At 42.1% G+C, this 214,176-nt stretch overlaps 1 protein-coding gene and 2 non-coding genes across 5 annotated transcripts; 1 reads left to right on the top strand and 2 right to left on the bottom strand.

Moving 5' to 3' along the window:
- The first annotated feature begins 257 nt into the window (after positions 1 to 257).
- STK33 (serine/threonine kinase 33) lies at positions 258 to 129,567 on the top strand. 3 transcript variants are annotated; one of them, XM_045557458.1, is made up of 14 exons: positions 442 to 641; positions 73,694 to 73,839; positions 79,589 to 79,976; positions 81,083 to 81,196; positions 86,509 to 86,622; positions 88,919 to 89,023; positions 93,981 to 94,119; positions 96,331 to 96,419; positions 98,252 to 98,336; positions 102,636 to 102,711; positions 106,259 to 106,371; positions 107,043 to 107,128; positions 121,596 to 121,790; positions 128,754 to 129,567. In XM_045557458.1, exons 3-14 carry the CDS (start codon positions 79,752 to 79,754, stop codon positions 128,943 to 128,945), a joined length of 1,533 nt encoding a protein of 510 aa, XP_045413414.1. In that variant the 5' UTR covers positions 442 to 641; positions 73,694 to 73,839; positions 79,589 to 79,751; the 3' UTR covers positions 128,946 to 129,567. The 3 variants fall into 3 exon arrangements, with proteins under 3 accessions (XP_045413416.1, XP_045413414.1, XP_045413415.1); XM_045557460.1 differs by lacking the exons at positions 442 to 641; positions 73,694 to 73,839; positions 79,589 to 79,976 and adding an exon at positions 258 to 318; XM_045557459.1 differs by lacking the exons at positions 96,331 to 96,419; positions 98,252 to 98,336.
- On the bottom strand, positions 31,307 to 31,408 carry LOC123643069. Its single transcript, XR_006736643.1, has one exon. It is a non-coding gene; the product is annotated as a U6 spliceosomal RNA (small nuclear RNA).
- Positions 32,842 to 32,968, bottom strand: LOC123643149. The gene has a single exon (XR_006736706.1). It is a non-coding gene; the product is annotated as a small Cajal body-specific RNA 20 (non-coding RNA).
- Positions 129,568 to 214,176: the final 84,609 nt, after the last annotated feature.

Genomic DNA, 214,176 nt, shown 5'->3' with positions numbered 1-214,176 from the left:
TTGATCTAACACGTGGCTGCTTCTCTGTGTCCGAGACAGAATTCTCGGGTCAGTCCCTGAGAGGAGCTGCTGGCGGGGACACCTGGGACGTGCCCGCACGTAGGCGCCCTTGTGCGGCCGACACCTCCTCGCCAGCCCCGCGGCGGGGAGAAGGGGCTACGCCCCCGCCAACGCGCTTTGTCCCCGCGCGGCCCCCGTCCACCTCCCTGAGGCTGCTCTGCGGGCCAAAAAGTTTCTCCAGGTGCAGAATTCCGGGCTCGGCGACAACCGGCGCGAAGCGTGCGCGCCTGTCGGAGGCCAGCCCGTCCGCGGGACGGGGTGAGTGGCGGCCACAGAGGTCGTGGCGCAGGGCAGGTCCCATGGAGGGGGCGGGCGGCCTAGAGCGGTCGCCGGCCGCGGCCGTTGCTATGGCAACGCGCCGGGCAAACCGGCCTCTGGGCCTCCCGCTGCCGGTCGGCTGGCGGCCCCTGGTGCTGGGGGATCCCGGTGTGTCTCCAGGGGCCGAGCCGTTGGGACCCCGCTTCCCCCGGGTCCGCTGTTTGGGGTGATCCCTGGCTGCCCCCGTTCATCTACACCGTTTTACCTCCACCCCATCTTGGGACGTGAACCTCTTTGAAAGTTTAAAGCGAACTTACTGTAGGGTAAGTGTGTGGGAAAAGCAAAACATCCTTAGAAATTCTAAAATTGGGTTTTTTTCTTTCTCTCCTTTTTAATCTCCTAGACCTCATTATATGGTAGCTGTCTTATAGCACCTAATGTAGTCCTCTGCACACAATGGATGCGCATAGGAAGAGATAGGATGACATGGGGGCAGCGCCTTGCTGGCTCTGTGGGCAGGTAATTTAAGCACTCTGCCTCAGTTTCCTAAATGCAGATTATAATTTCTCACAAAATCGTGGGTTTAAATGAACCTATATGTGAAACTTTTGTGAATGGTAAATGTAAAGCACTTGAGAATTAGTTGTAAGGGCTGTTTGGGTGCTAACAGTGATCTGATACTCCTGGTCCCGCATCCAGCTGAGGAGGATCTTCTTTTTCGTCTGACCACCAAACAACTCGAATGTTCACCCAGAAAATAGAATGGTCATGTGTTGGAGGAGGGCTCTGTGAATGTAAAAAAATATCAACAGGTTTTGAACCTGTATTTTCTCTCCTTGCTCTCCAGGTCCACCCCTTCAAATTGTGACACACATGCAGATATACCACACATTTAACTTTTTAGCCCACGTAAATCTCTAGTGTTCCTATCTCAGTGAATCATGCCACCCTCTAGTTTACAAGCTAGAAATCTTGGCCTCATCCTTGACACCTGGCACTCCCTCTCCTTCCATAGCTACATAATCGTCAAATTCTGTTCATTTTATCTTCAAACCAAATCTCAAATCCATCCACTTATTTCTGTCCCTAACACTATCACCCTAGACCAAGCTACCATTATCTCTTGCTTAGTCTCCTGTAATAGCATCCTAACTGGTCTAAAGGTATTCAGTCTAGCCTTTCAATATTCCCATCCATTCTTTGTACTACAGCAAAAGTAATGTTTTAACAATTAAAATTTGATTATGCTACTTACCCCCCCTACCCCTCCGGCTTAAAATCCATCATAGCTTCTCATTATTCTTGGGATAAAGATGCAACTCTAATGTGTCCTAAAAGTTGGGTGACTGTATACTTTGTCATCCAGACCAATATATTTTTAGAGTAAAAGAGAGTGTTGTTATTTATACTGGGACAAAAGGTTTAACCTGGGACTCTCAGACAAACTGAGGTGTATGGTTATTCTGTATTGGTTCTTTTTCACTCCTCGGTCACCATTTTCCCTCCTACTACAGGGCCTTTGCATATGCTCTTCTCCCTACCAGGTACGTTCTCCCCTCTTTTCTTTAGTCTGATTAACTCTTGCTCATCCTTCACATCTCAGATCAAATGTTTTCTCAGGAAAACTGCCTCTGTTTGTCTAGGACAAACCTCCTTAATAAAGGCTCTTCTGACCCAGTTGTTTGTCCTTAGTAGCACTTGTCACAATTGCAATTTAAAATTTGTCTGTGTGTCTGGCACATAGTATGTAGTTAATACATGCTTACATGTTTGAATTATAAGCGTTTTCCCATGTCATTAAACAGTCTCTGAAAATATCATGTAGTCGTTAGGAGCCCAGACTCCAGGAGCCAGAGAGATAGCTTAGATTTGAATTCTAGCTCTGCCACAATTCCTTATTTAAAACTTGTGAGGCTATTTGTGTTTTAAAATTGAGAATTTTTCAGTTTATAAACAGACAACATGGTATAGATACTATATCACTTCTAGTGGGGCCTGGGACAGCACCCTGTAATCAAACACATTAACTTTTCTTTAGTAAAATGAATTCAGTGGGATAAAGACAATGTACAGTTTCACGTCAGTTCAGGTCAGGTTTTGCCAACAAATGAGTACCACAAATTTTCAGAAAACATTTGGTTTTCTGAGCATTTTAGATTTTAGAATTTTAGATAAGGATATACAACTCTGTCTCAGTTTAACCTTGAGCCAATTTCTCTGGCCTCAGATTCCTCCACTGTAAAATGGAGATGATAGTAGCACCTGCCTATCTCACAGGTTCCATGTCATGTTGTTTTGAGGAGTAAATGAGTTAATACATGTTAACTGAATAGAACAAGGACTGGTCCTTAGTCAGTGCTCTATAAGGGTCAGCTCTTATGTAATTTTTATTAGCTCTGTAATAACCCACACTATGGATGAAACATGATCTATTTATAATTTACTTATTGTTGTATATTTATATTTCAGGTACAAAATGTAGTGATGCAAGTCTTTATACTTAAATATTTTCACTACATTTTTGACTTAAGATTAATTCCTAAAAATGAAATTGCATAGTCAAAGGGCAGGGACATTGTGAATGTTCTTGAGACATACTGCCGTACTGTTCTTCCGAAAGATTATACCAATTTACAATCCCACTATCAGTTTTATGACACTTATGTTAGCATTATTATTTTAAAAAAAGTTTTGCTAATTTCACAGATAATGGCACCTCCTTACTTTAACTCACCTTGTCATTAAGAATGTCTTTAAGTGTTAAAAAAATCTTATTGTTAGTTCTTAGATATTTCTTTTCTGTGAATTGTCTGCACAAGTTTTTTGATGGTTTTTCTATTTAGAGTCTCAATTTTTTCTTATCAATTGTTTAATTGTTTGATTTCTGTCTTCCCCAGCCCAGCTAGGAGCCAGTATGCTGGGCTTTGGCTGGAATTAGTCAGATTAGGTATCCCTGGAGCCTGGGATGAGTTGTTACTTGTCTGCAGGCCACAGAGAAGGGTAGAAAACAATGTTTCAGAGTCTGGGTCTTTGGAAAAATCTGGAATCAAGATGAGGGTTGACTGCCTTTTTATCTGATCCTTCAGTCAAACAGAGCTCAGAAGAAAGAGGGCATCCGGTAGGAGGTAAAGGACCAAGGCAGAAGATGAGAGGCAGAGTAATCTTCATAGCTGGGAGAAAGAAGCTATAACCTTTTTTTTGTAGGAACATTGCAGTTTCTTGTATGGAGTAAGAGGGAAATGCTAGGGCACTCTCTTGGCCACACACTGATTTATGTGAACTCTTTTTTTTCAAAACAGGGTCTCACTCTGTTGCCTGGACTAGAGTGAAGTGGCATCATCATAGCCCACTGTAACCTCAAACTTCTGGGCTCAGGTGATTCTCCTGCCTCAGCCTCCTGAGTAGCTTGGACTGTGGGACTATAGGCCTGTACCACCATGCCTAGCTAATTTTTTTTTTTTTTTTGAGCTATGGGGTCTCACTATGTTGCTCAGGCTTGATTTGTATGAACTCTTGATACAGTCAAGGATATTACCCCTTTGCTTGTCATATGGGGCATTTCCCCCACAGTTGCCTTTTCATTTAATTTATGATGACTTTTGATTTATAGAAATTAAAACAATTTTGTTGTCTACCAATTAATCTTTTGCTTTATGATTCATTACTTTTATGCTTAGAAAGCCCTTCCCATGCAGAGATCAGATAACTATCCACATTTTCTGTGAAAATGTTATTTTGTAATGTCAGCAAATCAAGAGGTAAAGAAAGTAAGTAAAAGACATTTGGGTAGTGTGAATTCTAATAAAAAAGCTAAAAGATAGTGACACAAAGGGTGATACACATGTCATCTTCATGTGTCCTTGAAGATAGAAGAAGAAAAGAGCTTATACTATGTATGGTAAGGGAGATTGAAGAAGGCTGTTTCTGATAGTTGTCTGCCACACATTGTGAACTTGTAGAGTCTTATCCTAACAGACTTACAGAAGAAGTGTCCTTTTGAAAGAAAAGATCTGATCTCTAGACATATTTTCTACTTTTAGCCATCCTATGATCCTATATAGTATTTCGAGCGCCCATAGTTATTAGATACTGAGAAATAACTTCCCTGATTTTATAAAGAGGCTTAAAAAATGGAAAATATAATATAAAATTAATTGCTGACTTTCTTGGCATTGATAAATTGGTATGCCTTAAGATGTGTTTTAGAAAGAATTTCCCTTCATGCTGATCTCTAATAAATATTAGTGAGGCTAATTGTGTTTTGCTTTGATTTGTCTTGGGGTTTTAGAATGTGAAGAATGGACGCCATATTGTTAAACTGTATTAATATATCTTTTCTTAGTTTATTAACTAAAATAAATTGTAGAGTGTGTAAGAAACTAATCACCTCACAAATCCTTGCAGTTTTATTGACCTCAAGTTGTCTTAAGAAAGGTTTACTAGGTGAGGGGAATAATTTTAATAATTAATTACAATGTCCTTTCTACATATAATGGACTAATTATCTTTCTTAATAATCATTGACTTGTCAGTTTGAATATCAATGAGGATGTGATATTACATTAGGAATACCATAATAGGAATACATATCAATTTTCTATTGATATAGATAAGTTGATTTAGAAATACTATTACTGATTGCCTTATTTTTGATCAAATTATTTAGTAAACAATAGTAACTCTTATAAACATTCATTCAACAAATATTTATTGGGTGCTTCTGATATGCTAGGCACAGTTCTAGAATATTGCATTATATCTTCACTTTTACATTGTATGTGTAAAAAGTTTGCTTGTGATTCAGTATTCTTAACATGAGCTGACGGTTATTTAGAAAAACTGGTCATTTGGACTCACACATATTAATTCAAGGATTTATAAAAAAGTCTTATATGAAAGGTTCACCCCATCTCCAAGGTTGAGAGGTTGGTAATTGAAAGTTCTACTCTGTTACTTTGTCGTTATCACGGTGGAATGCTCCTCTGCAGTGACAGAGTTCACTGGGAGAGAATCCATTTACCATTTACCAAAGGCAGAGCATCTGAAGCTCAGGTTCTTATACTTGAGTTTTTTCAAGTTTGTTTGCTGTTAGCAAATCTAACACAGAGGCTCTTATATCTGCTCTAGGGAGCTCAGCTTCCAAACAGCTAAGATATTGGGAAGAAAGCAAATATTTATCCTTGGATATTTTTCATGGAAATCCAATTAATTTTCCTCTCAGTCTTTCTTACTTTGGAGTTCAGTTTATGGCAATAAAATTCTGTATTTTTCATATTGGTTATTATGAAAGTAAACACCAATGTCCAGCCGTGATTTTCAAGTTTATTACTTTTTTGTCATATATCTTTGATGGTACATACGTTATAATGTGTACACTTAGCTTCATTTTATAGTTGTACCTCACTGTTTTTATTGGGATATAATTTACACATCATACAGTTCACCCTTTGAAAGTGTACAATAATTGTGCAAACATCACCACTATTTAATTTCAGAATATTTTCATCACACCAAAAAGGAACCCGGCACCCATTAGCAGTCACTCCTTATCTCTCCTTCTACTACCCACCACCCCCAGCCCTTGGCAACATGAATCTACTTTCTCTCTCTGTTGATTTGTCTGTTAAGGAAATTTCATACAATTGGAGTCATACATCATGTGGCCTTTTGCATCTGGCTTCTTTTCATTTAGCATGATAGTTTCAAAGTTTATTTCTGTTGTTGTATCAGTACTTCATTCCTTTTTATGACCAAATAAAATTCCATCGTATGGTACATTTTGTTAATCCATTTATCAGTTGATGGCCATTTGGGTTGTTTCCTTTTTTGGGTCTTATGGATAATGGTGCTGTAAATAATTGTTTTTGTGTGAACATGTATTTTTAGTTCTCTTGGATTCTCTAGGAGTGGAATTGCTGGTCATGTGGTAACTCTGCTTAACTTTTTGAGTAACTGCCAAACTGTTTTCTGGAGTGGCTGTAAAACATTCCCAACAATGTATGAGGCTGCTCATTTCTCCACATCCTCACCAAAACTTGTCTTTTTGATTATAGCCATCTTAGAATGTATGAAGTAATAGCTCATTATGGTTTTGATTTACATTTTCCTGATAACTAATGATGTAGGTGTCATTTCATGTATTAATTGGCCACTGGTATATCTTCTTTGGAGAAATACCTATTCAGATCTTTTGTCTATTTTTATTTGAGTTGTCTTTTATTACTCACTTGTAAGGTTTCTTTATGTATTCTGGATACTAGACCTTTCTCAGATATTTGATTTGCAAATATTTTCTTTCATTCTGTAGGTTGCCTTTTTATTTTCTTGGTAGTATTTTTTAAAGCACAATTTTTTTAAATTTTATGAAGTCTAGTATATTTTTTCTTTGGTTGCCTGGCTTTAGGTGCCATATCTAAAAAAACTATTGCATAATACATGGTCACAGAGATTTACCCCTATGTTTTGTTATAAGAGTTTTGTAATTTTGGCTCTTGAATTTAGGTTTTTGATCCATTTTGAGTTAATTTTTCTATATGATATGAGGTAGATGTCCAGATCCATTCTTTTGCATGTAGATTATCTGGATGTCCTAGCACCATTTGTTGTACTCTTTACTTTACTCATTAAAGTCAACTTGTCAGTCATGTTTCAGGGGAAAAAGTTTGGCTGATTCCTTGTCGCCCCAATTAGATGCCACCATCCTACACAGAGGACGTTCCAGGCAAAGGAAAATTCCATATTGCTAACAGGACTTTGGCTCCAAATTTTTATGTAGGTTTATAATTTGGTGAATTGGTGGTATGGATTGAATGTTTGTGTCCTCTCAAAATTCATGTGTTGAAGTCTCAATCTCCAGTATGGTGGTATCTGGGGCATTTGTGAGATTATTAGGTGGGTCTTTGCGTTACTGCCCTTATAAGGGCGTAAAAAGGCTAGAGCTCTTTCTGCTCTCTGTGTGAGGACAGAACAAGAAGATGGCCATCTGCACACCAGGAAGAATATCCTTACCAGACACCAGATCTGCCGGCACTTTGGTCTTAGGCTTCTCAGCACCTAGAGCTGTGAGAAATAAATGTTTGTTGTGTAAGCCATCCAATCTATGGCATTCTGTGATAGCAGCCTGAGCTGACTAAATAATTGGCCTGTAGGGGATGTAAGCTTCAGGACTGCTCTCCTCTCTAATCTAACTTAAGGCCTCTAAGTAGGCCCACATGGATGCCTCCTTGCCGTCTTTCTCTGGATCATAACCTGATTGTCTTGACCGTTACTTGGCCTTTTGGGGAAAGGGAAGAGCAAAGGAGGGATTGCTTTCTTCCAAGGTGAAGAGTCCATAAGATTTTCCTTGCAGTCTCATGGGTGGAAAAGGAAGAACCATGTAAACCTTTCCACCAAAGAAAAGGTGATATTCCTCACAGGAAGACTGAGCTTTTCACCGTTTTGTACCTTCTTTTGCTTCTATTGAACACTCCTCCCTCTGGATCATGATCCAGTGGAACTTTGGCTGGTTCAGAACTCCTTATCCTGGAGTGGACCGATAGGGAGGCATGCCTTGTGCTCTTCCCAGAGGTTCAAGTGTGCAGTGTGGAAAAAACTTAGGATTGGGGTCAGGCTCACCTGGGTTCAAATTTTGGCCCTGCATCTCTAGCTTTGGTTCCTTTATTTATAAAATGGGGCTTATAATTCCAATTTCCCAGGATTATGGAAAACAAATCAAATATCATATGTAAAGTGTCTAACACATTTGTAGCTGTTCAATAAGTGCTAGTTTCCCTTCTTTCCTTTCCAAAATATTCAGGAAAATCTGTATAAATTTGTATAAATGAACTTTTTAAAAAAGTCCACAAAATCTTAGAGTTGGAAGTGTTCTTTATAATCATGGCCACAAATGACACTTTGCTGGATCTTTCAAAGCTCTTTGTTCACTAGATTTATTCAATCAGTTTTTATTGATCACTTTCTATGTTTCAGACACTGTTCTCTGTACGTCTATCACAAGCCATTGGGGGAGAGATGACAGATATACATGATACAGAGCCTGGTCCACGGTTGTTTTTTCACGCATCCTCACTGCCTTCATTTGATTCATTCGTTTATGAAATTATGAGCCAGATACTATGATAAGTTTTTGGGATACAAAGATAAAACGATATAATCCCTGTCGACCTCATAAGCTATTGTGGAAGCAAGCCAAGAAATTATAATATCCTATGGGAGGTGCTGTAACAGACACATAGATAGGTGCTAGGGGAGCTGGAGGAGAGCACTTCCGTGTCTGCTTGGGGAAGTCAGGGAAGGACGATCAAAAGGGGAAAGGAATCTGTAGCAGAAGGCGCAGCAGGCTCAAAGGCCTGGAGGTGGGAAAGCACGTAGGTCTTTGAAGAAGCTGATATTCAGAATAATGGGAGACAATGACTAGACAGGCTAGTGGGGCCAGTTTACAAAAAGCCTGTTATGCTAAGCTTGGATTTGAGGTCAGTTTGATGATGAAGACAGAAACACAATTTGTAGTTAAGAATTAACTAACATCTGTCTTGGTTTTCTTCTTATTCGAAGTCTGGCTTTAAAAAAATTCTTTTCTTTGTCTTTTGTCTTTAGCATTTCCCTAAGCATCTGCTCTTTTGGGCTGTTGCCTTCCTGATTCTCTTCATATAGCATCCTGCCACTTTAATGTCACTCTGGGTTACTTGCCTGTATATTCTGGGGCTATGACCTTTTAGCTCATGAAGAGCTCCCTCTGTGGCCCTATACTTTGTCTGAAAGGGTCTATCTCCTGTTTGCCCCAGGGCTTAGTCAGTAAAAGGAAAGACCTATCAGGTTGGCTGAGACCTAGTGGAGAGAGATAGCTATTGGAGAAGGGCCAGGTATATGGGGGAAGGCCCCTGAACCAGAGGTTTTTGTCCTGATGCTTCTGATGTTGGTATAGTTATATAGTCTTTCTCCTGATCTCCTATAGTCACTCACTGGTTGGCCTTGCTCTGAGGCTGTGTCTCTCTGGCCTCTTTGGCTTTGCTTTATTTATAGTAACTGAGGGTTAAGGAGTGGCCCAGCAGCTCAGGAGTTTTAGTCTTGTTGAGGGCAGCCATTCTTCATGTATCCAATTACTGTATTCGTCCCCTCAAGACACAGCGTATGCTAACCCTTCAGACATGAAAGAACATGTCTCAAGTTCCAGATGACATTCATGGAGGGCTTTGTTCTGGAATCCTACTTACTTTATGAATCATTGAAGGAACTGGCTTTGAAAAGAAGATTGGTTAGAAGTGGGAAGGGAAGATATGAATATTCGAAGAGTTGTTCAAATATAGTAGACAAAGTCCAGATTTTGGTCTTGAGTTCTGGCCCTGCCACTTACTAGCTTTGTGTTGTTTTTTATTTTTCCACCTAAATTCCTTTCAGTCTAAAATAATTCTGTGATTCAATAAATGTAACAGGCGGTGACTGCACTGATTAGATCTGGATCCTTGAGGCAGATTGAGTGGCAGCATTTTAGCTTTTGAGCTCAGCCACCAGTGAATTGAAATTGTAATAGCTGTATTCATTATACTCAGAATTGAATGAGTTATTAATAAGCCATTCCTTAGTCCCATATTATCTCTGTTTTACAGACTAATTTTTTTCAATAGGATTTCCTTAATTGTATCAAATGTTTCATTCTTAGAATGCTTAAAATGTCTGATTGCTATAATCTCCAGGGAAACTAAACAGTCTTAATTACATCTAGTATTTTTTATTTCATTTGATTCTTTAGATGAGATTAAAAGTAAGTTATTTTGAAGGATATGACTACTCCCTGTATAACTATGCTTATTGTAAATTTAGAAAGTTTTGGTCATATTACATTAGCATTATCATTATCTCAGATAATTAGGTTATGGGCTAGCATAGAGAGGGGTTAACTTCTTCCAGAATGAATAGCTTGATGATACTATTTTTTACTACCCTTCCCTCATTTTTCTTATAATTGTCTTTGGATAACATTGATTTATATTTTCTGTTCATCTAATCATTTTCATAGTGCATGTCAAGACTTTCTTCCTAGGAAGCAGAGGGTTCTTGAGTTTAATCCTTTCACGAATATCTGCTTCCTAGTGAGTAAATGTTGGTAATAATTTGTGGAGTATGTCTTTTAGTTCTAGATGCTATTTTTTTCAGTACAGATATTGGCAAATCGAATTTCACCCAGAAGGTAAAGGGACTGGGATGGTGAAGATCCTTAAATAATATGAAGGACATCTGAGGGTGTTGGGGATGTAGAAAAGATGGCTAGCCTCTAGGAAATATGACCAAGGGGACATATGCTCATTTTCTTCATATCTAGAATGCTGAGACCTATGACCTGTTGTAGAGGACTAGGCATATCTTTAAGGAGGACATAACTAGGCATGACCTGTAAGAAGATTTATAAGGAAATAATTTTGGCTTACTATGAGGAGAAACATTCCACTGTTGGTGTCCAGTTAAATGAGCTTCTTGGGGAAAGTAAGGAATGGGCTTCTCATCATTAGAAAACTTTCTAATAATTCTATGCTCCATTTGGAACTAGAAAAGAGCCTGAATAGCCAAAGAAGTCTTAAACAAAAAGAACAAATTTGCAGGCACCGTATTACTAGACTTCAAACTATACTACAAGGCTGTAGTAGCCAAAACAGAATGGTATTGGCACAAAAACAGAGACATAGATCAATGGAATAGAACAGAGAACCCAGATGTAAGACCATTCACATACAGTCAACTGACCTTTGACAAGGCAGACAACAATATACACTGGGGAAAAGAATCCCTATTCAATAAATGGTGCTGGGAAAATTGTATAGCCACATGCAGATGCAGAAGAATGAAACAGGATCCATATCTCTCACTACTTATAAAAACTAATTCAAGATGGGTAAAAGACTTAAATGTAAGGCAGGAAACCATAAGGATTCTAAAAGAAAATGTAGGCAAACTCTTCTAGATATTAACTTAGGCAAAGAATTTTATGACTAAGACCCCAATAGCAATTATAGCAATAACAAAAATAAATAAATGGGACTTGATTAAATTAAAAAGCTTCTGCACAGCTAAGGAAATAATCAATAGGGCAAATAGACAACTTATAGAATGGGAGAAAATATTCGCAAGCTGTACATCTGATAAAGGGCTAATAACCAGAATCTACAAAGCAAATCAGCAAATCAAGCAAATCAGCAAGAAAAAAAGTAAACAATCCCATTAAAAAGTGGGCAAAAGCATTCTTTGAAGTGAAGTATCACAAGAATGGAAAAACAAGCACCACATCTCCATTAGAATTGGTACTAACTGATCAACACTAAGGTGCTCACATGGAAGTAATATTCATTGGGTGCTGATCAGGTGGGAGAGGGGTGGTGGGGGTGGGTAAACTCACAACTAATGGGTGTGGAGCACACTGTATGGGGGAAGAGCACGCTTTTAGCTCTGGCTTGGGTGAGGCAAAGGCATTATGTATAACCAAAATGTTTGTACCCCTATAATATTCTGAAATTAAGAAGAAAAAGTGGGTGAAAGACATGAACAGAGCTTTTCAAGAGAGGGTAGACAAATGGCCAATAAACATGTGAAAAAATGCTCAACTTCACTAATCATCAGGGAAATGCAAATTAAAACCACAATGAGATACCTTACCCCAGTTAGAATGGCTTTTATTATTTATTTATTTATTTATTTTTTGAGACAGGGTCTCGCTTTGTTGCCCGGGCTAGAGTGAGTGCCATGGCATCAGCCTAGCTCACAGCAACCTCAAACTCCTGGGCTTAAGCGATCCTTCTGCCTCAGCCTCCTGAGTAGCTGGGACTACAGGCATGTGCCACCATGCCTGGCTAATTTTTTCTATATATATATATTTTAGTCGGCCAGATAATTTCTTTCTATTTTTAGTAGAGACGGGTTCTCACTCTTGCTTAGGCTGGTCTCGAACTCCTGAGCTCAAGCGATCCACCCGCCTCGGCCTCCCAGAGTGCTAGGATTATAGGCGTGAGCCACCGCGCCTGGCCTAGAATGGCTTTTATTAAAAAGTTCAAAAACAATAGATGCTGGTGTGGATGTCGAGAAAAAGGAATGCCTATACACTGTTGGTCAGACTGCAAATTAGTACAGCCTCTATGGAAAGTAATATGGGGTGCCTCAAAGAACTAAAAGTAGAACTACTATGGAAAACAGTATGGAGATTCCTGAAAGAACTAAGAGTAGACCTACCATTCAATCCAGCAATCCCACTGCTGAGTATTTACCCAAAGGAAAAGAAGTCATTTTATCAAAAAGAAACCTGCACTAGAATGTTTATTGCAGCACAATTCACAATTGCAAAGATGTGGAATCAACCCAAGTGACCATCAATTTGTGAGCAGATTAACAAAATATGGTATGTGTATACCATGGAATACTACTAAGCCTTAAAAAGGATTCATTAATGCCTTTTGCAACAATTTGGATGGAACTGGAGACCATTATCCTAAGTGAAGTATCTAAAGAATGGAGAAACCAATACCACATGTACTTGCAATTAAATTGGAGCTAACTAGTGAGCACACAGGTGCACAGGTAGAAGTGGAAATCAAGCAGGAGGGAGGAAGAGGAGGGGATGGGTGAAAACCTACCTAAGGGGTACAATGAGCACTATCCGGGTGATGAGCACACTTATAGCCATGACTCAAGCATTATAAAAGTGATCCATATAACCAAAAACATTTGTACCCCTATAATGTTTTGAAATAAAAAGTTTCTAAAATAGAAAAACAAAAACATAAATGAAGGACAAAAATATAGAATATATTAATAAACAGTATCCATATCAGCATCTGTCAGATCTTCTGTGAAAGAAATTCCATGCTTTACCAGATATCTTCAGATACTCTGCAATTCTTGATTCTGCGGTAGCCTTGCTACTACTGATGCTAGGATGTGGCTATTTCTCCATTTTAGGTTTCGCTTTAGTGACTTATATGTTTAGGTTTTTATATTCCTAAACATACAGTAGCCCAGAAGGCTATGATGTGGTGGATGAAAATGTCTGACATTAGTTTTTTTTTAGATAATTCATAAAGCAGATATATACCATGTGCACATATATACTTACACATATATATACTCATTTGTTTTATATAATTGAGAGTTATTATACCTTTTTAGTTTTGTCTTCTGTTCCTATTGTTATAAAATATCAATCTATATGCTGTAGAGATCTCTGAGTATCATAAGAAATTTTTTTTAATTTTTATTTATCAAATTGATTTTTTAAAAATATAGCTCTGTTAAGTCTTCAAAATAGAGCCAACAAAGAGCTTTTGTGGAAGTAAGGAATTAAAAACTGGTGGTTTTATTGTGAGATTATTTGAGAAAGATCTATAAATAAAATAGTATGGACATTCAATTAGTGTCTTAGATATTTAAGAGTAGGAAGTGGGAGCACTATAGTCATTTTGGAAAATTGTGTTTTCAGACTCACTTACTAATTGGATTATTGAGTGGTGTATTAGTGGTTTCAAATGGCATTACAATTCATTGCAATTCTGACCTGGGGTAATAGATGTAGAGTAAAATGAAATCCATCTTCCTGAAGAACTACTAGTTATATGAAATGATTAAATCTGATTTTAAAATAAAACATTAAGTGCAAACCACTAAGAGTTCAAAAAATACTTACAGGTCCCATGAAAGAAGATTTAGTGCATTTAGCTTTCAAACAGTTTGCTCATTGTGGATAAAATGCCTTTAAATTGATGAAAGTTATCATGACAATAAATTAATGAAATAGGGGAAGTTACATATCTTCTCTTTGAAATATACCCATCCTTCAGGGACAGAGAGTTCTCTTTCAGGACAGACTTTCTTCTGAAGTAGTCTCTTAAGTCAATGGAGATGACCTTAGCTCAGTGTGGGTATATTAAAGCTTTGATTTGGTATTGTGAAAAAGAAAGTCATCATGCTGGGAGAATTTCCCTGGTGACAAAGATACAAGTTATCTTATATGTGGAAATATCATGAGATGTGAACAAGAAAATTGTATGACATTGTGTACATCAGTTGCAGAAAGCTTTCTAGGGAAATGAGCTGAGTTAAGGCTTTCTGTGTGAGGAGTGTTGGGTTAAGGTTTGGCTCCATGTGAGGAATGTGACTTGGTGGTGAGGAAGGAAAAGGCATCTAAGGAGGAACTTAGAGGGAGGAATGAATGAAGCAGCAGATACCATTGCTTAGCTGAGGGTGCAAGTCTGAACTTCAAAGTGGAGGGAAATGTTAGGGATAATGGGGTGAGGGGAAATAGGGTAGATGACGGGGATTACAGTGCCTTTTCCACCAGACCAATAGGCTCCCAGATTGCTTACAGCTGAGGAGACAAAACCAACATGAAATGGTAACAGCTGATAGCAGATAACCTGTGATGAAGTGCTAGTAGCTGGAATTCAGAGGCGAAGGACTTGTAGCTACCAGATCCAGGACAGCTTCTGTGAACCAGGTTTTGGGTTACATAAGCAAGAGCTCTCTAAATGAGGGAAGAATAGCATGATTTCCTAGTAAGAATGGACACTTCCTGGTGAGAATGTGAGGAAATGAGCAGTGAAATGAGATTTGAATTCTAGGAAGCTTTTTTTTCTTATAAAGCGTGTGGCCTCTGGCAAGTCACTTCTCTTCTTTGCCTTTTATTTATTTGTTTCATTATTTTAAAATCATTTAAATTCATATTTAATAGGTTGCTCTTAAATTAAAAATGTTCGTCTACAAAAGAGGGATAAAAATATATGCTTTGCTTCCCTCATAGTTGTTGAAAAAATTACAGTGTCCTTTAAGGGACCTTCCATTTCTGAGATTCTTATTCCAGGAATTGAACTAAAGTGTTTGAAAATACCTTATAAATGGTAAAGTAGGACTACAAATATAAATTGATGACATTTGGTATTTAGTGCAGTAGAGACTATGTAGATATGTCTCTATATAGTGGCAAGAAAAGGTGCACTGAAAGGTTTAGATTTGATATAAAACCTATACCAAGTGTGTGATGGCTCCTAATTGCCTCACTCACACAATTCATACTCTAGCTGATTCTTTGGGGTCTGTGCCAATCTCTAGTGGTTATAAAATGGACAGAAATGGCTGAGTGACATACAGTTTTGAAAGAACTAGCAAAATTTGCTCACCGAGAATAAGAAGAAAGAGAAAAAGGGACTGGCGATGGCTGTAATTTTGTGATTTCCAAGTCTACAGTACCATTTTAGAAGACAGCATTAAATAATAATAATAATTGCTAAGCATTGTGCTAATTGTTTTATATACTTGATTTGATTTAATTCTCACAGTAAGTATCGTTACTGCCATTTTACAGATAAGGAAACTGGAGCTTGGAGAACTTGCCTAACGTCACATACTAGTAAATGGCAGAGCAGGGACTTAAACCCGGATCTTCTTCCCCACAAAGCCTCTGAATATAACAATTAACAGATATATTCTTTTAAAGTTTAATTATTTTTTGGATATATAATAGTTGCACTTGGTACATAATTTAAAAATAGAAGGGTATCTAGTGGAAAAGTCTTCCTTTTGTCCCTGTCCTCTTGACACCCATTTCACTTCCCTGGAGCCAAATAACAATGAGTTCCTCTCAGAGATGTTCTGTGTGTGTTTGCTTAAATTAAATATATAAAATATATGTATATAGTACACATATGGTATGTTATATAAAAATAAAATTTTACCCCTGTTTTATACAAATGGTAATATACCATAGGTACTGTCTTGTACCTTGATTATTTTTTTTGCCTAAAAATATCTTGGGGATTGTTCCAGTTAAAAAAAAAGCCTCTTCATTTTTAAAATTGTTACATAATATTCTGCTGTATGGATGTACCACAATTTACTTAACTCGTCCCCTATTGAAGAGTACTTGAATGTTTTCTAATACTTTGCTATTACAAACAACATAGTAATGAATAACTTTGAATTTAAGTTATTTTGTACATGTATATATTCACTGTATATGTTAAATAAAAAACTGGGGGATTGCTATGAGTATGGTAAAATTCACTATAGGAAGAGTTATGTTTTATTACTAATACAGAAGTTTTTTTATTCTAAGTACAGGTGTGTAATAAATCATACATATGTGAGTGCTTTTCTGTCAGCAGGGTTGCATATCAGGCACTGTAATCATATATATGTAAGGGCTTATAGATTTCAAAAATGAGAAAAGAGAAGGTTATGGCATAGTTGACTGACTTGGAGTGAGAGATGTCTGCATATGAGCAGACATTTACCCAACAGAGTGAAACTTTCATTCCTAAAGAAAAATAACTCATTGCTGCATGGAAGGACTTCCCTGAAGAGGTACTGATGCATTTGACCTTTATTAGGATTATGGTATGATTCTTGTTCAAGAAAGTTACCATATAAAAATGGTTGTAATAGCGCTGTTGCCATTGAGTATATCCAGAAAATGGGCAATAGGGAATTTTTGATATTTGTGTGTAAAATGAAGAAAGCCGAAGTAAGCTTGTGTGTAAAGAGTGGCAGAGTTGTAAGATAGAATGGAGTGCAAGTGGTATGTATATTTACATCTTCATAGCTTCTGCATTAGTAGACTCTAAAGTGAATGTAAAGGTAAATGTTAATATTACACAGTACTTTACATTTTTCTGTGTTATTGAATGGGCAATTACTATGTCTAGGAGTAGTTCTAGATATTTTAAGAAGAACATGTATAGTGTAGAAAATATTTGTATGCCCAGATAAATAAGCACAAGGAGGGTGACATGGCAAAATCAAGAAACATATCTAAAATTATTTTGTTCATAGCATGTAGCATAAATAGTAAATAATAAATGCAGTTTGTGAAAAGTCATCTAGACTTCTGAAACTTGAGTTACAACTGACTTTGATTTGCTCTCCTAATATTCTAATTTATTAATGATGAATTCATGAAGTATCTTTGTTGATTTTTCTTTCTGGCTATTTTCTGTTTCTTAGTTATTAGCTCTAGAATCTATAGTTAATGAACTCTAGAATGCAGATTGAAGTCACATTGATTGATGAAGATTTTAAAATCTTTTATCCAGATTGTGTAGTATTTGAGACATAATAATTGAATGTAAAAGAGTAATATCATATTTTGGTAACTGTATCACATGAGCTATTACAATATACTCTCCCCTAACTCTTTGCTAGACAGCTTTCAGGGTTCTTATCCTCCCAAATTTTCTTCTGAATGAATTTTCCTGTCCCACAGCTTCTTTTCTGCCACATCTGAGTTCTTGTCACTGCTAACCGCCCACTCTCAAAGTCTTGATTAGACCAGGGTTGGCTAACTGATACACAGGCTTCCAGCAGTTTATGACTCATGTTGCTTGGTTTATAAAATGAAATGAGTAGATACTCTGATTTGTATAACACTTCACTGTCAATGTCCTAGACCTATTCTTATTTGTCACAATTTCTCAAAGTCTACTGATTTTTGGCTTTGATGTTATGTCTGAAACTTTATTTAGCATTTACTTCAGCTGGGCCTAGAATGTCTGTGTCTTTTCCTTTTGCTTTGTCTATTTGCACTTTTTACTTTTTATGTTCTTCACATTCTCTTTTCTGGAAAAGGAGGAAACAAAATAGGAGTTAACATACATTTATTTTTAGAATGTGATCATACATATAGCTTATTACTATTTCATTCTTTTATTGGCTGTGATGTTCTTATGGAATGTTTACATTTATATTTTGTCTGATACAAATTAATCCAGTTATAAAAACACCATTAAATCAACTCTTGTTATAAAGTTACCATGTCTCTGGGTCAGGTATTTGTTTTTAAATGTTTTAGTAATAATTTAGATTCTGATAATGTTTATCCAGGTATTTGGAAATGGAATGTAGAGCAACAAGAGTTTGGGGTTCACTTTGGTACTTAGGAAAGTTTTGCTTAAGCAAGAACTGCTGGATCTATTGGGTTGTGGTCACATAAATGTGGCATCTCACATTAAGTTTCCTTATCCCCATACGCTACTTGGTAGGTATCATGATTCTCATCTTGCAGCTCAGAAGATTAGGATGCAAAGGTTAAATAGCTTGCTCAGGAACACTGAATGTTCAATAGTACAGTAGGAGTGGGATCTGAGCATTATTCTACCCATAGGACGATACTTCTCGGAGTCTCTTTGATTAAGTAGCTTCAGTGGATGCCACATCAGTCTCTTCTTTGTTCTTGGTCATTTATTTTTAATCAAGGAGTGGGAATGAACCATACTGATTTGTATAAAAATAGTTGATTATTTATTTAAAGTTATACTGCATAGTACATTCTAGTTTGGTTGTTTCTTATACATTTGTCAAATTTGTATGATAGAAGTCTTTTAAAAAAAAAGGAAATTCTGGGCTTAATTTATTTTTTTCTCCCAATAATTTTTCTTTTATACATTAAAAAGAATATAGAGTATTAGCTTTTATATTCTGAAACTTGAGAGACATTTCTGCTTTAAAGTTAAATTATTATCTTTAATTTCTAGTTTCAAAAATGTATTTTCCAGGTTGGGTACCATGGCTCATGCCTGTAATCTCAACACTTTGGGAGGCTGAGGTGGGAGGACTGCTTGAGGCCAGGAGTTCAAGACCACCCGAGGCAATATAGTGAGACTCTGTCCCTACAAAGAATAAAAATATTAGCCAGGATGGTGGTGCATCCTGTAGTCCTAGCCACTTGGAAAGCTGAGGTAGTAGGCTAGCTTGAGTCCAGGCTTTTGAGGCTGCAGTGAGCTATGATTGTGCTACTGCACTCCAGCCTGGGCAACAGAGTGAGTCCCCTGTCTTTAAAAGAAAAAAAAAGTATTCCCCCCCCCCACAAAAAAACATATTGTTAACATTGCTTAATTACAAAACACACCCAGAAAGCCTGAAATTAGTTATTCTTGAATTCACTATAAAGTGTGAGTCATCCAACTTTGTTTTTTTCAAGATTGTTTTGGATTTTCTGGGACCTTTGCCTTTACCAATACATTCTGCAATCAGTTTGTCAATTTCTATAAACTGTGCAGCCAGGTTGAAAATCACAGAATAGACCTTAATAAATTCATACCTTGTGATATTTCTTAGAAGTGATCTTGGGGGCCTTCTCCAGATAGTATTCCTTAGGAGTACTGATCTTTATTCTGTTTGAATGTCTAGATCTTACAATTTCTAAAAAGGAAATTTTTAGAATAAATACTTTCCTTTTGTTCTTTGCCTGGATACATAGTTTCCTTGTCTGCTTTAGTATCTTTGATAAAACTGAATTGTTATTTTTTTCAATCTTAAGAATGTAAGTATTGCTTTAGTACAAGAAAAACAAGAAGATAATATAGTATATAATGGATTAAGGTCTGTCTACAAAGAGAATGAGATTTTTCTTTTCAGAATTAGTCTGTCTTCTGCTGCATTATATTTCCTAGACAGGTATTAGGTAAATATTCAGGGACACAGATTTATGGAACTGTACTTAGTGAGATATCAAGTACTGTAATACTATAATAAATAGCTTTATTTCTTTTATATTTCCAAATAAATTGCGTTTTCTAAAAACTTCAAATAGCCTAATTTTTGCTGTTACCTTGAAATATGTTTTAATAGTATTGCATGTTAGTAACTTTTAATAGCAGAGAGAATTATATTACAATATGTATATTTTCTAGAATTTGTCTGTGTTGTGGTATTCATTTTATAATTATTTTTGAGTTGTGGTTTTGCATATATAATACATTAGCCACAATTTATGATTCCAGTTATATAAATAAGTTCATTTTAGTTTCTTGTAGTAAATATATGTAAATATTATGAATAAGATTTTAGAGGAACTTTTATGTCATTTTAATGGGTTCATGGTTGTATTGAATAACTGAATAGCAACTTTTAATTTCAACTTGGAGTGTTCCCAGGATAAAAAATGTGAATTACTAAAATGAATTAGGGCACCTCAGAATAGTGATGGAAAAAACTAAGAACTATATTTTATTTAGTGATCATATTACTTTATGATAAAATAGGCTGTTTTACTCTGGATAGCAATTATTTTGTAGTAAAGAAATACCTGGGAATTATAGATCATTTTTCAATTATATGTGCATTCCTGTCAGCTGAAATTAATTGCTGATTTGGACTTTCCTTGGGAAAAGAGGTGGAAATTATATTACTAACTTTGTAGAATGGCATTTTTTTAGTCATTAACCAGATATATTGCTCTAGAAGCAGTTGGATATTGTTTTAAAAAAGTTTAGAATCCTTTAATATAAGCCCAATTAAAGAATAAGTTAATTGTAGAAAAGTGCTACCTTGTATGATTTAGGTACTATGAGACTGATGACTGATTTAGTGTGTAGCTAGGTGCTAATTGTATGTGCTGTAGACATTAAGTATAACAGGAGTTCAAAGCCTAGAAAGATCCAGGTGGCTGGAGCTTTAAGTTTGCTTTTGGTTTAAAATATAGTATCTGTTGTTGTTCATCATCCCCATATTGGGACAAAAAAAGACTTCTTAATATTTCCCACAAAATGTTATCCAGGTATAGTTACTTGCTTCTGATTTTCCCCGTTGTTCTGTTATACACAGGAATAGCTCATTTCTGGAAATGGGAGGGCTAACTGAATTGGTGCTATATTGGCTTATAGTGAAATCTCTAAAGAAATGTATTCCTCTAAGGACTCTTTTCTTTATATCTTCTGAAATTATGATTTGCCTCTAGCCATAATTTTTTCCACAAATAATAATAACAAATAATTTTATGTCACTGAGCTATGTACCAGTGTTCTAGATACTTTTCATATTTTGACTTATTTGATCTTCATGTTAACCCCATGAAGTGGGTTTTCCCATTTTACAAGTGAGGAAACAGGTAAATATTACACGGCAAGAAAATGACAGAGGTGAGCCATGAACCAGAGTCTCTGCTCTTAACCTTATTCCATGTTGCCTAGCTTGAAATGACTAAGAAGTAAATTTTATAATCAGTGTTTTAAACATTATTTTAACAATGTTGTAGGTTAGACAGCTGTTAGTTGTATTAAAGATCTTGCCAAGCTTGTTTAGTAATTTTAAGAATTTCCACTAGAGGTCAGTCTATCACCTGGTAATATAAATATTGTCTGCTTTCTGCTCTTAGAAGTGCAAAATTTCAAGTTGACTGCATTAAAGTAAGTAGTATGCTATGAAAGAGACTTGGATAGCAGAATAAATTTTGACTCAGAAACATAATGAGACATTTATAGTAAGAAAAGTGTATTTGACTATTATAAGACACAATAATGGCTCAATAGATTATATTTGCAGAATGTAATCAAGATATCTTGTGAGATGTCTGGCATAACGACCTTGATCTTTATTTGTTGCCTCTAAATTAACCACATGTTAAACATTAAACCAATTTTGGGTTACTAGTGGTCCAAATTTCTTTTCTTCTTTCTTTTTCCTTTCTTTTCTCTTCTCTTCTTTCTTTATTTTTTGAAACAGAGTTTTGCTCTGTTGCCTAGGCTAAGAGAGTGGTGCCTTCATCCTAGTTCAGTGTAACCTCAAACTCCTCGGCTTAAGCAATCCTCCCAAGTAGCTGGGATTATAGGCATGTGCCACCATGCCTGGATAATTTTTCTATTTTTTATAGAGACAGGGTTTCACTATGTTGCTCGGGTTCTTGAATTCCTGGCCTCAAGTGATTCTCTTACCTCCGCATCCCAAAGTGCAAGGATCATAGGTGTGAGACACTGCACCTGGCATCAGATTTCTTTTCTTGACTCACTTAATTCAGTCAAGGACTTAAAATATACCCAGAGAGTAATGAAATAGTGAAATGATTTAGTGTCCACTAAGAAATACTGTGATAATTTTAAGGCAATATGGGTCTAAGAATTTTTTTAAAAAAGTAACCTAGGGACTTTTATTTCTTAGCTCTAAAGCTTTAGAAATAACAAGGTACTGAATTAAGATGCAGAAACTAAGAGTTTTATTTAGAAGCAACATTTTGAGGTAATTTCTGTGCTTGTAAAGGAGGAAAGTCATATTTTGGAGGGATTAAATATATTTGGAGAGTCTAGCAGGGTCCTGAGTACAGAGTAATTAATCAGTTGACCAGTGATGTTAGTTATATGTAAGTGATGGTTCTGGCTATTGTAGGTTAAATAAAGCCTTTTAGGCAGCCTTCAAACTAACTGAAACAATCTGACTTGGCTTCAGATTTGTCACACTGGAAATGAGTGGCAACATGCAGAAGAAGCCAGGACAGGGAGGGGTGGGTCAGCAGAGTTTGTAAGTCTGGACAGGTAATAAATTAAATCCAGGGGATTGTTGGTAGAGTGAGGGACAAGAGAGTCCTGTAGATAGAGATAGGCAGAAGCAGACAGGATGTTGGGGTTCTGGGTAAACAAGTTGCAGCTAAGACCCAAGAAGTCTTCAAAGGCAGCAGAGAACAAATGAACACAAAGGTAAGAGTTAATGATTTCTAATGGTACCTGTCCCTTATTGTGTACTTATTTATGTGCGAGCTACTGTGCTAAGAGCTTTTTGTGCATTATCTCATTTTTTCCTTATAATAATTTTATGGGGCAGGTTCTAATCCCTTTTCACAGACAAGATGACTGAGGCTCAATGAGTTTCGATAGCTCGTCTGGGGCCATACAGCTTGTAAATGGCAGAACTGAGATTTGAACACAGGGTTTTGTGACTCCAGTCATGAAACTCTGCTTTCTGATGCAGAAGGTACTTTTTTGGTCCCAGTTTTATGCTACCTGCAATGTAGGGATAGCCATAGGCTTATATCCAGCGGGAAATTAATACCACCAGTAAACCTCAATGACAACAAAAGCAGAAGGTTATAACTTCCAGGGAGGTTAGGATGGGGATATTTTTGTTAAAAAATATGAAGTATCTTACCCTTTGCCTACAAATCACAGTGAAAACCTATATTCTCCAGGTGGCACTGATTAGATGGTAGTGAATCTATCTCTTGTACTTCTTACTACTTTTTTTTTTTCCTTCCTAAAATCCACTAATTATCTTACTAGGTGTTCACTCTGTTGGCTTGGTTTTTCATAAATGACACTCCTAGAGGTGCCCTTTCAAGGGCTTTCTAGAGTCTTAATAGAAAGAGTAGTGGGCAAACCTAAAAGGAAGTTTAGGGTTCACTAATTTGGTCTGTCAGTATACTTTTGTCACTTTATTTTTATACCTGCAGGCAGCAGTGCTTCTGAGACCTTTTAGTCCTTTAAAGATAGCTTTGATCCTAGATCTCTTTCTGCTTGGGATATGTTTTTGAAGGGATGAGGACAGAATGTCAGCTTTCTTCTCCCAAAGGCACCCGTTGCTGAATTTCCCCTATAATCTGGGACTTTCATCATTTCTTCCATGTTGATGGTGGTGCTAGACCTGGGGAATAACATTTATCTTTTGTTTTTTGACCTAAGTGACTGGTTAATGGTGAAAGGTCCATCAGCTGAGAATGCTTTTAATAAGGCCCTTTCTTTTGTGGTCTTGCCAGGGTTTATCTGTGGTCAACTGCAAAAAGTATTTCCCAAGTTTCTTCACTCTTTTCTTCTGAAGTTGCTTGAAGGTGATACTTAGGAAGAGTACATCCACACGCTGCACAAGGGCAAGCAAATGGAAAGTTCTTCTCTTTATATAGCTTTGAATCTCTTGGGTAAAACTTTGATTTATTTTGACAAAATAGTACAGAATTCTTAACCTAGCAGTATAATGTAACACTGGATCCACAAGTGCCAGACTCCCTTCTGGGCAGAGAAGTCTCAGCAGAATTCTCTAAGACCAGAGTGCCTACTTTTTCCATAAGACTTTTGAGATTAAATTTCTTTATCCTTGTTTTTAATCTATCAATGCCCAAAGTCATCTCTCTCTCCTACTTCGTATTTCATAGGGAAGGAAGCCATTTGCCAGGAATTGCCTAAATTCCCTGCAACCAAATCTACATACCTACTTCTCAGATAGCTTTCCAATTGGCCTTCCTACTAGTTTCCATTCTAGACTCTATTATATCCTGAAACTAAAGTCATATTTTATAAATAAAAATATGATCCTGCTGTTTCTTCACTTAGAACTTATTTGTTACTTTGCATTGCTTGTAGGATAGAGCCTCAGATCTTTAATATATTGATAGCTAATGATGTCCTTTAGGATATGGCCCCTGGCCTACCTCACCATCTTTGACTGACAACAGTATAGCCCTTCTTCTTCACAGTCCAGCCATACTGGTTCTCTTTAATTTCCTCAAATCTGCCAAGTTCCTCAGTGGATCCTCTTTTTGGAATACATTCTTTGCTTTCCCCAGCTAACTGATCTGTTCTTTAGATCTCTGCTTGTGCCATTCTTTCTGGGAAATACTGATATAGTCATAGCTCTTTTAATATTAGTTCAAGTTAGTTGCATTATTTTCTAGGTGCTTTTATTGCCAGGAAGTTTCAGTATCTGCTTCTTGAGGACTCTCCCTTTATGTTGTGTGTTGTCTGAGAACCTGGGAGTACCAAAAGGTAAGTTCCATGTACCATGTGGAGAGTGAACTGGAAATCTGATAAGTATAATGTAGCTGTTGTTGATAAAGACTGTTGCTGTTGAAGAATGGTCCTGCACAGGCCAAAGGGACAGACTGCCTACTGTATTTGTGATGACGTGCCCAAGATGCAGAATGTGCATTTTACATTCATATATGTACAAATTTGTGTTTATATGTTTAGTCATTGTTCCTCAAAGATAATCTTCTGTCATCATGGGTATAGGTTGGGCTGGAGTCATCCTTCCTCATGATCACTTGGGCTGGACTGAGCTTGGTTCACCAACCTAGACTGCTCCTGCCTAGTGAGTACTCCTTTGGTGATGTTTATATCCATTCTTGCCAGAAGACTTTGATCAGGGCAATGTTAGATTTACTCCAGTAACTAACTTTGAATACCAAGGAGTACTCCCAGAAGGCCTATGGGCTTTTTATTCCAAGAAAAAAGGTAGTTATTGCTAGGTCATGCATCCAAGAAAGGTCCTGTTCTAATCAGATACAGGGTACTTACTCATTTTGCAATCTGTCACTATGGGAGGCAACTTATGACTCTTTACAAAATAAAGAAAAGAGCTTCAAGGAGTCTTTGCCTCTCCTTGAACTGAGAAGCAGCTCAGAGATTCTCTAGCTAAAACAATATAATCCATACCTCTTGGATACTCTAATCTCTGCTTAAACAACTGTCTTTTACTTATTGATGTATTATGCTTGTGATTATTTGTTTACAATAATAGTCTGTCTTCCCTAGTATAACATAAGCTCCAAGAGGGTAGAAACTATTTCTTTCTCCTTCATGGCTGTATCTTTAGTGCCTCTCAAAGTGCCTAGCACATAGTTAACATTCTATGCATATTTGCTGAGTGAATGAATTTTAAGTTTCATAAAGTAGAATTTTAATAGTAACTATTATTTCTAAGAATTCAGAAGATATTTAGAAAAGTAAAGCCATGTTAACCATATTCCCTATCAAGAAACTAATTCAAAATCAACAAGTAGAATGAAAAAACAAAAAATAAAATTCTATGAAACTAGGAAATGGCTCAGTTCTAAGCTATGGACTGGTATCTAAGGAGTATAGTAAAATATGGATCAAATCAAAGGAGGATGCTAAAAGCTGATACATACCTCTTTAGATTGTAAACAGAGTGCACATTTCACTGAAAGTAAGTGAGGTGGCCCTAAGTGCCTCATCCTGTGAGGTTTAAGAATTGGGACAGGCTATGGGAGAAACTGGAAAATCCCCAAGGGAGCCAGTGCTATATATCTCTGGGGAGAGAAAGAGAGAGAGAGAGAGAGAGAGGGAGAGAGGGAGGTAGGTGAGGGTGAGGCTAAGGGGACAGTATCTTTTGACTTCTAACCTACAGTGAAGTGGAGAGGAAGAAAGAAGAAGAAATGACAATGAGTTTTGCAGCAGTTGACCAGAAGCAAATGAATAGAAATGAATAAGCAAAAAATTGGCAAAGCAAAGTTGGCTAAATTACTTTAAGCATACAGATAAAGTACATTTCAGATTCACAATTATTTTGGGAAACAGAATTTCCAAAAAAATACATCTATATCGCTTAAAGAAATTGAAAGGGGAATACAGGGTTTTTAAACATTGGAATTAAGGAAAGAAAGGCAATCTCTCTCTGGCTGTGAGAATCATGAGATGTGAGCTGTTGGCAGCCATATTCCATGCCTTGTGGAGGAAGTTGGTCTGTCTGTGATAGAGGGAGCCAAGCCAACACACAGAAGCAGAAATAAGAGACAAGAGAGAAATAGTCCTCGTTGAGATAAACAGTCCTGATGGTTCTGCTTATCCCTGAGGCCTAGTTGCACTTTATGCATTTCCTGGAGTTTTATGAGGTACTCCAGTGTCCTTCCAATAAATTCATTTTATCTAAGCTAGTTTAAGTAGGCTTCTTTCATAAGCTTGAAACTAAGAGTTCTATCTAAAATAATATATACATAATAAAGACAGGCAGAGAATATCCAACACGTGTTATCGGTGTGCCTAATAAAAAAGAGCAGAGCAAATGAACAGAAACATTTCAGATATATAACGGAGAAAAAACCTTCAGAGATTAAAGGAATTAGTAATCTTTAGATTAAAAGGACACAGAGTTCTAGAAAAACTGAAAGAGGATAATCAATACTGAGTACGCATGTAGTGAAGTTATTTTTGTTTCACAATTAAAAAAAGGATCCTATAGGCATCAGGCAAAAAAAGCAAGTCACCCAAAAGGGGGCAAATCAGACTTGCCCCAAATATCATAACAACTAAAGCCAGGAGGCAGTAGAACAGTGTCTCTAGAGCTTTAGTGGGGTGTGTGAGGGTAGGAAGGAGTGTGACCCACAGACTTGATATCTGGTCAAGCTGTTATATGCATAAATGTAACAAACATTCAAGGACCTATAGTCCCCCCAAAATTGCCTCATGAATAAAATAAATCATCTAAGTGATAAAATACAGAAAAAGAACTTGAGAATGGAGAAGCAGAGGTATGAGAGGATTGGCAGGGCACATGGAATCTATTTAAATATAGGCTAAGTCAAGTCTAAATATCTGTGCATACTATGAGACAAAAATGTAAAATTAATAATGAATAAAAGATTTATATAACAGACAAAAAGTGGGGAAGATAGACTAGGTAGAGGTATATAAAAGCATATTAACTCTTCATTTATCTTAGTGGAGAGAGAGTCTGCAGATATTTGCTAACATTGATGAATTTGCTGGTCTGAGTTGAAATCTTGGCAGTGCCATATACCAGCTGTGCAACCTCAGATAAGTTTAAATCTCATATGTAGTTACAGAATCTTCATCTGTATCATGGAGATAATGATACTACCCACCTACTAGGGTTGTTGTGAAGATTAAATGCAATAATGTATTTGAGATGCTTAGAATAGTACCTGGCCCAGAGTAAGCATTCAATAAAAATTACCTATTATTTATTATTATTATTATTTTAAGGAGAAAACATGGGTAGTTTTATAATCTTGGGACAGAGAAAGTCTTTCTAAGCATAACTATAAACCCAGTGACCATAAAGGAAAACATTAATAATTTGACTTTATAAAAACTAAAAGCTTTTGTTTTGCATGGCAAAATCATCATGATAAGAATCAATGAACAAAAACCCAAGTGGGGAAGAATAATTGCAATGTATTTGACAGAAGAAGGATTGATATCATTAATATTCAGAGATCAATGATAAGTCAACAAGAAAAAGATGAGGAAAAATCAATATGAACAGACATTTTATAGAAAAATGAAAGTAGTAAAAATTTGAAAACATACTTAGCTTCACTTATAATTAAGGAAGTAGAAATTAAAATGAGATGCTATTTTTCATTTACCAAATTGACCAAGATGAAAAAGTTTGAAAATATCTAATACAAAGGATATGATAAAATAGGCACTCTCATATCTCCTTTCTTGAGGTCAAGTTGGTATTTATCAAAATTGTAAATGCTTACACCTTTATCTCTGTAATAGTACTGCTAAAAATATATTCTATGAATATATTCATCTTAGTATACAATGATAGATGCAAAAGGTTGTTGCTTATAGCATTATTTATGACAGAAACAAAATGGAAACAATTTACTTGACTATTGATATGAACTTGTTAAATAATTTAGAGTGCTTATATACCTTGGAATATTATATAGCCATTAAAACAAAAGATGTATATATATATGTGTGTGTGTATATATATACTGATAATGGAAAAATGCTCAGGCTATAATATTTAGGAAAAAGTAAGTTACATGGGAATGGGTACAGTATGACCTTATTTACTAAAAGTAATACATAATTTTTATATTTATATATGTGCACTTAGAATGTTACACAAGAACCATTGAAAGTAGTTTTTCTCTGAGGTGGAGAATGGAGATGCTGTAGACTTTTATTTTTATTTTATACCCTCTGGACTCTTCCAATTTTTATTACAGCAATTATTTTCTAATTTTATAGTAATTAAAAACAAAATATCTTTTCACTGGTAGCGACTATGTTGCTTTTGAAAATGGAATTTAATGTTTTGGGAATAAATGTATTTTGGGTAAATAGTAAAACAAATCAAGTAAGTTCAAATAATGTTTTTTCAACAAAAATTTTGTTAGCTTCTACTTTGCATGAAGTACTGAACTGAGAGCTCTTGATGCTTATCAGCCTATGGAACAGATAATGCTTGATAAATGCTGTAAATAGATGTTCAGACATTTCTCCTCAAGGTTGAATTTTCTTAATTAAAAACAAATGAAACAAAATCTGTTAGTGAGTACTATTTTTACCACATGGCCATTGTTGTGATATCAATCTAGAAACTGTCACCAAGGGCAGGAAGAAATGCTTTGCTAAGGTTTGTGAATTTGGTTATGCCAGTTTGTTGGCTTTGCATTTTGCGGTGTTGAGAATATGTGAGAAGGTGTGTTAATGACAATGCTGATGATGACAGGAAAAGAAGATCCCGTATTCCTGAGCAAAAACTAGATTTGATCAAATGCTATATTTACCAGTGATGTTTAGATTTTGTGTCACTATATACTTACTGCCGAAAGGGCAGTGATTTTACGAAGATTGTACTTTCATGGAGGCAAGTGGACCACTCAGTTTGGCATTTGATTTATACAAATCTATTTAGAAATTGTGACTTTTTTATTGGAGAGTCAGTGATTCTTCAAAATCTTATGATTCTATTGTGCTCAAGACATTTGACCAATGGGAGATGATTGCAGTATCCAGTTGGCCTTAGCCATTTGAATTTGAATATCTACATAGTCAGTTCTGCTATTAACAGAACTGTCTTGAAAATGTGAATTTGTTGCAACATCATTCATATATTAGGAAACAATTTGAGCATAAATAATTTTGTGTTTGCTCTTGCACGATTTTGTCAGTGAGAAACACCAAGTGAACACAGAATACCATGCCCATTTGAACCGAGCTGTGTAGGAACACACAAAACGGACACATGCACACACCTAGAATATCTACCAGCTTAGCCTCAGTTCACAGTGTATTATGAGCCACACCCACCCTCAACCGGTGTCACAGCTTTCCCTCTGATTTCAGATAACCTTCCTTCCACCACCTCACAATTAACTCACAAGCTGCAACCTTTCCAACACTCATACCCACACGCAAACTTCAGGTCTTTTTCAAGGTAAGGTGCCATATTTAAATTTCCTAACAACATGTATAAAACTATGCTGCAGCTTTTATTTCATTCCTATGTTGTGTGAGTGTGTGTCATTATCTCCATGATACAGATGAAGATTCTGTAAGTACATATGAAATTTAAACTTATCTGAGGTTGCACAGCTGGTATGTGGCACTGCAAAGATTTCAACTCAGACCAGCAAATTCATCAATGTTAGCAAATATCTGCAGACTAAGGTTTGGAGTGTTGTGTCCCTAACTACATTTCCCCCATAAGCCCTATGTTTTCTACTGTGTTATTTTTGCATACTGTAGTGATTTTTAGGAACATAGGTGTTTCCTTATGGTAAAACTAACTGCCTCCTTGAACAGATCTGTGCTGATCTTTTTTTTCCTTTCATTTTAAGTTTATGTAATGCATCTGATTTGCAAAATTCAATTGCCCAAACACCCCCCAAATGAATGATGGGAATCATATTTGTCCTTTTGTTGCAGGTTTTCCATTGTACCAAGTTAGCTTAACATTTCTCGTTTTAAATCAACTTCTCTAGTTCCTTACTGGTAGTTGTTTAGGCCTTCTTAGTTCATGCACACTAGTGAATTGGGTGATTTTCTAAATTAAAATTTTGCGAAGGGCTGCATCTTGAGATAAGGTCCCAAATGCCTCATGTCCCAACTCCTTTGGACTTCTACGATGTAGGCCCATTATATTGCTAATGTTCTATATGTTTATTATTATATGAAGAAAACCTTGCACCAAGTTTGTGGTGTGAAGGACATAGGTACAAATAGCATGTGATTGAAAATCAATTATTTATTATTTGGAAATGAATTATTTGCCAAAAAACCCTTAGTTATCTTTCTTTGAGGGTTTTTATGTACTCCAGTTATGATTTAAAGTAAAATCTTTCTCATTCAATGTTGAAGTTCCTTTTTGAGTTTCTGATAAGATATGCATGGATCAAGGAGTTACAAGTCTATAATTGCCTTCTTTACATCTTAGAATGCTTTTTTTGTACTCAGATTCTGTCCCTTATTCTAGTTCACTTAGTAGTTGCACCATGAATTATTTCTGTAAATATGAGATATAGGAATGTATATTTTGACTTGAATATTTGCTTTAAAGTTTTCTTTGTAGAAGTATAGACTTTTATTATGATTTTAGCACATAGTAATTTGGCCTTAATTTGAAAGTTAAGGTTTCTTTTAATTTTCTATTTGAAAGAAAGTATCTTAGCCAATAGTAAGTACATTTAACAAAGAGGGGCAATTACAGTGGTGACCTTAAAAATCTGTTCATTTCTTCTTCATTCATTAATTCATTTTCTTAAAATATGGAATGCTTCACGAATTTGCATGTCATTCTTGTGCAGGGGTCTTGCTAATCTTCTCCGTATCATTCCAATTTTATTAATAGTATATGTGATGCTGAAGTGAGCACCATTCATTCTTCATAGAATAAATATTTTTTAGGTGCCTACTATGTGTTATATCATTTTAGGCTCTGGAGACTACAATGATGAGCAGAAACACAGTCCTTCCTCTTACAATCTAGTTGGGGAGATAGACTTTAGTTAATTAGTGACCAAAATATATAATTATAAATTGTAGTAAGTGCTATGAAGAAAAAGTACAAGTTCCTTTGGAAGAGAGAAACAGGGGGACCCAATTTGGAAAAGTAATTTAAAAAAGGCCTTTCTGAGGAAGTGACATTTAAATGAAACCTACAGGATAGGAGTTTACCAGAAGGGAAAGGGGGTGGAAGGATTTCCAGGCAGAGGCAAGAGGTTTTGTGATATCATTTTATAGTACTTATGACCTTTTTAGATGCTTATATAATTAGGTACTAGTCTATGAGCAAGACAGTTTATAGAGCTGTGTTACTGAAAACATACATATAAATTACATTTTTATAAATGAATTCCTGAATTCCTGCAGGCTTACATTATATTCACTGTGCTATATCATCTGCATTTGATTGATGTTCAGTTACTTCAATTACTGCTAGATTGATCTTTCCAAAGCACAACTTTGATAATGCTTTTTCCTGCTCAGAAATCTTTACCAGCCCTCGAATTACCCGATAAAATCCAGACTTCTCAGCCTCATGGTGAAGCCCTCCCAAACTAGGTTGGCCCTCCCTAGTTTCAATATCCTACTTCAACTTTAATTACTCTTCTTTCTACAGTACTCTCGGTTAGTCAACAGAACTTCTGGATGAGCATGGGTGCTTTCTCAAATGCCCACTTTTGTTTGCATTGTTTCTATTCCTTTACAATCTGTTTACCTCTTTGTAAGAATTTCCTGTTCATCTCTCTTTCTCTCTCCAGGCCTAGTTCAAATGTTATCATTCAATCTCAATGTCTTTTCTGATTGCCCAGATGGAATTAACTTCTTTTTCTTCTGTCTTCTCATGGCATTTTATTTTTACTGTTCTTTAGGCACTTCTCCGTTCTTTTTTTAAAAAAAAATCGATATTATTTTAAATTGACAAATCATAATTATATATATTTATGGGGCACAATGTGATGTTTTGATACATGTATACAGCGTGGAATGATTAGATCAATCTAGTTAACATATTCAGCACTTCACTTATTTTTTATGGTGAGATATTTGAAATTTACTCTTAGTTATTTCAAAATGTACAGTTCATTATTATTGACTATAGTTGCCCTGTGGTGCAATATAGCTCAAAACCTATTCTTCATGTTTAACTGAAACTTTGTATCCTTTGACCAACAACTACCTATTCTCCATTGCTGCCTCTGGTAACCATTATTCTACTCTCTACTTCCATGATTTTGACTTTTTAAGATTCCACATATAAGTGAGATCGTGTGGTATTTGTCTTTTTTCCCCCAAATATCTGAGGTAGGAAAACAAGGCTTCCCAGCTCATGACAGTCCTGATGACCCTCAAGAGCTGGGCTTGGTCTCTCACAGGGCTTAGGAGAAAAGGGACCCCAACAATCCCCGGGGAGACAGGCCCAGGTCTTTGTCTTTCTGTGTTTGTCTTATTTTACTTAATGTAAAGGTCCTCCAGGTTTATCCACATCATCAGAAATGACAGGATTTCCTTCTTTTTTAAGGCTGAATAGTATTCCATTGTATGTATATACAACAGTTTTTATCCATTCATCTGCTGATGAGCACTAAAGTTGTTTCCATATCTTGACTATTGTGAATAATGCTTCAGTGAACATGGGAGTGCAGGTATCCCTTTGACATATTGATTTCAATTCCTTTGGATACATACCTAGGAGTGGGATTGGATCATATGGATGTTCTATTTTAGTTTCTTGAGGAACCTCCATAGTGTTTTCCATAGTGGCTATACTAACTGACATTCTCACCAACAGTGTATAAGGGTTCCCTTTTCTTTGCATCCTTGCCAACACTTATCTTTCATCTTTTTGTTAATAGCCATTCTAACAGGTGTGAGGTGATATCTCATTGTGGTTTTAATTTACATTTACCTGATGATTAGTGATGTTGAGCATTTTCCCATGAACATGTTGACCATTTGTATGTCTTCTTTTTAGAAATGTCTATTTGGGTCCTTTGTTCATTGTTAAATTGGGTTATGTATTTTCTTGGTATTGAATTGTTTGAGTTCCTTATAATTTTGTATGTTAAACCCTTATCAGATGTGTGGTTTGCAAATATTTTCTCCCATTCTGTGGGTTGCTTTTTCATTTTGCTAATTGTTTCCTTTGCTATGCAGAAGGTTTTCAATTTGATACAATCCCGGTTGTCTATTTTTGCTTTTGTTACTTGTGCTTTCAGGGTCATATAAAAAAAATCATTGCCCAGTCTAATGTGGAGCTTTCCCCTTATGTTTTCTTCTAATAGTTTTATAGTTTCAGGTCTTATATTTTAATCCATTTTGAGTTAATTTTTATATATAGCATGAGATAAAGATCCAGTTTCATTCTTCTGCATGTGGATTTCCAGTTTTAACAACACCATTTATTTATTTATTTTTTTATTTTATTTTATTTTTATTTATTTATTTTTTTGAGACAGAGTCTCGTTCTGTTGCCCGGGCTAGAGTGAGTGCCGTGGCGTCAGCCTAGCTCACAGCAACCTCAAACTCCTGGGCTTAAGCGATCCTACTGCCTCAGCCTCCCGAGTAGCTGGGACTACAGGCATGCGCTACCATGCCCGGCTAATTTTTTTTTCTATATGTATTTTTAGTTGGCCAGATAATTTCTACTTTTTAGTAGAGATGAGGTCTCACTATTGCTCAGGCTGGTCTTGAACTCCTGACCTCGAGCGATCCACTCGCCTCAGCCTCCCAGAGTGCTATGATTACAGGCGTGAGCCACTGCGCCCGGCCAACACCATTTATTGAAGAGGTTGTGCTTTACCCATTGTATGTTCATGGCACCTTTGTCAAAAGTCAGTTGACTATAAATGTGTGGGTTGATTTCTGGGCTTTCCATCTTGTTACACGGGTCAATGTGTCTCTTTTTATGCCAGTAGCATGCTGTTTTGATTATATTAGTTTGTTAAGTATGAAATATCTGATTTCCTTAAGTACTAAGTTTGACAGTTGATATCTTTGACATTTCACTTTGACATTTATTGTTTTATTTTTATTGTGAAGGCACATCCTCAGTCCTTCAAATGAACATTTTGGCTCGTGATTGTCTTGAAAATTTTTTTTAGAGCAATTTTTGTGAAACCATGGATAAGTCAAAAATTCGTGTTATTTTTGAATATGAGTTCCATCGTGGATCCAATGCAGTGCAGACAGCTGTAAATATCAACGAAGTGTCTGGGAAGGATGTGGCTAATGAACGCACAGTACTTTGATGGTTTGAGAAGTTCTGTTTTGGTGATTTTAATATTGAAAATAAGCCACATGGATGACCTGAGACCAAGATGTATAATGATGAGCTCAAATCTGTAGTGAAAGCGAATCCATCTCAACCTGTGTGAATTAGCATCAAGGTTTGACATTACTATTCCAACAATATTGGACCATTTGGAACAAATTGGCAAGGTAAAGAAGCCAGGTAGATGGGTACCACATAAATTAAACAAGCGTCTTAAGAGAAATCATCTTGAAGTTTGCTTTTCTTTGCTGTCACGACATAAAGGTGAAATATATCTATACCATATTGTTATGTGTGATGAAAAATTCTTTTTAACAATCTCAAGCATTTGGCACAATGGTTGGATAAATATGAAGTGCCAAAACACAGTCCAAAACTGAATATTCATCAAAAAAAAAAAGCTATTTCATGACTGTTTCTTTGGCTGTGCAGAAGCTTTTTAATTTAATCAGGTCCCATTCATTTATTTTTGTTGTTGCCATGATTGCCTTAGGGGTCTTCTTCATAAATTCTTTGCCTAGGCCAATGTCTGTAAGAGTCTTTCCTTTTTCTGCATCTATTAAGATGATCATATGAACTTTGTTTTTGCTTTTGTTTATGTGGTGAATCATATTTATTGATTTACATGTGTTGAACCATCCTTGCATCACTGGGATGAAGTCCACTTGGTCCTGGTGGATTATTTTTTTATGTGCTATTGAATTCAGTTTGTTAGTATTTTACTGAGGATTTTTACATCTGCATTCATAAGGAATATTGGTCTGTAGTTTTCTCTTTTTATTATGTCCTCCCCTGGCTTTTGTATCAAGGTGATACTGGCTTCATAGATTGAGTTGGGGAGGATTCCTTCTTTCTCCATATTATGGAATAATTTCTATATCATGTGAACCAGGTTGTCTTTGTAGGAATGATAGAATTTGGCTATGAATTTTGCTGGTCCAGGACTTTTTTATTGTTGGGATGTTTTTTATTAGTATTTTGGTCTCACTGTTTGTTATTGGTATGTTCAGGAATTCTCTTTCTTCCTGGGTGAGTCTTGGGAGGTTGTGGGTTTCCAGGAGCTTGTCTATTTCCTCTACATTCTCTAGTTTATGTGTGTAGAGATTTATGTAGTATTTATGGATGATGTTTTGTATTTCTGTGGTATCAGTTGTAATGTCACCTTTGTAATTTCTAATTGAGCTTATTTATTTGGGTCCTTGTTTTCTGTTCTTGGTTAATCTAGCAAGAAATCTGTTGATTTTGTTTATCTTTTCAAAGAACCAACTTTTTGTTTTGTTAATCCTTTGTATTTTTTTTTTCCAATTCATTTCGTTATGCCCTGACCTTCATTATTTCTTTTCTTCTACTGGGTTTGGGTTTGGTCCATTCTTCTTTTTCTAGTTCCTTGAAGTGTGATATTAGGTTGTTAATTTGTGATCTTTCTGTCTGTTTGATGTAGGCATTTAAGGCTATGAATTTTTTCCTGAGGAATGCTTTTGCTGTGGATACCTTGTGTCCTATTGTGTATTTTAAAAAGTTACAGTAAGTGAAGGTTAACTTATTATTGAAGGAGATTTTTCTAATAAGTTTATTGTTGCCTAAATGTAGAGTGCTTGTAAAGTCTATAGTAGTATACAGTAATGTCCTAGCCCTTCACATTTGCTCACCACTTCCTCACTGACACCCTCAGAGCAACTTCTAGTCCTGCAAGCTGCATTCATGGATAAGTGCCCTACACAGGTATACCATTTTTTATCACCTGTACTGTATTTTTATTGGACCATTTCTATGTTTAGATATGTTTAAATTCACAAATACTTACCATTGTGTTACAATTGTCTACAATATTAAGTACAGTAACATGCTTTACAGGTTTGTAGCCTATGAGCTATAGGCTCTACCATATAGCCTAGGTATGTAGTAGGCTGGACCATCCAGTTTTGTATAACTCTATGATGTTCACATAATGATGAAATCACCTAATGCATTTCTCAGATGTATCCCCATTTTAAGTGACACATTGACTGTATTTTGAAATTAGGAGGTGTGATTCTTCTAGGTTTGTTCTTTTTGCTCAAGATTGTGTTGGCTATTCATCTCCCTTGTTTTGAAGTTATTTCTGGGCTTGTCTTATCTTCCTAACTAGGCTTATAAGCTTCTTGAGGCCAGAGCCTGTGAAGAATGAGTCTTTGCTTCTTTCACTGTGCCTAAGACAGTCCCTTGCATATGGTAGGCTCTCAATAAAAATTTGTTGAAGGAATTTATAAGTTAATTGTAGGTGGCTAGTGAAAGAGTAATTGATAATCTTTAAACAAATGCATCAGGGGACTGATATGTACATAAATCCTTTGTAATGTTAGTAATCCTAAATTCATGTTTTCTTATAAAAGAGTACTAGTCAATTGAGATATTTATGTCTTTTTGCCCATTTCAGCAAGACTGAGATTATTTTAGATTCATAAATACTGCTGTCATTTCTATTTTTGCCTCTCTTTTGAAGGTTTGCATGCTCATTTAGCTGTAAAAAAGAATAAAAAGAACAAATCAACACCTTCTCTGGTTGTGACTCCTAGTGGGGAGACATAGATTTGAAAGCTTGTCTAAGTAATGTACTTATTTTGATTGTTTTGGGTTTCCAAGTGCATGTGGCTTCTGATGAGCTTGGAATAATCCCACAAAGAATTTCCTTATTCATTGGTTCATTTCGACTTATACTTCTGGCAGACAACTTCCTATTTATAAGTTTTTATTAAAAACCATTTTTCTTTGAGAAGTTGTGCCCTTCACTTCTCTCTGAATAAACATTTGAACACCTTTTTAGATTGCTCTTCAATCTATGACCGTAAGTAGGAGTGTGTCATGGCTTTAGCTGATGCAATTCTTAGAGTATTTCTTATTGGAATAACATTTTCTCAGGGCAATATTTAAATATAAGAGACAATGATATATTTCTTGTAGAAACATTTGTCTCCAAGGACAACTATAACAAAGTACAGTAGCAGAATAATGTGTAAACATTTATGATTGAGTTAGTATTTGTAATTCATTTAATATTATTGTTTTGGCTAGAAGCATTTCTTTATCCATCTCTTTTAGTTATATTCACTTTTCCCCGTTATATAAATGGTAGGTTCTTTAAAGGGAGCTCATTTGGGAGTTCCATATCTTTATGATTAACTATTGTTCTTCAAATTTAACCTTGTAATAATGAATCTATATAAATTAATGAGTATATATGAATTATCAGAGGTTCTTTTTCTTTGAATATAGCATTCCCTTTATTTACAAAATTATTATTTATGTAGTAAAACAACTGAAAAAAATTTTAAAAGCTATAAAGCAAAAATAATAATTATCCATAATTTTTCCTTTGAGAGACGATCATCATTCTAAGTATTAATAAAATCAATAACTAGGTAATAGTTAAGGATACATGTAAATCTGGATAAAATTAGACAATAAAAACCTGACTTCCATTTTGGGGGCAGTTTTCATATTAAATAAGGAACACTACAGTTTTAAAAATTTCTTTAAGATTATTTTGAATTATAAATTGTGAATTACTATTTAGAAAGATCATGTGGGCCTTTTAACCTTTTCTAGCTGCATTGTTCACACAGGGAGTATTTGTAAAGAGTATTTCAGTTTTAGTTATTTGGTCTTGACTTGCAAATTGAAATATCTTGGTTAATCAAGAAATGTGGCTAAATAGAATAATAGTGTTTTAATTTCTATAGTTAAAACATATTTTAAAGCTCTTAATCACTTAAGACATTTGAAATTATTTGACTTGCTAATTTGAATGGCAATTAAATGGCCAATATGTGTCCCTCTTTTAGATTCCTTGGAACAGTATCATATGGCAAGATCTTTAATGGATATGTGATTTTTCATCTGTTTGGTTATGTTTGACACCATAGAAGAATCTGATGAATGAGTAGATAAAGATTGTGAGAACAGAAACAGAGTCTGTATTAGGCAGCATCAAATTGATGGAGATAATAAGTTTATAAAAAGTAAAAACTAAATTTTTTCATTTATTAAAATTCATTCATTCATTCAGCAAGTATTTTTTCATCATTCAAGCATACTTGATCATGTGCTTGGGATTATTTTAGTTCAGAATTTCTCAACATTGGCACTATTGACATTTTGGACTGGATAATTCTTTGTTATGGGGTTGCTATGCATTGTAGATGTTTTGCAGCATCGCTCATTTCTTACCCTCTAGATGCCAGTAGCACTCCCCCAGTTGTGGCAACTAAAAATGTCCCCAGACATTGCCAAATGTCCCCTGGGAGGCAAAATCGCTCCTGTTCGAGAAACACTGGTTTAGATGACAAACATTTTAAAAGCACATTAAAAAAATGTATTTTATGTTGTTTCCCTATTTCACATTTGTATATATTTCATGTGATTTTGTTTGTCAATATTTCCGGGGTGGTGCCTTATCTGAAAATTAACATAGATTTTATAATGGTATATGGAACCGCTGTATTTATCATAGAAATACTGAAATAAAGCACTTACATTTAAAAAATTAGTAGTTGATTTAATCATGATTCTGTAACATTTATGATATCTTGAATCAAAGAACCTGCACTATTTCTTGATCTTTTGAAAGGTACTTTGTATTAAGAACAAATTCTTACAAAGAAACCTAAGATCTGTTATTTTTCCTCCTTTAAGAATGATCTTCTTCATCTTTTGTTTTAAAGGCTCTATAACTTATTGGTACTGCGTAAAAATTCCATTATTAGAGACTGCTCTCTTTGCTTCTCTGCTGCATCCTTTTCTGAAGTTATGAGAGATGTGAAACATAGTCTGAAAATTCATTCAAAGCTTTAAAACTTATTATATCCAGGAGAGACAAATTTAAGATTGCTGAGGTTTCTGGTTGAAGTACTTCAAGCAGAAATCCATACTCCATTAGACTCTCTAACATTGTGACCTTAATTTTCCAGATATTTTACCCTTTAAATTGAAAGTAGTATTTTAATACTATTTGAGTCTTTTGGAGGGGCTTGTAATATCGGTCTTAAGTTGTGAAACATTTGAAACAAATGAAAAGTAAAATAGCAACTAATTTAGGACTGTATAGTTTTATATATTTTTATTTCAAAATATACAGTGGTATAAAGATATGCATGGAATGTACTTAATGCGCTGGAGTTGATGAAAAAAGCTATTTTGTAAGGAGTTGTTCATACTGTACTTAAACAGAATTTCATTCATTAGATTTTTTTTCTTGGCATTGTCTGAGAGTTTCTGATTAGGATTAGTTGTTAAGTTCTCTGAAGTTGGGAAATTTACTTTGTGTAAAACTGTGGTCTGAGTGAAATGAAAATCTACCTGGACAATAGCTACTGAGTTATCTTGCTTCTGCAGATAAAGCAAGGAATGTAAAACTGTATTATAGTACTGAGTCAAGAAACCGATAACTATTTTTTAAAAACCCTCTATGGAGAAGGAAAGATTTGAAAAGCTTCTTGTTCTTTCATTAGTAAATTAGGTCAGTTTTTAAATAATATGCTCATTGAAATGTACACATTTCTCAAGTAATTGATATAATTTAATCCAATTCATATTTTAAAGATACAATAACTGAATTCTTTAGAGACCCTTAATTGCTTCATCTATGTTCCATTGTGAAATGTTGTTTTGAACTGAAATTTTTTAAAAAATAAATTTTATTGTGTATATTTGATGCTTATAACATATAGATAGTATAATGGGATATATATAGATAGTAAAATGGTTACTATAGTGAAGCAGATTCATATATCTACCATCTCACATAATTACTTTTTTGTGATAAGAGCAGCTAAAACCTACTTATTTAACAAAAATCCCTAATACAATTTTATTAACTTTAGTCTTCATGTTGTACATTAGATCTCTAAATTTGTTCACCCTACAAATCTGCTATTTTCTATCCTTTGACCCATATCTCTTAATTTCTTCTCCCACCACTGCCACCACCGCCACCCTCCCCCCCCCTGCCACCACCGCCGCCCTCCCCCGCCTGCCCGCTGGTGGTAATCACTGTTTCATTCTCTGTCTCTGTGTATTTTGGTTCTTTTTTTTTAATTACATGTAAATGAGATCATGCAATATTTTTCTTTCTGCATCTGGCTTATTTCACTTAGTATAATATCCTCCATGTCCATCTATGTTGTGGCAAATGACAGGATTTCCTTACTTTTTAAGGCTGAATAATACTCCACTGTATATATATATATGTATATATATACTACAGTTTCTTTATCTATTCATTTGTTGGTGGATATTTAGGTTGTTTCCATGTCTTGGCTCTTTTGAATAGTGCTGCAACGAACATGAAAGTGCAGATATCTTTACAAGGTGGTGATGTCATCTCCTTTTGGTACATACCCAGAAGATGGATTACTGGGTCATATGGTAGTTCTATTTTTAATTTCTTCAGTACCCTCCATACTGTTTTCCATAATGGCTCTACCAATCTACATTCTCGCCAACAGTATACTAGGGATTTTGGACCTAAATTGATCATATAATCTATCCTTTAGTTTGTGGCTCACTGAAAGATGATACAGCAAAGATTATTAATTTATAGAAGCTTAAAATTTATATTGGCCTCTATTTGTGTATTACAGTTTAGTTGTGAATTAGCTATTAAGGTCATATGGTAACCTTACTGAGTTCCTTTATATATACTCATGATAATTAAATGCCAAATAGATCACATAACTATCTTAATGCTGAGTAATTATTGCATTAGTTGCAAAGGGTCATCCTTTAACATAAAGAAGGAGTTACAGTAGATACTCCAAATCTTTTGCTGTCCTGTTGCATTCCAAAACTATTGGGTAGTTTACTCTTTTTGGCATTGATGTTTTGGGGTATTCCATTGCTTCAGCCTGAAGGTGAAAAGATTGCTACCTGTTTTTAGAATATAAGCTGTTTTTGCTGAGAATTTAGTTACCAGTGAGTTTCCAGGTCAGTATTTAATCTTCATGTTGGCCAACTGGCTTACTCCCTTGTTTAATTCACTGATACACTCTCTTCCCAAATGATCACTCATGGCTTCATCAGACCAGGGCAAGATCCATCACCTCTGCTGAGAGAACAACTTTTGAAATACAGCATAGTGTCCAGAGATTGCCATCAAGTCCCTGGAGGTCTGGGCTCGATAGCAATGTAAGTCTCTATGATAATGAGCTAGTGGAGAATCTTAATTTTTTTTTCTTTTTTTTGAGACAGAGTCTTGCTCTGTCACTTGAGTTAGAGTATCATGGTGTCAGCCTAGCTCACAGCAACCTCAAACTCCTGGGCTCAAGCAATCCTCTTTCCTCAGCCCCCTGGGTAGTTGGGACTACAGGCATGAACCACCACACCTGGCTAATTTTTCTATTTTTAGTAGATACAGGGTCTCACTCTTGCTCAGGCTGGTCTCAAATTCCTGACCTCAAGTTATCCTCCCGTCTTGGCCTCCTGGAGTACTAGGATTACAGGCGTCAGCCACCACGCCCAGGCGAGAATCTTAATTTTTTACCTGTATTTGCATTTTTGTTTTTTAACAAAACTATCTAAAGTTGTATTTTTTCAGAAAGTCATTACTGATATTTTCCCCCAGAATTGCTTTTCTTTAAACTTTCCGAGTCATACAATAGTAAAATCTTACTGGCGAGGTCTGATGTTTCTTGGATAGGTTGCACCTTAAGAGAAGAAGAGATTCTGGACAACTCTTAAACATACACACCCTGGTATATATCATTATATTAGCAAATATTCCTCTTAGTTTTAAGATACCCTCCTGTTGTCAGAATGGTTAGTTGGCCAGACAGCAGTGGTTCATTGGCCTATAATAATTGCCTGAAACAGCGAATTCCTGACCCTTGACTTTGAAGAACTCTATTAGGACATTATAGCTCTGTACGTGTTCCTTTTTAGCATCTTTTAAAAGGAGTAGACATCCTGTTCCTCTTTCAGTCTGTAGAGACATGCATACGTATGTGTTCATTCATTCATTCATTTAATAAGGATTCATTGAGCACCAAACACTAGTGTAGGAGAGAACACATTTTGTCAGGTTGGATCACTCTGCAAAATTTATGGGAAACTGCCTAGCCCTTTGTTTTTCTAGGAAAATTCCTCCTGTTGACTTTTTTCTTTAGTTAATGGCAACAAAGTAATCTATAAAAATGATATTTATGACTACCAAATGACAAGATTCACTCTTAAAAGTTTCCATCTGTGTGTATAGGAAAACAATGACATGTTTACACAAATAGAAATACAGTAATAAATAAAAGTACAGTAGGGGCATTATGGCATCGTGATTTCAAGAGCATGGACTTTGGAGGAAGATTTTGTTTGGATTTGTATTCTAGTTTGGCTACTTGCTAGTTGTGTGACGGTAGGCAAGTCACTAAACCTTGGTTTCCTCATTAGTAAAATGCAGACAATTATAGTGCTTACTTCATAGGGTTGTTGTAAGTATTAAATGAATTAATATGTATAAAATACTCAGTATCGTGCCTGACACATAATAAGTGCTATGTAAGTACTATATTTTGTTATTATTACCCTAATAATTTGTTTTTACTCAAGGAAGCTACCCCTGACTCATCAGTTGCATGCCCATTTTTCCCCTCATGTTAGTCTAAATAATAATGTTCAGTATACAGTAGAAAATCACTCTTCATACCAAGAACCAGGAAAATTTCAACTTGAATGAGAAAAGATAATAACAGACACCAATACTGAGATGACACAGGTGTTAGAATTACCTGGCAAGACTTTTAAAGCAGCCATGGTGAATATGCTTCAGTGAGCCATTATGAACACACTTGAAACAAAAGAAAAAAATAGAACATCTCAGTGTAGAAATAGAAGGTACAAAGAAGAGCCAAATGAAAATTTTACACTGAAAAATAAAAAATGTACTGGTATTTAGATTAAATTCTAGTTAAATTGTTAAACAATGATACCTCTTAGCTGGTGTTGTGTATTTCCTGTTGTATCACATTATGAGCACATAACTGTGTCTGATTATCCTACTTTTTTTTTTTTTTTTTTGAGACAGGGTCTCACTCTGTCGCCTGGGCTAGAGTGCTGTGGTCTCATCATAGCTCACTGCAATCTTAAATTCCTGGGCTCAAGCGATCCTCCTGCCTCAACCTCCCGAGTAGCTGGGACCACAGGTGCACGCCACCATGCCTGGCTAGTTTTTCTATTTTTTGTAGAGACAGGTCTTGGTCTTGCTTAGGCTGGTCTTGAACTCCTAGCTTCAAACAGTACTCCCACCCTGGTCTCCCAAAGGGCCAGGATTACAGGTGTGAGACACTGCACGTGGCCCTTGGTTGTCCTACCTTTTTTGATGAGGCTAATGTTAATTAATGGGTTGAGATGATATCAGACTAATCCCTCCATTGTGAAGTCCCCCCACCAATCTTTCTTCTTTTTATTCTTGGTGTTTTGAACTTTTACTATGATTATTGATGCAGATTTTTTAAAAAATTAATTTTGCTGTGGAATTTGTGGGCCCTTTCAATTTGTAAATTCATATTCTTAACTGCTAGGAAGGTTTATTTGTATTTTTTCTAATTTCTTCCTTTTTATTTTCTTTATTCCCCCCCCCCTTTTTTTTGCATGAACTCCTGTTATACAAATGTTAGACCTTTTGGACCAATTCTTTAATTTTCTCATCTATTCACTCCCATTTTCCATCTTTTTATCATTTTTCTCTATTTTCCAAGACATCCCCCAATTTTTCTTCTAACCCCTTTGCTTAATTTTTTATTTTAAAATTTTAAGTTTAATTTTCTAGTTTCTGAATGTTCTTTTATGTAGCTTCTTAATTCATGGATATGATATCTTCTTTTAACTCTCAGAGGATATTTTATACATGTGTATAATTCTGCTCTTGGCCCTCTTTCTGTGTTCTTTGAGTTCTTTTTCTTCCATCTGTTTTGTTCTCTTTCACTTTTGAGTCTTGTCTTGCTATCTTTGCCTGTCTTTTCCTATTTAAGAATGAGATGTTTAAAAAATTCTATCAGAAGCTCTGTGTCAAATAGTGAAAGTGACCTGGTGAGGATCTAAGCTTTTTTTCTGGGGGTTGTGGGGAAGGAATCTCTGTGTGTCAGTATCTGTATATCTTTTTTCCTGTGTTAGGCAGTTTCTTCAGTGAGCATTCTGAGAGCCAAGGAGGAAAAGAGGAATGGGGAATCTCAGTATGGTACTTCGCTTTGATCTCAGGTATACTTGAACCCCAAGTCGGAACCTATTTGAGAGGATAACTTCTACTCTTTTGTAGGTTGGGTCGTGGTCTGGTGTAGAGCCTAATAACTTTTGAAGTTTTTGCATTGACTGGGACAACTCAAACCTGTAAAGTGCTTTAGTAATATTTTAGACAATAAGCCCAATATCTCGACACCTGGACCATTTGTGTTTCTTATATTGAAGCTTAGAAGAGAACAGAAGATACTATCAGACACTGTTGTAATTGAACTAGAGTGACACTCCTATACCCTAGCAGTCAGGGCAGAATTTCCATGCTCTTTTATTTCTTTTCTGTAAAGAAAATAATTTTTCTAAAACTCATTGTTGCTATACCAGGTTTAGACCAGGTTTAGGGATGACTTTTTTTTTTTTTTTTAAGGGTTAGGGTCTTGTCTGTGCCCTAGGCTAGAATACGGTGGCATGATTATAGCTCACCACAGCCTTGAACTCCTGGGTTCAGGGATGACTTTCCTTTCCTGATAACTTTCCAAGGTACTTAGAGGACTCCATTATCTCAGGGAAATATTTGCACTCTTTTCATTCCTAAACATTTCACTCAATATTTAATATTTTCTCAGAGACACCCGGTGTGCAGAGTTCTTTCTATGGCAACCTCTTCATAGTCCCTGGACTCCTTAAGATCAATAGGGCCTTGTAGAGATACACTTTCATTTCTGAGTATTGGAGATCATAGTTTTGTAATAACAGCAGTTTCATTTTGGTGGATCATATGACACTCAGGACAGTATAATGCCCACTGGAACCACAGATCACGTAATGGTAATGCAGATCACTTAATTGTTTTTACAAAGTTGAATTCTTGACAACTCACTGAATCTAGCCATTTTGAATGCCTTAGAACAGTGACTTTCCAATTTTTTGACCCAGACCTCAGTACGAAAAAATTTACCTTGCTATACATGCACACACGCACAACTGATGGAGCAAGTTTGAAGAAATAATGCCCTTATGACCAGTATTACACTCTTACACTTTCTATTTTATTTAATATTAAAATGTGTGCCCTACAAATGACCTATAGTTTATAAAAACAATGCAGTGTGGTTCTTAATATTTTGGGAGAATGGAATGGGTTTTGAATCCTTTTGGGACTCTGATTAAAGTACTAGAATCTCTTCTCAGAAAAATGCCACATGTACACATTTTTGGCTTATATTTTCAGGAGATTTACAGTTTTGGGTCATAAACATACACTCCTTAATTCTAAAAGATTCTGTGTTAGATTTGGAATTATCTTGCTCTGTTGGTACATTTCGCCCAGCATGCCTGGATAAATATCATCAGCTGAACAGCAGCTATTCTGCCCATCCTCCTTGCCTCTTACTAAGTATTATTGATACAGGGTTACCAGAGAAAACATTTAATCATTGAAACCATAATAAATAAATAAAACCATAAACAAAACCATATAATAACTAAAACTTCATCTTGCATATCAAGGTTAAAAGTCTCAAGGATCTTTATTTTTCCTGGGTGTATGGTTGTCTTTGTAATATTTAGAGCTGGTGCATATGGAACTGGAAGAGACAAACACTTGCTTCTCATGTGTTAAGAGCCTGTGTGTCCCTTGCAGAGCCGCTCCAGTCCTTAGCAAGTCAGTCTTTTGGCAGCTGCAGGCTGATTCCTCAGTCATCTTCATATTTGATGGAAAAACTTATTTACTATCAGTCACCATCCCCAACTGTTACGTACAACCACCATCTGGTAATTAGAATGGAGCCACAGCTTTGTTGGAATGGTTTAGAAAGCTCTGGTTTTTTGGTGTGAACTTCTGCCTTCCCTCACTTTTATCTTGCATGCTTTCTATCCTTCTTTCCATAAATATTAATGGAGTATTTTTCTATTTGCCAGGCTTGGTTCACGTGAGGACTACAATGGTGAGAAAAACTCCACATCTGGGTATACCTGGCCAATCCTTGCCTCATTCTTCTAGGATCTTTCTCTGGGGTTAATTCTCTCATGCCTCCAGCACTGCTCTCTTTGGCAGCCCTGCTGCTTATGTCTGGCTTTACTGGGTTTTGGTATTTATTTTTTGCATCAGAAATTTTCATCTGCAGTTTTTCGTCCCCCTAGGATAACAAACGTATACATATATTTTCTTGTGCCATTTTTCTTTTGCCTAGAATAACAAACATTTTTTCTTTTAAATAATAATGTAAATATGCAAATCTTAAAATATATTAATAATTTCTATTACTGATATGTCCTGGGCTACTGTTTTGGAACTAACATTATGGGGAAATGGTGTTAATGTGCAAACAATAGCCCAAAGATTAGAGTTAGGATCTTTGAAAGATATCTTAATAATAGAGACATTTTCAACTGATAAAATATAGGCTCATAGCATTTGAAACATTATTAGTATTCTTTCAAGAGCAGACATCAATCTCAGAAATTTTGTGTACAAACATGACAAAATTGGCCTGTATTATGCTCTGATAAAATCACAGAATGATTTTATTTTCTCTACTTTTTTATGAATGTGAAGCATTTGCATATTATTACAATAACTTCCACAGCCTTTGGAGCAAAATCTGATGTATTTTTAATGGTGCAGTTAAAAATGTGTGCATTATGTCCATATTTTGTTGCAGTTATTCAACAGTTTTTTGAAGAGCCTTAAACTTTATATATTTTACAGTCAGGCTCAGCAACTGTACAGCATGCATGCTGCAAGTTACCCCTTTCAGTGCCCATGGTGGACATCTCCAATCAATCATAACATTCTTTCCCACTGAGCTTGGGCAGTCTCACTTCCTCTTCAACGTAGTGATCCAGGTTATTGCTAACTGAGTGCAGGTAGCATGTGAGATGAAAGCTATTTGTCTTACTAGTTTTGCACCTTAACCTTAAGAATGATTATGTCAGCTGAAGGTCCAAAAAGTCTGAAGTTTGGAAAAGGGAAAATATATTGAGGTAGAATGAGGTAGAATAAGGTAGTGGATTGGGCAGGGGGTGGGAAATGTTTTTTGTAAAGGGCCAGATGGTAAGTCTTTTAGTCCTTGTGGGGCATATGGTCTCTGTCACACCTACTCAAGTCTGCCATTATAGTGCAAAAGCAGACATAGATGATATGCAAATGAATGAACATGTCTGTATTCTAATAAAACTTTATTATAAAAGCAGGTGACAGCCAGATTTGACCACTAACCATAGTTTGCTAGCTCCTGGTATAAATCACCGCTACTCAAAGTGTATTTGTGGGTAAGTGGTATCAGCATCACCTGTATGCTTGCTAGAAATGTAGATCCTCATTCCACACTTTAAACTTTCTAGAATCAGAATCTGGGGATGGAGCCCCAGAATCTACATGTTTACTAGCTGGTGAGGTTATTCTGATGCTCACTAAAATTTAAGAGCCTATGGTTTAAACAACATTACACTTCTCTTCTTTAAGTGTCATAGAATTCAGCTGTATAACTACCAGATGCATTTATTTAATGGCTGATCTTTAATCACTTTTCCTATCTTTTCTATGGCATTTGATCTATTCAAGTTTTTAAATTCTTCTTGGGTCATGTTTCTGTTTCCTGTAGGCTTCAATTTGCTGCTGTGGTGATTTTAAAACATTTCTGCAAAATTTTTGACACTTTTATCAAGATGTGGGTTTATGTCCACTCTCCCTGGATCTAGGCAGGCTTATCACTATTTCAGCCAACAGACTATACCAGAAGTGAGGCTATGTAACTTTCATGGCTAGTTCAGAAGAGGCTATGCAGCTTTTTCCAGTTCTCAGGCAGGCTTACTCTGGGGAACTCTGCCATGTAAGAAGTTTTATTACTCTGGGTCTTCCATGCTGGAGAGGCCATGTGTAAGCATTTCTCTTGTTAGCCCAAGCTGACTGAGCTCCCAGCCAAGCTCCCAGCCAGCAGTTAGCATCTGTTGCCAGCCAGTTGAGTTAGCTATCTTGGATGGTTTAATTTGAACCTTCACATAACTGCAACCCACCTGTCATCTCAATATATCCACATGTAAAACCCTAGCCTAGCTGAGCCCTTCCTGAATTCCTGACCTATCAAATCTGTGAGCATAATATTATAATATAATTGTTGTTTTAAGCTACTAAATTTTGAGGTAGTTTGTTATACAGCAGTTGTAACTGGGACCCAAAATTTGCAATTACTATTGTTTTATGATTGTCTTAATGTCTTTCTTATTTGTGCTTATGATTTTTTTCATATTTCTAATCTTTTATATATTTTGCTCTCATTTTTCTTTAATCAGAGTGGAGGGAGGTTTATTTCTTTTATTAATCATTTCAAAGAATCAGTTTTTAGATTTGTTCATTTTACTATTTGAGATACGTAGGTTTCATTAATTGAAGCTTTGCCTTTAATCATTTTTTCTCCTACTTTCTGTGTATTTAATTGCTCTTTTCCCAGTTGCTAAAGGGAACACTAGGTTAATTTCACTTTTCATCTTTATTCCTTTATAAGAAATGCTTTTGAAGTTACAAGGTTTCCTCTGAGTTCAGCTTTCACTGTGTCCCATTAAGTTTACTATGAAATATTTTCTTCTTCATTGTTTTCTGGAGAGTTTATAATTTCAGTTTTTATTTTCTTTTTATCAAAGCATTTTGGAAAGTGTTTCTAAAATTTCAAATAGTTAAGTTTTTCTTTTTTCTTGTTGTTTGTGGTGGGGTTTTTCCATGCCTTCCTTACTCCCTACAGGCCAAGGACGTAACCAAGTCAGAGGTAAAATGATAATAATTCGATGGGTTCTTGTCCTGAGAGAAGCCCACATAGATTTTTTTTTCCTATTTCAATCTCACAGAAGCAAATCTTCGTATGCACCTTCCCCCACCCCCCCATATACTATGGCTTAAGTCCCCTCCCTGTGCCCCTGTCCTGAGTGGAAGAACTGTTTTCATCTCCCTCCAGGCGCTGTTCACCTGCAACCCCTTCCTCTACTCCTCCTCCCTCATGTTCTCTGTACCCGGGAAGGCGATTTGCTGTGAAACCATTAGCTTTGCCAGGTCTGGGTCTGATTCTTTTTTTTCATCAGCTGTAATATCTCTTCTTTTGTTTCTGATTTTATTTTATTTTATTTATTTTTTTATATATTTTTTTGAGACAGAGTGTCGCTTTGTTGCCCTGGCTAGAGTGAGTGCCGCGGCGTCAGCCTAGCTCACAGCAACCTCAAACTCCTGGGCTTAAGTGATCCTAGTGCCTCAGCCTCCCGAGTAGCTGGGACTACAGGCATGCGCCACCATGCCCGGCTAATTTTTTCTATATATATTTTAGTTGGCCAGATAATTTCTTTCTATTTTTAGTAGAGACAGGGTCTTGCTCTTGCTCAGGCTGGTCTCGAACTCCTGACCTTGAGCGATCCACCCGCCTCGGCCTCCCAGAGTGCTAAGATTACAGGCGTGAGCCACCGCACCCAGCCCTGTTTCTGATTTTATTAATTTGAGTGTTCATTTTTCTTAGTCTAGCTAAGAATTTGTCAATTTTGTTAATTCCATATGTCTCTTATATTCTTTTTTTTTTTTGAGACAGTCTCACTCTGTTGCCCGGGCTACAGTGAGTGCCGCGGCGTCAGCCTAGCTCACAGCAACCTCAGACTCCTGGGCTTAAGCAATCCTACTACCTCAGCCTCCCAAGTAGCTGGGACTACAGGCATGCGCCACCATGCCCGGCTAATTTTTTCTATATATATTTTTAGCTGTCCATATAATTTCTTTCTATTTTTAGTAGAGACGGGGTCTCGCTCTTGCTCAGGCTGGTCTCGAACTCCTGAGCTCAAACAATCCACCCGCCTCGGCCTCCCAGAGTGCTAGGATTACAGGCGTGAGCCACCGCACCCGGACATGTCTCTTATATTCTTTTTGGTACCTTTTGGTTTCTCCTTGATTTAATCTGGATGCATTTTTTGTTTGTTCATTTTCTGACTTCTCTTACAGTTCAGCTGAGTTTAATCTGCTATTTTGCCCATCTCTTGAGTTTCATCTCTTTGATAATTATTTAAGGTCTGTATCTGATAATTTTAATGTCTGGATCCTCAGTTGGTAAGTTTGTAAGTATGATTTTATTCATATTTACTTGTCTACTCATATGCCTGTTTAAAAAAAATTAAGTTGTGTGCCAGACATTATAGCTGCAGAATTGTTTGTAGAAGTAATCTGAGGTCTAGAATGATGCCACCTACCTCCAGAGAAGGATTATGTTTGTTCCTGCTAGCATCTGGGGGCATAACCAGTACAGCATTATATGAACTCAGATTTAGAGACTGAGAGGATTTGATGCCTGTTGCTATAGGTTGTAAGTCCTTCAAAGTTCTACCCCAATGTGGTGAGGCTTCCTGAGATACTCAATCTTGGTAGGCTTTAGACTGTAATTCTTATACCCAAAACCCCAGTAGGCTATCAGAAATATCCCACTCAGTCTATCAGTTTTTTCCTCAGAAATTGGCAAGCACTCTCCTCCCTGTGTTGCCGTTCTTTTCCCTGTTCTGGCCTGGTGATTCTTTCCTTTTACAATAGCTATTTGATGACTTCAAATGGATTTTTTTTTTTTTTTTTTTTGAGACAGAGTCTTGATGTTTTGCCTGGGCTAGAGTGAGTGCCGTGGTGTCAGCCTAACTCACAGCAACCTCAGACTCCTGGGCTTAAACGATCCTACGGCCTCAGCCTCCCGAGTAGCTGGGACTACAGGCATGCGCCACCATGCCCGGCTAATTTTTTCTATATATATATTTTAGTTGGCCAGATAATTTCTTTCTATTTTTAGTAGAGACGTGGTCTTGCTCTTGCTGAGGCTGGTCTCAAACTCCTGAGCTCAAGCAATCCACCCACCTTGGCCTCCCAGAGTGCTAGGATTACAGGTGTGAGCCACCGCGCCCAGCCGATTTTTTAAAAAGTTTTTTTTTCAGTTGTCCTCAGTAGCCTGGTTGGTCTGGGTTTCCCAGTAGTATACCATCTAAAAGTTATACCACTAGGCTGAATTAATTGCTCTACCCATGGTCTTGTGTACATCATTTATAGCGGTTATCACAATCTGATGTGCATTTTAATTATACTTCCCCTCTACTCTCCCACCACCATGATTATAACCTTCTTAATTGAATTTGATATTCCAAAACCTATTCCATACCTTTTTTTTTTGACCTCTAGGTCATGAGGCCATTATTTCTTTATAGGCAATTCCACATTTCCAAATAGAATCTATAAATTAGTTTTAGTCTAATTTTTTAAAACTCAGAATTTTTCCCTTGTAGTTTTACTCATGATAGCTGAGTTTCCAGGCTAACCTACAAAGGTTTAATCTACCATTGTGCTAAAATGAAATAGATGAATTGTAGAAAATGTGTTAACAATGATTACAGTCATTAATCAAAAAATAAAAGGACCATCATTAAAAAATATTTAAAAATCTTGAATATTTTTTATTTAAAAAAGGAACCTTGATTTCAGGAGGATGAAAAGGTAAATGAAGATGCTGCAAGGATTTTGAAGGGATAGTTTGGGTGTGCAAGCACTGTAGAGGTTGATAGCACTGGTTCTATATGGTGTCTAGTTTCACAATCAGACTTATAGATCTGTTTTTGTTGGTACAGCGGTATTAGTAGCACTATAGATAAAATCAGTATTCATGAATAGTACCTTATTTTAATTGCAATTGAAACATATAGAAAGGCAGAGCTTCTTGAGGTACTGGTCAACATTTGGAAGTAACATGGTAGTAGGAAGGGGTTTATAAGCATAAGGGATTATAGTAGGTGGGACTAAAAGTATTGTGATGATGACAGAGAAGTAAAGTGCTGGATGAACAGGGATGAAAACCATGAGGTTCTTGATTTCCCTGATGAGCAGAAGCTGTAGGATGGTCAGCCCCACTGACTCTCCATGATGGCATAGGACTCCTTGTTCACTTCAGTAAGTAGTTTGGGGTAAGTGGCCAAAGAAAGACATAGTATATACTTAGCAACTTCTATGTATCATTATTCATTATATTGCTGTATATAACTAAAGGATCAATTATCATTTAGAGAATGAAGGAATATATATGAGTTATATCACTTGTTTACTTTTTTCTCAATTTGGGTTACATAACACAGCCTTGAGAAATCTGATGTGAAAAACAACTCAGTTCTAAACTTGAGAACACTAAATATATTAAATATAATGGGAAGTTATGAGACACAGTAAGAAGAAAGAAAAATAGGGAACTAGGTGGTGGTGTATCCATGGCAGTCCAAGATCAAAATTTGATCACAAAGTAGTTGGGCACTTACCTAGCAAAGTCATACTGACTCTGGGAGATAGAGAACAAGCTTGTTATACAAGGAGAAATCTGAATCAGCAGAAATAGGCAAGAACCTAAGAATGGCAGTAAAGTGGAGGATCAGGCTTTTAGTATCTTACGTATTAGATTTAAAATTATAAATTAAAAAATATAAGCTTAAGGAGCTTATAAGAAGTGAGCTTCCAACAAAATTCTGAACATTTGGCCTATTATATCCACAAACACTCTTGCTTAGGAACCTAATAACTTTCAGGAATCCTTTTCCCTCCAACTTCTGCCAATGAAACCATACCACCCTTCAAGATTTAGGTCAAATGCACTATCTCTTTATGGACTATTTACTTTTTACTTCACTGCAAATCATCTCTCTCTTCTTTGGGAGCTGTTAGCACTTTGTATACTTTGTGCATTTATCACATTCTACTTTAGATTGCATTTACTAGAGACCCTGGATGACATTTTCTTTTATCTCTACTGTCTACTTTCACAGGCCAAGGAGAGATCTTATATAAATTAGATGCCCAATAAATATGAACTATGAAGAGACAAATTATATATTGCTCTGCGAATTTCTGTCGCTTATAGAGAAAAGCATAAGTAGCAAGGAAAATTTGGGTAGTCATTAGAAATAAGGGAGACTTAGTCTGTAGATTATTATCCCAACAGAAGACTACTTTATTGTGAAATTCATTAGTCTGTTTTATCTATGAGCACCATCTACTTCAAAGAAAGATCTACACTTTAATCTGGAAATTTATTTTTGTAATAATAATTGGTGCAGAAGGAATTGTGTGCACATTTAATCCTTTATAAGTAGCTTGATCATTTTGTAGAATTTCCATTTTTATATCTTAGAGTTATTATGGATTCATTTATATTGAGGGCCATATCTGAAATACTGCTGTTCTGTGACAATTGAAGGTTATGGAGTTATTAAAACATATTCATTATTAGTCTCAGGACTACTGGAAAAATATTTAATAAATAATATGTTTATTTAAACTCTACCCCTATTTTACTTGGGTGTATTTTCATGGCCTAAATGTTCTGTTTGAAGTGATTTCATTGGGAATTTTGAAAAGAAACATTGCTACACATATAAAGTTATAGAATGAAAATCAACTACAGTTACATGGAAGGTTTTCATTAAAAATGTCTCTTTGTATATATTTCCCAAAAAAGGTAAGATTTACTAACTGAACTCTTATCCTTTAAATGAGAAGTATACTTAATGTAGATCAGACTATGCCATTTAAATATATCTGAACATGCTGTAGTGAATGGCCTTTAAAATTGACTGGGACCTTGATGGTCATTCACTTCAAGCTCCTATTTAGGGGGAAATCCATTCTCCACATTTCCCATCCTCCTATGCAGAAACTTCTGCCCTCTTATGGAGTTTTTTCCTACTGCCTTTAGCTAAAATGCTTTCCCATGTCTTAAGTAATATTTTTGCTTAAGTGTCCTATTGAGACATTTTATTTTCTTATTTCTAAGGTATAACAACTGTTTGTTGTTAGCTAAGCATGATTTAATATTTAATCAGTTAACCAAATTTTGGGATTGATATACTAGAGTTTTTTGGCCTGTTATATCCACCCAAGTTGGAAAAACTTGCTCTTTCCATTTTGTACTTTATACATTTGTTTTATGCCTTGCACTGAAATTATTTGTATATGTTATATATTTCCCTTTTAGATTGAAAGGATCAAGGATTTTATTATTTTCTTTCCTCCATGGGATTCATAATTCCCCACACATAGTAGGAGCTTGACAAATTTTAAATAAATTATTGAATAAATATATATAACTGCCATAATGGTAATAGTAAAGTAATGTTAGTAACAGTTCTACAAATGCCCCATGGTAACTTTTTTATTATATGGAATATTCTGTTAAAGCAAAATTGTTTTCTGGATATATTAAAAATATATTGTGCACATAGTACATAGAAGGCTAAATTCTTAGAAGCCTATTCATTTGTAGATCTCAGAATCTTTATATACCTGATAGTTCTTTCTATCTGGCAAGATTAGTAGGAATGACAAGATCTGGGCATGGCAAGATCAATGAATTAAGCAGTAATTTACCTACTGAGTGCTGATGAAACATATGTATGTGATATAATACTACCTCATCTTTTGCATCTCCAAAGCATTTAAAACAGATTTTGGCCAAGTTTTGATAATGCCTTCCAATGCCGTATAGTGTTGGGAAAGTGAGGAAATCATGTGCCAGACTTGGGGCAAAACTGGACGATGAAGAACACTCAGACAGCTTAGGAATCTGAACAGAGGCAGAGGCAGAGGCAGACACTCTGGACAGTGAGTAGATTTAATGACTGGGCATTGGGTATTGCATGGGATTGGCTGCTGATCCCAGAGGGGCAGAGCAGACAAGGACAAGAGAAACAACAATATCTAAGCAACAAATCAAATAACTCCCAAATTAATACCTGAGCTTTGCTATTATTTGATGTATCAAATATTTTAGCAGCTTGTCTTCCACTCAGACTAGGCAAATAGTAGTAAAAAGGAGACCAAGTATACTACTTAAAGTGATTTACAGATTCAATGAAATCCCCATCAAAATACTGTAATACTTCACAGATCTAGAAAAAAATAGTCTGTGCTTCATTTGGAACCAAAAAAGAGCCCAAATAGCCACAGCAATCTTAAGCAAAAAGAATAAATCTGGAGGCATCACATTACCAGACTTCAAACTATACTACAAGGCTATAGTAACCAAAACAGCATGGTGTTGGTGCATAGACCAATTGAACACAATAGAGAACCCAGATATAAAACCGTCTACCTACAATCAACTGATCTTTGACAAGGCAGACAACAATGTATACTGGGGCAAAGAAGCCCTATTCAATAAATGTTGCAGGGAAAATTGGGCAGTCACATGCAGAAGAATGAAACAGGACTCCTTTCTCACCACTCACAAATTAATTCAAGATGGATAAAAGACTTAAATGTAAGGTATGAAACCATAAAAATTCTAGAAGAAAATTTAGGAAAAACTCTTCTAGATATCGTCCTAAGCAACCAATTTATGACTAAGACCTCAAAAGCAATTACAAGAACAACAAAAATAAACAATTGGGATTTGATTAAATCAAAAAGCTTCTGCACAGCAAAGGAAATAATCAACAGAGCAAATAGACAACCTACAGAATGGGAGAAGATATTCATAAATTATACATCCAAGAAAGGGTTAATATCCAGAATCTATAAAGAAGTCAAATCAGGAAGAAAAAAACTGAACAACCCCATTAAAAAGTGGGTCAAAGATATAAACAGAAGGTTTTCAAAAGAAGATAGACAAATGGCCAACAAACATATGAAAAAATGCTCAACATCACTCATCATCAGAGAAATGCAAATTAAAACGTCAGTGAGGTATCACCTTACCCCTGTCAGAATGGCTGTTATTAAAAAGTCCAAAGCAGTAGGTGCTGATGCAGATACAAAGAGAAAGGAACACTTATACACTGTTGGTGGGACTGCATATTAGTACAACCTCTGTGGAAATCAGTATGGAGATTTCTCAGAGAACTAAAAGTAGACCTACCATTTGATCCAGCAATTCCACTACTGGGTATCTCCCCAAAGCAAAATAAGTCATTTTATTGAAAATAAACCTGCACACAAATGTTTATTGGAGCACAATTCACAATTGCAAACATGTGGGATCAACCTAAATGCTTAGCAATTCATGAGTGGATTAAGAAAATGTGGGGTATATCTATATAGAGATATATATATCTCTATATAGATATGTATATACACACTATGGAGTACTCTTAGGGCATAAAAATAAATGAATTAATGCCTTTTGCAACAATTTGGATGGAATTGGAGACCATTGTCCTAAGTGAAGTATCTCAAGAATGGAAGGGCCGGGTGCGGTGGCTCACACCTGTGATCCTAGCACTCTGGGAGGCCGAGGCAGGTGGATTGCTTAAGGTCAGGAGTTCGAGACCAGCCTCAGCAAGAGCGAGACCCCGTCTCTACTAAAAATAGAAAAGAAATTATCTGGCCAACTAAAAAATATATATAGAAAAAATTAGCCGGGCATGATGGTGCATGCATGTAGTCCCAGCTACCGGGGAGGCTGAGGCAGTAGGATCACTTAAGCCCAGGAGTTTGAGGTTGCTGTGAGCTAGGCTGATGCCACGGCACTCACTCTAGCCCAGGCAACAGAACGAGACTCTGTCTCAAAAAAAAAAAAAAAAAAAAAAAAAGAATGGAAAAATAAACACCACATGTACTCTAATTATTTGGAACTAATTGATAAGCACACATCAGCACAGAGAGAAGTAAAAGTCATTGGAAATTAAGAAGGGGAGCGGGGAGAAGGGGAGGGGTAAAAATCTACCCAGCAGGCACAATGAACATTATTTGGGTGATGGGCATACTTATAGCCCTGACTTAAGCATTATAGAAGCTATCCAATGTAACAAAAATATTGTACACTTTTAATATTTTGAAATTAAAAAAAAGATCACAGACTTAGTAAGTGGCCTGGATTTGAACCTAGGCAGTCTGTGGGTATAAAAGAAAGAACAGAGCACTTTTCCAGGGCAGAGAGCTATGCTAGAGGGCTAGTTGGCTCAGGGAGTTTTGCTTCATCAAGGTTCTTTCATGGGGGAAGGCTGCTAAACAGAAGGCCTCTCATAGTCTTTTTTGTATGCCAGGTCCATGAAATTAGGTTAAACTGGAAGATGGACTAAATTTTCACTTGTCACTTAATATTTCGATGCTGTGTGGACAAAACTTGAGATAAGTGGCTAGATGTCTTGTCATTTAAGACAAATCCATATTTATTGTGAAAAGCAATGATCAGAATTGGAAATCTGAAGTATAATTCCACTGTACAGGATGGCCCATGACTAGCACAGGAATAGAAAAGCTGAAATATTAAATAATTCAGGTAGAGTAAGCAGGGAAGACAGGGATGATTTATTTACAATCGTGTGTGTATGTACATGTGTATATATATCCATATATATGTGTGTGTGTATATATCCACGTCTTCTTAAGTAAAATTAAGGATATGGGTAAATTATGTTGACAAATGTAAGAGGGAAAATGGTACAATGAAGGTCACGAAGGAGCTTGTGGAAGGCAGAATAATGACTTCCCCAAAGATGTTCATGTCCTAATCCCTGGAACCAGTTAAAATGTTAACCCCAAATGGCAAAAGAGAATTTTCAGAACTGATTGAGGTTAAATATCTTGAGATGAGGAGATTTTGCTGGATTATCCAGGTGAGCCCAGTCTAATCACATGAGTCCTTAAAATTGGTGAACCTTTTCTAGCTGTAGAGAATCTGGCAAGGAAACAGATTCTCTCCTAAATCCTCCAGAAAGGAGTGCAGCCCTACCAACACCTTGATTTTTTAGTGCAGGGAGACTATTAGACTTCTGAACTACAGAACTGTAAGATAATAAGTTTGTATTGTTTAAGCCACTGAGTTTGTAGTAATTTCTTATAGCGGCAATAGAAAACTAATACAGAGCTTTTTAGTATCTCAAGTTATCAAGAAGTGTTTCTTAGAAGGTAACGTTTCTTCTACCTCCTTGAAGAAGCTGAAGCTGTTTAGCCTTGAGAAGACAAAGTTACTGAGGGTACTTGAGCTCCAGTCTTTAATATTTAAAAGGATGTCATATGGAAAAGAGATTAGATTATTATGTTGAGTTGGAAGAATTTAGGTCAAGAGTTGAACTTATGGAGAGTGTGACAATTATAGCTGTCAAAATCATGCTGGATGGCGTTGCAAAATATGAGATCTCCTTCTCTGGAGGTGTCCTGAAATAACAATGCAGTACATGGCATTTTAGAAACATTTTGCAGTTTACCAAAAGCTTTACATTCATAAATCATCCCATTTAATCAAGTTTGGTGAGTTAGTCTTAATTTTCTCATTTTGTATTTAAGTAAATGGACGCTAAGAGGGCTTAATGTATAATAACTTAATGAAGGACCCACATCTAGTAAGGAGCAGAGATGTGCATTGAGCCTTGTTCTAGAAGTTGGAGGCCAGTGCTTTCCCATTAATTCATTACTTCCTTCCTTCATTTATTTCTTCACATTTACAGAATGCTTCCTATGACAGTTACCTGGCTAGGGCAACAGGAGTAAAGTAATGAACAAGATAAAGGTATTCTCTATCCTTAGAGCTTATGGTCTATTGAGGAAAGAGAACTGGATGCTGTGTAGAAGGAAGTAGAGTGTGATCCAGGAACACACAGTAGGGTTACCAGGCCATCATCCTTGGAGGTTTGGGAAGGCTTCTTGGGAGAAGTGATGTTTGAGAATGAGGAGGAGTATTCCAGAAAAGGATGAGCCCGGGCAAGGGCAGGATGGTGTGAAAGAACATCTCAAGCAAAGGGAATAGCACACGTGGAAGCACAGAGAGGAGAAAAACTAGACTAATATTTGTCCAAGAATGTTGTTGGGGAGAGTCCTTGCACTTATTAAGAGATTGTGTAGATGTCTTCTAAGGCTCCCTCCAACTTTAAGATTCAATAGATCTATGAAATAATATAAAATTTTCTATAGGTACTGCATGGCTTCATTTGGTGAATTTTTATCATTAGCCTACATTATATATTAGGCATATATAGTTGCAAATTGGGATGCTAAGCACTGAACAATAGTTTTGAGGTAGAACCAGTAGATTATTCCAGGAGAAAAATAGACAACAGTTTATGGCTATCCAGTGGTGTGTTGGTAAATATTTAACAGCCAGGTTTCCAGAAGAAAGCCCTGATTTGTAGCATTTGCTGATTCCATGTATAAATACTCCCACCATGGCTAATTTTAAGCTACCATCACTGATGTGGAGTTCAGAACAGATGTGCATAAACACACTGTTCTACAGTATTTTCACCATACAAACGCAATAGGCACAAACAACCTCAAAAGCATAGAATAAACTGACAAAATAATTAGGAAGTGATGAGTTTTGAATGCTTATTCCCTTCATTTTTTATATAATTATAAATTTTATAGTTTAATTTTTAATAATAGTTGTGTTTAACAACTAGATCTCAAAATACCTGAAAATTTTAACAATTGGCTCTTGCAGTACAGGCCAGCTTCAGTGTAACACAGCAGCTACTCCTAGAAATTCTGCCTAGACCCTTTGGCATTGTGGGAATTGACCCAGTTGTCAAAGGGCTATGTGTGCTTCTTACAAAGCTAACATGGTTTGAGACCTAATGTAAATAATGATGTGTGGGTTCACAAGAGCAGTAGCTGTCCAACTCATAGGAGTGGAGTAGAAAAATTCCTATCTACCCTTTCCTCTGAACCCTTTTTCCAGCTCTGCCAGGCTTATGTCTGGCTAAAATAATGTTGCACTTATTTTGTTTGTTATTGTGTAGAGGAGATAAAACATGGAGTTGGGAAAATTTTCCTATTTTATATGAGTTCTTGGCAGAACAGACAAATGACTATTTTTAGCTAGTGGGAACCCAATGAGTTTAGTTTTAAAGCCTATTGTGAATCAAGGTCTATGTAATTCTGTTTAAAGCTATTGTGTTTCATTTGTTGGTTTTTAATTGCTGAAGAAAAAGAGGGTTCCACCTATTTAAAACACAGAAGTCTAGTTTAGTTCAAGTTCAGGAGAAATGTTGGAAAGGGGAGGGAGCTCCTTTACAGCTGTGATCCCCAACCTCTGGCAGCAGACAGGTACCGGTCCATGGCCAGAATTCCGCCTTGCCTCCCCCCACCTTCTTACCCCCGTGGTCGGTGGAAAACTTGTCTTCCGTGAAACTTAGGAAGGGGGACTGCGCACAGCAAGAGGTGAGTGGAGGGCAAGGAAGTGAAGCTTCATCTGTATTTACAGTTGCTCCCCATTGCCAGCATCACCACCTAAGCTCTGCCTCCCCTGCCGCCTGTCCCGGTCTGTGGAAAAATTGTCTTCCATGAAACCAGTCCCTGGTATCAAAAACATTGGGGACCAGTGCTGTAGAATTCCTTTATTCTGTGGACGAGTAGATTGCTGACAACTCAGATGTAAAAGAATGAGGCCTAGAAGGCTAAATCATCATGGTAAGAGCCTGAAGGTATAGACTGGGAGAAATTAAGGAGGGCTTTTTCACCCAGGGGAGAAAGAGCAGTAAATTGTAACTGGAACTGACTAAATAGCTGTTCAAAAACATACATCCTCTGAGCTGGGAAGGCATTTAGGGTTAATAGATTCAAGATGGGCACTCTGCCTTCTTCATCACTATAGACTGAGCACCTAGAGTTGATAGTCCACAGTAATAACAAGGAAAAATGAATCAAATTGATCCTCTTATTTTTAAAAACACAAGAAATATGTGAGCACTTTCTCATTGTAAAAAGTTGTAATTATGAATAAGTGACAGAATAAAAAAATGAAATCCCTTCTTCACATAGTCCATAACCCAAAGTCCGTTCCCTTCTCTAAGAGTAGCCGTTCTTAACAGTTTGGTTTGTATTATATTACACACTTTCCAGTATATCTACAAACATAAATGTTCATAATAAAGTATAAATATTATCACACTCCATTTTTCTTTTTTCTTTTTTAAAAATTAATGTCTTAGAGATCTATTGATATAATTATCTTTGTAACAGCTATATAATATTCTATGGTATGAATAAATTACTAAAATTTATTTAACCAGTCCTCTATAGGTGGGCACCTAGTTTTCAATGTTTTTTTTTTACTATTAGAAGCAACATGCAGTAAATCTCCTTGTATATGCCTCTTTGTATAAATTTGTGAGCATTTCTCTAGTGTTGATTCCTACAAATGGAACTGCTGGTTTTAGGATATGTATATTTAAAGTCTGTATAGAAACTTCCCATTTGCCCTCCAAAAATGATATATAATTTCCCTTCTACCAGTAGTAGAACTTCTTCATATTTACACAGACAAAAATTGAGACTACATTTATTATTTTTGTTTGCCCAGCATTCATTTCCCTTTTTTTTGGTAATAGTTCCCCAATTTCCTTTGTGGCAACCACCTTCTCCCTGTGAATTAATGACTCCACTCATGGCTTCTGACATAGAACATGTGACTCGTATCTAAATTCTGAGTATTGAGACCATCTAGTCACATGATTGGTTCAGATATATACAAATAACAAAGACGTGGCAAATCATTATAATTCCTTTTTCTAGTCACAGTAAATTGCTTCAGGGAGGGCACAAACTCCAACTTGATCCAGTTAGCGTGAATCTGGGAACTTCTGGGAGCTCCACCAGAAAGTGGCACTTGTTCCTTTCTGCCATACATGAACCTGAAAGGCGATGGGCCCAAGGAATACAGAATCTGTATTTACTAAATTTCAGTTGGTAGCCCTTTGCCTCCTTTTTTCCGCTTTGATCTATGCTTATTTATACTCTCTCCCTGCCTCCCTCCCTTCTGTATTTTCCAAATCTCTATTTCTTCTAACTTGTTGTCAGCCTGTGAACACACACGTTTTTCTTATATTAAATAAAAAGCTGTCAGTAAGCCTAATACAAAACTCTTCTGTTCCTTCCTTTAAAGCTAAGCTTGACAGAGTTATCTTCCATTGTGTCATTATCCCGCTCCAACTGATATCTGGCCCTACCACTTCACTTAAATTAATCTTGGCAAATTTTTAGGGAAAACTTAATTTTTAAAAATTTAGATATAATTTACAAACCATAAAATGTACCATTTTAAAGTGTACAACTCTGTGATTATACAACCATCACTACCATCTAATTCAAGAACATTTTCATCTCCCTGAAAAGAAACTTCGTACCTATTAGTAGTCATGCCCCAGGCTCTCACATCCACTAATTTACTTTCTGTCTCTGTGGATTTACCTATTCTGGACATTTCATATAAATAGGCTCATACAATGTGTGGCCATTGTGTCTGGCTTGTTTTACTTAGCATTATATTTTCAAGGTTAATCCATGTTGTACAAATATCAGTGGCCAAATAAATTCCAGTGTATGTATGTACCACATTTTGTTTATCCATTCATCAGCTGATGGACATTTGGGTGGCTTCCAACTTTTTGGCTCTTATGAATAATGTAGCTATGAACATTTGTGTATAAGTTTTTGTGTGAACATATGTTTTCAATTATCTTAGATCTATACTAGGAGTGGAATTGCTGGGTCATGTGGTAATTCCATGTTTCACCTTTTGAGGAACTGCCCAACCGTTTTCTGGCTACACCATTTTACATTCCCACCATCAGTGTATGGGGGTTCCAGTTTCTCCACATCCTCTTGGCACTTGTTACTTTCCAGTTTTGTTTGTTTGTTTTTTACTATAACTATCCTAGTGAGTGTGAAGTGGTATCTCATTGCAGTTTTGATTCACATTTCTCTAATGACTAATGATGTTGAACATCTTTTCAGGTGCTTGTTAGCCATTTGTATATCTTCTTTGGAAAAATTTGTATTCAAATCCTTTGACCATTTTAAAATCAGATAGTTTGTCTTTTTATTGCTGAGTTTTAAGAGTTCTTTGTGTATTCTGAATACTAGACCTTCATAAGCTATATTATTTGCATATATTTTCTCCAGTCTGTAGGTTTTTTTTCATTTCTAGATGTGTCCTTTGAAACACAAATGTTTTTAATTTTGATGATGTTTGTCTAATTTTTCTTTGGTTGCTTGTGCTTTAGGTGCCACTTTTAAGAAAGCATTGCCTAATCCAAGGTCACAAAGATTTACCTCTGTTTTCTCCTAAGAGGGTTATAGTTTTAGCTCTTACATTTAGATTTTTGATATATTTTGAGTTAAGTTTTATATATGGTATGAGGTAAGAGTCCACATTCATTCTTTTGTGTGTAAATATCCAGTTGTCCCAGCACCATTTGTTGAAAAGACTGTTCTTTCCTCATTGAATTGTCTTGGTACCCTTGTCAAAAATCAGTTGGCCATAGATGTATAGGTTTGTTTCTGGACTCTCAATTCTATTCCGTTAATATATATGTTTATCCTAGCCCAGTACCACACTGTTTTTATTACTATAGTTTATATATATATACATATATATATACTATAGTTTATATATATACATACACACACACACACACACACATATATATATATATATATGTATAAACTTTCAGGGGTACAAATGTTTTGGTTATATAAATTGCTTTTGTACCATTTGAGTCAAAGTTAAAAGTGTGTCTATCACCCAGATAATGTGCATTGTACCTGTTAGGTGTGAATTTACCCTTCCCCTCCTCCCCCCCACCACCTACTGGATTTCCAATGATTGTTATTTCCATATGTGAGCATAAGTGTTGATCAGTTAGTTCCAGTTTAATGGTGGGTATGTGTGGTGTTTGTCTTTCCATTCTTGTGATACTTTGCTTAGAAGAATGGTCTCCAGTTCTATCCTGGTTAATACAGAGGTATTAGTTCACCATCTTCTTTATGGCTGAGTAGTACTCTATGGTATACATATATCACAGATGATTTTCAAAAGAAGATACACTAATGGCCAACAAACAGGAAAAAATACTCAACACCTCTAATCATCAGGGAAATGCAAATCAAAACCGCAATGAGATATCACTCAACTCCAGCAAGAATGGCTTTGATTACTGCAGTTTTTAAGTAAGCTTTGAAATCATGAAGTATAAGTCCTGAAACTTTGTTCTTTTTCAACATTTTTTTGGTTGTTCTGGTTTCCTTGCAATTTCATATGAATTTTAGGATTATATTATCAATTTCTGCAAAAGAAGTAGTTGGAATTTTATAGGGATTGCATTGAATCGGTAGGTCAATTTGGGGAGTATTAAGTCTCCTAATACATGAAGACAAAAATGTCTTTCCATTTGTTTAATTTTTCAACAAAGTTTTATAATTTTCAGTGTAGAAGTCTTATACTTATTTTTTTAATTTATTCTTGGTTTTCTGATATTATTGGATTGAATTATTTTATTAATTTTTAGATTGTTCATTGCTAATGTATATAAATACAACCGATTTTTGTATATTGATCTTCTATCCTGTAACCTTGCTAAACTCGTTCATTATCTTGTGTGTGCATGTGTGTGTGTGTGTATGTGTATCTGTATCAGTATTCCTTAGGATTTTCTGTATATAGGATCATGTCATTTTGCAAATAGAGATAATTTTTTACTTCTGTCATTATAATCTAGATGCAGTTTTTTTTCTTGTTTAATTGCCTTGTAGTCTAGAACTTCCTGTGCAATGTTAAATAGAAGTGGTGAGAGTAGATATCTTGTCTCATTCCTGATCTTAGAGAAAAGCTTTCAGTCTTTCACCATTAAGTATGATGAAAGTATCACCATAAGTAGTGATGTGGACTGGGTTGTGACATTTGGAATGGAGAAAGCTGATGCATTTGAGAAATGTTTTAGAAATAGAATGGACTTGTCAATGTTGAATGTGGAGACTGAGGGAGAGGGAGGTACTAAAGAAAATTGTTTGCATTATTTAGTTGATAAAACTATTTTAATAGCTATCTACATAAAGCTATTATATATGTTCATAAGTATATATGTATACTAGTGACAAGAAAGTAGCTGGTGTTTTGTAGTTTTCTTTTAGAAATTATCTGTGCCTGTTATAAGTCTAAAAACCTAAGCTTCCCTAGATAGACTTGACCGTTCACTTGGTAAAAGCTACTAAATGTAAGCCTATTTTTTACTTCTATGAGCCTAGCCTTGTATTTCCTATGAGATTCAGTGATTAAACTCTGGTCACCTTTTCTAGTCAACATTTTTCTTATCATAAGCATAAAATTATACAGAGTTGATTCTATTAGCTTTCCCAGGCTATACAAGGATGTTTCTATCCTGGAATTTTCACTATAAAGCAACCAATTCAAAACTTTTGCAATTTTCTGTTTGTAGTATTATGGAAGATTTGACTTGAGTAAAGTCTTGCTGATTTTAGGTTCAGTTTGATTTGGTCATTTTTTTAATCAAACAAACATGTCTATATGACTGACTTTTGCCATGTAGTTAAAAAGTGTACTTTGAAACGTAGCATTCTCTGATTTTGAAGGCCTGTTTAAAAGTTTTTCATTTTGTCACTAAGACATGAAAAGAGAATCATTGATCATTTTTGCAGAAGAGATTTGGAAACTCATATTAGATTTTCATATTCTTCTTCATGGACTTTTCCAAAATAATAAACTTATAACCACTACTCCCCAAACTATTCTGGTATTTGTGAAATGGATATGTGGTTGGATACAGTATTGTTAAACAAAAGTAGCTTTAAGCCTAATTTTAATCAGAGTCATCATCTATTTTATTTTAGGAAATAAGGAAAATTTAATATTATCATTGTTTTTTAAATGTTACAGAAGATATTTTTAATCTTCATAATAAAAAAGAAACATCATGATTTTCTTTTTAATTGAAGAAAAAAAATCCCTTGGCTCCAAAAGTGAAATTTTCTGTCTTCTCAGTTGCCTTTAAAAATCTTGAACCTGGCAGTGAAATTGTATAATCTACTAATAAAATGCCTAAGGCTTATTGCCTTTTCTTGGGCAACAGTATCATCAAATGATGTGCTCTATCGATTTTAATCACATTGTTTTTACAGTTCCATTGCAAGGTTTCAGAAACTCACCAAACAAATAAATCCGTGGATACAGATGCCTCCTTTCTCTGAAAACCTAATCATTCAAATATTATTTCTTTTTAATCAATTGTTAAGGTATAATATAGACAAGTAATCGTTTATATTTGGTGGACTGTAATCTTGGCTAAGCTAAAATGTTCCCTTGATGTTCAGCATTTACATATTAAAAATTCTTATAAATGTGATATTTGGATGCCTTGTAGCATTCAGAATTTAGCATGTAACATGTTGTTAGGTGCTAGTCTCTTAAGCCATTCCCTCTACAACTCAGCTGCATACATCTAGAGCAAGCTTCCACAGGGTTGTATTTTAAGCTAGCTATGAACTAATTATATGGCAATTTGTGTTTTGGAATCCATATAGAACAATATTTGGTGCACTAGGTGGAGAGATTGTGACTGATAAAATGCTTTTCTGATGCTACCATTCATTGGGTATGGCAGAGTTGCACAACAATAAAATCCTCCATTTATTAGGAGCTTAAAATGTACCAGAACTTTGTATACATTATATCCTAACCCTAAAACAATTCTTCTATGCAGGTATGTAGACCATTACATATGTGGAAGCTAAGACCAGATAGGTTAAGTGACTATTAAGGCATTGGAGTCTTGGTCTGACTAACACTAAAGCTTGGGTTCTTTCTGCTTTAGCAAGAGCATACACATTTCATTTTCAAATTTCTGTGCATGTTAAATGATGTAAAATTGTCTCAGAAGACTTCTGAGATTTTAATTTTCACAAATTGTTTAGAAATTTGGGGTCTTTAGACTCTCAAGTGGTAGAACATCAGTGTTCTATTTCTTAGAACTGATGTAGATTTATTGGCAATAGTGGGTAGGGTTGTGTGTGTGTATGTGTGTAAAATAAAGAACTTAATATTTCATTGTGGAAGTTATAGCTTCCTTTGGTATTTTTTTTTGTTATTTTGGTACTAATTAGGAGTAAACTGTATTCTACCACATTGAAACATTGACTATAGTGAATTCTTCATATGAAATTCTAGTATGTTCATATGGTAGTAGATTTGTACTGATTGCACTGGCTGGAGCCTATTCTTCATACTTTTGAGCTTTACAGTTTACATTTTCCATAGACATTGATGCCCTGTGCCCCTCCACTGCAGAGCTTCAAATGTTTGCGGAAGAGTTAGTGTTTTTTGTCTGTTTGTTTGTTTGTTTGTTTGTTTTGAGACAGAGTCTCTGTTGTCTGGGCTAGAGTGCTGTGGTGTCAGCCTATCTCACAGCAACCTCAAACTCCTGGGCTTAAGTGATCCTATTGCCTCAGCCTCTTGAGTAGCTGGGACTACAGGTGCGTGCCACCATGCTCAGCTAATTTTTTCTATTTTTAGTAGAGACAGGGTCTCACTCTTGCTCAAAAGAGTTAGTGTTGAGCATTTGGTGGTCATTCTCTGTTTACTTAAATCTGTGACTGATTAGTGTCAGTGTTGGAAGTGCCCACCTAAGACTATTCCATTGCAGCAGCCCTTTCTTTTTGGCAGCTCTCTCAGAACAAGGGTCTGATGTCCCACTCCACCCTATTCATCCTTTGTGCCTGGTGGAAGCACTATTCTTCAGCTAAGACACTTTTGTTTGACCTTAATCTTTTCTGGAAGTGCTTCTTCCCTCATTTCATCCCAGGCGAGAGACCTGGCTTTCTCTCTTCTGTTCTTGCCTTCATATAGAAACCACCTTTTTCCATTCCTCTGGAGCCACAGTCTCAGGGTCCTCACATGTGCTGGTGTCCTTGCCTGGGGAGCCTTTCCTTGACTTGTTCACTAGGTGAACTCCAACTCATTCTTTAAGCCTTAGTTTGAGTATTACCTGCCCAGTGAAACTTTGTGTGACCTTTCCCTGACCAAGTGAGTAATAATGATTTTTAAAGCAATAATATATGCCAGGCAAAGTACTGGGCACTTTATAAGTGTTTTCGAGTTAGTCCTCACAACAATTGCGTAAGATAGTTACTACTGTTATCTCCACTTTACATGTGGGAGAACTGAGCTAGGAAGTGGTAGGGGTGGAATTCAAATCCTGATCTCTCTTGTTCTAAGCATTATATGTTTTCCACTAGATCATGTTACTTCCCTGGTCACTCCCTCTTTTGTATCATTTTTGTACTTCGTACATACTTATTATCCTTATCATAATCATTGTTAGTAAGGCTATGTCTTGAAAATCTCTTTATCCCTATAACCCAGTTCAATCTTTTACTAGCTGTGTATTGCAGGTATTAAAATATTTGGTGAATACATACATAAACTATCAGATGACTAGATTCTCAGTTGGCCTGTTCTCATACTTGGACCTCTGATGCTCTTTGTTTGACTCCCAACTACTCTCTGGATACTGTTAGTGACCAGACTCACAGAAAACTTGCCATCAACTGCCTTTTAGTGCTGGTGCCAGACCCAGACTCTTCCCCTGCCTTTCCTGTTTTGCTGACATTAACAGCCATGCTGCACTGATTCCTCAGATATAACATTCCACGATAAATGCTTTTGTTCTGGCTACAAGTCTGGGGTCGGTGTGCTGTGGATAAATGGCTCATCACTAGGATTAAGGGAAACAGGCTCTTCTAGAAAAGAAGCATCCTTACTTGAGATGTGGCTAGGGAGCCTGGGAAGGTTACCACGTGTCTTGTATGAATTTTTTTTTTATCTTGGCTATGACTTAATATGTTTTATCATGAGAAAAAAATAAACCAATGATTTCTAGTTATGCTGTCTGCCAAAAACAGTGATCTTTTATTGAATATGAAGATCTTAGTAAAAAGGCTTATTATGACCAATGCCTATAGTTTTTGGAGACTAGGTAAGGCCAGCAGAAACCATTTGGGTTTCACCATATGGTCTATTACTAAAATAAGTACATGTTATATCCTTCTAGGCTCCTGAAAACCAAAAAAGATAAAGAACATAAAGATGGGAGTACAGTTATAACATCTTGTCTGATAGTGAATCTTTCAGAGTCAAGTGGCAATTTAGCTTGATTGGAGTCAGGCTTGGTGTAGGGATTTTGGTTTGCTGTGGAATGAAAGCTACAGGATGGAATGAGGACTGTATTGTGGTACAGTTTTTTTGGCCTGGGGACTTCACAGATATATTCTGACTTTGTTTACATGTCAGGCCATTGACTCTCTTACACTAGGCACTTGCATTGGATGTTATATTTTAAGCTCCAGAGCACTATTTCCATCACTCAGTGAATTACTTTCAATCAATAATCCTAATTTAATGGAAGCCTTTTGCTGGACATAAGATGACAAGGTGAATAGGACATGGTTCCTGCCCTGGAGAGGCTCACAGTTCAGAGAAGTAGCTAATTTGTTGTTTTCTATTTTATTAAATTTATATTATTCTACTAAAATTTGAAGGCAGGCATCACAGAATCTGTTGTTGGTGTTTTGTTGTAGACCAGGGGTGGGGAAACTTTTCATGTTGGAAGGCTGCATTAATTTAGCTGTAATCAAATAAGGCTGGATTTAAGAAACTTCAATCAGATATACTTAAAAGTGTACATTATTTTGTAAAAAATCTAACAACTATGGACTTCTTTCAAAAAATGAAAACTATTTATTAATTTTAAAGTCAACTAACCTTTTAATGACTTTGTTGTATCTGCTTTTTGTTGGAAAGCATTTGAATATTTTGTTGCAGCATGGAGGTCTGCAGTTTCAGTTGATCCTCTAGATGAGTATCAGTCATTTGTGACCTTTAAGGGCGTCTTGATTTGGGATAGGTAGGAGAATGTAGATTCGCAGCTATAAGCAGTTGAAAAGCAAGAAAGCATTTTCAAGCATGTTGCTGAAGACATGGGTATTCTACTACATTTTTCCATATTTCAGTTGGGTCTTTCTTAGCATCAAACAGTGACTTAAAAATGTCATCTACTCAGAGTTCAATCAATTCCATCTGTGGTTCTTTAGGTGCCTTGATGATATCAACTAGGTGAGGTTGAAATGCTAATTTGAGTGTGATGTCATGATTCTCAAAGTCAGTGAAACTTTCATTGTATTCTCCAATTAATAGGTCTATAACAGCTGCGTATTCTTCAAATGATTTGCATATATCATCCTGCTCATCAATGACCTTTGCTAACTGGGGAAAATTTTCATACAACATCTCTTTGGTTCTCCTGGAGAGAGTTGGAACCCATTATATTAAGTGAAGTATCCAAAGAATGGAAAAACAAGCATCACATGTACTCACCAGAAAACTGGTTTCCCTGATCATCACCTAAATGCACATTGGGGAAGGATACCAATTGGATATCAGACTGAGACGGGGGAGGGGATGGATGTATGCCTACATGATGAGTGCGTTGCGCACCGTCTGGGGAATGGTCATGCTTGAAGGTGCTGACTCAGGGAGGTGGGGGGGGAGGGGATGGAGGTATGACTACATGGTGAATGCCAGGTGCACTGTCTGGAGAATGGACACGCCTGGGGCTCTGACTCTGGGGGATGGGCGGGACACGGGCAATGTATATAACCTGAGCTTTTGTACCCCCATGAAGAGCTGAAATAAAAAATAAAAAATAAAAAAAATAAAAAAAACAAAAACAAAAATTTCCTTTTGAAGAAGTATTTTGGAAAAACATAGCTTTTTTCAAAATGCTTGGGATTTTTTTTGCCACATATCATATATATACTTAGTTTTACCTTGCAAAGAAATATTCACTTTGTCTTGCTTTGATATGATATCACACAGAAATGCTGCATTCGTATAGAAATCTTCTTTTAATAATTCACATTGCTGATTTTGTTCTTCATAAAATCCATCTGTTCTCACAGAGATAAAACTGTGGCTAACACCTGTTCCTGTGATAGCCAACACACTTACTTTAGAATGATATAGCAAATGCACACTGAATACCTCATTGTTCAACTATAACATGTTGTGAAACTGATGATACTGTGTTGCATTTGCAGGAATATAGTTAACAGTACTTATACTTAACAGACACTTATGCTTATACATAGTTAACAGACACTTATGCAAAGTGTCACTTAAAATAGTAGCTTTAGCACAGAGATTTTGCTGATGCAAGATACAATGAAAATAAATGAAAGCATCTGGATCTGTTAATACTTTTTTATCTGTGCAGTAAACCCTTCATGTTTTCCTGTCATGGAAGGTACACTGTCTATACATATATTCACTAAATTTATTAAATTTAGTCCAACTTCATGATATTTATCTTGAAAGTTGTTGAAGATAATCTGTACCCCATGTTCTGTTCACAAGAGTGCCCAAAGAGAGTAACTCTTCATAGCAAAGAAAATCTTATGTTATGACCTGAATGAAGTATAAAACCTGTGCTAGGTCAGTAGTACCAGTTGATTTGTCCAAAGCAATTGAATAATATATATTTTCCTTTTGAAGTATTGCATGAAGTTGTTCTGTTAAGTTGAAGGCTAATTCATGCTGCCAATCAGTTATGGTTTTCCTTGAAAGAGGCAGTTGTTTGTACTTTGAAATGTTATTGGGGTGTAAGTATCCTACAACTTTGGCAATGCATTCATTCACAATTTCTACATCACTGAATGGCTTCCCTTTTTTCCCCTGAGTATATAAGCTACTTTAAAAGTTGCTTCAGTGGCATTATTTTCAGGTCTCATTGCTGCTTGAAAGAATTGTCTTTGCTTTTGCTTTTTATCTTTTAATTTCTGCAGTACAACCTTTCGTGCCTCTCCCTCTAATTTAAAATATTTGTGGTCCTTATGAGTATTATAATGTTGATGAGCATTGAATTTCTTTAATGTTGATATGGCAGTATCACAAAGCAAGCAAATCACCTTATCTTTAGCAGAAACAAGATAATATTGCAATTCCCAATTAAAAAATCTGTTTTCTTCAGCGTTCTCTTGGTCTTCTTTGACATGATGGGCTATTAAGCAGACAGAATTAAAAAATACTGTCAAGCTGTGCAACTATTCACAAATTCCATGTCAAACAGAAACACAGTGCACCGTTGTCAAAGCTGATAACAGACTGGCATACTTGACTCATACCCCATAAACTCTCACCAACCAGCCTCGTATGGTAGTGGCACCAGTCAGGCGGGGGAGGTTAGAACTAAATCATGAGCATAGCAGCTGTCAATTTAGCCCTTATGGCTTACTAATGTTCTAATTGTGCTGGTCAATTTGGGAGGATTATTTTGTTGAAACTTATTTTATTCTTTAGTATTTTAAACACATTCATTTTAAAAATAAAATAAAAATATAAAAGATTAACAAAAATGTCTTAATAAAAATAAAAGGGTTTGTTCTGTAAAATTTGGATTCAGTCAAAAGGCCACACTTAAGGACCTAGGAGGCCACATATGGCCCAAGGCTGTGGGTTCCCCACCCTTGTTGTAGACTGTTTGGCGTTGTCCAGTTTGTAGAAGTCTGGCTACAGGGAGAGTGTTGCCTGGACACTCTAAATTGTGCTTTCAATCTTTGAACATGATTTTGAGGGTCAGAATGCCTTTTCTCATATGGTACGAAACATCTGAGTTGGGGCATTATATCACACATTTCCTTAGCTAACTAAGTAGTTTCATGGAGAATTGCTGGCTTTGGAAAGTTCCTCTCTTTCAGTATTCCTGGGAGTATTTGACATAGAGGACAGGCATAGAATTTTATATAAGTATATTTTATTAATGCAAAAATTTTAATTGGTGCTTGATAAACAAAGCTGGAAAGCCTCTCAAATTTGCCGTCAAATTCCTGATCTTATTGTCTATTGCTTATTGGATTAAGATTCCTGAGTATAAGAAGACTATTTTCTTTCTGAAGACTTCCTGGATGGAGACAGCTGCATGTTCATGTCATGATGATCGCCAGAGAGTTTCTGCTTCTCCTCTTCTGGAATCTATTGGCATCATCGAATTTTTTGTCTGCCTTAGGTACATGTGGGCCCACTTGTTTACTCTTAAACCTGTTATTCTCTCATTTCATAAGGGGGAAGGAGATCTTACTTCTTTTGTCTTATAATATATTTTCTTCCTCTCTTTAGCTTCTTATTTTCTAGCCAGGGCCACTATACCTCAGTACATCTAGCCTTCTAGCTCACCCCTTTCTCCATCTTTCTACTATTCCACCCTACACTCCGTGGTAAATTCTAACAATGCTGCTCTGTTACAGGCGAAATTCAGGTTGGCTGAGGCAAATTTTAGGGCTGTAGCTGGTTTGGCCTGGTCTGGACCCCCATTATAATATTGAAACCTTTATAGTGGAGGTGGGGTCCACTGCCACTTTAGTTCCTTTGAATGTCTGCTACATCTCAGATGATCGTTAGAAGGAGTGATTCATCTTCATACACTTTTAGGGCTAGAAGGAGCCTCAATACATCCTAGTCTATGCTTAAATCCTCTCTACTGCTTCCCTGCCAACTGACCTTCCAACCTCTACTTGAACACTTGTAGTGACTGAGATAGTCTTCCCTTTTACCTTTGATAGCTGTAAATGTTTGGAAGCCCTTTATATTAAATTGAAATTGGTGTACACTCTCTCTTTGAATCACACAGAAATCTAATCCCTTATGCCTAATCCTCTTCAGATCTATGAAGAGAGCTCTCACATTCCCTTTGAGATATCCCTCCTCCATATGTTCTCCTCCTTTCTTTAATGACTTTTCCTATATACCTGCCTATTTTTCTACCTAAGTGATTTGTGATTCTGGCTCTTTTTCACAAACTCAGAATTTTTCGTTGAGTGCCTGTTATGTACAAAGAAGGGCCTGTGTTGGCAGAAAGGTCCTTGGCTTCTGGTTGCTTATAATGTATAGAGGGAGAAAAGACTGGTAACAACAGGAAAGAATCAGGGAGAGGGTTTCCTGGTTTTACCCAGCCTCTTTGAGCTGAAATTTCTGATCTTGCGTTAAACTTAAATGGGGACCACATTTAAGACTGTCCCTCCTTATTACAGCTTATTCAGTGAAGAACATTTGTGCAAATTAAAATAGAAAAACCTAAACCATTAAACATTTTTAAAATTTCTGAAATAATGTAAATTTCAAATATACTATAAGTTCTTTTAAAGGACAATACAGACTCATTTCCTTCCCTAATCATGCCCTTAATGGAAATAGTAAGTATTGGTTTAAAACAGAAGACTATGATCTTGAAAACTCATTTGGCCCCTCTTTAGGCTTTGTAAACATGTTATGAAAAACATTCAGTCCTTTGGCCTGGTCTGCATAATGTCAGACAATCTGTGGCTTTTTTTTCTTCACTTGAATAGAACACACTTCTGACTAAATTGACTGACTGTTTAGGTTCCTTGTAGACACAGTCTTAGCAAAGAAGACTAAAAAATTGCTTTTGGGGAAGAAAATTGTAGCTAGTTATATCTCATAAAACCATTCTTGTGTTCATTTTCTTGAGGAAATTGCTATAAGTGTATCTTCTAGGGCCTATATGTAAGAGACCTTTTTATGATTAAATAAAAGCTCAGAGATTTTCAGTATAAGAGTTGTTTTATTGACTTGCCTTAGTTCTGAAAATAAAATGAAAACCTTTAGCCAAAGGAAACTTATGCATTAGTTAAATACTGACATGATTTGAACTTATTTTATTTGCTTACATTATGTCTAATACCTATATATGTCCAGTCTTTGGGGACACAAAGAAACATTATTATATATTAGAAGCTTCTTTGGTTTTTGAATATATCTTTTTATATCTAAAGTCCTGTTTAAACATAATTCCATGATTGTATAGAAGAAGAGCTATTAATCTTTGTATTTACCTAAAGGTAGGTTTATAAAACTAGATTAATTTTATGCCTCTAAAATATGAATGACATCACTTGGCCTGTTAGATAGTAGATTTATTTTAGTGACAAATCTTTCAGATCAATTCATAAATGAGAAAGAAATAAATGTGAGTAAATGTTTGTTCTATTTTGGTTTTTGTTTAAGCTAAAATAATTAGAATTCAGCCAGCCAAAAAGAAGTTAAATTTGAAATCTAATTCTTGTCAAGAAATTTTGCATGCAGCCATTCAACCTATTGTTTCAGAATTGCCGTGGTAAGAAAGTAGAACATTACTTTGGCAAATATAGTGGTTGATAGGCTGGAGAGCAAAAATGAAACTCCTGAATAGGTAATAGCAACTCCTATGCTTTCTTAATATAGCTACTGAATACTTTAAAGGCAATTGATGAATCAGAAAACTGGAGTAAGAAAGTACTCAGAAATCTATGACAATGTCAGTGATATGATAATGATTTATTGAGAAATTGATGAAAAATTTTAGGAAATGCTTTCTGAACAAAGCTAAGAAAAGAATAACTGTTTTTAGATCCCCCAAAATCCATCTTAATTGAAAATTTTAATATTTAAAGATTCTGTTGAAAATTTTTTGAGTATATATATTTTGTTGAATATATATATTTTATAAAACTTGAAGTGTATGGTAAGCATGCTTTTAGGAGTACTATTTATAATGAAAGAACTCAGCTAGAGTTTAAATAAACCTTTACATTATGAACACTTCTTATAGTTTCTTATAACAAGTACCATAAAATCAGGTATTCTTAATGCATGCATAAAATGATGACTTACATATCTGACATGGGACTTTGCTATACCTGCAGAGAGAAAGCACTGTTTTTCCTAAATAGAAAGGCTGTTATTTGCAGATCTACCCCACTGCTCTAAGTCATTGATGGTTATAAGCTTTATATTTAACCTGAAATGCAGAACATTTTCTTCTAGGCCCGAAGTTAAACCATTTTGCAAAATGTATACAGGTATATCCTGAGTTGTCTTTGTCTTGCTACATATACTTGAAAAACAAAGCCAAGCATTTGTAAGAGAGGTGTGTGTGTGTGTGTGTGTGTGTGTGTGTGTGTGTGTGTGTGTGTGTGTGAGAGAGAGAGAGAGAGAGAGGGAGAGAGTGTGTGTGTGTTTAGTGGCAACATATACATTTTTTTCTCCCTCTGCCTGTCTGGAAGGTACTTATGTGCCTGTCCATATGCTCTCTATTTTGAATTTTAATCACAGCAAGAGAATTTTTTCCCACTACTATTTACAAATGAGATTGGTCTGTAGATTCCCCTTTTGGGGAACACAGCCATGATCAGATTTTGATTATTCTTACTGAATAAAATTAGCTGGATGGGTTTGCATTGCCCTGGAATAGTTTTTTGGGAATCATTTGTTCACTAAAAGTGGGAAAGAACTCTGCTATAAAACTTTCTGAGTGAAGTGATAAATGTTATAAAGAAAAATAAAGCAAAGTGAGGGGACAGATGAAAGGGCCTGCTCTTATAGATGAGGTGGTTAGGAATGGTCTCTAAAATGAGTACAATGAAATGAGGGAGCAGGCCATGTAAATGTTCCTAGGCAGAGGAAACAGAAGGGCAAAAGCCTTGAGAAGGCATTATGCTTGGTATAACTGAGGAGCAGCAAGGAGGGTAAGTGGGTGTGTGTGGGGGGTAAGATATGAAATCTGAGAGGTAGTGAAGATTTATACGGGGACTCGTAGGCAAAATTCAGCAAAACCTGCATTTCTTTGTCATTTCTGTTCACCTTAAATTTTGCTCCTTAATTACATTTTTCCATTTTGTTTGATTCAACTGCTCACTTAATAGATTTTTATCCTTTCTTTTGCTTATTTTAATAAAGGTTTAAGAATATAAATTTTCTTTTAAATACAGCTTTGCCTGCATTCTATAAGCTTAATGGCCATAAGTCATATGACTATCCCTAATCTGAAAGGGAGGCTGAGAAATGTAGGATGTTAGAAAATGAGGAATAAAATGAATGTTGTATATGTTTGACAGAAGGCCAATGATATTATCTTTATTAATATTTGTATTGTAGGAGAAAATATTTGAAAAGCATACATTGATACCCTAAACAAAATCAGAATTCTATGCGTAAGGAAGACTGGGACAATAAACTAATAGAAATATTAGATAAACTACTAGAAATATCTTTCAAAAAATTCTATGAGTCTGGCAGATTTTCCTGAAGATTCCCATGCTATACAGATCGTTACCAGGTTTGCAAAATGGAAGGGTACCACATTTATTAAAGAAACTGGGCCAGAGTCTTGTATCAAAACCTGACAAAGATTCCTGAAAAGGAAAATTGTAGACCAGTATAACTTATGAATATAACTATGAAAACTCAAAATAAAAATATGTCAGTTTTTCAGTACATTAAAAGAATTACTCGTCATGATCACATAGGGTTAATACTATAAATGCAAGTATGCTTTAATATTAGGAAAGCTTTTAGTACTGTACAATGTCTCAAAAGATCCAATAAGAAAAAAATATGATAATCACAATAGGTAAGGGTTTGATAAAAATTAGCACTCCTTTCTGATTAAAAAACCAATCTTAGGCAACTAAGACTAGAAAGACATTTCTTTAATGAAATACATCTAACTTCCTATTCTGGTCAAGTTTACTACAGTTCTAAAGATAAAAATATATTTTATATATCCCCAGACTTACCAATCTGTGACTACAAAATATACTTTTAAAGACTATCTGAACTAGTATAACATAAAACCATAATAATGGTTTCCAGTTACTCCTGGAAGTTTCTCAAGCTCCTTCCTTATACATACTACAGAGCACATCCCTCTCTTCCTCCTCAGCTCGAATCTTTCCAAGTTGCCACCATACAGCTGCCAATGACCCTACTTGGATAGAATGCTGGCATACCTATTTTAGACTAAGGGGAAAATAGCGCCCTCTTATTTTTGCTGAGTATAAAAATGAGGATACTTCTAATACTGTCTTTGAACTTTTAGAATTATTGAATTTAGAATTATTTAGTAGGTAGTGCTATAAAATCAAATTATCCACTCCTTTGTGAAGTGTGTAATAGGAATTTTCTCTAATAATAAATAGACTAAGGGCTGGGCGTAGTGGCTCATGCCTGTAATCCTAGCACTTTGGGAGGCCCAGGTGGAAGGATTGTTTGAGGTCAGGAGTTCAAGACCAGCCTAAATAAGAGCAAGACTGCGTCTCTGTAAAGAATAGGAAAATTAGCTGGGTGTGATGGCAGTGGTGAGTACCTGTACTGTCAGCTACTTGGGAGGCTGAGGCAGGAGGATTGTTTGAGCTTAGGAGTTTGAGATTTCAGTGAGCTATGATGAGGCCGCTGCATTCTACCTGGGGTCACAGAGTGAGACCCTATCTCAAATGAAAAGTAAATAAATAAGTAGACTAAGATTTAAAATTTAAAACCACAGTAATGTATGTTTTAAATTAATATTTTTAAGCTCCTCCTTTTTTTTTTAACCACAGTCTATATTAAGACATACATTTTAATCTGTGACCAAGTGTATACACACACACATACACATACACAATACATATATATCTGTATAGCTAAAAGTTTCACAGAACTTACCAAATATATATGAAAAATACTGATACTATCTATTCTCGTCTATTTTAAAAAATTGCTATCAACCTACCAAACTGATTTTATAACTCACTACTGTAGTTTGATAAGACACTGTCTCAGACCATGTTTTTTAGCAGTTTTATGGTCCAATTTTGTTGTAAAGATTAACTATTTATGTTTATGCTGGATGCTTTTAGTGCTAGTTGCTAGTTTTTCTCTGATTTTTAGGAGGGTAGTAGGGTAAGAATTTTCTAAATGGTGAATTTCTTTTCTTTCTGCAGCTCTCATGTGTGAATATAAACCTGGTGCATTATTAACCTAAGGATTTCACCAGTTGGAAGTTACAGTTTCACCATCAACTGCCTTATCCTTTTTGGTCTGGTTTTCTTCCTCAAAGAGTGGAAATATCTTTCTTTCAAGTTGCTTTTGTTGCAGAGTTAAGCAATGGCTGGTAGAGGCTTCGATAAAAAATCCACAAAATGCCCCAGCTGTTCCACTACTTCTAAGAAAAATGAACTTTGTGTATGTTCCTATAAAACAAGGGTTTCTCCAGTTTTGGTAGTGGAAATGTCACAGACATCAAGCAATGCTAGTGCAGAAGTTTTAGCTTCACCAGAGAGAGAAAAGGAAAAAAACAGCAGCAGAGACATTACCTCTGGGAAACATTCGGTAAATATCGAAGATTCTGCATCTCAGCACAAGTTGACATCCTATTCCCTAATCCCTTCCCTAGCTTCTTCCATATCCCATGAGTCTTTGTCAGCTAATTCATTGCCTTCTTAACTATTAAAGGAACATGTCTTTCTCACAGAAGAGGTGAGCATAGTTGTTAGTAACTTGTTTTATGATATTTCCAACCACTGCCCAAATTAATTATTTCTCAGAATCCTGAAAAATTAGGGATGTTATTCCAGGTTCCTTTTCTTAAAATAGTTTATACAGAAATAGATTGGTTTTCAAGTTGAATTAAATCTGAAGTTTTACGTATTTTTTTCAACTGAAGGAGAATGAGATTTACGGTTGTGGTTAAATAAAAGGTGGTTAATGGCTTTATTATTTAAGACAATTCCTGGTTATCTAGATGGAATATTAACTATACTTTACAAAATCAATTTGTATTAGTTACAATTTATGGCTATCCAATTGGGCTGGTCTGGATGTATTCATCTTTATAGAGAAGAGGCAGTGTGTAAGATTGTAGTTGATATAGCACAACGTTGGAGACAAAGAGCAGTAAGTTTAAGAAGAGTCAAGTTCCCACCCCCAAAGTTGTATCTTTTTCATATTTTCACCTTCAACTATTATTTCTGATTTGTATTATGGTATAGGTACTGTCATATAGGTGTCTCTGAGTGAAGTGTTACTGTATTATTTTCACTCAAAGCATATTTTGTGAATGTCTGGCCAATAATTTATGTATAAACTATTTGAGATAATTGTTATATTTTGAAACAAGGGTGATTGAGAAAATTGTGAAGTTGCCTTCTTTGGTGATTTTAAAGAATCATCAGGTAAGTTTTGATGTATCTGCTACAATATAGACTTGCCTAGATTTAGGAGATTGGATTGAATGATTTCCTAAGGTCTCCTTTAGCCTAATGAGCCGATGAAATTGTATAGGGCTTAGAATTTGGAAAAGACAGTAAAGTATTTTGTACATAGTAGATATCATGGCACACATTAAAGATTTACCAGATTATCTAAGTTAGGGTTCTTTGTCAACCAAGAATATCATGTCTTAAAGTTGTTTTTTTTTTATTCATTTTTGGTCCAAGCCCTCAAGAACCTCATATGTAGAGAGAAAAACATCTCAACAACAATGGGGTCGGGCAAACTTTGCAGAAGGAAAAGTTCGTCATATAAGGATGGACAATGGAGCTGCTATTGAGGTATATAGTAAGTAAACTGAAGCTATTAGGAACCTCCAGTCTTCTTTTAAGTCAACGGTTAATGGCAAAAATGATTTAAAAATAAGTCTCTAAGGAAAGGAAGTAAAAAAAAGAGGAATTTTACTATCTTCAAGTATGTTAAAGTTTTACTAAAGAAAATACAAACTAATTATTTTCTGTTCATGGAGGACCAAATGGACTTTAATTAAAGTGGAGAGCATTTTTATTAGACAAAATGAGAACATTTGGTTTTTAGATCTTCACTGTTGCTGAAAGCCATAGTGGAGTCTTTGTTTAGACTGCTTTAAGATGCTGAGAGACCAGATGATTTTAGATAGTTTGGCTGTTCACTTCCTTGGTGACTGGTAGTGAGGCCAGAATCTCCCTCATGAACCCCTCCATCTTTTCTAGCTTATCATTGGATGAATACCAAGATTCAAATTATTATATAAAAATATGGATTAAATATTAGAATAATTTAAAAAATTAAAATGTATTTCTTTAACATCAGATTAAAGGAACTGCAACAAGAACTACATCAAGAAGAAAATTGCATTAATATTAAGTAACTGTTAAAAATTGTTTTAAAAGATATTTGGGGATTTACTTGAAGTGATCAGAAAAACTTCCTGAGAAATTCTGACTTGAAAAGTTTAAATCTCTCACCTTTAAAAAAAGGGCCTGTGCTTAAAAAAAAAAGAACCCACAAATTTACCAAGTTTTAAATTTAGCCACAGAGCTTTTATAAAAGCAAAATGTATTTGTTATAAAAGTTAGGAAAATAAAGATAGAAAAGTGAAGAAAATAAAAATCATCAGTCAGATATAACCAATTTAACAATTATTACCTTTACTTCATTGTTTTTCTATGCATGTACTAGTTTTATTCTATTTTTCTTTAGCATTTTTCCTGTTTTGAATTATGGAATATTTCAAATATATACATATTTTAAAGAACTAACCTTAACTGGTATAATTAAAATTGAAGATTGAAGCTTCTCTTTCCAGAGATGAATACATAGAAAAACAACAACAACAGCAAAAAGAAATTGAAGCTTCTCTTCCCCCATAAAATGGACAGGCTCACTGAAGATATTTTGAACATTTCAGATGAGTATAAAGAAGGAAGTTACAATGATCCTCAATTCTATAGATAACTACTCTTAATATTTAGATGAACATTTTTCCAGACATAGATGTAAGCACCTCCACATACACATTTTCTGGTAGGATAATATCATGTATGCTTTTCAACCTCCACATTATGTCATGTACTTCTTCTGTGTCAATAAAAATAGATCTGTATTGTCATTTTAATAGTTTCCTCCTAAACTTATTAGAAATAAGAAGTCAATTTCTCCTTATTTTCATCACTATGTGGTAATATCAAAGCAGTTTGCTGGGGAAAAAGATTAGTTTATAAAAAACTAGTTGGCCATTCCTCATTTTTAAAATCTTGTTAAGATACTGTGTCCAAATTGTGGTTCTATGTATTTAGAGAGATAATAGAAGTTTAACTTTTAAAGGATACAAAAATTGGGGAAATGGTTATGAAGACATTATTTTGTTCTGTGGGAAAAAAGGGTAAATGAACATTTTAATTGACATTTAACTAGCTTTATATAATACAGGCATACCTCATTTTATTGCCCTTCACTTTATTGCACTTCACAGATACTGCATTTTTTTTACAAATTGGAGGTTTTGTCAACTCTGCATTGAGCAAGTCTATTAGTGCCGTTTTTCCAAGAGCATGTGCTTATTTTGTGTCTCTGTGTTACATTTTGGTAATTCTTGAAATATCTGTTGTATTGTTCTGTAATCAGTATATCTTTTATGTTACTATTGTAATTGTTTTGGGATGTCACAAATAAGCTGACAAACAATTAGTAAATGGTGTCTGTGTGCTGACCCATTGACTGGGTCACTCTTTCATCTCTGTCTCTCTCCTTGGGCCTCCCTAGTCCCTGAGACACAGCAGTATTGAAATTAGCCCAATTAATAACCCTACAGTGGGCTTTAAATGTTCAAGTGAATAGAAGAGTCACACATCTCTCACTTTAAATCAAAAGCTAGAAATGATTAAGCTTAATGAGGGAGACATGTCAAAAACCAAGATAGGCCGAAGCCTAGGCATCTTGCACCAAACAGCCAAATTGCTAATGCAAGGGAAAACTTCTTAAAGGAAATTAAAAGTGCTCCAGAGAACACATGAATGATGAAAAAGCAAAATAGCCTTATTGCTGATATGGAGAAAGTTTTAATGGTCTGGATAGAAGATTAAGCCAGCCACAACATTCCCTTAAGCCAAAACCTAATCCAGAGCAAGGCCCTAATTATATGAAGGCTGAGAGAGGTGAGGAAACTGAAAGAAAAGTTTAAGCTAGCAGAGGTTGGTTCATGAGGTTTAAGGAAAGAAGCTGTCTCCAAAACATAAAAGTGCCAGGTGAAGCCCCAAGTGCTGATGTAGAAGCTGCACCAAGCTCTCCAGAAGCTCTAGATGAGATAATTGATGAAGGTGGCTACAGATTTTCAATGCAGACATTATAGCCTCATGTGGGAGGAAGATGCCAACTAGGACTTTCATAGCTAGAGAGAATAAGTCAATGCCTGGCTTCAAAGCTTCAAGGGACAGGCTGACTTAGGGGCTAAGGCCCTAAGTTGGAGCCAATGCTTATTTACCATTTCAAAATTCCTAGGGCCCTTAAGAATTATACTAAATCTACTGTGTCTGGGCTCTATAAATGGAACAGCAAAGCCTAGATAACAGTATATCTGTTTATGGCATGGTTTACTGAATATTTTAAGTCTACTCTTGAGACTTCTCAGAAAAAAAGATTCCTTTCAGTGTATTACTGCTCATTGACAAATGCATCTGGTCACCCAAGAGCTCTTACGGAGATGTACAAGGAGCGTAATACTGTTTCCATGCCTACTAACACAACATCCATTCTACAGCCCCATGGATCATGAAGCAATTTTGAATTTCAAGTCTTATTATTTAAGAAATACATTTCTCAAGGCTGTATCTGCCATAGATAGTGATTCCTCTGATTCCTGATTCCTCTGAAACCTTTTGGAAAGCATTCACCATTCTAGATGCCATTACAGACCCTTGTGATTCATGGGAGGAGGTCAAAATATCAACATTAACAGGAATTTCAAAAAAGTTGATTCCACCCCTTATGGATGGCTTCAAGAGGTTCCAGACTTCAGTGGAGGAAGTAACTGCATATATGGAGAAATATCAGGAGAGCTAGAATTAGAAGTGGAGTCTGAAGATGGGACTGAATTGCTGCCATCTCATGATAAAACTTGAATGGGTGAGGAGTTGCTTCTCATGGAATAGCAAAGAAAGTGAATTCTTGAGATGGAATCTACTCCTGGTGAAGATGCTGTGAACATTGTTGAAATGATAACAAAGGATTTAGACTATTACATAAACATAGTTGATAAAGCAGTGGCAGAGTTTGAGAGAATTGACTCTAATTTTCAAGGAAGTTCTGCAGTGGGTAAAATGCTATCAGACAGCATCACATGCTATAGAGAAATCTTTCATGAAAGGAAGAGTCAGTTGATGTGGCAAACTTCATGGTTGTGTTAGTTTTAAAAATTGCCAACTTTCAACAACCACCACCCTAATCAGCCAGCAGCCTTCAACATGTGGGCAAAACCTCCACCAACAAAAAGATTATAACTTGCTGAAGACTCAGATGATTGTTAGCATTTTTTTTTTGCAATTGAATATTTTTAAATGAAGGTAGGTACATTTCTTTTTAAGACACAATGCTATTGCACACTTAATAGACAATTGTATAGTGTAAATACAACTTTTATATGCACCAGGAAACCAAAAAATTGGTGTGACTTGCTTTATTGCTTTGCTTTGTTGTGGTGGTCTAGAACTGGACCTGGAATATCACCAAGGTATGCTTGTATATAGTTGGAAGTTGCACTTAAATATAATAAGAATAAAATTATATTTTGTCTTACTTTCTAATTAATCATATAAGGTATTTTCTGATTTTGATTCTTACTATTAAGGGGTAATGAGGAAGAGGGAGGAGCTAGATCTTTTAAGGAATACCAAAAAAGCAGCTCTTAAAGGAGTTTCTAGACCATCTTGGAAGAAACAAAGTGAGCCAAAATGTTCGTAAGCAAGAGAGTAATAATAGTGTTTTAGGACCAATGCATACAAGCTGAAGGGGATAAAAATAATGGAACAGTGAAAGGGAAGCAGGGAAGCCCTTCATGAAGGATGTGAATGATTACTTGGGCCTTGAATCTTCTCTTAGAAAAGTAAGAAAGGAATATGAGCATTAGAAGACATGAAGACAAGCACCTAATTTACCTGTTGCATGATGAATGTGAAAGTGGTCACAGAGAGAAAGAGAGAGAGAGAGATCTCTAGGGAAGGCTTTAGCTGGTTGACCCAAAGTGAGGTGTCACCTAGTGGCATTAGCTCAGCTATTCTCCCATGTGCTGGTCCCTATGCATGATAGATCCAGAAACTCTTGTTAATGCTCTGGAGCTGATTTGGATCTGGGAGTTTGACTTCCCGCAACCAAATTTACAAGAAATGAAAGTGTAAATGAGTTACCTGTTTGTTATTTTAGAGTGTGAACCAGAATGCTGGTGTTGGCAAAACTATTGCATTCTCTCTTTGTAAGCAGAAGTTAAATGATAAACGGGAGGATTGTTGGTCCAGATAGTGATATTATTGGCTGTGTTTATTTGCTTCTCAGTGTTGATTTATATTAAATTTTCTAAATATATTTCACATATTGCTTTTCTAAAGCTGAAGGAATAAAATAACAAAAGAGATTTTTAATAGAAACAATAAAGATAAAGAAAAAGTAGTGTTAAATAAGGAAACAATTGCTTAATGGTTACTATGTGTTGATTTTGTAGTATAGCTCTCACAGCTCTAGAATTTTTGAGGTGAATATATTTTATATAGACATACATACACACATATATGTGTTCCTATTCCATTTCACTCTTTTCTCATGAAGATATTTCATTAATATTATAGTTTGGAAGAGATTCATTTTTATACTTTTGAGCTTTTCCACATTTTACCATTGGGATTTTTATGGTTTTCCTCTAAAGGACATTTAATAAAATTTTTCAAAACTTATTTTTAGTTCATTAAGATGTGTTTATGAAGCAAATATGTAGTGTCTTCTATTTGACTTTACCGTGGAGCAGAATCTCTCTTCCCTTGGGTGAATATCTGTCACTATTTTATGTTCATTTTTAATACCTGATAAATGGCAGAGAGAGTCGAAGAACTCTAATTTTTTTCTCCAGGAAATCTATACCTTTGGAAGAATATTGGGACGAGGGAGCTTTGGAATGGTCTTTGAAGCTACAGACAAGGAAACAGAAACTAAGTGGGCAATTAAAAAAGTGAACAAAGAAAAGGTAAGGCTTCTTAGCATCATACTGAGCGCACAGTGCCAGTGCAGGCGGGTGTGGGCAGTACAGCCTTCACAATAACACAAGCTGCCCCTGATCCTGAGCACCAGGGCCTGGGCTGATCCCCTGGAGAAGTGTGGGCATTTCTCTAGCCTCCTGGGAAGAGACTAGTTCTTGAACTCAAGTAAGCAAGTGCTGTCTGGGAAAAGCACATGAAAGTGTTAACATAACCATTATAACCAAATGTAGGTAAATTTTACCAGAGTGAGCTGAAGGTAAAGGCCAGTTCTCAGTATGTGCAGGCTTAGGGCTATGGGCTCGAAGTCTTAGCTACAAGTACGTCCGTCTCGTTACTCTCTCCTGATGTTGTTCTGATATACTTTTCTCCGATCCTCTCTTTTCATTTACTTGCTGTTAGCTCTCTGTTTATTCATCCTACCTGCTCTTTCAGCTTGAACCACTTTTTCCACTGTCTGCTACTATACTGTTTACTTATATCCATTGTATTCCTCTTCCTCTTGGAGTAGAGAATGACTAGGCTTCTCTTTAAGGTAGAGTCTAAAACCTCAGACTTTACACCTGATAATTTCATCAACTTTTTTCATTTCTGTGCCTGGGAAAAAACAAAACAATAACATTGTGGTATCTTCCCCTTGGATTTGTGATGATAAATGTTACATCTATAAAATGAAATAGTAGGTTTTTATGTATTCTTTAAATCAAACTGTATCAAATTACATACCATTTCTCCCTAAAGTTTAGTGAGGTATCATATTAATATTAGTCTTAATAAAGGGATTAAGAACCTTTCTAGAATTCTTTAGAACTCTGAGTAGCATCCCAAGTGCTACCCAGGATGTTATTTCCTTTGCTCCTTTGGTGTTAGGTAGGGTTTGGGGTTTGGTTTTAGGGTTATATAAACAGGATGCCTGCTTGCAACTTTAGGAATGAACACTCTTTCAAGCACATATTGTTGAGAGTTTATAGGACACTAAGATAGTAAAATAAAATTATATGGTCAATATATGAATTGAACTATGTATTATTACACTCTATACAGATTAAGCCATTTGGGGAAGGAGGAGAAACAGAATTGAGATGGATGTTAGGAGAAATTGTGGAGAACTATTAGGAGAAATTTCCACATCTAGTCTAGATAAGAATTCACTCCTTACAGTCACCATTTCTCTTGACTCTCTAGGTTAACCTTTAAATGTGACTTTCATCCTACATGGAAGGGGCATAGAGGGTGGGCAGCTCACTCCTGAGATGCTAAAGGTTAAAGAGCAAAGGCAATTGGAAGCTGGAATGACCCTAGGTAAAATCTGAACTAGGTACAGTTTGCCTATTAAGAATGGTTCTTTTAAGAACCATCATATACTTGCTCAAACTGGGTGGGGGTATGTGTGGAGAAATAGGACCTTTGTTATCCCTTTCAGGGATTTTTTTTATGCAGAAATAAGACCCATAAATTAGGACAACGCTTATCCTCAAATAATGGTAATTTCAATATCAAAAGGGGTAATGATTAGGGGGTGGTGCTAATGGTAAGGGTGGAGAAAGCCCTTCACAGTTTCATAGATGACATCATAGACAATCAATTACCTACACCTGGAATGAAGTCCTTGTGCTCCCTAGAGTGTTACTGACTTTACCGTTTGCTGTCTGTATGGTAAATGTTAGATGTTAGGAGATAAAGTTGGGGTTAGGTTGGCTGAAGGCCAACCTCTCTCTCTTCCTGTCTCTCTCTCTTCCTGTCTTTCTCTCTCTCTCTCTGTCTTGCAGTTAACCAGGGGGACCAGGAAGTGACATGATGCAGAGCTGAGTGTAGAATATCATTGTCTATTTCAAATATATATATAATTTATATATAAATCAAAATAAGACAACAAAACAAAAGGAAAACATTTTGTTTTTATTTTCTCCAATTGATGTCTCTAGAAGCAGATTTTGTTTTTGTTATGCTAATATCAAAGGATCAACATAATTTTAAAGGAAATATCAAAAAGCACATTAAAAATCAGAATAATTTTATGAGAGGACAGATACCATGTTGTAGCTAAGTTATAGAAACAGTCCAAGAAACAGATGTGGCTCGAGGCCACATTGTATATAACTTAAGTTAGACAAAGGAGAGAGGGGCATAATTAATTTATTCTGATCATTGGGAATAAATAGCATGATATCATTTGAAACAGAAACTTCTAAAAAAAGTAAGAAAAAATAAAAGTTAACTAACTTATATTTGAGGAATGTCAGAGTGACTTTCATGTGTGAAATCTGTGTTTCTTCATTGATTAAGGCAGGAAGCTCTGCTGTGAAGTTACTTGAACGGGAGGTGAACATCCTAAAAAGTGTAAAACATGAACACATCATACACCTGGAACAAATATTTGAGACACCAAAGGTAAAGCTCTATTACGTGCTGCATTTTGAAAGTTGTTATTACAAAATGAATATTATTTTATTCTGAAGTAATCCCTTTGGGGCAGTTGCTCATGTCCTTGGCATGAGTCTGTCATTGGAGATTGATGGGAACATTCTGGAGAAATTTTATTATTGTTTGTGTAATTAGGTGTCTGATGATTAGATTGATGTCTTCAGGAGTATGTTCTTGGTGGCATGTTGACAACAAATAATTAAAATTAAAACAACTTCACACATAGCCAAATAGTGATTAGAGCTCTCTTAGAGGTGGCTTTGCTTTTGCTCTAGTCCTTAGTTTCTCCAGTAGAGTCTACTGGAATATTGTCATAATTTGGCAAGGTTAGCTTCATAATCAAATTGGCATGGATATATTTGGCATGACAGTGTGTAGAAGATATTTGATCATCTATGTCTTACCCATGTGTTTTGTCTTATTCTTCTCTTAGATGTTATCATTCTTCTTTTTAAATGTCTTATAATTTTCATTTAGAGTTGTTCAGAAGCCTGGATTATTTGACATTATGTCTCCAGATTGCTTAGTACTATGGGCTTGAGTGTTTCTCTTTTTGGAAACAGAATAGCGTAGTAGTTGGGCATGTGGACTCTGGGATCAGATTGCCTATGCATTTGAATCCTGACTCCACCACTGATTAGTTATGAAACCATACAAAAGTTACTCAACTTCTTTATACCTCAGTTTCCTCCTCTATAAAATGGGTTTAATAATAGTGTCAACCTCATTTGGTTGTTGAAGGATTAAATGAGACAATGAATATAAAGCATCTGCCTCATTAAATGTTAGCTACTATTCTTCGTTTCCTTTGCCAGTTTCTAAGGTAGTAATAGTCAATTTGGTGTACACATTACGTTTGATTCATTAGGAGTGCTTGGTAACAAAGACAAGTTATCCTTCCTTTATCCATTAGCAATATATGGTAATGATGCCAAAAGTCTTCTCTACCCTTTTCAGTCTTAGAGATTGTGATTTCCTTTAACCCCAAATCTTCTTGAATAGTTTTGTTCTTTATCACCAATTTTAAGCAATTTGATTATGATGTGCCTTGGTATAGTTTTCTCCATGTTTCTTGTGCTTGGGATTCATGGTTCTGTGAGTTTCTGGTTTTCATCAAATTTAGGAAACTTATGGGTACTCTTTGCTCAATTTTTTTTTTTTTGCCTTCCCCTGTCCCCCTTTGGGAACTCCAAGTTAGATTGCTTAATATTGTCTGCAGTTTACTGATGCTCTATTCGTTTTTTCAGTCTTTGTTTTTCTCTCCTTGTTTCATTTTGTATAGTTTCTATTGCTATGTCTTGGGATTCCATAATCTCTTTTTCTGTAGCTTTGTATATGTCGCTAATCTCTTCTGGTAGAAATTTGATTTGGCTTAAAAACATATATATATATATACACACACATATATATATTCCATGTGTCTACTTAACATGCTGAATCTTTCCTCATTCTTCTTGAATATAGTTATAATAACTATTTTAATGTCCTTTTCTACTAATTTTATCATGTGTGTCATCTCCAGGTCAGGTGTGATTGATTTTTTTCTTCATTATGAGTTATAGTTTTCTTCTTTGTATGCCTGTTTATTTTTGATTGGATATCAGGCATTGTGATTTTACCTTGTTGCATGCTAGATGTTTTTTTTTTTTTTTTGAGACAGAGTCTCGCTGCCCGGGCTAGAGTGAGTGCCGTGGCGTCAGCCTACCTCACAGCAACCTCAAACTCCTGGGCTTAAGCGATCCTACTGCCTCAGCCTCCCAAGTAGCTGGGACTACAGGCATGCGCCACCATGCCCGGATAATTTTTTCTATATATATATTTTAGTTGGCCAGATAATTTCTTTCTATTTTTAGTAAAGATGGGGTCTCGCTCTTGCTGAGGCTGGTCTTGAACTCCTGACCTCGAGCAATCCACCCACCTCGGCCTCCCAGAGTGCTAGGATTACAGGCGTGAGCTACCGTGCCCAGCCTATGCTAGATGTTTTTATATTCTTATAACTGTTCTTGAGTTTTATTCTAGGCTATAGTTGAGTCACTTTGAAAGTTTGATACTTTTGAAGCTTGCCCTTTGTCAGGTGGCACCAGAGCAAGCTAGTCTAGGACTAATTTTTCCCTACTTCTGAGGTACGACCCTTCTGAGTATTCTCCCCAGTGTCTGGTGAATCACAAGGTTTTCCACCTGGCTAATGGGAACACAGACTGTTCCTGGCTGTGTATAAGAGCCAGTGATTATTCCATCTTCTCTTTTTGTGTGGTTCTTTACCCAGCTTTGGGTATTTTCCCATACACATGTGCTGGTTAGTACTCTGCTGAAGACTTGAGGAGCTTTCTTTCTGTACAGCCTTCTCCTCTTTGATACTCTGTCCTGTGAACTTTAGTTCTCTTGGCCTTCCTGGACTCCCAGGTCTACCTCCTCAATTTATGGAATTGCTGAGCTCTGTTTGGATTCTCCCTCCCTGTTCTGTTGTCTGGAAATCTTTCTAGATAGTGAGCTAGGATAATCATGTGTTTCTTCTCTCTCAGGTATCACTACCCTATGCTGCCTGATGTTTAGTGTCTAAAAATTGTTTTTTTAAAAAATATATTTCGTCCAGTTCTTAAGTCGTTTCAGGTGGGACAGTAAGTCTGGACTCTGCTGCTGCATTATGGGCATTAGTGGGACTCTAAATCTAAAATAGTTCAAAAGCAAAAGAAACTGTCACCCATTTTTTCGTTTGTTTTTAATGTATGGCTTAGCCCTTGATTCATGTAGATCAGATCTGTCCCCTCTGCCCCATAAGCACTCATGAAAATATAGACCTTCTATTGAAGCCATCTTAAGGATTAAGGCAAATTGCTGGCTGATTGGTTTTGCCATGGTACTGATCATCCAGGCTGATTATGCTATGGTTTCTTGTGAGTCTAAATGTTCTCCAGGTCTACACAATTATTTCTAAGAATCATAAAAAGACTTGTTTTGTAACTTTTATAGATATAATTTTGACCAACTTTCATATTTAAAGTGGACATCAACTTATATTGTAAGTACTGCTAATGTAACTTTTCCTTTCAAATAGTTCTCTTATCATTTCATGCACCAGTGGTCTGTACAGTGCTGTCAATGGGAAAAATATGGTCCAGTTCAAAAGCTTATTTATGTATTAGACTTTGCAGTTCCTTTTGAAATTCTAAAGCAGCCTGAAGTTCAGTGAATCAGAATTGTGGCTTTAGAAAGAATGGGTGTTAACTTTCCCTTCCTGTTTTCATGCTTACTGATTGAACACACAAGTTACATTAGCAGTGCTTATAGGGACAGAATCAGATCCCAAAATCTTAAAAACAACAAAAGCGCCTAGCAGAGTAGGTTAGAATGGAGATGTGGAGGGTACTCTGTGTTTGAATAGCAAGATGTGTGAAAAAGACTTGTGTTTTAGTTGACTGTGAATCTTTTTGACTCAATAGATGATTTGACTGTTGGAATACTTAAAGTGATCTTATTAATAATATGCCTCAACAGAAACAGCATATATGCAGGAGGCATTTCGTCCGTGACTTCTTACCACTCACACCCAATTAGTCACTGAGTCTCACTGTTTCTTCCTTGTAGGTATTTTTTACATCTTTTTCCTTACCCCCTTCTTGTCTCTATTCTATGCCTCACATCCATCCTCTATAAACAGAGATCAACATATTACAGCCTGCGAGCCAAATCTGGCCTGCTACCTGTTTTTGTGTGGCCCATAAGCTAAGGTTTTTACATTTTTAAGTGGTTGCAAAAACTGTAAATGAGTAATATTTCATGATATGTGAAAATTATATGAAACTCAAATTTCAGAGTCTATAAATAAAGTTTTGTTGTGTTGTTTATGGCTGCTTTCATGCTATAGCAGTAGAGTAGTTGTGAAGGAAACTGTATGGCCTGCAAAGCCAGTAATATTTTCCACTGGGTCTAGCCTTTATAGAAGAAGTTTGCTGAGCCCTGTTTTGCATTATTGCTAGAGTGTTCATTTAGAAATGCACAATGGGTAATAACATACACCTCCCGCTCCAGACACCAGCTTAAAAATCTTCAGTGGCTTCTTATTGCAAACGGGAAAAATCCATACCCCTTAGCATGATATCCAAGACTCTTTAAAACATGGCATCAACCTGTTCTTTTTAGCCTAACCTCTCACCACTCTACTCTTCTCTACCTTACCAAGTTCCCAATGCTGTTAACGCTGAGATACCTGTTATTCTTTTAACAGCCAGTGCTATTTCAAGGTTTGGAGTCTTTGCAAATACCATGCGCTCTCCCACATTTCTACCCATAAATTCCTATTCAGATCCAGACCTGGCTTTAATGTTGCTCCTCAGCAAGCATTCTTTAGGTAGAAGCTGCCCCTCCTCTGTAACCCCATGGCATTTTGGGCCATTAGTGCTTATCACATGATACTGTATAACTATCTGTGAGCTTCTTGAGGGTAAATATGTCTTGGCTGGGCATAGTGGCTCATGCCTGTAATCCTAGTACTTTGGAAATCCAAGGTAGGAGGTTCACTTGAGGCCAGGAGTTTGAGACCAGCCTGAGCAATATGCAGAGACCCTATCTCTACAAAAATCTAGAAAAATTAGCTGAGCATGGTGGCACACATTACTCCAGAGGCTGTGGCAGGAGTATCACTTGAGCATAGGAGTTGTAGGTTGCAGTGAGCTATGATGATGCCACTGCACTCTAGCCTGGGCAACAGAAGTGAGACCCTGTCTCAAAGAAAAAGAAAAAAAGCCTATGTCTTATTCTTCTTTGTTTCTCCAGTATCCACTACAGTATCTTCTACATAATAGATAACAAATATTTTTAAATGAATAAGTTGAGATTATGATTATATATGCAATATATAACATTTTAAAGATTCCCAGGTATATAATTTGCACTTTCTCTCTCTCTTTTAAATATGTAATGTCAGAAAATGTACCTTGTGTTGGAGCTTTGTGAGGATGGAGAACTCAAAGAAATTCTGAATAGGAAAGGACATTTCTCAGAGAATGAGACAAGGTGGATCATTCAAAGTCTTGCATCAGCTATAGCATATCTTCACAGTAATGGTAAGAAAAGATCATTCAACTCATTGACTCCATGAATGCAGATATCACTTTTGTTTAAGGATAATTGTATTCTGGATTCATAGTCACGTAAATAACACCTGCTAACAGAAGATTTAATTTTTAATTTTAAAAATTTTCCTTGTAAACTTTTTTGTAAACATATTTTAATTAGAAACAATGCAGGTATACAATACATTGTACATGGACAAGGCTGAAATTATGAACATTTTTATTCAATAATTTAAAAAGCAGCTAATATCATCAAAAGTAGACAAATCAATGATAAAGATGAAATTTCTGAAACACTATATATTAATAATAACATAAAAATCTATATGTTCTAGGGTTTTTTGGTCTTTTTAGATTTTATTTTTAGAGCTGTTTCAGGCTCACAGCACAATTGAGCCAGACATACAGAGGTTTTCCATATACCCCCTGCTACTGCACATCAAATCTCTCCCACTATCAAAACCCACCACTAGAGTGGTGTTATTTGTTACGATTGATGAAGCTGCATTGATACATCACTATAGTTTACATTAGGATTCACTCTTGGTGTTGTACACTCTATGGGTTTTGACAAATATATAATGACATTTATCCACCATTATACTATTATACAGAGTATTTTCACAGTACTTTAAAAATCACATTTAAAATATTCTGCTTATTCTAATTGGTTTATTGGTATTACTGCTGCTGCTTTTCCTCAGGCTCCTCTCTTTTTTTCCTTCAAGGTTGGTTTGGCTAACATGTGACTTTAGAACCTTCTCATTTTACAGATGAGAAAAAACTTTGTTCCAGAGAGGTGCAGTGGCATGGTTTGGTGTGGCAGAGCTGGTACTGGAACCCAGTGGTTTATTCAGCAGATATTTCCTGAGCATCTACTGCATTGTGATTGGTCCTAGAGTAATAAAAATTAAAAGACAAGGCTCCTGCCCCTCAAGGAATTCAGGATGGTGGGAGATTGAGTATGGAAAAAAAATGTAATTGAACATGATAATATCTCTAATGGAAAGCCATATAAAGTACAAGGGGCATAGGAGTATAAGTGCCTCATTTGGTTGGGAAAGTCAGGAAAGAATTCACAGGGGAAGCAATATTTGATCGGAAGAATACAAAGTCAGAAAAAAATGGGCAGGCTTTCTAGGCAGAGGGAAAAAATTTGCAAGGGCTTAATATTAGGCTAATGTCAATAATTCCAAACAAAATCTTAACAACATTTTTCATGAAACTTGATAAGATTATTCTAAAGTGGGTGAGAATAGCTAAGACAACAATGAAAAAAAAAAAAGAACAATGGAGACAGCAGAGAGACTTGCCTTGCCAAAAATCAAAACATAAAGATATATTATTTAAAACTGTGTGGTATTTATGTAAGAAGAGATAAGACGAGCAATAAAAATTCTGAAAAGAAAGCCTGGGAATTGTGTAAGGGAACTATAAATGATTAGGTGTAATTTCCAATCCAGGGCTCATTCAACTATATTTTTCTAGCAATTGTATCTATAACTTTTTAAGTCTAGTGAAATGATTGCTATGGATATGAACTGAATTAGTTATTTGTAAAGGAAATGTTTGGTACATGATTATATTTGCATGTGTATAAAAATCTTACCTGAGCTCTGACATGTTCAACTGGAGATTTTGTGTCTCAGGGGCTTTTGTTTGGTTGGTTTTTATCTTAGCATATAAAGAGTAGGAAAATTTGTGTTGATGTAGAAAAATACACTGAAATAAGTATAGTTTGTATGTACATAGCCAAGTATCAGTTTGTTAAAATGTTTATGTTGACGGTAACATATGCATAGAAGTAAAGAAGTAATCCTCTATTTGAAGACCTAAGTATGTGGGAAACCTTGCCGGTTTGTGACTAAGATTATCTTTCTCTTCCTGGGAAAATACCAAAGCTTGGATAGGATCTTCCTTCACACTCACCAGGCCACTCATCTTGAAGAGCAGCCAGTTGGAGTAGCAGGGGAATGGGTAGAGATGAAGGAGTCAGAGGAAATGGCTCCTTATGGTTAGAAATGTGGAGAAAGAGGTTTATAAATGTGATAGAACAGGGCAGAATTATCCTTTTATCCCTCCTCGAATTTTCCAACAGTGGATATTAATTTGTTAAATATATTCATTTTTTTCTATTTGTGCGCCCTCTAATTATTTTTTCATCATTCATTTCATTTGATTTGTTGTTTATTTTCTTGGTAGATATTGTACATAGAGATCTAAAACTGGAAAACATAATGGTTAAAAGCAGCTTTATTGATGATAACAATGAATTAAACTTAAACATAAAGGTAAGATATTAGAAATGATGGTTCTTATTTTCCTATAAACAGTTTGATAGCAAAGTGGCAAAGTATATCTTGTTAGATACATTTTGGTAGCTTTTGAGCAGCCAGAAAATAAGTGGCTTGTGATAAAAAGTAAAAATTTCACAAAGAGGTTGTAACTGAGAAGAATAATTTTACAAGTTAAGTGGTTCTATTGAATGTGTTTTTTAAAGTACATATTCATTTGGATAGTTCTAAATCATTAGTTAATAGCAAGCAAACAGATGCTCTGAATTCTAATTAATTTCAAAATTATGCCTGGTAATTTGATGTAAATGTGTTACAGATTTAGGAAAAAAACACACTTTGGCTGTGCTTTTGATACAAAGTTAATTCTAAAGTCTGTGTTTCTCATTGAAAATTTTCCTAGGTATTAATATTTATGTCCTAGGCACAATTAATGTACCAAGTGTTTATTCTTGAAGATTTTATTCAAATTAAGTGTTTTTTAATGTCAAATGATAGGATACATTATTTATTATTTAGCACTTTAATAGTGGCTGCTTTCAAAATACATGAATGAATTAATTTAGGAATAAAATGTTGTCTGTGAATAACTTGCTCTGTTGCAGAAGTTAAATCCCTATATAAGTATAAATAGGTTTAAAAGCATTGTTCGTTTACCCAAGTAAATGTTCTTGAATAGTCCCATTGTAAACTCCATGAGGGCAGGAATTATGTATATCTTAGTCGCCTGGTACCTGTGCTCAATTAATATTTGGTGAATGAAGACATAGATGCTCTCCAAAGAATTAAATTGGATTGTGAAACCTTTTGTGTATTTTGTATGTCTGTATAGATTTTCTGTAGAGAAAGATATGTATCATATACTCCAAGTGGGATATTTATGTAAACTCCTGGAGAAATTGATTCTTGATTCATCTGTTTAGAAAAATAGTGATATCACATGTTAATAGAAACATTTTCTTACTCCATAAGGCACTGAAAACTTTGTAGTCGATATTCATGGACCAAGAGCCTATATTTGGTTGTATGATCAATAAATGTGCCTGTTTTTCTGCTTTTAGTCCAAGGGTGTTCCAACTTGGGAGATAATTCCAAGGGTACAAACTGAATATTTAATAACCAAACGTTTAATGACCAAGATTTAGAACTGAGCAGAAAGACTATAGTTGCAGCAGCAGGTCTCCAGTGTATTTGTAGTTAATACTGTGTTGTTGTGGATTTTCCCTGTTAATTTGCTTCTCATAGTTTTTAATAGTGTAGTAATTGTTTTAATTAGTATGCTCTAGAAACACAAAGGAAATAATAGTAAAGAAAAGATAGCATTTACCAATTACAAATAATTTTTTAAAAGGGGAATTTCAGTGAGTACTGACAAGGATAATGATTTGCATTTATAAAAGTGCTTTAAACTGGAACATAACTTGATTATTGGGAAAACAGATAATAAATATACTAAGGCCAGAATGTATTTTACAATGAGATAACTATTTTTTTAAAAACTTCTTTATCTGAAAAAAAGTTAAATGCCTTCTTTCAAGATACAACTTCCTATGTTGAACTGGTGAATTTAATTAGAAGGCATGAACAATCAAATCATGGGTGTTCTCTCAAGCTTTCAGAAAGCAAGCTTCTCTTTACCAAGTTTCTTCTGCTATAGGCATATGGGTGGAAAGGGAAAAGCAAGGTTCTTATTAATAATGCACATAAAGTCCTCCCACCCCCAAGAACCCCTGAATTCAATGTAAGTGCAGTGTAGTAAAAGTCCTGTCTTCAGAATGGTGAGCTCTGGGGCAGGAAAACAGGTGACTACGCTGAATTTCTTCTCCTAGGTGACCGATTTTGGCTTAGCAGTGAAGAAGCAAGGTAGGAGTGAAGGCATGCTGCAGACCACTTGTGGGACTCCTATCTACATGGGTAAATTCATAGACTTAAAATGATTTTTTATGTGTAAAAAAGTAGAGCAACTAATATGAATTACAACTTGAACAATTTGATTTTGCCATCATAACTTAATGGCCGTTGGTTGAGCTAATTTTTTTCTTAGGTCAAATAATTTTAATTGTTTTAGCATTTTACTCATAGTCCCTACCTTTAAAGATTTTTGTAATTTTTGTTACTTCTCTAGGCTCTTCTTAAAGTTGCTTATACCTCAGGTAATCATACCCCAAACTCAATTATTGTTTTTGTTTACTAATGCTAAAATCATGTGTGTTTTGCTTTTTTGTATTTTTTATCCAATTTCAATGTCATCAGATTTTCCTAAAGAGTACTGATTAATATATTTTGTAAAGCAACATTTGCTATTTTTCTAAATGTGATTTTTAACAGCTTTATCAAAGTTTAATTTAAATACCATAAAAGATGTACAATACAATGATTTTTCCTACATTCACAGGGTTGTGTAACCATCATCACAATCCAGTTTTAACACTAGATTGTGGAAAGTTCCCTCATGTCCATTTGTACTCAATTTCATTCCCGTCCCAGCCCCAGGTAGCTAATAATCTCTCTAGAGTTGCCTTTTTTTCTCTCTAAATTTGCCCTTTGTTGGGCCAGTTCTCTCTAGATTTGCTTTTTCTGGACATTTCATATAAATGGAATCATCCAACATGTAATCTTTTTTGTCTGGCTTACTTTCACTTAGTGTAATGTTTTTGAGATACATTCCTGTTGTAGCATGTATCTGTCATCTATTCTATGTATTGCTCATGCCCAGCCAATTCTGCATTTATTATTTGTTTTTTCACAGTTTCTACATTTGTATAATAGGAATAATGTCACCCATTTGTAAAATATTTTTTGGAAAAATAAGCCAGACATGGTGGCTCATACCTGTAATCCTAGCACGTTGGGAGGCTGAGGCAAGAGGATCACTTGAGGCCAGGAGTTCAAGACCAGCCTGGGCAACATAGCAAGACCCCATCTCTAAAAAAAAAAAAATTATTTATTGAGGATCTGCTTTGTGTCAGACATTCTTCTAGGTGTATTGCAAATAGAACAGTGAACAAAACATAAGAATGTTTTATCTCCATGGAGCTTAAAATTCTTATGTTCACTGTTCTATTTGGTGCAAACACTAAACAAGATTAAAAAATCTAGTATTTTAGAGAGAAGTGCTAAGGACAAAAAATAAAACAGGGAGGGGGATAGGAAGTATTGAGGATTAAAATGATATCTTTCTTATCAGGTTGACATGAGAATTAAATGAGAGAATATATGTAAAGTGCTTAGCACAGTACCTGACACTCAGTGCTCAATTTTGACTCTTGTAATAATGCTGATTTTTTTTCTTGACCAAATTTGTTAGTGGTTAGGACAGTTTCTTGGGCTTTATAGGAACTAGCTTATATCTACTATTATTTGGATTGCTTTTTCATTAATTTCTGCTTTTATCTTTCCGAATTCCTTCTTTCTGCTTTATTTTGGTTTATTGTTTAACTTCCTAATTTGAATGCTTATTTATTTTCAGTCTTCTTATTTTCTAATAAGTGCATTTAAGGCTGTGTATTTTCCTCTGAATACTTCTTTGACTATTTCTTTTGCCATATAGTATTCTAATGATTTATCTTGTAATATACTATAATTTTAGTTTCCTTCTCTAATCCAAGAATTATTTAGAAGTGCTTTTAGAATTTTTCCAGATATTTGGGATGTATTTGTTGCTCATGTGAATGCACCTAGCTTTTTAGTTTTTCTGTCTGGTTTTCTTCATTGTAGTAGACAATTGTATCTTAAAGGTTTTCAACTTTTAGGAATATTCTTTGTGATTGAACACAAGATCAGTTTTGTAAATGTTGTACTGGATATTTCAAAAGTGTATATACATGATTTGTTGAGCCTAAAAATTTGTGTGTGTGCTTATTGAATCAAATGTGATACCTTTGTGATTCAGATTTTCCATATTGTTAGTTTATTTTTGCTTGCTACTTCTGTTGCTCTCTAAGAGAGAGAGAGTGTTATTAAAGTCATTCACCAAGATGGGGCTTTGACACATTTTTTTGAACTTTAGTAGATTCAAAATGCCCTAGTTTAAAGAAATATAATTTACATACAATAAAATGCACAAATTTTAAGTATAAAGTTCGAGTTTTGACAAATGCATACATTTGTGTAACCTCCACTACAATCAAGATACAGAGTATTTCTATTAGCCTGGAAAGTTCCTTTGTGTCCCTTGTAGTCAACCCCCACTGAGATCCCAGTAACCGCTGGTGATTTCTATTACCACAGTTCAGTTTTGCTTATCTAGAAGTTTACATAAATTGAATCATACAGTACCCACTCTTTCGTGTCAGTCTTCTTCTGTTTCACATAATGATTTTGAGACTAATCCATGTTTATTCATCTTTATTGCTAAGGAGTATATCTAGTTCATTGCCTTTTTACCTACTTGATGCATAAAGTTTTGAAACTGTTTTATCTTATTTGGATTCTGTTCATATCCCTCTGGTGGCAAAAGACATCTGGTCTGTAGTTACATGGGGAAAATATATTCAAGCACCCTGAGTTTTATACCTGCTTATTAGTTGTCTACACTGATAGCAAGTGAGAGAACAAGAGAAAAGACAGATGGTTTGCGGAGCTTTGCTGACTTCCTAAATAGCTCCTTGGCAGTTACTCTGGCCTCTGCCTTCCTGTGAGAGCTGTGATGACAGTGCAAGTAGAAATGCCCCTGGTAATTAAGATGACTCTGAAAGAGTGAAGACCAGAAATTCCTGGCCTCTGCTGTGTGATGCACCCATATGGAGATCCTTCACTGAATCTAATCACGGAATTTGCCCTTGTCATGGACACATAGCCGTAGAACAGCTGGAACTTTAATGATTAAATTTTCAAAGATTTTAAGTAGAGTTAAAGAATATAAGTATTTAATAGTTGCTTAAAGGAAAATATTAGTTAATTTTCAATCATTTGGAGACTAATTACTCAGTTTGTTAGTTATCTGTAATTTAGTCTTTTCTCATTCTTTCTTCTGTTTATCTTTTGACCTCTTTTGGTTGCTTTTTCATTCCTTTTATCAATAGACAGTGGAAAAAAGAAGAAATGAAATTCCATTTACTTTTAGTCATTATTATAAAAGGGCAGGGTGTGTGTGTGTGTGTGTGTGTGTGTGTGTGTGTGTGTGTAGGTGGAGGACACTAAAACTGTTTTCTGAAATAAAAGCGTATCTTTTATATGGGAGGAGCTGTGTAGCTGTGAAACTTTAGGCAAGTCACTTAATATGTATCTGAACCTTAGTTTCTTCATTGGCTAAGGGGGTCAAGTGCCTACATATTCATCTCACAGAATTCTTAGCATAATTTATACAAATAATCTACAAAAAACACTTGTAAATTTTAAAGTCCTATTGAAATATATACATATATTTTATGTTTATAATTATAACTGTTTTCTTTGAAGAAAGATATTTGATCCCTAGCTGTAGAGCTACAATAGACATATTCCTGCAATATCATTTGTGACTTTTTGAAAAACCAGCCATTACAAAAAATATATGATTGTTAAAAAATGTGCTACATTATAGTAAAAAAAAAAATGTGCTTCTTTGAGAAAGTTTTTTAAAGGAGCCCTATCGTGAACACCTTTGTAAAGCAAGGAGCACAGAACTGGGGAGTCATGACTGCCTGGATCTTAGTCCATATCCTGCAACTGATTGGCTTTTTGATCCAGTCTTATTAGGAGCTCTCTTTTTGTCTTGGTTTTCTCATTTAATAATGTGGAAAATAATTCATATTCTGTCATAGGGGTGCTGTGATATTATTATTATTCTTTTACTAAAGTGATTTATAACCATTTATCTTAGTTTTTCTGTGAATCAGGATTTCCACATATTGGACTTGCTTTATATTACATGCACTTAAGGCATATATTCAATTTTATTGTAGGAAAGGACTGAGATATTGTTGTCTTCTACTATAACTACACAATCTGTGCAAAATCATTTCTTAATAATTTCAAAAGAATAAAGAGTAGTACATTCAGTTTTCTAGTTTATGCTATTGTTCCATTAAAGGCTAAATGATAGGAGTGAAGGTACAGTGACATCAGTTGTTAAGGCCTATACATTATTCATTTAACATCTGCTATTGGTTCTTTTTTCCCTGTGGGGGAATAAATTACAACATATCAGCACACTTTTCATGCTTTGTGTTTAAGCATTTAAAAGTCATTTATTGTATTATTAATATTATTTTATTTCTGCTTGTTTGGCAGCCCCTGAAGTTATCAATGCCCATGACTATAGCCAGCAGTGTGACATTTGGAGCATAGGTGTCATAATGTACATTTTGTAAGTAGCCTGCTAAATGTACAGTTTAAAATGAATGGATAGTTTCTAACAGTAGAACGATAAATATTTTAAATTAAAACTAAATAATATATTTTTTTAAAAAGTGATTTAAAAACCAATTGGGAAGTCATTCTAAAATCTCTCTTATTAGTTGTCAGGTACGTCCCTTAGGTTTTTCTTTAATACTATAAATTTATAACTTTCAGTTTTACTGTTCATTGATCTATAAATGCAACAATGCACTATGCGATCTGAGCAAAATGAAAAACTGTCTTTAATACCTTCCTGATCCCTTGCCACAAACCAGACTTACAACCCACCGTGTACAGAGAGGTACTGCAACCTAGTACTAGATCTACCCATACAAACAGGGTGTAAGTGGGGAGTGGGCAGTGGAAGTTCATTCAGGATCTAGGGACTATTCTGCAGTTCCCTGTTCTCTTAATGCCACCAAAAACCTCAGTTATTCTTATTCTTCCTTCTCTCTCACTCTCAAGATTCAGTGAAATCCCATGTCTTGTTCATTTTTACTTTGAAGTATCCTCACCTATTCTTTGATTTCTCTTCACCTGTATCATTTTTCCTTATGATCCATTTTCAAGAATATTACAGGGTCTTACTGACTGTTCTCCCTGCCTCTGGTCACCCTCCCCAGTTTGCCCTTTATGCTGCTGTCAGGGTTTTCCTTCTAAGTCACAAATCTGATCATACTATTTTCCTGATTAAAAACCTCTGATAATTATTTTTTGCTACAGAAGAATATCTGAGCATCCTGGCATGGCATGGCATAGCAAGTCTTTCATGACGTGACTCCAGCATGCCTTTCCAGTCTCAGTCTGGATGTGTGTTCCTGTGCACCTACCCCACGCTGTGGCCATTCTAGGCCACTCTCCATTATTCAGACACACCCTGTGTTTCATGTCTCTGGGGTGTGTGTGTCTTCTGTTTCTTTCCTATAATCCTCTCTGCTCCTACCCTATCCTCCCAGCAGAGTTACTACATGTATCATGTGTATACTTTCCCACACTCCATAGAGGATTTTAAGGCCACATATAAAAATGTATGCAAAACAGTAATGTTGAAAGAAAAAATAATAAAATAGGAAGGTTTGTGCATATGTAAATTTGATGGAATTAATTGTTCACTTTTATGTGTTCTCACAATGCTTTTTAAAACTAGATTATAATATTGTAATATTATCATACATATATTGTATCTGTTTTTCTTATTCAAAATTCCATGAAAGACAGAAATTTTAAATTATTCCTCTTTATATTCCTGGTATCTGGTACAGTAGTAGGCACATATTCAGTGCTCAATATATTTGTTAAATTGAATTAAAGTGAATTGTCTGAGGGGTGTTCTGAAAAGTTAGCAACCATTGTTCTGCCTCTTGGTGAATATGAACATTTTTATGTTGATGCAACATAAGTTTTATGGCCATATTGAAGATTTCACTATGTACTACCTCTTCCAGATCATTTCTAAATATTGACATCACAGTAGTTACATTTTCACAGTTCTGTGAAATGGAATACATAGACAGTAGAAATTGGATGATGTGATTGTAGCTGTAGCTTAGCTGGTCAACATACATCATTGCTTAGATTAAACAAAGTACAAATGTATTCATAAAGTTTTTGATCGTTGTTTTCTGCTGATTAGAATCATAGTGCAAAAACTCTGAGCCTTAGTCTTTAATTAAAATATAACTATTTTAAATTAGTCTTTTGTACTCTCAAGACTTTCTAGACAACACAAGTCAAACATAATATGTATAACCTAATATTACACATTTGTGTGGTGTTTGCTGCCTTCTTAGTTTGATTTTGGTGTTAAGGGAGGTGAATGTATTACATATCTTAAAAAATATTTCTTAAATATATAATTTTGATTTTTCTTTCACAGAACATGGCTGCATATCATCATAATGGTGTCTTCTTTTCGTTATAGTAGACTCTTACTTAGCTAATCAATGTCTATTCATTAATCTGTCTGAACCCAGTGGTGTTACAGATAATTTCCTCCACCAAGAGCACAAACATACCTTCTCCAGGGGTGTTATTTTCTTGTTTATCCGTTACCTCTGATTCATTTCTACTTAATTGGACAATGATAGCATACTTTCTAAAGGTGAAATCAACATAAATAAATATTCTTTATGGTTACTGTCCTCTGCTATTTTGATTCCTATGAATGCAACAGAAAATAAAAGGAAGAACTTAAGAGACATTTTTCATGTCTTGGATTCCCTTTTCTGGATGTGCAGAAAATTGCTGTCATAAAATTTCATATGCTGCTGATTGACCAACCATTAGATACGTTTTTGCGTAAGTAAAATTGCAAAGGACAGAAAAAAGTGGAATTTTTAAAATGTAGCCCTTAAGCTATAGTTGCATGCTAGTCAGGCAACGTAGGAACAGCTAAGAAATTGGTGGATGTGCACATCACTGGTTGATAACAGGCTCAATGAACTGGGCTTTTTCTGGCCTTTACTTGTTATAATAGATAGTAATTGCCCATAAGGCCATGTTTCTGGCCTTTTCATTTTCTATTGCTTTTTTTAAAGTTTCATTTTAAAACTAAACAATAGCAAGGCAAGTAAGATGAGGGAGAGAAGGAATGAGCTAGAGAAATAAAAAGTATTAAAATAAGAATTTGCAGAACAATTTGATAAATGCTAATCTCTTAACAAGAACCTGTTGGTAAATGAAAAACTCTGTTGTACAGCCTAGTTTGATAAACTATTAGGATGAAAGCACTTTTCCCTGGGAAAGGGATCATCATCATTATTATCATGAACAATGTTTATCAAATTTTGACTTACTCAGCAAATGTTCCTGAGCCAGATTTTTAGAGAACTTAAAGAAAAATGTAACTAAAGAAAAGCAGTAAAAATATAACTATTAAAAAACTTAGAGATTTATTATATTATGTACAGAATAGACTTGCAATTTAAGAAGTCTAATGGAATTATGCCATTTTATTCTTTCAATAGTAAAGTAGAAAATATAATATTAAGGATTGAAGAATAGACATATAGAGTTGCCTCTGTAATGATTACATGGTCATTAGACTCTGGTAACTGTCATTAGACTGATAACTCATTGCATTTTTCCTTAAGTCCACTTTGCATTATATACCTTAAAGCATTACCTTACCCTTGCTCACACCAAAGTATATCTCCTCTATTAGCTACCACTATTATTGTACACTTAAACTCACTTTCCTGTATTTTAACCCCAGTTAAGCTTAGCGTTTCCCCACCTGGAAGAGCTTTGGGTAATCTGCAAATCCAGAGGTTTCAATGTATACATGTATACTTCCTCTACCAGGTACTTTCTCTCAATGTTGAGACAAGAGCCTAGCACTGATCTTAGAAAACCCTATTGTTTCCATTTCCACATTCAAGGAGGTATTCATCTCTTCCTATCCTTCCTTAAATGTGAAGCACCACTACTTCCAAGTCCTGTGGAAACTTAATTTTTAATAGCCTTATTTTGTTATTTTTTTAAAAAATTAAACAAAGTGGTTGCCTTTGTTGTAGATTATGTGGAGAACCACCCTTTTTGGCAAGCTCAGAAGATAAGCTTTTTGAGTTAATAAGAAAAGGAGAACTACGTTTTGAAAATCCAGTCTGGGATTCTATAAGTGATAGTGGTAAGCATAGACTTGTTATTATTTACCAAAGCTAATATAAGAATGTTGGCTGACATGTACTCACCAGCAAATTGGTTTCCCTGATCATCACCTAAGTGCACATTTGGGAATAACACCAACTGGGTTTCGGACTGAGGTGGGGGGTGGGGGGAGGGGATGGGGGGTATAGCTACATGATGAGTGCAATGCGCACTGTCTGGGGAATGGACATGCTTGAAGCTCTGACTCGGGGGGATGGGCGGGACATGGGCAATGTATATAACTTGAACTTTTGTGCCCCCATGATAAGCTGAAATAAAAAAAAAAAGAATGTTGGCTGATAATTCAAATGTTTGTTTAGTCATTAAATTTACATGTGGAAGTAAATACTGTTTACTTGGGGAAACAGTGATATCTTCACTATGATTGTTCATAGTCAAAGCTTCCAAAAAACAGAAAATATATAGTAAAAATTAAGGAGCAAATTTACTGATCATCTAGCTAATTTTTACCATGACCATTAACTAGGTAAACCAGGCAATAAAACTTCATGTTAGGCTTTAAACTTTATTTATTAGGCATTTATACTGGCGGTATTTACTGTATACTTGGCATCTTTCCTTCATGTTATACAGACCTAATCCTAAGTAAATTGGAAAATGTATGATATTAATTGTAGTGATTATTTGCAGCTAAAAGTGTTTTGAAACAACTTTTGAAAGTAGATCCTGCTCACAGAATCACAGCTAAGGAACTACTAGACAACCAGTGGTTAACAGTAAGTTACAGTATTTTTTCCCCTTTCTTTCTGACGCACTACCATTGTTCGTGTCTTTTCATTTTGCCTTGTAGTTCTGTACACAGTCTTCTTAAAACAGTCAATTAGTTTCATATTCTGACAAGTTAAAAAAATTGAGTCTTGACACATTTCTGAAATGGGCATTTTCAAACTGTTACCACAGTTGTTTATATATATTTATAGAGGTTTAAACGATCTTTTGCTTCATGAAGGTATGTCCAATAGAACAGAGCCAAGAAATGTCCATTATTAAAGCTGTGGACCATTGAAGCAGTCTGTATGGTTTAGTGATATAAAGCACTGGAACCTCTCAACTCTCTTTCAACTCTTCGGATGCAGGAAATCTTTGGAGACTCAGAAAAGCCAAGGTCTCCAAACAGTGGCTCTTACTTGGTTTGAAATTTTAAGTAGTTATTTACATATTGCTTTCTACCATTTGACTAAATGCCTCAAGAATAGACCCTGTGTCCTACTGCTCTTTGTATCCCTGCCCCCAGAACATTACCTGGTCACAATAGGAACTTTGAAAGAGGCTGCTACCTACCTCTCAATATTTATTCTCTCTTTCTTCTGTGGTAATAAGGATCCTGATTTTTAGTTGGAAACATTGCTATACAGTTAAAAACTTTACTCGTTAGTCATCTTTGCTAGTGATCACGATGGTCAATGAGATGTAAGTGGAAGTGGATGCCATTTCTGGGAAGCATCCTCAGATGGAGAGGGTATGGCATTCCCCATGCCCTTTCTCTTTCCTGATGGCTGTATGCAGATGTGATGGCTGCAGTTTGAATAGCCACCTTAGACCATAAAGTGGAATCCATAAACTGGGGATGGCGGAGCAACAAGGTGCAAGGAGTCAGGGTCAGAGCTGCCCTGCCAACCTTTTACTGCCTACCTCCAGAATTTTTTATGTGAGCAGGAAACAACTTCTGTCATCTTTAAAACACTCTAAAATATGTAGCTGAACCTAATCCCAATTCATACAAAACTCAATAAACAATTGGTGAATGAGTGAATGATGCAGTAAATGAATATGTCTGTAGTTATCTCAGAAAATGTCTGAGAACTGAGATTGGTGATTACTAGAGCACATGGGAATATTACTGAGGTGTATTCATCTTTGAAAAAAATTGTAGATCTGTTATTTGCTAGACACTGTGTTAGGTACTGGGGATACATGATATAATTACATGAAATTGATTAATTGAAATGTAAATTAATATATGATTATATTCTTTAAAGATCACTCTGGCTGTTGGGTAGGAAATGGCCAGAAATAGGGAGTTAGATAGATACTGAAGTAGTATTGTTGTGAGATGATAGTGGTTGAATAGGGTGGTACCAATAGAGATTAAGAAAAGTAGCTGTGAGATAATACATGGTGTCCCAAAATAAGGGAGGAATCAAGGATGACATCTAGATTTTTCTCTAACAACTGGTTGGATGGTGGTGCCATTTATCAGTGAGATATGGAAGACTATAGGAGAAATAGATTTCTTTTCTGGGGCAGGGATGGTTAATCAAGAGTTCTGTATTAGATATGATAAGTTTTAACTGTCTATGTGATATCCACATGTAGATATCAAATAGGTAATTGAATATGTGAATCTGGAACTGGAGAAGCCTGAGCTGGAAATATAAATTTGAGAATCTTGAGTATATAGATTCCACGTAAAGCCATTGGACTGAAGGGATGAATTAGGAGGAAAATACACATAGAGAAAAGAGGCCCCAGCAACATGCCTTTAGGCAGTACAATAGTTAGAAAAGTCAAGATAAGTTTAGATACAGTAAATACATAGTGGTATCACTCTCCTTTTAAATTCTCTAATTTTCTGTTGGTAATTTCTAATCATTTCTTTGAATAACACTTTTTTTCTTTAAGGGCTAAAAAATATTCTTTACTCAAGAATGGATTATGACTGCCCTCTTCTATGAATGTGTTGATCTCTCAAAGGATTCTGTACAATAATTATTTCTGGCCTAAAGTAATTGTGCAAATGAGTTAGCAGCTAGATCATTGCAAAGCTGTACTGAGTAGATGTGTAATACAGCAAAATAAAAAACTGTAAAACAGATGGTGTGCCTTAGAAATTTATCTCTTTTCAGCATCACACCACATTCGGGTTTGGCCATTTAATTATTTGTTTTCTAATTAGTACAACTTTATTTCTGGCTTTGGTCATTTTTCTAGAAGTCTCCATTTTTGAGCCTCTATAACATTTGTCTCTGAAGTCTTTGCCAAATGGATAGAGAAGTGACAGATATTGTGTACTATAGCAGACCATCCTGAGGAGTTCACTGTATGAAATTTAGAATACTGGCATTTTACAAACTTCTGAAATGCAAAAACTCTTTTCTTCTTAACCACTTGAAGTTTTACTTCCTATAATTCATATCCTTTATTTGAAATAATCTAAAGAAAACATGATAGTTCTCTCAGTGCCTTGCTGCTGACCTAACACATAGTAACATTTTTTTTCCAAAGAGCTTTTTTGGATAAAATGTTTCTGTAGTTTAGTCTATGTATTGTACATTTTGAAATATGATAAATATCTGAAAAATATTCTGAGAAAAAGAATGATTATTTCTCTATATACACTGAAGTGAGTGGAATTTCAGATAAACACATATGTATTGCCATCCTGATTTCAAAAGCCAAAGGTTGGATGTAAGAAAAAACAGCCAAAAATTGACTTTCCTGCAAAGGAAGAATTTGGTGATGTCTCCCATGGCCAGGAGTGTGCCTATTATTCTCTTATATTCATGTTTTCGTTTTTTCCTCTTTACTGTCAACTGTGGTTCAGGAGATATTATATTTGCTTCTTATTAGATAACTGCAGCGGCCTCTTGATATTCGTTCAAGTCCCCTGGTAAGAACTAACACCAAGAATTTACATTTTTAACATGTTTCCCAGGTATTTCTTATGCCCATTTATATTTAAAAACCACTGCAATAAATTAAGGAAAGCATTTTTCTTTTGTGACTTGTCAAAAGGTAGTTCATAGTTTCAAGCTTTATTTGTATTATTCATACATTAAGTAATTCCTTCAACATGCTTTGTGTGTAGTGTGCCTACCATGGGCCAGGCCCTGTGATAGGTAATAAAATATAGTTAAAGACATATAAGACATCATCTCTGGAGTGAGAAACTTACAATCTAATAAGGAAAACAAGTAGTGTTTTTCTATGTAAGATACAATGCAAGGAAGAAAATGATAAATGACATAAAAAAATTGCCAAATGACCAGAGGTATGGAGGCAAGCAAATGTGAAATCAGAAAGTTTAATTTGACTGGCAGATAAGAGGCTTGAAAGAAAGAAGTGGGAAATGAGACTAGAAAAGAAAAGAAAATTGTGATACTAAAAAAGAAAAGGAAATTGTAAGTGGACTTAAATCCCAGATTAAAGAGTTTTAACTTCATTCCAGTGGTAGTGAAGAACAATTGTATGCTCTTCGAAATGAAAGAAATCATTGTTAAAGTGCATCAATCTTGTAATTTTAAATGAGATAACAGTCATTTAAATGTCTATATTGATTTTAGCAAGTATCTTTTGATTTTAATCCATCAGGCACTATAGAGCTACAAAGATGAATAAACACATTCCCTCCCCTTGAATAATTTACCACAAGTTACAGCCTATACTCTGCTTTATAGTCACACTTTGCAAAGGCACTTGTAATCAACGTGTAGGATCTAATTTCAGAACAGTCTTTCCTAATGTGTGAACAGGCCCTTGTTCATTAACTTATGTATTGTTATTCAGGTTATGGTCATTAGCTTTTGACCTTTAGCCTTAACGTACACACTCTACATAAGAGGGTGGAAATTTTCTGATGCCTGACTGTTGGCTGTTATTTTTTTCCTTCTGTATTTTTTTGTCTTAAACATGTTAAGACTCTTACCTTTATTTTACTGTATATAGTTACTCTTAAATTCTGAATTATGTATATGAATATGCTCTTGAGTCCCTGTTTAGTGAAGCTTTTTACTAAAAATTATGCTAGGAAAATCTCATTAGTCAGGACACTTGGGGATTTATTCAATATTCAATTATTGATATATACTCAACAATTCAACAAATGTTTATTGAATAATTACCATGTTCTATGGAGGACACAAGGATCAGCCTGGCACATTTGGTTTTTTGAAAAGACCAACAAAATAGATAAATCTTTGGCAAAATTAATCAAAAAAGAAATAGAGAACACAAAAATAATATTACATATGGAAGAGGGAATACCAGTGACAAATAAGGCAGAGATTAAAGGGTAAAGATTAAGAAGAGAATGCTACCAACAACTATGTACTGATAAATCTGAAAACGTATTCAAAATGAACAAAATTTCTTTTCCTAGAAAATATTTTCCCTAGAAAAATGTAGTTACACAAACTGTCTTAAGAATAAATAGAAAACTTGAATTGTCTTGTAATCATTAAAGAAATTGAAGCAGTAGTTTAAAGTCTTCCAAAAGGAAAACACCAGGCCCAGATAATTTTACAGATGAATTATACCAAACATTCATCTTAAACTTTTAACTATTCTCCTACTCCTCAAAAGAAGAAATGTTTCCTAATTTATTCTAAGAGTATACTCTGTATACTATAGTATAACAAAACCAGTCCAAAACATTACAAGAAAAGAAAGCTATCCATTTCACTTTCTAATATAGATATATTAATAAAGCCATAAACAAACTTTTAGCAAGTTGGATTCAACTATGTGTATAAACAGATGATACACAATGACCAAGATGAGTTTTCATGATTTAATTTCAGAAATATTCTATAAATACAAATCCCCAGATTAACACATTATAGGGGAAAAAAGCATATGATCACTTCAGAGAAGACATTTGTAATAAGACACAACATGTATTGGTAATTTAATTATGAATAAAAGGAAACTTCTTTAACCTGATAAATGGTACAGCAAATATCATTCTGAATAGGAAATGTGAGAAGCATGTCCTTTAAAATAAAGAGTAGTCAAGGAAGTCAGCTTTCAATACTTTTTTCCCCAACATTGTCGATCTTAGTCAACTTAAGACAAGGAAAAGAAATTAAAGATGTGAGAATTGGAAAGCAGAAATAAAACTTATTTACAGTAATCTACAAATGAATTGTTAGAATTTATTTATTTACTGAGAAAGGTAGCTGGATTTAAGATTAATATACAAAAGTCAATTCCATCTCTATTCACTAGCAACCAACAACAGAAAATGCAATAAAAATGAAGACAATGTAAAATAGTAACAAAGATTATAGACTATCTAGGAATAAATGCAAGATTTGTAAGACTTCTTTGGGGAAAAGTTTTAAAATTTGATTGAGAAACATTGAAGAAGCCTTAAATGTAAAGAAACATATACCATAATCATGGGCCAGGACCCAGGAGATATAATATAAAAATTAATTTTTCCCATATTAATGTATGTTCAGTGCAGATCCAATCAAAATTCCACAAGCTTTCCTGGCCATAAAATTTATGTGGAAAGGTGAAAGGTCAAAAATATCCAAGACATTTCTGAATGTCTTGATTTACCAGATATTAAGATTTATGCAGCTATGTTAATTCACACAGTATGATAATTGTCAAATAGAATAAAATAGAGGGTACAGAAACATATCCATGTATATCTGGAACTTTTATGACAGTGGTCATATGGAATATCAGTGAGAAAAGGAGGTATTGCTCAATAAAAGGAGCTGAAATAAATTGTTATCCATATGGAAAAAGTGAAATTAAATTTCTATTTTACACCATAGACAAAAATCAACTCCAAAGGAATCAAGAGCTTATATTAAAAACCAAATTTTGAAACATTTAGTAAAAGATATAGGTGAATATCTTTTGCACCTTAGGGTGTGTAGGAAAGGATTTCATAAATAAGATACCAAAGGCACTAAATAAAGGAAATGATGGACTAACTTGACTATATTAATCTTAAGAACTTCCGTTTATAACATACCACCTTAGGGAAAGTTGACAGGTTATAAACTGGGAAAAGTCTTTTGTAAGGTGAATTACCAACAAAGGATTAATATCAAGAAATTTAGGTAACTCTTACAAATCAGTACAAAGAAGACAAATACAAACAACCTAGTACAAAATAGGCAAAGACAGAACCAGATATTTCACACATCTGGCTAATGAATATGTGACAAGATGTTCAATTTCTATAGTAATCAGGGAAACACAAATGAAGACTTCAATGAAGGAAACCAAAAAAAAAAAAGTTTGACAATACCAGGTATTAGAAAATATGTGAATAAAAAGTATTTCTTAATCATTGCTTGTGAGAATATTAATTGGTACAACTATTTTGGGAAAAGGACCTGGCATTATCTTGTAATGTTAACCATTCTCATACTCTACAGCCAAGAAATTTCACTCCTAAGAATATAAATAAAAGGAATTCTTACACATATATACCAGAAGGCAGATACAATAATGTTTGTAGGAGTATATAAGAAGAGCAAAAAGCCATAATCAACCCAAATGCCCTTTGATTAGAGAATGAATAAATTGTGATATAATCTAACAACAGAATATTATACAGCAGTAAAAATGATTGTATATAATATCTACAAAGTCATGAAATGTTATTTTAAATTATAGTTTTATGAAAATAAAATTTACTTACTGTTAAATATACAGCTTTTAAATGTATAGACTGGTGGCTTTTTATATTTGTATGCATTTGTATAACCACCACCAAGAACAACATACAGAACATTTTCTATCCCCCTAGAAAGCTCCTTTCTTCCCTTTTCTTGTCAGTAACTCTCCTTACCCTCCTCCCAAAGGTAACTACTATTCTGATCTCTTTCACCATAGATCAGTTTTATCTGTTGATGTACTTTATATAAATGGAATCTACAGTATATACTTTTTGTGGCTTCTTTCACTCAATATTATGTCTCTGAGATTCAGTTGTTGTTTGAAGGGTAGTTTTTAAATGTTACATATTACTTTGTTGTGTGAATATAGCATAATTCATTTATCAGTTCTCCCTGTTGAACATATGGGTGTTTCTACCTTTTATTAATACTAGTATAAATAAAGTTGTTATGAACATTCTTGTACAAATCTGTTTGTGGACATATGCACTCATTTTCCTTGGGTATGTATATCTAGGAGTGAAATTGCTGGATGATACAGTAGGCCTATGTTAAACTTTATTAGAAATTGCCAAAGAGTTTTCCAATTGCCAAAGAGTTGTACCACTCACTGGCAATGTGTAACAGTTCTGGTTTTTCTCTCCATCCTCTCCAATGCTTGTTATTGTCAGTAAATTTTAAATTTAGATACTCTGGTAGATATTTGATGGTGTCTCATTGTGATTTTAATTTGCATTTCCTAAACGACAAATGAAGTTGGTTAACCAATAAGTTGGTTGCTTATTGGCATTTTGAGTGTCTTCTTTTGTAAAATGCCTATTTCAAGTCTTTTCCCAATTTTTCCATTTGGTTTTATATCTTTTTCCTATTGATTTTTAGAAGTTATTTGTATATTCTATATCTGAGCCTTTTGCTGTTTGTGTGTGTATATATATGTATGTGTCATATTTAATGTCATATAAAAAATGTCATTTACAGATAAACATATAATATATAAATATACATGCAAATACATATATTTACATATATATGCACATACATTTTTTCTAGTCTATTACTTGTCTTTCCAGTTTCTTAATGGTGTCTTTTGATGAACACTTTTTACCTTTGATAAAATTCAATTTATTATTTTTTCTTTCATACTTAATGCTTTTTGTGTCCTACCCAGTAATTTTTTTTGCTTACCCTAAGGTAAGGAGGAAACCACCTATGTTTCCCACTAAAAGCTTTTATATTTTTATCCCTCATATTTATATCTTTATTGTATCATGAATTAATTTTTACATATGGTGTAATGTAGGAGTCGAGATTCATTTTTTCTCCTCAGTAATATCCAGTGGTCTCAGCAATGTAACTTTGAATGAAAAAAAGAGTAAGTCCCAAGGCATGATGCCCTTTTTATCAAGTTAAAATGATTTAAACAAAAAATAATTTTTTGAATATACATAGATATGATAAAAAATATAAAAGGGAAAGCAAAGGAATAATAATCACAAGATTCTGGATAATGGTTTCCTCAGGTGGTAGAAAGCAGGAAGACAGGATGGAGGAAAACCAGGTGGATGCAAGATATTGTCTGTTTTCTAGTTTTCTTGTTGCATAGTTATTTTACAGATGTTTATTATATGATAAATAGATGAATGAATAAATAAAAAACAAAACTTTGCATGGGTTGATAAGAATATGTCATGAGGGGGCAAGGATAATAATTCAATCCTGTGCACCTAAGGTCCAGTGAGATATACCTAAAATTGTATGATGAAATAAATAATCAAAAATAATTTTCAATGCTGTACCAACTAAAAATTTAATTAAGTCTTCCTTCAGTTTTGTTGGAAGCAAAGAAATAAAGCATCTCACTTCCAAAAGGATTTTCTGCCAAATCACTAGGTTCATTTGCTTTCTGAATACCAACACAAGAATTTTAAATTATCTTTTTGGTGCTCCAGAGATTTTTTTTAAAACATTTTAAGTAAGATTCAAGATGGGTGAAAGCTTTGCCTGGTTTTTGTAAAGTGGAAGAAGCTGACTTAAGAAAAAGAATATGGAAAGGACTACTGCAAATCCTTGCTCAAGCAGGTGAGGGAAATTGAGGGCCTTAAAATTAATTCCCTGCAAACTATCTCTGCCCATACATCCCTTGGAAATTCTTCATGTATGGCCAGGTATACACATACCCCAGTGTGAAGAATGTTGGATTGGAATATATTGAGTTACTGAGTTGGAAAGCTTCGCTCTAACTGGAACTAGAAATTCTTGGCAGGCAGTTGGAAATGTACTTCTCGGACAAGGGTAAATTGTTTAATTTCTCAAGCTGTTTCCTCCTGAAGAATAGGAATATCAATATTAGCCTTATATACTTGCATAGCTGCTATATTTGTGGAAAAAAGTCATTGAGATGACTTTGTTAGGAAAAACTTGAAAGTGGTACACAGTCGCTTACTTTACTGGTTGCTATTGTCTTGGTGTCTTGCTGCCTTGGACTCATGAGAACCGTCAGGACATGCTTGGTGATTTTCTTGGGTGCTTTCTGTCCTTTGTGGGTATTTCAGATTTATGTTATATATTTTCCTGCTATAATTTACATTAATTATTAGTCATATAAAGGGAATAGTTGAGATTACCCATGGTAAATGAGTAAAGAAAACAGGAAAAATAACTTTCTTTCTCCCCTCATTCCTTTATTCTCTGTCACTAAAGATAACCATTGTTAAGTCTCTTATGTATCCTTTCAAAAACATTCTATACATTTTTAGCACCTGCTTTACACAAATGGGTTCATATTATGCAACTCTTATTTTTTACCTAATACGAGGGCTTTCTGGAAAGTATCCATTGATGGATACAATGAATACATGGATACAATGGCTGGATACTTTCCAGACAGCCCTCATATATGTTAGAAAGATTTTCTCATATTTTTTAAAAAACCAACAACATTGTATCCCAAACCACAGATACACTATTATTTTGGAAATAGTCCTCTGTGAATATGGAACATTTAACTTCTTTCAGATCTTTCCTATTATAATCAGTGATACAACAAATGTTCTTATAAATATATGTTTGCATACTATGTCAGCTTATCTGTAGCATAAATTCTGAAGAGTGAAGTTACTGGTCAAAGAGAATATGCATTATGCATTTTCATAGGTTATTGCTAATTTACCCTCCCATAGAAAGCAAGTAAATGAGAGTGCTTGTTTCTCCACATCCTTACCATCACAGGGTATTAGCAAACCTAAATTTACACCCAACTATTAGGTGAAAATTGGCACCTTATTGTTTTGCTTTGGAGTTTGTTAATTTTTGAAGTTGACTATCCTTTTATGTTTTTAAATTCTTACATTTATTCTATTGAAAAAAATTTATTCCTAGGAACATTACAAAATGAAGTGTACTAGCTATTTGCAAAAATAGAATATGATGGCTATGAGCTAAAGATCCAGAATGTTTCCTTTAGCTTTGCCGATTTTGTGTCATACTGTCTTACCCCAGCTTGTATATGTCATGTCATGTCACTCATTCATTCATTAAAAAAATACTTATTTTTGTAGAACACTGATAGGCACTACCCTTAAAAAGATAAATGTTTTTAGATGAGGAAGTATGATTGGGTCATCATTTGTAGGGTCTGTCTACTAAGGCATTAAACTCAAATCTTGGTATTTGACCAATGTTTCTCTTCCATGAGTGTTTTTTTCCCCAAGTTTTTCAAAATAAAATTAATAGTCCTGACTATCTGTTGGTTAAACAAGTGGAAATTTATTAACTGAAAGGCTGGGTCTCTGCCTGTGATAGCCTCAGATTATCAAACTATTACTGCTGCCTTCTTGCCATTTGCTGCTTCATAGTTTGATGAGTGTCTGACCCCCTGGATGCAGCCAGTGAAGGGTGTTAAGAGGTTAGTGTTCTGATGGTGAGGTGACATAAATATAGTGTCTACCCCATTCTACCCCATTTTTGGTTGGTTGGTTGGTTGGTTCATTTATAATTTCTGTTGAACTAGAAGGCTCATGACATGTAGTCATAGGCCACTTATTTATTGGTTAGTCCAAGTATTTGATGTAATTTCTCTTTCAACTGCTGGCAAGCAAGGAGTAGGTGGTATAGTAAGTTATTGGATGGACTTGTTTTAGACAATAGGGAAAGCCTAGACTCTATACCACTGAGCCCAGGCTTGATATCACAAGTGAATATGGGAGGCAAAGAATTAAAGATTTCTAAGTAATAGATGTTTTTGTAGGGATAATACTCCTATTCTAGATCCTTTGCTCTTCTCCACAGTCTGTATGGAATGAGAAATAAGGTCATGTCTTTGAGTCCAAAGGCATTCTGCTTTACACACCTAAAGTGTCAGTTGCCAAGCTCTAGGTTGTATGTATGTATATGTGAACCAGGCATTTGAAAGATTGCTACAGATGCAGATTCAAGACGATGCAGGCAACCTTTGCTTTTCATGGTAGCACAGGATGGTAAAAATGACAGTGCAGGCTGAAATTGTGAACAATTATCTTAATAAACAATGAGAAAAATTATGATTGTTCTATGTCTGTTAAAATTTTTTGTAAAAACATTGAAAACTTTCTGGTATAGATACATAGGGAAAGGAAACAAAAGTAAAACTAATGTTCATTTAGCACTCTGTAATTTAGAATATTAGAAATACTAAAGATTAAACTATCTTTTGTGGGAAAATACTTATCAAGATTAGTTTAAATAGTGCTTGCCTTCTTTGTGTCATAGAATTTATAATTACAGAGGAAGTGTCTTTTTTATGCCTTGGCAAATACTCTTGAATGGTGGCAGTGTCCACATTCCCACAGTCAGCTGTTTCTTCTGTTATTCCATGTAAATTTAATTTGAATTTCACTGCCAGCATTATCACTTTTCTTTTCTTTGCTTCAATTTCATCTTTGTTGGCTAATTCGCTGGGAAACAAGGAGGTAATGCAACTGTACACTTAGCTGTCTGTATATAAACTGAATAGCAGATGCCAAGTGTTCAGTCACCACCAGCCTTTTAAAGAAGTGATGTAATCAGTCACTGATCATAATGTGCATCTGTTTGATTTGTGGACTAAAGAGCTTACAGTGAAGTTTGACCTTTATGCAATTATAATTAATATGCCACAGTGACTGAAATTTGAATTCTGCTATTGGGGAACTGATGCTGTTTACCTAAATCATGATAACTGGAATTCTTGCGTATCAGGACTGTACAAAGCAAGGACTGCCTAAATAAATGGGCTATCACATCATACTGATTGCATATGAGTTCTGTAGTAATTATAATTCTGTTGGGCATGATGGTTGTACATTGAGCTCACTCTTTTTAAGGTTTCTTGGAGGTAACTTACAGAATGTAAATGTTTATTTTGCTGTCTGTATCAGTATAAGCCAAATTATGCATTGGTAACAAGTGATTCCCAAATCTTAGTGCTCTTAATACTTCTGTTGCATATTGGCTGGGAGGAGGGGATCGAGGCTTTGTTTCACTTTGCCCTCACTCGGGGACCTTGGCTGAGGGAGGCTCCATCTCTGTGCTTCTGTAGTTACCAGAGCAGGAATTGGGAACATGATGAATTGTATACTATGTCTTGAAGTTTCCACCCAGAAATAATATATACCATTTCCAATCACATTTCACTGGCCAAAGTAATTCACATGGTGATGTCCCAAAGTGGCAGAGAGTGAAATTCTGACATGTGCCTAGAAGGAAGAAATGTTGAGTGAGCAACATTAGTGACTACTACAGTATCCAAAGAGTTAACCTGGGGAGAGTTTATTAGGGCAGGGCAACCAAGAACTGGAATTACAGACATAGATATGACAGATTGTCACTCTCTGAGAGTGAAAGAAGCAAATTGAAGCAAAATTGTGTGTACTTGCATTCTAGGAGCCTGGACACTGATTTTATGAAAATTAGGGTAAAAGGTCAAGATGAGGCCAAGTACTTGTAAGAGAGCATAGATGGATCGTAGAAATCAGGCAGAGCCCTGGAGATCAGAACTCATTCTAATGAGAACTCTGAGACTAACTACCATTCTTAGATGACTTCAACTCTTTTATGGTTACTGTCTCTGAGCCTCCATCTGCGGTTCACCTGGGTTTAAGTTGACTACATCTTTGGGAGTTCTGGGATACCTGACAGGGATGAATCTTAAATTGAGCCCTGAAGGAAATGTAGGCTGTAGGTTGGCAGAGAGGAATGGCAAGGGCATTCTAGGAATAAGTGGGTAAAGTATGAATGAGTGCAATCAGTATAAGGGGTAATAGGATGCTATGAAAGTGGTAAGAATATTGACCTTCTTAAAACAGGGTGACATAGGAGAACCGCAGGGAATAAATTGGATGATGATCCTCATTTTTAGTTATTATAATTCCATCCTTAATGTTTGCCTGTGCATTTAACCATGAATATATTAAACTCACCAAAACCTCAACAGTGTATTCGAATAGTACCCTTAAAGTGCCCTGTCTCATAGTTTTCTGTGTGATGCTTAACACTTCAGTACATCCACATACCAGATTAATTAGAAATTGCTCCATAGCTGTGCTCACACCTGAATTTCTCATGTTCATCTAAATGTGATCCAAGCTTCTTGTCCAAATTTTCTGTAACAATCTTGAATTGGGGGCAAAAATATTTAAGACATACCTAGTCAAGGCAGGAGCCATTTGAGCCTGCATTCATGTATTTTTCAGCACATAAAATGGGGTATTATATTTGGGAAACTATAGATAATATATGGTCAATTTTGGTATAGTCATATGTAGGGTAAGAAAAGTACACTGAGTCAGTTATAATCAACCACATTGTATCTAAATTTTCCAGACAGATAAGGGCTTTCCAATCAAATATCTGTATCAAATATCTGTATTCTCAGACAAAGCACTTGACTAATCAACTGAATATAGATTTTTTACCTAGGCATTTTGATGTTGTATAGACTTACCTAAAGGTTGGACCCACTAGCAACTTCTTTCATTCTTTCAGCCTCCCTATCAGTTTTCTAGGAACAGCACTACAAGGGGTCTTTGGGTTCCAGGAAATTGATCTATGGAGTGTTCTTTGCACAAGCACACTGCATTGTACTTAAAAGCCTGACGATTTCCCTCTCTAAACTTTGACATATTGTAAGTCAGTGGTCCCCAACCTTTTTGGAACCGGGGACTGGTTTCATGGAAGACAATTTTTCTGCAGGATGTGGGGAGGGGATGGTTTTGAGATGATTCAAGCGCATTACATTTATTGTGCAGTCAAACCTCTCTGCTAATGATAATCTGTATTTGCAGCCACTCCCCAGAGCTAGCACCACTGTCTCAGCTCCACCTCCAATCATCAGGCATTAGATTCTCATAACGAGCGCACAACCGAGATCCCTTGTATGCACAGTTTACAGTAAGGTTCGCACTCTTATGAGAATCTAATGTGCTGCTGCTGATCTGACAGGAGGCGGAGCTTATGTGGTGATGTGAATGATGGGGAGCAGCTGTAAATACAGATGAAGCTTTGCTTGCTCACCTGCCGCTCACCTCCTGCTGTACAGCCTGGTCCCTAACAGGCCATGGGCTCATAGCAGTCTGAGGCCCAGGGGCTCAGGACCACAGTTGTAAGTGATATTATGTAAGAGATGTGAGCCATATCAGTACAGGGAGTGTGCTCCAATGGGCTTCAGAAGCTTTCTTATTTATTCAGCATTGTAATTTTTCCATGTGACTGTTACTGAATTTGGGAGAATATATTACTAAAAGATATAGGAATCTTTTCAATTGTCTAAGCTGTTTATAACATCAAAAATTCATTGTTAATATAGGGCAATACACTTTCTTCAGTGAGACCAATCAATGTATTAGAAATGATGAAAGAATGGAAAAATAACCCAGAAAGTGATGAGGAAAATACAACAGATGAGAATAATCAGTCCATTCAAGGCAAGTTGGAAAGTTACCAGCCTTGGGGAAATGTTCTTGATGTCAGTAGCACTTCCCATGAAGAGGAGGAAAAACAGGTAAGAAGAACCAGCCAAATAAGTAGGAAGACAAATTGTTTCATTTCTCCAAAATGTAAAATACCCTCACAACACTTGGGATATTTTTTGCAACTCTGTTTTGTTGTTAGTTTGTAACAAAGGGCCTGCATTATACAGCAAGTGAAGTTCTTTCTGCCTTATAGGCTATCATGATTTAACAATGTGGCCTACATATTTATTTTAAGATCAGTGATTACGTAGAGCAGGGGTCTACACACTTTTTCTGTAAGAGAACAAATAGTAAATATTTTAGGCTTTGTAGGCCATAATAGTCCCTGTCACAACTACTCAACTCTGATATTATAGCATGAAAACAGCCATAGACAATAAATGAATGAGTATGGCCATGTTCCAACTAAACTTTTTTTTTTTTAACAAAAACCGATGGTATAACAGATGTGGCCCATGCATCAAATTAATAATTTTTTACTTTACCAGGTTACAGAATTTGGAATGGGCCTATGTACTACTTAGAAAATAATTGTTACATTATCCAGTTATTTGTGTCTAATTTTATGATAACTAAAAATTTTTATATGGGTTTATCAGTTTACCTTATTAGTTCTGAATACAGGTTTTTTTTTAATGAATAGAATTCAGTAACATTTTGATTAATTCTAGATTGTGGTATATTAACTGGATATCCTGACAATGTTTACCCTCCCCCAACCCCCACTTTCTTAGAACACAGAAAACACTTTTAAAAACTGATACAATGGACTTCATAAAAATGAAACACATTTGTTCATTAAAAGCATATTAAGAACAGAAATAAGCAAACCACAGACAGGGAGAAAATATTTGCAGTAAATATTAATATATATGAAAAAGGACTTATATCCAGAGTATAGAGACAATTCCTACAACTCAATAAGGCAACTCAATTTTTAAAATGGTCATTAGACTTGAACAGATACTTCACATAGGAAAATATATATAAGTAGTCAATAAGCATATGAAAAGATGCTCAACATTATTAGTCAAATAATGTAAATTAAAGCCATGATGAGGTATCACTACACACTTTCTATAATGGCCAAAATTAAATACTGGCAAGTTCAAATAGTGGCAAGGATATGGAACAACTGGACTTCTCCTACATTGCAGAATGCAGAATGGTACGGTTCTTTCAGAATAGTTTGGCAGTTTCTTATAAAGTTAAGCATTCATTTACCATTTACTCAGCAATCCGAAATTCACAAAAAGATTTGTAGGATATGTTTATAGCAGCTCTCTATATAAGCAGCCCCAAACTGGAAACAACCCAAATGTTCATTACCAGAAGAATGGGTAAACAAATTGCGGTATATCCATACAATGGAGTACTACTTGGCAAGAGAAAAGGAATGAGTTGTTGATACATGAATGAATCTCAAAAACTTGTTTCAGTAGTATGAGAATCTACAAATATCTCAATAAAAATTTCAATTAAAACTGTTAAGCAAAAACAAGTCAGATACAAAAGAGTACATACTATATTCTTTTTCATTTACGTGAAGTTTTAGAAAAGGCAAAACTCATTTATACTGAAAAAATCAGAACAGTTGTTTCCCCCAGGATAAGAGAGTTCACTGGGTTGTGGCATGAAGGAACTTTCCGGGGAATTGTTCTATTTCTTTATTGTGGTGTTGGTAATACAGGTGTATGCATTTGTCAGAACTCATCAAACTGTACACTTGATATTTGTACATTCTAGTATATATAAATTATACCTTAGTTACAAAGAAAATAAAGATATTTACATCTTTCTAATTTGCAAGTTAGATTTAACTTTCTTTGACTCCATTCAAGACCCAGATCTTTATGTGAGTAACCTTATAAAAGAAGTCTATATGTTTGGAAGCTGATTTCTCTTCTTCTGCATGCTTTTTGTTCCCTTCCTTTTTTCTTCTGAAAACCACAGGAATGTGAGAGGAGGGCGACCAGTACACGCAAAACTATAGCAGAAAACTTGTCTCAGAATTTTGTCATTTGGACCTTGTGCAGGCCTATAATTTGAATGTGTGACTCTAGAAATGGTTGCTATGGTGATAAACCACTTTACTTAAATAGCATGTATTTTACTTAAAATTCAGAGAAATGGTAACAGTTTCTAGTAATCATGCACTGGTATTAACTTGCGGGGATATGCCTGGAGCTTACAGGTTTTGCATCCATTATCACCAGATAAGTTCATCAGGTTAAAGCTATGCTAGTGAATAATGAAATATGTATATTTAGCCCAATTTTCTTGTTACATAGCTCCCCTTGCACATATGGAGCCTCCTTTTCAAGATTAATAATATGAGCTGGAGAAAGCAGGCCAAGGGTACTGAATTACAAAAAGGTGAAACTGGAGGGAACCTTGTAAGGTCATCTTTTCCATCATTCTGCCTCCAGAACAACTGGCTATTCTTCAGCTATCCCAAATGGTACAAATTTGTCAAAGATGAAGAACAATTGAAATGCTGCGTGGGGCAGCCCCTGGTGTAACTAACCATCCTGACTGACTGCAGCACTCAGCGATGCCATCTGGCTCCACAGTGCTGAAATCTGCCCCCTTCTTCATTTTATAGATTTTGAATATATATCCTCTTATTCTTTATCTTTTGAGATTGAAGAGCTCTCTTATAAAGAAACCTCCACCCTTAATCATATTAGTAGCTTGTCTGTAAACAATCTCTGTCCCTTTATATCTGTTTAAGCTGGTTGCAATGTTTCAGGTGTGAACTTGTCACGATTTTATATAAGGATAGAAACTTTTTTCTTTGATTTCTAAGATGCTTTCTGATGATATCCAGGTTTTCTTGACCATTGTGCAGCAGTACATTAGCCGAGTACCTTTATCTTCAGAGAACAGTCTACAATGATTTTTAGGCCCTCTGTTGCATTGATAAATGGATGGCCAACAGTCTTGTAATGACAATTTAGAATCTTGCCCCCAGAACTGAATATAGAAATTCTTCTGTCATCTGTCTCCCCCTTCGTACAATCTTATGGGAGCTCATCATCTTCTATTTGCTTTTCATGACCTGGAAGATCTTATAGCCTTGGCAATTTCATTTTTCATTTCTCTGTTCTATTACTTACAAAACTATAAAATTGCATCAGTGACAGCATAGATCCCTGAGGAATCCCACTAGCTATGAGAGAAGAAAAGGAGAAGCCCCAAACTTAGATAATCTATAACCTAACAAAAGAAATCTCCAAAAAATTAAGATTTGTTCATGTTCCTAGATAAAGCCTGGAAGCTGGAATTTGCCTTGGCCATTTGTTTTCCAAGGAGATGAGAGGCTTGGCTTTTTGTGAAGAAAACTACAGTTCAGCCTGAAGGGTACAGTGGTGGCCATTGTGCATCCATGTTCGAATTTTTCGATAGTTCTATCTTTTTGATAGGGAATAGTTTTGATGAGGGGGTATTTAAGAGGGGAGTCTCAGACTCTTTAGAAAAACTATTAGTATTCGGCTTCCTAAACAATGCCATCCTAAACTTAATGCAACTACAAGTTAGCTAAGAGAAATGTAAGGTACACACACAGTATTTTACAAGGGAAACACATAAGCATTCTAAACATTTGCATAAAGGGAAGTAGATCTGCATTGATGTTACCAGGAAGTGAAGGAACAAATATCATGATTTGTTTCAGTGCAACCAGTGTTAGGCTGATTTGGGAACTAAATTAAAATATGGTCAATTATATTAGTTATAACATGTGTTAAAACCAAATTGAGGCCAGCTTCAATGGCTCACACCTGTAATTCCAGCACTTTGGGAGGCCAAGGCAGAATTGCTTGAGGCCAGGAGTTCAAGACCAGCCTGGGCAACATAGTGAGACCCTGTCTCTACATAAAATTGAAAAAAAAAAAAGTTAGCCAAGTGTGGTGGCACACACCTGTAGTCCCAGCTACTTGGGAGGCTGAGGCAGGATTGCTTGAGCCCAGGAGTCTGAGATTGCAGTGAGCTGTGATCATGCCACTGCACTCCATCCTGGGCTACACAAAGAGACCCTGTCTCTAAAAACAAAAATAAAAACAAAACATACCAAATTGACAAAGAAATAAGAAAACAGGCACTTTTATATGCTGCTGGTAAGAGTATAAGTTGGTACAACTCCAGTGGAAGGCAATATGGTGATATCTTTCAAAATTATAAATCCATAAACAATTTGACCCAGGAATTCCACTTTTAAAATATATATCCTGTATATATACTTACACATATGCAAAATGACACAGGTACAAGACTATTGACAGCAATGCTATTTGTACCAGCAGAAGATTGGAAAAAAACCTGAATATTCATTGTGAAGGGACTGACTAAATAAATTATATCTAAACAAGAGAATACTGCACAGCCAGGAAAAAGAATAAGGACATTTTTATGAATTGACATGGAATGATCAAGGTAATTGTTAGTTGAAAAAACATCAAGGTGTAAAAGAGTTTTTACAGTTGGCTACCATTTGTGTAAAAACCAGGGAAGAAAGCATGTTGATAGATGGGTTAGATTGAACCATATGAAATTGCCATTATTAGACTGATTTTGACCTGCAGCCAAAGGAAATGATAACAGAATGATAACCAATTTCATTTGATTCCACCTAATATTTGCTTGAGGATGCATATGATCTCTCTGGAAGTGGATACTGTAAATTGACAATATTGGTTGTCTTTGATGGGGCAGAGTTGAGTTAACTAGGGGGCAAGGAGGAGATTTTGAACATTGTGAATATTAAATCATGGGGATGTACTACCTATTTAAGAAATCACTAAAATTATAAGTAAATGTGGCTGAGGAATATAATTTTCTCATTTTGCTATAGAATGAAATAGAAAAAATCATGTTTCTATACCAAAGCAACTAAACATTTTGGTTTAGTTTTCTTTTTCCTTCCACTTTGCCAGAAAATTCTGATAATGATCTTCAAATATTGTATCCAAGAAGAAAATACCAGAGCCTATAGAGATTTTGGAAAAAAGAAAAAGAAAAAAAAAACCTACATCACTAATCCTGTCCACAGACACTGTTTCTGAGTATTTCTTCCTGGTGACTGCAACTTCTAAGTCTATTTTAATGACTTAAGTACATTAACAAATGGAACAGTGAGAAAGAATAGAAACATTAAGCCAGATATGAATATGAGCACATTAAAAAGAAAATGACTGAATCTCCATTCCTAGTCTATAGAATATTGGTTGTAGTGGACATGTTAAAAAACATTTCCTTAACTGCTTGCATGATAACTCACAATCCAAGTAGAAATGTCAAAAGAGAGAAGGTTACACTTAGATTCACCTTTTAATAGGATTTATGTATAAAATTAATTAAATTTTATGAATTGAAACTTTCAAGATAGATTCTGTATCTTAGGGACCAGAACTATACTAAGCAAAGCAACTTGTCCTCAGCCAGATACTAGAACATCAGAGATGTCGCATCCTCACCTTCCTGCTGAACATAAGGAGTCTTCAATAAGAGAATGCAAACTATATTAATGAATCCTGAAGAATTTTTAATATTTTCTACTTCTTAAAAGATTACACAGAGAAGCAACCCAGAATTTTCCTTAGGGTGTGGGGAAACTAGAGATAATAACCTTTTTACATTTCAAATTTTATACAAGTTAACTTTTCAAGGTTCAAAGTGATTTTTAAGTATTACCTGCTCAAGAATTAGCGTACTCTGCTATAAAGTCAGACACAAGGGATGATCTGAGGAGGCACACATTTAAGGGCTGTCTGCAATAAGCAAACATCAGGCAGATGTTTTCTTTCTTGAAATACAGGTACCAAAAAGTGTCAATGACCCAAAGTTTTGCTGCAGCCCTGGGAAATCATGTATTTATTGGGTAATATATATTAAGTGCTTACCACTGGGTATAAAACATGGTCATTGCATCACAAGAGCCTGAATGACCAAAGAAACACCAGATTCATTTGTGTTACGTGTAATCTTGTCACATTCTTTGAAAAGTGTTAACCTGATTATTAACTCATATGTACTGCAACTTTCAGTTTACCCAGGTATTAAGCTTGTGAGCCCTTTCCCAGATCGTTCTGTGTAAATGAGAGCTTGCTGTATCTCTACCCTTGTCTTGGCCCCTGTCCTCCTTAGTAGGTATCTTAAGACTTTCTCTGCTCTTTTGGAACTCTATGCTCAGCTTCATTTAATTAAGAGTGATCACTTTTAAAATGGGCCTAAGGTAAAAATGGACTTTACTTTCCTCATGACAGTGCGATTTGAGATCACTTCCTCCTCTACTGAGGAGTGAGGTGACCTAAGAAAATGCAAGTGACTGTTAAAATCCCATCTGCTTGTTTCATACTTTGAAGCCCATGAAGTGCTTTCATGGCCACCCCTGAAGTATAGTCTTGTGATAACCCCTCATAGTAAATGTGCAAATATTATTTTTCCCCATTTTTAACAGGACTTGAGACTCGAAGAGGTCTATAGACCTGCCCAAGTGGTGTGACTGGAATTAGTAGCCAGTCTCTGGAATTAATGCAGAAGAATGATGAGAATGTGGGTGTGGGCCATATGCAGCCGCTTTGTGCCCAGCTTGGAAAGAATAGTCACAGTGTACTTCTCAGGGTATCCATACATTTGTCAAGCTGGTGTAGAAATCTCTAAGGATGAAATGAGATGAGTACAAGTATGTCCAAGTGGACTTCCCTGTATAAATGTTACCAGACATTTACTTTCATTTTGCATGGCGGAGATTTTTAAATTGGGCCTGTGCAGTCTGCTCCACACCAAACACTAAGCAATTCAGTTAGCTTGAAGGTACAAAAGGAGCTTTCTTTGGCATTTGATAATTTTACAATGCGAGTCGTTTATATCCCATATCTAGAGAGTGCCCCACCTTGCAAATGCTGGAAAACTTTGTGGTTTCCTGCTTCTTTGAACTGATGTGTGTTACTTGGTGTCTGAAAATTAATCCAGGACTTTCCTTTTATTTGTAGTCCACTTCTGAAAAATTTCCTGCGACCAGTGAGAAGGCAGATATGGACAGCGTTGACATGTGCTATTCCAGAGTCTTTCCAGTTAAACTCAAGGAAGAAATAGAGAAAACCCCTATGACTTCAAGCCAAGGAACAGTACTCAAAGACGTTGCTAAATCCATGGCCCTGGCTAGAACCAAAAAGAAACCCTAAGGTTCTCTCCAGTGCTGGACAGTACAGAAACAGGACTGCTCTTATTAGCACTAAAGTGAGGGGAGAGAGGGAAGAGGACAGCACTATGCCAAGCTTGTAGCCTTTTAGCTCTGCTGAGCCCTGCCATGTGTTTGCAGGTTAAAATTGAAGCTAGTTATCGCCAAAGCAGTGTAAACTGCACATGGTATTAAAGGACAGCCACCAGGAGGCTTGGCAGTGGGCTGTGGCTGAAATCAACTCAAGATGTTGTTTAGGGGGACAGATGCCCTCAATGCAAGGCTGTGGGCATACTTGCTCAGTTTTGCTTCAAATTCTTATATTTAGGCACAGTTATTTATAGGGGAAAACAAGAGGCCAAATTTGGTAATGGAGGTTCCAAATAATTATGTGCACTTTGCACTAGAAGACTTTGTTAGAAAATTAATTACTAATAAACTTGCCATAGGCATTATAGCAGAAGTGCTTCAGTCATTCACATGTGTTCTTATGATTTTAGGTTGCTATAGATTATTTAAGAAAACTTTAAGCGTAGAAAAATAGGAGATTTTGTAATTGCTTGCCATTAACTTGCTGCTAAATTCCCAATGTATTGATTAAATCAATAAAAACCTGATGTTACCCATGCACATTAATTTTTATATTAACAAGAGGTAAATATAGTAAGGCCCTCTACACCTTTATGCAAATTATGCACTTGGACTGCTGCGGAGGTGGTAGGCATACGTCTTTGGGGAAGGTCATGAGGCTGGTTACAGAGGAAAATGCATCATTACTCTTAGCATTATAGGGGTCTCCTTTCCACCTGCCATTCAGAGTTAAACTGGGTGAATAGATGTTTCCCTTGCCTTCACAAGCAAATTCTAAAGAAACAATTTACAATTGCCTTTACTTTTATAAAGTGGTAACCTAGTGGCATTCCAAACCCCCGTGGAATACCAGTTAGGGCTCCAAAATGACCCACTCCTGGCCAGCTGAGCACGTACTAGTTGCATTTAAATCTACTCAGTGGCTAAATGTAGTACATGTGCTTCTTGCAGTTAATTTAGAAGAAACTTGTGGTTCTAAGTGGGTCAAAGTAACACTGGCTTGTATTGCCCTGGCTAAATTGTTCTGCCAGTATTAGTACCTTCAATATGCTTCTCTTGGGGGAACCTGCTGGCCAAAGCATATTTAGTATAAGTTGTCTATTTTATTTTACACTGGAGTTGGCATAGCTTCTTCAAGGTCTTTCTCCCTTCTTGATTATTATTTCCAGTCCTATCAAGAGCCCATAAACCATATACTGAGCTTTCTCCCAGGGTTTGGTGAGCCAGCCTTTAAAGAGTGTGTTCTCTTCATCAGACGAGAATCCTAGCTTCATTAGCCAAGAGGTTTCCCTTCCCTAGTAGTATTCTCGGAGTCAGAGGTGAGAGCTGCATTTCTGTCATCCCTGGCAGGGAAGAGCAGGGACAAGTGCTTGGTGGAGGCCTAGTGACTGCTGGTGTCTGTGCAGAAAAGTCAACCAAGACAGGAGCTTTGATTCTGCCTATTCCCTGGGCCTGAAAGTGGAATATTCCCTATGTTCAAAATGTTCATTTTTTCACAGTGATGTCATCATTTGGGATTAGGAGATTCTGTTCTTAAGTGGAGTACTATCCACATTTCTCTTGGCCCTAAAAAAGTGGTGATTCTGCTCTGTAAGCTTGAGCAAAGATCCATAACTAGCCACTAACAGAAACGTAAAGTCATTTTATAACATGTCAGTGTGTCTGCACCTTTTCTCAGCCCGCACCACGCAAGGCCACTGTTCTTCCTACCATAAGGTGCATTTTATTAGTGTTCCTCTGTCTAGACCTTCATTTTATTTATATAGAATCATTGTGATAGGAATTGAGCTCACTCCCTCTAGAGAGAATTTCCATATTATTTTTATTTGTTATTTGTGTGGAACACACTTGGACAAGGCCATGTCTGAGCTTTGTTTTCCAACTGCTGTACCTCTAATGTCTGGGGATACCTGGCCTTGCTGTCCCATTTGCTTTCAGGGCTGTGAAGAAAGTAGCTCTCACACGTCAGATTGACTTTCAGTGACCAATAGGCCAACTCCAAGCATCAATAACAGTCACTCTGACACGTCCTGTGCTCCATGGCATGGAGAGCTGGGCTTTGCTATGACCCAGAGGGACATACTCTGTCTAGGACAGGACAGAGGACGTATTATTTCCAAGGCATGCAGATAGTGATGAGCACTCCCACTTGAGTAACAGATGAGGCAGGGCAGGCAGGATATGATAAAAGACGTAAATGCGGGCTTGGAGCTGGAGACAAGTTCAGCTGAGAAGAATAGATGATGATGTCAGAGGAGAGCTTAAATCAGAGAAGAACAGAAAATGGGTTGGGGGTGCATGGAATAAAATGAAAACAAAGTATAACTAATAAAGAAAATTGGGTGGCAACATGTGATTCTGCCAAACCCAGAAGCAGGAGTCAGAGGAGGGAAACGCTGCTCCAGGCCTGTCCGAGGGAAAATTCGGCCCCTCCCGTGGCCTGTACACAGGCAAGGCTGGATAGAGGCGCAGGCTATAGAAACAAAGACCCAGGGACACGGAAGCAGAGAGAGGCTGTGATTTGAAGAGTTGGCCACAGAATAGTCCTTATATTTTGAGTAGAAATATTTGTGTGGTGTTCGGAAGGGGAGAAGGACAAAAAAAATAAAATAAAATAAGAACATTTTATGCTTACCACTGAAAAGCTTTGTTTAAATAATTCTATTTGACTCCAAAATGTAAGTTCCAGGTTGGACAGATCAAAAGCAGCCAGTCTTGAAAATGAAGCTTTTTAAATTCCAGCTCTGCTCTTGGAATAGAGAATAAAGGCTTTGTTCAAACATGCATTCCCAGCAGTAAGCAGAGCTTTGAAATTGGACAGGGAAGTTGTGTCTTGTAATGGCTTCACTTGGCCAGAGACCAGGGAGCCATGGCCTCTGGGAAGTGACCCTGGCTGGGTATTTTCCATATGCCCCTCCAGAACCACTTTGCCTGTTCGGCCCCCTTGGCCCAGAGAGAATGATTTTCAGGTACTGCATTAACAGGGTCCCTTGGCTTCTGGATTTGCTGGGATCCTGTCAACAGATGCACCGATGGGAGATCAGATGGTGGGAGAGCGAGGTCCACACGTGGATTCCCCAGTGCCTGCCGTGCCAGGCTGCAGAGCGTCACTGCCATCCCCCTCTGTGGGCCGCGGCTCCCGCCAGGCCGTGTCTTAGAGCTGTGTTCCCCGCCCCTGCAGGCCCAGACCAGCCTATGGCCCTGGTGCGTTATGTCTTCCTTTGTGGGTCCCCCGGACCCTGTCAGCACCTTTACAGATAGTCTCTTCATTAACCTCTCAACGTCCCTGTTTGAGTGTGCCGTCTGTCTTCCAGTGCGACACAAAGTGATTCAGACCCTTTCCTGATCAGTTCTGCATTGTCTTTGACCAGGGCAGTTTTGTCTCTGGTTGCCAATCTCCTACCAAAGTCCAGTAAAGTGACGGGCAGGAGGCCTAAATGAGTTAGTTCTTCCTGAAAAGAACTGATGCTCCCAGGTGGTCACTCGGCGTTAGGGGAGGGGGTGACAGGGGAGATGTTCCTGGGCTTGGGACCTGGGCCGAGCGAGATAAAGCTAGCATTGCCCAGCTGAATCTGAAATCTGGAATTGTCTAGACTCAGAAGGTTTGGGAGCCTAAAGAAAGCACCTGACTTGGAACAGCCGAGAGGACCTGGAGGGGAGCTGCCCCTCGCCGCTGGCCAGGTCACCGACAGGGCGGCCGGGGCGCCGGGGAAGCATCAGCAACCTGCAGGCAAGACGGCTGCCCGCGCTCTGTGCTCACTTCATCTCTACACGCACAAAAATCACTTTATAAAGGCATTTTAAAGTAAAATTTTCACTATTCAAAGGTCTCACATAGTTCAGTTTTACTCTTCAGGATCCTGTATTTTTCTGGGTGAGCTGGCTGAGAACTGATTTTGATTTCTGTTCGGTGCATTGTTATCACTTAATGCTCATTGGTGAGCCAATTTTCTTTGCCTTTGTTCTTCAAAGGGAGGCCGTATTCAGTGGCTGTCTTGCATTTTTTGTGGCTGCCTTCCTCAATCCGGACTATAATCAACTCAACTCCGTTCTCACCGTGTCCCGTTCTCCACATTCCCCTGAATTATCTGGAGCAGCCCTCAGAAGAGCAGTGGGGGTTCCTGCCACTGCCCACTGGGGGATTAATAGGGCCACTGCAGTGTCACCACTGCAATCTTAGAGACCTGTGAACACAGGGTGAAGACCTCAAGAGGACCTCCTTCCAAAACATGCAGCGGTTCCTGGCCTGGGCCACAGGGCAGGCCCACAGGACATGGCCACAGGGCAGGCCCACAGGGCAGGCCCACAGGACATGGCCACAGGGCAGGCCCACAGGGCAGGCCCACAGGACAGGGCCACAGGACAGGGCCACAGGGCAGGCCCACAGGACATGGCCACAGGACAGGCCCACAGGACATGGCCACAGGGCAGGCCACAGGGCAGGGCCACAGGACAAGGCCACAGGGCAGGCCCACAGGACATGGCCACAAGGCAGGCCCACAGGGCAGGCCCACAGGACATGGCCACAGGGCAGGCCCACAGGACATGGCCACAGGACAGGGCCACAGGGCAGGCCCACAGGACATGGCCACAGGACAGGGCCACAGGGCAGGCCCACAGGGCAGGGCCACAGGGCAGGGCCACAGAGGCAGCGCAGCCCCTCCCCTGAGTCCAGACCCCTGGTGGCCCTCTCCTATTTTCTGCAGCATCTTCAGATCATATCCGTGGCATTGACTCAGAGGCCACAGAAGTCTCCTGCCCTTGGGGGACTGAAACCTCTTTGCAGGCAAGATCCCGACTCCAGGCTACTGTTTAGGAAAGCCTCTCCTCATCAGCACAGAAGGCTGACTCCATATCCCCAGGAGCAGTTGCCGGGCTAAGGAGTCAGAGTTCCCTGTCTGATCAACAAATCATGGGGGATGGAAGACTGAGAGCGACTGAGATACTCCCTTGACCCTGAGGAAGAAGCCGTGCTTGGAGGTGGCAGCCACTATGTCCTGGCTCAAGCACTGGTGTACAGTGAGTTTACTGAAATCAAAGACCTCTGAGAAGCTGGACTTTGAACTGTATTAGTGGAGGGGATCTCTGCCCTTTAACTAAAGCCCCTTTTCAGAGTCATGATGGGATAATAGCAATACTTACAGAGCACGCGCCCCATACCGGGCACCATTCTAAGCACTTCACATGTATTAGTTCTTTTAATCCTAATAACGAACTATGAAGCTTCATAGTATTATTATTTCTACAGAGGAATACATTGAGTGAGGCACAGAGTGATTAAGAAATTTGTCCAAGGTCACACTGCCACGAAGTAGCAGAACCCAGATTTGAACCCAGCCCCTGGGCTTAGGTGTGGCGCTGTGGTACTGCATGCCTCTCAAGGATTTGTGGTTTTGCTTCCCTAGTGTTTAGGTCTGCATTGCTATAAAGTATGATCCCAGAATTTCAAAAGGCTAAGTGGCTCATGAACCCTGTCTCCCAGCAAGAACCTACAGTGGTAACTGAGGCAAGTTTGGGGCTTGAGGTTTCAGAAGGGAGTGGGATTATTTTGCATGTTGACAAATGTGGGTAAGACCAACCACACCACATCAGAGAAAACTGCATCCTGAAGGACTTTGCATGATAAAAATAAATTCTCAGTGCTTTGACTAGTCATCGTCTGGAGCAGTCTTTAGAAGAAGCCTTTAAATATGTTTTTGACCAAAAAGAATTCATGTGGACAGTCCTTTCTGTGCAGACGACAGATTGATGCTTACCAGGAGGAAAGTGTTGTAATTCCCCTCGCAGGGCAGCTGGGGGTTAGGAATCACTGTAATGTTTTGATTTCCCATCTTTCTTTGTCGGTGGCGTGGGTAGCCGTGCAGCTGAGCAGGTGGAGTTCGGAAGTCAGCTGCTGGCTCAGTTCTCCACCTCCCTCTCTTGCGTACCTCTAGCTTTTGCTATTGCTTACTGCTTTATGTTAGGCTCAGGGATGTTTTCTCCCTGGTGTACCTACAGCATCCTGGTTCAGGGAGCACGTGTTTCTGCAGGCTTAGGCCCATCCTGTGCTGCAGGACCGGGGAGACTTCTGCTCTGGGATGAAGCCAGCAGCCAAGCATGGTGCCGCCTCCCCCGGGCTGCCCACCTCTCAGTCGTCTGCCTGCTGCTTGGTCCCAGGAGAAGACAGGCAGTTCCTATGCAGGATTCTTATTGCTATTTTTGTAACTTTGGAAGAAAAGGCTTCTAGTGGGAAAGCCACAACCCATTCAAATGGGTAATTTTTTCCAAGAGTTGTTTTTCTTCCAGAAGCAGTTACCTGGTTATAGCTTCACAACTACAGAATTCGTGTAGCAAAACTATAGAACTTAGTCATGAGACCTTGGCCTTCAGCCACTTAAGCTTCATATCAACCGTCTGCTCACTGACTTTTTCTACCAGTCCATGACCATGAACCATTGTTATATACCCCAGCCCATGTGGAATCTTGGCAGAAATGCCTTGCCTACAGTACGTTCTGATTGCTTGGACGGGAACAACAGTCTGACCACTACCAAAACCTTCCTCCAAGGTGACCAGCATCAGAACCTGTGACACCAGAATGAAGAACACAGCGTTGCACAGGGAGGATTCATCAAGTAGAAATGGACTGAGAGACTAGGTCGTTCATTCAAGAAATAGTTATTGACCAACTACCCTGCACCGGGCACTGGTAGGCACTGGACATAAAATGATGTGAAAGATGGTCAAGGTCATTGCCCAACTCAAGGTGCTTGTAGTCTTGGGGGCGCAGGGACAGATGATGGCAATCTATACAAAAATGTAAAATAATTATATATTGTGATTTGAGCTAGGAAGGAACTTTAGAGAGTGTTATAATAGGGAATAATAGAGTAGCAACCCTCTTGGAGAGGCTTTCTGAGGAAGTTTGAAAGCTAAAGAGAAGACAACCATGAGAACAGCCCAGGGAAGAATGTTTTGGGGGGAGGGACAGGGAAAGAGCTTGGTGCCTTCCAGGACTTGGTACAAAGGTCAGGATGGCGGGGGAAAGGGAGAAACAGGGGCCAGGCCTTTCAGGACCTTGGGGGCCACAGGAAGAAACCGATTTATTCTAAATTCATGGAAAGTGATCAGCAGGTTTCCGCTGGGGAATGACATGTGATCGTGTGTTTAACAGATCACTCTGTCTCCTGTATAATGAATGACCCAATGTGGAGCAAAAGGGGAGGCAGGGGGATTGGTTAGCGGCCACTGAATACGACGGTGGCAGAGAAGACAGAGAGCAATGGGTTGATACGAAATATGTTTTTGGAGATAGAATTGATAGGATCCAATGACAGATTTGATGTGACAGATGACGAAAAGTGAGGGGAGGGGGCCAAGAATGACTTTTGCTTCAGTAACCAAATTGATGGTGGCTTCACTTACTGGGGAAGCCACGTTGGGGTTGGCGGTGGAGGGAAGAGTTCTATCTGGTCATGCTAAGCGAGAGATGCCTGTCGGAGCTCGCAGTGGAGTTGGCTACTTGAGATAGATTTAGAGGTTGGAGTGGATCGAGGTGGATGGAGAGAAGAGGAAAGAGGCCTGGGTGGGGGTCGGGGGAGATGTGAAGAGAGATGAGCTAGTAGTGAAATTGTGCCGAGGCTTCTGGATGCCTGACGGGGCTCGCAGAACCCAGGGCCCCGGGGAGACCTGGCTATCGGGGCACAGCAACTCTGTCCCCTTCACTCAAGGACTGTGCAGTGACCGCACTTTGGCAAAAACAAGGATGAGAATGGAGGGGAATGACATGAAATGCTGTTTGGAGAAATGCTCCTGGGAGATGTGGCCAGACCCCCCTATAGCTTGGTTAATTGAAACTGAACAGTGAGGGATAACAAGCCCTCGGTAGCTAAACGTACCTCCGTGGCCTGCCATCAACAAAGGGACCAGATACTTTCCTGAAACCCAAATTTGCAGAACTGTGGACTGTCCGGACTCTTCCTTCAGCCCCACCCCTACCCCAGCACGGGGGTCCCCAGCAGCCTCCAGGCACTCCCCCTCCTGATGACTGGCTTCCTGGGGGTCCCCACCTCCCCAGGCAGATGAATTCCACTCTGGAAATACACGAAGTGCTAGAAAATTCTTCATTTTAATGATGCCTGCTGCTCACTGGCCCTTCTGGGACTATTTAGAGGCTGCTCCTGCCCCTCATCCTAGTTCGTCTGGGTCTTTTCCCACATTGAACCAGGCCTCCACGTGCGGCCGTCACCCCCAGTCCTTGGACAGCATGCCTCTGTCACCGTGGCCCGTTGTGTTCCCATTAACAGGATGCGTGGGCAATCTGGTTTGAGTTTACTAGGATGGGCTTTAATGATAATGCATCCCTGAAGCACAGTTATTTTCCTGTCCATGTCTTTGTGGCAGACTCTCAGTGACCACTAAAGAGCCCTTCCCCAGTGCCACGCCCGCAGGGAGCAACGGAGAGTGTCGCGTGGACGTGCCTGGTTGGGTCTGAGTCACGGAGCCCTGAGATTACCCAGGAAGACAGACTCATTTTCCTTAAGTGTCTGTCTTGCTAATTACCCACTGAAATATATGGGGAGGGAAGGCACAAACCAAATTGCAGGCCTGCTTGCCAGAGAACGCATTAGTGGCTTAGCTGCTGCTGGATGGGCGGTGGGAAGCAGGAGAAGCTTGGCAACCTCGGACTGGGCCTGTCCTGGGCCCTCCAAACAGGACCAGCACCGGGTGTCGTGTCATCTGTTTCTGCGTAATCTCTATGTCCCCAGCCCCTGCCAGGCACCCGAGAGCACATTAACGTCTATGCCTGAATTGCACGGCTCTGAGCCCTCTCCCCATGTTACTAGCGGGAATCTGCTTCTTTACCGGGGAAGATTCTGGGCCTCCCCCACCAAACATCTCTGAGAATTTCCAGGGGTGCTCACACATGTCCTTGCCCACCTGTGGCTCTGCCTGGAGCAGAGGCTCGGATGTGCAGCTCAGATGTCCTCATCCCTCACGTTTGTTTCCAGGGCTTCTGCTTCCCCACGACCGTGCAGCTTCTGGTGAGCCAGGGACTGTGGCGGCTGCTGCCCAGCAAGATGCCATTTGTCCAAAGCGATGAAAGCCGGGCCCAAATCCCAGGTGTCCACCGCAACATGGCCCTGCACAGCAACCCAGGCCCTCGGATCCTCTAGGGTTCTTTGCTGCGGGGCATCCCCTCCCGTGGCCTGGCCTTGTAGTGGAGAGGACATGGGTGGGGAGGGAGTGCTGGGTGCATGTCGGGGCCAGGCGGGAGTGTGCGGGAAGGGTGTGGCGTGAGACAGGCACGGTGTGCACTGTGGTTACAGAGCAATGTGGGTGAGGAGGGCCCCGCAGAGAGGACTTCCCTGGCCCCACTCCTGAGTGTCAGAAGCCGCCCAGGTAATCCCGATGTGCAGCGGGTCTGCTTCCTATCTGGGCCCCAAAGTAAAGGGATTCGCAGGCTATTTCCAAATTCCCATGAACATACTGGGAAAAGCATATCTGCATATGATGAACTGGCTCAGGCCACACTCATACCTAAAGTTTTTGGGTGACAAAATCTTTCAAAACACAGAGCCCATAAAAGAAATAATGAGAGGCATCCCTGGAGGTGCAAAGGGTAGGATGTTGGCCAACCCCTCACTGCACGGCAAGGCCCCAGGAAAGGCGTGTTCTGGCTGCTTGGTGCCGGCTGGGGCAGAGCTAGGCAGGGTGCCAGCTGGAAGTGGACACTGGGTGCTAGGTGGTCTCTCAGGGCTCTGCATTCTGGATGTCCCCTGTGGGGCAACCTTCTTGATCCCTCCTTGTGGGGTGGGGCAGGTGCCACACCCCAGCAGCTGTCCCACCCCCATTCTCCAAGGTCAGCAGAAGGAGCCGCATCCTCAGCCACTGCAAAGGGGACAAGGGGCAGGCTGGGGGTCCTCAGCCAGCCTGGATTTCACGTAACACCCCTTATCGGTCACATAGGGGTCCCCATCACTGCCTTTGGGAGGTGAGGGATTTAAAATGAGATGCGTTGTAATAGGCCAGTTTTTAGGGCAGGATTTGTTAGAGACCAGGATGGAGGTTGAGGGGTCTGCAGTGGCCCCTGCCTGGGCACCGGGGACAGCAGCTCAACCCTGAGACTGTCAGGGTTAATGCGGACTCCATCTCTAGCTTCTAGTTTTTGCTTTGGCTGTGACATGGTTGAAGGAGAGTGGAGGATTTTACAAGGTGCACGGGGGCACAGTCAAGTTACTGGTTTTGATTAATGGACCATCTTCAGTAGGATATAGGACACCAGGAGGAGGGAACTGATACTAGGAAAACAGCTTCAGATTCTGCTTCTGAAGTCGCGTGGCTGGGGCAGCCGCCACAGAGGAGCCTTTCCTGCCTGCTCAGACTTTTGGGAACTTCGGGTTTCAGGCTACACCAGGGATGGCTGGAGCCAACACGTGGCAGCTGGAAGATGCAATTTCACTTGTTTAAAAGAAATGCAGAATCAAAGCCACCGGGACAAGGCTTTATTGCAAATGCTTCTCCACTTGCAAAGATCAGAGCTGATGGAGAAAGGGCACGGGCGGGACGGCAGGAAGGAGAGCTCGGAAAGCCAAATCCTGTCTCAAGCTTCCTGCCTTCTCCTGGCTGGGGCTGAAGGTTCTAAATACCCCACCCACGTGCCCTGCCCAATGTACACCTGTGAACACACGTGTGTGCAACATCTGCAGGGGACAGAGCGGAGCCTGCCCATGTGACAAGCTTAGGCACACCGTAAGTCACATTCACTTCTGCCCCCGTCTGTGCATGACCCAGGTTCCCAAGCCTCAACCAAGACCCCTGTTTCCAAGAGCCCTGCTGGCCAACTGTTGCTCAGTGCTGCCTGGGGTGGAACCACAGCTCTGACCTGCTCATTCCCCGTGGGCCTCTTGGAACACTCCGTGGGTGGCCGGCTCAGCAACGAAGGAAGGAAGGGAAGGAGGAAGCAGGGGAACCAATCTGTCCTGTGGGAGTCTGGAGGTCTAAGTAGCCCAAGTGCCTGGGGAATAGGTTATGTTCTCCAGGATGGATTTCCCAACTCTCCGGACTAGGACCCCTGAACCCCAAGGCTCATTGATCTGCACCCACTTTCTAAGGAAAAGGAATTTACAGGTAAGTTAGTTGCAGACAATTCATTGCTGGTAGCATGTGTGAACTGCTTATGTACTATTAAGGAATATAATAGCAGCTCACACATGCTAAAATACTTAAAACAATTCTCTGTGAACTTGAAAATCATCGAGTAGTTCTGTTATTTTTACCTTGATCATGTATGGCTAGTTACTTCAGTAACACCAATGCTAGGAGCACATCGCCAGTAATGAATCTCTCTGTGTCAAGCCATGGGGAGAGGAAGTGGTAAGTCATGTATCCTCAGACAGCCCTAGGATATGAATGTTTCACATTTGAACCACCATGAATGCCTACCTTAAAAGATGGTTGTTGGAAATGTATACATTAGAAACCCTATTATTGCAAATAAGTGTCACTACATGTTGTAGGGTTAACCAACAAGCAACTAAATTGCTAATGATGAAGCTGAATTAATAGTAGTCTGTAGTTAAAAGGCAAGAATAGCAGCTAATTAAAACCACAATCACTCAGGATGGCATCTCTTCAAACTCTGCAAATGTGCATTTGTGTGGGAGCTCTGCAACATTAGTACTGCTAGACTGTTTAAGAGGGCTTGGCATCAGAATCCCCTGGAAACACATTAATAAATTTAGTCTATGTTACATGATGGAGAAAATGTTATTTGTTAAAATTCCTCCCAGAAAGGGAACAAGACTTGCCTGCAAAATACGGGTCCTTGGGCTAGAAAAGGAGGCGGCCAACAGGCCTGAATCCCGGTGGTGCTGCTGGGCGAGAGGGGGGTTGGGGAGCATGTGTCTACTGCTCTGGGAGAGACGGCGAGGGAGGAACAGCGGGATGGCTGAAACCCTCCATTTGCAACGTGACCTCTCTGTGTGAACATCCCTGTTATGGGCTAATGTTTATGTCCCCCCAAAATTCATGTGTTAAAGCTCCAGCCCCCATGTGACTATATCTGGAGGTACGGCCTTTACGGAGGTAATTAAGACTAAACGAGGTCATAAGGGTGGGGCCCTGATACAATAGGGTTAGTGTCCCTTTAAGGAGAGGCACCAGAGCCCTCCCACACTCTCATATGATCTCGCTCTCTTTCTCTGCCATGTAGGACAGAGTGAGCAGGTGGCCGTCTGCAAGCCAGGAAGAGAGCCCTCACCAGAACCTGAACCCTGTGGGACCTTGGTCTTGGACTTTCCAGCCTCCAGAACTGTGAGAAAATTAATTTCTATTGTTGAAGCCACCTAGTCTGTGGTATTTCCTTTTGCAGCCCGAGCAGATGAAGACAAGCCCCTGCCCCCACAGTACCTCCACCTCCCAATTCACAACGTGCCTGAGCACAAGCGGCTTGGGGTTGGGAGTGCGGGAGGGGGCTGGGCTCTGTGCTGTGACTGGCCCTTGGGTGAGCTCAGGTGGACCCGAGGGCAGGTGAGAGGTACTGGGAGCTCAGAGGTGGAGAGAGGCACCAAAGTCAGCCTGGGCAACTCGGGGCCATTGAGCCACAGCTCTGGACTCCCACCCAGGCTTTGTGACTGGATTTGGAGGCAGCAGGGACCTCAGCTGAGAGCTGGGAGACAGGCGTAAGTGTGTTAATAACAACCTCTGCTGCTTACATAACTGGGTACTGGTAAGGAGGCCTGAGATGAAGGAAGACAGGGAAGAGCGGGAATTGCACGTGGTTATGACTGGGAGCCCAGGAAAGCTCCTGCATATGTGGACTGGGCATCAGAGGCAGGAGGGACCTCCAAGCCCCTGAAGCTGCAGCCACAACCCCCTCTTTGAGAAACACTGCTCAAAGGCAGGAGTTCTGGGAGGTACCCCTGGAGGTCACCAGCTGGGATTTTTCCAGCTCACTGTTAGCTGTGCTCTTCCAGGGGCTATAGGCCCCTCAACCTGCAGCCTGGGCCTCAGTCCCTGGGATGAGCCCCCTGTGCAGAGGGTCTGCCTCTGGCTGGGTCTGTCCCACAGGCAGTGCAGCCAGTGCCACCTGGTGATGCTGCTGAGGGTGGGCAGAGCCTTCTGGGCCTGAGACCATCCTGAGGTCCATGTGGAGGCCACCCCCTGCCCATTTTCTACTCCTTTTCCATCACGTGTTTCCCAGCCATGCCTGCCCAGCCCTCTCACCACCACCCCACCCTCTTCCTCTCAGTTCCAGGCCCCCTGCCAGGTGCTGCCTCCTGCCTTTAACCCGGGGTTCCTAGTACGGGTAGAGGGTGATGTGTCTTGTCACAATCGCCTGGGCAGCTTTCTCTCTCCATGCAATCTCCACATCACTAGCAGTGTGACTTTGTAAGTCCCCTGTCAGGAGGTGGAGTCTGTTCCTCAATGCCTTGAGTCTGGACTGGCCTTGCGACTTGCTTTGGCCAGTGGAGTGCCATGCAAGGGACATGTGCCAGTTCTGAGCTTGAACCTCCAGAAGCCTCGCAAGCTTCCTCTCTCTGTCTTGGTCCCCACCTTTGCCGTGGGAACAAGCCCAGCTCAGCCTCCTGGAGGATGAGAGACACATGACACCGAGCCCGGTCATCCCAGCCGAGGCCCCGGACATGTGAGAGGGCCCAGCAGCTACCCAGGCCCTGGGGCCGGGGCTCTCCTAAGTTCCCAAGCACTGGGAGTTCAGATTCTGACAAATAGAGAAACTGAGGTCAACAGGAACTGAGCCCAGGCCCACTGAGCCTCAGCCCCAGCTCTTCCTCCACACACAAGCCACCGCGCTCTCACCCTAGCTGTGCATGGAGGAGGCGAGGAGGAGGAGGAGGAGGAGGAGGAGGAAGAGGAAGAGGCAAGGTGCTCGCTGCACCCTCTCTGCTCTCTGTACCCTTCTACCCCCCACCCGCCATCTGCACAGACGCTCATTGGCCACACCAGGGGAGAAGCCGCTTTGTCAGCAGGACCCCTCAGTGTCAGCAGGACCCCTGAGTGTCTGGCCCTCAGGAGGATCCCTCTGCCCCCTCAGGCCTGAAGGTCCCATCAGTCCCTCCCAGAGCCGCCGGGGCAACCACATCAGCACTCCTCGCTGGACTGATTATAAATAAATAAATATATACACACTGAGTACAAACTCAAACACCACATAAAAGTGTCAAAAAGGAAGTTAAAAAAAAAACCCATCTGAGACTTTTCTACTGAAAGATAATAACTTAATATTTTGGTGACTTCAAGACGTCATTCATCTCTTGGTCTCTTGAGCCTTCTTTCTCTTTCTCTCTCTCTCTCAATGAATATGATTTTATGCAAATGTCATATTATAAAAACACTTCAGTAACTTAAAGTTTTGGCCAAGACAGTGTATGAAAGACATTTCGCCTGTCAATAAACATAGATTATGTCACTGTTACTCTGCGGCTGCCCAGCAGGGCCATTGGTCTGATGGGCACACACTGTTTAGGACTCTTTGCTATGATAAACAGCTCTTTGATGGGTCTTCTTCCACACATTGCTCGTTTGTGTGATTAGCTCCTTTCCACAAATTCCCAGATGTGGATTTGAAGGTGAAAGGGCGTATATATTTCACGTCCTGATCTGACTGCCCGATCTCTCGAGGTGGCAGGGCCCTCCTTGGGGGCCATGGTAAGTTCTGTCCGATCCTGAGATGGATGGGAAGCTCCTTTGGAGCAGGGACATGAGACCACCTAGACTCAGGTGCCTTGAGGGTGGGGACCGGGGTCCCGTCCAGGGGGAAGCAGGAACCCGGCTACTCAAGCAGGGTTTCGGAACTGGAGGGGTTAATTAAAGATGGATTGAGAAATCTATGAACACCCGGAAATGACTGACATGTGCTAATTTCTTCTTTAGTATTCACAATGGCTTTCTGTTAATTAAGAAGAGACGGAGCCCAGGGGAGAGGCAGTGAGCCGGGCGTCCTGGCGCTGGCGGCCGGGCAGGCTGCCCATCCAGGCACTGCTGGGGTGAGGGGCAGCTGGGGGCAGCTCGACCTTGGGGCACAGGCCAAGGACAGCCTGGCCCTCAGGGAGCCTTCTTGGGCAAGAGGCAGCCTTGTTGGAGGGTCAGGCCGCAGCTTTTAGGTTTCTTCTCTTTGAACCTTGGTGGCTGGCAGCCATTGAGACTGGGACACAGGAGGCCTGGATGGGGGCTTAGGGCCTCCCATTTCCCAGAAAGTCCTTTCCATAGGCCTGGCAGGGACAGGGTGGACAGCATCCTTCCCCCATAGCTGGTGGAGAAAATGAGGGTGAGCTGAGGGCTGCAAAGTAGGTCAGCTTATTTGGGTGTGGTGGGTAGGGAGGATGCTGCCCTCTGCTTCTTGGCTGCAGGGGCAGGATGACAAGATGGAGACCACCCTTGGGCACCTCCCTCCAGTCCCCCTTCCTCTCATGCCCACTGCCCTCTCCCTGCCCCCCCCCCACCACCCCAAAGAAGCTTGGACTGAGCGAGAGCTCTGGCCTAGGTCACTCTGGATAGATGGGGATGCATGGAGACAGGCTGCATGTGGGTGTGTACACTTGTGTGTGTGTGTGTGTGTGTGTGTGTGTGCACGCGCGCCTCATATGCCTGTGTGATGACAAGTGTGTGTCCATTGTCTTATATGCATGTGCACTGTGCGTATCATGTGATGTGTGTGTGTGAGTGTATGTCTGTTCCAATCCTGATGGGACCACTTTCATGCAAGCTGCTAAACATCTCTATAACCCATTTTCCTTGCCTGTAAAGCAGCAAGAATGATAGCACCCACTTCACAGGGTTGCTGTGAAGATGATAAGAGTGTGTGTAACACGCTGAGGGCAATTATTTTGCTTAAGCAGCATCTTTAGCCTGGAACCCCCGTCCCTCCTCTACTACTTCATTTGCTTGGTGAACTCCTGCTCATTCTTCAAAACCCAGCTGAAGGTCAGGTAGCACCAGGTCCACGGCACACTGCAAGATCTACCTTTAGAGTCCTGGGCTCAGGGGGCAGAACCTCAGTCATTAAAGAAGCAGAGAGGAGCCCGTGGTCCCCTACCTCACACCTCATCGCCAGGACACACATGTGCAAGTGATCACACATCAGCGTGGGCATGCGGACACAGAGCACAGAGCCACATGCCCATACACAATCTGCACGGATACAGGAGGTGCAAATACTTGTGTCCTCAGTGTTCACACACACAACCTTTGCACAAACACAGCATACACTAGTGCATGCCCTCCATTGTGTACAAACATAATATAGAAGCATAATTTATATACACATACTTTGTACACTTTTAAGGCAAACAGAACACACATACAGTACTTTGTTCATATATATATATATATATATACACAAAATTTACACTTTGTATACACAGAATGCACACCTGTGTGCACGCATGGCATGTACCAGTAAAGGATGGACATATTCTTTATACACAAGGCAATGCAAGAAGAATGAATATGTACACACCCCCCACACGTGCACGCACGCACGCTGTACAGTCCCAAATGCAAGGCCTCAGACTCGATAAGCCACACAAACTGGCCTGTAACTGTCATCTCAGGGGAAAACTCCTGAGCTAGTCCCCTCCCTTTAACCTTCAGCACTGAAGGCTGCATTGGACCCACAGATGGGGAATTAATTGGTGTCATTAACATGTGGCAATGATAATGACTTCTCATCGATCCCTGTGGCAGATGTATGGCCACCCGGAGGTGGAACTGGGAGCGCAGGATTGGGGTCCAGGCATCCCTTGCAGAGCCCTGATCTTTGGTGGGCCTCCCAGGAGCCCCTGTCCCTCCACGCAGACTAGCACAGAGGGGAAATGGAATCCCGGGGAGATGAGCTGCTTGCCCGAGTCAGCTGGCCTGCTGGAGGTGGGGCCACCTGGGTATGCAGGACTCTTTCATTTGACCCTCCTCTCCCCTCCCCCCTTCTGTTCTCTCTGCCTCCCCTCTTCTGTAGAAGTTGCTCTGTCCTTCCTTGCCCCCAGGCTCTAACTGTCTCCAGGGCTGGCTGTGCTCCCAGTCGCTGTCCTCTGTCCTGGGGCCTTTGGTGGCACTGAGACCACGACGTGGAGGGCTTGGCTATAGGAAGGCAAGAGCTGGGCTGCAGCAAGGAGGACGAGGCACAGAGGTGACCTTGGGAGAACAGACAGACCAGCAAACTCCTGCTCCTCCTCCAAGATGTTGCCTCCTCCAGGAAGCCTCCCCTGACAGGCCCCAGCCTGGCCTAGCTGGGGTCCCTCTTCTGAGGCTTCCACAGTATCTACTCCACCCCAGCACTGTCCTGCGGGGCTGTGATGGTCTGTTTACTTTCTCCTTCCCCACGGTGCCACGAGCTCTCTGCCTACACACTGTCTAACTGATCTTTGCAGCTTCCTCCGACTTGCCCCTGAACAGGTGCCTAATGGATACTGAATAAATGGAGATAGACTGAGACAGACAGACAGAAGAAAGGCTGAGACCAGAGCTGGAGGGACAGACAGAGAGGGGTGTCGGAGTCTGAGCTCCAGGATTCAGCGGGCTGGAAGGGGGCACGTGGGCCTGGTGCCCAGTGATGGGCAGAGTCTGGGCTCTTGGGGGCCTCTAAGAGGCTTCGAGGTCCCCCTTCCTAGGTTGGAGCCAGGCTCCTTCCTTCCATCTGGTCCTCTCAGGAGAGACTCCTCGGGGGTAGCTGAGGGCCCTGCAGCTGGGAGCTGGGCTGGGAAGCGGCAGTGGGCAGGTTGGGGGGGACGTTTGAATGGGATCTCAGGAAGGAGATTCAGACTCTGAGGACTCAGACATGGGCACAGAGGCTGAGCTCTTGCCCGGCAGCCCCCTAGAAGCCCAGCCTAGGTCAGGCCCTTGGGGACACCCCCAGACTGCCTGGCTGCACTGAATTTGTTACTGTCACTGCATTTCCAGGGCTTCTAATGAGCTGCTAATGAGCTGTCAGCTAATTATGAGAATTAAATGGGGCAGCGGGGCTGAGCTGAGTTTTGCTGAAAGCTTCTGGGGTATCGTGGAGAGGAGAAGAGGAGAGGTCCCGTCAGCCTCCTGGCCCCTCACACCTGATTTGGCCTCAGCCCTCTCGTGGGTGGGGTGGAGGTATTTGCCCTTGGAGAGAAAGAGGGAAAACCCCGGCAGCCCCAGAATAAGGCGACCCCAGCGCCACAGCTGGGGAGCAGCTGCCCCCGAGGGCAGCACGGTCAGGCCTCCGGAGGGCAGCTGAGGAGCCCCAGAGAAATGAGTCTCTGTGTGACCTTGGGCAAGTCCCACTGGGTCTAGAGTCTTTCTTCCAGTCTGTAAAGTGGGTCTGGAGGTGGAGGGGACAGGCCAAGTCAGGTGATCTCTGCAGGCCCTTCCTCCCATCTCAGTCTGCCGTGACCCTGTGACACCTCTGCTGCCCCAGCTCTCTGAGAATAGAGGCCTGCCTGGGGTCACATGAAATAACTGGTGAACCCAAGTAGAAAAATCTTTTTTTTTTTTTTGAGACTGGGTCTCACTCTGTTGCCCCAGCTAGAGTGCAGTGGCGTCATCATAGCTCACTTCAACCTCAAACTCTTGGGCTCAAGTGTCCCAAGTAGCTGGGACTATAGGGACATGCCACCACATCTGGCTAATTTTTCTACTTTTTGTAGAGACAGAGTCTCATTCTTGCTCAGGCTGGTCTTGAACTCCTGACCTCAAGTGATCCTCCCACCTCAGCCTCCCAAAGTGCTGAGATTACAGGCATGAGCCACCATACCTGGCCCCAAGTAGAGAAATCTTTAATCAACAGAGATGAGTACATGTGTTGACAAAGACAGGTGCAAGAATGTTCATAGCAGGCTCGTTCACAATAGAGCAAAACTGGACACAACCCCAGTGTCCATCAACAGAAGAAGGGAAAAAGAAACTGTAGCCTATTCATACAATGAAGTTGTGTGCAGCAATGATAGGGAACAAACTACTTACACCAGCAGTCTGCATTTTACATGGTTCTGCGTTTTACATGGCTTCAGTTACCATGATCAGTTAAATAATACTAGTCTCCCAACAAAGTGGTTCAAATTCCAGTCACTATGTTATTGGCATGTTATTAGCCAAGTAGTGGCATAAAGTACAAACTTCCCTCCTGGCTCTCAGTCCACAGGTTGCTTCATAAATAGCAGATACGTAGCATGATCAGTGATTGATCCTGTCACTATTTCCAAGGCTGGGGATTAGACACTGGGCATCTGCTATTCACGTCATGCACAGATAGCAAAGTGTGTAGTTGCGTTGCCTCCTTGTTGCCAGGTTAGAAACCCACGTGACATTTTACAAGTATCGCTAATTGAAAGAAGGAATTGGTTAACAGGTGAAAGTGCAACACAGAAATGAAAAATGATCACATTGGAAGTGAAATTCAAATCAAAGTAAACGGAGTAACAGAAGAAGCAGCTGACTGTGGGAGTGTTGACACGGCCACCATCTGACTCTCGACATGCTGCAGAGGAACTCAGCGAAGGTGAACTTCCCCACGTAAACCAGGAACATGGCTGTGACGAAAGGATGACGATGCCCCAGAGAAAGTGACGCTCAGGAAAGACTTCGCACTAAAGGAGCTTTCAGAGAGATTTCCCAACATTGGAAACAACAAATGAGAAATGGTGGCAGCTGATCCAGATTTAGAAAACACTATGACAACTGGCCAAGGCACAGAAGACACTTGTAAGTTACATGACAAGCACTGTTCAAACTGCTCTAGATAAGTCTCTTACAAAGAAATAAAACACTTTAATTCTTAATGTCTTTGATGTTTTAAAGTGCAGCGTACTAATTGAGGATTGGTTTTACTATTTTTTCCATTTCCCCTTATATGTATAACCAACAGTAAGAGAGTTTTTAATGTTTTGACAAAAAATCTTTAAAAGACACAGAACAGTTGTAATTTTCCCCACTGATAAAGATCATTTTGCATGATTCAACCTGCACGGTCGTTTTTACATCCCCTACCACTGTGCAAAGAGAGGACTGCAGACCATGCAACAGCCTGGATGCATCTCACAGAGGCGATGCTGAGAAAAGAAACCAGATGCAAAAAAGTACACACTTTATGATTCCATTTATATGACGTTCAAAAGCAGGCAGAACTAATCTGTGGGGACAGAAACCAGAATAGCGGTTACCTGGAGGAGGGGAGCAGGGTGCTGATGGGTCACGAGGAAGGCTGTTGGGGTGTGCGATATATTCCAAATCGTGGTTTCGGTGGTAGTTCAGGCATGTGTACATTTGTTAAAAAAAAAAAAAATCATAGGGCTGTGCCCTTAAGATCTGTGTACTTTATTATTACATAAGATATTCTTAAATAAATAATTTGTTTTAAGTGGAGAAATTCTCTGAGTGCCTTGGGATTTTATGCAGCACCATATTCTAGAATGTGACAGCATTTGACATGGCTGGACTTTTCCTCCTTCTTCAAACTCTTTGCTTGCCTGGCTCCTGTGACCCAGCCCTCCCGGTTGTCCTCCCCTGGCTCTGGCTGCTCCTTGGCCTCCTGTGCCTGGCTTCTTGGCTGCCCTTCACCCCTCCCACATTGTTACTCTCCTGCTGCGCGGGCCGTCCCCTCTGGAGCCCAGGCTGCCACAGCCCTCCCTGCCCTCACTCCATCCAGATGTGGTCCCTGGCTTGGCCCTGTCAGCAGGGAGGAAGGAGAGAAGGGAGGAAGGGAGGTAGGGAGGAAAGAAAAGTGAATGGATGGGGAAAAAAAAAGAAGGAAGGAAGGTCAATCTGGCTGCTGGGAAGAGGCAGCTTTGGGGAGAGGCCGTGCAGGGCAGGGGCCGCTCTGGGAGGATTTGGGCCTGATCCTAGCTCTAGAGAAGCGACACCCCATTAATGCCTTCCCAGCCACCGACGCGTCTCCCTAATGGAGTCTGGAACTCCACACTATTAGCCACAAATAGCATTTTGAAATGGCTTTTTTTTTTTTTGGGCGAACCCCAAAGACATTGCTAAGATTTACATTTTCAAATATATGCTGACCTTTTTTTCCTCTTTCTTTGAGTTCATTTGTCATCAGTGTATAATTGAATCAATATATTTCCCGATCAGCCCCAAGATTGAATAAGGTCACGGGGAGCCGTGTGTGGGCATTAGACATCATTATTTCACTCTGAATGAGCGGCCATGGTACGGAGCATTCCGGGCGCCAAATGAAATTCTATTAGATTCTATTACACTTTTACAATTATAGAGACGTTCCAATATTACAAGGGGAAATGAAGTCATAATAAAAAGCCCAGAGGTGTATTACAGAGCAATGGGCACACTATTTTTCTAGTTAAAAACTTGATGGAAGGAGCTCGACTGGCTTTCGGTTGCCGAGATGTGACCTTGTTCTCAAAGCCTCTCAGCCGCCCGGCCTGGCCCTCCCTTCCCGAGCCTCTGCTGCCAGAGTGGCCTGGGCTGGGGCTCAGGCAGCCAGCTGACCCTCTCTGTTCACACTGAGTCCAGCTTCTGGACCCCAGGGAGGGACAGACCTGTTCTAAAATGATGTCACACCCGGGACAATGAGGAAGCCAGACACTAAGCCATCGTGGGTGGGCGTCTGCATGTGTAAGAGAGAGCAGAGTGGCCTAAGTAGGCACAGGAGAGCGTGGGCGTGGGGCAGCTGTCCTCATGCCCCCTTCATACAGGACAGGGTGTCCAACACTGATGGGGGTGGAACACCCCTACGTACCACTGTGCTGCAGTGGGCCAGGGACCCTGCCAGCCTGTCCTGATCCTTCCAGAGGAAACCACCCAGCCCCGGAGCAGAGACAAGATAGGGCTCAAGGAACAGAGGCTGGCCTGGCCTCCTGAAGAAGCAGAGCAGACAGCCTAGGCCTTGAGGGACTGGAAAAATTTTAAGAGAAGAAGAGCCCCGAAGCTTGGGGGGAGGAGGGACCCGTGTGATGGAAGGCCTGGAGGGTGGGATCACCCTGGCACATTGAGAGTCAGGGATGAGGGGAGCAATGGGGAGGGCAGGGCTGGAGGGTGGGCAGGAGTGTGGGGGCCAGGGTGAAGGGCTGGGCCTCGGCTTCCTGGAGTCCTGAGGGCAGGGAGGGCCCGTCAGGCCTGGGCTGTGGCTGCCAGTATGGACACACTGCGGGGCGAAGCACAGGCTGGATCACCACCCCAGTGGGATTGGGCAGGAAGCCAAAGGAAGGAACCTAGGGAGGGTCCCTGGGCCTGGTGGGGCCACCCTTGGAAGAGGACAGTGAGGAGCTTCTTCGGGACCAGCCAGCAGTGCCACCCCGCCTTCCCCAGGCCCGGCCCAGGGACAGCTGAAGATTGTCTAGTGGATGGATGAGTGAGTTTTCAGAAGGTTTTCCAGGAACACTGTACTAGATGGTTCGGTCACTTTTCACTTTCCTCTCTCGAGCAGGATTATACTTCCCCACCCATGGGTGTGGGCTTGGCCATGTGTGGTAAGCAGAATTCTAAAGGTGGGCCCCCAAGATTCCTGACCCCTAGTTATTCAATGAAACACTGCAGAGAAGAGTTTTGTGGATGTAATTAAAGTCCCACATCAGCTGCCCTTAAGGCTGGTTCAGGTGGGCCGGAACCAGTCAGGTGAGCCCTTTCAAAGCAGAGCGTTCTCTCTGGTCAGCAGCAGCAAAGGAAGTCAGGAAGTGCCAGAACACGAGGAGGATGCATGGCACTGTTGCTAGCTTGAAGATGGAGGGGCCACGTGTCGGGCAGCTTCCAGAAGCTGGGAGCACCCCTGGCTGACAGCCAGCTAGGAAACAGGGACCTCAGTACTCCAAGGCCGTGGAGTGATCCTCCAACCACAAGAGCAGGAGTGAGGCTGGAGGAGTAGCCCCAGCTCCAGAGAATGCAGCCAGCTGACACCTTGACTTCTGCCTCAGCAGAGAACCCGTCACACCGTGCTGGACTTCTGGCCTACAGACTGTGGACTAATAAATGGGCATTGTCTGTGTGCCCTTCCTAGTGGAGTCACCTCCTGAAGTCACCATGCCCTGCCGGGCAGTCTCATTGGGGAGACTTCCTCCAAGAAAGCTGGAGCCTATGGCCGTTCCCTTGCTCCTAGGGATGGCCTTGCCTTTGCCCGGCCAAATTCTGCTGGTGCAGACCACCCAGAGTGGTGGGTTCTCTTCTCTCTGTAGCACAGGCAGCTCCCGCAGGCCTCTGGCCTTCAGACTTTCCAGGAAAGTGTTGGGCACCTGCCCCCAAACTCGGGGAACACAGGCCACATCCACTCAAGAACCCCTCTGATTGCCTGGCAGCCATTTCCCACCCCTGGGGCGTGGAGGGGAGAGGAGCAGCTCTACGTGATCTTTCCAGAGGACTCCTTGCTTCTCTCGCCCACCAGCTGGAGGTAGGTGACTGGGCCAGGGGCATGGGGCCCACGCCGGCCCGACTTAGCAGGCCTCGCTGGACCACCCGGTCCTTCCCTTAGGACAAGGGCATCTGCACTCCTGTTTTGCCTAGCTTTGGGCCTCAGCTCAGGTCAGGACCTCTCCCTGCCCTTTTTAAAATTTACTTTGAAACAACCTCAACTTTACAAAACATGGCAAGTGCAGTACACGTCACTTTTCTCCTAAGCCGTTTTAAAATAAGGTGCCTACATGACACCACATCACTCCAGAAGTGATGTGCATTTCATTGTGCATTTCCTTAAATATTCATGCGTCCTCCTACACAGCCAGCAAAATCAGCACGTTATCGCTGACCTACGACTACCAGTCTTCAGACCCCACCCGTTTCACCAGTTGCACCAACAACGTCCTGTATAGCAAAACGATCCAGTTTTCTGGATCGTGTGTCTCACTTGGTTGTCACATTTCCTGCAATATGGGACAGTTCCTGGTCTTTCCTGGCCTTGTCACTTTTGAGATGACAGGCCAGATTTGGTAGAATGTCCCTCAAACGTTTCTAGAGATTGGATTCAGGCCGGCATCTGACTGCGGGGTCCCTCTCGGTGCACCCTGTCAGGTGGACGCAGTTTTGATTTGTTCCATTACTGATGTTCACTTTGACCAGGTGAGGAAGGTGGTGTCTGCCGGGTTTCTCCACAGTAAAATTACTCTTTTCCTTTGTAATTAATGACTGTGTGGGAAGGTATTATGAGACTATGTAAATATCCCGTCCCTCATTAAATTTTCAATTCATTCACTTATGTCAGCATGGATTCATGGTTTCCCATTTCTTTCAGTGGGTTATAAACTGCTACTATCATTATTTATTTAGATGTTCAGATTGCCCCAGATTTGGCCAGTGGGAGCCCCTTCAAGCTGGTTTGTCACAGCTCTGGCCTGTTTCTGGCCGTTGCTCAGGCAAAAGTGTGCCTGGATAACCTTGACATCTAGCCTTCCACTCTCCAGGCTTCCTGCAGCAGCACCTCCAAGACTCTAGGGCTGCATCCTGAGCACACATTTCCCATTGCCGCTGTAGCGATTGAAACCTGACAGGTTGGACCTTGGCTGGAGGGCAGACCTTGGCCCCCGGCCCTGGTTGGAGCAGATCGGGGCTGAGCCAGTGGCCGCCTGGAGCTCCCACCTGCCAATGTGCTGGAGGCAGGACTGGGCTATTGGCTCAAAGGGGGTCTGTGTAGCTTCTCTGGGTGTGGGTGGGGGACCCGGCTCATTCCCAGGGCTGTGACTGCCCCAAGCCCCAAACCCTGACATCTTCTATGTGGGTCTTCCCTGTGGTCCCAGGAGAGAGCAATGCTCAGTGTGGCTCTGCAGCCACTTGCGGGCAGCCTGTGATTTGCTGGGGAAGTAGGGGATGGAGAAGGCCTGGTGGCAGCTGTGTCACAATGGAGCACATGTGGGCAGGGTCTGGAGGAACAAGAGAGAGCTGCTCCGAGCCAGAACCAGGAAGAGAGGCTGAGGGACACCAGGAGCTGACGTGGGGAGGGGGCTGGGCCTGGGGAAGCCAGGCTTCAGAGTGGATGGCAGCTGGCCTGAGCACCTACAACTTCTGGCTTCAGTTCCCGTGGATCTCCAGACATTGCCTAGTGTGGGGCTCTGGTGACAGACATAGGGGCACCCCAGCTTTCAGGAGCAGTGTGTATGGCCCAAATGTGATTCTGGGGCCACCTGAAGGCTGCAATTCCCGTGGGTTCCTGGAGGGGGTTGCAGGCCATCTCTTCTTTCCCCAGCCTTCTTCCATGGCGAGGGGTCTCAGGGCAGGAGGGCCCTGGCCCCTCCCGAGGTTCCGAGCCCAGGTTCCGGCTGTGCAGAGGCCCGGAGCTCAAGGCTAATTGTGAATTAGGAGCCAAATTATGCCCGGCACAATTGGCTCCGCGCTGCCGCCTCTTCCCGACAGACATGTATATTAATAGTTGGCACTTATTGAACCAAATATGAATATTCATCTTCATTTATATTTCAAGGCCTTTCCTCCTGGAGGCCCGCGGGGCTGCGACCAGCTCCAGCCCCATCACGGAGCTGACAGCTCACACTCCCGGGCCCTGACTCCTGGCTCGGCAGCCGCGGGCGGGCTCCCAGCTGTCCACAAACACTCATTTGGGGGCCGGGCCCAGCGAGCTGCAGAGAATGTGTAATCACGCCGTGCGCTGCTAATTAGGGAGCTGATGGGGCATTGAGGGCGAGAGGACGAATTCTTTAAACAGAGGACGGGAAACTTGAAGAGCTGTAATTACTTGGAGCAGAGTTCATTTCAGAACTTGGGAGCCAATGGGTCTGATGACAGGCCTGCTGGGAAGAGGGTGACAGCTGGGCCCGGGCACCCAGCACTCCAGGCGCCACAACTGGGGGTGCAGCAGCTCCACCTTTATTTTGTTTAATGCGATCCAGCTGTGTGGGCCCCGCCCCTTTCAGGGACAGCTTCCTCTGTCTCAGTTGGGCTTGGGGCTGGTTTCGGCCTCTCTTGCTCAGTCACGGCCCTGGGCCTCTAGGGCCATGCCAGGCACTCCGAGCTTCACCCAGGGCCCTGGACCTCCATGACAGTCCCCACTGCCCAGAACCCTGAGCCGGGGGCCAGCTGTGTGACCGCTGATGCCCCTCTTCCTCAGACCCAGCAGAGATGAGGGTCTTCAGGCTCCCCAGACACAGGCTGTCTGACAGGAATTGCTATGAACGGAGGAAAAGGTTAGAGACTTTCTCCAGAACCTCCCAGGTGTGTCACCAAAAGCCTTAGCTCCTTTATAGGAAGTACACTTACAGGGTGCTCTCCTGCTCCTAATCTGCCTGCCCCAGCCCTCAGGCCCACTCCCAGCCACAGGTTTCCTCTAAATCTCCCTGTCTGAGATCCCACTCACCCAGGAAAGCCTGGCCACCATCAACAGGACAGGATGCCTTGCTCTGCCCCCTGCTGCCCTCCCCAGCGCAGGGTCACTCTTCAGTCAGTCCTTCTGGAGCAGCTTGGGGCACTCTTCTCCCCTCCCCCTCCCCATTAAGGCCCAGGGCCACCCAGCTCTCACAGGGCAGCTGTGGGCAGGAGGAGCTCCAGGCTCACGGTCAAAGGTGGATGTTGGGGCTCCCGGGTGGGCTCCCCTGTCTGTGTTCCCACTGGGGTGAGCTCTGTGCCCAACCACTCCTGTAACTGATGGGCAGATCTCGTTAAATGTGTGCATACCTCCCACAACCCCCACCCAATTCGCAGCAGCTGTTAGATCTGAATCCCTACTCCTGGCTCAAACTGCATTTTTAAGGTCTCTAGTTTCCCTGCAGAAGAGAGTTGTCAATATTCCCTCCTATAGGTAGCTACTGCTGGTTGCATGCTAACTAGTGATGATGACAGTGACAGTGATAGTAACAAAAACTACCATTTATGGAGCACTTCCGGTGTGCTGGGCACTGGTCTAAGTCACATGTATTAACTCATTCAATCCCCACAGTAACCCTAAGTGGATATCATTATTACTTACTATCCCCGTTTTGCAGGTGAGGAAGTGGAGGTTCAGGAAAGCTTGGTGGCTGTTGGTAAATGGCAGAGCAGGGACTTGAGCTCTAGTGTGGCCCCAGAGTCTGCCCCTGCTAACCCCAGTCCTTGACTGCAGCGGGAGGGCCAGGCCTGGGGCTTCTGCTCAGACTGGACAAGGAGAGGAAGGAAAGCCCTGTGAGGCAGGCTGCAAGGACAGGGTCAGAGGACAGCCAGGTCACTCCTCAGGGGCTCAATCAGCTGGGCACCGGCTCTGGGGCTGGGGGGACTCTGGGTAGCACTTTCCTCACTTCTGCCCAGAGCTGTGCTGTCTAACACTGTAGCCACTGACCCCACGTGCCTGTTCAAATGAATTAGAGAAAATTACAAATTCGATTCCTCAGTTACACAGCGACGTTTCCATGTATAATAGTCACATGTGGACTATTAACCTCCACGATTACGAGTCACCCCATATTGAATGCATGTGGCCTGCCCAGCTTGGGGCAGAACTTTGAGTCCAAAACCCTCAGGAATCTTCTCCGCAGCGCCCTCGGGGCCTCGGAGCACTAAGTGCTCTGCGGGGGCAGCGTGGGAAGGGCCTCTGTGGGAAGTGGGGGGAGGGGAAGAGCCCACCCTCACACCTTCCTCTGCGGCCCCCACTGGAGCATCAGAAGCTGCAATTAGCAGGCCGCAGGGCTGCTTGAACCTCCCATGCCCCTCCTCCAGGAGGCCGGGCAGCTCCCAGCAGCTTTGCTATTTTTCTGCAAGAAGAGATCAGAAACGGAAGCATTTAGGCTGTGCCTGGCTGGCTCCTCTCTCGGTGTGAAGCCTGTGCCCAGCCCTGTGAGGGTGGGCTTCCAATTATGGAAGCATGGCTAGCGGCGGAGGGGCTGGTGCCCAGCCAGCAGCCCACCTGGCCCCTTCCCCTAATCAGGGTCTGGCTGACAGGGGCTCCTTGCTTCCACCAGCCCTGGTTGCTGCTCCTGGGGAAGGGGCTACTGGGGAAGGAGCTCCGCCCTTTGTCCCAGCAAGTTTGTGGCCATCTGGACAGAAGGTGGCTGCTCCGTGTTCACAGCATTCTGGATTTTCTTCATGCCGCCGGCAGGTTGCTGGAACAGAATATTTGAGCCATCTCCCAAGTCCCTCTGTAGACTTGTGCCTGAGCTGGGTGGGGTGGGGTGTGCTGTGGGGGCTGGGAGGGGGCATACTTGAGCGAGGTGTCAGAGACGTGTGTTCCAGAGTGGTGATCTGCTGAGAAACTAAGCTTCTAGCTCTGGGTGTTGCCTGTGCATTCAGACTAGGACACAGAGGTGCTGTTAGGGCTGCACCTTAGGGTGCTTTATCTGGGGAGGCAAGGATGGGGGAGGAATGAGGAACTCAGAGGAGCCGCGAGGGTGAGAGGGGAGGTGGATGATCCTTGATCCTCGCTGAGGGGAGACACAGTTACACACCATTCTCATCTTGGCAGCTCCCTCTAGGGTTTGCAGCCTTTCTCCCGGGGAGTGCCACTGCTTGGGTGGTCACATTTGGTTCCAGATCTCCTGGATTTGGGGCTGTGGCTGACGTCTCATTTGGAGTTTTAGGAAAATGGTACAGATTGAGAGCATTTGAGTTGGCTCAATACAACCTTGAAAATTACTCTGGAAGAACTTGATCCAGGCTGCAAGGGTAAGAGGTACTCTGTTCTCCCCCAGGCGTCCTCCGAGGGGGACCCTCTCTATCTGAGACAGCCAAAAAACAACAGGGAAGGGAGAAATTCGGACACTAACACATGGGAAGAGATTTCATTTTGGTTGTTCATTTCTCTGGAGGAACTTAATAATGGGAGAAGCACGTGAGGTTCAAATTTGGGCAAATTTGGGGGGATTTTTCCATCGCTACTTAGGCTTCATGGCACATTCTCTGTGGTGTGCATTGTGAACCCCTCTGCTGAAATAGGGGGATAGTGCTGCTGGTTGTAACTTGAGGTGGGGACACAGAAGGGGATGGTGGTGAATTTTTGGCTTAAGTGTGTAGATGGCTTTGGAGTCCACTAATGTCCTATTCTAACCCATTTCAGAGGCTTTTGGGGGTTGTAGCTGCGCCAGTGGGTATCGGAGCTAGGAACACCACTGTATGGAAGGGGTGCTGATTGAACCCCAAGGAGGCAGCCATGCCCCCGCCAGACAGACCAGAAAGACAAGAGGGACAAGAATTGGGTAACTAACGAAGGACATGCTCCACTCCCCTTTCCAGAGCCAGGTTGTTCCCTGACCTCTGTCCCCCCAGCTCCTCTGAAGGAGGGCTTTGCCAGGCTACTTGGTCAGAACCCAAAACACTGATGGTGCCATGGTCACAGCCTGAGTGGGCACCAACTTAGGTTCATGGCATCGTGCTGGCCCAGGCAGGGTACACCCCCTGAGTCCTGAGGCCACCTCTCCTCTGCTCATCCCTTCTGGTTCCATGGCGCTGGGAGGAGAAGGGGACTCAGAGCCTTTCCTGGGGGGTCTCTCTCTTTCCTCCAGGCCTATCTGAAGTGCTGGAGCCACATGTAGATCTGGGGTAGTGACAGGCCCCGCTGAGGACGCTGAGCTGCTGCTCCGTGTTCCAGGTGCTCGGCCCCCACCCCCAGCACACTGCACAGCGGCTGGGGAGGCGGGGCTCCGGCTGCCACTGCGCTGTTGCTCCCCCAGGAACCCGCCGCGAGTGTGGTGTGTGGGGTAGGACGCAGGTATTCCTGGGTCCCTGGCAGAAATCATCTCTAATAGCACCAGAACCTCACCCTTAACCTAGAATGGTTATTAACATATTAATTAATATTTAAAAACTCATTACGCCTTGATGATGGCTTCCTTAATCTGCTTTTATATTAATTGCAGCCACCCAGGAGCAATAACCATACTTATGTGGCAAAATGGAGTCATTCTACTTAATTACCGAGGAGGTTTTACAGGCAGTCTTCAAAGCCCACAAACAATCAGAGAGTTGATGTGATGTCTTCTTTTTAGATTTTCTTTTAAATTGGCTGCTGTCATGGTTAGGAAGTTTTGTCTTCTATTGAGCTGATAGCTTCCCGTCAACACCCCTTTCCCTCTCTATCATGCAGGCCTGGGGCACCCGGTCCCCCCTGCCACCGGCCCCCAGGAGAGCCTGTCCCGAGGCTGTGGACCTGGGGTGGGGGAGGCTCTAACACCCACCCTGCACCTGGGGCGGCCACCCCCTGACAGCACCACAGGCTGAGGTCCCAGGCGTGGCAAACCCTCTTCTCTCACAGGGCCTGCCTCTAAGTCCAGGGCTGAAACTCCAGAGCTCTGTCCGTGGTGGCACCAGTCTTCTGGGTGGGCTGTGCCTTCAGCCTTCTCTGTTCCCCGAGGGGTGATCCTGCCAGGCTCCGGCCACAGCCTCCCACCTCCCTGTTAGCTGTAGGCTTGCTTCTGAGCCACTTTCCCCAAACCAATGCCCAGCTCTACAATGGGCCACACAGCCACTACCTGCCAGTTTTGCCCACTCTCCGTGGGGTCTTTTAATAGCAGTAGAGGCAGCTCATGTTCAGTTTTCTGGGACAGTTGCAAGCAGGAAAGGTGATGGGACAGAGGCCACGTCAGGCCCTGCTTACATCCCTCCTGCCTGTGCGGGCAGGACTTGGCCTTCTGTCCCTGAGCAGCTCTGAGGATTTCAGGATTTCTGTCATCTTCCAGAGGGGCTGGACACACAGCCTGGGCAGGGAGCCCTGTGGCATGAGCCTCACCTGCCTCCTTCAGCTCCAAGGTGACAGAGGCGCTCAGGGTGGCATCCAGGCCAGATGAGCCAGGAGTGCTGAGGCCGGGCCAAATGGACCAGGCATGGCATCTGTCTAGGAGACTGGCAGGTGCCTGGCAGCCCTGCACACTGTTCCCACACCCGCATCCCTGCTGGGGCCTGGCCCTGGGGAAGCCCCTGGGGCAGGGACAGAGTCAAATGGTGTTGAGAGATGGAATCAGTTTCCTGTGCTTTAGAAATTATGGTGAAGTGACAGGCAGGGAGATTAGTGACTCCCTCGCGTGGTGCTGATAACACCGGGGCTCATCCATCACCGCACAGGGGTGGCCTCAACCATTCAGAGCCCTGGCGGCTCCAAGGGGTCCCCTGTGGCCCTCAGGTCCTGGGGAAGCCATGGCCCTGGACACATGTAGGTCAGGGCAAGTGTGGACCTGAGTCAGGACTGAGGTCAAAGGGTGGCATTAAAAGTAGGGGTGGGGGCAGAGTGAGGCTTATGGCTGGGGCTGAGGTCAGTCGGGGTAGGTTTTAGGGGAAGGCTGGATTTAGGAGTGGAGTCAGGACTCGGAAATAGAACTGGTGCTTGGTTTAGGAGGGAAGGTGTTTTGTCCCTGATGAGGGTAGAGTTGGGGGTTATGTGTGTGTCAGGGTGTGGGGACTCCTCACTCAGGGGGTCCTTATTGAGTCATCTGGGGATCCCAAGAGGGGACAGGACCAGACATACTATCCCTGGGATCACCTAGGGCTTCCTCCCCTTGTTTCTAGCCCAGTGTTCTGACCTTTCTGTCCCATCCTTGTTCCTTGTCACTTACGTTGCTGCCAGTGTGGGCAGCACTGCCATCTCCAAAGGACAGTAATTCTTCGTCTTCCCTCTTTTCCTCTCTGCCAATAGTCATGGCCACCAGCCCACACCTGCCACTTGGCTGCAAACCCTGTCCCAGCTCTGGTGGAGGTTCCTCTGTGACAGGCCTGGTCACCCCTGTCTTTGGTCACCTATGGACCCCCATTGTCCAGCCCATCCCTTCCTCCCTGAAGGCCAGAGCCACTCTTGGAGTCTTCAAATGCAAGATGAGGGTGGCTGGCATCAGGAGAGTGGCATGGAGGAGACCAAAGTCCCCCCAAAGGAAGGGGAGATGTGAGCTGTCACCCCCCGAGTGCACCTGTTGCATGCCCCAGCCACTGTGGGGTGGGGAGGAGCAGTCCCTTTGTTCAGCCAGAGGCACCCACTGTCTCAGGGCTGCTCCGGTTGCTGAAGCAGGAATGCAGAGAGAGAGGAGGACTCAAGGTGCAGACTTCCACACAGGCTTCTGGGTCTACAACCGAACAGACCCGTCTAGAGTGAAGCTTAATTGAGGGAGAAAAGGTTTTCTAAGTTCCAAGAGCTCTTTTCACACAACTGACTCAAGCCTGGCAGCCTTGGATCTTAGAGTTTTCCTCCAAGCCACAGCATGAGGAGAGTGGAGGATGACACAGAGCAAGTCCCCGGGCATAGGTAGAGGAGGTGGGAAGTGGAGCCCCTGGAACGACAAGCAGGGAGGCAGGGCTCAGTCGTGGCTGTCCTGGTTGCCCCCGGTGCTGAAGCACAGGGGAAGGGGGACTCAGTGGCCCAGATGGGTCTGGGGCCCTCCCAGCAAGGGGCAGTGTCTCCTCTCCTCTCAGGGCCTAGACTGGGAACAGGCCAGCTCCTCTGGAAAGCTCCAAGCTCCACAGGGGCCAGGACGGAAGCACCACCCACCAGGGGCTCAGAGACGGCAGGGAAGGCACCTAGGCAGGTGAGCCGAAGGGCAGCCTCGCAGGGTGTCCCACACTCTGGCACACCGGGGAGAGAGAACTTCAGAATTCCCAGGCCTCAAAGGGGCCCGGGGGAGAGTGAGGATGGGTTCACATAGGCCTGGGGTTGGGGCAGGTATTGGAGGGTGTGGAACATCAGTGCTATTTGTCAAGTATTACGGTTTCTATCTCCTTCCTGGCATGGGGCAGGACTGAGCTCTGGCTCCATAGTGGGGCCGTGTGACTAGTTCTGGTCAAAGTGTCGTGAGCAGAAATGACACGCACCACTCGCGGGGTGGAGCATTCAACTGCTGACATGAACCTCTCCATGGTGCTCCTTTCTCCTGGCTGTACTCACTGGTGATGTCCCGGACGGTGGCTGCTTCATCAGCCTGGGGCACGGAGTGAAGACGTGATGATATGAAAAGAGTCCCCAGCTGACTTGTGATGACACAAGCAGGAACTAAGGCTGTGTGGCACGTCACTGAGATGTGGGGAGTGTTTGTTATCACAGCACAACCTGGCTTCTGCAGGGCCGGTGCAGACTGCACCACCAGGGGCCAGGACAGGGTTCAAGGGCTCAGCACCCAAGGGGGCACCAGGAGCTGGTCTCCAGGCGCACTGAGACCAGTGAAGCCCAGGGGGCAGCAGGAGGGCCAGATGCCTTTCCCCCTGCCACCGTGAGAGGAGCGAGCTCCCCTGCAGCGGCTGCCGGGTTAGGAGGAAGGAAGTAGAATGAAGATAGATTGAAAGAGGAGAGAGCTGATCCTGACGGAGTGTGAATTTTGAAAGACTGTTTATGCAAAAGATGTGGCGTTAACCTGAAAGAGACTCTTTTAAACTGGAAAAGGCTGAGCTATCTTTAATTGGTAAGTTAAAGTATTTCCCCTCATCTGTGGGAATAGGAGCTCAAGAGCAAGATGAGATGAATTATAGAAAATAAAGGTCTATGATTTTGCACATCTGAATGTATAAAATCTTGCAATTTTATGCCTGCCAAACTCAGTTCTGACTCCAGAGCCTGGGCCTTGCTGTATCTCACTGTCCCTAGACAGCTCATGTCCCCAAAATGCCATCCCCCATGGAGGAAGGGGCTCCAGGGGCCATGTGCCTGGCCTAGAAAGATGTGCTTGGGGATGGGGTGGGGGGCAGGACGAGGCCCTTTCATGTGGCCAGTGAGTCCTTTGTCTTAGAAACCTGGGTCATCCTGACACCTCCTCCCACTCACAACCCCCACATTTGTCCCCATGCCCTCTGGCCTTGACCATGAGCTGGCCCCTCCAGGCTCACCCTTCCCCACCCTGCCCTGTGCCCAGGAGGCTGACCGCAGGGGCTGCTTCATGTTGTTGTGGTTGCTCTCCTCCCACCACTCCTGCCCTGCAGGGTCACCCTGGGCCCCCTGAGTCCCTTAACTGAAGGGCAGCCCCTCCTATGTAGCACCATGTGGCTCCTCCCTCTGGGTTCCTGTAGCCTCTCCCCCTCCTCTGTTCTGGCCTCGAGGTGGTAATGTCCCTCCACTGCTCCCAGCTCTAGGGGATAACGCCATCCTCTATAGTTCTTAACCCTGGTCACACCTGCGAAAATAGTCCACTGATTATTCTCACAGTACTCAGTTTGAGGGCCCATCTGTTTTCCACCAGTGTGTCACTGATAGAACCTCCCTTGAAGGGCGGCTGTAAGCATTGGAGATAATGAATAGAAAGCGCAAAGATCAAACACCCAGTACACAGTCATCACTCAATACATGCAAGCTGTAATTGACTGGTGCCTCCTAAATGAGGCTGGGAGCATCATTTCCCTCTGTCTCCGCTGCCATTATCTGGGAAAAGGTCTCTATCATCTTTTTCCCGCCTCTTTTAACTGGCCTCTTTGGCCTCCCTGCCTCCAGCCTCACCCTTTCCTCCTCTACCAAAGGATACTACCGCCACCTCCCACCACGCCACTCCCCTGTGGAGAGCCCTGCAGCACCCGGGTGGAGGCCAAGCTCCCCAGCCTGGCCCTCAAGGCCCTCCCGAGCCCTCCCCACCTGTCAGACACACAGGCAAAGAGCCTCCCTCAACACCCTCCCAGTGAGGGACCATGTTCCCCTCCCTGGCTTCCCCATGCCGGGGCTCTCAAACCACATGCCATGAACATGTTTTCCGGCCTGTCTCCTTCATTAGGATGTTAGCTCCACTCCATGAAGATCTGTGTTCTGTCTCTTAGCATTTCCCAGCATCCAGCCTGGGCCTTGCCCCACAGCAAGTGCTCAATGCATATTTGTGGAAGGAAGGAAGGGAGATGAAAGTTTAATGGCATCTTCTCTGTGCCAGGCCCTGGGTACATTATCTTCTGTTTGCATAAGAGAGCCTGGCCTTTCATGGTGCTCATGTAGACACAGTGGTTTTACAACTAATAATAGCCAGAACTTTCTAAGTGATGTTAAGATTAGCAGGCTGGGGTTGGCAACATTTGGACTGTTACCTATGGCAGGACAACAGATTTTAACTTGGGCTCTGTAAGGCCTCTCAGGGGATGCTCTGGAGATGCTTGGAGTCCTGGGGCTCCAACCTCACCCTTCCCAGGGGCTCAGGATGGGGAAGGGGGTGGGAAAGTGGAGAGATTTGGAGGGAGATGAGCTGTCCTGGGGTGGGTCTCTGGACTGGCCTTTCTGCTGGGGATCCTGAGCTGATTTGGGGACTGTCAGGTCCAACTTGGGGGCCTTTGCCAGGCAGGGAAGAGGCAGCTGCAGAGTCACGTGGCAACGCTGTGAAAAGCCCAGCAGGCTGTGGGAGGGAGGGATGGAGGCTGAAGGTGGAGCTGGTGTGAGGGCCTGCATGGAACACCTGCTCCGAATGAGCCAGCATGGCTGACTGGGATTTGGCTCTCAGGCAAAGGAGTGTGCAGGAACGTAGACATAGGCCCAAGGACTCCTTTCCACAGCCTAGAAGGAAGCCAAGCCTGTAACTAACACTCAAACCTATGAAATAACCGCTAAGACTCCTGAGCCAGGCCATCTGGGTTTGAATATGAACTCCTGTCCTTACTAGCTGTGTGACCCTGGGCACATTACTTAACCTCTCTGGGCTCAGTCTTCCAATCTGTAAAATGGGATGGTGTGGAATCTACCCCCATCCCATCAAAAGGGTGAATGGGATTAATGGTAAAGCTCTCAAAATAGTGCTGGCACATAGTAAGTGCCATAGAAGTGTTTGGTGTTATTTTTATATTGTTGCCTGGGAGCTCAAAAGAGGAAGAAAGGGGATTGGAATGGACCACGTGGAGGAAGGAGCCATGGATTGGGCTGTGAAGGATTAGCATGATTTCCTGAGGAGGGGAAGACAGTGGAAGGGCATTCAAAGCTGAGTTGGTGATGAGATCACCCTGCCCTTGGGGGTGAATGGGAGGGTGTGAGGTGCTGGAGTCCAGGGAGGGAGAGGGGAAGTGGTGAGCGATAAGGCCAGGATAAGGGGATGGGATGCTGTCCTCGGGGCGCTAAGGAGCCACCAAAAGACTGATACCGGCCGGGCGCGGTGGCTCACGCCTGTAATCCTAGCTCTGGGAGGCCGAGGCGGGTGGATCGCTCGAGGTCAGGAGTTCGAGACCAGCCTGAGCAAGAGTGAGACCCCCGTCTCTACTAAAAATAGAAAGAAATTATCTGGCCAACTAAAAATATATATACAAAAAAATTAGCCGGGCATGGTGGCTCATGCCTGTAGTCCCAGCTACTCGGGAGGCTGAGGCAGTAGGATCGCTTAAGCCCAGGAGTCTGAGGTTGCTGTGAGCTAGGCTGATGCCACGGCACTCACTCTAGCCCGGGCAACAAAGTGAGACTCTGTCTCAAAAAAAAAAAAAAAAAAGACTGATACCAGGGTCAATGCATGGTGGAACTGTGTTCTGGAATAATCCGTCTGGGGCAGTGGAAAGGAAGGGGGTGTTAGGGAGCAGGGAGCAGGCTCAGAGAGCTGGCTATGAGGCTCACCCCTGCCTTGGTGAGGGCGGGGGCCCAGGAGTGAGGAAATGCAGCCCTCCTGTGTGGGGCTGAGTGTGGGGACCTGGGGCCAGGCCACCTGGGTCTGATCCTGGTGCCACCACTTCCTAGCAGTGTGATACTGAGAGATATACTCAGCCTCTCCAGGCCTCAGTTTCCCCATACATAAAGTGGGGATAACTGGCTCATCTGTCATGAGGCTGTGATTGGGGTCAGTACCTGCAAAGTTGTGGGCACACAGAAACCCAACATATTAGCTACTTTTACTGTCATCTTTATCTACTCTGTAGACATATGGGGACCCAACAATGTTTGAGTCATGAACCTTCAGGGCAAAAGAGCATTGGATGGGAATTTGGCAAACCTGGGGAGTGGGGAAGAGAGGAGAAAGCAGAGAGAGAAAGGGTGACTCAGGAAGGCTCACCTCACACCTCTCCAGACAGGACAGGAAGCCCTCTGCAGCAACCTCGGAGGGAATGGTTTAGCCTCCACTTGCACCCTTCCAGGGATGGGGACCTCATTTCCATCTCAGGTGGCATGATTTGGTGTTAGACTCTGAAGTTAGCAAGTTCTTCCCTGTGTGATCCATGTGGGTGTCAGGCATTAACAAACATCTGCACCTTCCTCCAAAGTTCAGATCTCTGCAGACTTTCCTTCCCCACGTGTGTCTGGGGACTTCCAGCAGTACCTTATGTGATTTGGTGCTTGTCGGGACAGCTGAGCCAGAATCCTGCCAGGCTTTCACTGCCACAGCCACCACTATAGTCACCTCGGAGCTCTTTGTGCCAGGCATTTGCTGCCAGTCATGTGGCAAATGAAGCCCTCCCCTAGCCCCATTTTCTGGCCCTCCCTTGCAAAGTGAGGGGGTGCTCCACTCTCCATGTTATACCCATTTAGAGAACCCCCAGCTGGGTGGCTTCAGCTTCAAGATGTGCAGGTGTGATGTCCAAGATGTCCATCTGTGATGGTTTCCTCCCCTGGGGCACAGCACACACTGCTCCCAGGGTGGCCAGACGTGCTGTGCTTCCCTTCCACCTAAATGGCTGTGCCCTGGCTGGGTTTGTCCTCCATGGCATCAGGAGAGCACTCAGCTGGGGCGTTGTCTCTGGATCCCCACAGGAGATGATTGGATGTGATCTAAGTTCAAGTCCTTCTCCCTGTATACTTTTTAACCCTTATGTAAATCATTGGCTGCATGGGGACAGGCCTCGGTGCTCCCATCAGAAGTATCAGAGGGAGCTTTTTGCGCCTACCTCCCTGCCTCGTTACACTTTCCCTGACACACAACCTGCTCCCTTGATCACACAATGCCCACCCTCCTTCTGCTCTTTGGACTGACACAGGGAAGGTCAGGTCTTAATAATAACCATAATAATATTTATAAAGTGCTTATGATGTGCCAGGCCTATTATATCCATTAAAAGTTACCTCCTAGCTGTGTGATCTTGGGCAAGTAACTTAACCTCTCTGTGTCTCACTTTCCTCATTTGTTAAATGGGGAAATAATACCTACCTCAGAGACTTGCAGTGCAAGTTAAATGAGTGAGTGGATGTAAAGTGTTTAGAATAGTGGTTGGCATATAGCAAGTGTTCAAAAAATGTTAGCTGTCATTATCACAACAACGTAACAATTTAGGCTCTATTATCATTCTGTTTTCAAAAGGTGTGCCTTTTGAAAGTCACACAGTTGGTTAAAGGAAGGCCAAGGACTACAGTTGGGTCTGACTTCAGGACCGGAGGTCCTGACCCCCGGCCAACACAGCCCTCCCTGGACACCAGCTCCTTGGCTCTGGTCTTCTCTAGGCACAATGTCTCCCATCCTTCCTGCTGTTGCCCTTGTTTCTAGGTAGGAGCAGGACATTGAGGGAACATTGCCCAACTGCGTTTCTTCTCCCATTAAACAGGTGAGGTCACAGTCATTCGAAATCCTGAAGGAATTCAGGGATGTGACTCTGGGCGGTTGGGGAGGCGATCTGGGAGCCCAGGAGCAAAACCAAAGAATGTTTCAGGGAGACCATGAAAGTGGTGTGGGAAGAAACCACGTTGGGATCTCTTTGTAAATCAAGGGAAGCCCCTTCATTTCTCTCCTAAAAAAAGACCCCAGCTTTTATAAACTGTGTTTGCTTAAACGGAAGCAATCAGAGACCAGCCTGTTTCCAGGCTGTTGGAGGTGCTCATTTGCATATGGATAAGCTATTTATAAACGCACTTCTATTCATTAAAGCAGGTTCCCCAAGGCCCTCAGCTGCTCCACAAGGTGCTGGCTGCGCGGTGCGCCTCCCGCGCAAAAGGCGCGCCGGCCCCGTGCGGCCCGGTTCCGCGCGACCTCACCAGAGCCAGCGAGAAGGTGGCGGTGAGGTAGGGGCCAGGCGGGACCTGGGAGAGCGGAAATGAGGACTAACCTGGCGGAGGGGCGGGGTCGGGGAGGAGACCCGAGAGAGGCTGGGCTCCAGGAGTCCGGGGTGGCTGGGGAAGCATTAGCCCTCTCTCCCCGCCCCTGCCCCTGCCCCTGCCCCTGCCCCTGCAGCGCCTCCTGTAGCGAAAGTCTGGGTTGGTCCCTGCGGCTGTGCCCCGGACAGCCCAGGAGGCTCCCCCGGGTCACCAGTCCGGCGACTCTGCGGTGTGCAGGGCCATCTCTCCCCTCCGCGCGCCGCCCTCCACCCTCTAAGCGCACATCTTTCTAATGGGATTAGGCTTCACACGGGTCAGGGAACAATTTATTATTCTGCTGGCTAGAGCCAAGTTTCCCTTTGAAAAATGGTTACTCCCGGAGTCGGCAATTACTTCAAAATAAATTTACCAAAGACAAAATTGTGCCTCTTGGGTCAGTAAACGACTTGCCTGTTTGGGGCTGAGGAGACAAGGTGTTTATTAAGGACCGCCTTCGTTTCCTGTGCAGGTTTTTCAGTTTGAATAATTGTCCAATTAAATATAATTTGGAAGTCGGTGCTAACCCAGCGCCCGGATTGCAGGAGGAAGAATCACTCGGAGGCGTGCATTAATAAATCCCTCGGAGCCCCATCGCTCCCCAAACCCCTCCTTTGGTTTAATTTTGAGAAATTTTTTTGTCTTCCCACAGCCTATAGCCTCCCGTTTGGAAATGAGCTGCTTTCCCCCGAAGAATTCCCAGGCCTCGCTTGCTTCCATCTGTCTGTCTGGTTCTCCCCAGCAAGCAGATGCTGGGGTTTGGGGGCTGGGACCAGCGCACGCTGCTGGGGCTAGAGGGCCGCGCGGTTATGGGCCTGCACACCCGGCGCGCTCCTTCCTTGCTTCGTCCATTCGGGCATAATTGGCATTGAGAACTTATTCGCAGCCAGGCCCTGGGCAGGACAAGGGGAAAAATCAGACAGAGTTCTGGCCCTCAAAGATGACTCAGCAAGCAAGAAAGATAGATACATAAAAAGGCCATTGCCTGTCAGACGAACAAAAAAAGGGGTCCTCAGGTCTCTGGGTCACCCCTTCCATGTTGCAGGTGGGGAAACTGAGGTTAGGAGATAGAAAGTCACTCAGGGAGCAACTAGGGAGCTAGGAATCCCTTTGGCCAGCCAGGGATTGATACAGTAATTATTATACCCACTTGCCCAGCCTAGGGTGTAGCAAGGGAGGTGAGTGGCAGCCCTGGGGTCCCCACAAGAGGCTCCATCCTCTGGGAGTGGCTTGTGGAGCTGAGGGCCCAGAGCATGTATGTGGCACCATCCTGGCCAGCTGGGTCAGATGGGGTGAAACACCCTGGTAGGAGACTCATGGGACAGAGACATTGTCCTGGGCCTAGAAGCTATCTGTTCTGAGGCCAGAGCCGGGGCGGGCAGTGTCCAGGCCAACCCACAGGCCTAGGAAAGGGTCTGGACCCTTTTCCTGGGAGCCTGAGGTACCTTGGAGCAGAAATGATGACTAGGCAAAGATCCCAGCCTGGGCACCCTGTGTGGCACCCTCTGGAGGCTGGTGCCTGCATCGCAGAAGAGGGGTGCTGGCCCTGGCTGGGCCCCCTGTGGCCTGCCATGGTCCTTAATGCTGGCCCTGGCTGGGCCCTCTATGGCCTGCCATGCGCCTTCATGGTCCTTCATGCATTTATTGAGCACCTCTGTAAACTAAAAGCTATCCTAAGTACTGGTGCCACTGCCGTGAACAAAATGGGCAAAAATCCCTGCTGACAAAGTTTAGATTCTAGTGAGGGGAGACAGACAACCAACCCAAGCAAGTAAAGTATACAATATGTCAGCTGTACGTGCTACGCAGAAAAATAAAGTGGGGGAGGAGGGTGAGAGTGCAGGGGGAGGGGCTGCAATTTTAAATGGGGTGGCTCAAAACAGTTTCACCAAGAAGTTGACATTTGAATGGAGATTTGACGGAAGTGAGGGAGTGAGCCTCGAAGATGTCTGTGGGAAGAGCTTGGCGCATGGGAGGACAAACGCTAAGTCCCTGGGGTGGGAGTGCCTGTGGCGTAGTCAGCAAGGAGGTCAGGGCTGGGATGGAGTGAGCAAAGTGATGAAGGAAGGGCTGGGGGAGTGACAGAGGAAGAGAGGGCAGGAGGCACAGGAAGTGAGAGAACAGGCTGAGGGGACAGTCCCAGGCATTGCCTTCGGGCTCGCTCTGCCAGGCTCCGTGCTGCAGGCTGCCTTGTGGCCCTGTGACTCCACAGTGCCTAAGCGGGCAGAGTGCTGGGCTCAGGCACTGGCTGAGTGCTGAGTGCTGAGTGTCGTGGGACGCAGGCACAGTGGGAAGCGGGTGGGGAGGAGGGCACGGCAGCCCCCAGTAGGCTGGGCCCCTCTGCTGCCACCGTGTCCTTCCTCAGCCCCATGGGGAAGGAAGGAGCGGGATTTGCCTGTCCATGTTCACAGCCGTGGAGGTGATCCAGGTTGAAAGAAAATCAATAAGATGTGTCCATTTATGTGGCACAAAGGAAGAAAGGTCTGCAGACAGAAATAGGCCGGGATTCACACGCAGACGACTTAATAAGACTTTTCCCCAGTTTGAAGAGGACGGTAATTTAGATTTGCCTTTGAACATCTCCTTTCTTGTGCCTCAATAACTCTCAGGATCAGCCTGCTTGGGAAGCAAGGGAAAAGGAGATTGGCCGCCTTCTTAGAAAACAAGCCCGTTTGGGAAGGCCGCTTGCTCAGAGAAGTTCAAACACCGGCCCTGAGAAAAGATGAAAGTGCCTCGTCAGCACATCCTCGGCCCATTGATCGCGATTGAGGCCTGGGCCTGGTGCATTTGGGCTGGAGCGGGACAATGAGAACAAGGCCAGGCTGCCGGGAGGCCTCCTCTGAGCCAGGGCGGCGCAGGAGATGCTCATTACCGGCCTCGGGGCTCAGTGGCCGGGTGTGGGCAAGAGGCAGCTAGGCCCTGCCTGCAGAGCGGGCCCATGCCCGCCACGCAACCTCGGCCCAGGAGGCTGGCCGGCTCCTACCTCAGGCTGTGGCAGGCAGGACTCAGGACGCCCTCCCGCCCAAGCTCGGCCCTTATACCAGGAATTTCTGCCGAAGAAGTCTGGAATACCTGCAGGAAAAGGGGAAGGGCCGAGTCTTAGTCCCCTGCGGCTCTGCTGAGGAGCCCAAGGTGCCAGCCATCTCTAGGAAGCAGGGCTTTGCCTGCCTAGCGGGACTGTGGGCAGGGCTGGGCCACCCACTTTGTGCCGCCTGGGTGGGCTTTCCTCACCAGGGCTGTTGACCCTGACAGGAACAGGTGGGGTCCTGGGGTTTTAGGAAGCTGGATGGGTCCCGGCTGCAGAAAGAGGCCCCTGGGCAGATTTTTCTGTCTTTGTTCACAGACCCAGCTCAAGCATCACCTTTCCCATCTCTCTGCAAATGACAAATACCCTGTCCTCAATGCCGCCACAGTGCCCTATGCCTTCTCCATGGAAGGCCTTATCACACTGTGCTGTCATCGACCTACTGCAGGTTCCTCCAGGGTGGGCACTCTGCCCCCAGACACAACAGTGCCTGGCACACAGCAGGTGCTGTAAATGTCCTCACTGGACCTTCTTCCATGGGAGGGCCGGGCCGGGTGGAGGCCTTGTGTTCAGTGTGGTCCCTGGTCTGCCCAAGGTCAGGAGAGGGCAGGTGAGCAGCAGGCTCAGCACGTGATACCAACCTCCAGCTCCAGCCCAGGGCTCTTCCTCCTCAGGGCCCGGTGCCACCTCAGGGTCCAGCAGGGCTGTGGGAGGGCTGGGAGCTGGCATCAGGCGACTTCAGCCCAGAGCCTGGTTTGCATTTGACCCATTCCCCTCCTTCCCAGGGTCGTCCTCTGTAGACCCAGTGTGTGTGTCTCTGTGCCGCCCCGTACAGTAGCCGCCAGCTGCATGCAGCCACGGGAGCCTGAAACGTGGCTAGTGGGAACTGGGTGTGCTGTGAGTGTAACATACATGCTAGGTTTCTAAGACTTGTTATGAAAAAAGAATGTAAAATATCTCATTTATAATTTTTATGTTGATTACATGTTGAAATGATAATGTTTTGGGTTTTATAAACCCAGTAACAACCCAATAATATTGGGTTAAATAAAAATATTATTAAAATTAGCTTAATCTTTTTAATGTGATTACTAGAAACTTAAAAATCATATATGTAGCTTGCAATATATTTCTATTGGACAATGCTGCTCTCCATGGTCTCTGAGTGTGAATGTTCTAGGTATCAATGACATGAGACGGTGGGTGTGAAAGTGCTTTGAACAGAGCTGTTTTCACAGGGATGACACCGGCAGTCAGGAGAGACCAGACCTGCCTTGAGAATGGTTCATGCCCAAAGCTGGACCTTTGGAAATCTCCTGCCTTTCCCAGTGCCAGGAGCCCATGGCCCTGGTCCTGGGGAGGTAGCGCCTTCAAGGGGTCTCTCTCTTTCGTGGCCAGGGTGTCACTGGTGAGCAGAGGAGGGATCCTTCTAGCTCTCCCTTCTTTCCCCCTCTGAAGTTCATGTGCTGTCCAACACTGTTGCCATAACAGGTAACCAGGACAGCCTAGTCTCCCCAAAGGGCCTGGGGACCTCAGCTGGGGATCAGGAAGGGGCACCACGGCTGAGGGTGTGGGTGTGGGTCCTCCCTCAGCCCCAGGCTCTCCTGGCCTCCCTGAATCTGCAGGCCGCTCTCTCCAACTGCAAGGCCCTTTGTTCCTTTGCCCGCCTGGTGACTTCCTCCTGAAGCCCTGAGACCCAGCTCACTGGCACCTGCTCAGGGATGCCCCCGCCCCATGGAGTTCTGTGCTCCCTTGTCAAAGCCCCAGCACTCCTGCTGTGTCTAGAAGCATCCCCAAAGCAAGGTGTGTGCTCGTGTGCCTAGCATGGGGCCGGGCGCAGAGCAGGTCCATGTGGACAGGTCTGTGTGGACAGAATCTGGTTCCAGTTAGCCTTGGACGGGGCAGAGGGGCTGGTGGGGACCGGGCAGATGAGAGGGATGGATAGATCTTGGGAGTGATGCAGGAAAGCAGTGTGTGTTGGGGGAACAGGGGGCAGACCGAGGGTCTTGGGAACTTCCATGGTCCCTGCGGTGGCAGTCTCTGAGGTGTGAGGTCCTCCCTGCAGGGGTGACACTAAATAGGCTAGGGTAGCCTGGCCAAGGGAGGCAGGAGGGAGTCTTGTGACTACTGATAGGTCCTGCCGCCTGGCCTCCCGGCAGCCCAGGCAGGAGCCAACAGAGCACATGGGGGAGCTGGCCCAGGAGCCACAGGGGCCCAGGGAGGCCTGCAGGCACCTGAGCGACTCCAGCAAGGAAGGGGCTCCAGAAACTGGGAGGGAGGAGCTCCCTGTTTGGAGATGGGTGGCTCCTCCTGGCCTTGGAGGTTGGGAATCTGGAACAGCAGGGTCCCTTGAGAGCTGAAAATGCCAGGATGATGCTGGTGAGAGAGGGCTAGAGAGGCCTCCTGGGGTGTGCTCAGTTGTGGGGTGGGGCAGAGGGACAGGGCAGGCCTGGAGGGTTGGTGGGGGGTCTCACCAGGTTCTGGGAGAGAAGCTGCTGAAACTCGAGGGCAGTATCAGAACCCCTGTCCTGCAGCGGCTCCCACGTGCAGCTGTGACGTGGGCAGGTGTGTTGGCAAGGCAGCCAGCTCCACCTCTGCCACTCGCCTGCCCCGGGACACTTGTCAGTGTCCCTGCACTCCTACAATCCCTGCCAGCAGAGAGCACCATTTCAGCCTTCAGACCGCAGAGCGGAGGCCCTGCCGTGCAGGCCCACACAGGTGCAGACTCCTGGCTCTGGCTGCAGCTGGGTCACTGATGCCTGGGGTACCACTATCTTCTCTAAGCCCTGGACTCCTCCTCTCACAATCCTCTGGGGGCAGCGGCCACTTCCTGCCCACCTTGGAGGGCCCAGGCTGCAGACCAGCCTTCGCGCCTTGGTGGAGAGGGGGTTCCACATACCTCAGCGGCAGGGGCAGATCCCCTGAGCTCCTGGGGAGGGCAGATGAAAGGCATGCTGTCCCCACCTCCCTCCCCCAGCCTCCGGGCCAGTCACTTCACCTCTCCTCCTCTCCTCTGCAGAACTGTAAGAATTATTATTTTTTAAATCCTCATTGGAATGCTAATTTTGATTTTGAGTGTCTGTCATGGGCTCTTTGAAGTTTTTCAGACAAAATAAGTATCTCCTTAACAGAGGGGATTAGCGCCTACTTGTTTAGAATCCTCTGACTGAGAGTGACAACCAATTTCAGAATCCGTGGGGTTTAGGGAGGCTGCAGGAAGAGGGGCCGCCTCCCTCGCTGGTGGTCAGCTTTCCATAAATGGCTTAATGGGGTTAGAGTTTAACCCCTCAAACAGGGATCAGAGCCCCCAGCTTGAAAGCCAATGAGCAGCGAGGCAAATCTTGCTATTTAAATCCAGTGGGACTTGGTTAGACGTCTTTTGTTCTCTTGAGTTTAAAGAAAACAAACCCATTTCCCTTGCAGAATTTAGGGCCCTCTCCAGCCAGCTTCCCCCAGGCTCCTCCCCAAAATGCAGGCCTTTGCTCCACAGGTAATTCATGGCCCCAGCTCAGCCCAGGCTGGGATGCTCCTGGCTTTATGATTCTGTTCAATTCAGGAGTGCTAATGGGGCAATTTGTAAAGAAAGAAATATAATGAGTTATCACAAAGCCCAGCAAGGACTCGACAAACCAGGCACTTCCCATCCATCAAGCATCCTAGCGTGGTCGAAGACCAGCAGCGCCAGAAATCTTGTGAGGCCCCTGGGAACGCGCCCTCCTCCGCCTGGGCGTGCACACACGCAGCGGCTGCTGCACACGCTTCCTTCCCCCTTCGCTCCATCCCGATCGTGGTCCTTAAGGGCCAGATGACCTGGGGTGATGGTGTGGGGTGCCGGTGGAGATGAGGGGGGGGATACTTGAGGATTTATTTACTGAAGCAAAATTATCATGCAGGCCATTTTTATAAAGCACATTAATACCACGTGAGGGCCCCTGGCACCCTGGGTAGCTGCGATATTTCCCCGGGACTCTGACTGCCAGCCGGCGCTGGGGGAGCTCAGGCTGGGCTTGGTCTGTCATTAAGCCTATGGTCATGGATGACATTGGGCAGCCAGATCCATCCAGTATGTCACATGAAGCCAAACTTCACCCAGCCTGGTCCTGTGAACAGGCCTATGGGACCCCCTCTACAGAGAGCAGGTGACATGCTGTGTCCACTCTGCTGAGCTAGCAGGCTGCCAACTTGAATCGTAGACCCACAGGCAGGGCCAGCTCCTCCTGCGCTTCTGTCAGATGTGCATCATGAGGCCCAGAAGGGGAAGTGATGGCCAGGGGACTGGCGTTAAGGCAGTGGCAGCCTGTGGCTCTGTGCACGTGACAGTCCCGGGCAGCAGGAAGGGCGAGGCCAGGGGACAAACATCCAGGCCCAGCACTGGCCCAGCTGCTCATCCTCATGCTGGTCCCCACCCTCCCCTCCCTGGCCACCTACTGCCCTGCCCTAGCTCAGGCCTGGGAACCCTGGAGGGCAGAGATTTGGGCCAACTTGGGAAGGAGGCTGGCACACCAGAGGCCTCTCTGGGCTGAGGCACCCCTGTGCTCTCTCTTCTGCCCCTCCAGCCTCTGCTGCCCCCACAGCTGGCCTGGACCCGGGGATCTGTCCCTCCAGGGAGGGAGAAGCCCCTTGCCAGAGCTGCAGGTCACAGGAAGGCCCCACGGCCAGCAGATGGGACAGATGGAGGTCTGGCTTCAGCAGGGTCTGCTTCATCTCAGACAGCATCATGAGGTCCCAGTTGGTCCTCAGGAGGGTTCCAGGAGGCCTTGTCCCACCTACTCAGATCCTGTCTCCTTTCTTCCTGTTTTGCAGCAACCTGGAGCTCTCTCAAGCCCAGGAAAGTCAACCTAGAGCTTCAGAACTGGCAGGTCCCACAGAGAGGGCCACTCCCTTGGAAGGATAATAAATAATAATAACTAGCACAGCTGCTGCACACTGTACATTGATTAGCTCACTAATCCTCTTATCGGCACTACGATGAGATACTATTGTTATTATTCCCATTTTTCAGATTAGGAAACTGAGGCACAGAGAGGCTAAATAACCTGCTGCAGGACTCTCAGCCAGTGGATGACAGAATGAGAGTTCAAACCCAGCCAGCCTGGTGCCACAGTAGGTGCTTTAGTGGCCACTGGTGCCCAGAGTCCGGCAGAAGCCAGAGATCCAACCTTGGCACCCTCTGACCCCCATTAGGCCAGGCTGAGTGGCAGAGGGGCAGATCTTGGACAGAGGATTCTCCTGGGAGGAGCCAGCCCTGGAGAGCCTGTTGGGTCTTGAGGCCAGACGCTGAGGTTTCCTCTGCTCTGAGAATGCTGAGGGAATGGGGGACAGGGGGAGGGCAGTGGACACAGGGCACTGACTCAGGTTTGGGGGAGACCCCAATGATTATGAAGCTGACCCAGTAAGCACCTGCCATGTGCCAAGCACTGTTCCCAGCCAGCACCCCCTACAATTCACAAAGTCTCCCAGCAGCTCTGTAGGGTAGGAATTACTATCTTCAAGATAAAGACTCAGAAAGGTTAAGTAACTTGTCCCAGGGTGTACAGCTAATAAGAAACACAGCCAGGTTCCAAACCGGGTCTGTCTGGTTTCAAAGCTGGGTCCACACCACTGTGGTGCCAGAGAGGGGTGGGGGTTGGGGATATGGAGGAAGAGTGGGAAGGAAGGTGAGGACTCAGATGACATACCTAGGAAGGAACTGATGGCCCTTCTACAGCTCAGTAGAGCTGGGCACACGAGGAAGTCACACTCAGAGCAGAGGGCACCAGGTCAGATTGGCTCTCGGCCAGAGGAGGATTCCCAAGAGAGGTAGAGACCCATCCTGTTGGAGGGTGGAGGGCTGAGGGGCGCAGGGATTGACCTCCTCAACTCCCCGGCTATCATTTCCAGCTTCAGGCAATGAGGAGTCGAACCCTGTTGCTTACTGGAGGGAAACTGTACCCCACAGACCAGGGGAGCAGCTGAAGCCTCGCTCCATGCCCACATCAGCCCAGGTCTTCTAACCCCCGGGGCTTTCATCATTGCTTCAGTACCCCTCACTCCCCATGTTCCTTGGGTCCCACACCCGTAGGTCTCCCTGTCCCACAGGGTCACCATTCCCTGTGTCCTGGGTACTCACGTCCCGCGGCCCGTCCTGGGAGCGGAAGGGTTACGGCTTCTGCTGCTGAGTGGAGGCTGCTGTTCCCCAGCGTTAAGCAGCTTTAGTGTCTCCTACCCCAGCCCTGATTTAAAATTCATAAATGCTAATCCTTCATAATTTACGGTTTAAAAGCAGCCCCACTCACAGGCCCCGTGGCTACAGCTCTGTCAGAGTAATTATGCCGCCAAGCTGAAATTGGACTACTAACTGAGATATTAAACAGGGGGGGAAATCCTCGCGCTGGCAGCCGACCCAATTATTCCAAATAAGCAAACAGATTAGTGAGTAATTTTCCAGTTAAATTTGGTGATTGGTGCCAGAATTGTATGTTAAATATTCAGAAGTAAATAGATTAAAGATGAAATGTGCCCCCCTCCCTTTTTCTGGGCTTAATTTACTGTGTATATTAAAACTTTTTCATGAAGAGAAAAAAAGTAAAAAATGATAATTAAAAAATCCAAATAAACCGCTCTGGGCCTCCTGGTGCAGCTTGGCAGAGGCCAGAGCCGGGCCCTCCAGCCTCCTTGACTTCCTAGGCCTCCTGAGCAGGGCCAGCCCCTCCCTAGACTCACACTGCAGCCCTCCCCAGGGTGGGGGGAGGGGGGAGGGGGATGCAGAATTCAGGCATCTGGGTGGGCTGGGGTTGTATTCCTTTACAAAGACAAATCCCCAATCTGTTAGTCCTAAAGTCAGACAGAGCTGAGGCAGAGGAGGGAGAGGCTATTCATGGGCACTCGGGGCCCCAGGGGTGCTGGGCTCCTCCAGGCACAGAGCACCATCTGGTTCTCACATCCCAGTGCCCAGGGCTGGGTCCCAGGCCACCAGCCACCACCATGCCTTCCTGGCCAGGCTGGAGCCACTGGTCTGCTGTCCCGGGGGCAGGGGAGCTGAGTTATGGCTGCCCAGCTCAGCTTGCAGAGCACCTTGCTGTCCCTGGCACACACACCTGGCCGGGCCTTGCCACTGCTTACCCTCCTACATTCCTTCCCACCTGCCCCCTAGATTCTCTGCAGCGGCTCAGCTGTGCATCCGACAGGGAGAGGCCTGTGAGTCACTTGCCTCATAAGCAAATGTAGAAACAGAGGTCCAGAGGGGCCACTGGCTTGTCCCAGTCAAGGACAGAAATGAATCTAGAACAGGGCTCCGCTGGCTGCTCAGCCTGTGCCCTCTCTGTCGCCCCCTGGAGGACACGGGCTTCTGGCACAGGCTCAGCCCGGCAGGTGCGCAGAGCCAGCGCAGGAGCAGGTGCAAAGAGCAGGGAAGGAAGCCCTGAGCCAGGCCAGGAGTGAGCAAAGAAGATGGGGGTGGGAGGGACACAAGGGCCCAGGCTAGAAAGAAGGTGCCATGGGGAGAGGCGTCCGCAGGTGGGGAGGGGCAGGGGAGGCTGATAGGCCCTGGGAAGGAGGACAGAGGGCCGGGGCCTCCTGTTCAGTTCCTGCCCTCAGCATCCCAATCCCAGGCCAGGCACCAACCTTAAGCACAGCTTCCTCCAGGGCAGACCCTCTTCCTCTGTTTGTCTCAGGGATCCCCTTCCTGTAGATTCTGAATCACAAAGCACTGAGAAAGTGGCTAGAAGGAGAAATGGGAAATATAAGGAAATACCACCCTCTCCAGAGCGCCCCTCCCTGTCTGCCAGAGGGGTATCTGTGGCTCCATTCATGCTGGGAAGACTCCTTGTCCTCTTGGGGATGAAGAAAGCCTCCTTTTTTCCCTTTAGCCTCTGAGGGGCATGCCCAAGGGGTGGGGGGTGGCTCCAACCACCTCTCCCTAACATGCACACACCACGCCTGTAATTACAGGCAAGCCTGGCCCAGCCTCAGCCTTCTGCCTCAGCCTCCTGAGTAGCTGGGACTACAGGCATGCATCACCATGCCCGGCTAATTTATATATATATATATTTAGATGTCCATATAATTTCTTTCTATTTTTTTAGTAGAGATAGGGTCTCACTCTTGCTCAAGCTGGTCTCGAACTCCTGACCTCTTGCCATCCTCGCACCTTGGCCTCCCAGAGTGCTAGGATTACAGGCGTGAGCCACTGTGCCTGGCCACCATGGCAGATTTTAAGCTACTAAGAGTTTAATAACTGAATTACAAAATTCCTAAATATTTACCAGTTGGCTCTTGCTGACTCCAACAAACCACAGTCTTCAGGCCCCTGTGTCTTCCTGTCCCAGGCCTGGTTGCTGTAGGAGTGACTGGGCCAATGTGGTCTGGGGAGATGGGAGAGCGAGGCAGGGGCTTGGCTGGTGCAGGCCGGTCCTGGTTGGGAGGGAGGCACATAAAAGGCATAAGGGTTCCATGAGCCCTGAGAGGATTCAAGGGGCCTAGGTGGGCTCAGACAGGAGGAGCTGCAGACAGGTGGATTGTGGTGCTGGGCTGATGAATGAGATGATCACAGCCACCCCAGGAGGCCGTGAGTTCCCTGTCCCTAGAGGCTGGAAGCAGGGCCAGAGGCCCACTCGGCCAGGCCCCTGAGGAGGGGTGTACATCTACTTTCTCTTACTACCGCCCCACGAAGCTGCACTGAGGCCTTTGGCCCCTGAATCATACCACGAGTAACAAAGGGCTTGGGTTCTTCTTGCTCCACCCTCTGGAACTAGGAAACCGAGTTCCCAATGGTGGAGACCAGGCTGCACTGCCTGGCCTCATATGACACCAGGGACTACTTGATACTTGCAATAGGCTTGACCGAGAGCCAGGCGTCTGGCTCTGGCTCTGGCTTCTGCTGCCTTCTTTGTCTTCTGGCTTCTGCCCATGCCCTTTGTTGGCCCAATGCGAGGAGTGGGCATCCTTGGACTGCAGCAACCTGCCCCCGACTGTCCTGATTTCCCTGCAGGGGCCAGGCTCTGCAGAGATGACCCTCCCAGCATGATCCCAGGGACCTGACTTTCCATTGCTTCAGAAGGCAAGTTTTGAGCTGGGAAGCTCACAAAAAGATGGATGTGTGTGTGATGATGAGTACAGGAGTGTGTGTATGTGTGTGAAGGAAAAATAATTTTTAAAAATAGAAAAATAACTATCATCTTATGGAACACTTGTTTTAATAGGCCGGGCGCGGTGGCTCACGCCTGTAATCCTAGCACTCTGGGAGGCCGAGGCGGGTGGATCGCTCGAGGTCAGGAGTTCGAGATCAGCCTGAGCGAGACCCCGTCTCTACTAAAAATAGAAATAAACTATCTGGACAACTAAAAATATATATAGAAAAAATTAGCCGGGCATGGTGGCACATGCCTGTAGTCCCAGCTACTCGGGAGGCTGAGACAGTAGGATCGCTTAAGCCCAGGAGTTTGAGGTTGCTGTGAGCCAGACTGACGCCACGGCACTCACTCTTGCCCGGGCAACAAAGTGACACTCTGTCTCAAAAAAAAAAAAAAAAAAAAAAAACAAACAAAAAAAAATAAAAAAAAAATAAATAAATAAACAAGGCAGAATAGCGCAGTGGTTATGAACACAGACCTTGAAGCTAGACTACCTGGGGTCATAAACCTGCTTCTTTCACTTACCAGCTGTATGATCTGTCTCTGAGCCTCAGTTTCTTCATCTGTGTAATGGGCATAAGAATAGGACTTACCTTACAGTTACAATGAGAACTAAACAAGTGGATGGATATATAAGTCAAGCACTGAAAATGGTACCCGGCACAAATTAAGTACAACACAAGCATCAGCTGTTATTGTTATTATAATTATCTAGTGCAATAGCACTGTACTAAGCAAATTCTGAGGCTTATTTAATCCTCACAACAATACCATGAATTTGGAGCTACTACTATCCCCCCTTTACAGATGAGGAGTCTGGAGTTCAGAGAGGTTAAGTAACTTGCCCAAGGCCCCACAGGGGTAAGGAGCAGAGCCAAACCTCCACTGCAATTCCTGGAGGCACTGGGTGGAGGTCCTAATAGCAACCTAAGCCACAAGTAGGGCACAAAAGTCTTTCTCAATGAGCAAATGCACAGAAACTGAGACCACAGAGACACCCCCGAGATCTGCAGCACATGGCAACACTGCAGTTATCTCGTCCTTCCTCCCTGGCGGCCACACAACAAAGGAGAAGCCGGAACACACGGTGGGACAGCCAGGAAAGGGCCTGCCTGGGTTGTACCGCATGTGCCTCATCTGTCACCCTGCACAAACCGAAAAGGCCCTTTGCTGCCTGATAACCCAGGCAGGGGATGTTTGGGAGGGGAACCTGCCTCTGCCGGAGGGATACCACGTGGCTCAGACCGGAACATCCGTGGCTGGCTCTGATCTTACTTCAAGATGTTTCTTTCTTCAACCATTGCTTAAGACTCAATCCTCAACACTCACCCCACCCTCTGACCCCACCTTGACCTCACCCAGCTCTGAATTTATCCTACTTTGATTGTGGCTGGGACTCTTGCATGGCACCCGCTGTTGGAGCGTTCTTGGTGCAGGCCTTCCTTTGAGGTGACCTGTGCTTCAGGGGACACGAAGGACGTGGGCCTGGCCCCACTCACGTGTTCTTTCCCAGCTCTACACATGGTCATGTCTTCCTTGGCTGCCTTCATTGTTTGGAAAAGAGGCAGAGTATAAATTAACAGGTAACTATGTATACTCAAGTATCCTCCATCATTACCAAAAAAACACCTTTTAGGCTTCCTTTTCCCCTGGCTGCCCCACAATGCACCATGAAGCCCCTTCCCTTCCTGCCAAGTCTCTGCAGGCCACATAGCTGCCCTGGTGTATAAGTCCTTTCCCTCTCATGTTCTGTGACCCCCCCATCTTCTGCTCTCCTTCCTGCCTCTCTGCTGCTCCCTCTCCTTTTCCTCCACTGGCACTGTCCACGGGGCTCTGATGCAGGCCTTGTCCTCTCAGGGAACTCGCCTCCCACGGTCTAGTCCCGCCCCTGGCTCCTCCCATGGCTGAACTGTGCACTGGGCCCCAGGTCTCCATCTCCAGCCCTGCGCTGTCTCCTGGGCACCACACCCTCACGGCAACGGATGCCAGCCATACTCACGTGGAGGACCCATGTTCAAAACACAGCCCGTCACTTTCCTCCCACCTGGCCCGCTGTCCCTGGCCCAAACTGCCCTCCCTCCTCTATTCAGCATCCTGTCTAATGGCATTGCCATCACACCGCTGTCTGCCAGACCCTCCGCCTCTCTCTTTTTCCCTCAGTCTAAGTCAGCAGTCATCAAGGCCTGTTAATTCTACCTCCTTAACCTGCTCGTGACCCTGGTCCCACTCTCCACACTATCACCACCTGGCCCGCCACCCTCCATGCTCATCCAGAACTGGTGGACTGGATGCATGTCCTGTCGGGTTTTCCTGTCTCTCCACATCCCCCCAGTCCAGAGCAAGCTTTCTGAGGCAGAAATCAAATTGTGTCTTCGAACTGTGTGGAAGCTTCAATGAGCTCCCATTGCCTGCAGAATAAAATGAAGAATCTTCCCAGGACAGCCCAGGCTCTTCACAAAGGGGCCCCTGCCCCCTATTTCTTCTTCCTCTGCCACCCCCACCTCTGTAGCCCTGCCCCATCACCCTACTCCACAATTCCCACCCACCCCCTGCAGGCCACCACTTTATGCCTCCGTGGCTTTGTGGCCAGGTGCTAGGTCCCAAGTGGTGGCTTTATGTAGCAGCAGAGATGGGGCTGGGCAGGGCACAGGGCCTTCATCCATTCATTCACTCTGCCATCATTTTCTGAGCCTGTTTTGTCCCAAGCACTGTGCTAGGCACTGGGGATACACCGGTGAAAATCCAAGGAGCTCACTGTCCCCTGGAGGAGACAGAGAGAACAGGAAAATACGGAATAAAGAGGGGCTGCTGAGGACATCAAACCAGAGCGTGATGGAATCCCGAGTGGCTTAGACATGGGGCGTGGCGTGCAGCAGAGAGGGCGGAGTGATCTGGGAGTCTAGAACTCCCGCAGTGACCCGGGTGAGAAGCCGTGGAGCCAGGGCTGAGCGGAGGCGATGGGAATGAGGGATGTTCATTCAGGAGGTGGAGTGGGCAGGGCTGGGCGGCTAGTTAGCTGCGGCGTGAGGGGGTCTAGCACGACTCCAGGCAAGGGAGGGGAGGGTGGTACCATCCACTAAGTGAAAACTGAGGGCGTGGGAACAGACGGGGCCTCAGCCCTGTCCAAGGCCCTCGGTTCCTGTTGTTTTAGCCAACAACCATGAGCACACGCTAGAACAAGCAGGTGCTCAGTGCTTTACCTGATAGAAACCTCACAGTAAAGCCCTAAGGCGACAACTACATCTCCATTTCACAGATGGGAATACCGGGCTCTAGAAAGTTAAATGATTTGCCTGGGTTCACACAACTGGGAAGTGAAAGAGCCAGGATGCCAGTCCAGGCCTGGCTGACTCCACAGGCCGCCTCTGGACAGCCGCATTATATCCCCTCCCCAGACGGTAGCCCCACCTGGCAGGTGCGGTTCTGCGGGGCTGCCCTGGCCTTGTATCCAGGGCTACTCATTGGCATCTCCACCTCCATTCTCTGCTCTCTGATCCTGGGTGGAGCTTGCCCTTCTCCCACATGGCTCTGGGTTCCTGCAGGGGAAACTCAAGTGACGGGGTCTTACCTGGGTGCCTGGTGGCAGCCAGTGATTGGTGAGGGTAGAGACACAGAACTGGGGTAGCAGTGGCCTGTGGGCAGTGATCTGACTTCTGCTCACACATATCAGAGCCAAGAGCTCTGCCACTCAGGACTTTTCTGACCCCCTGTCAGCTCCCTTCCACTCCCTGAGCCGGGCCTCTAGCACAGAGGGCAAAGCACTTCCCGAATTTGCTGAGGCTGGGCTGGGAGAGGGGCCCCCGTGGAGTGGACAAGCAAGGCAGGCAGGGGGCGCCAGAGGCCCTGCGGGCCGCCAGGGTGCACACACCCGCCTGTGGGGCTGTACCTGGTGAGCTCCCCTGAGCAGCCAAGCGCTGGAAACTCAACACCATTTTCTACTTTCAGTGCCCTGCAACTCCCTTTATTATGTCTCGCGCTTCCTCTGTGCTGCTGGGACTGAGACAGTTCTCTGGCCGTGGTCCCATCCCTAATCTCTGTGCTGGCTGATATGCCCGGGTAACACAGGGCTCTAGGACCTGTGGTCCATGTCTCACTGCCTCCGAAGCCGGGTGGGAGGTGGGGGCTCTGCATGCCTGTCATCTCACCCGTGGACACACCCATCCCTGCCTCTCCTTTCAAGGACACACACTCAACCCTCTGGGAATGAGTTTCTCAAGTTACCCACGTTGTCCAGATAGTGGAATGTGTGGCCTTGTAGACAGCAACAGCTTATCATTTTAACCCTTTGGAGGAAGATCTTCCCCAAATGTTTTCAAATCTCCTTGCACATTAGAAAGAAATCTACACCTTTATTTCTTTTTATTAAAATAATAAATATGCATTATACTAAGTTTGGCAACTATAAGCCATTATAAGGAGAAATCATTCCATTCAGGAGTCATTAATGAAGAGGAAAATGTGCACAGGTGTGCATGCACGTAGGGTCTGTAAGGATTTGCATGTATGCACTAAGAGGAAGTATGTGTTGATCTCAGCTCAAGCATCACCTCAAAGAAGGAAGGTGACCTTGTGACCCTAATTAATTTCTGTTTTGTGCCCCATACTATTTTATTCATAGCAGTTGTCCCTCTCTGAAATTATCTGACTTCTTTGTTTTCTGTCTCCCAGGGCTGTTACGCACAATTTCAGGAAGTGCTATTCACATTTTAGTCTTTGTGCATGGTGTACCACTCTCCTAGAGTTGTGCAGTGTGCAACCTGTGTGACCATACATAGCAGCCCTTCCTTCATTAAAGTGTAAACTCCATAAGAACTGGGAACTGTGAACCACAGTGCCCAGAACAGTGGCTAGTATATAGCAGGTGCCTAACATATATAGTGTTTGTTGAATTAATTAATAAATGTGCTTCTGCCTAAGGGTATAGCTTCTCATAGCTTCTGTCTAGACCCTCTCCTAGCTCCAACTCAACTGAGAATCAGGAAGGAAACAAAGGGCTCTGAATAAAATGCATGTCCCAAACCTTACTTTGAGGAGAGTTCCTGTGCTCTCAGCCAGAGCCTATTTCATCTTCTTTCACAAAAAATTCATAAAGTTTGGTTTTCTAGTCTTCATGCTCTAAAGTTGATTTCCAGATCTCCAAGCTCCCTGAAGATTAGGAATGTCATAAGGAAGTGAGGATGCCATGGACAGACACCCCAACAACTATAGCCTGACATTAAGAGAGGGGACAGAGACACTGTAGGCATCCACCTACAGAGCTCAGGAAACAGCGCTGGGGTATTCTGCAGCCACAATAGCCTCAAAGTGCATCAATATATTTCACCTTCAAACATATCGGTGACCTTGGCCATCACAAGAAGATTAAATCCTGTCTGGTGCTCGCCTTAAGAAGGCACAGGGGGCATATGGTATTCATTTTTTATTCAGTTCCTCCAAGCTGCTCCCCACAGTGGCTACTCTGCACACTCTGGCCTATGGGCCCACACTGAACTATTTTGAAGACAAGAGAGGAACAAACCTGTGTTGTCGCCAGTGATTTAGGATGATCTGGAAAGCACCACTGTGGGCCTTGCTCTCCCCTCTCCCCTGCACCCTCCACACCAGTCCTCCACCCTTCCCACCCCCCCGGCTGGTGGTGGTGGTGGTGGTGGTAGATTCTGGTGCACCTAGAGCAGATCAGCCTGTACAACAATGATTAATTGACCCCAGCAGTTTAAGGATGCTTATTTGCACACAGTTATGAAGTGTCACAATATGTCTCAAATGCAAGTGGCTTCCATTAGAAGCGGAACGGCAGAGCGGGAAACGCAAGCAATATTTCCTTAAAAGTTCATCGTAGGCAATGGGGTAGTGTGCGAAGCTAAACAAATCCAGGCAATAATGGAAATGTAGCATGAAATTACTTCTGTAAACAACAACCATTCATTATTTGAACATTTTTCATAAGCGAGCAGGCAGGCAGAGGGGCAGGGGCGGTGGGTGGGAGGGGAGGGGGCTGCGGCGGGGCCTCTGCACCCACCGGAGTTTCCGGGCGGAGCTTTCCCGAGGCTCCCCGTGCCCATCTGTCTTCAGAAAAATGCCGAGGCCGGGCTGGGTTCTGCCCAGGGCCCACCGTCAGGTGCCCTTTCTTCATTAAGCGGGACCGGCGCAGGCAGAAGGAATGTATGATTTAGGAAGGAAAGGGAGACCCACTACTTAATGTTGATTTGGCGGAGTGTATAACCCCGGAGAGAAATGTAAATAGCAGCCTGCAATAACATGACAGCCCACTAATCATATTTACAAACGATATTAAATCTGTCCGCACGCAGGCCTGCCTGCGGATTGGCCCGGCCGTAATTGTCATTGTAACCAGCGCCGGCTTATGGGAGGATTTAACTGCAGTGATATAAGGTGAGTCGCGGGCTTATTATGACTTTATTATTACCCGGTTTATGTTTATTAAAACAATTTGTCATGCAGAGCAGGAATGGAGGGATGAGAGCATTAAATCGTGCCGTACTCAACCTGGAGCGATGACTCCGGGGATGAATGGCGGCAGGCCCCGAGCCTCCACTCGGCCGCCTCCGGAGCTGGGGGCCCGTCAGCACCCGCCACCCGGAGCCCTGGCCTGGCTGGGAAGGCCGCTCGACCAAAACCTCAGAGCGGGCAACACACAGCCGAGAGGCTTTTCTGCAGCTCTAACTTGCCTTTCAAATAGAGTTGACTCAGGACAGCGATGGGAAGGACGAGGCCCCTAGTGATTAGGTGTGTTTGCAGGGTGGCCACGGGGGCCACAGCTGGGGCTCCCCCGGCCGGCCGGGAAAGGAGCCAAGCCCTGGAAGTCTCCACTGAGACAGGCTGCAGACGCTCAGCACAAAAGGTCTTGGAAGAAGTTTAATAAAAGCTGTTTTATTTTCTCTGGGGGTCCTTATTGGTTATTATCAAATTTATTTCATCCCCAATCTTTGTTCTTTGGCAAGGCAGAGAAAAGGGAGGGTTGGTGGGGGGCCTGAGAGGAGTAGGTCCACATGACTAGTAAATAATACTCCCTTTCCCCGATCCAATTACCCAAGGCAGAGAGGCTTCAGGAGGTTGGAGGGCCAAGGCAGCAGCTCGCGGTATAACTGGGGCTGTAGCCTTGTGTGCAGACAGTCAGAGTCTCAGGCACCTGTTCTTGCTGCCAGTCCCAAGAAAGGCCCCACATGCCTGGGATGGAAGGCCAGGAGTGCCAGCCCAGGGGCATCAGAGCTGGGTCTGTCACAAAAACTTCAGAAATGTGATATCTGCCTCTTGGCTAAAAATGTCTGTGTCCCTTCAGACCCTCCACTAGCCCTTACAGTGCCTCTGTATATTATAGTATATGCAATAATATATATACACACATATTAATATATATATATGTACACACACACAAACAGTGCCTCTGTGTATATTAAGAGTAGAAAAAGGTACCCTTCCCACAGGCAGGGGTGGACCATGAGCACCCATGGATTGATGAGCAGAGAAAAGTCTGCATTCTGTTCTTCATGTTCCCCCTTGGTCCTTGTGCAGTTTCCCCTGCACAACTATACATGATGGCTCTAGCCCCCACCAGCAGCCTCATGGCCTGAAATATATTATTTTGGAACTCATCGTCTGCATAATGTCTCCAAAGCCGTTAATATCCTAGGCAGTGAAAGTAGGGAGTCTCCAGAGGGGGCGATGGGGAGCAAAAAAGGATATTCCCATCATCCCCATCCACCTGGATGCATTTCTCAGGTCTTGTGCCTCATGGTGGGTGAGCACAGGATGGGAAAGATAAACTGCAGGCTCCCTTCTAGGCCCTGAGCTGTGCTGTCTATGGGATACGCTGTCGGGTGCTCCTAGCAAGGGGTGCTGTGGCACATGTGCCACCTTTCAGCCTCCACTCCCCAGGGGCCATGGGGTACCTGGCTCCCAGGTGTGTGCAGCACTAGGTGGCTGCCTCAGGTGCAGTGTCTCTGGAGGGGTCACCACATTCCTCTCCGTCTCACAAGCCATCCCCTCCCTGCCCAGCCAAAAGGGCCTTCCCAGGGATCCTAAGTGTGGCCATTTGGGCCCTGGAAGTGACCTGCTCAGCCTCCGCTCTGGGCACCATCCTGGCAGGGGGGTTTCTGGCCTCTGCTCACACACCCCCTGTGGCGGGGAACTCCCTCCTTCCTGAGCTGCCTGTCTGGCTGTTGGGACCCTTTCTTGGGGCACCTCCACCTGAGGACCCTGAGAATAAAGCTCTCTCTGAATCTCCTGCAGCTGCTCCTCCGCCTGTGCAGCCCCTCCCTGCTGGGGCCCCCGGGTCCCTGTTGGAGTGTGGTTCTCTGTGGACAGTGCCCCGGGCTTGTCCTCTCCCATGAATGTAGCCCAGACAGAGCAGAGTTGGGCCCCCACCCCCAGGGCCTGGCTCTGGGACGGCTGTGGGGGATGCTAGCTAATTGTGGACCCAGCTCTCCAGGCCTGGGGACGCCTGTGGGCCTTGGGTTCCTTTTGTCTCACTTAAGAAAGGAGTCACCAAGCAGTGGCTCAGAGGAGGAACAATAAGCCTTTATTGCGGCCGCCCTTCTCCACAAACGCTCAACCTGCTGGCCGGCGGGAGAGCCGTGCTGGCAAATTAAAAGTCTCTAAACTTTCTTTATGTCTCCTTGGACACTCTGGCGGCTTTAACACTGAGCTGCCTGGCCTGGCTCAGAGACAAAGAGGCCAAGCTGGGGTCGGGGCCAAGGCCACAGGCCAGGGAGGACCTGCCTGGGTGGTGCCCCCTGGCCAGTGGATGCAGGGTGGGGTGGGGTGGGAGGGGGGTGGTTTGGGGGTCCCACAGGGTTGGAAAGGCCTCTTGGGGCAGTTGGCTGGGCAGGGGTGTGGGGGGCTGCTTCTTGACAGTCACCACGGCCTACGCACAGCAGACACCTAATCCCTTCCAGCTGTCCCTGAGGTTCTCCCTTAAGGAACGCCCAGCCTGAACCCTGGGCAAAGGAAGCCTCTTCTAGGCCTCCAGAGAGTCTTAGCTCCCCACCTACCACACCCCCCGGCTGAGTCCTGAGGCTGGTGTGCCCTTAGAAGGGGCTGGTGGGTCAGATCTGCGTCCTGCCACAGATGAGTGCTCACCCTCCAGCTCCCACCAAAAACCTTGGCTCAGCCTCTGAGCTCTCTGTGGGCTGGGAGACAGCAAGACTGGGACAGCCCCTGTTAATATGTATTGTCTCAATATTATTAACAACATCTCTTTTCATTCCCCAAAGTGCCAGGGTTTCCTCCTACGTGCCAGTCGGGTGCTGGGATGTGCCATCCCTCCAGCAACGGCTGAGTCACAGGCACCAGGGGCAGCCGGTGCCCTCTGTGCTAACAAATTCCATCCCTCGACCTCTACCATTAAAAAAGCGCCAGGATTTGCAGAATAGAAATGACCTTCGTGGTTGTATATTGACTGGGAGGGGGCACAGAGGAACCTTCTGGAACGCTGGAAATCTAGACCTTGCTCTGGGTGATAGTTACATGGCTGTACACATATGTAACAAGCCATCAAGTTGCATGCTGTTGTATGTAGAATAAACATTATAGTGATAAAAAGCAGATAAACATAGACTCTGCCCTTAAGTACTTCCGTTCGAATCCCAACTCTACCACTTCCCAGCTGGGTGACTTTGGGCACATTGCCCAACATCTCTGAGGCTCCATCTCTTCATCTACAAATGGGGAGAACATCTCTTACTTCTTCCCCACTAGCTGGAGCCCTCCATGAGAACAGGAACCATACCCGACTCCCCTGTGTCCTCCCTGGCCCCTACTAAGGGGCTGAAGAATCACCTCCAGGTGTTTGGGAGGGTGGTAGGTCAGACGGTCCCCACAGCTCCCCTAGAAAACATCTTACCTTGTTTTGACAGCATCCCAGTGATGCCCCTTTTGGCATCTCCCCACATCCCTCCAGCTGCTCTTCCATAAGAGGCTTGGAGTTGCCTCTTTCTCCCTTGGAAAGGGGGGACCAGAACTGGGGTGCTGAGGCTGAGGCAGGGCCAGGAGCCCTTGGAGGTGTTGGGCAGCGGGGACTGACTAGAGAGGAGCCAGAGAGGGGTGAGGGGTTTGCTTTCCTCAGTGGGGGAGGGGTGGGGTTGAAGAGCTGTGCTGCTAGAGCAGGGGGCACAGTGGTGAGACCTTTACTGGGGCTGGTTCTCTGGAAGAAAAGAGGACTTGGGGTCTAGGCCAGGGCTGGGGGGAAGATTTCTGGCACTGTGCACAGCCAGGACATGGCCCCTGCCTGCTGGAACACCCCGTGTCTCTCGGGCCCCTTCAGGCTGGATGTCCCAGGCTCCTCTTGGGGGAGGGGCCCCTTTCCTCCATCACTCTATCTGATCGTCCGCTAGGCTAGTTCTTGGCAATTTCTTGCTCTGTTTCTTTAATCCCTGATTCTCTTCAAGCGCAGAGGGAAGAGCAAAAAGCCAAAGGCCTGAGGTGGGGGCGGGGGGATATGGGGGAGGTGTGGGAAGAGATGAAGGAAGTGGCTCCAGCATGAGGCACCCAGGCTTGGTGCAGGTGGGTACAGCAAGTGCCCTTGAGGTTCTGGACGGGAGCTGTAGCCAAGGGCTGGGGCTGGGATTGGGAGGTGGGTGTAAGTGGTCTGTGTGCTAAGACTACTGGGCTGCAGTCATCTCTACAGGCCAAGGACAGAGCCCCGGGCTGAGCACCACTGAGGGCACAGGCCAAATCCCAGTCACTGTCACCTCACCTCAGTTCAGCAAACCCCCAAGCCCCACCCTGAGACTCAGGCAAGGCCAGTGCTGAGGGTGCACAGGGCTCAGAATGGATCCTGCCCACTGGCTGCTCAGCAGGGGGCAGAGGAGAGCAGGGACGGCCATGTGGGCTCAGGGGAACCAGCAGCCCTGTGCCCCCTCCTGTGGCTTGCTCTGCCTCCCTGCTCAGGCCTCAGACACCTTGCTGCTTCCGGGGAAGGGGCAGGAGGGGCTGTGGCACAAGGGCGAGCTCTAGAGAATGGAGCCTGTGTGGAGTCCGCAACTTCTTAGAGGAAAAACCTATCGAGGAGCTCAAATCATGGCAGTAATTAGGCCACTTATTTTGCAAAAGTCCAAATTAAATGGAAAATTTGGTGCTAATGAAAATGTTCCATTTTCCCCTTTTATTAAATCTAGCTCTGTGCCTTCCAAGAGTTTGGGAATAGCCAGCCCCTGATGGCTTTCTCACAGCCAGTTCATATCCTCCGACTGTAGACTTGCTGAGACAGAGCACACGCTCAGGGCCTTCACTTACCGGCTCAATTGAAAAATGTCCTTCATAAGGCAGCGGCATTAACCCACCCCAGCCGCCGACGCCTCCAGCCCTCCCCCTCATCTCCACCAGCCTTCTCTGGCCTGTCACCATCGGCTGCGTGGCCCCCCAGGAGCACAGGCCCACGGGGAGAGGCTGCTGAGCTCCCAGTAGAGCTGAGCTTCTGGTCTGGCCCTCCTGGAGCCCAGGAACATCCGAGCTCAGCTGCTTCTCCATAGAGCCGTGGCCCTGTCGCTTCAGCTGCCGGCCTCCTGACCACAGTCCCCGGAAGGCTGAGGCCCCAAGATTCTGATTAGACCTGAACTCTGATCCCAATTAGGGGCCTCAGGCAACTCAATTTGCCTCTCTGGGCTTTGGTTTCCTCATCTGTAAGGTGGGAATGTTGCTACCGTCTTCCCCATGAAGTGTCGCGAGGGCAAATGGAAACAAGGCATTGCAGAGCCCCTGACACATGGCAGGGGCAGCACCTTTGAAGCGTGGTCTCTGAGGGGGCTCAGAACATGGATTCTGTCACTCTAGCCTCTCTAGGATTTCCTCTGCAAGGTTTGGCAGGGGCAGGAAGGGAGGAGTTAGAGGAGGAGAATGTCTCGGGACAGTCCCCCATGCCAGGCTGGGTGTCAGAAAGAATCAGCCTATCCTGGTCCTGGCCAGTAGGAAGTCTGGGCTCGGGAGCCTGGCTAGCAGGGACAGGGAGGTCAGGGGTGTGTGTGGAAGATCATCCCATAGAGCAAAACAAAAAGGAACACACACACACACACACACACACACACATACACACTCTCTCTCTCTCTCTCTCTCTCTCTCTCTCTCTCTCTCTCGCACGCTCAGTCCCAGCCCTCTTCAATGGGGCTGTCAAGGCGTGAGTGATGGGGCCCCAAGGAGGCCTACAGCTTGAAGCATAAGCCACACTTAACATCTACATTTCAATCCAACTTCCAGCAAGTCCACCCTTCATTACCCTATGCTATGGTTTCTACCTCTTTTTTAGTTTCCTACCTGATCACTCCCTGTCCCTGCCCCACGGGCTTCCTTGTCCTCTACCTCACTTCAGTCCCCTCCCCAGGATTATCAGATTATCATTGCAGTCTCAGCACTCCAGACCCCCTCCCACAGGCCCCAGAAGATCCTTCTAACATGAGCATTTGAACCCCTCACCCTTTGCTCCAACCCCCTGGCCACCGTGTAGCTCCTGTTGTGTTCAGGATGAAATACTACTTGGTTTTTCATGTGTTCTGCATGTCTATCCCCCACACTCCAGCCTGCTTCTGGCCATGTCCCCCTTCATCAGACCCTTCCAGTCAAACAGCTTGTGTATCTCGAATGCAAGTGGTCTCTCAGACTCCAGGTGGACTCCAGTTGTTTTGGCCTTCCTAGGGTTTCTCCTCACTTCTGGGAACAGAATCCTTCTCTCATGTGAGGAACCAGTTCCATGTGGTTTGACTGAAAATGGGCAAGTGATCTAGGTCTGTGATCTAAGTCTATGATCTAGGACAGTAAGAACACCCCATTCTTCCAGGCACAGTGATTAATGCAGGAACATGAACATGGCCCAAACACGGCCTATTAGAATCTTCTCTGGGAATTTTGGCTAGAACTTATGAAAGAGACCACCACCCACTAATTATGCTGACAGGAAGTGAGTCTAGGACTTCTGGGGACCATCTGATTCACTATGTAGAGAAAGCCTATCTGAGAAATGTAGAGAGACAGATAGAACCTGACAATTGATTAAGCTGCTGGATCCAGCCGTGCCTGAACTCACATCACATGGACTTTATGCAAATTTTTAAAGCTTTTATTCTGTTGTCTAAGCTCGTTTGAATCTTGACTAAGATAATGGCTGGATTGATTTACACTTGGCGTTCACTTTGATGGCAATTATCATCTCGCTTGTCTCATTGGAAAATAAGAAAATTCATTTTAAGACTCATTTCAAATATCAACTCCTCTAAGAAGTGTCTGTTTTTCACAACCTGATTGTGATGACACCCCTTCTCTGTGTTAACATCGCTTACTTCATACTGTGTCATAATTACGCATTCTAACAACCAAATGGGATCATTTTGTTGGCAGGACTCATGTCTAATCCATCCCTGTATTCCCCATACACAGCACACAATCAGACACCAGGCAGACATGCAGACACCAGGCAGAGTACAGACAACATAATCCCATTAATATAAAGATCAAAACTAATCAATATTGTTTAGGAATATATATATAAGTAGTAAAATAAGGCAAAAGTAAGAAAGTGAGTATTGTAAAAAGTCAGGCTGGTAGTTACTTTTAGGCAGAAGGAAGAAAATACAAGTGGAGAGAGACACACAGAGAGTTTCTGAGTGCTAGAAATATACTGTTTTATCATCTGGGTGATATATAGATGTTCACTTTATTACACTTCTTTAAATTCTGTGTATCATATATATATATATGTATACACACTCTTATACACATAGTATAGTTCACTACAATGAAGAAAATGAATGAATTTTTTGGACCTAGTTTTTTATTGTTTTATCATTTTATGGAGCTGGAGTCATAGAATATGTTATTACCATATCAAATTTTTAGTATCTGTTAAGACTTCCTTTGTGAACTATTAATAGCCACTTTTTAAATGGTCCATGTGTACTTGAAAATAAAGTATACTCTTTAATTAGCGGATACAGATTTTCTATATGTATATTAAATAAATGTTAATCGTATAGTTCAGTCATAGATATTCAACTCTACATGTTCTTACTAATTTTTGTCTGTTTCATCAGTTTCTGAAAAAGGAGTGTTAAAATTTCTTATTATGATTATAGGCTTGTCAATGTCTCCCACAATCTTGTCAATTTTTGCTATGTATTTTAATATACGCTGTCAATTTTCCCTCATAATTCTGTTATTTTTAAGGTTATATTATTATGAACAATCAGGTTTAGCATCGCTATAGATTCCTACTGAATTGTTCCTCTTGTCAGTAAAGTCACCTTCTTTAAATCTCAAGATTTTTTTTTACCATAAAATCTCTTTTGCTTGCTATTGATGTTTTTATATCTCATTTATTTTGGTTAGTATTCATGATCTTTTCCATATCCTATTTTTAAGCTTTCTTTATAGTTATGTTTTAGTTATTATGTCTGTTACAAACAACTTATAACTAGATTTTAAAAATCTTACATGATAATATCTCAGAACAAGTGGGTTTAATCCATTTTAATTTATTGTGATTACCAGTAAAATTGGACTTTTTTTATACCATCTTTTAAATTTTTTTACAACGTTTTTTCTTTATTTCTTTTCCTTTCCTGCATTCAGTTAGACTTATTGAGTTCTTGTACTAACTTTTTCTTCTTTCTACTGGTTAGATGTTATAATTTTTTGAAAAAGTCTGAGATGAACCAATATCTTTATTCACCTCCTATAACAGAAACATCTTTAAATGTTTTAACTCCAATCCCCATTCCCATCTTCTTGCTATTGTAATCAAATATTTTAGTTCTACCCTGTTTTTAACGCCTTCCAAAAATTAGTCTTTATTTTTTGTAGTCAGTGCTTGTTTACATTAACAAAACATGTTTTCTAATTTATTTTCTCATCATTGCTTCCTTTTGGTTTCAATTTCATTCTTAGTAAGGTACACCTGTTAGCTGTTTGTTCGGAGAACTGTGAGTAGTAAACTCTCTGAATTGTTCTCATACGTTTATTTTGCATTTACTCCGAATGAATTACAAATTACCAGTTTTTTGCCTTTGGTACTTTGAAGATGTTATTCCATTGCCTTCTGGAATCAATTTTGCTGCTGAGAAGTCTGCTGCCAGCCCAACTGTTTTTTGTTTGTTTTGTTATAGTTTTTTAGATATCCTGCTGTCTCTACTTGCTTTTCTCTTTTATTGGATGTTTTGAAGCTTCCTCATAATGTATCTAGGTGTGGATTTGTTTTATTTATCCTTCTCAGGCTTTAAGGGATTTAATCCATTTGAAGCCTCCACTCTTTCTTCAGTTGTAGAAAATTCCAAGGCTTTTTCTCTTCTAGTATGTTCTATCCTATTCTTTTTTCTCTTTTCTTACAAAATTAATACCAGGAATATTTGAACCATCTTATTACCACTAATTCTCCCTCATGGCGCTTCATTTCTTTGTGTGATTTGTAACTTTTTTCCTTTTTTTTTGGAATAGAGTCTTGCTCTGTCACCTGGGCTAGAGTGTTGTGGCATCAGCCTGGCTCACAGCAACCTCAAACTCCTGGGCTCAAGCAATCCTCCTGCCTCAGCCTTCCCAGTAGCTGGGACTACAGGCATGTACCACCACGCCCAGCTAATTTTTTTTTCCTATCTTTGTTTGCTTGGCTAATTTTTTCTAGTTTTTAGTAGAGATGGGGGGTCTCGCTCTTGTTCAGGCTGGTCTCGAACTCCTGACCTCAAGCAATCCTCCTGCCAGAGTGCTAGGATTACAGGTGTGAGCCACCACACCTCGTCAGTTTGTAACTTTTTATTAAGCTCACCTTTACCAGGGTTGTGTTTATATTGAAGTCTCATGTGCTGTAATTGTCAAAATATTCCTTCTGAGCAGTTTCATAACTGCTATTTCTGGGGCCCCTGAACCAATTTTTATTCTCGCAGCTTGTGGACCCTATGCCACCCAGGTACTATACATTTGAATTTCATACCTGCTTCCCAGGGTTTCAACTTCTCGTGGACTTTTATTTTTCTCCATTTACTGTCCAGGCATACAATATGTTTTCTTGTTGCTCCCTGGGTTTGTGGGTTTAGTTTTTCTAGTTCCATTTTTATATAGATGGCAGCCTTCAGTGCTCCCAGACATATACAAGGGACTTAGTTCCAGCTCTGTGCTTTTCATGGGCAAGAGGCTAAATCTCCAGTCCCTGCTTGGGTCTTAAGACCCCAGCCACAAGCTCATGTGACTTATATCAGTATTTGTGTTTGAACTTCCTGTAACACCACTACCAGCAGCACGGGACACTATAGCATCGCTTTTTGCTTACCATCCTAGCAAGAAATACACTCTTGTTTCTGGTCCTGAGGATTTCCTTTTCTTGTTTTCATGTGGTGCTAAATTGGAAATTCCCATCCACTTGATTATCTTTATTTTTGTTAAGAAGTGTAGTTTATTTATTTGTTTATTTAGTGACAGAGTCTCACTCTGTTGCCCTGAATAGAGTGCAGTAGCATCAGCCTAGCTCATAGCAACCTCAAACTCCTGGGCTCAAACAATCCTCCTGCCTCAGCCTCCCAAGTAGCTGGGACTACAGGCACACATCATGATGCCCAGCTAATTTTTTTTATTTTTAGTAGAGACAGGGTTTTGCTCTTGCTCAGGCTGGTCTCGAACTTCTGACCTCAAGCAATTCTCTTGCCTTGGCCTCCCAGAGTGCTAGGATTACAGGTGTGAGCTACTGCGCCCAGCCAAGAGGTTTAGTTTAAACTAAAGAAGTTATTAATAGTTTCTTTAAAAAAGTTAGATTCTTTTAAACATGTAAAATATAGGTATCATTATTTTTATAGTTAATATTTAATTGAATTTACTAACATGTTTATCATTTCTTGTGGTCATTCATGTCTCCTTGCACCCCATTTGCTTTCTTTGTGTCCACTTTTCTACTTACTAAGGGGACGTCTTTATTTCAGTGAGGGGTAACTGAGGTATATTACCTTAGTCTTTGTACGTCTATAGGGGCCTTTATTTTCCCTGTACTTTTGGATAATAAATTAGCAGGGTATAAAATTCTAGATTCATTGTTGTTTTTCCTCAGAACCTTGAAGATATTTATTTCATGTTCTTCTGGCATCTACTGTTGGTAAAGATAACCCTGCTAATTGGTTCTAATTTTATTTTTTTATGATCTGTCTCTTCCTTCCAGTAGCTTTTTAAATAATCTTTTAAAATGACCTCTTGAAGGTTCTGTAGTTGCACTATAATGTTTCTAGATGTGGATCTATTGTCATTTTTGTAACCCAGTACACTGGAAAGATTTTTAAATCTGAAAACTCACATTTTTCTTCAATTTTGGATAATTCTTGGCAATTATCACTTTACAAATCACTTCTATACTATTTACTTCGTTGTCTTCTTTTGTAACTTTTATTAGATGCGTGTTGGAGCTCTTCAATCTAACTTCCAGGTTTTTCAGTTGCATATATGTGTATACACACACACACACACACACACACACACACACACACACACACACACACACTCTTAAACTCAGTCTCTTTGTAATAAATTTGGAGGAATTTCTCCAATGGTAGCTTCCAACTCAATTCTCTGTTTCTCTCTTTAAATGTGCCCAGTCTGGAGTTTCTTCCATCTATTGAACATTTAATTTCAATGATTATATCATTCCTTTTCCAGATTTTTCATTGGTTCTTTTTCATATCCACTTGTTATTTCTGCCGATTTTTATTTTGTAACATTTTTTGTTTCCTTTTAATGAGACTTTTAACACTTTATCTCTTTGAACTACCTAACATGCTTAAAGTCTCTGTCAGACTCTTCTATCAAATTAATTTTATCTAGAGTGAATTTCTGTTTGGATTGCTGATTTTTTTCTTTGCAATAAATCCCTTCATATATCTTGGAATATTGATTCATCGGCTCATTTTAGGTGGGGATTTATTTTCTCCCTCTCCTTCCCTTCCTCCTCCTCTGCATTGTCCTCCTCCTTTTTGTCTTCTCTCTCCTCTGTTTTCACCCATTCCTCTCCAGAACCAGGCCCCATGACAGTAGTTTGCAGTTCCTTGCCTTGGATGTAGTGGGGATGTCACACCCATGGTCACAGAGTCAGCAAGCAGCCAGCTTTTGTTCCTGACCACACAGCTGTGTCTTTATTCCTTCCATCACTTAGGAGCACCTTCGTTCCTTTTAACCCCCTGGGGTTGGACTGCTTGATGCTAGACTCAGAACCCAGCAAAATTATGGCTTTGGTTCCATTTATCTTTTTAAATTTCTATTCCATTTCTGGCTCATAGCGATACCAATCTTACTTTTGAACATGGCTATGAACTTTCATTTTCTCTTTATATAATTTACTGTCATTGTTTCCTGTATAGACCAGATCAGGTGATCAAAGTGTGAACCAAATGTACAATTCTGAAGTCAGTAATTCCCCATCTCTATTCAGAGAAAGTGGGTAAGGAGTGTGATAGGCCCAGCTCGTGTCACTGGTCCAGGGTGTGACTGGTTCACCCTGGGTCATGTGCCCACCTTGTCGTGAGGGTGGCTCCCAGGGCACCTGGACTGATAGCCTCATCATGGCCACATGGGGCAGAAAGAGTGGTTTCCAAAGGAAAGGAGAAACCGTTCACTAAAGAAAGGAGATGGGATTATGGGTTGAGCAGAACACAATCATGGCAGCCACTATCCACACCAGGAACCATTCTCGTGATCTGGAGCCCCTGGAAAGCTGAGACTTACCCTTTTGTTTCCATGCCAACACTGTGAGCGCCCAGCGGAGGGCTGAGTGCAAGTAGGAGCTCCGCTGGACTGACAGGAGAATGCATTGGTGCAGCAGGGGAGAGAACCAGCCGGGGAGAGCCCCGCCCCCAACCTTTTCTCCAAGGACAACAGAGGCTGAAAGCAGGGCAACAGCCTCAGTCATTGGAAAAAGGTCCCTCAACTGAGACATTTTCTTTACTTTTCCTCAAGCCCCAGAGATATGTAAGTGCACAAAGAGACCAGTGGTTCCAAAATTAAGGGAAGAGGCGCCTGGAGCTGAGCTGAGGGCCCAGACGCCATCTTGTCTTCATCTCAGGAACAAGCACTTGTTTAAGGCCTGGTTGAATGACCAACCCGGAATCATGGGATGCTGGGCAGGTGGACAGGGGTCTGGTGGGAAGACAAGTGGGCCATGGGTCTTGGCATAGACACACAAGGCACAGATCTGCCCACACAGGGGCTCTTGGGCAGGGGGAAGGTTGGGGAAGATTGGTGGGCTCCCAGATGGGGCTCCTGGGTCAGCTTCTATGCTGCACCTCCAGGCCCCCGTTTCAAGGCCTGCTCAGTACTGCCACTGCTGCAGTCCCAGTTAATGGCATCTTTCATTTCATTTAGAGCTTGATTTGTTTACAAACTAATAAATATGATTTATAAAATGTGCCCGTGGTTTGCTAATTACTGCACATATGGCGTTTTCATTTTGTAAAACTGGCATTTGCATTCTTTGTAGATTATGACTTTGTGTCCCCAGTGCTAATTAGTCTGATTAGGCAGATAACTTCTCTGTTACTAGGCTGAGAGGCCGAAGGCTGAGGCATTGGGGGCGAGGGGTGTGGGGCTGCGGGTGGCCTTGCAGGGAGGAGCCAAGGAGGCCCCAGGACTTTGCTGGGGACCCTGGAATGTCAAGCAGCCCATTTTGTGTCCTTTCCCAAATCCAATTAAGCACAGTTCGTTAGCACAAATTTCTTAATCAGGCCTAATCTTCCCACTGAATGCACAATTTCTGAATTGTCACAGAGCTGGGTCAGCCTGCAGAGAATGGAGAGGATAGCGGGGCCTTTGGCAGGAGAGCAAAGGGACAGCGGGCTACTGGACCCTTCCCAGTGGGCCAGTGGAAGGATGCACAGTGCTGGGCTTGTCCACAACCCAAAACCTTGGATGGCCAAAGGGGACCCCCAGGCCTCTAGGCCAATTTATGAGCCTCAGATGGGAGGTCCCCCAAGTGGTCCAGTCCAGAGGATCTGCCTTTAGGCCCTGGGACAGCCTTGGGGACAATGCTTCTAGCTCCAGCGGGGGAGCAGGTGGAAGTCAGAGCACCAGGTTCCAACATATTGGGAGGGGGTCCCAGCAGACCCACCTGCCTTTAAATGAGCCGACATCAGGAGCAAATGCAGCCATATCTGGGGATGAAGGCCTCTCTAGTTTTCTGGGATGTGTAACCACTGAGGTTCTTGTGAAATAAAAAGGAGGAGAAAGGAAGACCCCTACAAATGACTGGTATTGGATCTCTTGTCAATCTTGGTGAGCTTGGCTGGCACCAGATGTAATTGTGTCAGAAAAATAAGAAAACATGCCATGGCTTGGGCCCTAAGTGCAACAGAGCAATTTGTACCTGCTTCAGGACCTCTAAGGGAAATGACATCCCTAAAACTTTAATGTAAAGTGTGGGGGCACACATCTTTGGAGCATTCTTCCTAGAGACTGTTATATTTTAATCAGCACTTAGAAAAGGGTACCGTTGATGCACGTGCAGTGGTGGGAGTGCAGTGGATGTATAGTGGAATTAAGGGCTGTGGGCTCTGGACGAGGCAGGCAAAGGTTTCCCATGGACTCTGAGGGCACTCAGCAGAGGCAGTCCTTGGGCCCCAGCCTTCCTACCCTAGCCCTGCAACCAAACGTGTTGAAAGAACCTGATCACACATTGTCCACTCTCCTTCCTCACTTGGAACACCCCTCCTCTCTCCTCACATGGCCGGCTCCTTCCCACCTGCCAAGGCTCCGGAGGTCTTCATCCCTAGCTGTGCCCCCTGTGATTTTCCTGTCACTACACTTAATACACTGTGATGCAATGACTATTTTCCTGTCTTCTCAGATTCATGAGCCACCTGAGGGCAGAACTGTGGTCTCCTTGCTCTCTGCTGTCACCCCATGTAGCTGAACTTGCTGGGAGGATGGCAGGATGGATGCATGGAAGGATGATCTCCATAGGCTCTTGAAACCATCTCCTCCTGCCTTTCTCCTTGCCTGGTCCTGGGGCTTGAAAAGGCCAGTGCAGGGGAGGGATGGGTTGGGGTTAGGGTGGCACCTTTCACTTGGGCCCTACTTCTTTGTCTCTTTGGGCAGGGTAGGGTAGGAGGCCTCATGGTCCCAGGTAGGGAGGCACTAAGGTCCCAGGATTACCTGGGCCCAGGTTGGCCTCCCTCATGAGGTCAGGAACCTGGGAGGATTGTCAGACCTGCTACGGATCTGGGAAGTTCTCAGGGAAAGTTCTGACCTTGGAAGACAAAGACCTCAGATCTGGTCCTGTTTGACTTTGGAAGGGTTGCTTTCCCCATCTGAGCTTTGATTTTTCTCCTGTGAAGAACAGGGATCAAATAGCCAGCCAGGCTCTCTTCCTGAACAATGTGATGATGGAAGTAACTGTAGACAAGAAGGGACCAGTGTGTGCATGTGTGTTTGCATGTGCATGTGCCTGTGTACAAATTCGTGAGTGTGTGTACATGTGTGCAGGGAAGGGGAGCAAGGGCAGAGCAGTCCTGGAGGTGGCCTTCAGGGGAACAGTGCTTTGCTTAGTGGTCAGGTGTTTGCTCCGGGCTCTGAGTGCTGGGCCTGAGCCCCACCCCCGCCTCCCAGAGTTTGCTGTGGGGGAGGCACTGTAAGAGGATTGCCATGGCCCATCCATTTGAATTTCACAACCAGCATCATAGGGTAGGGATATGATTCTTTCTCTTTCTTCAAAAAATATTAGTGCATTCTGCTTTAAAATTGTTTTGAAGTAATAAAGAGATTTTCACAGGCAACAAACAAGTCTCTGGACAGACTTAATCGAAGGCCAAAAGCCAGAGATGGGGATTTACCTCCCATAATGACTCCTTTCAAGTGAGACACGCAGAAGCCCAACTTGCACTCCTGAAGGGGACCTGCAGAGGAGCAGGGGACAGCGCCCTGGAAGCCCCTGCTCCACAGCCCAGAAGCCTTGTTTATGAACAAACCCAGGCCAGCGGCTCCACAAACCCCCCTTCAACAGGCTGCTGGTGCCACCTTGGCCATGCCCTACCGCACCCGCCGTCTCCATGGGGGGTCTGGCTCCAGCCTACCTCAGGGGTCTGCGCCATCACAGTCAAGGCTGGGGAGGGACAGTAGAGCTGAAAACCACAGGGCAAGTGTTAAGGGGACAGGGCAGAGGGCCAGAAACCACGAGCCCAGCTCAGACCTTCTCCCAGGTGCCAGGCCTACACGTACAATCACTTCCTGGACACCTTGGATATCCCACAGGTGCCTCCAATTCTCTGTGTCCACAACCGGACTTCCCACCAGTCCCCAGACCCGTCCTACCTCCTGTGCCCCCTCGTCAAGTTGGCATCACCCCTTCTAGACAAGGGGGCAGAGCCAGGTGGCCCCTGGGAGTGGGATAGGGGATGCTCACTCCCCAGAGACCCCCAGCCTCAGAGAGAGGCTGGCAGGTGAGCTCCACCTGAACAGAAGTCACCGCCCATCCCCAGCTGGGGACCGGGCTGACTGAGGCTTCACCACAGCCAGTGCCAGTGAATGGAAGGATGAAGGATCCACAGATAACCCCCAGGAGACCCAGCTTCCCTCTTCCCCTTCATTCCCTTCGAGGTCTTCCCAGGGACTGAAACTGAGTCTTCCATGATTTGGGTGCACATTAATTTGTGTGTCCACTTTGGCTTTCTCCTCTTTAGATTATGCCGAATGTGTGGGGTAATAATGCACACTTTTGCACAAGCACCCACATATCTGCCTATACTCACCATATGCACACCCCACATGCATGCACAGGTGCCCACACAGCTCCCCCTAAACACAGGTAGACATCAGGAACAGATGTAGCTGAGCAATTGTGCATCCACATGTGCACACAAAGTAAACCTCATGTACTGGGCTTGGAGTCTCACTTTGCAGATCAGGGGTAAAAGAGCAGGATGTAGGCCCATAATGAATGATACTCCCAAATTTCTAGATAGCATCTTGGGATGAAAGGAAAAAGGAAATGATGGCACCTCTTTCTTGAGCTGGGGCTAATAGTCCCAGTTGGCCACTCACATATAGGTCATGGGCCACATGCTGCCCTGGCAGTTGGTCAAAGCTCCTGCCACTGGAAGCAGAAGGGCTCCCTACCCAGAGATGCACTGAGGGCATCTTACGTGTCTCAAGTCACTTCTCAAGCCTTTGGGGGCAGCTATTGTATCATGGGAAAAGGGCTCGCTGGGTTGGACCTGTGTGTTGTTTTTATGATGACTGTTTTCATGCTGCGTGACCTTGAGCAAGTCACTTAACTTCTCTGGACTTCAGGTTCCCCATCTGTAAGGTGGGGACAGACACCTGCCTATCTACTTCCAGGGATGATGTGAATCAATGACAGTGGAAGTTCTTCAAAGCTACAAAGACTTGTATAAATTTGAGAGATTATTAATACGTTCTTCTGCCTCCAAAGCTGGCCTTCCCCGAGGAGACAATGCAGTGTTTTTGAACATGGAGCGAATTCCCCACACTGTGCCCTCCCCCTCTCCAGTATTTCTGCCTTGGGTTGTCAAAAATGGTAATCTTCTCTCAGGCCTGAAATTATGAGCCTGCTTTATTGGTCAAAGGCCATAATAATTTGAGCTCTTATTTTATAAACTCATTTCTGCACAGTGATATCCTGATAGGAGCAGGAATAATAAATCACAAACATGTCCCCCAAGATTGCATTGTAAATGTCAAACTAGACAGGAAATTGTAATTAAAGAAAGGAAATTGCTACAAAGAAGCACTTGATTTTAAAATGAGCCAAGCATAGAATTTTCTAAGCATTTAATTATAGTCCAATTTCAACTGACTTGGCTTTTGCAGTCATATTTCTTATTATAACTCTTCTACATAATAACCAAATCTCCCTGCTCACACAGGGCCGGCCCGTCAGAGGGTAAGGACACTGCATAAGTACAGGGATTAGGAACTTTATAGGGACAGTAATCATGGCAGAGGCTGAGATGATGGACACAGGTGTCGGGATTTTAAATCAACCATAGTCCAATTTCCAGCCAACAGGGGGAACAACCTAACACCTGTGTGGGAGCAGATTTGGCCTGACTTCAATGGGAAGTCACTCAATGAGAAACTCACACGCAGGCATTTGCTTCTGTTGGGAGAAGAGGGGCCCAGGCTTCCATGATCTGTTCCTTAGCCCCTCAAACACGCATAGGAACAGCCCCCACCTAATCCATCAACCTACAGGCCACGCTTTGCCCAGGCTGTAACTTTGATTGGGCACAGTCCAACATCCACATCTTGCTTTTGATGCTGGGCAGTTTGGAGACATATTCACCTAGGTGTGCCGCAGGCAGAGGCCTTGGAGGCAGGAGAGCAGAGTAGCTAAGCATGTGGGACATGGTGCCAGACAAGCTGAGTTCAGATCCTAACTCCAACACTTACTGTGAGTTGGGCTAAGTCATACAACCTCAATGAGCCTTCAATTTATTTATTTGTAAAATGGGTATAATGATAGACTCATCTCATACTTGAATTAGTAAGTGCCTGGTACATGGTTAACATTCATAACTGGAAGTGATTATAATTATTATGGCTGAGTCTGTGCTGTGTCCAAAGAGGAAGATGGGGGAGTTGATGGACTATCTTGATTGATGTGGGCGGCACACTAGATGGAGCTAAGCCAGGGCAATGGGTGGTGGATGTGGGAAGTGGGGGTGGTGAGGGATGACCGGGGGTACTTTTTTGCTACCCCACATGATAAAGAATGAGCATACCACATCAAGAAGTCTGTGCTGGCCCAGGAGTGATCCCCAAAGTACCTGCCCCCTGGGTCTTCTTGTCTCTCCATCAGATTTATAGGGCCCAGACACTGGTTAGCTTCTGGTTCAACTCCTGGTCCGTAGGGGCTGCTGTTGCAGCTGGGACTCTCCATGCTGTCCTGCAGGCTTAGCCTCTTCCACAGGGGAGGGGCAGAAAGACTCAGAACCAGGGGGTCTTTCTTTCTAGAGTCCTCCTCTCTTCAGACAATTCGGGTTGTGGGCAGTAGACTGGGTAAAGTCTGACACCAGTGGAACAGGCTGGTGTCAAAGCCCTGCTGCTATCTCAGTGGAAACATTGCCCAAGAAGGCACTGTGAATGGGGGACCAGCAGGTCTGATTCTTGTGCTGATTTTGCATTACACAAGCACCAGGGAGTGCTATTTACATAGATTACGATATGAATGCCCCCTCTTGGAATTGTGCAGTGTACAACTTCCACAATTGAACATGGTTAACCTAGACTCTGGGCCAAGAGATAAACTGGAGCTAGATTGATAGGGGATAACAGGGTCAGGTTGGACAAACAGAACAGTTTGAAGGTTAGGACTTGAAGTGAAGAATTGAAGAGCCTAGGAATGCAACTAGAAACCAAGAGAACAAAGTTCCAGAGAACTACAAAGGTGTGCCTAGACCCATAGGTACAGGGAACAGGAGCTGATGGATTCTATCTCCTATATACCTCTCCTATATGACGTCTGTCTCATCCCTGTCCCCAGAGAGGCAAGAAGGCACTGAGTCAAGCACCCACCAGCCCTTCAGCAGAGTACCCCCACCTCACCTGGAGATGAGTGAAATGCAGAGGTCACAGCACATGGGGCAGACAGTGTGTGCGTGGCTGGCTACATAGGATCGGATTCCTGGGCTGGGGCCTCCTGGAGGAACGCTTCGTGGCAGAATGCTGTGGAGGTGGCCACAGAGAGTGAGTCGGAGTCTTATAGGCACCCGTGGGGAAAGCCAGTCTAAGGAGGTGGGACAACCTGGGCAAAGGTTCATTCATTCAAAAAGTATTTATTGTACCAAGTACTGTTCTGGGCACTGGGGATACTTGAATGTACAAAATAGACAACAATCCTTGCCCTCCCGAGGTTTCCATTCTAGTGGGAAGGGAAAGATAACAATTACTACAATACACAAATTATACAATATGTCGGAAGGTGATAAGTGCTATGGAGAAAAACAAAGCAGGGAAGGGAAACGGAGTGTTGGGCAGAAGTTACAATTTTGAGTAGAGTGGCCAGAGACCTTCCTGGGAAGGCAATAGTTGAGCCAAGACATGGAAGAGGTAGAGGAGCAAGGCAAGCAGATGCACAGGAGAAGGGCACTCCAGGCAGAAGGAAGAGGCAGTGCAAAGGCCCTGAGGCACATTCGAGGGACAGCCATGGAGCCATTGTGGAGCAAGGAGGGAACGCAGTAGGAGAAGAGGGCACCAGGCTGCACAGGGCAGGTGATCGTAAAGACCTGAACATGCTCAGGATCTTTCTGACTGTGTCACTGCGAACAGACGGGAAGGGGTCAGGGTGGAAGTGGAGAGAGTCTGGGTTCACATCCTAGCTTGGCCGCCTACCAGCCATGTAACCTCAAGCGAGTACTTAACTCCTCTGCATCTCAGTTTTTTAACTGTAACCTGGGGATTGATAATAGTGTCAATTTCATAGGATTATTATTACAAGGTGCAAAATATTAAAGTCACTTAGAATGTTTCTAATGTGACCATCCAGGGGAATGTTTCAGAGCAGAGTGCTGTGGGAGGTGGTCACAAAGAGAACATTTTAGATGAATTCACTATTCACCTGAATAGTGGCTTCTAGCACGTGCTACATGAGCGTTAGCCACTACTCTTTTTAAAAAGGGAGGGGCAGATCAGACCTCCCATCATAAAGCCGGGCCGGGCTGGCGTGGGGTCGGAGGGATGCAGGGTGGCCTGTTGGCAGGGAGGGGGCTTTGCAGTCATCCAGGAGAGAGAGGAGGTGGCCTGGACTGAGAGTTGGGGTGAGAGGTGGGGGCAGAGAGAACTAGGAGGACTTAAGAGAAAAGTGTGAGGTGAATTTGGTGACTGTCCGATGGGGGAAGTCGAGGGAGAGGGTGGAGGAATGAGATCAGGCCCTCCTCGTGGCTGACGGGCTCCTGCGGCTGCCTCCTCATCTCTCCCCTCTGAAGCCTCTTGTTCCCCTTTCTTCTTAGACCGGTCAGTCCTTCCCTTGAGCAGAGACCCCCCCACCCCACCACCCCTGGGATCAAGTCCACACTGCGCTTGGGAGTTAAGGCCCTTCCCACTCTGGCCCTGGCCAGCTGCATCTCCCACTGCCCCTTCAAGCCCCCATGCTCCACCCCTACAGACCCTGCCTCCTGCTACCAGCCCCTGCCCTCCATTCCAGCCTGCCCCACGCCCCCAGTCCCCGCCCTCCAGGGGCAGCTCCCCAGGGCCCACGTCTCTTGCCAGCGACTCAGGGCTGCCTCCTGGGGCCACAAGCCCCATCAGTGGTTCGTGATTCGTCTGCATTCCTGCCTCAGCAAAGGGCTCTCTGGCCGGTACCTCCCCACGGGTGACGGGCCCCGCCTGCTCACGGTGTCCTGGTGGCTGCATCATGGGGGGAGCCTGCCTTCTGCCCTAGGGGCCTCCGTCTGGGACCCGCAAGGGCACATTTGTGACAGTAAGCTGTGTGCTCAGGACTATAACTTAGTGCCTCATACTTTGTGACCCTTTGGTCAAGAGACCACAAATGTTTCGTCTATGGAGACAGACCTTCAGGAAAGGACCCCAAATTCTCAGTTATGATGATATTTTAGTGGAGGAACTCCAGGTGCTGGGAGAGGTGGCCAGGCCAGCCAGCAGAGGCAGCCTGCCTGGCCCACCCCAGGGCCCTCCAAAGCCATTCTTCCCTGAATGAGAGAGAGGGTCCTCCAGCTTCCAGGGCGTGCAGTCTCGCCAGGGCTTCCTCTCATTCTGGCCAAGACACGAGACCATATCCGCACTTCTCGTCCTGGCCTCCAAGGTCCCTGCCATCACCACTGCTGCCCACGGAGAACCCTGTAGCCTGGCGGTGCCTTTCCCCCCTCCTGTCCCAGTGGGCCCACCTCCCTGCCTCACCCCTGCACTCCACCTTCCTAGCCAGCCCCACAGCCCTCGTCCTGGGAGTGGGTCTCCCTGACCTCATCTCTGCGTCTCCCTCCTCTTTGCTCCCATGAATCCCCCTACCCCAAAAGACACACATACACACACACACACACACACACACACACACACACACACACACACCCCTCTCAGAACAGAGAATGCCTCGGGCTCCAAACCTCAGCCCTGCCTGCCCTGAGGCCTTCCACGGGGTCCTATCAGGCTTCCTCTGGGCCATGAGCCCTCTGGAAACAGGGCCCACCTGCCTTTTCCTTCTCAATGTCCCTCAGGGGACCTAAATCTGTGAGGTAGCTGCCCGGCCCACATTCACCTAAAGGAAAAAAGAGCAATTGTCCTCCTGAGGCCTCAGGCCCAGAGCCAGGGCCTGACTTGGAGCAGCAAACCTGCTGGGGTCCTCGGGCAGCAGAAGCTGGTGACAGAAGATTTAGAGGGTCCCAAGGAGGCCCCTCATGGTGGACAAACAGGACCTTCAGCAAGAGGCCCCCAAGCCACGTCTAAGGGAAGAGCAACGTCCATTAAGTCCATTAACTTTAACACTGAAATCAACGTGGCAGCCACCAGAAGTAATTAGCGTAATTCACATTTCAGATCAGGAGATTTTTGAAAACCAAGTTTAATTATGTTGAAAAATGACAACTTCATTTTCTCTCCCTAGATAGGTTCCCCTGATGTTCCCCACACTTTCATTAAAAAGAGGACTGGTCACAGTTTTTTTTTTTAATGCCATTAAGCAAAAGAAGTACTTTGGCTATTTCAGAGCTAATAAATTAGCTTGGGTGCCCACAACACAGTTCAAGTGGCTTTAAAATGTTTCTTTGCTTGTATGAGGACAGAGTGTGTGGTTTATGTCTGAGGGAATCCAGTTGGGGCTCTATGGTAGCCAGAGTGGCTCTACTAGATCACCAAACCCATTTTACAGATAAGAAAACTGAGGTCTAGCCAAGGGAGGAGACCCGCTCAAGGTCACCTTGTCCTGCCCCATGCCTGGTGCAAGGGATGCAGAGATGATCCCTGCCATCAAGGAGTAGGCTGTGATGAGCTCAGCACAGACCAACCCGGGGAGTCAAGAAAGCCTGGCTGGGGGAGGTGACATAGGATCCAAGTCTTAAAGGATCTAGGACTTAGCAGGAGGAAGAGAAGGCCACCATTCCAGATGGGGAAGAGGTGAGAACAAAGGCCCAGCAATGAGCAGGAGACCTGGAGTGTACCTGGGCCTGAGTAGAGGATGCCCACTCAGGCTCTCACCTGGGGACACGAGGGCTGGGGATGCCACATCTCACTTCACTGTGACTTCCCAGGCAGAGGCCTTCACATCCATGTGAGGATATTGGGGTTCCCAGTAAATAAAGATGGCAGCCAGGAAGCTACCCCATGCCCACCTCACCGTTCCATCAACATCCCATGCCCCACTGCCACCCTCCCATCATTCACTACTCCAGCCCCCATCCAGCCCTACTCCAGGCACCTGCCCCAACTCTGTCACCACCCTCAGATCTGGCCCACCCCCAACAGCTTAGCCTCACCACCCTTATTTTCAGCTCCCCTCAAATCGAATCTCATGTCTAGCCTCTGGCCCCTCCAACAGATGTATGAACCTCCCCTACCCATGACTTGGTCCCATGTGTTTGTTTAAGAGGCTGCCATGGTGCTAATTGCTGTGTTTATCCCTGCTCACCAAATGCGCCCTGCTTTGCAGGCATTTGCTTGAGTGGCTGAGTGGCTCCGGATGCCTGGCCCGGCTTGCTTTTCTTTTGGGTGGGGGTGGGGGGAGAAAAGCATCTTTCTGACCTTTATTCCCAGCACTGACTTTCTAGGGACACAGACTGGAACCAGAACTGGGGCCTGTCCCCATCCCCGTCCCTCCTCTCAAGAAGGGGCCCTAGACTCCGGTGTGGTTCAGGAGAGTTTAGGTTTGTTGCTGGGGACTGGGGCAGCACTTCCCTCCATGGAATCGTGTCTCTGTTTTCCCAGCAACCGCTATGGCCAGAAAAGCAAGCATTAGCTCATTGGTTGTGCAGCCTGGCCTGCCCTGTTCTCTAAGTAAAGGAACAACCTAGATGAGAATGTTGTGCTTCGTTGGATCTCAGAAGATGAGGCAATAAATGTGAGCCATCCCAGCCTCCAGGGATCCCCAAGAGGGCTGCTCAGCCAGGCAGGCCCCCTGGCTCCCAGCACCCCCTGCCTTTGCCAAGCTGCTCCATTGTGTGGGCTTACAGGCTGGGGTGGGGGGCGGAGGGTCTTCTCATCATAGCCCCTTGCTGAAAGGCCCCACCCCCCTTCCCCTGGGCCCTACCAGCCAGGCCAGGGTCAATGGGATTAAAAGCTCAATTCACACCAGTCAGTTCTCTGGTAACACGATTTCATTAGAGGCAGGCGGGGAGGAGAATGGACGGAAACAGCTGGTGTATAAATTATAAAGTCTACTTTGTACTGAGTGAGCACACCTTTCCCCAGCCACATGACTAATTAATGTGGCGGGGAGTGGACTTGAAGTCAAATTGCCTTTCCCCCTCTCTCCTGGGGCTTGGTTAACAACAGGTCCCTGCAAAGCCGGGAGAAGGGAAGATTATGCAAAGCTATCATCATATGAAAATAGCGTATTAACATACTGCCTGTGAGCTGTGTCCAATCAGTTCCCTCCCAGTGGCGTGTGTACGAAACAATTAGAATGGCATTTTTACCACGCTTCTTTAATACATTTTGGCATTAATATAATCAAGGAGTGGGGGCCTAGACATCTTGCAGGCGCAGTTTTCTGTAACACCCCTGGGATGTTGGCGGGGGTGGTTAAGTAGGATCCTGGAGGGGGGTGGCACACAGGCTGGGATCCTTTGGACTAGAACCTCAGGCACAGTTCTCTGGAGAGATGCCCTGGACTCTGCCAGCCACCCACAACCTCTGCCTGGGAGCAGAGGCTTCCTGCCCCCTGAGCAGGGGACCACAGACCCCCATGATTCCTCTGCCAGCAACGGGAAGAAGTTCCAGAGTCAGAGTGATCCTTTGGAACATCTGTCAATCATTTACTCCTTTGCTCAATTCTCCCGATGACTTTCCATCTCACTTCCAGTAAAAGGCACACTCCTCCCCAGGGCCATGATGGAGCCCCTGCCTACCTCTCCAGCTCCCCTAGCCTGGCTCCCGCCTCGTGCACCACCTTCGGCCACTCCAGCCTTCTCTCTGTTCCTCAAACACACTGAGGAACCTCCTGCCTTAGGGCCTTTGTCCTTGCTCTTTCCTTTGCCTGGTGTGATTTTCCTTTTTGTACTGCAGGTCTCGGCTCCTCGGAGAGGCCTTGCCTGACCAGCCCAATCCAAATCAGCTTCCCCCAGTCACTGCCTGCCTATTGGTTTTGTTTCCTTCACAGGTCTTGTCACAATGACCTCAATTGTCTTGCATCTGGATTTGTCCCTGCCTCAATTGCTGCTTCCAACTAGAATGGAAGCTCCTGAGGGCAGGGCCCTGTCTGGTTGGTCGCTGCTGTATTCCCAGAACTATAGTGGCAACTAGAATATAGTAGGAGCTTGGCAAATGTTTTTTGGATGAGTGAACAAATGAAGGAGAGACTCCAGTCCTGGCATCTGGAAGCTCCAGGGGAACCAGCAAGGCCTGGTGGGGATCCCGGCTTTGCTGCCATCTCCCTTTGGGGCCTTGGACAACCAGATTCCCTCTCTTACCAGCCAAACCTTCATCCAGCACCTGCTGATTGCCTAATCTTGAAGAACCGGGAGAAGTAGAAGCCAAATGCAGTTCCTGCCCCGAGGGGCTCAATGCCTAATTGGAGAAACAAGTCTCAGTATGAGAATAGAAAACCAGCTCTCTAAGTCAGGACTTGAACACAGGGGTGCAAGGGGGTGAAAAGGTGGGAGTTGAGGGCCTGGGGCCAGTTTTATTCCTGATGTTGTGTGACCTCAGACCAGTTGTTGAACCTCTCTGGACCTTAGTTTCCTCGTCTGTAAGGCAGATCATAGTCAAAGCCACCCTTGGAGCTTACTGTGTCTAACTGCCCATTTCGGAGATGGCAAACTGAGGCCCAGGAGGAGGACAAAGCCTTGCCTGGGTCACAGGGTGAGTTAGTGTCAAAGCCAAGACCAATGCCCAAACCAAGGTCCGTGTGTTTCATTGGGTTGACAGCCTGTCTGCTTCGCTCTGCCACCAGCCTCCTGAGCAGATCCAGCTTCTCCAGGGGTCTAGCTGGCACCTGCCTCTGACCTCACAGCCGGAGAAAGAGCCAAGAGCCCTGAGCATGCTCCTCCTTCCCTCATAACAGGTGGGGCCCATATCCAAGTGGATGCATCTCTAGGCCAGGAGCCCCTTGGGCCTGGCCATGAGACACTGGAAAGTGGTCTGTTGCCACTCCCCAGATTTTGTATGAACCAAGCCTCAGTCCTGTGTGCAAGACCCAGCACCAATAGGCCTGGCTTGAGCCCTTCCTCCCTTAACCTGCTCTGACACCCTGGGAGCTCACCTCACTGAACACTGGTGTCCAAACTCAACATAACCAGCAGTGTTCACCAAGTACCTGCCACATGCCAAGCCCTGTCCTAGGGGCTGGAGATGCGGGAGAGAAAAGGCAGACATGGTTCTCCCCACAGAGCTTCCATGTCATGGAGAGAGACTGGCACTACTGCCACTCCTGCATAACTACTATAAAAATTTGGGTAATAATAAGTACTACAAATACATGTATAGCAGGGGAAGGGGCAGAAGGGAGGGCTGGTGGATCAGGTCACATGCGGACAGAGACCTGTATGGAGTGCTGGGTCAAGGAATGTGCACGAGGTGGAGAGCGGGCATTGGGAACAGAAAGCCCAGTGGCCTGAGCTGTGAGGACAGTTGGCATATTTGGGGAACAGCAAGGCGGCCTGTGTGTGGGAACAGAGTTAGTTGGTAAAGAGGTTGGAGGGAGACAAGGTCAGAGGAGGTTAGGTAGAGGGAGCAGGGATGGGGAGGATCAAGTAGAGACCCTGGAAAGGACTTCAGGTTTCACTCTGTGAGACATAGGAAGCTATTAAGGAATGACATGATGTGACATATATTTTAAAAATTGCTCTGGCTGCTGTGGGTGAAATGGTCTGGAAGGGGGACACACAGGAAGGTGGCCAGGAGACTGCTGCACCAATCCAAGCAAAGGATGATGGAATGTTAGATTAGGGCCTCCATGGTGAGACGCAAATGGAATCTCCATATATTTTGAAGGTACCACTGACAGGGTTTGCTTTTGAGTCATGCATGGGGGTGCAGGGCAGAGAAAGATGAGAGAGAGAGAGGCAGAGAGAGAGAGAGATAGGTAGAGAGAGAGAGAGAGAGAGAGAGAAGAGAAACTCTGAAGGTCTTGAGGCAAAGGTCTCCTCTGGAAGGATTGAGGCTGCTTCCTGGCCGGATGCAGGTGAGGCTGGCAGAGCACATCCTTGGACACTGTCCCTTCCAGCCTTTAACCACCCCAAGAATGGCAGGGCCATGTTGTCAGCTTGCCCAGGGCACACAGAATAAGAGGCCCCTTTAGGATGCAAACCGAATCTCCTGATTGAGTCCATGCTGTCTGCAGTAAGCACCATCTTCCCAAGGCCTCAACCGGGTCTTATTCTGTGAACCTCTGTCCTCATTCCCTCTGGGGTCCTATCCTGCTTTCCCGAGGGCACAGGGGCTATGGTGACTGCTTCAGGGCAGGACTAGCGGTCTTCCAGAGATGAGGAGCATGTCTAGCCTCCTTCCCCCTGATTAGGGGAATCCCACAGGCTGGGGGGACAGCTGGGGACAGATATCCATTCCCTGCACCTCACACATTCCTGCATCCATCAGCTAGGTGTCTGACCCTGATGCCCAGTGAGCCCTCGAATGGCCCTTTGGTAGAGGCTTCCTGGGCTTCACCTAGCCCAGCACACCAGGCAGCACACGGCTCACCCCGCAGTGCAGTTCATGCCTGCAGCAACCTCAGGCTGGAGACCTGTCATAGTAAGTGCTGGTGTTTCCATGGAGAATTTTCCCAGATACCATAAACTCATATACCCTTACTACCCTAATTGTCCCCATTTTACAGGAGGAGACTGGGACTTAGAGGAGTCAATAATGTGCCCAAGGATGCAGAGCTGAGCCAGGCTTTGAACCCAGGGTGACTGCCTTCAGGGCCCATGATCGCTGCCGATGGAGTAGAGTGCAGCGGCCATGCAGGCTCCAACTCATTCCCCTGAGCTGACAGTGCCCTGGCCCTAGGGTCACTCACTCAGACTAGGAGCTCCCCAAGTGTAGTCACTGGTCTCTTTATCTCCACATTCCCAGTGCCCACCCCAGGGCCCAGCCAATGGGAATAACTGCATAGATGTTAACACTAGCTGCCTCTCTGAGCATTTTGTATATACGTATTAACTCATTTAATTTTCCAGACAACACTATGAGGCAGATGCTACTA

This window comes from Lemur catta, chromosome 7 (assembly GCF_020740605.2).
Source record: "Lemur catta isolate mLemCat1 chromosome 7, mLemCat1.pri, whole genome shotgun sequence".
NCBI lineage: Eukaryota > Metazoa > Chordata > Mammalia > Primates > Lemuridae > Lemur > Lemur catta.
Note: the sequence above shows the minus strand (reverse complement) of the source record. Positions and strands in the feature narration are given on the sequence as shown.

Coding starts and splice junctions, on each gene's coding strand:
- STK33 (XM_045557458.1), top strand. CDS start 79,752: ATGGCTGGTAGAGGCTTCGATAAAAAATCCACAAAATGCCCCAGCTGT. Junction 96,420..98,251: donor AATTAAACTTAAACATAAAG/GTAAGATATTAG, acceptor TTCTTCTCCTAG/GTGACCGATTTTGGCTTAGC. Junction 98,337..102,635: donor TGGGACTCCTATCTACATGG/GTAAATTCATAG, acceptor CTTGTTTGGCAG/CCCCTGAAGTTATCAATGCC.